This window comes from Oncorhynchus tshawytscha, linkage group LG04 (genome assembly GCF_018296145.1).
Source record: "Oncorhynchus tshawytscha isolate Ot180627B linkage group LG04, Otsh_v2.0, whole genome shotgun sequence".
Classification (NCBI taxonomy): Eukaryota; Metazoa; Chordata; class Actinopteri; order Salmoniformes; family Salmonidae; genus Oncorhynchus; species Oncorhynchus tshawytscha.
In genome coordinates, this window is record NC_056432.1 from 40436660 (window position 1) to 40710855 (window position 274196).

A 274196-nucleotide genomic window follows, 5' to 3' on the forward strand; every position below is an offset into this window, starting at 1 on the left:
TCCCGTTGTCAATTCGTCAAGACAGTGAGGGAAAGGAATTGAGACTATTCATAATCTTGCCTCAGCTGGGCTCGGTTGTGGGGAACTGTACCTCAGCCTTGGCTGGTGGCTCAGAGGTGAGAGGGGGGTCAGAGATGGAGGTACGTTTGAGCCTCCTTTAGCTCGGCCCGAATCCTTCCCCGCAATCCAGGAGCTGCAAATGCAAGAACGTGGGGTTTCGAGTGCATGGCCTGGCTCGTCCTGGGATGGCAATTGTAAAAAACAGGGCCTGCTAGTGTAGTAGCGCCTGTCATCAAAAACAACATGTGCGCCCGGTGGCTTACAATGGGAGGAGGCTAGCTCATAGCTACCAAGAGAGAGCACGGCACAGATCAATAAGACAGATATTACACCGGATGTAAAATGTGAAGCATTCGGTTGACATTTCCACTCACTACCAAATATGGTGGTGAGAGGAAGCCCAGTGGACTGCAGTGGGAGAAGATTTTGGCCTACATTCTGCAAATTTTTTCATCGATGAAGCACTTGATCTCAGTACAGTTTTCTGTTTCCAAATCTAACATCTGTTATGAACAGAGTGGAGTAAGTTTAGTAAACTTTAGGCTTTGCCAAAGTTTTAAAAATTGCATTGTTTAGGAGTGCAAGGGTGAATTTAGTTATGTCACACACACTTCACAGAGTAGGCGTTCACTAACAGAAAATTTGCAAATACATGCTAGGACACGCCAATAGGCTCTCGCTAGCTCGTGCTTGGCTCTGCCTATCTTCTCGCTTGTTCTGCCCACTATGCTCCCATTGGAAACAACAGGCTGTGGTCTATCTTGGGTTAGTTAGACTTCGGGCTGTTATCCTCCCACAACCTTAAAGCCATCGACCTAAACTTTGCCGGTTTATTTAATACAAATGAGTGAATGTAGGTTAAACTAAACAAGAGGAGAGCGCTAGCAATGCTACAGTATGTGCAGGTAGAACTGCTAACTAGCATGGTTAGGTTAGTTATGGTTAGTTAGACTTCGGGCTGTTATCCTCCCACAACCTTAAAGTCGTCAGCCTAAACTTTGCCGGTTTATTTACTACAAATGAGTGAATGTAGGTTAAACTAAACAAGAGGAGAGAGCTAGCAATGCTACAGTATGTGCAGGAAGAACTGCTAACTAGCATGGCTAGCTTGCTTTCCAACAAGCTAACCAAGTTATCTTAAGTCTTGCAGTGTGGGCTAACTAGGTCTCGATAGCGAGCCTTGTGACGCTAGCTACCACTGGAGACTGGTATAATTTTAGACAAATTCAACTCATAGCAAAATTGTTCCTTTCAATCAACCGATCAAATGTATTTATACTGAATTTGGCCTGCTTTTGGATTACTATTATCTGGGACTATGAAACCGGCCCATAAAGTGAAAATGGTATCAATAATCTTGTGGAAATGTTATTATGAAACGAATTACTCTTGTATCGATCCATCCGTATGAGAATGCCCCGACTCTTGTATTTGCTACACAGACAGACATGAGACACAGATGGTACAGAGATGCTAAGGCAGCACAGGGTTTATTTATTCGGAGCTGCAGAGCACAGTGGGTTTGGCTTTACATTCTGTACACTCAGCACTGTAATGTACAACAATAGCAGGAAGAGATCCTCCCTCGTTCTCTCCTTTTCATCCTCCTTATCCTCTCTCTCTCTCTCTCCTCACTCCCCAGCCTCCACCACCAGCCAAATACAGTGTGTGTGTGTGTCATAAAGAAACAAATCGATCATGAGAGAAACAAAGTGCAAACATTTGTGTGCGAGTCGTCTAGAAGATCAGGCTAAAGAGGAGGCACTTCTGATTTTCAATTTGTGAAATGATTTACGAATAAAATAATAACTGGCCAAGACTAAATGTGTAAGTTCAATTGTTTTCTGTAAATATTTAGTCTTCCTTAAAATAAGACATCAAATTCTAAAACCAGAGCTGTTCTTCCCTGTGGTTCGAGTGTGTTGGAAGGCTTCCCATTGTGAGGTGACATGTGGTCCCTTTACCAATTCCTCTACCAGAGCCCCGGAACCTCAATAGTCTAACACGGCTTCCTCTCCTTTATCCGCACTGGATTGGTTAAAGCTCCTTTCCTGTAGAAAAAGGTCATATATCTTCCAGGATTCCTCACCTTTCCTTTAGGATCAGTGCAGCTGAAGAAAAGGAGGAGAGAAAACTTCCCTGTTGAGACTATCGAGATGCACCCATGGTCGTGATGGCAACACAAACACAAAACAGCACTGGCTCAATGGAGATTACAACATTTACATCACAGTAATATTACTTTAATGTCTGAGGTAAAACAATAACATCTTTACTGTAAAAACATCTTAATTGGTATATAAATGGTGGCTTACTGGTTTGACAAATCTACTTTTTCTCAAGGTCAACAGAGTGCGGTGGTGCACTCTTTGGGAAAAGTGCAGAAAACAAGACAAGTATTGTGGTTACAATTCTAATAGCACAATTGTGTGTGTGCGTGGGGGGGGGGTAGCCTGTTGTATTCAAACACATGTTTGATTGTGACTTAGGTGTAGCATAGCTGCTGCCTCAAGTTTAATATGTGATTGAATAAAGGCCAGGCAAATCCCCCTTCCTCCCCCCTAACGGATATGGCAACAATAACACAAATACATAACTGAACTATATCTTTGGCCTGAGGGTATACAAGGCAATATGCACATTGTGTCTTGAGGTTGGTGATGTTGTTGGTTGCATGTATGTTTATAAGTGATTAGGGGAGAGGGAGGTGAAAAGGAGAAAGAGACAAAAAGAGAGAGGGGGAGGGGGGAAGAGAGGAATAAATGAACAGAGAGTGCATTTGAGTGTGAATGTGAATTTATGCAAATAATTTGATTTCTTTAAAAATAAAAAATAAACAGCAACAAAGACCCCATCTTGTATTTCCTGTGGTCTTTCTCAGACAGTGGATCCCCTGAATTAGCTAGTTTTTTCTTATTCATCAACACAGTCAGTGGCTCTTCTCTACTCCAGCGATCCTGAAGGTAAGTGAAGTCTCTGAGCATTGTTTTCAAAACGTCTTTGCGTTATTGAAACGTCCCTCCAATAATTCCCCATGGGTCTCAGGTCCGGGTCATGGTCAGCATTTCCCCTAGACTGACCATGGGCTTGGGTTGGGTGCCTCCGGAAGACTGACAGCTGGTCAGGCCAGGTGTAAACCAATCAGCAGTGAGAAGATCCTTCCAGCTCCTCCTCTGTCTGTGTGTGGTGCCACACAGAGCCATGGCCACTAGGGGGCAGAGTTTGACATGGAGTCCACTGAGTTCACACTGCAGGAAGACACACGACTGTTGGCGATGGACACCTCGGGGTGCTGTAGGGTGGAGAGAGAGAGAAAGGGAGATTGTGTTCTCAGTATCAGTGTGTGGATGTAACTGTGCAGTGTAAACTCTGTGTGAGACTGAGTATGTTGGTGTGTCCTCACATGTCTCCTGAAGATCCTGTCCAGCAGGCTGCGTCGGGGAGGCTCGGGGGGTGTGTTCCAGTCCAGATCTGGGGTTCTGGTCGCCTGGGGCCCGAACACATTCAGATCACTGAAACACTCTGTGTCTATCATCTATACACACAGAGACAGAGAAACAGAGAGATCGTGTAAGGACAGTATTTGACTGCCACTGACTGACAAGACCACCAATTATTCAGTCTTTCAGGTTACCTTGCAGACTACCTCTCAGAAGAGGCCAGAGGAGAGGGAAAGACGTCCCAGTTAGTTCACCCACCTCGTGCTGCCATGGGATGGACACGCAGCCTGTAGAGAATTTGAAGTAGAAGTCGTTGTCGGTTTGGTCCAGATTCACTCCCTTGACTGTAGAGAACTGCTCAATGTCCAACACATCCTTACAGTACACCGCCCGGGGCTGAGAGAGAGAAGAAACGCACAACGGGAAAGAGGGAGAAGAGGAAGAAGTATGAGAGTCTTCATTTGGAGTAGAGGTCATGATCCCTGGTCTAAATAACATATTCACCCATTCATGAATGTAACGGGTTGAAACAATTGGAACAGTTGGTTGGTTCCAATATTAAAACACTTCCTGGTGTTGTTTCTAGAGCTGAAGCAGGACAAGAGTTGCCATCCTCCTCCTCCTCTACTTACATCAGGTACAAAGGAGGGCTCCTGGATGCCTGCCTCTAGTCTCTTAAAGTTGATGTTCCTGAAGAAGCAGTGAGCCTTCACCCCTGTTGACCCCTCCATTGTACAGCCCAGCCTCTGCTTAGGATCTTTGGTCAACAGCTGGAGAGAGAGGGGGAGAGAAAGAGGGGGAGAGAGAGCGACGGGGGCGAGCGCGAGACGGGGGGTGGCAGGAGAGAGCGAGAGCCGGACGGGGCGGGAGAGAGAGAGCAAGAGCGAGACCGGGTGAGAGAGAGAGGGAGAGCGAGACCGGGTGAGAGAGAGGGAGAGGAGACCGGGGAGAGAGAGGAACGGGAGAGAGAGCGAAACGTGGGGGGCAGGAGAGAGCGAGACGGGGTGGGAGAGAGCGAGACGGGGCGGGAGAGAGTGAGACGGGGGGCGGGAGAGAGCGAAACGGGGGCGGGAGAGAGCGAGACGGGGGCGGGAGAGAGCGAGACGGGGGGCGGGAGAGAGCGAACGGGGCGGGAGAGAGCATAGACAGGGGGCGGGAGAGAGCATAGAGGGGGGGCGGGAGAGAGCGAGGGGGGCGGGAGAGAGCGAAACGGGGGGCGGGAGAGAGCATAACGGGGGGCGGGAGAGAGCGAGACAGGGGGCGGGAGAGAGCGTAACAGGGGGCGGGAGAGAGCGAGACAGGGGGTGGGAGAGAGCGTAACGGGGGGCGGGAGAGAGCGAGACGGGGGCGGGAGAGAGCGTAACAGGGGGCGGGAGAGAGCGAAACGGGGGCGGGAGAGAGCGTAACAGGGGGCGGGAGAGAGCGTAACAGGGGGCGGGAGAGAGCGAGACAGGGGCGGGGAGAGCGAGACGGGGGGCGGGAGAGAGCGAGGCGGGGGCGGGAGAGAGCGAGATGAGGAGAGAGAGAGAATAGTGGGGGAGAGATGATAGAATGTACAGTCAGTCATTTTCAAATATCATGAGCTCAGCTACTCAGGGTGACTACCAAATACAGCGTGCAGTTCCTGATGACACTAACTAAGCCTACGTCTTGTCAATCAATCAATGGTCTCTCACCACTCTACAGATGGCCTGGGTGTCCTCTGTAAACTTGTCGCTGTACTCCTCCTCTCCCTCCTGCACCCTCTTCTCCACTTCTTCCCTCTTCACTCGTTCTTTGCGTGCGCGGAAGGGTGAGCGTCCGGCGGTCATCTCGTAGATGAGACATCCCAGCCCCCACCAGTCTGGACTCATCCCATAGCGCTCGTTGTTGATCACCTCCGGAGCTACACACACAGCACAGTACAACAGGTTTAACGATAATATTTTCGTATGGTAAAAAATGTGTCAGGTTTTTGTTTGAAGATTATTGTATTCCGATGCATTAGAAATGAGAAATTAATTTTAATGTGTGGTAATAACATATGAAGGTATGGTGGCTTACCCATGTAACCCACTGTTCCCACTCTGCCTCGTATGGGGTCCCCTTCAGGTACTTTGATGGCCAGGCCCAGATCTGAGATCCGGATGTGTCCTATGGCACAGGGGCAGAGAGGTCAGGGGTCAAAGATCAGTCCTATTTAACAGAGAGTTCAAATGTCCTAATCCCAGTAGTTAGGCTAGAGTAGTAAGGGCAACTCACCATTATCATCTAATAGAATATTCTCTGGTTTTAAATCCCTGAAGAAAAAGAAAAAAGTTAATTTGGGGCATTGGACATTGGGACTAAAACCAATACATCATGTGATGACATCATGTGATCTCGGGAGACATTTGTATAGTGAATGACAATCAGAAGAATCCACTGCTAATTTTGCTAAATGTAGGAGTAGGTAGTTGCCCCCATCTGATCCTAGATCTGTTGCAATGTGAACCTAGATCTGTGTTAAGGGAAACTGAGGTGCTATGATAACAAGCTGCCACCTGTAGACGATCGATTCCTGGTGTAGGTGGTCCAGGCCGCAGCAGATCTGGGCAGCATAGAACTGGACCCTGTCCTTCTCAAAGCCTGGAGTCCCCATGCTGTAGATGTGGAACTTCAGATCCCCTCCATTCATTAAGGTCAGCACCAGACACAGAGCATCTTTGGTCTCATAGGCATATGCTAAACTCACCTATAGAGATTGATGAGAGAGAGATTGATATGAGAGAGACAGAGAGAGCGATTGGCGATCGAGAGATTGACGATCGAGAGATTGACGATCGAGAGAGCGAGAGAGAGACTGTCGAGAGAGAGAGCGAGCGACTGACGAGAGAGAGAGAGAGACTGACGAGAGAGAGAGAAAGACTGATGAGAGAGAGAGAGAAAGACTGATGAGAGAGAGAGAGAAAGACTGATGAGAGAGAGAGAGAGACTGACGAGAGAGAGAGAGAGAGAGACTGACGAGAGAGAGCAAGAGACTGACGAGAGAGAAGGAGAGAGAGAGACTGACGAAAGAGAGAGACTGATGAGAGAGAGACTGACGAGAGAGAGAGAGAGAGACTGATGAAAAGAGAGAGACTGAGAGAGAGAGAGACTGACGAAAAGAGAGACTGACGAAAGAGAGAGACTGACGAGAGAGAGAGAGCGAGAGAGAATAAAGTGAAAGTGTGTGGACATGAATTGCGTGGTCATGTATCCAAATAATAGGAAGAGACTCACAACAAATCTGCTGTTGACCTTCTCTAGTATTTGTTTCTCATTAAGGGCCATGGACTCTCCTTTCCTCTTCTTAATTCTCTTCTTCTCCAGCTTCTTGCAGGCATACATCTTCCCTGTGGCTCGCACCTGGCACGCACACACCTGAGAGAACACAAAGTACTATATCATAGGCCAGTTCATCTCACACACACAATTCTCTAATAATTCTCTAAATGGAAAATTGTGCCTCACCTCTCCGAATCCTCCCTTCCCTAGTACTCGGTACTGTCGAAACGTGTCTTTAGTTATTGGCTGTCTGAAAACACATCTCACAGTAAATAACATGGTACCAGGCACAGAGCTAGAGAGTCTCTGCACATAGGGGGCGGGGTGCTCTCGAGGGGCCCTTCTGACCAAATCAATTAAATTCATAGCTGATATGGCCTATGATAAACGCAAATTAGGCATCATCACTAGGGCCGTTAACAGTTAGTCTGCAAAACATGTTTTTTACCTGTCACGGTTACCGGTCTAGCTATAGGTTAATTAGCATAACTAAATTGGAGCGTGTGTAATTTCATTCGTTTGTCATGCATCTTATTTCATGAGACGCGCACCGCATACTAGAGCCCTGTACGGGCATCAATTTAAAGTCCTACCCATAGGCCCCTACCCTACCCAGGCCCGATCGCTTCTGACAAATTTAAGGCCCGGCCCGGAATGAGAAGCAACTTCCTCCAGTAGTAAATCCATTAGCTGCTTCTCTCTGTCCATCACTCGCTCCCTGCTCACTCTGCACGTGTTTTGCTCATGGTGGCTCCAAGTCTGTGAGTATCCATAGCAACGGCTCCACTTGGGCCGCTCTGCTGAGACCGCAGTTCAGCCGTCAACGGATATTATTATCTCCCGTCTTATATTTGACGAGGTTGAAGCGCTTCTGACACCATGTTGTGATCTTAGTCAGATATGACTCTATTGCGTAGCAGAGCACGAGCAAATAGGTCAGCAAAATGTTTTTTTTTTGTTAGTGATCAATTTAGTGATACCCTGCCCGGTCCTAACCCGGGCCGGGTCGGGTAACAGAGCTCTCTACCGCATATAGAGCCTAGTTTGAGCACGCAGCGACAGCTCACACTCGCAGCTCCTCAAACATGTTCTTATGAAGCCCAGTCAATGCACAACATTTCTACATGGAATCGCGGGTGATCACAGAGTGTTGATGTCCACTGATAGAGAATCCCAGCTACCTTATTTATTTCTCAACTCAGAGATTGGAACTTATTTGGCCAACCAGCTGAGCTGTAGGGCAGTCTGCATGTTGAAAACAGGTACTTCGTTGTTTGCGATATGGATGTTTTACTTCATAGCCTATTGATTCAAAAAAAGTGGCCAAAATCCAAACTTAGAAATGGGAATGATTTTGTCAAGACTTCGTCAAGATGCCATTGAAACCAGCATTTCTCTCCTGTTCCATTTCGTTTCCACATCAACTTTCTTTCGCGGTCCAGAAGCCAAAGGCACAGCCCTAGTCATATTAGCAAACCTTCCTAGTAAGGTATCTTTAGATTCTTCCCTCTGTCACATGCAACCGCTCGCAGCAGAATGCGCTTTAGAATCTGTTTTTCCTTCGAATTGCTTCCTGTCCCAGGCCAGCGGGCCCCTCAAGGGGGTATAGCGACAGACAATTTTCTTCTCAGAAATCATTGCACACGCGATAGAACAACATTGCATGTACTGGGATTTTGTTTACCACCATGCTGGATGCTCATTTCCTCGTAAAAATAACAAAAGCGCCTGGGATGGACGGTGACGCTGTTGTGCCTATCGCGGCTCTCAGCTTTAAAGAAAGCTTTTACTTTGCTTTGTGGTAGGCGACGTCATCGTTGAAAAATGAGGTGCGTGGTCCCTACGCCGGTCGCACCCGTGGCCCCCCAAGCTAGCACCGTGCCATTCAATGATCACTAAGAACAACCGTTTCTGTTAGATTTAGTTTAAGCAGCGCATTACCTCTCCAGCATCTTCCACTGTAGGAAACGGTCAAAGTACATGCTGTTTTGGTAGTCAGAGAAGGGAGCTCGTCTCAGGTAGTCATGGAGAGCCCTGAAGAACAGACAACAAACAAAAAGGTTAAAGCTGAGGCGACAGACAACAGCTTCAGTTACAGTAAGAGGGAAGCCAGCTGATGGTCCAGTGTGTTTGCGCTTTAGCCAACTCCTCTCTGGGTTCCTTCATTGTCTTATGCAACCTCATCCCCAGTCTCTTGCACAACATTGCATATACACCTACTACACCAACCACTTCATTTCTCCCACTGTTACCAGTGTGCTAATGAAAGTCATGTTTGACGCTTCGAAATGCCAGCAACTTGACAGAAATGATAGGAGAGTTGGCTTCCGCACATGGAGTACGGGACGAGGCTAGCGATAAGCTAAGGTCAAGCTGTTTCTTCATAAGAATATCATAGTTGACAAAAAGGAGAGAGACCAAAGGAAGATTCCCTTACTTGCGACAGTCACTGAAGATCTCCTTGCAGGGGTGAAGTTCCAGGTTCTCTCTACACTGCTCAGCAAGGCTCTCTGCTGCCTCCACACACTCTGACGACTACACAGGCACACGCGCACGCACACACACACACACACACACACACACACACACACACACACACAGTCACACACAGAGTCACAGTCACACACACACACACACAGGAATTAGTGTGGTAGGCCTGATCACTGACGACGATGAGGTCAAAGAGGTCAGTGACCTGGCAGTGTGTTGCCAGGACCGCAACCTCTCCCTCAATGTCAGCAAGACAAAGGGGCTGATCGTGGACTACAAGAAACGGATGGCCCGAGCACGCCCCCAACTATATCGACTGGGCTGTAGTGGAGCAGGTCGAGAGCTTCAAGTTCCTCTGTATCCACATCACTAAGGAATTAACATGGTACACACACACACACACATGTGAAGAAGGCACGACAATGCCTCTTCCACGTCAAGAAGCTGAAAAGATTTGGCACGGGCCCTCAGCTCCTCAAAAAGTTCTACAGCTGTAAAGCATCTTGACTGGCTGTATCACCGCCAGGTATGGTAACTGCTTGGCAGCCGACCGCAAGGCGCTACAGAGGATAGTGTGTATGGCCCAGAACATTACTGGGGGTTAAGCTCTCTGCCATCCAGGACCTCTATACCAGGCGATGTCAGAGGAAGGACCTAAAAATGGTCAAAGACTCCAGCCACCCAAGTCATACATTGTTCTCTCTGCTACCGCATGACAAGCGGTGCCGATGCACCAAGTTTGGAACCAACAGGAACCTGAACATCTTCTACCCCCAAGCCATAAGACTGCTAAATAGTACCCAAACTATCTGCATTGAACCCCCCATTTTCACTAACTCTTTTAAATCAAGAGGGGGGGGATAGTCTGGGTAGCCATTAGATAAGATGTTCAGGAGTGTTATGGCTTGGGGCTGTTTAGAAGCTGTTTAGAAGCCTCTTGGACCTAGACTTGGCACTCCGGTACCTCTTGCCGTGCGGTAGCAGAGAGAACAGTCTATGACTAGGGTGGTTGGAGTCTTTGACAATATTTAGGGCCTTGCTCTGACACATACAGTGGGGCAAAAAAGTATTTAGTCAGCCACCAATTGTGCAAGTTCTCCCACTTAAAAAGATGAGAGAGGCCTGTAATTTTCATCATAGGTACACCAACTATGACAGACAAAATGAAAAAAGAAATCCAGAAAATCACATTGGAAGATTTTTTATGAATTTATTTGCAACTTATGGTGGAAAATAAGTATTTGGTCACCTACAAACAAGCACGATTTCTGGGTCTTACAGACCTGTAACTTCTTATTTAAGAGGCTCCTCTGTCCTCCACTCGTTACCTGTATTAATGGCACCTGTTTGAACTTGTTATCAGTATAAAAGACACCTGTCCACAACCTCAAACAGTCACACTCCAAACTCCACTATGGCCAAGACCAAAGAGCTGTCAAAGGACACCAGAAACAAAATTGTAGACCTGCACCAGGCTGGGAAGACTGAATCTGCAATAGGTAAGCAGCTTGGTTTGAAGAAATCAACTGTGGGAGCAATTATTAGGAAATGGAAGACATACAAGACCACTGACCACTTTCTAATTTTGTCTGTCATAGTTGATGAAAATTACAGGCCTCTCTCATCTTTTTAAGTGGGAGAACTTGCACAATTGGTGTCTGACTAAATACTTTTTTGCCCCACTGTATCTTACCTCATACCCCTTCATAGCGACTCGGTACTGGTACCCCGTGCATATAGCCAAGTTATCATTTGTCATTGTGGATTCATTCCTTGTGTTATTATGTTTCTATTACTTTTTAAAGGTTCTCTCTGTATTGGGAAAGGCATGTAAGTAATCATTTCACTGTTAGTTTACACCTGTTGCTAACGAAGCATGTGACAAATACAATTTGACCAACAAACATGTTATATTGCTCTAACAGTTGTTTCACCCATCGACATTCATCAATCCTCCCACAGAGACTTCACTCACCTGTTTAGTGAGGAACTTCCCAATAATTTCACCTCCTCTGCTTTTCCGTTTCTCATCAGGCGCCAGCTCATAGTCATCCTAAAGAACACGGCGTCATTATACACTTACAGCACATCATCATAATATAACAATAGCGCCGAATAAGATTTGCTTAATGCACTATCGTAATATATTGCCCGGCATAATTCAACCAATGGAATAGTCCCAAAAGTGCAAACCGCAATCCAACTGGCATCCTGGGTATGCAAATCTAGTATTTGAAAGAAAACGCATACTATTTCGACCCAGGTGCGACTGGACATACAATACTATTCCATTATCAGGGGCAATGTATGGACGAGATCATGTTTTGATTGACATTATTGTGTGGCTACCAGTGTTGTGGAAACATGCAGCATATGCGACTAGACCAGCATAGTGTGGACTGCCTTGAGTTGAAATGATCAGTCATTATCTATATCCTTAGCAGCTACAGTATTTATCAGCCAGGAGTGAGAGAGCACGGAGCGGTACAGCATTGCCAAGGGTCGTGGCATAGCCTGTTAATCCTTCACTCCCTGATCATTCTCTCACCTCTCTATCCCCATTAGCATTCCACTATACCCGCAATAACACCTGCTAAATATGTGTATGTGACCAATAGAATTTGATTTGATTTAGCCTGTCGCACGCTTCCCAGTCAAAACAGTTTGCGCATATATTATGATGAAAGCTTGTGACGTTTTTGTTCATTTGGTGTTTGTCTGTTTTTTTTTTAGGCTGTTCGAGTACACAACATAGATTTTTACGATATAGCCAATTTTGACTTTGTGGCTGGGGTAACAAGTGGATGAAGTGTTTGTTGTCATTCAACGAGAGACTACCAGCTTTCATGCAATTTCTTCACTTGAGAAACACTGCTCCAAACATTTTAGGTAGATGTAAAATTGCGTGACTAAAAACATTGAAATTGATTACAGATTTCTTGATTTATCTTAGATTTTTTTTGGACTATTTTGAGGAAGGTCTGTCCCTCGCACTCCTTGCGTACAGACGTGTGTCGCCTAGCTGAGTTCTGCTAGGATCAAACCATGTTCTCTCCACTAGCCCACCTGACCTGAAACACACAAACACCTCTTTAACCCACAATCTGTTATTAACAGACACTCTCCCTCTCTCTGACACACACGCTGCCTGGGACCCCATACGTGACCCTATGTTGCCTGGCAACCACAGTCAACACGGCAGGATTCCTTGAGGTCTTTTAGTGTCACAGTGTGTCAGACCAGCGTCACCATATCCCCCCCAACACACACACCTAGAGTTTCTCTCCTGACCCTGGCTGTGGCCCACTATAGTGGTCTACTCTGCTCTGAGACACAGACAGAGAAAGAAAGGCGTTGGGTGAAAAGGCCATACTTCTGCCATTAGATCTGTTTCTCTGGCCTGTGTGTGTAAGACTTTCCTAGTTAAATAAAGGTTAAATAAAAATAGATAAATAAATAAAAAGTCTGCCAAAAGGCCAACGGGGCGTCTCCATTTCCCTTCGGCTAACCCCTTCGGCTAACCCCTTCGGCTAACAATTGGGTGGCTTATTCTGTGTGTGTGTGTGTCTGTGCGTGCATTTGTGTCTTACAATGCAGTATCTTGCCAACAATAGCAAGTCAAAATTCGGCAGCAATCACACATACACCCCTCCCTCCTGCACTGACGTCAGAGGAAACACAGGGACCCCCAGGCGCATTCCTTCTGCTGTTACATCTCTCCCTCTCTCTCTCTAGCTACTGTGCTCTTTTCCCTCACTAACACCCTCGTTTATACATTAGAAGCACATGGACACACTCACAAAAAATACAACACACAAACTTTCCTTTGGACATTGATCCTACCCGTCCATCAATTTAGCAACTTTCCAAATGGCCCAACAAGAGTATTTGGGTGATGGAAGCTAGATATCTAATTTCATTATTTCAACAGGTTCGCTCTCATAAAATCTTCAATTACCCTCAGATCTTTCTCCAAAAATGCATCTGCAGCTGACCCATTCTTGTTGGTGCACATATGTGGCGAGGGTAGTTTCCCTCAGAGTGTGATGGTCATTTTTAGGTTGGTGGGAAAGGGGTGAAAACGGGAGGGGGTCTGACCAGAAACAATCCTCTCATTCTGTCCAGTCACATGCCTACGGTGATATTTTGGGCTTTACTGAAAATACTTAAATGTGTCATGTGCGAGGCATTCCGTCTAGACACAAGTTAACGGGGGAGACGGTTCGGGGGTTACTATTGGCTTCTGGTTACTATTGGCATTTGATTCGGAGTGTTTCTTCTCTGACGATTAGAGGCATTTTCACATCTAAAACCTGTAATCTGGGACACTGTGTCTAGACAGAGTAAAGGGAGGAGGCTGCTATTATAATCACTACTCAATTTGATTGTAATCTCTCAGTCAACTGAACATGATTAGTGCTGTTTGGATGACTGTTTAATCCAAGTGATGCATTTAGAAGTGTGTGCGTGTGTGTGTGTTACCATGGCGTCCAGTAGGTGGATGCATCGCAGCAATTCAGGTCTGGTCTCACAGTACAGGCGGAACAGCAGTCTGCCGATGGGCTGCTTCTCACACAGGCTCATGTAGTCCCGATCTGCCAGAAACACACACAAACTAGTATCTGGGCCTATCTGTAGAAATAACACACACATTTGGAAAGACCCAGGCACGTTTACAAACACTTACATACATTAACAGCACAGCAGCATCGTGACACACATGTAATACTTGCACCCACACACAGCCGTTTGTTTTACTATCCTTGTGGGGACTTCTGGTCCCGACTAGGATAGTAAAACTAAAAACACACACCAACAGTAATATACCGATGCTGTTGCCCAGCTCAGTGCACTGGCTGATGTGGGGGAAGCGAAGGATCTCCTTCCATTTCTTACTCCTTCCTTTCCGCTTCCCTCCTCCACCTACAGAGAGAGAGAGAAAAGAAGGGATGAGTGGATGAGAGGAACAAGCCATTTCAGAGAGGCACAAACACACACGGAAACAGTATGTGAGAAAGGAGAGCGAGAGAGAGAGAGAGCTCTGCAACTGACAAATTAGTTCAAATTAGCTCAAACTCTGAGTGTGTATATGTATCATTTTTACATAGCGTCTCAGCTTCTCTTTAAATCCCTTCTCTCTTTCTCTTTTTATTCCTCTGTTTTTCTTTTCTTCCTCTGTGTCATGCTCTGGGGAATGTGGCCATCCCGAAGCAGAACAGTGTGGGTGTATGTGTGTAACAGAGAATACATCCCGGCCAGTCCGATTCCCATCGGAACACAGAGCTTGGCCAAAGCATATTCTATAATACTGAATAACCATGCATGTATTCCCAGCACACACACTCATCAATATCAGAAGATTAGCCATGTTTGATACTGAAATGTTGATAATGATCAATAGGTTTCCCCTTCCCTTTCTCACACTCAGGATGCCTTAACAATGAGAGAGATGGAGAGAAAGAGATGGAGAGTGAGGGAGAGAGAGAGAGAGAGCGAAAGCTACATCTTTAAGCAATAATCGAGGAATGCTCCAACAAGGACGTCATGTGTTTGCCTCTCACTGTGTGTGTGAATGTTTTAGCAGCTTTCACATCCCCTTCCCCTTTACCAAACCACAACTCTCTCACACACTGACTGCTGCCACAGACCTTCTCCTCAGGCCTCTGTCTGGCCTGGGTTACATAATGACCATGCCTCCTCCCCTCCCACCTCACTGATCTGACATTGACTGGATAGGTGAAAGCTATGCAGTGGAACCCTTGCAGAGGGAAGCCTTTCAGGAACAACTCCGAGGCATAACTAGGCCCCAGAGATTTTCCTGGTTGGGTCACATCATCCCCAACCATGGGATATAATGGAGATATAACTCCAACAAGTCAAACCTATTACTGAATTATTAACCCTGACCTTAAACATTCTAAAATGACTATTGGGTATTAGCAACAGTAACTGGGACACTTTATTTCGTTACTTTATTTATTTATTTTTAATTTGGGGGGGTTATTATTTATATATAGTTTTTCTCACCAATTTAATATGCAATTGGTAGTTAGTCTTGTCCCATCGCTGCAACTCCCGTACGAACAACTGGAGAAGGTCGAGAGCCGTGCGTCCTCCGAAACAAAACCCAGCCACTTAACCCGGTAGACAGCCACACCAATGTGTCAGAGGAAACACCTGGCGACCGTGTCAGTGTACATTGCGCCCGGCCCGCCACAGGAGTCGCTAGACAAGAACATCCCTGCCGGTCAAACCCTCCCTTAACCCAGACGACGCTGGGCCAATTGTGCGCCGCCCCATGGGTCTCCCGGTCGTGGCCGGCTGCGACAGAGCCTGGACTCAAACCAGGATCTCTAGTGGCACAGCTAGCACTGCCATGCAGTGCCTAAGACCACTGCACCACCCAAGAGGCCAACTGTGACATTTTTACCCAGAGCACTTCCCTAGTTACGTCTTAGAGAACAAAAATACACCCCTTTATGATTCAATGGGTAAAACAATGAACGATGAACAAGTAGACATGTAGAGGAGAGGTTATTTCTTGTGAAGGGTCAATCTCAGGTCAACGTTATGTCTAAATAGTGGCCCTCCACCCTGTCTTTCAATTCAACACAATATGTACTTGACCACAATACACCTTCTTCCTCCCTCTGAATCTAACCTACTCTGTCTCTCTTCCTCTCAGTCGCTCCCTTCCTCCAACTGTTTCTAGCTCGGTCTGTCTCTTCCCTTCAATCGCCTACCTAATCTCTCCCTCTTTCTCAGTCTCACTCTTGTCTGATTCGACCCTACGGAATCATCACTATTACATGCTGACTTCTGGTCAGTGACTGAACTGCACTTCTGCTTTCATGGCCAATCAGTGACCTCTTTCCCTGCTACTGACCAATCAATTACCTCCTCCTAGGATAATTTAAGGTTACAGGTTTGAAAACATTTTGTTAACAAGACTAACAACCTTCCTGTTGTTTCCTAGTAGAGAAAATACATTCTGGGTCAGCATTCACATATCTGGGACGAAGTAAAGGATGGTGCATTTGAATTGGGGCTGTTGAACTGTACTGCATCATTTAGAGTTTGTACTCAGTCGATGCACACTTGTCAGGAGTCAAATGCATTGTGTTGTTTATTTAGCATAACAGTTGTTCCCCCTGTAGAGAATTGGAGCACCATATTTGCCACATTGTTTTAGCTAAACATGTCTAGGGACCATATAAATAGATGTCGAATTCTACGGTTAGGACAATACAAAAGGAACCAGAAACGCACCCTTTAAAAGTAATTGAGAAAACTACTACACTGATCAAAGCACAATGAACACGAGTGTGTCTGTGGGCAAATGAAACTCTGTTTGATTCAGTGCACACCACTGAAACAAACAGGGACAAAGTCTACAGGAAGAAACAGGCTCAGGACTGCTCCCACAGAGGTGTGTGTGTGTGTGTGTGTGTGTGTGTGTGTGTGTGTGTGTGTGTGTGTGTGTGTGTGTGTGTGTGTGTGGTGTTTTTAACTGCATTTTAACTGCTTGGCAAACTCGAGTAGTACCTATGTCAGTGCAGTTAATTGTTAGCAGTAACGGACAGTCTTAGAATCTCATCCAAGAATACAGGCGGTGCTATAAGACTTGCTGACAGGACTTAAGAAACAGCAGAACCAGGAATGAACATTTCAGAACATTACAAGCATGCAAGTACTTCCAGCGAAAAGAGCCCAAACTAAATGTTGGGTTGAGGGGCGGCCATGAATTCACTTCACAGATTAAAAACAATAACCAAGTCAGACAAAGAGACTCGCAGACTAGTGCTGAGCGATAAGTGCTTTTTTGAGGTTCGGTTTCAGGTCGACTATTTAGAAAAAACATTAGATGCACTATGCATTACGTGGTTTGAATATTGTATGGTAGTGACTGCCCATTACTGCTTATTACTTATTAACCATAATTTACTCACATTACTTTAATAAAATATTTCAGTTGTGTATATTACATTTGTTTTATTTGAATACCACTACTTCATTCCAAATCGTAATCTGACTGCTGAATACCAACTATCACATTTTTAGGTAGCAATATTGTATGTTTTTCTGTCTCTTCTCTTCCTCTCTGTGTCTGCCCCACACAGACCGGACAAGTAGAAGGTATGGATTATGGTCATTGTAGTTCATTATCAGGTTTTCTGCTAATATTGGCCTGTTGAAGCCTACAACTCCCTACTACATCACACAGTTCAGACTTTCTTATTTATCTCTAGAGAAACTGCGCGTTAAAGCTCACAGGAAGAAAAAAAAAACGAACAAATAGAATTCAAATAACTGATCTGATGTTGGTCAATTAGTTGATGAAGAAACAAAAAATAACCAGCATTTTTGTTAAATCTCTCAGCACTATCACAGACAGGAAGACATTACACACTAAAGTGTTGACAAAGACACATTAAAGACATTACAAGTATAATTACAGTGTAGCTACAGTGCCTTCAGAAAGTATTCCCACCCATAGACTTACTCCACACTGAGTTACAGCCTGAATGCAAAACGGATTACATATCATTTTCATCTCCCATCTAAACACAATACCCCGAATGAAAAAGTAAAAACATGTTTTTAGAAATGTTAGTAAATGTATAGAAAATGAAATACAGAAATATCTCCTTTACATACGTAGTCATACTTTGTTTTTCATTTCCCAATGATGGAGACCACTGTGCTCTTGAAAACATTCAACATTCTAGAAACGGTTTTATACCTTTCCCCAGATATATGCCTCATCTCGGAGATCTACGGACAGTTCCCCTTGACTTCATGGTATAGCTTCTGCTCTGACATCCACTGTCAACTGTGGGACCTTATATAGACAGGTGCATTTCTTTCTAAATCATGTCCAAACAATTGGATTCGCCACAGGTTGGACTCCAATCAAGTTGTCAAGGATGACCCAGGATGATCAAAGGGAATCGGATGCAACTGAGCTCAATTTGGAGTGTCATAGCAAAGGGTGGTGAATGTTTATATAAACAAGATATTTCTGTATTTCATTTTCAATAAATTTGCTTAATGTGTAAATACATGTTTTCACTATGGGTATTGTGTGTAGATGGGTGAAGAAGAAAAAATATTTCATCCATTTTGAATTCAGGCTGTAACACAAAATGTGGAATAAGTCAAGGGGTATGAATAATTTCTGAAGGCACTGTATATGCAATTACAGCCTGAAATTAAACTACTTGTAACTACATGGTAGCTGTGTAACCAAAGAATGGTCTCTTTCTGGGAGCACATTCAATTCTCTTTTACAATAACAACCTAGCTAGGAGTCTGTATCAGTCAATGCTAACTACTGTAGACAGGAAGATTGCTTACCCTTACCCATGATTAAATATTCCATCAACTCTGCAGTGGATTCGTAAACTTGCTGATAAGTCACTTCCTGTCTGTCTGTGAGTGTCTTTGAACCTCTCCTGCTGTCTGGGCCATAGTGGGAGCATAAAAGATGACCCCATTACTTCCACATGATTTATAATTCTGTTACTTCCAGGGCGGGCGACCATTGCTGCTTAATGAAGGAGAAACATTGACATGAACATTCCAAGACTGCCTGGAATGGAATGCATCTGGCACTTTGTGATAGTGCTAAGCTTTTGTGGAAATATGTGACACTATAATAAACAAATAGGTTCAGATTTATAATCATAGTATAATGTTTAAAGATGTCCTCCAGCAATTGTTGTTGAAACTTTCACAGTTGAAAAGCGATACCCCAAGTATAAATACAGTAAAGTACACACACTAAACGATAAAAAAATAAGTTGAGCAAAATAGTGTTTTTTTAGACAACTGCAAACTTCTAGGAGTAGGGCATTCAAGGAGTTAGTCTGATGGGAATCTGTGATGTCATCGGCCTCCCCTCTCACTTGAGGTACAATAGACAAGCAATAGAGAACAAAAGAGGAAAGCCCCCCCAATTATACTATGTCATGACATACCTGGACCACCTACTGCCTTTTGTTAAGTAAATCAGGTGTTAAATGAGGTGAAAAGGAGACTGGAGTGCCAGTAAGTGAAGTAGAAACCCTTGGCGAGCACAATGTCTGGGTTTGTTACTGCTTTCTGTTTGACAAGGTTGGCTTGTAAAAGTATGAATAAAGTCATAAAAAGTCTTGTATAAACTTTCTTTATCCTCTCCCCTTTCTCTCTCTCCTCCTCTGTCAACACATTCTGTCAGTGTATCACTCCCTTTCTCTCACACACACACACACACACTCACACTCACACTCACACTCACACTCACACACACACACACACACTTCGGTCAGAGTTCATTGCGTACAGGAACCCATCAGTCTAATTTGTTCCATGCGGACTACTCCCTTTGTTTCATTTTTCTGGTTTACAGCTCTGACATCATCAACGTGAGCCGAGCAAAGTAAAAATTATGTCAGAGAGAACTACAGGTAACTGACAAAATAATGAAAACACTTGAGTAAATGAGGGATATAAAGTACATTTAAAAGTAGGTTCCACACAGGTGTGGTTCTTGAGTTAATTAAGCAATTAACATCTCCATCATGCTTGGTTTTCATGTATAAAAATGCTGGGCAGGCCATTATTTTGGCTACCATGGCTATGCCCCATAGGATGACAATGCCCCCATCCACAGTGTACGAGTGGTCACTGAATGGTTTTATGAGCATGAAAACCATGAAACCATTTGCCACGGCCATCTCAGTCACCAGATCTAAATCCAACTGAACACTTATGGGAGATTCTGGAGCGGTGCCTGAGACAGTGTTTTCCACCACCATCATCAAATCAAATTTTATGATTCGTAGACCACAGGTGTAGACTAACACTGAAAGGCTTTAGGCCTACTTACAGGTCCATTTCCAACAATGCAGAGTTAAAGATAAGAAATATTATAAAAATATAAATAGTGACACAAGGAATAAATACAAAGTGAATAACAAGTATAAATAAAAAGTTAAAATAACGTGGCTATATGCAGGGAGTACCCGTACTGACTTGATGTTCAGGGGTACGAGGTAATTGAGGTAGATACGTAAGGTACATATGGGTAGGGCTAAAGTGACTAGGCAACAGGATAGATAAGACAACAGCAGCAGTGTATATGGTGAGTGTCAAAGTGTGGGTGTGGCGTCAGTATGTATGTGTGTGGATTGTATGAAGTGTGTGTGTGTGTGTGTGTGTGCGTGCGTGCACACGCGCTTTGCGGTGTCAAAGTAAATATGTGTGAGTGTGTGGGTAGAGTCCAGTGTGTGTGCATAGAGTTAGTGCAAAAAAAGGGTAAATTCAGGTAGAGACAGACAGGTCGAATGGCAAATGAGGGGAGCCCCTCACATTATAAGGTTAACTGCTTACAGGTGTGCTGCGAGGTTATGCCGCCAAGTGCATGTACAGTATCTCTCACCTAAAGGAACATTTTTGCTTCGTCTCCTGTGGTATCTAGCGTCACACAGCTAGCTACTGAGACTTGGTTAGCCCACGCCGCAAGGCACAAGGTAACTTGGCTAGCTTTCTGGAAAGCGAGCTAACCACACTAGCATGCTTCGCCCCATGTGATAGCTAACGTTAGCTAGGCTGTTAGCCCACAGGGTGAACACTAGCTAGCTAACACAAACACCTCATGATAAAGTGTTGAGTCATGAGCATCATAACCCGGTTAGCAATGCTTTCTCCTGGAGTTATAAAGGGCAGCCGTACCACATGGGAAACACACATGCTCAGGCAGCTCTCTAACAAGGCCTGCAAGTTCTGTACTGGCCCATGCTAGCTTAAGCTATGCCACTAGTTGTCTAGTGTGTCTAGCATTAAGTTGCTTTGTGCCTACTAACTGAACCGGTCCCACCACGCGGTAAGCCGGTCCATGAGACTGCCTGAAACAGACTAGCTAATGCGGCAAGACTGGCCTTGCCACAACCTGCCTGGTAGATCTGGAAATCGTGGCGACCTGGTCTCCACTCTCCCCCTGGACGAGGCTCCGCATCAGATAGAGGGGCAGTTTACTAGTTCCAGTACTAACTGAGTGACCAGCGATCCAGCAGGAACGAAGGGGCGCCTGACCTAGGGGTACGCCCATTGCCTGTCTACGCAGACTGCTCCTGCCAAACACTACGCCCACAAATGTTTGTTTCTTTTCCGCAACGAGTCTGGATTTGACTCCCTCCACGAACATTCTAGAACGCAAACACAATCGGACACATTCAGACTGTCTGATTGGTCCCAGAAACCGATGGATTGGGCAAAATTCGGCATTGGCTTTGATACTCTGATTGGTTAGAGACGATCCAATCTCTGAAGACTATTTTGTACAACGACGTTCATTACCACGCACCTCGTTTGTAGTGAAGGCGTCATGCAAGTACGCCCCAGTGGCAGAGAGGAGCAGCCAACAGTTCACTCCGTGTCCTGCCCTGCTACCTCTTGGGTGCTCCTAGAACCCTTCTCTTTGTGCAGCGGCTAATTTCTATGCGTTCGCTCACAAGGAAGACGGAGGGAGTCCACTTTACCAGCTCTCCCCAACTCTTTCTCAAGTAGCCGAGGCAGGAAGACAAACTGTCAGTCGCCACCTAGCACTCTTCCTTATTCCAGTGTTTTAACTCTGCCGCTTTCAATAAAATACAATGAAAGGACGATTTGCTCCAACACCACCAGAGGACTGGCGCGCACGCGCAGTCCAGCCCTAGGTCTTGTCCACAATCAATCAAAAGATAATTGTGACCTCAAATTGTCTGCCGGCTCACCGTTACTGGAAGAGCCCTTCGATCTTCGTTTCTGTCACTCCCCTAGGAGTAGTGTCAATAAGGAAGGTGGTAATGACAGACGAGTCACTCACTGGTTGGGGTGCAGTTCAGGAGGGAAAAGCAGTAAACGGTTGACAATGTCCCTTTCTCCGAGACACTTTCTGCCTTGCCTTTGGAATTGTCACATCAGGACAGACAATACGACTGTGGTGGCATACATCAAACGTCAGGGTGGCACTTGCTCTCTGCGTTTACACAGACTAACTGTCTATCAAACAGCTGTAGACTTTACCGTAAAATGCTTACTTATGAGCCCTTTCCCAACAATGCAGAGTTAAAAAGTAAGAAAAATAAATAGTAATTAGCAAAATAAACTATCAAATAAGGAAATAGTAACCCAATAAAATAACAATAATGAGGCTATTTACTAGGAATACCAGTACTGAGTCAATGTGCAGGGGTACGAGGTTGTTGAAGTAATATGTACATGTAGGTAGGGGTAAAAGTGACAAGGCAATCAGGATAAATAATAAACAGAGTAGCAACAGCGTACAGTGCCTTGAAAAAGTATTCATCCCCCTTGCCGTTTTTCCTATTTTGTTGCATTACAACCTGTAATTTAAATGGACTTTTATTTAGATTTCATGTAATGGATAGACACAAAATAGTCCAAATTGGTGAAGTGAAATGAAAAAAAATTACTTATTTAATAAAAAATAAAAAAATAAAAGTGGTGCATGCATAGGTAAACTCCCTTTGTTATGAAGCCCCTAAATAATATCTGATGCAACCAATTACCTTCAGAATCACCATAATTAGTTTAAAAAATTCCACCTGTGTGCAATCTAAATGTCACATGATCTGTCACATGACCTCAGTATATATACACCCATTCTGAAAGGCCCCAGAGTCTGTAACACCACTAAACAAGGGGCACCACCAAGCAAGCGGCACCATGAAGGTGCCATGAAGGCACCAAGGAGGTCTCCAAACAGGTCAGGGACAAAGTTGTGGAAAAGTACAGATCAGGGTTGGGTTATAAAAAATATCAGAAACTTTGAACATCCCACAGAGCACCGTTAAATCCATTATTTGAAAGATTGAAAGAATATGGCACCACAACAAACCTGCCAAGAGAGGGCCGCCCACCAAAACTCACAGACCAGGCAAGGATGGCATTAATCAGACAACAAAGAGACCAAAGATAACCCTGAAGGAGCTGCAAAGCTCCACAGTGCAGATTGGAGTATCTGTTCATATGACCACTTTAAGCTGTACACTCAACAGAGCTGGGCTTTATGGAAGAGTGGCCAGAAAAAAAAGCCATTGCTTAAAGAAATAAATAAGAAAACAAATTTGGTGTTCGCCAAAAGGCATGTGGGAGACTCCCCAAACATATGGAAGAAGGTACTCTGGTCAGATGAGACTAACATTTAGCTTTTTGGCCATCAAGGAAAAGTATGTCTGGCACAAACCCAACACCTCTCATCACCCAGAGAACACCATGGTGGTGGCAGCATCATGCTGTGGGGATGTTTTCATCGGCAGGGACTGGGAAACTGATCAGAATTGAAGGAATGATGGATGGCGCAAAATACTGGGAAATTCTTGAAGGAAACCTGTTTCAGTCTTCCAGAGATTTGAGACTGGGATGGAGGTTCACCTTTCACCAGGACAATGACCCTAAGCATACTGCTAAAGCAACACTTGAGTGGTTTAAGGGGAAACATTTAAATGTCTTGGATTTGGAATGGCCTCGTCAAAGCCCAGACCTCAATCCAATCTGTGAATCTGTGGTATGACTTAAAGATTTCTGTACACCAGCGGAATCCATCCAACTTGAAAGAGCTGGAGCAGTTTTGCCTTGAATGGGCAAAACTCCCAGTGGCTAGATGTGCCAAGCTTATAAAGACACACCCCAAGAGAATTGCAGCTGTTATTGTTAAACAAGGTGGCTCTAAAAGTATTGACTTTGGGGGGGTGAATAATTATGCACGCTCAAGTTTGTTTTTTTGTGTTATTTCAAAAAACATTTTGCATCTTCAAAGTGGTAGGCTTGCTGTGTAAATCAAATGATACAAACCTCCAAAAAAATCAATTTTAATTCCAGGTTGTAAGACAACAAAATAGGAAAAATGCCAAGGGGTTGAATACTTTCACAAGCCACTGTATGTGAAGAGTGTGAAAGTGTGTGTGAAAGTTGTGTATGTGTGAGTGTGTGGGTTGGGTAGTGACCTGTGAATGTGCAGAGCCAGTATAAGAATGTCAGTGCAAAAAAAAGGGGTCAATGCAAATAGTCCGGATACCTATTTGATGAACTTTTCAGCAGTCTTATGGCTTGGGGGTAGAAGCTGTTCAGGAGCCTTTCGGTCCCAGCAGAGAAAACAGTCTATGACTTGGGTGGCTGTAGTCTTTGACCATTTTTAGAGCCTTTCGCTGACAACGCCTGGTATAGAGATCCTGGATGGCAGGGAGCTACCCTCTCTAGCGCCTTGCTGTCAGATGCTAAGCAGTTGCCATACCAAGCGGTGATGCAGCCAGTCAAGATGCTCTCAATGGTGCAGCTGTAGAACTTTGAGGATCTGAGGGCCCATGCCAAATCTTTTCAGCCTGCTGAGGGGGAAAAGGCGTTGTCGTGCCCTCACTAGGGGTGACTCATGTGCCAGACATACTGAATGTAGGAAGGAACTGGTTGTCCAGCTGGAATCCCCGTCTTGGCTCATCCCTCAGATTGGGTTAGCGGAGATCATTGTCCTGCTTTATGATGAGCCCTGGCAATTGCCTTTATGCAGGGTTCTTCTAACCCAAGCCCACAGAGATTTTCCACCCTCACCCAGACACTATGGTCCTCTGAGCCTGGCCCGTGAGAGGTTGAATCTGCCACACAAGGTCCTTTAGACTATCCAGTGCCAGGAACCATTCTACGCACTCACTGTATGGAAACAAGTGGGGAATTTATTTTAAATGGTTTGACTGAAATAAGCTCATTATCCAAGATTTTATGCTTCTTGCAGGACCTTTTGGACAGAGGGAAGGTTCTCACTGTTAAGGTCCTACTCAGGCAGGAATCTCCGCCTGATTAAGTTTAGAAAAGCAGGTTGACGTTTATTGTCATGAAACTTGATGGGCCAGCTGCAAAGTCAAAATTGGCAATATTGTAAAAATGTATGTAAACAAAAATGTAAGGTTAGGGTTAGGCATTAGGGTTAGCAGTGTGGTTAAGCTCAAGGTTAAGGTTGAAATCGTGACTTTGTGGCTGTGCCAGCTAGTGACCACTCTGCAGAGCTGCCTCCAGTACATGAGTCATCCCAGTATCTATTCTGCATCATCCCAGTATCTATGCTGCAATAGTCTATGTGCCGCGGGGCTAGGGTCATACTGTCCTATCTGGTGTAATTCTCCTGTCTTATCTGGTGACCTTAGGTATGCTCCTGCTATTTGTCCCATCTCTCTCTCCCCTCCCAGAGGACCTGAGCCCTAGGACCATGCCTCAGGACAACCTGCCTGATGACGCCTGGCTGTCCCAGTCCACCTAGTCGAGCTGCTGATCCAGTTTCTACTGTTCTGCCTGCGGCTACTGAACCCTGACCTGTTCACCGGAAGTGCTACTTTGTCATGCTGCTGATCCAGGTCCTGCTTTTCTGCCTGCAGCTATCGTGTATGCCATCTATCGAACCTGTTCACTGGACATGCTACCTTGTCCCGGACCTGCTTTTTAGACCCTCTCTCTCCCTTTCTCTATAGCACACCTGCTGTCTCAACCTTTGAATGCTTGGCTATTAAAAGCCAACTGACATTTACTCCTGGGTGCTGACTTGTTGTACCCCTCTATAACCAATGTGATTATTATTTGTCCCTGCTGGTCATCTATGAACATTTCATCATCTTGAAGAACGATTTGGCCTTGGGATGTTTTTCTTTTTTTTTGCTCATCATTAGAAAAACAGAATTCAGTCTTGGAGGTGTGTTTCCTGACCGATTTTGCATTTGGTTAAAGATGTTTGTCTCCCATGAGGTGTTTGGTGCAGTATTTCTCAAGTAAAAAAATGTGCGACGTCTTGTCTTATGTAAACAAAGTCGGAGCACCTGGGTTATTGGAGAGCAATCACCGCAGCTGCTCACCCATGTTAGTGGGTAAATGGACATTGTCAAATAAAAACCCAAACTTAATTTACCTGTTGTGATGCATGTTTCAAACTCCATTTTAGACGAGACCGAATTATGACCAAAATCATCTTATTTGTGACTCGTTTCAGGAAATTTGAACGTAAACAATTTTTTTATCAAAATGCGTTTTTTGGCAGAAATGCATTCTGGAACATGTGACTTTCATGTGCCTTAATAACAAATATGTATGCCATCTGAAAATATGAATAAAATTGATAAATTATGAGCCACGGAAAAAGACAGGAACCATCCCGCTAGCCATGATTGGCTGAGATAATGGATGGGCTGGACATGCCGAGAGATGAGCTCAATTAGTCTGCCATGTAAGCACACTTCTGTCTATAACATGATCTGCTCAGTATGTGTAGGTAATACTTTCTAATGCAGCTTTTTTTGAAAGATATCACAAAGAACTGCAAAGGTGTTGCTAATAACGTTCTAGAGCACCGGGTTTTGAAGTCCGTGGAATGCCCGTTAGAAGCAGATTGTGACAGCTAAGGAGATCGAGAAAATTCTGGTGTTTGATTGCAAAATTACAGAGGGAGTCGAGAGACATAACACACTTCTCTCTGGATTACATCTTCAAACTAAGGGCAACCATGGCATCCGTGACCGAAGCATAAAGTCGTTTTCATTGCAAGTTAAAGCGTACTGTTAGCTACCTAGCTAACATTAGCTGGCTGGCTCGCTAGCTAACGTTACGTTACGGCATTTGCATTGCTAGTTATAGCCTAATGTTAACTAGCTAACAAAAATATAAAAATGCAACATGTAAAGTGTTAGTCCCATGTTTCAAGCGCTGAAATAAAAGATCCCAGAAATATTCCCTACTCACAAAAAGCTTATTTCTCTCAAAATTCATGCACAAATTTGTTTACATATCTGGATGTGAGCATTTCTCCATTGCCAAGATAGTCCATCCATATGACAGGTCTGGCAGATCAAGAAGCTGATGGTTAAACAGCATGATCATTACACAGGTGCGCCTTGTGCTGGGGACAATAAAAGGCCACTCTAAAATGTGCAGTTTTGTCACACAACACAATGCCACAGATGTCTCAAGTTGAGGGAGTGTGCAATTGGCATGCTGACTGCAGTAATGTCCACCAGAGCTGTTCCCAGAGAACGTAAGGTTGATTTCTCTACCATAAGCCGCCTCCAAAGTAGTTTTAAAACATTTGGTGGTACGTCCAACCGGCCTCAATTGTAACTTCGCCAGCCTAGGACCTCAACATCGAGCTTCTTCACCTGCGGGACTGGGAGTGTCTGAGACCAGCCACTCTGAAAGCTGATGAATCTGTTAGTTTGCACACCCGAAAGATTTCTGCATAAACTGTTGGAAACCGACTCAGGGAGCTCATCTGCGTGTTCGTCATCCTCACCATGGTCTTGACCTGACTGCAGTTCGGCGTCGTAACCAACTTTGGTGGGCAAATGCTCACATGAGCGGTTTGCCGATGTCAACGTTGTGAACAGAGTGTCCCATGGTGGTGGTTGCACTTTATCGATGGCAATTTGAATGCAGAGATTTTCCGTGACGAGATCCTGAGGCCCATTGTCGTGCCATTCATCCGCCACCATATCCCCTCATGTTTAGCATGATAATGCACAGCCCCATGTCGCAAAGATCTGTACACAATTCCTGGAAGCTGAAAATATCCCAGTTCTTCCATGGCCTGCAAACTCACCAGACATGTCACCTATTGGGCATGTTTGGGATCAACGTGTACGACAGCATGTTCCAATTCCTGCCAATATCCAGCAACTTCTCCCACTCCTCTTCAATGGTTGTGCGAACAGTCCACAGGCCCCAATCAACAGCCTGATCCACTCTATGCGAAAGAGATGTGTCGTGCTGCATGAGGCAAGGTATCTGTGACCAACAGATGCATATATGTATTCCCAGTCGTGTGTAATCCATACATTAGGGCCTAATGAATGTATTTAAATTGACTGATGTCCTTAACTCAGTAACATTTTTAAAAAATGGTTGCATATTGTGTTTATACTTTTTTTCAGTGTAGTTGGTTAGCTACCTGCAGATTCATGCAGGGTAATAACGTTATGAGTTGGGATTATGGTTAATTGTTTAGCTAGCTACATGTCTAAACAAAAGACTCCACTATGCAAGTAATCGTTTCACTGTACCGTTTACACCTTCTGTATCTTGTGCATGTGACATAAACTCGGCAAAAAAAGAAACGTCCTCTCACTGTCAACTGTGTTTATTTTCAGCAACCTTAACATGTATAAATATTTGTATTTACACATGTAACAAGATTCAACAACTCAGACATAAACTGAACAAGTTCCACAGACATGTGACTAACAGAAATGGAATAATGTGTCCCTGAACAAAGGGGGAGTCAAAATCAAAAGTAAGTCTGTATCTGGTGTGGCTACCAGCTGCATTAAGTACTGCAGTGCATCTCATGGATGCACAATATTTGCCCGTTCTTACTGTGGGATGTTATTCCACTCTTCCACCAAGGCACCTGCAAGTTCCTGGACATTTCTGGGGGGAATGGCCCTAGCCCTCACCATCCGATCCAACAGGTCCAAGACATGCTCAATGTGATTGAGATCCGTGCTCTTCGCTGACCAATGCAGAACACTGACATTCCTGTCTCGCAGGAAATCACGCACAGAATGAGCAGTATGGCTGGTGGCATTGTCATGCTGGAGGGTCATGTCAGGATGAGTCTGCAGGAAGGGTACCGCATGAGGGAGGAGGATGTCTTCCCTGTAATGCACAGCGTTGAGATTGCCTGCAATGATAACAAGCTCAGTCCGATGATGCTGTGACACACCGTCCCAGACCATGATGGACCCTCCACCTCCAAATCGATCCTGCTGCAGAGTATAGGCCTCGGTGTAACGCTCATTCATTCGACGATAAAAGTAAATCCGACCATCACCCCTGGTGAGACAAAAACGCGACTTGTCAGTGTAAAGCACTTTTTGCCAGTCCTGTCTGGCCCAGCGACGGTGGGTTTGTGTCCATACGCGATGTTGTTGCCTGTGATGTCTGGTGAGGACCTGCCTTACAACAGGCCTACAAGCCCTCAGTCCAGCCTCTCTCAGCCTATTGTGGACAGTCTGAGCACTGATTGAGGGATTGTGCGTTCCTGGTGTAACACGGGCAGTTGTTTCCATCCTGTACCTGTTACGCAGGTGTGATGTTCGGATGTACCGATCCTGTGCAGGTGTTGTTACACGTGGTCTGCCACTGCGAGGACGATCAGCAATCCGTCCAATCTCCCTGTAGCTCCGTCTTAGGCGTCTCACAGTATGGACATTGCAATTTATTGCCCTGGCCACATCTGCAGTCCGCATGCCTCCTTGCAGCATGCCTAAGGCACGTTCTCGCAGATGAACAGGGACCCTGGGCATGTTTCTTTTGGTGTTTTTCAGAGTCAGTAGAAAGACCTCTTTAGTATCCTAAGTTTTCATAACTGTGACCTTAATTGCCTACCATTTGTAAGCTGTTAGTGTTCTAACAACCGTTGCACAGGTGCATGTTCATTAATTGTTTATGGTTCATTGAACAAGCATGGGAAACAGTGTTTAAACCCTTTACAATGAAGATCTGTGAATAAATTTGAATTTTTACGAATTATCCGTGAAAGACAGGGTCCTGAAAAAGGGACGTTTCTTTTTTTGCTGAGTTTATAAACTTAGATTTTATTTGATATAGTGTGTTTTTACCAGAGAAGGCAATGTGAAGAACAACATGACCTGCACCAAGGTCAAATTAGGACATAACGTTATGCCAGCGAGACAGTGTCCAAGTTCTAAAATTCTCCGGGTAGAATGCCCTGCTTTTATTTCGTGACACTCACAACTGTAACCTATTTTCTGTAATTAGCTCGCCATTAACTTGTAAATAATGATCTTAATACAAATGAGCTAAAGTTAATACCTTGTCAGCTATATGATATGGTTATTAGTTGAACTGGCTAGCCAGGTAACTTATGGTTAGCTAGCTAGCTAACAAGCTAGAAACTAACCAAAACATTGTTTAGAAAGTTGCTTTGGTTTCCTGATTTGCTAGAGTGACATATACTAAAATTCATTTTTAAATGGATGGGTTTGTTAGTGTTAAAATACACCATTTATGGTCATTTTTGTGTTTATACTTTTCCATAACGACAACGTTATGGGAGTTCGATGTCGGACGACAAAAGAATGTTCATGATGTCACTGCAACAATTGTCTACAGACATGTCTGATAGACGTAGTATAAACCAGCCTTTAGTCTTGAAATCTTTGGTTGTTTAGTACACTACCCTACTCACTCTGTTTAGCACATGGCCTCACATGTGAATCCTTGAAGAGACGGGTGGGGTTAAGGCTTAAGAGGGTGTGAACGATGCTGAATGGGTGTTGACAAAGAAGAGCTCTCCAGTAGGTGTACCAAATTATTCAAGGACAATTTTCTCAAAAGTAGGGTTACAAGTTAATCAACTTTCAAAGCAGAATAACTTTTCCATTGTTCCTCAACTGTAGTGTATGATATACCATTTTCTAGCTCTGAGTCTCTACTTTTATTCAATGTAAATCGAGCCGGTCGGTCACATTTACACTTTGTAGGACTGGCTACCCGTTAGCGCCTGGTTCCTCTCTCGGTTTCTTCCTAGGTTCCAGCCTTTCTAGGGAGTTTTTCCTAGCCACCATGTTTCTACATCTGCATTGCTTGCTCTTTGGGGTTTTAGGCTGGGTTTCTGTATAAACCCGTTGTGACAACTACAGATGTAAAAAGGGATTTATAAATAAATGTGATTGATTGATTGAATAAATGCCAACCTGCCTTTGACAATACATAGATACACTTTATGAAAGGATCACGTCGCTTACATCCAGTTTCCAAGCCTTTAACCCGTGTTGGATAGGTCTACTGTACTTGAGGCTTTTCGCAGCAGCCTTTTGAGCCATGCTTAGGACCTCCAAAATGCTAGAGCCAGCCCTGTTCCTTTGATTTACTGATTGCCCTTGTGTCTGCAAAGTGAGTGAGTGTGCCAGTCCACCACTCATGCCTACAGTTTGCCCTGGGGTTATCATAGGTACATTGTTAACCCACCCTTACATGCTGACTACACCTGCCCGCGTTTCGCGTGCATTGCTAAATAAAAGTACACATACATGTACCAGTCAAAAGTTTGGACACACCTACACATTTGTATTTATTTTTACCATTGTATACATTGTAGAATAATAGTGAAGACATAAACTATGAAAAAATACATTGAATGGCTTCCCGAGTGGCGCAGCTGTCTAAGGCACTGCATCGCATTACTACAGATCCTGGTTCAATACCGGGCTGTGTTGCAGCCGGCCATGACTGGGAGACCCCACAATCCGGGTTAGGGGATGGTTTGGCCGGCCGGGATGTCCTTGTCCCATCTCGCTTTAGCCGGCCGTGGGCATGCTGACACATTCGCCAGGTGTACGGTGTTTCCTCTGACACATTGGTGCAGCTGGCTTCCGTGTTAAGTGTGCATTGTGTCAAGAAGCAGTGCGGCTTGGCAGGGTTGTGTTTCGGAGGACGCAAAGCTCTCGACCTTAGACTCTCCTGAGTCCATACAGGAGTTTCAGCGATGGGACAACCAATTGGATACTACCAATTGGATATGATGAAATTGGTGAGAAAAAGGAGGAAAATAAATACCAATTAAAGATATCCCCCTCAAAAATAACACATACTGTATGGAATCATGTAGTAACCAAAAAAGTGTTAAACAAATCAAAATATATTTTAGATTCTTCAAAGTAGCCAGTCTTTGCCTTGATGACAGCTTTGCACACTCTTGGCATTCTCTGGAATGCTTTTCCAACAGTCTTGGAGTTTCCACATATGCATAGCACTTGTTGGCTGGTTTTCCTTCACTTTGAGGGCCAATTCTTCCCAAACCCTCTCAATTAGTGTTGAGGTCAGGTGATTCTGAGAACAGGTTAGCACTCCATCATTCTCCTTCTTGGTCAAATAGCCCTTACACATCCTGGAGGTCCATTATCCTGTTGAAAAACAAAAATAGTGGGGCTAAGTGCAAACCAGATGGGATGGTGCATCGCTGCAGAATGCTGTGGTAGCCATGCTGGTTAAGTGTGCCTTGAATTTGAAATAAATCACTGACAGTGTCACCAGCAAAGCACCCCCACACCATCACACCTCCTCCTCCATGCTTCACGGTGGGAACCACACATACAGAGATCATCCGTTCACCTACTCTGCGTCTCACAAAGACACAGTGGTTGGAACCAAAAATCGCAAATTTGGACTCATCAGACCCAAGGACAGATTTCCCCCGGTCTAATGTACATTTCTCGTGTCTTTGGTCCAATCAAGTCTCTTCTTCTCATTGGTGTCCTTTAATAGTGGTTTCTTTGCAGCAATTCAACCATGAAGGCCTGATTCACGCAGTCTCCTCTTAACAGTTGATGTTGAGATGTGTCTTACTTGAACTCTGCGAAGCATTTATTTGGACTGCAATTTCTGAGACTGGTAACTCTAATGAACTTATCCTCTGCAGCAGACGTCTTCCTTTCTTGTGGCAGTCCTCATGAGAGCCAGTTTCATCGTAGCATTTGATGGTTTTTGCGACTTCAAGAAACTTTCAAAGTTCTTGACATTTTCCGGATTGACTGGCCTTCAAGTCTTAAAATAATGATGGACTGTCGTTTCTCTTTGCTTATTTGAGCTGTTCTTGCCATAATATGGACTTGGTTTATTACCAAATAGGGCCATCTTCTGTATACCACCCCTACTTTGTCACAACACAGCTGATTGGCTCAAATGAAGGAAAGAATTTGCACAAAATAATTTAACAAGGCACACCTGTTAATTGAAATGCATTCCAGGTGACTACCTCATGAAGCTGGTTGAGAGAATCAAGGCAAAGGGTGGCTACATTGAAGAATCTCAAATGTAGAATATATGAACTTTTTAAACGCTTTTTTGGCTCCTACATGATTCCATATGTGTTATTTCATAGTTTTGATGTCTTCACTATTATTCTACAATGTAGAAAATAGTAAAAATATAGAAAAACCCTGGAATGAGTAGGTGTGTCCAAACCTTTGTCTGGTAATGTACATGTTATTCAATAATTTCACCCAAACTGCTTGCGAGCGTCTGCATAGCCAGGCCAGAACTTGGTTTAGATCCAGTATTGCATGTCTACTTGGATAGAAAGAGAGCTTTTGGCAAGAGCGCAATGCTCTTTGCTCCCTGAGCACCCATCTGCGAGGATGGGCCCTTCACTCTTCTACAGCTATCCTGTTGGATAATGGAGGCTATTATACATCTATAATAGCAAGGCTGTCAGCCTTCGGAGGGGCCTAATCTCTTCTTAGAGATTTGAGACACCATGTACAATGTTGGGCCTCCCTTCACTCTGTTATGAGTTGTTTTCCAGACGGGTTGTCTCTGCACCTACGTGGTGCGTACTTCCTCAGTTTCAGAGCCTCTGAGGGTTGCTGATGTTGGGACTACCCTGGCTTCGGAGAGCAGGTTTGCAATACAGGAAATGGCCAGATCACATAGTGAGAGAGAGCGAATATCTGAAAGAGAACTCAACGTTACCTTCATAACCCCGGTTCTCTGATAATATGAGTGAGATATCTCACCGCATTTCCCTGCTTGCAAGAGAAGCATGCTTGAGAATGACCAGAGGGAGAACAAGTGGCTCCTTAGGTGAGGGACTCACCTCATTCTCCACTCGACATGGCGGTCTCCAAGAGACGCTTGTCATTGGTTTTCTTCCGAGAGTCTTAGTGAGTCGACTGAATCTCATAGTGAGAAATATCACTTATATTATCAGAGAACCGGGGTTACGTAAATTACCTTGAGTTACCGTCATCCTAAACATCTGTGTGTGTACAGTACTCAAGGTGTGTGTACCATCATCTTACTACTCCTGAGTGAAAGGGAACATTGTAGAGTGTGTCCACGTGCATGTGTGTGTGTGTAAGACAGAAAGTATAGTTTTAGGAGTATTTGGAGTGCGGAGAGTTGAGTTAAGGCTAGGACAGAGGCCAGGAAAGGACACAGTCACACACACACACACACACACACACTGCAACCAGATTGTCCCTTCTTTGGGACTATGTGGGAACCACTTCAACAGCGCAAAACATCCAGAGATCTTGCCAAGAAAGTATATTACTCAAAATAGTTATGCAAAAAGACTTCATTGGGTTAAATAATGTGTGAACTCCCTGGCAATAGCATTAAACAAAGGAACAAAAGTTTCAGTGTCGTAACTTGAGAGAGCATGGTGTTTGTTAACAAAAACAGCATATAGCCTTCAGAAAGTATTCATACCCCTTGACTTATTCCAAATGTTGTGTTACAGCCTGAATTCAAAATGGATGAAATTATTTTGCTCATCCATCTACACACAATATCCAATAATGACAAAGTGAAAACATTGTTTTAGACAATTTTGCAAATGTATTGAAAATGAAATGCAGAAATATCTAATTTACATAAGTATGCACATCACTAAGTATACACATGTTAAAATCCCTTTTGGCAGCGATTACAGCTGTGAGTTTTTCTGGGTAAATCTCTTAAGAGCTTTGCACACCTTGATTGTACAATATTTGTGCATGATTCTTTAAAAAATTCTTCAAGCTCTGTCAAGTTGGTTGTTCATTGCTAGACATCCATTTTCAGTCTTGCCATAGATTTAAGTCAGAACAGTAACTAGACACTCAGGAACATTCAATGTCGTCTTGGTAAACAACTCCAGTGTATATTTGGCCTTTATTGCAAACAGGATGCATTTTTGTTAATATACTGTATGCATTCTGTATAAGCTTCCTTCTCTTCAATCTGTCATTTAGGTTAGTATTGTGGAGTAACTCCAAACTTGTTGTGCCATCCACAGTTTTCTACTATCGCAGCCATTAAACTCTAACTGTTTTAATGTCACTACTGGCCTCATGGTGAAATCCCTGTGCGGTTTCATTCCTCCCTGGCAACTAAGTTGGGAAGGATGCCTGTGTCATTGTAGTGACTGGGTGTATTGATACACCATCCAAAGTGTAATTAATAACTTCATCATGCTCAAAAGGGATATTCAGTGTCTTCTTTTTCCCCATTTTGACCTAAATTACCATAGGTGCACTTCTTTGCGAGCCACTGGAAAACCTCCCTGGTCTTTGTGGTTGAATCTGGTAAACACTATTATTGCATACAGAGACTCTATGCAACTTATCATGTAACTTATTTAGCCCATTTTTACTCCTTAACTTATTTAGTCTTGCCATAATAAAGCGGTTGAATACTTATTGAATCAAAATATTTCAGCTTTCATTTTAAATTAATTTGTAACATAATTCCACTGTAATGATTCTCGTCCTCGTCTGATGAGGAATATAAAGGATCGGACCAAAATGCAGCGTGGTATGTGTCCATGTTAACTTTATTAATCTGAACACAAAATAACAAAGGTGAAACAATGAAAAAACGAAACAGTCCTATCAGGTGACAAAACACAAAACAGGAAACAACTACCCACAAACACAGGTGGGAACAGGCTACTCTCAATCAGAGACAACGATAGACAGCTGCCTCTGATTGGGAACCATACCAGGCCAAACACAGAAATACAAAACATAGAACAAAAACATAGAATGCCCACCCCAACTCACGCCCTGACCAAAGCAAAAATAGAGAAATAAAAAAGGAACTAAGGTCAGGACGTGACATCCACGTTGACATTATAGGGTATTGTGTATAGAGCAGGGACACAACATCTCAATTGTATCCATTTTAAAGTCAGGCTATAACAACAAAATGTGGACAAAGTCAAGGGGTGTGAATACTCTCTGAAGACACTGTAGATTCAGAGTTCTGTCCTGTGTGTGTGTGAAATCACACACACACAGTCAACACACTACACAATCTTACACTGCGGATGTGACAGCTAAAAAACCACATCCTGAATTCTAGACTGTATGACACACACAATAAAAAACCCACATCTGCAAACTGTATGTATGCAGGTGAACTTGAAAGTCAGAGAATTTAGTTTTCACTGTACTTGTGCGTGTGACATTTAAACTTGTTAGCACATAGTGTGAGAATCCTCATTTAACCATGTGTAAGGTAGAACCCAATGCCCACCAATTTCCCCTCAGTGTGTTGACAGTGGTCTAACACAAAAATAGAGTTGATAGAAGGTGGGCTAATGATGCCTTCCTCCGATGTTCATTGGAGGAAGGCACATTGTTGTCCAGTTCCATTTCTGTTCCATTTACCTTGGTCCTTCCCAGGGGTGGAGTGCTGCCAGAGCAAGGAAGAGGATAGATCCCTCACTTTTTTTTCACAAAATTTGAGAACGCACATTGTAAAATGTATTCTGATGAATTCAAAAATAAATAATATTTCATTACCACTAAAATTCCATTAAAAATGATTGAATGACAAACCAAATAATAATGTGAAGCAGCCTAGAGGTAGGCATAGTAAATGATGGTTTCTTCGCCAGCAGCAAGAATGATGAAGAACTATAGGCTACGTGTGTGCACTTTGGAGGCCCGACCACTTGGGCCAAATAGCGTCTTAATGTTCATAAAACTCCACGAGCCCCCTCTCGCGCAGTGGAACCAAGAATGATATGTGACCACTTGGTTACGGTGACACCGTTCTACCGAGGACACCCAAACCAGAGTGGCCACTGCAAAGCCCACAGAGCCTGACCCTCTCTGGACGTTGCTGTAGCCCTGGTTGGGATATTCTTGGTATGTCAGAGTGGGCAATTGGAAATGTGAATTGGGCCAAGTTGGAGGTAAAAATGCGTTTAGGTTATAGTTTATTGAGATGCATGAATACACCACCAAAAGATTGATTTTATGGTTGTTTTAAAACAAATTTCCTGAAATTCAACATAGTAATGATTTATCTTTATTACTTGGTCAATTGATTTGATATCATGTTTGATCTATGCAAATAAATTATATGAATTTATAGTTCACCTCTGCTTTCTTTTATTCTGTAATAGTATATATTGTAACCATGTGTTCAAGCTAATCAAATCAAAGTGTATTTAGGATACAGCATGTAGGCTACACAATACAACGCAAACAGTAACTCACAATAACGCTCCTCGCAAACAGTGCAAATGATATTAAGCTATATGTATTTGTATTTAAATTAGGCTATAGCCTACTAATAGCTATACCACACAGTAGTTATAATCCTATTAGGCTATAGCCAACAAATAGCTATACCACACAGTAGTTATAATCCTATTAGGCTATAGCCAACAAATAGCTATACCACACAGTAGTTATAATCCTATTAGGCTATAGCCAACAAATAGCTATACGACACAGTAGTTATAATCCTATTAGGCTATAGGCTACAAATAGCTATACCACACAGTAGTTATAATCCTATTAGGCTATAGCCTACAAATAGCTATACCACACAGTAGTTATAATCCTGTTAGGCTATAGCCAACAAATAGCTACACCACACAGTAGTTATAGTCATATTAGGCTATAGGCCTACTGCAAATTGTTGTTCTTTATTCCAGAATTGGCTGAATGGCCAAGCTATCCTTCAGCACCACAAGTTGGTTCAACATCTTAAAGATCATTGCACGATCCTGGCACTGTCCTTCCGGCACCTATGCCTAATAGTCATACTCATTACTTATTAGGTTAGCTGAAGTCAAATTCTCATGTGCCAAAACTCAACAGAGCTCATGCGCCAAAACTCACTAGGCAGGTCAATGCTTTGACTGAAACAAAAAAGGCTAATAGTTTGTTAAAGGTATACTTCGGATTTTGTCAATGGGGCCCTTTATCTACTTCCCCAGAGTCATATGAACTCATGGATATAATTTTTGTCTATGTGTGCAGTTTCACGAAATTTGCTAACTAGCACTAGCGCAATTGCTAACTAGTGTTAGCGCAAAGACTGGAAGTCTATGGGTATCTGCTAGCTGCAGATACCCATAGACCTCCAGTCATTGTGCTAACGCTAGTGAGCATTGACTCGCAAAACTACCTCTTACTTCCTTCATACTGGACACAGAGACATAAAAAGTTAATCTGACAAGGTCAGTAAGGGTAGGTAACAACTCATCCGCCATGCTGATCCTCAACACGGGGGAGTGCGTGCTCAGTCCCCTCCTGTACTCCCCATTCACTCATGCATGGCTAGGCACGACTCCAACACCATCATTAAGTTTGCTGATGACACAACAGTGGAAGGTAGGACTGATCACAGACAACGATGAGACAGCCTATAGGGAGGAGGTCAGAAACCTGGCCGTGTGGTGCCTGGACAACAACCTCTCCCTCAACGTGATCAAGACAAAGGAGATTATTGTGGACTACAGAAAAAGGAGGACCAAGCACGCCTCCATTCTCATCGATGGGGCTGTAGTGGAGCAGGTTGAGAGCTTCACGTTCCTTGGTGTCCACATCAACAGACTATAATGGATCAAGACAGTCATAAAGAGGGCCCGACAAAACCTATTCTTCCTTAGGAGACATGGGTCCTCAGATCCTCAATTTTTTTTACAGCTGCACCATCGAGAGCATCCTGTCTGGTTCCATCACTGCCTGGGTATGGCAACTGCTCGGCCTCCGACCGCAAGGCAGAGGGTAGTCCGTATGGCCCAGTACATCACTGGGGCCAAGCTTCCTGCCACCCAGGACCTCTATACAAGCAGAGGAAGTGCCTAAAATTAGTCAAAGACTCCAGCCACTCTAGTCGTAGACTGTTTTCTCTGCTACCGCACGGCAAGCGGTGCCGGAGTGCCAAGTCTAGGTCCAAGAGGCTTCTAAACAGTTTCTACCCCAAGCCATAAGACTCCTGAACATCGAATCAAATGGCTACCCAGACTATTTGCACTGCAGCTATTCTGTGTTTATTATCTATGCATTGTCACTTTAATAACTCTACCTACATGTACATATTACCTCAATCACCTCGACTAAACGGTGCCCGCGCACATTGACTCTGTACCGGTACCCCCTGTATATAGCCTCGCTACTGTTATTTTACTGCTGCTCTTTAATTATTTGTTACATTTATTTCTTATTCTTTACTTATCCATTTTTTTTAACTTAACACTTATTTTTCATAAAAATGCATTGTTGGTTAAGGGCTTGTAAGGGCTTGTAAGTAAGCGTTTCACTGTATGTGACAAATAACATTTGATTTGATTCTGGGGAAGTAGATAAAGTTGCCAAAATCCTCAAGTATATCTAACACCATCTGCTCTAATTCGCTCACGAAAGTAATTCAAGAAGATCTAAATGCATATTTCGATGACACTGATTGAGATCAATCAAATGATTGGCATGAAGATGCAGTTTGGACGTTTCACCAGTAAAACGTGAAGAATTATCATTCACAATTGACAGTGATGATGGCCTGTTTTTAAATTAGGTAACCTATGCCTAACTTTGTGTGTGAAGTTATTAAAATAAAAACATGTTCTGTAGACAATGTGTGGGCATAGGCAGTAGTTGCAATTAGAGGATGAATTTTATGCATATTCTATAATGATAGGCTATTCAATTGGCTACATCTGTCAGTACAAACTTTGATTCAGGAAATTATCAAGTAATACAACATTTTAAATCTGCTCCCTCACCTACAAATAAAACTCGCACTACACCACACTATATATATATGCACACACACACACACACACACACACAATATGCTGCTGCTACTCCGTTCTTTATTTTACTGTTATCTATCCTGATAATAACAAAATAGTATGTACAGGTAAAAAAAAACAAAGAGAAGTGAGCCTCCCATTCCCCCATAAAACATTTCTCCATCCAACGTAAAAAGTTTCCTTGATGTTAAATAAAGTCTGATACAAACTTAAAAATGTATGAGTTGATAGTTCGGTTTATGAGATGGCAAGGTCATATTTTTCCATATTTTGTTCCAATTAAAGGGCCGTTCAGAATCACTTAGATCTGTGGTAGAAAAAGTACTCAATTATCATACTTGAGTACAAGTAAAGATAACTAAATAGAAAATGACTCAAGTAAAAGTGAATGTCCCCCAGTAAAATACTACATAAGTAAAAGTCTAAAAGTATTTGGTTTCAAATATACTTAAGTATAAAAAGTCTAATTTCTACAATATACAGTGGGGAGAACAAGTATTTGATACACTGCCGATTTTGCAGGTTTTCCTACTTACAAAGCATGTAGAGGTCTGTAATTTTTATTATAGGTACACTTCAACTGTGAGAGACGGAATCTAAAACAAAATTTCAGAAAATCACATTGTATGATTTTTAAGTAATTAATTTGCATTTTATTGCATGACATAAGTATTTGATCACCTACCAACCAGTGAGAATTCCGGCTCTCACAGACCTGTTAGTTTTTCTTTAAGAAGCCCTCCTGTTCTCCACTCATTACCTGTATTAACTGCACCTGTTTGAACTCGTTACCTGTATAAAAGATACCTGTCCACACACTCAATCAAACAGGCTGGGTCTTCCAGCATGACAACGACCCGAAACACACAGCCAGGGCAACTAAGGAGTGGCTCCGTAAGAAGCATCTCAAGGTCTTGGAGTGGCCTAGCCAGTCTCCAGACCTGAACCCAATAGAACATCTTTGGAGGGAGCTGAAAGTCCGTATTGCCCAGCGACAGCCCCGAAACCGGAAGGATCTGGAGAAGGTCTGTATGGAGGAGTGGGCCAAAATCCCTGCTGCAGTGTGCGCAAACCTGGTCAAGAACTACAGGAAACGTATGATCTCTGTAATTGCAAACAAAGGTTTCTGTACCAAATATTAGGTTCTGCTTTTCTAATGTATCAAATACTTATGTCATGCAATAAAATGCAAATGAATTACAAAAAAATCATACAATGTGATTTTCTGGATTTTTGTTTTAGATTCCGTCTCTCACAGTTGAAGTGTACCTATGATAAAAATTACAGACCTCTACATGCTTTGTAAGTAGGAAAACCTGCAAAATCGGCGGTGTTTCAAATACTTGTTCTCCCCACTGTACTTAAGTATGAGAAGTAAAAAATCTTTAAAAGTACAAAATAATTTCAAATTCCTTATAATTCAGCAAACCAGGCGGCACAATTCTAGTTTTTTTTTTAAATGTATGGATAGACAGGGGCACACTCCAACACTTAGACATAATTTACACGTTTTTTTATTTTTTTAGTTAGTTCGCCAGATCAGAGGCAGTAGGGATGACAAGGGACGTTCTCTTGATAAGTGCGTGATTTTGACAATTTTCCTGTCCTGCTAAGCCAGCGTATCCCAAACTCGGTCCTCGGGACACCAAAGGTTGCAAGTTCTGGTTTATGCACTAACACTACACAGCTGATTTTTTTTTAAATGAAAGCAACTGGCATGTTAGTCCATTTAGTGAGGTAGAATTTAATTGATTTAAGTGTTCTGCTAAAGTTTCTGGCAATGGTTTTATCTGAGGAAGGGAATATATCTACTCCCAAATATTTAAAATGGAAACAATTGGGATTCCATAAGTAGAGATGGAGTACTCCATCGGGGTAGGGCAGATTTGGTTAGATTAATTTTACAATTTGAGATTAAGCTGAATTTACCTATGATCTTCAATGTGTTCGGGAGCGATTGAGATACATTGTCTAGATATAGTAAAATATAATCTGCGTATAATGAAATGATCAGTAGATTTGAGGGAAATTGGTGTTATTTCATTCAATTGACGAATGGCCTGGGCCAGGTGTTCCATTGATAATAAAAACACCAAAGGAGAAATTGGATCGCCTTGCATGCTGCTTCTAGTGATTCTGAACGGCACAGATATTACCTGTTATAACTATGGCTGAGGGATTGGCATATAGTATTTTAATCATATTAATGAAATTGGAGCCAGTTCCCATATGTTCCAAGACAGACCAAAGATATGACAATTCTATTATATCACAAACTTGTTCTGCATTTATAGATGAAACAGCCCGAGGAGCTGTTGTTCCTGATTAAACATTTAAGATATGTAAAAGTCTGAGGTTATGCTAGGATAAATGTTTTTAAATAAACCTGCTTGGGTCCGTGTGGACCAAATGCATTGTTGGTTAAGGGCTTGTAAGGGCTTGTAAGTAAGCGTTTCACTGTATGTGACAAATAACATTTGATTTGATTCTGGGGAAGTAGATAAAGTTGCCAAAATCCTCAAGTATATCTAACACCATCTGCTCTAATTCGCTCACGAAAGTAATTCAAGAAGATCTAAATGCATATTTTGATGACACTGATTGAGATCAATCAAATGATTGGCATGAAGATGCAGTTTGGACGTTTCACCAGTAAAACGTGAAGAATTATCATTCACAATTGACAGTGATGATGGCCTGTTTTTAAATTAGGTAACCTATGCCTAACTTTGTGTGTGAAGTTATTAAAATAAAAACATGTTCTGTAGACAATGTGTGGGCATAGGCAGTAGTTGCAATTAGAGGATGAATTTTATGCATATTCTATAATGATAGGCTATTCAATTGGCTACATCTGTCAGTACAAACTTTGATTCAGGAAATTATCAAGTAATACAACATTTTAAATCTGCTCCCTCACCTACAAATAAAACTCGCACTACACCACACTATATATATATGCACACACACACACACACACACACACACACAATATGCTGCTGCTACTCCCAAATATTTTAAATGTGAAACAATTGGGATTCCATAAGTAGAGATGGAGTACTCCATCGGGGTAGGGCAGATTTGGTTAGATTAATTTTACAATTTGAGATTAAGCTGAATTTACCTATGATCTTCAATGTGTTCGGGAGCGATTGAGATACATTGTCTAGATATAGTAAAATATAATCTGCGTATAATGAAATGATCAGTAGATTTGAGGGAAATTGGTGTTATTTCATTCAATTGACGAATGGCTTGATATTGATAATAAAAACACCAAAGGAGAAATTGGATCGCCTTGCATGCTGCTTCTAGTGATTCTGAACGGCACCTGTTATAACTATGGCTGAGGGATTGGCATATAGTATTTTAATCATATTAATGAAATTGGAGCCAGTTCCCATATGTTCCAAGACAGACCAGAGATATGACAATTCTATTATATCACAAACTTGTTCTGCATTTATAGATGAAACAGCCCGAGGAGCTGTTGTTCCTGATTAAACATTTAAGATATGTAAAAGTCTGAGGTTATGCTAGGATAAATGTTTTTAAATAAACCTGCTTGGGTCCGTGTGGACCAATTCGGGTAAGTAAGTCTCGAGACGACAACATTTTGGAAAACAGTTAAATATCTGTGTTTATCAAAGATAGGGGGTGAAAGTCCCGAGTGGTGCAGAGGTCTAAGGCACTGCGGTGCTTGAAGTGTCTCTATAGATCTGGATTAAATCCAGGGCCGTGTCGCAGCCGACCACAACCGGGAGACCCATGAGGCAACGCACAATTGGCCCATCAACAGTCGTCCGGGTTAGGGGAGAGTTTGGTCGGCCGGGATGTCCTTGTCCCATCGCGCTCTAGTGACTCCTGTAGCGGCCCGGGCACAGGCACGTTGACACAGTCGCCAGTTGTACGGTGTTTTCTCAGACACTTTGGTGAGGCTGGCTTCCGGATTAAGCGAGCAGTGTGTCAAGAAGCACTGTGGCTTGGCAGGGTCATGTTTCGGGGGATGTATGGCTCTCGACCTTTGCCTCTCCCGAGTCCGTACAGGAGTTTCAGCGATGGACAAGACTAACTACGAATTGGATATCACAAAATTGGGGAGAAAAAGGGGGGAATAAGGGGTGATAGTGAGAACACTGGGTGTCATCCAAACTTAGAGCTGTATTCACATATCTTCCAAATGAAACTTTATGAATGGCTGTGTTAATAATTTTGAGCAATAGCGGACCTAATTGATTCCCTAATTTTAAATATACCTCAGGGGGAATAACATTCGATCCAGGTGATTTGCCTTTATTCATGCTATCCAATGCTCAGTGGTGAAAAATGCACTCAATTATCATAAAAGTAAAGATACCTTAATAGAAAATGACTCAAGTAAAAGTGAAAGTCACACAGTAAAATACTATTTGTGTAAAAAAGACTAAAAGTTAATGTAATCGCTCAAATATACTTAAGTATCAGAAGTAAAAGTAAAAGTATAAATAATTTTTAATTCCTTATAATATTAAGCAAATCGGAGAGCACAATTTTCTTGTTTTCTATGTATTTACGGAGAGCCAGGGGCACACTCCAACACCCAGACTTACATTTAGAAAACTAAGCATTTGTGTTTAGTGAGTCCATTAGAGGCAGTAGGTGTTGACCAGGGATGTTCTTGATAAGTGCGTGAATTGGACCATTTTCCTTTCAAAATGTAATGAATGCTTTTGGGTGTCAGGGAAAATGTATGGAGTTAAAAGTACATTATTTTCTTTAGGAGTGTAGTGAAGTTAAAGTTGGCTAAATTATAAATAGTAAAGTACTGTCATGACTGTCCTGACCAGGTCAGGTTACAGGTCAGGTTACAGGAGACCAGAACCTTACAGATTATCTCTCAACCCCAACAGAGGAAGAGAAATCTAGGGGTCTGAAGATGTGGGGGTTTTATGACCCCTCACGCCCCTGGTAAATCTCAGGCCACAGACACATTCCTTTGTTCTGTTACTATGGAGAACCAGCCTCAGAACATTAAACATGAAATAAAGGGACTTTGGAACAATGGTTTCCATCAGCCACAATGGTGGTCATGACGATAGATGGAATGTTTTGTTATTAAAGGTTAATAGATGATGTTATTACAAAAACCGTAATGTGAAGAGTTTTCCTAGTATATGTTTGATGTTTATACATTGTACGTTGCATGGAAAATATCCAAATCAAAGAGAATGTTTTGGGGAAGATGAAATTAGTTAGTTAGTTAGTTGTCTAAAATTGGATTTGAATCAAATCTAGACCTTGCCTCATTAACTTGGTACGCCCAGAGAATTGCCCTAAAGGCGGGTACGCCCATTTCTGACCCAAGGGTATAAAACCTGTGAGTATAGAATTTACAGGAGGACTGGTTGACCCAAGCTGCAGCAAAGGTCTAAAAAGTCAACGAACCAAGAACGCAACGCAAGTTTGAAGACAAAGAAATCCTTTTCTACCCAAGCTACGGATGAGTAGCTGTGTCTAAGCAGGTGAATTCAAGTCGAAACACCTAGCCTCCATCTCCCATCGAATCGTGGTATCTAAAGGGTTTCATTCCTATGCTGTGAGCTCTGAGCTACAGAGCTGTCTGTCCTCAGAAGACCCCTTCCAGAGCAAAGGGTGAGGGAACAGACTCCTAAGCCAAAAGGACACTGACATCAGGAGGACGATCAGAGAGGTGCGCCGGAGTAGTGCGTCATTGAGCAGCTGAATGGTCCACGCAGAGAATCCTCTGAGGTCTACCCTACTTAATTACATCATTATATTCTGACCCATAAGAGCGGCAGTTTGGGGCAAGGCTAGGGTTAGAATAAGCATAGCTGACAAATTCATCCAAATGTATATTTCTCTCGTGAACTTTCTCTTTTTCTCTCTCTTTGAAATCCCCATTTTGGGTAACATGCCCCATAGTGTGTTGGCCCGTTATATTAAGTTCTAATCAATAGCCTATAATGTGTTTTGTCTATGTGTATCTTTTATCATAATTTTAACTTTTTAGTAAATATATATTCAACTAAGATTGGTGTGGTACGAACTCATTGGTGAGACCCGGGTCCGTGCAGATTCACGGGCTATACGACGTTCAGAACGAGATTTGTAGAGGCAACTGGTTAATTAGCGGCTGTTGTTAAATATCGATATTCTGATATTCTTTGAGTTAATTTTGGAAATAGCAACTCAATAAAAACTAGTTTTCCCATGGTGCCCCAGGTTAATGAGTTAATAATTGCTTGATTCAGTTAATCATTCGCTGAACCACAGTCGTCACATTAACTAATACAACATCACAACAGTACAGATACCCCCCAAAACTACTTAAGTAGTACTTTAAAGTATGTTTACTTGAGTACTTTACACCACTGCCAATGCTCAAGTTCAATACGAGAGATTTGGGCTTCTTCTGTTGAGAGAAGAGGAGTTGTTAATACTTTTAGAAAGGACTTAGTCTGGATTTGCAATTAGAGGTGTACAGTTCTTTATAAAGTTGGGACAACCTTTTTGATTGTAATTCCCCTGTTTCAGATACAATAGTTGCTATATCAGCTAATTGATCATTTTTTAATTTATTTTTTAATTTTACCTTTATTTAACTAGGCAAGTCAGTTAAGAACAAATTCTTATTTTCAATGACGGCCTAGGAACAGTGGGTTAACTGCCTTGTTCAGGGCCAGAACTAAAGATTTCTACCTAGACAGCTCGGGGAGTCCAACGCTCTAACCACTAGGCTACCTGCCGCCCCATTACTGTGTAGCTTGTTGGCCAGTAAATTACTGGGACGATTACCATGGAAGTAATGATTGAGTCTAACAACTCGATGGATGGCAAATTCTGCTCTCTGTCTCATCAATAAATTAAGTTCTGTCTTGAAAGAGTAGTAGCTAACTGGTCTGAAAAAGTGTTTGCTGAGAACGCTCTGTTAACGCAGTTAACAACATTTCTAAGTAGGATGTCTTTAATTGTGATTTATTCAACCCAGACGCAAATGCAGTTGTATTATTTTTCATAAAACCTTTTGTTGCATTCCATAAAATTTAGAGGTCATCGACAAATTTTATTGATCATTATGAATTCATTTAGTTCAGTTTCAAATTAATTACAGAATGCAGGATTTTGTAGTAATGAACATTGAGCCTTGTGGCTCTTTGAAAATATTCTGAAATGTCTAATTGGCAGTACTAGGCGTGGTGATGGGTGATCAAGCTCATAGGTCAAATTTTTTTATATTTTCTTAATTTGAGAAAATGGATGTATAGATAAAAATATAAAATCGATTCGGGATGATGTTTTATGCTTGTTCGAGTCGAAAGTGTACTCGTTTGCATTTGGATTATGTGATCGCCAGGCATCACTGAGGTTGTAATTAGAGAGTATACTGTATGTTGGAGAGCCTTGGTTGCGTGTGGATTGTAGTTGTTTTTATTAGATTATTCCCGCATGTCCAAAATGGCATTTTCGTCTCTCCTAATACAGTGAGGGAAAAAAGTATATGATCCCCTGCTGATTTGTATGTTTGCCCACTGAAAAAGAAATGATCAGTCTATAATTTTAATGGTAGGTTTATTTGAACAGTGAGAGACAGAATAACAACAAAAAAATCCAGAAAAACGCATGTCAAAAATGTTATAAATTGATTTGCATTTTAATGAGGGAAATAAGAATTTGACCCCTCTGCAAAACATGACTTAGTACTTGGTTGCAAAACCGTTGTTGGCAATCACAGAGGTCATATGTTTCTTGTAGTTGGCCACCAGGTTTGCACACATCTCAGGAGGGATTTTGTCCCACTCCTCTTTGCAGATCTTCTCCACGTCATTAAGGTTTCGAGGCTGGCGTTTGGCAACTCAAACCTTCAGCTCCCTCCACAGATTGTCTATGGGGTTAAGGTCTGGAGACTGGCTAGGCCACTCCAGGACCTTAATGTGCTTCTTCTTGAGCCACTCCTTTGTTGCCTTGGCCGTGTGTTTTGGGTCATTGTCATGCTGGAATCCCCATCTACGACCCATTTTTAATGCCCTGGCTGAGGGAAGGAGGTTCTCACCCAAGATTTGATGGTACATGGCCCCGTCCATCTTTCCTTATATGTGGTGAAGTTGTCCTGTTCCCTTAGCAGAAAAACACCCCCAAAGCATAATGTTTCCATCTCCACGTTTGACGGTGGGGATGGTGTTCTTGGGGTCATAGGCAGCATTCCTCCTCCTCCAAACATGGCGAGATGAGTTGATGCCAAAGAGCTCCATTTTGGTCTCATCTGACCACAACACTTTCACCCAGTTGTCCTCTGAATCATTCAGATGTTCATTGGCAAACTTCAGATGGGCATGTATATGTGCTTTCTTGAGCAGGGGGACCTTGCGGGCGCTTCAGGATTTCAGTCCTTCACGGCATAGTGTGTTACCAATTGTTTTCTTGGTGACTATGGTCCCAGCTGCCTTGAGATCATTGACAATATCCTCCCGTGTAGTTCTGGGCTGATTCCTCACCGTTCTCATAATCATTGCAACTCCACGAGGTGAGATCTTGCATGGAGCCCCAGGCAAAGGGAGATTGACAGTTCTTTTGTGTTTCTTCCATTTGCAAATAATCGCACCAACTGTTGTCACCTTCTCACCAAGCTGCTTGGCGATGGTCTTGTAGCCCATTCCTGCCCAGTGAAGGTCTACAATCTTGTCCCTGACATCCTTGGAGAGCTCTTTGGTCTTGGCCATAGTGGAGAGTTTGGAATCTGATTGATTGATTGCTTCTGTGGACAGGTGTCTTTTATACAGGTAACAAACTGAGATTAGGAGCACTCCCTTTAAGAGTGTGCTCCTAATCTCAACTCGTTACCTGTATAAAAGACACCTGGGAGCCAGAAATCTTTCTGATTGAGAGGGGGTCAAACACTTATTTACCTCATTAAAATGCAAATCAATTTATAACATTTTTGACATGCGTTTTTCTGGAGGGGATCAAATACTTTTTTCCCTCACTGTATGTGACGATCGTCTGGAGAAGTAGACCAAGGTGCAGCATGGTAAGTGTTCATGATCTTTAATACTCAGAACACCAAACAAAAACAATAAAAGGAATAACAAACGTCACGTTCTGCCGGCTTCACAGAGCTAACAAAAAACAAGATCCCACAACGTAGGTGGGAAAACAGGCTACCTAAATATGATTCCCAATCAGAGACAATGATAGACAGCTGCCTCTGATTGGGAACCACACTCGGCCAAAACCAAAGAAATACAAAACATAGAATGCCCACCCCACCCTGACCTCACCAAATAGAGAAATAAAACGGCTCTCTAAGGTCAGGGTGTGACATAATAACACAACGGAACTCAGTTAATTTAACAATATGCTGTTCAGAGAATCAAAAAACGTAGGATCATACACATTAATAAAGACATTTTTATTTTCATTATGGATACATTAAGGAAAGTGATTCTGACTTCTTGGTCTTCGCCTTTACCCAAGACGGTGATTTTGAGTTTATTATGCATCATTATGCATCGTGTTTCGATTTTTTTTTCAGAAAGGAATGTTATATTAATTATAGAATTGTTATCTTTAGTATTGATAAGCTCATGGATGTGTAACAAAAAATGCCAAGAGTGTAACGGCGTTCGTCTGTTGAAGGAGAGTCGGACCAAAATGCAGCGTTGTGGTTACTCATGTTCTTTAATGAAAAAATAGCGATACATGAAATAACTAAATAAATACAAAAACAACAAACGAAACGTGAAAACCTAATTACAGCCTATCTGGTGAACACTACACAGAGACAGGAACAATCACCCACAAAATACACAGTGAAACCCAGGCTACCTAAATATGGTTCCCAATCAGAGACAACGAGAATCACCTGACTCTGATTGAGAACCGCCTCAGGCAGCCAAGCCTATGCTAGACACACCCCTAATCAGCCACAATCCCAATGCCTACAAAAAAAACCAATATGACAACACAATAAACCCATGTCACACCCTGGCCTGAACAAATAATTAAAGAAAACACAAAATACTAAGACCAAGGCGTGACAAAGAGTGTGCAAAGCTGTCATCAAGGCAAAGTGTGTGTTCTCATAGTGTTGATGTCTTCACTATTATTATACAATGTACAAAATAGTACACATAAAGAAAAACCCTGGAATGAGTACTGTAGGTGTCCAGACTTTTGACTGGTACTGTACAGTAGATCTTCACAATTGTTCATCATGGCCTATAGGCCAAGTCCTTCCAGGGAGATTAATTAAATAGCCTGTCCTAAAAAAAGGGGACAGCAATCAACAGGAAGAAAAAAAATAACAAAAGCAATTAGCCCATATGGCACTGGCCATTTCTCCTTAGCAGTAGCAAAACATATCATGTAGGGGAATAGCTTCCATCTAATATAGCTATATTTTGCCCATGTATGAATTCAATGCACTGTAGCCCCACAAGGAAGTAGCCCCAGTCCTTGTGACAAGTTAATATATTGACCATTGTTCATTAAATTGGCATGATGTCAACACAGTGTTAATATCCTGGACCAAAATGTAAATGCAACTTGTAAAGTGTGTTGGTCCCATGTTTTATGAGCTAAAGTAAAATATTCCGTTTAGTCTTTTATGAGATTTATTTGCCCTTAGTTTATGCTGTTTCCAGGTCACACCTCTGTCACATTGGCTGTCTTCTCCAGACTTTCCACTTTAGTTGAATAGGCATCCACTTTAGAAGTAAGCAATTCGAGTGACTAATTTACAAGTCGAGAGCAGAGGTAATGTCCTCACAAACAATCTCTCGGTTGGTAGCGGCCAGCTCTTTCTGTTGCCTGGTGTTGAGCCACCATGTTACCACTAAAGGTCTACCGATTATGATTTTTCAACGCTGATACCGATTATTGGAGGACCAAAAAAAAGCCGATACCGTTTAAATCGGACAATTTTTTTGTTGTTGTTGTAATAATGACAATTACAACAATACTGAATGAACACTTATTTTAACTTAATATAATACATCAATAAAATCAATTTAGCCTCAAATAAATAATGAAACATGTTCAATTTGGTTTAAATAATGCAAAAACAAAGTGTTGGAGAAGAAAGTAGAAGTGCAATATGTGCCATGTAAGAAAGCTAACGTTTAAGTTCCTTGCTCAGAACATGAGAACATATGAAAGCTGGAGGTTCCTTTTAACAGGAGTCTTCAATATTCCCAGGTAAGAAGTTTTAGATTGTAGTTATTATAGGAATTATAGGACTATTTCTCTCTATACCATTTGTATTTCATTAACCTTTGACTATTGGATGTTCTTATAGGCACTTTAGTATTGCCAGTTTAACAGTATAGCTACCGTCCCTCTCCTCGCTCCTACCTGGGCTCGAACCAGGAACACAATGACAACAGCCACCCTCGAAGAAGCTTTACCCATGCAGAGCAAGGGAAACAACCACTCCAAGTCTCAGAGCGAGTGACACTTGAAACGCTATTAGCGCGCACCCCACTAACTAGCTAGCCGGGAGTTGATAGGCTTGAAGTCATAAACAGCTGCTGGCAAACGCACAAAAATGCTGTTTGAATGAATGCTTACGAGCCTGCTGCTGCCTACCATCGCTCAGTCAGACTGCTCTATCAAATCATAGACTTAGTTATAACATGATAACACACAGAAATACGAGCCTTAGGTAATTAAAACGGGATTGCAGCCCTAAGAAGTTAACGAGATTGATATGACAACAGCCAGTGAAAGTGCAGAGCGCCAAAGTCAAACAACAAAAATCGCATAATTAAAATTCCTCAAACATACATGTATTTTATACCATTTTAAAGGTAATCTTGTTGTTAATCCCACCAAAGTGTCCGATTTCAAATAGGCTTTACACCAAAAGCACCACAAATGATAATGTTAGGTCAGAGCCAAGCCACAGAAAAACACAGACATTTTTCCAGCCAAAGAGAGGTGTTGCATCTTTGGCTATGCCGGATTAAGTGATATGACATGCTATTCTATAAAATCATTTCTCCGTAATTAATATTACCTGATTGAGCTAATCATGTAAATGTAATTAACTAGAGAGTAGGGGCACCAATAAATAATATTTATAGAGCTGTTATCTTCCGAATAAACTCTTAAAGACCTAGTAATATTTTACATCAATAGCAGTCAATATTAATCGTCACCTTAATTTAGTCTCATCTGAAAGTTGTAAATTCTTGGTTATCTGCACGAACCCTGGCAAACAAGTTGAATCAGTAATACAAAATTGGGTTTAATTATTTATTTACTAAATACTAACTAATCACACAGAATTACACATACACGTAATTAAATCATAACTTGATTACAAATTACGTCATAAAGGAAAACGTCCCTAGCGGGCGGAACAGATATGACAGCTTGTTACACAAAAGAAAAGGGCTGGGTTTGAGTGAAAGAGCGGGAAGACTGAGGAACAAAGGGCGAAGCTGTGCTATCGTAAATACAGTATCTTATGCATGGTAAATTACCGCCCATTTGGAAAAGGAAAATAAAATAAATATTTACTCTGAGCTGCGCTCAGAAGGCCGTGTTGCCAAACCGAGTCCTTTGAAGAATGTCTCTGGTGATCAATTGGATACTTTGTAGTAACGTTGTTGTGTGGTAGACGGGATACTCTGTCTGTTCCTTCCTAACCTGCGTTTGCAACTGCTGTTGATAACTCAACGGCTAGGAGGTATCACTTCTGTAGTGAATAAGAGTTCAAAGTTCATACCATTCGCAACCAAAGCTCACACTGATGTTGGCTTCGTTCTGTAGTTATTTTCTGAACCATTCTGACATCGGACCGTCGTCCTCACATCCTCGGAACAGGAGGTTATATTGTCGTCAAGGGCTTATATAGGAAGGGAGAGGAGGGCGTGTTTGAAAAGTTTTATAGCACATGTCCCTTCACAGGGGCGAGCCACTGATTGAGCAGAGCCCTATTTTATGAAAACCCAAATCTAACATTTTAGAAGCTAAAATCACATTTCATCCCATCACGAATAATTTCATATTCAAACATTTAAATTGAACAACAATTCCATGTGAATCCGATAACTCTGATCTGTAGACTTTCCACTGTAGAGTTTATGTCATCTTATCATTGATGAGAATGTCTCAGATGACCCCCGGACTGACATCTTATTCATTAAGTACCACCGCATATGTTCAATTGGTCGGATTACCAGAATATAGTTAATTTCCCCCCACCTTCTGATGTTCCTAGAATCTCTATGTTAACCAAGGTTTTTGCAAATGTAACATCAGTAGGGTAGAGAGAGGAAAAAGGGGGGAAAAGGTATTTATGCACAAATAGAGAAAATTAATCACTAACCTTTGATGAACTTCATCAGATGACACTCATAGGACTTCATGTTACACAATACATGTATTTTTTGTTCGATAAAGTGCATATTTATATAAAGAAATCTCAGTATACATTGGCGCGTTATCTTCACTAGTTCCAAAAACATCCGGTGATATTGCAGAGAGCCACAATTGTTAGACATGGAAATATAGATACACTTCTCCTTAATGCAACCGCTGTCAGATTTCAAAAAGCTTTACGGAAAAAGCCAACCATGCCATAATCTGAGTACAGCTTTCAGACAACAAAGCAGCCAAACAGATATCCGCCATATTGGGTAGTCAACATTAGTCATAAATAGCATTATAAATATTCACTTACCTTTGATGATCTTCATCGGAATGCACTCCCAGGAATCGCAGTTCCACAATAAATGTTTGTTTTGTTCGATAATGTTGATCATTTTTGTCCAAAGAGCTACTTTTGTTAGCACGTTTAGTAAACAAATCCAAAGTCATGAAGCACGTTCCCTAGTTGCAGACGAAATGTCAAAAAGTTCTGTTACTGTCTGTAGAAACATGTCAAACGATGTATGGAATCAATCTTTAGGATGTTTTTAACATAAAACTTCAATAATATTCCAACCAGAGAATTCCTTTGTCTTCAGAAAAGCAAAGGAACGCAGCTACCTCTGATATGAAATGCGTGTGACCAGCGCGTGACTGCTGCCAGACCTCTCTCATTCTGTCCCACTTCACAGTAGAATCCTCAAGCAATTTTCTAAAGACGGTTGACATCTAGTGGAAGCCTTAGGAAGTGAAACATAACCAATATCCCACTGTGTATTTAATAGGGGCTGGGTTGAAAATCGACCAACCTCATATTTCTCACATCCTGTTTGGATTTCTTCTCAGGTTTTTGCCTGCCATATGGGTTCTGTTATACTCACAGACATCATTCAAACCGTTATAGAAACTTCAGAATGTTTTCTATCCAATACTAATAATAATATGCATATATTAGCAACTGGGACTGAGGAGCAGGCTGTTTACTCTGGGCACCTTTCATCCAAGCTACTCAATACTGCCCCTGCAGCCATTTAACTGACTTAGTTAATTAAAATTAAAGCCTAGTTAATTAAAGATTAAATAAAGGTGTAAAAAACAGACAAATCGGTGTTCAAAAATACTGATTTCCGATTGTTATAACTTGAAATCGGCCCTAATTAAATCGGCCATTCGAATTAATCGGTCGACCTCTAGTTACCACAGGTGAATTGTGAACTGACAGATTATGCTATCTGCAGGAGGACAAAGCCCTGCTAGTTATTTCTTGTCATACAAGGAACATCCCACACCTTCATTTTAGAAGTCCGTTAATTCGTAGTAATTTTGCCAAAAAGAAAGCCACGCATTTCAATGCATGCCACCGGAGCCAGATTAGAGAAATTATTTAATTATTTTCTTATTAACTCTGCATCGTTGGGAAGGGCACGTACTGTAAGCAAGCATTTCACTGGAAAGTCTACACCTGTTGTATTCAGCGCATGTGACAAATACAATTTGATTTGATTTTGATTTGAACCTAAGACCCAGCAGCAAGGCCATCAGCAGAGCTAGGTGAAGCCACCACCTTCCTCAGTACTGTGAGGAAGTCATGTGTGACCCAAATCTTTCTTACAACCAGGAAATCAATACTGTTGTAATACAAGGTTTAGTGCTCTCAACAATGTCATCCTGTCTGATCCAGAAAAATATTTTGCATTGAGGTCAGAGCATATAGAGAGAGTTCTTTCAGGTCTCATCTACACACACTGCTAATGGGAGACTAACAGGGTGAATTACCAGGTCAGTAAATTGGATTAACGTGATATCAAGGGAGTGTTGTTGACTCTGAGGGATCCAGTGGTTAGCCAAAACAAATATTTATCCACAGAAGGACATTAAGCAGTGATAAGAGATCTCTATCCTTCCAGTCAAACAAAGAGTGTGTGTGTGTTGGATACTGAGAAATGCTCTGCCTAACCATCAGAGTGAATGGGGACTATGGGAGGAAAAGCTCATTGCTACCCAGTTCCACTGAGGTGATGTCATTGTTTGCACTTTTATGGCGAATAAACGGACCTGGTGTTTAAATGTCTTATATCGTCACAATAATAATGGGATGTTCCAAGCAGCTGTAACATCTATTAATGTGCTTTATGCAAACATCAATGACGTACATATGGCTGTAGCATTCACACAGGACTATTCTTCTCAGTGGCACATGCTAAACTACTTAGTGGGGGTCATAGAATAAATATCTTTTATAGATCGGGCCAGTCCCATCAAGTTATAGCCTGATAATGTGACCTCACCTGACTAAGAAAAACTCCTGGCTCTGCTCATTGATGAGTAAAGAACACAAAATAAATCCTTATGTTCAATGCAATACATAGAGTGTATTAGGAAAGTTTTCAGATCCCTTCCCTTTTTCCACATTTTGTTACGTTACAGCCTTATTTCTAAAATGGATAATGGACAATACCCCATAATGACAAAGCAAAAACAGGTTTTTAGAAATTTCAGCAAATGTATAAAAAAACGGGAAAAAACAAAACCTTACCCTTTGCTATGAGCTCATTTTGAGCTCAGCTGCATCCTGTTTCCATTGATCATCCTTGAGATGTTTCTACAACTTGGAGTCCACCTGTGGTAAATTCAAATGATTGGACATGATTTGGAAAGGCACACATACACCTGTCTATATAAGGTCCCACAGTTGACAGTGCATGTCAGAGCAAAAACCAAGCCATGAGGTCGAAGGAATTGTCCGTAGAGCTTCGAGACAGGATTGTGTCGAGGCACCGATCTGGGGAAGGGTACTTCTGCAGCATTGAAGGTCCCCAAGAACACAGTGCCCTTCATCAAGTTTGGAGCTGGCCGACCGGCCAAACTGAGAAATTGGGGGAGAAGAGCCTTGGTCGGAGAGGTGACCAAGAACCCGATGGTCACTTTGACAGAGCTCAGGAGTTCCTCTGAAGATGGGAGAACCTTCCAGAAGGACTACCATCTCTGCAGCACTCCACCAATCAGGCCTTTATGGCAGTGGCCAGACGGAAGCCACTCCTCTGTAAAAGGCACATGACAGCCCGCTTGGAATTTGCCAAAAGGCACCTTATGGACTGAAACCATGAGAAACAAGATTCTCTGGTCTGATGAAACCAAGATTGAACTCTTTAGCCTTCCCCACGGTGAAGCATGGTGGTGGCAGCATCATGCTGTGTGGGATGTTTTTCAGCGACAGGGGCTGGGAGACTAGTCAGGATCGAGGGAAAGATGAGCATTCACCTTCCAACAGGATAACGAACCTAAGCACAGAGCCAAGACAACACAGGAGTGGCTTCGGGCCAAGTATCTGAATGTCTTAAAGTGGCCCAGCCAGAGCCCGGACTTGAACCTGATTGAACATCACTGGAGAGACCTGAAAATAGCTGTGCAGTGACGGTCCCCATCCAACCTGACAGAGCTTGAAAGGATCTGCAGAGAAGAAATGGGAGAAACTCCCCAAATACAGGTGTGCCAAGCTTGTAGCGTCATACCCAAGAAGACTCAAGGCTGTAATCGCTGCCAAAGGTGCTTCAATGTAAAGGGCCTGAATACTTATGTAAATGTGATAGTTTTTCTTTGTCATTATTGGGGTATTGTGTGTAGATTGAGGAGAGAAAAAAAATCATCCATTTTAGAATTCGGCTGTAATGTAACAAAATATGGAAAAAGTCAATTGGTCTGAAGACTTTCCTAATGCACTGTATACGCTGCTAAAACTTGAAGCAGAGCTTGGTACACTGACAATGACCTATGTTTTGAGTTTTGTGAGAACATTTTTCAAATTGAGATCATGCAATGGAATAATACAAAAACATACTGGGGAATAATAACGACAAGACAGGTTTTACACTCTGCAGCATGATATGTAGTGAGAATAAACTGAATACAAATCATGATCACTACAAGTACAATGTACACTGAGTAAAAAAAACAAGGGTGATGTCATGAATAGGCCTTCCTAGAGAGATCCCTGACAGAGGTGGTTAGACCGGTCCCTGATCACACAAACACCGTGCTCTGATGCTGGTCTATCTTAGACACTCTGTGTGTGTGTGTGTGTGTGTGTGTGTGTGTGTGTGTGTGTGTGTGTGTGTGTGTGTGTGTGTGTGTGTGTGTGTGTGTGTGTGTGTGTGTGTGTTTGTGTGTGTGTGTGTGTGTGTGTGTGTGTGTGAGAGCGAGAGTGAGATAGATTGAGAGAGCGAGAACAAGAGGGGGGGGATTACACTTCCAGTATGGGAAGAGTCAGGTACCACAAGCTTCCTGTTCTATAAATATACCACACACGTAATGTGAGAAAACATGCTCATCACCCAAGCTTCACTCTCTGGGATGAAGTTACATATTAAGCAACTGTGTGACAGCACACAGCTGAGGGCACACTGGGTGACACATGCTATACAGCTACAGGAGAGTAACAGAACAGTCCAAAGGGGCAGCCAGCACTAGGCCTACTGCTATGAACCCTGCAATAGGAACAATGGTACAGACTAAACCTTTGAACTGATCCAATCTTAGGCTAGCACTGATTCTGTCCAACTGGTTTTTGTAAAGCAGATAGGCCTACTCTATTTCTCGGTCTCCAACACAGACAAACATAACAGCACAAGCACAACACACAAACAAATGCACAGCACAGCACAGCCACACACACACAGATACAAAAATACAGAGCAACAAGACAAAATCAAAGCAACTCGCCACACAGCAATCCCGGAAACAGGGTTAAAGTGATTACGATAGCCCTCTCTAGGTTCTCTGCTTCCTTTCCAGCTGTTCCCCATTTCCTTTCCTCTGTAAACACACACACACATATTTCCTCCCTCTGAATGCTCATCTCATCCATCCACTTTCTTCTACCAGCTCATCCTCTCATCTCTTTTCCTCGTTTGTTCACTCACTCTCCTACCCTCCCCTCATAAGCATCCGACCTGTAACCCTCATCTTCTCTCTTCTCCCTTATTCTACCATGTCTCATGTCGTGCTGGGAGCTCTAAAATGAGCAATGGATCTGGGGCATACCAAGGGACTCAGAAATACCAAAAACAGCCTTTAAATAGAGAACTCTGATAAGGTCTGTGAACTGGGAATATAGCCCACATTTCACAACACCAAAAGGCCAGCGTTGGTCAACATCTACCCCATAACTGATACATGTTCATTCCCTTTTCTGGTGTGTGTGTGTGCAGCGAAAGTACACAAGCGAAACTCTTGTCAGAGTCGAGCAGTTTCCAATTTACAAACATCAAATATTCATTAGGTCGAAAAGAGATTAAACAGAGATGCATGGACAGGCACTCACATAAGAGACAATTCTACAAGCAAAGTAGAAAACTCGAGCTACCTTTCAACTTTAGGAGGGTGGGGGTTGTCCAGTAAGAGTCTGATAGTCATTGCTCTGTAGCTATGCATGAGAGAGAGCTCGTATGGGAAACCCTTTTCCCTTGGTCTTCTTTTTATCGCCATGCAAACAAACTTAACCACCCAGAGGGGAAACTGGCTGGCCTGCCTGGTCCTCAACTCTCCTCTTATGGATTTGATTCCCCTCCCATTAATGTTGTTCAGTTGTCTCCCCAATAAAAACTCCTCACCATTATGTCATGGCTCAGCCCTCCGAGAGAAGCCCTGAGGGAACACTCTCCAAGCTTTGCGCGTGTGTGTGTACAGACCATTGACACACTACTTGATGGCGGTGTCAAAATTCCGTCTAATAGCATCCTCTCATCTCTTTTCCCTCACAAATGCACTGGAAAGCAAATACGTGTTCATTGCGGTTTTCCCTGACTGTCACTGACCTACCAGATAAGTGATCGTGGAAGACAGGACACGAGACGAGAATAAGCTTGTTTAGTAAAAACTACTGAAAAAGTGGCTAATGATGTCTGACACAGAGGTGGATTTCAATTCAATAGCCTGCTCACTTCACTTCATACGATCAAGCAGCATTTTTTCTCACCTTACAACAAAGGCTTCTCATAAACTAGGCCTGAGGTCAGATCCATCTACATCATCTGTCGGGGAAGAAAAAAACTGCAGCTTGATAGTGCATGGTTCACATCCTAACTGCAATTAGCTGGAGCATGGTTGGTGCTTGCAGCACTACAGTTGTGTTTCCTACATGAGACAGATACTGTATTTACATTTGGTCAAGGTCACATGGTAAATGAGTCAATCTTTTTTTACAGACAGGGCCAAGTCTTAATGCTATGTATGTTTTTGTAGGTATTTGTTAGTGCTTTAATTCAATACTAACAACTAATTGTTTAAATGCATCTTTCATTAAAATAATTGATTAGTGTTTGGTAAAGGAGTCACAGCCAGTTAAAGGCCCAGTGCAGTCAAAAACATGATTTTTCCGTGTTACTGTATATTATATACATTACCAGTCAAAAGTTTAAACACACCTACTCATTCAAGAGTTTTTCTATATTATTACTATTTTCTACATTGTAGAATAATAGTGAAGACATCAAAACTACGAAATAACACATATAGAATCATGTTAGTAACCAAAAAAAGTGTTAAAGAAATCAAAATATATTTGATATTCTTCAAAGTAGCCACCCTTTGCCTCAATGACAGCTTTGCAGCATTCTCTCAACCAGTTTCATGAGGTAGTCACCTGGAATTTATTTCAATTAACAGGTCTGCATTTTTAAAGGTTACTTAGTGGAATTGCTTTCCTTCTTAATCTGTTTGAATGAATCAATCAGTTGTGTTGTGAGATCAGGGTGGTGTACAGAAGATAGCCCTATTTGGTAGAAGACCAAGTCCATTTTATGGCAAGAAATCATACAAATTTTATTGGTCACATACACATGGTTAGCAGATGTTAATGCGAGTGTAGCGAAATGCTTGTGCTTCTAGTTCCGACCATGCAGTAATATCTAACAAGTAATCTAACAATTTCACAACAACTACCTTTTACACACAAGTGTAAAGGAATGAGGAAGAATATGTATATATAAATATATGGATGAGCGATGGCCGAACGGCATAGGCAAGACACAGTCGATGGTATAGAGAACAGTATATACATATGATATGAGTAATGTAGGGTATGTAAACATTATATAAAGTGGCATTGTTTCAAGTGACTAGTGATACATTTATTACATCCAATTTTTAATTATTAAAGGGGCTAGAGATTTGAGTCAGTATGTTGGCAGCAGCCACTCAATGTTAGTGATGGCTGTTTAACAGTCTGATGGCCTTGAGATTGAAGCTGTTTTTCAGTCTCTCAGTCCCAGCTTTGATGCACCTGTACTGACCTCGCCTTCTGGATGATAGCGGGGTGAACAGGCAGTGGCTCGGGTGGTTGCTGACCTTGATGATCTTTTTGGCCTTCCTGTGACATCGGGTGGTGTAGGTGCACTGGAGGGCAGGTAGTTTGCCCCCGGTGATGCGTTGTGCAGACCTCACTACCCTCTGGAGAGCCTTACAGTTGTGGGCGGAGCAGTTGCCGTACCAGGCGGTGATAAAGCCCGACAGGATGCTCTCGATTGTGCATCTGTAGAAGTTTGTGAGTGTTTTTGGTGACAAGCCAAATTTCTTCAGCCTCCTGAGGTTGAAGAGGCGCTGTTGCGCCTTCTTCACCACGCTGTCTGTTTGGGGTGGACCATTTCAGTTTGTCAGTGATGTGTATGCTGAGGAACTTGAATCTTTCCACCTTCTCCACTACTGTCCCGTCGATGTGGATAGGGGGTGCTCCCTCTGCTGTTTCCTGAAGTTCACAATCATCTCCTTTGTTTTGTTGATGTTGAGTGTGAGGTTATTTTCCTGACACCACACTCCGAGGGCCCTCGCCTCCTCCCTGTAGGCTGTCTCATCATTGTTGGTAATCAAGCCTACCACTGTAGTGTCGTCTGCAAACTTGATGATTTGAGTTGGAGAAGTGCATGGCCACGCAGTCATGGGTGAACAGGGAGTACTGGAGAGGGCTGAGAACGCACACTTGTGGGGCCCCAGTATTGAGGATCAGCGGGGTGGAGATGTTGTTTCCTACCTTCACCACCTGGCGGCGTCCCGTCAGAAAGACCAGGACCCAGTTGCACAGGGTGGGGTCGAGACCCAATGTCTCGAGCTTAATGATGATTTTGGAAAGTACTATGGTGTTAAATGCTGAGCTGTAGTCGATGAACAGCATTCTTACATAGGTATTCCTCTTGTCCAGATGGGTTAGGGAAGTGTGCAGTGTGATTGCGTCGTCTGTGGACCTATTGGCGCGGTAAGCAAGTTGGAGTGAGTCTCGGGTGTCAGGTAGGGTGGAGGTGATATGATCCTTGACTAGTCTCTCAAAGCACTTCATGATGACGCAAGTGAGTGCAACAGGGCGATAGTCGTTTAGCTCAGTTACCTTGGCTTTCTTGGGAACAGGAACAGTGGTGGCCCTCTTGAAGCATGTGGGAACTGCAGACTGGGATAGGGATTTATTAAATATGTCCGTAAACACAGCAGCCAGCTGGTCTGTAAGCAAATAAGCAAAGAGAAACGACTGTCCATCATTACTTTAATTTCAAGAACTTTGAAAGTTTCTTTAAGTGTAGTTGCAAAAAACAACGAGCACTATGATGAAACTGGCTCTCATGAGGACTGCCACAGGAAAGGAAGACCCAGAGTTGCCTCTGCTGCAAGAGGATACGTTCATTTCAGTTAACAGTCTCAGACTGCGTGAATCAGGCCTTCATGGTCAAATTGCTGCAAAGAAACCACTACTAAAGGACACCAATAAAAAGAAGAGACTTGCTTTGGCCAAGAAACACGAACAATCGACATTTGACCGGTGGAAATCTGTCCCATGGTCTGATGAGTCCGAATGAGATTTTTAGTTCCAAGCACCATGTCTTTGTGAGATGCAGAGTAGGTGAACGGATGATCTCCACATGTGTGGTTCCTACTGTGAAGCATGGAGGAGGAGGTGGTGTGATGGTGCTTTGCTGGTGACACTGTCAGTGATTTATTTAGAATTCAAGGCACACTTAACCAGCATAGCTACCACAGCATTCTGCAGCGAGACACCATCCCATGTGGTTTGCGCATAGTGGGACTATCATTTGTTTTTCAACAGGACAATGACCCAACACACCTCCAGGCTGTGTAAGGGCTATATGACCAAGAAGGAGAGTGATGGAGTGCTGCAGCAGATGACCTGGCCTCCACAATCACCCAACCTCTACCAAATTGAGATGTGTTTTTGATGAGTCTAACCACAGAGGGAAGGAAAAGCAGCCAACAAGTGCTCAGCATATGTGGGAACTCCTTCAAGACTGTTGGAAAACCATTCCAGGTGAAGCTGGTTGAGAGAATGCCAAGAGTGTGCAAAGCTGTCATCAAGGCAACGGGTGGCTACTTTGAAGAATCTAAAATATATTTAGATTTTCACCAGGCGGTAAATTTGTTAATAGACCAATAAAAAAGAGAATTCCAAACCTCTGTGCCAATAAAAGCTAGTTTACAATTTCCCCCTCTTGCTTGAGAAATTGCTCTTTGCAACAAAAAAAAAAGTATACCATTATAATTGGTATACTGGATCCCGGACTTCCTGACAGGCAGACCACTGGCTGTGAGGATTGGCAACAACACCTCCTCCACACTGAGTCTGAACACAGGGGCCCCCAGGGGTGTGTCCTCAGCACTCTGCTATACTCCCTGCTCACCCACGACTGCATGGCTTTGCACGACACCAACTCCATCAAGTTTGCTGACAACACCACGGTTGTAGGCCTGATAACCAACAACAAGTCAGCCTATAGGGAGGAGGTAAGTGAACTGGCATTGTGGTGCCAGGACAACAACCTCTCCCTCAACGTCGGCTGAACAAAGGAGTTGATTGTTGACTTCAGGAAGCAGAAGAAAGATCATGTCCCAATCCACATCAAGTAGTAGAGCGAATCAGCAGTTAAGTTCTTTGGCGTCCACATCACTGAGGACTTGACATGGACCAACATGCTTGTCAAGAGGGCGCAACAGTGACGCTACTTCCTAAGGCAGCTGATGAAATTCGGCATGCCACCACGGGTCCTCTCCAAATACTACAGCAGCACCATCAAGAGCATCCTGACTGAGCATCCTGATTGCTCTGTCCACAACCGCAAGGCCCTTCAGCGGATGGTGAAGATGGCCCAGTACATGACTGGGACCATGCTGCCACCCATCCAGTACATCTACTTGAAATGGTGCCTGAGGAAGTCCCGCAGCATCATCAAGGACCCCACACAGACCAGCCAAAAGCCCAAACTAGACACTCTAATGTACTTGTCCTCTTGCTCAGTTGTGCACTGTGGCCTCCCACTTCTCTTTCTATTCTGGTTAGAGCCAGTTTGCGCTGTTCTGTGAAGGGAGTAGTACACAGCATTGTACCAGATCTTCAGTTCCTTAGCAATTTCTCGCATGGAATAGCCTTCATTTCTCAGAACAAGAATAGACTGATGAGTTTCCCCAGAAAGTTCTTTGTTTCTGACCATTTTGAGCCTGTGATCGAACCCACAAATGCTGATGCTCCAAATACTCAACTAGTCTAAAGGCGGCCAGTTTTCAGTTTTCAGCTGTGCTAACATAATTGCAAAATGGTTTTCTTATGATAAATTACCCTTTTAAAATGACAAACTTGGATTAGCTAACACAACGTGCCATTGGAACACTGGAGTGATGGTTGATGATAATGGGCCTCTGTACAGTGACTTGCGAAAGTATTCTCCCCCTTGGCATTTTTCCTATTTTGTTACCTTATAACCTGGAATTAAACACATTTACACAACATGCCTACCACTTTGAAGATGCCAAATATGTATTGTGAAACAAACAAAAAATAAGACAAAAAAACCCTGAAAACTTGAGCATGCATAACTATTCACCCCCTCAAAGTCAATACTTTGTTAAAGCCAGCTTTTGCAGAATTACAGCTACAAGTCTCTTGAGGTATGTCTCCATAAGCTTGGCACATCTAGCCACTGGGAATTTTGCCCATTCTTCAAGGAAAAACTGCTCCAGTTCCTTCAAGTTGGATGGATTCCACTGGTGTACAGCAATCTTTAAGTCATACCCCAGATTCTCAATTGGAATGAGGTCTGGGATTTGACTAGACCATTCCAAGACATTTAAATGTTTCCCCTTAAACCACTCGAGTGATATATACATCAATGAGGTCGCTCTTGCTGCTGGTGAGTCTCTGATCCACCTCTACGCAGACGACACCATTCTGTATACTTCCGGCCCTTCTTTGGACACTGTGTTAACAACCCTCCAGGCAAGCTTCAATGCCATACAACTCTCCTTCCGTGGCCTCCAATTGCTCTTAAATACAAGTAAAACTAAATGCATGCTCTTCAACCGATCGCTACCTGCACCTACCCGCCTGTCCAACATCACTACTCTGGACAGCTCTGACTTAGAATACGTGGACAACTACAAATACTTAGGTGTCTGGTTAGACTGTAAACTCTCCTTCCAGACCCATATCTCCAATCCAAAGTTAAATCTAGAATTGGCTTCCTATTTCGCAACAAAGCATCCTTCACTCATGCTGCCAAACATACCCTTGTAAAACTGACCATCCTACCAATCCTCGACTTTGGCGATGTCATTTACAAAATAGCCTCCAATACCCTATTCAACAAATTGGATGCAGTCTATCACAGTGCAATCCGTTTTGTCACCAAAGCCCCATATACTACCCACCATTGCAACCTGTATGCTCTCGTTGGCTGGCCCTCGCTTCATACTCGTCGCCAAACCCACTGGCTCCATGTCATCTACAAGACCCTGCTAGGTAAAGTCCCCCCTTATCTCAGCTCGCTGGTCACCATAGCATCTCCCACCTGTAGCACACGCTCCAGCAGGTATATCTCTCTAGTCACCCCCAAAACCAATTATGTCTTTGGCCGCCTCTCCTTCCAGTTCTCTGCTGCCAATGACTGGAACGAACTACAAAAATCTCTGAAACTGGAAACACTTATCTCCCTCACTAGCTTTAAGCACCAACTGTCAGAGCAGCTCACAGATTACTGCACCTGTACATAGCCCACCTATAATTTAGCCCAAACAACTACCTCTTTCCCAACTGTATTTAATTTATTTTGCTCCTTTGCACCCCATTATTTTTATTTCTACTTTGCACATTCTTCCATTGCAAAACTACCATTCCAGTGTTTTACTTGCTATATTGTATTTACTTTGCCACCATGGCCTTTTTTGCCTTACCTCCCTTCTCACCTCATTTGCTCACATTGTATATAGACTTGTTTATACTGTATTATTGACTGTATGTTTGTTTTACTCCATGTGTAACTCTGTGTCGTTGTATCTGTCGAACTGCTTTGCTTTATCTTGGCCAGGTCGCAATTGTAAATGAGAACTTGTTCTCAACTTGCCTACCTAGTTAAATAAAAGGTAAAATAAAATAAATAAATAAATTAAAATGCTTAGCGGTATGCTTAGGGTCAATGTCCTGCTGGAAGTTGAACCTCCGTCCCAGTCTCAAATCTCTGGAAGACTGAAACAGGTTTCCTTCAAGATTTTCCCAGTATTTTGCGCCATCCATCATTCATTCAATTCTGACCAGTTTGATGCTGCCACTACCATGCTTCACTGCAGGGATGGTGTTCTCAGGGTGATGAGAGGTGATGAGAGGTGGTTTGCGCCAGACATAGCGTTTTCAGTGATGGCCAAAAAGCTCAATTTTAGTCTCATCTGACCAGAGTACCTTCTTCCATATTTTTGGGGAGTCTCCCATATGTGTTTTGGAACCAAATGTGTTTGCTTATTTATTTCTTTAAGCAATGGCTTTTTTTCTGTCCACTCTTCCATAAAGCCCAGCTCTGTGGAGTGTATGGCTTAAAGTGGTCCTATTGACAGATACTCCATTCTCCCCTGTGGAGCTTTGCAGCTCCTTCAGGGTTATCTTTGGTCTCTTTGTTGCCTCTCTGATTAATGCCCTCCTTGCCTGGTCTGTGAGTTTTGGTGGGTGGCCCTCTCTTGGCAGGTTTGTTGTGGTGCCATATTCTTTCCATTTGTTAATAACAGATTTAAAGGTGCTCTGTGGGATGTTCAAAGTTTCTGATATTTTTTATAACCCAACCCTGATCTGTACTTTTCCACAATTTTCAGGTCTCTCCAGAGATGTTGAATTGAGTTCAGCCACTCCTGCGTTGTCGTGGCTGTGTACTTAGGGTCATTGTCCTTTTGGAAGGTGAACCTTTGCCAGGTCTGAGGTCCTGAGCGCTCTGGAGCAGGTTTTCATCAAGGAGCTCTCTGCACTTTGCTCTGTTCACCTTTCCCTTGATCCTGACTAGTCTCCCAGTCCCTGTGACTGACAAACATCCCCACAGCATGATGGTGCCACCACCATGCTTCACCGTAGGGATGGTGCCAGGTTTCCTCCAGATGTGATGCTTGGCATTCAGACCAAAGAGTTCGATCTTGGTTTCATCAAACCAGAGATTCTTGTTTCTCATGGTCTGAGAGTCCTTAGGTGCCTTTCCACAAACTCCAAGCGGGCTGTCATGTGCCTTTTACCGAGGAGTGGCTTCCGTCTAGCAACTCTACCATAAAGGCCTGATTGGTGGAGTGCTGCAGAGATGGTTGTCCTTCTGGAAGATTCTCCCATTTCTACAGAGGAACACTAAAGCTCTGTCAGAGTGACCATCGGGTTCTTGGTTACCTCCCTGACCAAGGCCCTTCTCCCCCGATTGCTCAGTTTGGCTGGGCGGCCAGCCCTAGGAAGGGTCTTGGTGGTTCCAAACTTCTTCCATTTAAGAATGATGGAGGCCACTGTGTTCTTGGGGACCTTCAATGCTGCAGAAATGTTTTGGTACCCTTTCCCAAATCTGTACCTCGACACAAGCCTATCTCGAAGCTTTATGGACAATTCCTTCGGCCTCATGGCTTGCTTTTTGTTCTGACATGCACTGTCAACTGTGGGACCTTATATAGACAGGTGTATGTGCGCCTTTCCAAATCATGTCCAATCATTTGAATTTACCACAGGTGGACACCAAATCAAGTTGTAGAAACCTCAAGGATGATCAATGGAAACAGGATGCATCTGAGCTCAATTGAGTGTCATAGCAAAGGGTCTGAATACTTATGTAAATAAGGTATCTGTTTTTAATTTTGTATAAATTTGCAACAATTTCTAAAAACCTGTTTTCACTTTGTCATAATTAAAAAAATATATATATTTCACCTTTATTTAACCAGGTAGGCTAGTTGAGAACAAGTTCTCATTTGCAACTGCGACCTGGCCAAGATAAAGCGTAGCAATTCGACACATACAACAACACAGAGTTACACATGGAATAAACAAAACACAGTCAATAATACAGTAGAACAAAAGAAAACAAAAAGTCTATATACAGTGAGTGCAAATGAGGTAAGTTATGGAAATAAATAGGCCATGGTGGCGAAGTAATTACAATATAGCAATTAAACACTGGAATGGTAGATCGGCAGAAGATGAATGTGCAGGTAGAGATACTGGGGTGCAAACTAACAAAATAAATAAATAAATAAATACCAGTATGGGGATGAGGTAGGTAGATAGATGGGCTGTTTAACAGATAGGCTATGTACAGGTGCAGTAAACTGCTCTGACAGCTGGTGCTTAAAGCTAGTGAGGGAGATGTGAGTCTCCAGCTTCAAAGATTTTTGCAATTCGTTCCAGTCATGGGCAGCAGAGAACTGGAAGGAAAGACGACCAAATGAGGAATTGGCTTTGGGGATGACCAGTGAGATATACCTGCTGGAGCGCGTGCTACGAGTGGGTGCTGCTATGGTGACCAGTGAGCTGAGATAAGGTAGGGCTTTACCTAGCAGAGACTTGTACGAGTATGAAGCGAGGGCCAACCAACGAGAGTGCACAGGTTGCAGTGGTGGTTAGTATATGGGGCTTTGGTGACAAAAGGGATGGCACTGTGATATACTGCATCCAGTTTGTTGAGTAGAGTGTTGAACGCTATTTTATAGATGACATCACCGAAGTTGAGGATCGGTAGGATGGTCAGTTTTACGAGGGTATGTTAGGCAGCATGAGTGAAGGATGCTTTGTTGCGATATAGGAAGCCGATTCTAGATTTATTTTTGGATTGGAGATGCTTAATGTGAGTCTGGAAGGAGAGTTTACAGTCTAACCAGACACCCAGGTATTTGTAGTTGTCCACATATTCTAAGTCAGAACCGTCCAGAGTAGTGATGCTTGATGGGCGGGTGCGGGAAGTGATCGATTGAAAAGCATGCATTTAGTTTTACTTGCATTTAAGAGCAGTTGGAGGCCACGGAAGGAGAGTTGTATGGCATTGAAGCTCGTCTGGAGGTTAGTTAACACAGTGTCCAAGGAGGGGCCAGAAGTATACATAATGGTGTCGCCTGCGTAGAGGTGGATTCGAGAATCACCAGCAGCAAGAGCGACATCATTGATGTATATAGAAAAGAGAGTCGGCCCGAGAATTGAAACCTGTGGCACCCCTATAGAGACTGTCAGAGGTCCGGAAAACAGGCCCTCCGATTTGACACACTGAACTCTATCAGAGAAGTAGTTGGTAAACCAGGCGAGGCAATCATTTGAGAAACCAAGGCTGTCGAGTCTGCCAATAAGAATGTTGTGATTGACAGAGTCGAAAGCCTTGGCCAGGTCGATAAATAGGCTGCACAGTAATGTCTCTTATCGACGGCGGTTATGATGTTGTTTAGAACCTTGAGCATGCACCCACGACCAGCTCTGAAACCAGATTGCATAGCAGAGAAGGTATGGTGGGATTTGAAATGGTCAGTAATCTGTTTGTTAACTTGGCTTTCGAAGACCTTAGAAAGACAGGGTAGGATAGATATAGGTCTGTAGCAGTTTGGGTCTAGAGTGTCACCCACTTTGAAGAGGGGGATGACCGCAGCAGCTTTCCAATATTTGGGAATCTCAGACGATACGAAAGAGAGGTTGAACAGGCTAGTAATTGGGGTTGCAACAATTTCGGTAGATAATTTTAGAAAGAGAGGGTCTAGATTGTCAGGCCCAGCTGATTTGTAGGGGTCCAGATTTTGCAACTCTTTCAAAACATCAGCTATCTGGATTTGGGTAAAGGAGAAATGGTGGGGGCTTTGGCAAGTTGCTTTGGGGGGTGCCGGGCAGTTGACCGGGGTAGGGTTAGCCATGTGGAAAGCATGGCCAGCCGTAGAGAAATGCTTATTGAAATTCTCAATTATGGTGGATTTATCGGTGGTGACAGTGTTTCCTAGCCTCAGAGCAGTGGGCAGCTGGGAGGAGGTGCTCTTATTCTCCATGGACTTTACAGTGTCCCAGAACTTTTTTGAGTTAGTACTACAGGATGCACATTTCTGTTTGAAAAAGCTTGCCTTAGCTTTTCTAACTGCCTGTGTCTATTTGTTCCTAACTTCCCTGAAAACTTGCATATCACGGGGGCTATTCGATGCTAATGCAGAACGCCACAGGATGTTTTTGTGCTGGTCAAGGGCAGACAGGTCTGGCGTGAACCAAGGAGGATCTATTCCATATTTTTTCTATTCCAGGTTCTACATTTTTGTCAGAGGGGCATGCTTTATTTAAGATGGTGAGGGGTGGAAGGCACTTTTAAAGAATAGCCAGGCATCATCTACTGAAAACAGCAGGATGTATATGGAGGTCAAATGTCATTCTAGGAGGGTGCCCGTGTTTACTGATTTGGGGTTGTACCTGGTAGGTTCATTGATAATTAGAAAGGCTTGCTCACATGAAGTGTTTCAGAAGATAGTGCATTTGACAGCTGGTGGCAGAGGGAGGTCTATAGGCAACAGTGAGAGACTTGTTTCTGGAAAGGTGAATTTTTAGAAGTTCAAATTGTTCGGGTACAGACCCATTAGCCTGCAGAGTTCTGTCTTACTATCCAGTACCTTTGGCAGTTCTATCTAGGCGGAAAACGTTATAGTTAGCAATGGAGATTTCAGGGTTTTTGGTTGTTTTCCTAAGCCAGGATTCAGACACGGCTAAGACATCTGGGTTGGTAGAGTGTGCTAAAGCAGTGAGTAAAACAAACTTAGGGAGTAGGCTTCTAATGTTAACATGCATGAAACCAAGGCTTTTACGTTTACAGAAGTCAACAAATGAGAGCACCTGGGGGGTGGGAGTGGAGCTAGGCACTGCAGGACCTGGATTAACCTCCACATCACCAGAGGAACAGAGGAGAAGTAGGATAAGGGTACGGCTAAAGACTATACGAACTGGCCGTCTAGCACGTTCAGAACAGAGAGTAAAAGGAGCAGGTTTCTGGGCACGATAGCATAGATTCAAGGCATAGTGTACAGACAAAGGTAAGGTAGGATGTGAGTACATTGGAGGTAAACCTAGGCATTGAGTAATGAAGAGAGAGATGTAGTCTCTAGAGATGTTTAAATCAGGTGATTTCATCGCATATGTAGGAGGTGGAACAACATGGTTGGTTAAGGCATATTGAGCAGGGCTAGAGGCTCTACAGTGAAATAAGACAGTAATCACTAACCAGGACAGTAATGGACAAGGCATATTGATATTAGAGAGAGGCATGCATAGCCAAATGAACATATGGGTCCAGTGAGTGGTTGGGCTGGCTGGGGACACGGCGATTCAGACAGTTAGCAGGCTAACAAGCTAACAGTTAGTAGGCCGGAGCTAAACAAGCTAGCAGCTAGTAGACCAGGGAAAGCTAGCAGTTAGCAGGCCGGGTTAGCAAGCATGGGGTATTGTGTGTTGATTGCTGAGGATTTTTTATTTATTTAATCCATTTTAGAATAAGGCTAAATGTAACACGTAACAAAATGTGGAAAAAGTCAAGGGGTCTGAATACTTTCCGAAGGCACTGTAGTTCAGTACAGTAAAGAACAATACTTTAAATTACTGTACTCTACTCTAGTGTGCTCTATTATACTAAACCCTACTTTACAGCACTGTATTGTACTGCCCAATACTAAACTCTACTTTCTTTACTCTACTGACTGGCTCAAATTCGGACTGACCAAATTTCAACTACTTTTCAACTTCCATGGACGTCTGGTGACAGTAGGTGCTCAGTGGGTGAGAGGGCTGGTTACAGTAAAAGGCAAGAGAGGGGGGCTCATGTGTAGGTGTCAGTAAGAGCCGGGAGAAGTGACATTAGCTGGAGAGAGAGTGAGAAGAGAGAAAATAATCATTTTCCTTCATTCAAGAACACTTTTCTATGGTCAAGAACATGTTTGCCGTTCATTCTAGATAGAACACTTGTTCCTTTATTCTAGAACACTTTGTCCCTACGCTCTAGTTTATAGAACACCCTTTTAATTTAGAGCAGCTGCTTAACATGACATAATTGCCTTAGGTTAAAGGTCATCCATTCAACATAGCTTAGTTTAACCTTCCTCACTTACAAGGGCAGGAGTATCTATCTGAAAACAGAGAAGAAGTGGATTGGCAATGCTGTCCTTAGACTGTTTTGTTGTTTAGGCATGAACCTAAAAATCTCAGGCTGGCACCTAGGCTTCAGTTCAGTTGCTACAAGTCTGCAATACCAACAAAGCATCTGGATTCAACAACAAACTTTTCCCTTTACCGGCCTTCATTTAAAACGGCTGTTGGCGTTCATTTAAGCTGCGGTTCCACGGCTGCTGCCAATGTGAGAGTTATGAATGGGGAAGCGCGTACACACACACACAATAAACTCAGGGTCTACTGAAGGATGTTAATCTGTTATCTCAAATTACATACACACAGGAATTCATACACTCCTTAAAGAGAGAGACACACACACACACCTCTGTAATGGAGATGCCTCCCTTCCACAGCTCAGCACAGAGAGGAAGTGGATTTCTGAAGAAATGCTTCCTAAAAATCAAGTAAACGTGACGCCTAGTATTTTAACAGAAACACTGCTGTTCTCGCTGTTATACATTGAGTGTGCAAAACATTAAGGACACCTGCTCTTTCCATGACATAGACTGACCAGGTGAATCCAGGTGAAAGCTATGATCCCTTAGAGATGATGATCCCTCACTTGTTAAATCCACTTCAATCTGTGTAGATGAACGGGAGGAGACAGGTTAAAGAAGGATTATTAAGCCTTGAGACAGTTAAGACATGGATTGTGTATGTTTGCAATACAGAGTAGGAGCCAGGCACATCGGTTTGTGTCAAGAACTGCAACGGTGATGGGTTTCCAAGCTCAACAGTTTCCCGTGTGTATCAAAAATGGTCCACCACCCATAGGACATCCAGCCAACTTGACACAACTGTGGGAAACAATGTAGTCAAATATGGGCTAGCATCCCTATGGAACGCTTTTGACTCCTAGTCGAGTCCATGCCCTGATAAATTGAGGCTGTTCGGAGGCCAAAAAGGGGGTGCAACTCAGTATCAGAAAGGTGTTTCTAATGTTTTGTACACTCCGTGTATAACCCTTTCAGGGTAGTCATAGGTAAAACACCTACTGGGTTCACACACTTCTGCTTTCCTAATGTTCAAACTACTATTAAAAAGATCAACGTAAAAACATTTTGTCGTCTTAACCCTTTTTGGAGGACTGAGGGGAAAGGTCTTTAAGCGCAAAAGCAAAAAAAACAAGAGAGAGAACTTATGGATTGTACCTTTAATACTTCTTATGGATTGTACCTTTAACATTTCTATGTTCAACATGTCAGCATCTCTGAAATGCTGTGGTCTGTGACTGGTAATAGGAGCTGTTAGGTGATCCTCTGCAGAGGTGAAATGGCTGAATGGACATTTGGATTTCACTGCATCATCCCCTCAGCATCCTCCACAAAGACACAATTACTGGACATTAGGGAGAAAGGATGGAGATTGGATGACCACAACGCAGTCAATCTGTCATCAAAACTGCATGCAACCTTTCACTTCAGCTAACACTGTAGGCTACATTCATGATATACACTGAGTACTCAAAAAACATCAGTATAGATTAGATTTTTTAATTTAACCTTTATTTAGATGAAGGGGAGGAGTCAATTTAAATTATTTTTAAGCCTTGAGACAATTAAGACATGGATTGAGAGTGTGTGCCATTCAGAGGGTGACTGGGCAAGACAAAATATTTAAGTGCCTTTGAACGACGTATGGTAGTAAGTGCACCGGTTTAAGTCAAGAACAGCAACGCTGCTGTTTTCCACTCTCAACAGTTTCCCCATGTGTATCAAGAATGGTCCACCACCCAAAGGACATCCAGCCAACATGACACAACTATGGGAAGCATTGAAGTCAACATGGGCCAGCTTCCCTGTGGAATGCTTTTGACACCTTGTAGAGTCCATGCCCTGATGAATTGAGTCTGTTCTGAGGGCAAAAGGGTGGGGGGGGGGGGTGCAACACAATATTAGGAAGGTGTTCGTAATGATCGGTATACTCAGTGTAATAATGTAACTGTTGTGTGTGTGTGTGTGTCTGTTTAGCCTTTTCCAGATTCTGAATAACACTCAGGTCTTACTCGCTACTCCGTTATTGCTTAGTATTTGAGAGAGAGGAGGTGAGATAGACTTACTGGAATCTCAACTGTGACATCATCAAAAGTCCTCTTCAGCAGGCCCGAATATGTTCAAATCCATCCTCTGGCCCCTTTTACAAATCCTTCTTTGGAGTGATCACTTACCTAACATAACTGAATTGGCTAAAGTTTACGCTTAGACCAAACCAGTCATGTCAGATTAGTGATGATTACTTACTTCAAAAGGAAGAAGGCAGAACAGAGAGATGCATTTACCAAGTACTGGAAGAGGGCCTCTCCTTCTCTCTGGTCAGCGTTGCAGAAGGAAGGGGATATTGATGGCTTTTTATTTCTCTGCTTGGCTAGGGTTCACTTTATTTCAGTGATTTCGGAAGTGTGAGGACACTGGCGTAAACACTGGAAGCGCAGTGTAAACTAGGCCTTCCTGTTGTCTCTGTTACTCTGGGAGAATTTGGACAGGGAATGCGTGTCTCTCGGCTCAGCTCTGGCTGAGACATACTTGCATAAATAAACAGGAATAAACATGGTTCTCCCTTCCCCATTCTCGCTATGTCCTTGGTCTGTGACCTCTCAACCAGCGTGCGTACACACACAGATAGGAGCGTCCCTGTACACCGCAGACTCCAACAGGCATTCACACAACCCTTGACACTATGTGCTCTGTCAGATAACGCCCCTAGTAACTCTAACATTACCAGGCCAAATCTAAACAACTAAGCACTCAATGGATCCAATATACAACACACTGAAATCAGCAAAGAATCATGAAAGAAAGCTCAACAGTTGATCAGTTGTTATGGCGCCATCTTCACCAATATCTTATACCACAGCTCTTCACAGGGAAAATCTATGTTGATCACGTCTGCCGGCGATGTATCAGACCATGGTTTACACTGTGCCAAGTTGCAAACCCGTATGCTGGCTCGGGTATAGAGCAGCTGGGACGACAAGAATGTCATGGGTTGTCATACCATGGGTTTGAACAGCGGCGAACCGTGACTATAGGACCTAGGCATTCAGAGGGACCAAAAATATTCTAATACTTTGTATCCCCCCCAAAAATTATCAAGAACAGAAAACATAGCATCACTTGATGCGTCCGATATTATATATTCTGTAGTCGGGCGCTTTTAGTTCTAGTGAAGGAGGAGCAATGCTTTTTAATGACATTATGAAACAAACAGGCCGTGCTTCAGGCTGCCACACACACAGAGATAGAACCGGCATGGACACAACACATGACACCCAGCATAACATAATGCGACCAGCAAAACAAAAAACACACTGTTTACACAACCTATGGTAGCATAACACCACCATCACCAAGTGACAACCAGTGGCAACCCGTCATTCAGGGCAGGGCCCCCCCTGTTCTGAGCCGCACATTTTTAGCAAAAATCAAATAAATGTTTAAAAATTGTGGGGGGGGCTTGCCTGTTTTGCATGTTATTGTGGCATTAATATGTGTCAATATGTGTCACATATCAATTTGCAAACAATGTAAAAAATAAGATATATCTTTGAGTTAATAAAGCTGCATACAAACATGGTCTCTTTTTTGTTTTCTTGAGTAAGGCAGCTCCAAAATGCACGTGTTTCAACCTAGCTCAGTGCTGTGGTAGTGGGGCAAGCCAGCAGAAAATACAGAGCGTTGCACTGTGATTGGCTCAGTGTTTTGTCACTCGTGGGGACTTTACGTCACTGCCAAGTGTAAGAGCAGACCTTGAAAATTCTAGCCATTCGGATGTTACATTAGATGTGCCCATCCAAGAAAACTCAAGGTCATTGGCCACAGATAAAATGACGTCAAATCACGTTATATGTACAGTAGCTTTGAACGGACTGATCATGTCAATCATACTTTCACAATCTTAGCTAGCAGTCATCATCATGAATCAAGTCGACAATCTACTGGCAAATCCTTTTTAATCCTTGTCAAATTAAGAGAAATAATGAAGAGAAATTACAGATCAAATGTATCGGTGCTCATCGGCCATTGGACAAATTACGCAACAAATTACACAACAAATTGGAAATCGCAAATTCAACGAGTGGTTTGGAAGGACTCAGTGACAGTGGCTGTGTGGTCCCAAATCTGGGATTAAGAGGCACTTTTCCAAGTTTGAAATGATAAACATTCAACATTGGCCATGAAGTCAATGAAGCATGATTTGTACAACGCTCAAAACAACTGTTAACTCGGAACTGTGAAGTCTTGAACTCTGAAGTCAAGTCAAGTTAACTGGGAAGTTGGGAATAAACAAGCTCTGACTGGGAAAATACATTTTGAACGGTCATCCAATTTGGAATTGTAAATCCAGTTGTTTTGAAAGCACCATAAATCCAGAGAATGACAGACTTTGATGACAAAATTTGCCCACAAAAGGACCGCCGCGCCACCTTCCTGTTCAAGTGAACACAGCACAACAAGGTGAGTCCAAAAATGTAACGTTATTGCATGCTGCTGCATAAATGATGTAATAATGCCAGGGAGATATGTATACTGCAGCTAAGGAAGTAATACTAGGTGTATGTTGTATAGTAAGATGTTAGTAGCCCATGTGCCTCACCCTAATAATTTGGTTTAATTACCCCTCTTAATTTCACGTATTGTTCTACTGTAGCCTATAATCTGTTTTAGAGAATTGTAATCATTGAATATTGTAAGAGCTTTAATTTTTTGCTTATATGCCCCCTTTATTTATCCTAAGGTTCTGACTTGGTGTACAAGGAAGAACACTATAAGAACGGCCCATGTTCTGAATTCTGTCACTGTACATTTAAAAAATGCTAAACAAATAGTTATACTGATTAACGTCCGTCCTAGCTCGCTCATAAATGTCTTAATCTAAATTATCGATTGCCACTTATCCGCTTGTCATCCCCTTATGCCATAGTTTGTACATCGCAACTGTCATTAGAAACCACATTTGTTTAATCAAGTCAGCCATATCAGCTGTTTTTTTTTAAAGCAGTAAATGAGGCTGAATGAACTGTTTCGGTGCCAGACAAGGCTCCACTGATAGCCAGGTGTAGCAGTGGTAAGATGTTGGGACTGCTGTTGGTACAGCATTATGAAGGCCCTAACAGTTTGTGGGCACCGTTTGTCACCATTATAGTGCAATTAATGTATTGTTTAGTGTTGTGGCTTTGCTGGCATGCATCCAACTTGTTGTTTTTTTGCCCCACCAAGATTTACATGCTAAAATCGCTACTGGTGACAACAACAAGTGTCACATCGAAGGTGACAGGTTTATGTTGCTGAAAGGACAGTGACCATAATACCTGTGCACATAGACACGGCTGATAGACAGGTAACAGCAGTCACACAGAGCATGAAATAATTATAAAGAATAAGCAGCCCATTCACTCCAGTAGGCCCCATGAAATCATAACAATACAAAAGCACAACCATTTCATTAAAAAAATTAAATGAACAAACCAGCTTTTACTTCCCATTGCAAATATATTTCCGTCACACTAACCAGTGATCTAAAGTTTAAAAATGGAACAATGTTTCACAGTCATTATTTTCAAAGGGATACCTAACAGCATGTGAGCTGCATAAAAAAAAAACAGTTCCACTCACCAGATGATAATTTGTAAACAAAGGTTGAAAGTTAATCTTGAAAAGGGTGTAGCTAACAAATTAGCTATAACATCCACCCTGAAGATGATAGCAGCTGCTGCTGCCGCCATCACTATTGTCACAGTACTACAACACAAGCTAGCATTTTCATTATCACACTACTACAACACAAGCTAGCTAACGATACTAGCGTTAGTGTGGGAAAACTACTGCTTCCTCCACTGATTATTTTCTCTTGTGCTCTGTCGTTACGTGTCTCTCCAACCCTGTTCCTGGAGAGCTACCGTCCTGTAGGTTTTCACTCCAACTCTAATCTAGCGTATTTTATTCTAATAATTTGCTGGTTTATAAACTGAATCAGGTAAATTACAACTGCCGTTGGAGTGTAAACCTACAGGAAGGTAGCTCTCCAGGAACAGGGTTGGAGAGCTCTGGCCTAGACACATTACTTTTCTGTTTTTTTGCCATTGTAAGTCAAAATGTGATTGGGTCATTCCACTGTCACACCAAATTCTGCTCCAATACAGTTGAATGGCAGAGGCCTTCTGTCCAACTTCTGAAAGCCTAGCCAATGGCTTGCTGAGCTAGCTAGATTTTTCTACCTAGAGACCACCAAAGAGAATCCTGATTATATATTTTTTTCTTTTTAGTATTAACCCTTCTCTTTCCAATAGAAACTGAAGAGATTAAATCAGAAGATCATTACAATTATTGTAAAGATGAAATATACAAATATTATCTGGTTTGCGCTTAGTGAGTACTGTATATATATATATATATATATATATATATATATATATATATATATATATATATATATATATATATATATATATATATATATATACAGTACTCACTAAGCGCAAACCAGATTGTATGGTGTATCGCTGCAGAATGCTGTGGTAGGCCTGCTGATTACATATTCCTTGAATTCCAAATGCATCATTGACAGTGTCACCAGCAAACCACCCCAACATCATCACACCTCTTCCTCCATGTTTCACGGTGGGAACCACACATGCAGAGATTATCCGTTCACCTACTCTGGTAACTCTACTGAATTTATCCTCTGTGGCAGAGGTATCTCTGGGTCTTCCTTTCCTGTGGCGGTCCTCATGAGAGAGTTTCAACATAGCGCTTGATGGTTTTTGTGACTGCACTTGAAGAAACTTTCAAAGTTCTTGAAATGTTCCTCATTGCCTACATTCATGTCTTAAAGTAATGATGGACTATTATTTCTCTTTGCTTATTTGAGCTGTTCTTGCCATAATATGGACTTGGTCTTTCACCAAATAGGGCTATCTTATCTATACCACCCCTACCTTGTCACAACACAACTGATTGGCTCAAACGCATTAAGAAGGAAAGAATTTCCACAAATTAACGTTTAACAAGGCACACCTGTTAATTGAAATGCATTCCAGGTGACTACCCAGTGAAGCTGGTTGAGAGACTGCCAAGAGTGTGCAAAGCTGTCATCAAGGCAAATGGTGGCTACCTTGAAGAATATATATATATATATATATATATACACACACACACACATACACACACACACACACACATCCTTAGGCCTCACGGTTCCCCACTGGGTTTTAATCTTCTTGGTTCACCTGAGGACTGGTTGCCAAATACTTGACCTGTGCTATAGAGATTATGATTGATGCTCTGATTTTCTTTGGAATCATCTGTGATCTGGTGTTTCTTTACACTGTAATAAGATGGTTTCAACCAGCATTTCAAAACAACAAAGGACCCTTGTACAGAAGTGGTACACTGACTGCAAATATCAGTCTCTGTCTGTGACCCAATGCAGCCCAAAGAACCCATAGCCACATTACACCATGCACAACAATGTGTGGGTGTGTTTCTCTGAGTAAGAGCAACACAGCCTTGTCAGTTTCTGTAATATTTATTCAGATAGACGGAAGCTTGCAGCATTAACACGAGATAAGAGCCAAAACATTCTCATTAGTAACCTAAGGCAGTGTCATTAATTTCAGCAGTTCGATCAGTGGTCGAGTCTAAAGTGAAGGTATACGCATATGTGTTTGATCAAAGAATGTCAACAACAAAGCAGCCCGACTCTAAAACTGTCCACCTGCTGAACACAGATGGAAACAGTCGGTAAATATGAAATTGACAGAACCTAGGTGTCCAATCGCAGGGTTGTTTGGGGTCGCGAATTGGAACAGGCTGCATTTCGCTGTACGGAGACCACCATGGCAACTTAGATTCAGATCACGTCATTTCTTCATCCTAAATGTGCCAACTGAAGCAAATGATCATCAGATCAGAGTTTGACCCCAGTTCTAGCAATGCTGAATGGTTACAGTTTCATCGCTGCTCAATAGTCTAATCATAAATCACGCAGTCAACAATTTGATTTAGATGTTTTGTTGCATTTGGAGACCTTTGCCCACACCGTAACGTAAGAGCTGTCAAACTGATATTAGGCCTGGAAATAGGCTATGGAAATCAATGGAGATAAGGATAAATAATATACGGTTTAAAAGCCTAGAATTAACCAATAAAACACGTTGTTTGATATTGATTATGGTGATGATGTATATTATAGGTTCGATTGAAGAGCATAGCATCTGTATAAATATAATGTTCTCAGCCAAAGTAGATTACATCACTGTAGCATTCGCCACATGGAATTCGAAACCACTTCTATGCGTAAAAATTGTCCAGTAATTGTATTAGGCTGTTTGAAGACCTACCTTCTCTTGCTTTTAGCAGTACCGTATTGGCCACAATATTCTCCAGTTCCATCTAAAATTCTTTGATATTTGCTGAATAGATTAAAAAAAAGAAATCGACAGCAACACCTTGCTCTTCACGGATGAATTGCTTTTCGTTTTATTCCAAATCCGAATAAAATGTATACATTTCAAACTCGTTCACGGTCTACACACTGGATAAAGGAGAAATCCTTGTAAAATTAACTAGGCATGGTTCATATCGTCGGCTCCGAATGCAGCGTTGGGGGGGCATTTCCATTCCAATTCCGAAGACCGTTGTGTTTCGTGCGTAATTTGGCGCGGAATCCCATCAAAGGATAGATCACGGTTGAGCCATCAATACAGCCCGAGACCACGGCAAGACCTACATCATTTAGTAACGCATTCCTAACAGCGGCTGAAGCACAGCACAGTAGCACTGGGGGGAGTTGGTGAAGTGTACTAGAACATCAAGGTGCTCCCCCTCTCGGTGCAAAGGCTTAATAAAAAAAAATGGGCTTGTTTTTTTCTTTTGGTTTGGCCAACAATATCCCCCACGTTTGGCGAAGCTACAAGCAGTTTACCGCGTGTGTCTGGTCAATATTTCGGTTACATTTGGATAGCTTGCAGGGGGGCTAAACGCACAGCCTATATAAATTGAGTGATTTGTAGTAGGGGTTCGCTAATCTTCAACCACCAAATTGGTTCCAATATTCCATTCCACCGCCCGTTGCACACACATCCATTCGGAATTGGCCCATGACGTATGTACGTTAATAGAGTATTGGTTTCCACTAACTTCTAGATCCACAAAGTCAGATTCCACTGGCACAAAAGTCAAATTTGCAACAAAAATGTGCTTTTTTGTCTTCATTTAAGGTTAAGCATAAGGTTTGCAATTTTAAAAAGATACATTTAAGAAATGCGCAGGGTTTATTACTTGTGGTTAAAGACACGTATTATCCGTTATATTGACCAGATACTCAAGTGGCCGCTCAAACATTGGAAATATTTTTTTTCAAAAATGGAAGTCAGTTGGGAGGAGTCAAGATCAGGTGGGACCATTCTAGCCAATGAGAGGGCAGATATCGCGTGAACAACAGGCACAACTCCGATATCAAGTTTTTTTTTTTCTCAAAGTTGCCCGGAAGTCACATGTTCTGCGTATATCAGGACACTCATAACAACCTAAGCATAACGAAACTTATATTCGACCAAATAAGCCACACGTAGCAAATAAGCAATTCAATTTTTTTGTTCACCAAATTCAATACTCTCTCATTGACCTCCATACAAAAACTCCTCGCTTGATTAGTGAAGGGAAAAAAACGTCACCTGCTGGAGAAGACAGATTTTGGGCCCAGTTTTCCCTCTCCGCCTCTTCCTCTCTGGTATAGACGCTAGTGACGACCATAGCGTTTCCGTGTCTGGCTGTCATATGCTGTTTTTCATATGACATGGTTTGGATAACCTAACCTAGTTCTATTTAATTGACATAATTATGAAAAACTGATGAAATACAAAATCGTATGATCTCAAGATCTCATAGACCTACCAGTATTGCTATATATTATATATATATATTTATATACCAATATTTATACCACTGGTGATGCTCTGCCTGTCTACAATAGGTTTATATACACTGAACAAAAATATAAATGCAACATGCAACAATTTCAAGGATTTTACTGAGTTACAGTTAATATAAGGAAATCAGTCAATTGAAATAATTAAGTAGGCCCTAATCTATGGATTTCACATGACTGGGAATCAGTGGTGTAAAAATACTTTAAAGTACTACTTAAGTCGTTTTTTGGGGGTATCTGTACATTACTATTTATATATTTTCCAACTTTTACTTCATTAAATTCCTAAAGAAAATAATGTACTTTTTACTCCATACATTTTCCCTGACACCCAAAAGTACTCATTACATTTTGACAGAAAAATGGTCCAATTCACACACTTATAAAGAGAACATCCCTGGTCATCCCTACGGCCTCTGATCTGACGGACTCACTAAACACACATGCTTTGCTTGTAAACTATGTCTGAGTGTTGGAGTGTGCCCCTGGCTATACATCAATAAAAATACAATTAAATTGTGCCGTCTGATTTGATTAATATAAGGAACTTGAAATTATTTACACTTTTACTTTTGATACTTAAGTACATTTTAGCAATTCCATTTACTTTTGATACATAAGTATATTTAAAACCAAATACTTTTAGACTTTTACTCAAGTATTATTTTATTTGGTGACTTTCACTTTTACTTGAGTCGTTGTCTATTAAGGTATCTTATGACGATTGAGTACTTTTACCACCACTGCTGGGAATACAGATATGCATAGATCAGAAAAACAGTTAGTATCTGGTGTGACCACCATTTGCCTCATGCAGCGCAACATAGAGTTGATCAGGCTGTTTATTGTGGCCTGTGGAATGTTGTCCCACTCCTCTTCAATGGTTGTACGAAGTTGCTGGATATTGGAGGGAACTGGAACACGCTGTTGTACACATCAATCCCAAATCCCAAACATGCTCAATTAGTGACATTGAAGTGCTTTGAAAGGCTGGTCATGGCTCACATCAACACTATCATGCCGGAAACCCTAGACCCACTCCATTTTGCATACCGCCCCAACAGATCCACGGATGATGCAATCTCAATCGCACTCCACACTGCCCTTTCCCACCTGGACAAAAGGAACACCTGTGTGAGAATGTTGTTCATTGACTACAGCTCAGCGTTCAACACCATAGTGCCCTCAACGCTCATCACTAAGCTAAGGACCCTGGGACTGTTCACCCACGAGTGCAAGGCCAAGCTCAACTCCAACACCATCATTAAGTTTGCTGACTACACAACAGTGGTAGGTCTGATCGCCACCAACAATGAGAGCCTATAGGGAGGAGGTCAAAGACCTGGCAGTGTGGTGCCAGGACAAAAACCTCTCCCTCAAAGTGAGCAAGAAAAAGGAGCTGATCGTGGACTATAGGAAAATGAGGGCCGAACAGGCCCCCATTTACATCAATGGGGCTGAAGTGGAGCGGATTGAGAATTTCAAGTTCCTTGGTGTCCACATCACCAACAATACCTCAATTAACCTATACCCATGCACATTGACTCGGTACCGGTACCTCCTGAGTATAGCCTTGTTTTTGTTAAGTACATTTCTTGTGTTACTTTATTTTATTTAGTAAATATTTTCTTAACTCCATTGCTTGAACTGCATTGTTGGTTAAGGGCTTTTAAGTAAGCCTTTCACGGTAAAGTCTACAACTCTTGTATTCGGCGCATGTGACAAATAAAATTTGACTTGATTTCTGGTGAGTATGCAGACGACTGAAGAACTGGAACATTTTCAGCTTCCGGGAATTGTGTAAAGATCCTTAAGACAAAGGTCCATGCATTATCATGCTGAAACATGAGGTGATGGCGGCGGATGAAAGGCACTACAATGGGCCTCAGGATCTCGTCACGGTATCGCTGTGAATTCAAATTGCCATCGATAAAATGCAATTGTGTTCGTTGTCCGTAGCTTGTGCCAGCCCATACCATAACCCCACCATGGGGCAGTCTGTTCACAACGTCACATCACAAATCGCTCTCCCACACAACACTATACATGATGTCTGCCATCTGCCCAGTACAGTGAAAACCGGATTCATCCATGAAGAGCACACTTCTCCAGCGTTCCAGTGGCCATCCAAGGTGAGAATTTTCCCACTGAAGTCAGTTACGAAGCCAAACTGCAGTCAGGTCAAGACCCTTGTGAGGACGACAAGCACGTAGATGAGCTTCCCTGAGACAGTTTCTGACAGTTTGTGCATAAATTCTTTGGTTGTGCAATCCTACAGTTTCATCAGCTGACCCGGTGGCTGGTCTCAGACGATCCTGCAGATGAAGAAGCTGGATGTGAATGTCCTGGGCTGGCATGGTTACACGTGGTCTGCGGTTGTGATGCTGGTTGGACGTACTGCCAAATTCTCAAAAACAACGTTGTTGGTGGCTTATGGTAGTGAAATGGACATTCAATTATTTGGCAACAGCTCTGGTATAAATTCCTGTAGTCAATATGCCAATTGCACACTCCCTCAAAACTTGAGACATCTGTGGCAATATGTTGTGACAAAACTGCACATTTTAGAATGGCCTTTTATTGTTTACAGAACAAGGTGCATCTGTGTAATGAGCATGTTGTTTAATCAGCTTCTTAATATGACACACCTGTCAGGTGGATGGATTATCTTGGCAAAGGAGAAATGCCCAGAAACAGTGATATAAACCCATTTGTGCACAACAATTCAGAGAAATACGCTTTTTGTGCATATGGACAATTTCTTGGATCTTTTATTTCAGCTCATGAAACATGGGACCAACACTTTGCCATCTTGGCAAAGGAGAAATGCTCACAAACAGGGATGTAAACAAATTTGTGAACAATTCAAAGAAATACACTTTACATGTGTTTATATTTTTGTTCAGTGTAGTTATTAGTTATTTGGGGAATTTGGCACCATCACCTGGGACACTAGGGGGAGTGTTTGTATTACCTCCATTCCCTTTTCCCCTTCTATTCATAACAGGAGAAACTATTGAGCAGTATGGTATAAAAAAAACTAAAACATCAGTAGGCCTAATAACACAGAAAGAAGACAAGGGATCCAAATATGATCCAAATTCAGTCAATGTGCCACATGCTTGAAAGTTGAAAGGAACTCAACTACTGGGCATGTTCGAGCAGATCAGATTTCTGCAGTCAGTGGCCATCGTTGATCACCAACTTTCAATGTGTGTTGCATTAGGCCGTGGCCACATTACAATTTTGTGTCTGAAAATTCCATATGGACGCAATTCTTTTTCAAATAGGAGTCTTTTGTTACCGGATAAATGACACAGAGTTCCTGACCAAAAATTCACAAATTGTCCATCTTTTTAAGTATGCAACTAGACTGAACACATCTGAAAAAAGTGGAGATGAGTTGTATTTTTGACGGACAAAAATGGACAATGATGTATGTCATATGATTGCATCCATGTTCAAGTCTCAGTATTCACATACCCTTTAGCCACCAACTGCACCCTGTAGCCACGGCCTGCATTGTGGGTGGCTCTATTGTCAACCAATTAGGGTGTTTTTGTTTGACCCACACTAACGTCCCACACAATGTCAATTGAACCTTGATTGTGGGAACCTTAAACAGTATACTTTCATATCAACTCCAAGTACAAAAACGACCCTTACTGTATGTACACTGTTTCACCACAGACTCAGCTGAAGAGGTTTACTGTGGCACAGCTTGCACCTGAACCATAACACTTCCTGAGCTAATTGAAACGCAACTGGTGAGGAAGTGTCGTAGCTCCGTGGCAACCTGTGCCACAGTAAACATCGCCCAGAGAATCTGTGTTAAAACGGTTGCCTGGAGGAATGAACCCAAACTGTATTGCTTGATGAAGTAGAACAGTGTTCCATTGTCATACGCAAGTAAAGAGTCCTGTTACAATTTCTACAAAGTGGACCTCCGTATTAAAATAAACACTTGGAAAACAAATCTTACCATTACAGTTTAAGTCTGTTTACACAAACATAAAGAACCCATCGTTATGTGCTATTGACAAGTTATACGTTTTGTGGTTATGAAAATCATATTTAATAGATTTATCGCATGAAATGTAGTCTTCCAGACAATTTAGTTTGTGTGGTCTACCCTCAATTCCTGCATTACGCCAGTCATTAAATCTAACAAAAATGCATCACTTAAATCATTGCTTGCTTTTGCACCAATGAGCCATTATCAAAATGAAATCCGTACAGTATTTAGTGTGATGCTGCTTCATCTATAAACCACACATTCTTCTCCCCATCGCCAAAATAATCCCGTATTCAACATAGAACTGGGAAGTCTAGTATAACAGAGGAAAATAGAACAGAAGTGCCTTCAGTATTCATCAAGATTATCTGCCTTGGGGATGGATAGGCCTCTGTCCTTCAGTGCGGTCACCTTGGCTTTCTCTGTCTCCTGCTTGGCTTGCTGTTGCAATCGCTGCTCCTCTAGGATCTCCTCTATAGAAACCTGCTGCAAGACTGTGTCACACGGCTTATCCATGTCCTAAAGAGGGAAACACCATATTAAACGTACTGTAAACCTACATGTCACACATGTCCTGCTGGAGAACAATCGCAGTGGCACACACATGTAAACCCCAGCAACTGATTATCATCAACTGTGTGATCTGTGTGTGAACCACGCAACTGAGGTGACAACTAAAGTTTCAGGCTAAATGAATAATGTGAGCATATTGGAAAACTGCTATAGACTCAATTATCTGGCCTAATCAACAGGCTACTTTAACACAAACACATTTCTATGTGTAGGCATACTGTACGAGGAAGGCTAAATAATCATTGATAAAGAACAAGAGGGTGGCATGGATGAATACTTACTATTTCGCCAAGCAAAACAACGTTCTCTCCTCTCACAATGAAGATTCCTCTGGGGATGTCCCCAAACTTCTTGCCCACATGGATGCGCTCGACTGTTTGATGGAAAACTAGGTTGGCTGAAAGAGAGGTTAAGAGATGGTGCAGTTGATATAATTTTCCCTTTGATTGCCTGAATGTAGCTACTTGTGAATAGGTCACATTATTTCAAGGCTTACGTAGTAGGTATTTTAGTAAACTCAATTCCACCTCAATGTATGGAAGATATCCATAGGGGATTTAAACTAGAGCTAACTTAGTATGCCAAGTGAACTAGTGTGTTTAAACTACTATAGGATTTGTTAGGTGGTTTATTTGCCATACCAAACTGGTCGATGCTTCTAAGAAACCCAATTAGCGTTCTTCCATCGCGAAGAAGTACAAGATGCTTTTCTGCAAGAGAAAAATGACTGTTTATAGTAGAGCGACAGCAAGCGGATACAAAGTATCCAATCGTTGTCCCCAACACTGAGTTTGGAGAATAAATAGTTACAAGAAGGGGTTTACAATATATCTGTAACTGTATCTAATAATCATGATCATCATCACTGTTTTCCAAAGGTTGGAAACAGTGCGGACTTGCTCACACTGCTGCCGTCACTCAGCCTAACATTCGCTATCCCTACTTACTGTCTATGTCATCAATGAGACTCGCGGTCCCTGGCATGTAGTTCATTGTGATCGTGTGTAGCTATCTCTGCGGTTATATTGTAGCTAATCGCTGTGTATAAAATGTATTAAGCCATGAATCGTTCAAAATAAGATCAGAGTCTTAATAAGCATCTCTTCAGCAACACTAAAAAAGCACTTCCGGGTCACGGAATTTCCGATATTTTCATAACAAAAGTCCCCAACTTAGTAGTAGAAAGGTTCCAACAACCTGTATTCTCTCTACAGGAAGCACACTTGAAGTAATGCACGCTCGGGGAAAGACTTCCTGTCAAATATTAAACCCTTTAAGCACCAATAGCAAGGAACATTGGAATTTTTTTATTCTATTTATTCTGGTGATCTAATATAGATACACTACATGACAAAAAGTGTGTGAACATCTGCTCATCGAACATCTAATTCCAAAATCATGGGCATTAATACGGAGTTGGTCCCCCCTTTACTGCTATAATAGTCTCCACTCTTTTGGGAAGGCTTTCCACTAGATGTTGGAACATTGCTGCGGAGACTTGCTTCCATTCAGCCACAAGAGCATTAGTGAGGTCGGACACTGATGTTGGGCGATTAGGCCTGGCTCGCAGTCAGCGTTCCAATTCATCCCAAAGGAGTTTGATGGGGTTGAGGTCAGGGCTCTGGGCAGGCCAGTCAAATTCATCCACACCAATCTCGACAAACCATTTCTGTACGGACCTTGCTTTGTGCACGGGGGCATTGTCATGCTGAAACAGGAAAGGGCCTTCCCCAAACTGTTGCCACAAAGTTGGAAGCACAGAATCGTCTAGAATGTCATTGTATACTGTAGCATTAAGACTTCCCTTCACAGGAACTAAGGGGCCTAACCCGAACCATGTAAAACAGCCCCAGACCATTATTCCTCCTCCACCAAACTTTACAGTTGGCATTATGCATTGGGGCAGGTAGCATTCTCCTGGCATCTGCCAAACCCAGATTCATCCGTCGGACTGCCAGATGGTGAAGCGTGATTCATCACTCGAGAGAACGAGTTTCCAATGCTCCCGAGTCCAATGACGGCGAGCTTTACACCACTCCAGCCGACACTTGGCATTGTGCATGGTGATCTTATGCTTATGTGCGGCTGCTCGGCTATTGAAACCAATTTCATGACGCTCCCGACTAACAGTTCTTGTGCAGATGTTGCTTCCAGAGGCAGTTTGGAACTAAGGATTTAGATTTAGGACATTGCATGTTTCTAATAATGTAATACCTTTAAATAAGCAGCCCTTTAATTTTTAAGACAAATTTCCTGTGTCTATGACGCCCGCCGCTTGGTGAAATGGTGAAACTGAAAAGACATCGTCTGTCCTTTTGAATCAGAGTCTTTACCTGATAAAGTAATGATATGATGTGTCAATTATTCAGTGAGAGCTTTTGTGCCAAACCCACAACAGTGTTTCTGATGCTAAGCTCATGGTCATGTTGCAGTAGAGTGTAGGAGGGAGATTCCAAGATGTGAGAAGTGTGCAGGAAGACATGGGACAAACAATGTGTGGTGTCGGTGGAAAAAAACTGTCACTGTCACTAGCCGGCTACCACCTGATTACTCATCCCTGAACCTTAGAGGATGCTGCCCTATGTACATAGATCTGGAACACTGGTCACGTTAATCAAATCAAATCAAATGTATTTATATAGCCCTTCGTACATCAGCTGATATCTGAAAGTGCTGTACAGAAACCCAGCCTAAAACCCCAAACAGCAAGCAATGCAGGTGTAGAAGCACGGTGGCTAGGAAAAACTCTCTAGAAAGGATGTTAATAATTTTTACATACAGCGTTACTCATTTAATATGTATATGCTGTATTCTAGTCAAGTACATTCTATTCAACTATTGCTGTACATGTACAATTCTATACATGTATTCTTCAGATGTACTATGTATTCTGTCCACATACTACCATAATGTCTATACATTCCATCACACACATACAGTACCAGTCAAAAGTTTGGACACACCTACTCATTCAAGGGTTTTTCTTTATTTGTACTATTTTTACATTGTAGAATAATAGTGAAGACATCAAAACTATGAAATAACACATATGAGAAAAAAGGTGTTCATATATTTTACATTCTTCAAAGTAGCCACCCTTTGCCTTGATGACAGCTTTGCACAATCTTGGCACTCTCAACCAGCTTCACCTGGAATGCTTTTCCAACTGTCTTGAAGGAGTTCCCGGATATGCTGAGCACTTGTTGGCTGCTTTTCCCTCACTCTGTGGTGCAACTCATCCCAAACCATCTCAATTGCATTGAGGTTGGGTGATTGTGAAGGCCAGGTCATCTGATGCAGCACTCTATCACTCTCCTTGGTCAAATAGCCCTTACACAGCCTGGAGGTGTGTTGGGTCATTGTCCTGTTTAAAAACAAATGATAGTCCCACTAAGCGCAAACCAGATGGGATGGCGTATCGCTGCATAATGCTGTGGTAGCCATGATGGTTAACTGTGCCTTGAATTCTAAATAAGTCACAGACAGTGTCCAAGCAAAGCACCCCCGCACCTCCTCCATGCTTCACGGTGGGAACCACCGCTGTGTTACAAAGACACGGCGGTTGGAAATAAAAATCAAAGCTTTGCACCGGTCTAATGTCCACTGCTCATATTTCTTGGCCCAAGCAAATCTCTTCTTTTTATTGGTGTCCTTCAGGAGTGGTTTCTATGCAGCAATTCGACCATGAAGGCCTGATTCACACAGTCTACTCTGAACAGTTGATGTTGAGATGTGTCTGCTACTTGAACTCCGTGAAGCATTTATTTGGGCTGCAATTTTAGAGGCTGGTAACTCTAAAGAACATATCCTCTGCAGCAGAGGTAACTCTGGTTCTTCCTTTCCTGTGGTGGTCCTCATGAGAGCCAGTTTCATCATAGCGCTTGATGGTTTTTGAGACTGCACTTGAAGAAACTTTAAACGTTTTTGAAACTTTCCAGATTGACTGACCTTCATGTCTTAAAGCAATAATGGACTACCTTTTCTCTTTGCTTATTTGAGCTGTTCTTGGCATTGGCTCAAATGCATTAAGGAAAGAAATTCCACAAATGAACTTTGAACAAGGCACACCTATTAATTAAAATGCATTCCAGATGACTACCTCATGAAGCTGGATGAGAGAATACCAAGAGTGTGCAAAGCTGTCATCAAGGCAAAGGGTGGCTACTTTGAAGAATCTCAAATATAACAAAATATATTTTGATTTGTTAAACACTTTTTTGGTTTCTACATGATTCCATATGTGTTATTTCATAGTTTTGATGTCTTCACTATTATTCTACAATGTACAAATAAAGAAAAACCATTGAATGAGTAGGTGTGCCCTAATCTTCTTTTTTTTTGACTGGTACTGTATGTGTGTGTGTGTATATACACACACGCACATACAGTCAGGTCCATAAATATTTGGACATTGACCAAGTTATTAACATTTTGGCTCTGTATGCCACCACAACGGATTTGGAAGGAAAGAATCAGCTGAAAGTGCAGACTTGGATTGGGGATTTTTTTTAAAATTAAATAGTGGTATACAGTGGTGATTTTAGCATGTAAATCTTGGTGGGACCACAAAAAAACATGTGGGATGCATGCCAGCAAAGTCACTACACAACAGAACACTAAAAAATACAATAATTGCACTATACCAGTGCTACACCTGGCTATCAGCAAAACAGCGCATTCAGCCTCATTTACTGCCTTTAAAAAAACATAGCTGATATGGCTGACTTGCTTAAACAAATGTGGTTTCGACTGACAATTGAGATGTACAAACTATGGCATAAGTGGATGACAAGTGGATAAGCGTCAATCTGTATTTTCGATAAAGACATTAATGAGCGAGCTAGGACGGACGTAGTCAACATAACTATTTGTTCAGCACTTTTGAAATGTACAGCGACAGAATTCAGAACATGGGCCGTTCTCACAGCGTTCTTCTTGTACACCAAGTCAGCACCATAGGATAAATAAAGGGGGCATATATGCAGACAATGAAAACTCTTACAATATTCTATGATAACATTTCTCAGGTTATAGGCTACATGTGCACCACCAAGTCAGAACAGTCAGCAAAATTAAGAGGTGAAAATAGACCAAATTATTAGGGTGATGCACATGGGCTACTAACAACTTACTACCCAACATTTATGCAGCAGCAATACAATACATTTTTGGACTCACCTTTTGTGCTGTGCTTACTTGAACAGGAAAGTGGCGCGGCTGTCCTTCATGGGCAAATTTTGTCATCAAAGTCTGTCATTCTCTGGACTTATGGTGCTGACAACTGGGAACTCGGGAAAAAAAGGTTGAATCAGTGATGACGTCAGTGACCTTCAGGTCGTAGCTCTAGAAAGAGACCCGAGTTCCAATTCCGAGTTGGATGAAAGTTCAAAATGTATTTTCCCAGTTGTAGCTCGTTTTTCCAGAGTTCTCAGTTGTCTTGAACAAACTAAAGTCAGATTTTGCAGTTAAGTTGTTTTGAGCGCGACACAAATCATGCTTCATTGACAGCATGACCAATGTTGAATGTTTATCATTTTAAACAAGGAAAAGAGACCCTTAACCTTCGATTTGGGACCACACAGCCGCTCCACTGAATAGCAGGCTAATGATTGCTTTGTAATGCTTGCAGTTAGCCACTGATTCCTTATAAACCACTCATTGTTGGATTCCTGATTTCCAACATGTTGTGTAATGTAGCCATCATCCTCCACATACACCACCCGTTCTGCCAGTCACATTCTGTTAAAGGTCCCCAAAGCACACATATCCCTGGGTTACTCCTCTTTTCAGTTCGCTGCAGCTAGTGACTGGAACGAGCTGCAACAAACACTCAAACTGGACAATTTTATCTCAATCTCTTCATTCAAAGACTCAATCATGGACACTCTTACTGACAGTTGTGGCTGCTTTGCGTGATGTATTGTTGTCTCTACCTTCTTGCCCTTTGTGCTGTTGTCTGTGCCCAATAATGTTTGTACCATGTTTTGTGCAGCTACCATATAGTGTTGTTGTCATGTTGTGTTGCTACCATGCTGTATTGTCATGTGTTGCTGCATTGGGTCTCTATTTATGTAGTGTTTATGTTTACTGATCATGAAAAGCTACTTGCTGTATTAACCAAAGATGGTACAGTATGAAGATACGCGAAAACTGCTTCTCCAACAGAAATCCCAGATCACACTTGTAGGCAATGTTATTCTTCTTCTGTGGATTTTATATGGCAGTTGGCAACCAACTTTAAGGTGAAGGAAAAACGAAACCGCACACTGCTCTTGGTAGTATCACTGATATTTAATAAGCTTATGACCTAAAGCATGACATTTCTACCTTTAGATTTTGTGGCATAGAGAAAGTTAAGATATCAGACAGGGGAGGTGATATTAATAATACTCTGAGCAAAAGAGAATGTTTTGGGATTTTCACCCTCCAGACATTATTTCCTAAAGGACTTAATGATGAAATGTCTATATATGTTATGTTGTGAATTTGAACGTGAATTATGTACCTATTTAAGATTACTCTGTTTTTTCGTAAGATGTACCCAATGATTAATAATAACTTGCTGTGTCCTCATTGTGGTTTTATGGAATTGTTTAAAGCGTCTTATTTATACAATTTTGTAGTGTTTGTGAGATGCATGTTATATCAGGTAGCACTTATTTGTTTTTCCTTTGCCTCCAACCCCTTTCCATGCGTGGAACGGATGTGGGTGGGGCTAGGTCTACATAAGGGTACTAATTTTTTTTAAATCACAAAAGCTCTGACGAGGGCTGTGATGCCGATACTTAAGCTTATTAAATATCAGTGATACTACCAATAGCAGTGTGCGGTTTCCTTTTTCCTTCATTTTGTTCAACGGTTGCCATGCACCTGCAAAGAGATTGCTCAGATTTTCGAGTGCCTTTTGAATTTTGAACCAACTTTAAGGTGCATCATCGCCAGCAACTGGACTGGAGTGTGCACCAGAGACAGTGAAGTCGGATGTTCCCCACCACTTTCAATGTGCTACTTAGCCTTGTTTGTCCCAGTCTCAGCCTTGTGACTACGCTTTCCTTCCTCCCCTCTCTCTCGGCCTGAGGACCACCCCGTCCCCACCTTTTCCTGGATCTTATACAGGTGTCTTCCCTTACTCTCCCTGTTCCACAACTTTTGCCACTTGTTTTAACCACTGTTCTTATTAATCCCATTGCTTCTGCTTTACTGATTGACAATTCCATCTCAACATTAGATTGTTAAAGATTGGCGATGTCATGGCGACGTTGTCTAAACTCATGCGTAGAAACACGCGCCGAACTGCGCATGTGCAGGTGGTCAAAATCAAAAGGCACTCCTTCACTATAAAGTTGTTTTTGAGGAAAATAAAAACCTTTCAGTTTCTCACTTTCACGAGGTTGAAGTAATAACACGTTCAACTACTTAAGAAATTGTCTCGAATCTAGGTTCTTTAGATTGAGAAAATTAACAATTAAAGGAATAATTTTTCACTTCTCTCATTGACTTCCAAACCCCTGCCTGGTCTGTTTCGCAAGCGTTCTCGAAAGTCTTGCGACGTTGTGGTCTGTGTTTAGAAACTCTGTGATATAACTATGATAGAGCAAAATATAAACAATTGTTTTGCATGAAATAATCGTAAATGTTGAGTTCTGACGATGCTCTTCAAGGGGTGATGATATTTCAACCAAATAGTTAAAATTGATTTAACAATACTTTGAAAAGGGTAAGCAGTTGTCATTGGTTTTAGCGGAGCTGGGATCGACTTGCCACCTAGCAGGCAAATCGAACGCTCTGCACGTTATTGTGACGTTTTATTGATAACGACCTATTCTACTGACGCACGTGGTGAAAAGGGAAAAGGGAGGGGCGAAAAATTAAAGGGGCAAAGCATAAAATACTTGTCATTCAAACGTTTCCATACTTTGCTGTCCATGATCAATGCATTAACTGGAGCGTTTCAATAAAGCAGTTTTGTCCCCAATATCAGTCTATCCTAGTTGACAGTTAATTGTATCACGATTATTTGTATGGCAAACGACAGGAGTGCTGGGGACGCTGCTTGGGTTATGCATCATCAAATGCCGTCGAATCCCAAAGCCGCCTGGCCTTCAAATTACAACTCAGAAAATAATAACGTGAACTGGAGTAACGCTATGGTAAGTCACATTGTGTAGCTAATTCATATCAACACGTACTTGTGTTTTTAATTTTAGAACACACGGGTTAATGTCAGTAAACAAGCTTTGTCTCGTACTGTGTACATTTAACGTCATTAGCTCAAGCTAGTTAGCTAGCCTACATTTTAGCCAGCTAACGTTATCTAGCTAGCCGTCTTCTGACAGTACGTCCAATCTAGCTAGTTAGTAAGATTTGCAATACTGCTTGCTTAGCTATATTTGACATGGAGATTTTCTAGCTAGCTATCTCGTTTGTAGTATATGATAAATAGCCTAGTTAGACAAACAGTTGAGACTACAATGCATAGCTAACTAGGTATCTATAACTAATAGTCCAATACCAAAGGGTCCTAACATTACTTTTTTTATGGGGCTTTCAAGACAACTAGGAACTTGAGGGGAAAACGAGGTCAAATCATGACGTCAGTCATATTCGGGTCGCAAAAGGAGTTGTAGAAGGATACCTATTTTGGTCCATTCAACAACTGAGCGATACAACCCCTGTTAAATCAGGATGTTGTATCTATACCTTCTCATGCCTTTATTGGAACGGATTTAGTGATAATATCTGTTGGAAAAAGTTGAATGTTGCCACATACCTACTTGTTAACAAAATTAAGGAAGTTTCCTTTAAAATTGTTCTTAAATATTATCCTGCCAACCACTATATGAAGAAGTTTAAGGAATACATCAACTCAAATTGTACCTTTTCGTAATGACCATCCAGAAATGGTGTTACATTTTTTTGGGCATTGTATTCATGTAAGGAAACTGTGGCAAGACATCAGAACACATTTATGAAGATTTTACACTATTGTGGAGATATGTACTGCTTGGATTATTTACCTACAATAGAAATAATATAACTATTTTATGTAATTAATTTCATTATTCTTTTGGCCAAATTTCACATTCACAAATGTACATTTACAAACAAAAGAGCACATTTTCTTACCTTACAAAAATAAATTGAACTATATGTTAAGACAATTAAATACTATACGAACAAAAAGCTGTTTTTATAAATCTATGTCCCTTAGTAAGGTCCTTGTGTAATGTGATATTGTACCCCCTAGACCAATTGTCCTTTGTATATTATTTAAATATACACACATGTGTTCCTACATGTACTTCCTGTATTGATTTATTGTTAATAATTATCCATTTTTTAAACCTGGAAATAAAAATGAATAAAGCTGTAGAAAGATGCCCGAGTTTCCTGTTTGGAATTCCAAGTTGGATGACAGTAAAAAAATATTTTGCCCAGTCAAAGCTTCTTTTTTTTTTCTAGTTCCCAGTTTTTTTGAACACCGCAATAGACCATGGTGACTTAACGTCAACACATTTGTTTCTGATGAGAATAGAGAGCAATAGTAATGGCTTATTTTTGTAGGCAGCAACTCTGCCATGGTTTTGAACGAAGCCTAAGGGAAATTTTGTTTTTTGTAGGGTTTTTGGGATAAACGGCGAAAATAAGGAGTGTGGGAAACACAGATGTAGATGTTATACTTTTTGTACTATGAGAATCTTCATCAGCTAACCTCACCTTTTTGTGAATTTTGAAGCAGTTATATATATTTTTTTTAAACCCACAAAGCACAAAGGCTTCATAATTCATAATATCTGTCAGTTAACATGACTTATCTTATAGAACAAAACTTTTATAAGCCTGTGTTTACCTCAGACCTTCAGCATTTATTCCAAAACCCTATTTATTCCCCATTTTAATTTTGCTATAGGAATGGGTGACCGAAACAGAGGTAAATCATTTCTGTTTTTTAGGTCTACAAGCTGGCGAGCTCTATGCTCAGTGTTGCATTTGATGATCAGGAAGTCTTTTTTTCAGCGTGTCGCCATCTTGCTACATGGACAAGTTTTTGGAAACATGGCATGTGCATTTTGAGCTACTGTAGGAAGTGACTTTGCAGGCTAGCTCAGTGGACTATTTCAAGTTGAAGGCTGATGAGGTACTGCAGTCTGCCACTAGCAACTAAATTATCCTTATACCTTTTGTTGGGTGTGATTTTCAAAAGAAATCTGTTCAACAACATACATCTGGTGAAATGGAAGCAATTATTGGTACCATAATTGTGTTGGAGGGGGGGTGGAGTATATCCATGAATATGGACCACAAAGAAGTTTTCTGGAAACAATGCCTGTGGTATGGTGGTCAGCCTTCAACTTGTAAGCCCCCTAGCATTGAGGATTTCATGTTCTGTTTTTCCATAAACAAGCACTGTAACATGGAAACATGTCAGCGTGGGAACCCTAATCCTATTAAGTTGTGTAGTAATTTAGGCTGATATGAAAGATACTTTACTTTGTTTACAAAAACCAAACGGCAAGCAAGTGTTAATATTCAGAACGAGCGTCGGTGTTCTTATCAAAACTAGCTAATGTTGTGTGATGGCTGCTAGCTAGCTATTATGTAATACAGTAGGAAACATTTTTACATTCGATCAGTGTCAGTCTTGCTGCATTTGACTATTGGATACTTTGGTCAAACAAGTCTAGGGTTACGGTTTACTCAGGTCAATATGACTAGTTCAAACTGTGCTTATTTGGAGGCCAGGTAAATAAATCTCTCCCTGTATGCTTACAGGATGCTTCCCAATACCCTGGTTACTCCTCAAACTACTGGTACCCCCAGTCACATTCCACAGCAGGGCACTATGCAAATGCATATCCTTCAGGATCTGACGTGCAGCCACCTTACAACCCACAGGTGCAGTACAGCCTCATGTTCTGTCATAGCAAAGGCCCTCTAAATCCAAGGCTATATATGGGAATTAATTCCTTATCTCAAGACTAAAGTGCTCTCAGCCTTCCGTGACACTTTGTCACGCACACATACTTTCACAGACCGGTAGTCTGGCATGCACTTTCACACACTTACGGATGTAGGCACACACTTTCTCTTTCTCTCCCTCTCTCCCTCTCCCTCTCCCTCTCCAGGCAATGCAAGCATATCCAAATGGCCACAGTGTCTATAACCCTGGTCCAGGCCAGTATCCGGCAAGTTCTTTCCACCCGTCCAACCCATTCTACTGTGCAGACCAGATGCCTCCCAGGCAGGCCCCAGGCCAGTACCCTAGCCAGTGCTGCCCAGGACCAGAGCAGAGCACAGGGGGGTCAGGACAACCACACGCCCAGCACCAACATCAGCACCACCACTATCCTGGACCACACTGTCAAGGGGTAAGTTCATTCAACCAGTACAGGGCAGTGTTTAATGATGTCCGATGTAAAGGCAGTTGGGTATAATGGATCTTGTTTTCTATTTTATACCTTGATCTTCTTTAGGCCTCTGGCTATCTTCCTGGGTCTTACTCGCACTATGGGGAAGGTGGTCCTGCGTTGCCACCAAACCCCCCATACTCCACTGGACAGGCCATTCACCATAGGCCGCAGGCTGAGGCTTGGGCCCACTCGGGTGGGTATGGGCCCTCGCACCAGCAGTGGCAGCCAGACAGCCACTATGGGACCCCTGTCCACCCCCAACAACCCCCAGCATGGCCAGGGACAGGCACTGGAGCCCCACCCTCCTATGAAGCCAAGGTACATGTGGAACACACGGGATGCATCTCAATGACCTAAAGTGGCTTTTTGTCTCATCTCCTTTATTTGCACATATTGTTTCTGAAATTAAATCCAAGTGGGCCTAATTTACTTCTTGGAAGAAAAGGGGATATGTCAGGTAAAAGCTCAATACTTCCTCTGGTACCGTAGCTGTTTTGGGTCTGAATTTTCATAATTTATATTCATTCATTATACACTAGTCGTCTAAGACAGGTGGGCAAACTACGGCCCGCAGGCCACATCACACCGGCTAGTAGATATTACAATTGTTATTTTGGGGTTTAAAAAAACACTCCAGGACACATTTTAATGTCTAAAATATATTGAACAAAAATATAAACACAACATGCAACAACTTCATTGATTTTACTGAGTTACGGTTCAAATGAGGAAATAGGCCAATTTCAAATACATTCATAAGGCCCTAATCTATGGATTTCGCATAACTGAGAAAACAGATATTCATCTGGTTACAGATGCATTAAAGAAAAATGGGCTTCAGGATCTCGTCACAGTATTTTTGTCCATTGAAATTGCCGTCGATAAAATGCAATTGTGTTTGTCTGTAGCTTATGCCTGCCAATACCATTACCCCACCGCCACCATGGGCCACTCTGTTCACAACGTTGACATCAGCAAACCGCTTGCCCACACATCGCCATAAACGTGGTCTGCGGTTGTGAGGCCAGTTGGACGTACTGCCAAATTCTCTAAAATTACATTGGAAGCGGCTTATGGTAGAGAAATGAACATTTAAGTCTCTGGCAACAGCTCTGGTGGTCATTCCTGCAGTCAGCATGCAAATTGCGCGCTCCCTCAACTTGAGACATCTGTGGCATTGTGTTGTGACAACTGCACATTTTATTGTCCACAGCACAAGGTGCACCTGTGTACTGGTCATGCTGTTTAATCAGCTTCTTGATATGCCACATCTGTCAGGTGGCTGAATTATCTTGGAAAATGAGAAATGCTCACTACTAGGGATATAAATACATTTGTGATCAATTTGGTAGAATCCATTTTTTTCCACTCATGAAACATGGGCCAACACTTTACATGCGTTTTTATATTTTAGTTCAGTGTAGGTTGAAATGATAATCAACCTAATATACACTACATATACAAAAGTATGTGGACACCCTTTCAAATTAGTGGATTCCGTTATTTCAGCCACTTCCGTTGCTGACAGGTGTATAAAATCAAGCACACAGCCATGCAATCTCCATAGACAAACAAACCGTAGAATGGCCTTACTGAAGAGCTAAGTGACTTTCAACATGGCACCGTCATACGATGCCAACTTTCCAACAAGTCAGTTCGTCAAATTTCTGCCGTGCTAGAGCTGCCCCGATCAAGTGTAAGTGCTGTTATTTTGAAGTGGAAACTTTTAGGAGTGACAACGGCTCAGCCGCGAAGCGGTAGGTCACACATGCTCACAGAACTGGGCCGCCGAGTGAAATGCATAGCGTGTGAAACTTGTCAGTCCTCTGTTGCAACACTCACTACCGTCAGCACAAGAACTGTTCGTCGGGAGCTTCATGTAATGGGTTTCCATAGCTGAGCAGCCACAAACAAGCCTAAGATCACCATGCGCAATACAAGGCGTCGACTGGAGTGGTGTAAAGCTTGCCACCATTGCGCTTCTGGAGCAGTGGAAATGTGTTCTCTGAAGTGATGAATCACACGTCACCATCTGTCAGTCTGATGGACAAATCTGGGTTTGACGGATGCTAGGAGAACGCTACCTGCCTCAATGCATAGTGCCAGTTAAAGCATGACAATGCCCCTGTGCACAAAGCAAGGTACATACAGAAATGGTTTGTCGAGATCGTTGTGGAAGAACCTGATTTGTCCCCAGTGGAACCACCACTTTTGGGCACCCGAGTGGCGTAGCGGTTTAAGGATGTCTGTGCTAAATGCGTCACTACAGACACCCTAGTTCGATTCCAGGCTGTATCACAACCAACCATGATTGGGAGTCCCATATGAAGGTGCACAATTGGCCCAGCGTCGTCCTGGTTTGGCTGGTGTAGGCCATCATTGTAAATAAGAAATTGTTCTTAACTGACTTGCCTAGTAAAATAAACTAGGCCTAATCGCCCAAAATCAGTGCCCGACCTCACTAATGCTCTTGTGGCTGAATGGAAGCAAGTCCCTGCAGCAATGTTCCAGCATCTACTGGAAAGCCTTCCCAGAAGAGGGGAGGCTGTTATAGCAGTAAAAGGAGGACCAACTCCATATCAATGCCCATGATTTTGGAATGAAATATTTGACGAGCAGGTGTCCACATACTTTTAGTAGTGTATTTTCAAAACTGCCCTCTTTCTAGCCTGCACATCTATTTTGAGGAACAAATTGAATTTCAAAATCATGTGGCCCTCAAGCCAACAAGTTTGTTTGCCCACCCTTGGTCTAAGACTCTTTTTTTTTTACTTCCTCAGGACCAGCACTACACAGGACCCCACCAGCACCAGCGTGCCCCACAGCTGGGACCCAAACCCAGACTGGCCCACTCCCCTAACCCCACCAATGGCAAGCCTGTCGACTTCAGCTCACCTCCCCAGATGTACAATAAACCAGGGCGAGGAGGGGCGCAGGAGCCAAAGCCTTCCCAGGGTGAGCCTCCACCCCCAATCCCAGCTCCAGCCCAGCATCAGGGAGTGATCCACAACCCTAGCCTGGCCAAAGTCCAGCAGGTCATGGCCCGGGTGCTTTTGCTCCATGAGGATGTGGACGAGTTTGTGGGTAAAAAATCGGACAAGAGTTACAGGTACCTAGAGGAACTGCTTACTAAGGAGCTGCTGGTGTTGGACTCAGTGGAGACTCAGGGACAGGAAGTGGTAAGGCAGGCCCGGAAGGAGGCTGTGCAGAGGATCCAGGCCATACTGGACCGGCTGGAGAAAAAGGCCTTCTGAACTGAACCAGTTATGTATATGGACGGGTCTTACTGTTCTTTTCTTGTGACATTTGAATCTTCCACAGTCAGGTTGTGGGCCTTATTTCAGATTTAAACCGGTCACTTAGAATTCATTGGAGTCCTAAGTCTTTGTTTGTTGTCTACACCTCCCGGATCGGAAAGGTTTAGATTGGCTGATTGTCAACAAGGGTTTGGTTTGGAATCGGGCTAGCTTGGGATACTTTATGCAGGTGTGATCACAACATACATAAGATGCCATTTCAAAGTAGTCATGATGGAAAATTGAATGGTTGTACATATCAAGTTATGATGTTGGGTTAGTTTTCATAACCCGACATTAGTGTCCATGACTGCTTAAAGCGTCTTATGTCATACTTATGCCCATGCAATGTAGTGTCGCCATGTTCCTTTCGAAGTAGGTAGACATTTCCCCTTAATCACTGGTACAGGATCAGATAAGTTTTCAGTTAGGATTTGGAGTAGGCTGATCTGATCCTAGATCTGTGGTTAAAGGCCATGTGTTCCATTCACCATGTTTTCTTAGATGATGTGAACTAATGGCACTGCCATGAGATTTCCCCTTTATCACTCAACCCCAACATTGTCACCCACTTGTCATTGCAAGCAGAATGCAAACGGTGCATTCACACACACAGCCTTCCAAATCGGTACTGGGTAATGTATTCTGTTTATTTGACACTTCAGGATATACAAAGGTAGGGTCAATTGCTTTTCAATGTGGTCGATTTTAAAGAAATGTATTGAAATCCACTTAATTGAGAAGTGGCGCAAATGAAAATATTGACCAAGTTTCAATTCACATTCTGAATAGATGGAATTGATCTCAACCCTGGTATGTACTGTTTTGTAGTTGGTCTACAACTTCTTCACAATGCTATTTCCATTGACTGGTGGTAGACAGTCTAAGTGCAGATCTAGGATCAGTTTTTAGAAGGATGAAAAGGAAAACTGACCTTCCTTTGGTGTGATCTCTGACCATTCTACCACATAGTTTGACCAATCCAGTCTCGGACCAGTGACTATTTGAAGGAGGAAACGAAGGATGCATTGTCAAAGTATTGGATGAGGAGGTTGGATCAACGATTTCCTAGACTGTGATCGGTTCTTATAAATACAAGTGCCATAATATCGGCAGGTGCTTTTTCAAATCTTAAAAAAATAAACAATCTCTAAAGCTTTGCATGGAACAAAATGTTATGTTTGTCATATTAGTTACTTTTTTTCCCATGTGCTGGTATTTTTTTTTGTGTTTAAGATTATTGCGTATTAGTTCGATTGATATGTGTGTGTGTAACAGACCTGTAAAAGGTCATGTCTACAGAGGTTTCTGATTAAGTGCATGTTTCCAACATTTAGATGGAAATATTTGCCTGACTGATTTTAGAAGTGACTATAGCTCAAACTGAGGACTTGCATTAAATGTCAGGACTCTTTTTTTTTTTAATATGTTGTATTTATGCAATTGTAGTCTTTTTGGAAAACATGCCGTAAACACTCACAATTAACAAGAGTTCGTCATCTTATAGGTGGGAGAGAGAGAATGACGGACATTTTTGAATGAAGGGGTGCTGATGGTGAGACAAAGCACATGCCACTTGATCTCTTTTCCTCTAGGGATTTAGATAATTCTGTGAATAGTTTCCCTCCCTAAAAAATGTTATTATCAGAAGGGCCAGCCATGAGAAAAATGTCATCTTTTAGTGAAGTTGAGACTGCTGTGTATGTCCGCGCACATATCATTGCCTGACTACTAGCATTCAGATCTTTTTAAAAAGGTGTGAACACATATGTTCTCGCTGAGCAATTTTGAACACTCATTTGATTTGAGGGACAGAGTGTCAGAAGGCTTTGAAGACTCACTGAAGCAAACCAACTTTATTAATCCTACACTTGTTCATTCAATTCCTCATCAGGATTCCTTTGAAACTAATCTACAATCAATAGTTTTGCTGCTTTAAAGGGCCCAGTTTCTCAAAAGCATTTTAAGGCTAAGTTAATCTTAACCATAGGAGCCTATGGTTCTAACGATTAGCTTAGCCTTACACTACCCTTTCCAAAACCAGTTCCACTGAAAGGTGGCAGCAGCTACAACAACTGTCGGACCGGCCTTCAAACCACTTTGAAAAACTGGATTTCTACGTAACCTATGGAGGTATTGTAGCAGAGATCTGTCTACTTTAAAAAGCCAAACAAAAAGATTTTACCTCAACTCCACCTGTCCTGGAACGACAGACACCCTCCTCGTTAGGTGGAGATTGACCTTTCACCAGGGCTGGCAGTGTTTTGGTATTTTATTAGGATCCCCATCAGCTGTTGCAAAAGCAGCAGCTACTCTTTCTAGGCTCCACACAAAACATGAAACAATACAGAATGACAATACAGAAAATCAATAGACAAGAACAGCTCAAGGACAGAATGACATGCATTGAACGACTGCGCTTCACTGGGAAAGCCATCATCACCCATGCAGACAAAGTGTGGCGCAGACTTTACATTGGAGACCAGTAAGTGCAGTGACAATACCTGTCCTTTTTATATTGGTTGACTGGAAAATATGGTCAGGAAAAATGGACAAGAATTGATCCACAGAGATTAATCCAAGGCACGTTTTGGGCAAGGCTCAGGTGTGAGGAGAGCGGATTGTAAAACTTTTTTTAAGCACTTGAGCCCTAAAGTAACATGCACTCTAAAGCAGAGTTATGTATCGTGAAAGTGCATAGGCCAATCTGGTCACTGTTCCCAAAGTGGACGTCAGCAGTGTGAATTCTGTATAATATCAGATTGTATAAGAGCAAATAACTGGCAATCTCTCTATAGATCTAGCATCAACTCCAGGCTTCAGTGTCCAGAACTTTGAGTTTCTACACAGCCCTGGATATGACTTGTCCATTGTAGACCGTATTTATTTGTTTATTCTAGACCTGTCCTCAACATGTATAAATACCTACAGTATTTTCATAGTGGTGCAATATGTTTTTTAATAAACTTGAAACTTGCCCAGCTGGCAAACCATCGTGTCACCCATGTCTTGAACGCAGACCACAGTAAATGATGAGAAGGGGCGGAGACATACCAGGGCACGAACATCAAGTACCTTGGCATCGAGGCCCACAACTCCTGTATATTTTACATGATTGTCAACTTCCAGACTGCGCTGAATTCACACACTGGGCCCTCCGGGTTCAGCAAAGTGGAACGTTGCAAAATTTGTGAGTTCAATAGTGATACTCCATCTAGCGTTGTAAGTACTAGCTTGTTACAGAGTAAGAAGTTGTTACATTGGGGAATGCCTGTATAGTAAGTGTGGTATGGCCAAGTGTATGATGAATTGTACATTAAAGAGTTGTTTCCTTCGCCAACATGACATTTCTATCTGCAATGCACTGAAAGGTCAAACTAAAAGGAAGCAAAAGTTTCCAGAGGAGAAGTGAACACACTGTGCTTAGTGTGCAAAATCCATGTTCTTTCTCCCCTCTCCCTCTCCCCCTCCCCCTTTCTACCCTCTACCAGTGGCGGTAGATTCTATTTAAGATGGAGGAAGATTTTTTTTCATAAGCATGACCTTATTTATATTAAAGCATATTGGATGACTGTCATTCATATTCCATTCACCCAGTTCAATGTAATAGAGAGAGGTTTAGGCTACTACATGATACTAACATTTTCCCTATACTCATCATGAGGTTACTATAACCTAGCCTATGAATGAAAGTTTACAACGTAGGTCCACATAGGTTGAGAGACAAATTTGAGGTGATAGACACATGGACTGACTGTGACATTCAATAACGCCGTGCACACTCTTGCCTGCATCTAGCTGATATAGGGTGTAATCATTAGTCCAACAGTTTCTATTGGACAAATTCAGATAGGTTTATCCCTGTTTTGTTCCTTATAAGAAATGTTTTTTCAACAGAATCATAGGAATGAATACACCCCGATCAAGCGTAAACACAGTTCACTTTCATAGCAGCCACGTTGTATTCCTCCTCGCATGCGCACTCATATCAACTCTTCCCTTCGCTGGTGGACTTAAATGCACAACACATCAGCACAACACATCAGCTGTATGTAACCGATGGAAAAAAACATTCCAAGCCAAACTGCTACACAAAGCCTACATCGTTGTCACCATATTAGCTAAAGTAATCATAGTCAGCATAGCTAATAGAACTAGCGCGTTAGTAAACCCGCTACAATCCTGCAGTAATGTTAGTGTATTGACTGTACACTGTAACGTTACTGCATGATTGTATTGGGTTTACTAATGCGTAAGCAGTTACACCGGCGGGCTCCGGTGGCAATAAATTAATAAAACCAGATGTTTACCTTGACTTGGAAGAGTTCCAGTGTTGTGTTGGATAGTCATAGCCAGCTAGCTAACATAGCATCATTCTGTTGAGCAGGGTGTTTCAGTTGGCTGAACTAGTTAGCTGCATTTACTAGCGTGAAAGTGAAAACAAATTGCTCACTATCTCTTGCCTCTCCTTTATTTTGGAAGACTGTTCAACTATTGTCTTTCTCTCTCTTTGAGTCAATTACTCATCACATGTTACGCACTGCAGTGCTAGCTAGCTGTTGCTTATGCTTTCAGTACTAAATTCATTCTCTGATCCTTTCAATGGGTGGACAATATGTCAGTTCATGCTGCAAGAACTCTGATAGATTGGAGGACGTCCTCCAGAAGTTGTCATAATATCTGTGTAAGTCTATGGAAGGGGGTGAGAACAGTGAGCATCCTAGGTTTTGTGTTGAAGTCAATGTACCCAGAGGAGGACGGAAGATAGCTGTCCTCCGGCTACACCATGGTGCTACCCTACAGAGTGCTGAGGAGGTTACTGAAGACCTTTGCAAAATGGTGTGTTTTAATCAGTTATTTGGTGACGTGATTATATTTAGTTTTATCTTCAAATAACTTTTTTAATGTTTTACATTCATTTTTATGAAACTCACTGAGGATGGTCCTCCCCTTCCTCTATGGAGCCTCCACTGCTCTCTACCCCATCTTTCCCTGAGGTATAGTGCTGGTGCACGGTGCGGTTGAGGTGAGCCGTTCAGCCACCCTGGTTCTGGCCTACCTGATGCTGAAACAGAACCCAATGCTGAAACATCCACCCGGTGGATGCCATCTGTGCCGTGAAGGACAACAATGGCGTAATCTCCAACAGAAGCTTCCTCAGACAGCTCACCAACTTCAACACCAAACTGTATGGCTACCTCCGCAAAGCTTCCAACACCTAGAAATCTCTGATTATATCAGGTTCTCTTTTATTCTATTTGAGCAGTGGGTCATAAACCTTTCAACATTGTCAACATTGTTGGTATAGGGTATGTATGGAGACTTGCATTCTACACTAAACAAAAATATAAACGCAACATGTAAAGTGTTTCATAAGCTGAAATAAAAGATCCAAGTTCCATATGTACAAAAAGCTTATTTCTCTCTCAAATTATCTCTCAAATTTTGTGCACAAATTTACATCCCTGCTAATGAGAATTTCTTCTTTGCCAAGATAATACATCCACCTGACAAGTATGGCATATCAAGAAGCTGATTAAACAGCATGATCATTACATGTGCACCTTGTGCTGGGGACAATAAAAGGCCAGATGTCTCAAGTTTTAAGGGAGCGTGCAATTGGCATGCTGACTGCAGGAATGTCCACCAGAGATGTTGCCAGAGAATTGAATATTAATTTCTCTACCATAAGCCGCCTCCAACGTCATCTTAGACAATTTGGCAGAACGTCCAACTGGCCTCACAACCACAGACCACGTGTATGGCATTGTGTGGGTGAGCGGTTTGCTGATGTCAACGTTGTGAACAGAGTGCCCCACTGTGGCGGTAAGGTTATGGTATGGGCAGACATAAGCTACGGACAACGAACACAATTGTATTTTATCGATGGCAATTTGAATGCACAGAAATACTGTAACGAGATCCTCAGGCCCATTGTGGGGCCCATTTCTTTTAAGGTATCTGTGACCAACAGATGCATATCTGTATTCCCAGTCATGTGAACTCTATAGATTAGGGCCTAATGAATTTATTTCAGTTGTCTGATTTCCTCCTATGTAACTCAGTAAAATCTTTGACATTGTTGCATGTTGTGTTTATAGTTCTGTGCAGTATAGATCCCAGTATTCAAAGTTCAGCAGAGAAAGTTATTATTTTCCTAACACTGTCTGGCTGTAGAATTATTTGTACATTAATCAAATTTCAATCAAATATATTTATAAAGCCATTTTTATATCAGTAGATGTCACAAAGTGCTTTACAGAAACCCAACCTAAAAAGCCCATTCAGCAAGGAATGCACTGTGGCTAGGAAAAACTCCCTAGAAAGGCAGAAACTTGGACAGGAACCAGGCTCTGATGGCTGTGCCAGGTGGAGATAGTACATGGCCATTAAGGCCAGATTGTTCTTCAAGATGTTCAAACGATCATAGATGACCAGCAGGGTCATTCAGAGGTCGAGACAGCAGATGCAGTAGAAAGAGAGAGAGTCAAAAACAGACTGATGAACAAGTCAGGGTTCCATAGCAAAAGGGAGAACAGTTGAACCTCCCTTTAGAGGTCTGAGACATCACTGATGGTTTGGAGGTCTGAGAAATCTGTCTTATAGGGAAGTCAATAAAAATATGAAAGAGAGGGTGAAAAGCTTCAAGTTCCTCTGTACCCGTGCACATCACTGGCAACCTGTACTTTAGACACAACCTGTAGTCATTGAAAACGATTTCAGTTTACTTGAGTGTCCTGCGCATTCCCCAGACCTCAACCCAATAGCACATCTTTGGGATGAGATGGAAAGGACTGCTCACAGCATGAATGTACCGCCATCCAATCTGCCATCAAAATGTTTATGAACAATTTAGTGATTCAACATGGACCAACATCGGTCACCAACCCTGGACAATTAAGGAGGGGAGAAACATTGCCTGGAACATGACAACGATTTCAGTTTACTTGAGTGGCCTGCGCATTCCCCAGACCTCAACCCAATAGCACATCTTTGGGATGAGATGGAAAGGACTGCTCACAGCATGAATGTACCGCCATCCAATCTGCCATCGCTTCAACATGGACCAACATCCCTGTGGAACTTTTCCGACACCTTGTAGAATTCCCTAAAGAATTTAAGGAAATTCTGGAGGCAAAGTATCCTGTACTAGATGGGTATACCTAAAAAACTGTCCACTGAGTGTATACTAAGTATACCAAACACCTTCTTAATATTGAGTTGCAGCCCCACCTTTTGCCCTCAGAGCAGCTTCAATTCTTTGCAGCACGGACTCTACAAGGTGTCGAAAGCGTTCCACAGGGATGCTGGCCCATGTTGATTTCAATGCGCCCCACAGTTGTATCAAGTTGGCTGAATGTCCTTTGTGTGGTGGATCATTTTTGACATACACAGGAAACTGTTGAGCTTGAGCAATCCAGCAGCATTGTAGTTCTTGACACAAACATGTGCACCGGGCACCTACTACCATACCCCATTCAAAGGAACTTAAATATTTTGTCTTGCCCATTCACCCCCTGAATGGCACACATACACAATCCATGTCTCAATTGTCTCAAGGCTTACAAATCCTTATTTAACCTGTATCCTCCCCTTTATCTACACTGATTTGAAGTGGATTTTAACAAGTGACATCAGTAAGGGATCATAGCTTTCACCTGGATTCACCTGGTCCATCTGTCACATAAAGAGCAGGTGTCCTTAATGTTTTGTATACCAGTGTATATTTATATTCTGACATTGCTCGTTCTAATATTTCTTGATTCCTTTTTTTCCCGTCTATTGTTAGGTATTACTGTACTGTTGGAGCTAGGAACATAAGCATTTTGCTACACCCACAATAACATCTGCAAAATATGTGTTGCCACCAATACAATTGTATTTTTGATTTGAAGTATACAGAGTCAGGGAGACGTAGAGTGGTGCCCATCAGGCACCACTCTACTTCCACCAATATAAAGTTATATGCATTCATACTCACTGTTGAAAGCACAAAGAGGAATTCAGCCATTTTGTACCCCAAACTTTGTCTCGCAAGACTTCTATACCAATATTACATCAAAATAACTGGTTGAACATTAGCAGCCCGTAGCTGTGCATGGATGATCATCCAAAATGTGATTTCTCAAAACTTGACCTTTACAGCTTTCCATCAGTGCCTGTTCTCCTCTCCAACAAGTAGAAATGTCCTGTATTTTGTTTTTATGTGATTGCAAACCAAATGTATCTGATATAGAAGGATCTTTCGTATCGTCTGAGATTCCTAAAGATTGGAAAGCAGCCACGGTCATCCCCCTCTTCAAAGGAGGAGGCAATCTAGACCCGAAATGTTACAGACCTATATCCATCCTGCCCTGCCTTTCTAAAGTCTTTTGAAAGTTAATGAACAGATCACCGACCATTTCGAATCCCACTGTACCTTCTCCACTATGGAATCTGGTTTCCGAGCTGGTCACGGGTGCACCTCAGCCACGCTCAAGGTCCTAAACAATATCATAACCGCCATTGATAAAAGACAGTACTGTACAGCCGTCTTCATCGACCTGGCCAAGGCTTTCGACTCTGTCAATCACCCGTATACTACCCACCACTGCGACATGTATGCTCTCGTTGGCTGGTCCTCGCTACATATTCATCGCCAAACCCACTGGCTCCAGGTCATCTATAAGTCTTTGCTAGGTAAAGCTCCACCTTATCTCAGCTCACTGGTCACCATAGCAACACGCGCTCCAGCAAGTATATCTCACTGGTCATTACCAAAGTCAACACCTCCTTTGGTTGCTTTTCCTTCCAGTTCTCTGCTGCCAATGACTGGAATGAATTGCAAAAATCACTGAAGTTGGAGACATATCTCCCTCACTAACTTTAAGCGTCAGCTGTCAGAACAGCTTACCGGTCGCTATAGCTGTACACAGCCCATCTGTAAATAGCCCATCCAGCCAACCAACTACTTACCTCATCCCCATATTTGTTTTTCTGCTCTTTTGCACACCAGTATATCTACTTGCACATCCTTAACTGCACATATATCACTCCATTGTAAATTGCTAAATTGTAATTACTTCTCCACTATTGTCCTATTTTATTGCCTTACCTCCTTACTTAATTTGCACACACTGTATACAGATTTTTCTATTGTGTTATTGACTGTACGATTGTTTATTCCATTGTGTAACTCTGTGTTGTTTTTGCCGCACTGCTTTGCTTTGTCTTGCCAGGTCGCAGTTGTAAATGAGAACTTGTTCTCACCTGGCCTACCTGGTTAAATAAAGGTGATCTATCCTGCAGCCTGCTGTTCATCGGAGGTTCATCAAATCTGTAGATGTCAGACTTTGCCAGGGTGGCAGAGATCTTTTACATGTCAGAGGCGCTGCTGAGCAAAGCTGGCTTGTCTGTCTAATGCTCTTTTTGTCCATTTACCATCAGTAAACATCTTACATGTTCCAAACACTCTTTAATAGACTTATGTGTTCTCTTGTTTCAGGCCAATGAGGCAGGAGATTTCTTCCCTATCTGGGGCACATGTCTGTGGATGCAGCCATTGACTTTTCTGATGGCCATAGAGAACCTGCTGACCAAAACCACAGCTGAGAAGATGGCCCTGCCCCTGAACCTCACCACAGGTATGGCCCAGTCCTTTCACACCTCTATAGGGGAGTCAAGTGCTAGGGATAAGGTCAAGGATACGGTCTGGGACTGGGTCTGAAGACTTCCACATACTGCACATTCTAAAATCCACCACTAGAGGGCAGGGAATACAAGCTTCAAGTTTTAGAGATGCTTCTGATCAAGACAGAATTTCAGTGAAGCTCTTGAGTTAAACTACACCCTGACAACTCCCAACACTCATTGCAAAACAGTTTCCATCTTCATAAAGTGCATTTATGCTTCTTCTGGGCTGATTCGAGAGGAATTCTCTCCCCATGGTTGCAATTAAAAAACTATATTTGAATGTCTCGTTCCCCTTTCCCCGCGGAGGCCCATTCCAGTCTAATGTACAAGGGGTTCCCCAGTGATGTCAGATAGGCATTATCCCAAGAAGCTTTAACAGAGAATGTTCACCATTATGGAGTGACCATGAAGTTGTAATCAGACTTTAAATTAATCATTTTTCTTAGTATCTCTTTTGAATCCAATATGACTGGTTTTGACTATCAACTCCCTTGCTTATGGCCTTTTCTTACAGACATTCAAGGAAAATGAGAACCTGCAACATTTCTTGTCCACAAACAAGGCTAAGAATGGTGCCATCTTTGTCTCAACCATGGAAGGGAATCAACTACAAGTACAACTACAGTTTTTTAAATAGGCCTTTAACAGATCATACATATTTTTTTTTTTAGATAAAGCAATGTAAATCAATGTGGGCTGCATAATCTGTACGAACTATGCCGCACAAAGTAATTGTTAGTATCACAATATTATAATAGTTTTATAATAGATGTGAGGGTGAGGGTAGGCAACAACATCTCCTCCCCGCTGATCCTCAACACTGGGGCCCCACAAGGGTGCGTTCTGAGCCCTCTCCTGTACTCCCTGTTCACCCACGACTGCGTGGCCACGCACGCCTCCAACTCAATCATCAAGTTTGCGGACGACACAACAGTGGTAGGCTTGATTACCAACAACGACGAGACGGCCTACAGGGAGGAGGTGAGGGCCCTCGGAGTGTGGTGTCAGGAAAATAACCTCACACTCAACGTCAACAAAACCAAGGAGATGATTGTGGACTTCAGGAAACAGCAGAGGGAACACCCCCCTATCCACATCGATGGAACAGTAGTGGAGAGGGTAGCAAGTTTTAAGTTCCTCGGCATACACATCACAGACAAACTGAATTGGTCCACTCACACAGACAGCATCGTGAAGAAGGCGCAGCAGCGCCTCTTCAACCTCAGGAGGCTGAAGAAATTCGGCTTGTCACCAAAAGCACTCACAAACTTCTACAGATGCACAATCGAGAGCATCCTGGCGGGCTGTATCACCGCCTGGTACGGCAACTGCTCCGCCCTCAACCGTAAGGCTCTCCAGAGGGTAGTGAGGTCTGCACAACGCATCACCGGGGCAAACTACCTGCCCTCCAGGACACCTACACCACCCGATGTTACAGGAAGGCCATAAAGATCATCAAGGACATCAGCCACCCGAGCCACTGCCTGTTCACCCCGCTATCATCCAGAAGGCGAGGTCAGTACAGGTGCATCAAAGCTGGGACCGAGAGACTGAAAAACAGCTTCTATCTCAAGGCCATCAGACTGTTAAACAGCCACCACTAACATTGAGTGGCTGCTGCCAACACACTGACAATGACACTGACTCAACTCCAGCCACTTTAATAATGGGAATTGATGGGAAATGATGTAAATATATAAACAATGCTACCTTATATCATTTTACTTACCCTACATTATTCATCTCATATGCATACGTATATACTGTACTCTATATCATCGACTGCATCCTTATGTAATACATGTATCACTAGCCACTTTAACTATGCCACTTTGTTTACATACTCATCTCATATGTATATACTGTACTCGATATCAGCTACTGTATCTTGCCTATGCTGCTCTGTACCATCACTCATTCATATATCCTTATGTACATATTCTTTATCCCCTTACACTGTGTATAAGACAGTAGTTTGGAATTGTTAGTTAGATTACTTGTTGGTTATTACTGCATTGTCGGAACTAGAAGCACAAGCATTTCGCTACACTCGCATTAACATCTGCTAACCATGTGTATGTGACAAATAAAATTTGATTTGATTTGATTTAATAGTTGTAGTGGAAATTTCCTGTATTTACCAAATCATGAGAGCAAACCACACACAAGTCAGAGTTATCATAAAGTCCATCTTTAATTATATGAGCTCCATCACAACCCTGTGACTCTCAGATCAATTCAGTGTCTATAAATTAATTCTCTGAGAGTCCTTATGAAACAGTTCTTAGTATCATTTATAGCCAAGACACACCCATCTCAACTCACATGACGAATAACAGATCTTAGGAACATTACAAAGGAAGACTTTACTTGAGAGAGAGGAGTATTCCATAGCCAGACAGCATTAGCTATAAATTATCGTTCAGTTTGCTCTCCTAAAACGAGGTTCTACTTCTCGTTCTTGGTACAACATAGTACCAAGACATTAGGATATATATCAATTGTCATTTTAGACACTCCCATTCTGGACAAGCTCACAGAGACACAGTGACTGGCACACAGACATTGTGGAGCCAAGAGATAATTGGTTCCCCCTCAATCATCCATTCACATGGTTTAAAAGATACGTTTACATATGAAGACAAGCTTGACCTCTCCCCTCTCTGTGGCCCAAGTAACTGAACCCTGACAGAGAACAGATAACTGCAACCGGCCAACAGTATTATCCAAAAATAGACATTCTAATGACATATCTCACATAAGCATGCAATAAAAATAAAACCTCTTATCTATGTTACCCAACTATTCTGATTAATCCCCAACATAGTGTAATAACATTATTGCTCTAATGGGTCACCAGGAAGGACATCTAAAGGAATGAGCATAAGCAGCCAGGTCACCTGTGATACAAATCAGTATTTGACGTACATCTATGTCTGAGGACGTCGGGTGATGATGTCGAATCCTGCCACTAGGGGCAACAGTGAGCGCTGTTACCTTCAAATAGGTTTCGGTTTTGCTCTGGCATTGTGGATGGGGATGGCGGATGGTCGTAAACATCTGCCTCTGATTCCAAAGGTTGCAAGTTTGAATCCAGCAATAGAAAGTTGTTTTTGATATTTTTGTTTTAAGCTTATCCCAAATCTTAACACTTACCTTAACCATGCGGAGTCAATGCCTAACCTCAAGTTAGTGCCCAAACTTAACCTTAAACACTTTGAAATTTGACGTTTGAGAAACATGGATGAACGTCTAAATTGGTCGTAAGGTAATGTGAGCTCCTGTGTTGAGTTTGGAGTGTGTTTCTTCCAGGGAGGACTTACCCATTCTATGGGATCCAGTGGCATCCTGGCGTTAACCGTTTCCAGTCGGACCCCAACCTAAACTTCCCCCACTTCTCAGAAGCTGTACGCGATGCCTCCTCCTTCAATGAAGGTGGATAATCACACCTAATGAAGTTGAATCTTTGTGTCCTTCAAGTCAGCCAAATCAGTGTATTGCACATGTTATTTCACGATTGTGTAGTGTTATCTTGTGAGGTATAGTAAATTGCAACATTTTTGCCTTTTGATGCACAATAAAGTTCTGTTATGTTAAAGGCAGGAGAAATTTGCATCACACTCGACCAGCCTGAGGAAGATGCCATGTCGCTCATATACAACTTCACACCAACCTACCCTGGCAACTTCACTGGATAAGAGCAGATCTACTTCTGAGATGTTGTTGTTCTGCCCTCACAACTGTACCATTAATCTAAATGTTATGGGATGTTATGAGAAGTTTACAATGTGCACTAATTATAGGCTGTGACATGTTCATATCTAAACTCTGCAAAAAAAGAAACGTCCCTTTTTCTGGACCCTGTCTTTCAAGGATAATTCGTAAAAATTCAAATAACTTCACAGATCTTCATTGTAAAGGGTTTAAACACTGTTTCCCATGCTTGTTCAAGGAACCATAAACAATTAATGAACATGCACCTGTGGAACGGTCGTTAAGACACTAACAGCTTATAGACGGTAGACAATTAAGGTCACAGTTATGAAAACTTAGGACACTGAAGAGGCCTTTCTACTGACTGAAAAACACCAAAAGAAAGATACCCAGGGTCCCTGCACATCTGCGTGAATGTGCCTTAGGCATGCTGCAAGGGGGCATGAAGACTGCAGATGTGGCCAGGGCAATAAATTGCAATGTCCATACTGTGAGACGCCTAAGACAGAGCTACAGGGAGACAGGACAGACAGCTGATCGTCCTCGCAGTGGAAGACCACGTCTAACAACACCTGCACAGGATCCGTACATCCGAACATCACACCTGCGGGACAGGTACAGGGTGGCAACAACAACTGCCCGAGTTACACCAGGAACGCACAATCCCTCCATCAGTGCTCAGACTGTCCGCAATAGGCTGAGAGAGGCTGGACTGAGGGCTTGTAGGCCTGTTGTAAGGCAGGTCCTCACCAGACATCACCGGCAACAACGTCGCCTTTGGGCACAAACCCACCGTCGCTGGACCAGACAGGACTGACAAAAAGTGCTCTTCACTGATGAGCCACGGTTTTGTCTCACCAGGGGTGATGGTCGGATTTCCGCCATTTCCTGGTTGTAGTTCACCTAATTTCAGTTTATTTAAAAAAGCAAGCAAGTATAGTGTAGAGAATCATTGTACCATTTTAAACCGCTGTGAAATATATTTTCCATAACCAAAGATATTGTATTTTCAGCTGTTTGAAGCTGGTGAACAAATCTGAAAGTAAAAGATGCAAAAATGAAATGTAAGAATGGAAAGCATAGAAATAGCACACAGAACAGATCTACTGCTTCTTAGACTTGCTTTCCATGAGAATGACACAGTGGCGGCCAGTGCCATTTAAGATGAGGGAGGATGATTTTTCTTTTCATGAGCATGGCCTTATTTCTATTACAGCATATTGGATTACTCTCATTCACCCAGTATATTTTTTTTATGTTTTACAATTTACATTTTTATGAAATTCACTGAGGGGGATGGTCCTCCCATTCCTTCTCTGAGGAGCCTCCACTGGAATGACTGATCTATAACTCACATTTCTATGTGTATTTGGTCAGGTCCCACAAAAGGTTACATATTGCAGCTCTAAACTGGTAGTCATTTTACATGTTTAATCTATCCATCAATTATTTATTCACACACTCATTATATTCATGCAGTGCACTTGCTATCGACTAAACCTGTTAGGGGGCCACTCAAGTTGGGTTTGACATGCTATTGCTTTTTCAATAATTAACCCCTTTATTATTTTGTCATGTAATCTAATTGCTTTCTTATTAATGCTGTTTGCTTGCTTGTTCATGATCCTTGCCATAGCGCTGCAACTTTCATGTAATCTCCTTGATGTTTTAAGAAATAACTGTGGTGAAATTCAAAGTGGTTTGGTTGGAGAACGAAGATGTTTGGAATTCACACCTTTTCTTCAGACTCTCAGTGGTCCGTCCAGTGTTTGGCTAGTTCAAGTAGTGTTACATTTTTGACATAAATTTAGCTTTCTAATTTTTTTATCATTTATAAAATATATAACTATATATTGGTGTGCACATTTTATTCTGAGATATCTTGACTTGGACTGAATGTCAATGCCTAGTTGACCATTTGAATTATTATTTTTTATTTTTTTTACATGATCCTCATGTAAAGGCTCCCTCAGGGTGCACACTAAGAACATGTATGTCAGGCTCGTTTGGTCTGCTCTGAATATCATGTCAAACACTCCTGACAACATCAGAGTTGTTTCCCATGGACTTGACATGACCTTTCATGACATTTACTGATTGAATTCCTGGAGGCGAATCCCCACACCCAGTAAGAGCTCCACACGGGGTACACAGCAAGAGAGAAGTCAGAGGATGTTGAGTTTGGGATCATCCAGACTAGTACTGGATCTCCAGAGCCATAATAACATGACAATGACAAAGGAGCTGGAAGTGGAAACAGACTGGCACAGAGGCTAGTATATCCTCATTCTGTAGGTCAGGAGATTAGAATGACATACAACGACAGGCCTACAATGCATCTGTGCACAACATGTTACATACGATAGGATACAGGAAAAAAACACATGCTATTAAATTGGCTGATACTGTTACACATAGCTACTAGTATTCACCATCAGTAAATGAAATATGTGACTGTATACAGCTGGTATAGAAACTCTAACATGCCCCCTAAATGAGAATAGTTATGATCGTAAGATTTCTAAGAGCAGGTCCAGAGAATGGAACTTTGGCATCCACCATGTGTCTATGCGTGTGTCTGTATAGTGTCTAACGTTTCCTCTACACAGACCGACCTGCGTTTGGTTATTGGTGTTTGTTGTCATCCGTTTATTTTTTTCTTGAAAACCAGCAGCACAGATGAGTGCTTGTGTTCATATGAGCTGATTAATACTTGGATAGAAGCTTTGATTGTAGGAGGAGGCAGTGGTACAGACTTGGTGTCAGTGTAGTTCTTAAACCTCTCATTCAATGTGCAAAAGTCACTACTACCCAGTACCCCGTTTATGAAAATGTTAATGGTGTCTTGCACACTTATGGCTCATTGAGAAAGCCGCTCAGTTCAGAGTGAGGACATTAGTGCCAACTAGGGCACAGTTCTAGATTTAGAATGTTAGAATAGAGGAGTAGTTCTGGATTGTTGGAGCAGGGGGACAGTTTTAGAATGAGACTGTTAAAGCAGAGTTCCCCCTGCATCTGCTGGCTCTGGTGCCATGGCAATGGGGTGCCTCTGGAGAGTGGCAAAATAGGTCATTGGTCATGGGGGGCTCCTCTCATAAAACAGTAATTTAGCTAGTGTGTACACACACACACACAGAGAGAGAGGCATTCATATATGACCCACATTCAAGTCTGCAGAGGAGACACAAGTGATGTTATCAACTGTGAACAGATATGAATACACAGACTAGAACACTATCTGTGAAGAGCTTTATCTCTCTCTGTCCCTCTCTTTCTCTCTACTTTACTCCCCACCACCCCGCCCTTCATGAAACAACCTCTGATTACACACACACACACACACACACACACACACACACACACACACACACACACACACACACACACACACACACACACACACACACACACACACACACACACACACACACACACACACACACACACACTAATGATATATGCTCTCATTCTCTGTTAATAATGTGTGTGTGTCATCATTATTCATAGAGATGTAATGTATAATGGCTGGATGAGTCACTTAGTGTCTGTTCAGACCTAGAGCAACCTATAATTATCTCTCCAGTTCATTACTGTTCCCTAACATTCTCCACTCTCCTTTGACATGTCCACTCACGATGAGACTGCTATGACTACACAGAAACATTGCCACGAGACTAACCAAAAACAAAGACAATCAACCTGGTCTCGTTCACGACACTAAGCCTAGTCCACCTAGAGTTCAGCTGTAGAGGAGATACTGGAGCTGGTGTGCGACTGAGTGAGTGAGTAAGGGAGTGTGTGTGGTGTGTGTGGAGGATTAGACAGACATCACAGTGTCTGGTATGGATTTCTTCCAGCAGAGTCGAGTAATCTGACAGGAGAAAATAAACCTGAAACACCAAGCCTTTCAGTAAATGAAGGATCGCCTCTCATTCTGAGTAAATTAAGCTAAGAGGCATGGGTATTGATTCCAGTCCATGGAAGTACTATGAGAGAGAGGGGGGGGGGTAGAGAGAGAGATTTCATTGTTGTTTTCTTTCGTTGAAGAGTTAATCTAAATATCAGCGGTCAATTAGGTCAATTCCAGGAACAAAATGAAATCCCTGATTAACTGCTAAAAACGATTCTGCACACAATTAGGCTGAATGAATATTTGCCTATTGCGTGATGTGAAATGAAGTTCAGACTTGCAGGCAGGGGTCATGTGACCTGGCTCACACACAAAGACCTCTCTGTCAGCCTGTCCGTGTCTTATTCATTCTCCATGGGTCAACCTTCCTCTCTCCCCCACAGTTACTCCTGTCTTCCCCTTCCTCCTGTCTCACTTACCTACCTCTCACCCCCGCTACCTTTGAGCTGGTCATCGACTGGCTTGAATGCTACATACAGCACACACTTGAGAAGCTGCAGAGAACACACAGACACACACATGGGTAGACCAACCTTCTCTGCATGGATTTCATTGGTGAGAAGACGGTGCATACAAATATAGTTTAAAAAATCTCATGACTCTATTTCTATGTAGATGTGTGTCTTTGACAAGCAGGTGTGTCAGTAGTGAGGGGTTATTGTGAGGAATGGGGGCATTGTAAAGGTATTTGTGTTTCTGTTAAAGGAAACCCCACTGTAGGGATTGAGTGGGAAAGGCCAGAGCACTTACCGGACAAGCCCACTACATCCTCATTTGTTTTGAGCAAATTTACTTCATCCTCTTGACATTCATGTGTGACAATATTCATTTTTCATTGTCAGATTGTTTTTTCACTTATTAATATGGTTTATTGTATGGCAAAACAAGAAAGGAATTGAAATGAATCGAGCAGCTTAAATTGCGTTTTTATCAATGACATTTTCTCTTCTGTTCTCTGTTCTATCAAACGATCCATTGTGAGTCTTAGACATCAGGTTATGCCTTGTATAAAATAGACCAGTTGCCTAGACACCACTGTGTTGTGTATTATCTATGTAGTTATCTAGCAAGTCTCTTAACTTTGCCTCCAACAAAAACTTAGTAGACAAACCTTGTTTCAGTCTGAATGGAACAGCTCACGGTCTACTGTACCGTTGCCTTGGAGTTGGAGATGTCTGGAAACTGTCATGTTTTAGCCATGAACTTTTGAAAGGAGCCGAGATGTGTTTCATTGTCATTTATTTGAGAGACAGTAAGGTGTGTGCATGTGCGTTTCTCTCTCTCTCTCTCTCTCTCTCTCACACTCTCTCTCTCTCTGTCTCTGTCTCTGTCTGTGTGTACCTGTAGTTTCTCTGCTTGACTTGTATCAGAGGCGGACACAGCTGCAGCACTGGCGGCCCTGACCCTTAGCTGGGATGGCAGGGTCTTCCCAGTTGTGTGTGCGTAGTTAGTCTAAACCCTGCCTTTATTCCCTCTTCAACATGCCTCTGAAGTCTTGTCACTGTACTTGTCGCCTCATAATCCTTTTCACTGAGACTGTGCTGAAAGTGCTGCTATGTTCTCAACCCTGTTCCCACCCCCTGTGTAGGGTGCTTCTGTGGTCTGGGCCTGGTCTACTCCGACAAGTCGTTCATCCATGCCAGACATGTACACAGACATTCTGCAGCTGCACACAGTGGTCCACATGCTCACCTCTGTGGTACCTTTTCATAGCGAGAGAGAAAGAGAGAAAGAGAGACAGAGAGAGAGGTGACAAGGACACCAAGTGAATACAGGGGTGAGGGGAGAGAGAGAGTGAGAAAGAGAGACATTTTATTCTGTTGACAATGAACTCCCTGATTTTTAAGCTGAGGGGATGATTGTGTCCGAAGGACAGGAAATAAGGCGGCAGGAAGCTGCCTGCCACAGTGTAAGGACCGACGTCACTGGAGCAAGGGGTGCAGGGTTCAACATAATGGTATTGTATATTCTGTATTGTTTAATGGTGGAAGACTAAAGTATATTTGTGCACAACATTTGAGAGAAATAAACTTTTTGTGCGCAAGGAAAATTCGGGGATCTTTTATTTCAGCTCATGAAACATGGGACTAACACTTTATATGTTGCGTTTATATTTTTGTTCAGTATAGTTTGTAGTTCTATACATCAGAGGAGAAAGGGAGGGAGAGAGGGCAGTCAATAGAGAAGTTTTGATACTGTTATGAAAACTGCGTTAATACTTCTTGAGAAAGTGTGAGCGATAGACTGTTAATTAACTGCCATTTTGAATATGAACTGATAAGAATTCAAACTGGGTATGTGATTCTCTGTATGGCCATGTAAATATTTACCTGTCGATAACGAATCACATTGTCAAAGCCAAATTGTTTACCACACACACAGACACTTTTTCCAACTCAGATCTTGACCATTTCATTAACTGTGTCTGTTATGGTGGTTATTTTGTGGGTCCTTGTTATGGCTGTTTTTTACACTTGTATACAGCCCAGCAAAACATGAAAGTAGTTGATTTGATCAGTTTATTGTTATTGTTGATTACTGCTAACATTGCACCATATACAACAATGTGAGGATACTTGCTTTATATGCATGGAGTTATCCCAGGCCTAAAATCATGTAGTGAACTGGAGGAAAGGGTGCATGAGGGGTCTTAGATATTTCTCCGGACCTCATTTACCTTAATGGCTAGAGTGTAAAGCCATGGCTAGAGTGTAAAGCCAAACAGTCAAACCACAGGATGCATGGGCTAGTGTTTCAATCGGGAGTTGTCCTTAGGTGGGATGGAATGGCCTTAATGCTATATTCAGGGATTTTATTTGTATTTATTTAACTAGGCAAGTCAGTTAAGAACACATTCATATTTGCAATGACGGCCTACCCGGCAAACCCTAACCCGGACGACTCTGGGCCAATTGTGCGCCGCCCTATGGGACTCCCAATCATGGCCGGTGGTGATACAGCCTGGAATCGAACCAGGGCTGTAGTGATGCCTCTAGCACTGAGATGCAGTGCCTTAGACCGCTGTGCCACTCGGGAGCCCAATACCATCATTTGAAATGGAAACCAATGTAATTGATTTTCGACTGGTGGGATTGAACCTTTACTGCTCCAACCAATAAAAGCACAGTGGTTGATTTGAGGCATGTCTCTAGGGGACTGGGACTGCTTGTACAAAATACTATTGCTAATGATATACAGTAGACCCTCTCTAAATGGTTTGTTCACCAACAGTAAACTGCGACACCATGCGCAGGGTGAGAGGTTTGGCTACAGAGAGGTTGTTTTAAAAGGAGATCCTAAGAAGTTGAATCTCCATGGGGTAAGAATACTACACTGCTCAAAAAAATAAAGGGAACACGAAAATAACACATCCTAGATCTGAATGAATGAAATATTCTTATTAAATACTTTTTTCATTACATAGTTGAATGTGCTGACAACAAAATCACACAATAATTATCAATGGAAATCAAATTTATCAACCCATGGAGGTCTGGATTTGGAGTCACGCTCAAAATTAAAGTGGAAAACCACACTACAGGCTGATCCAACTTTGATGTAATGTCCTTAAAACAAGTCAGAATGAGGCTCAGTAATGTGTGTGGCCTCCACGTGCCTGTATGACCTCCCTACAACGCATGGGCATGCTCCTGATGAGGTAGTGGATGGTCTCCTGAGGGATCTCCTCCCAGACCTGGACTAAAGCATCCGCCAACTCCTGGACAGTCTGTGGTGCAACGTGGCGTTGGTGGATGGAGCGAGACATGATGTCCCAGATGTGCTCAATTGGATTCAGGTCTGGGGAACGGGCGGGCCAGTCCATAGCATCAATGCCTTCCTCTTGCAGGAACTGCTGACACACTCCAGCCACATTGTCTTGCATTAGGAGGAACCCAGTGCCAACCGCACCAACATCTGGTCTCACAAGGGGTCTGAGGATCTCATCTCGGTACCTAATGGCAGTCAGGCTACCTCTGGTGAGCACATGGAGGGCTGTGCGGCCCCCCAAAGAAATGCCACCCCACACCATGACTGACCCACCGCCAAACCGGTCACGCTGGAGGATGTTGCAGGCAGCAGAACGTTCTCCACAGCGTCTCCAGACTCTGTCATCTCTGTCACATGTGCTCAGTATGAACCTGCTTTCATCTGTGAAGAGCACAGGGCTCCAGTGGCGAATTTGCCAATCTTGGTGTTCTCTGGCAAATGCCAAACGTCCTGCACGGTGTTGGGCTGTGAAGCACAACCCCCACCCGTGGATGTCGGGCCCTCATACCACCCTCATAGAGTCTGTTTCTGACCGTTTGAGCAGACACATGCACATTTGTGGCCTGCTGGAGGTCATTTTGCAGGGCTCTGGCAGTGCTCCTCCTGCTCCTCCTTGCACAAAGGCGGAGGTAGCGGTCCTGCTGCTGGGTTGTTGCCCTCCTACGGCCTCCTCCACGTCTCCTGATGTACTGGCCTGTCTCCTGGTAGCGCCTCCATGCTCTGGACACTACGCTGACAGACACAGCAAACCTTCTTGCCACAGCTCGCATTGATGTGCCATCCTGGATGAGCTGCACTACCTGAGCCACTTGTGTGGGTTGTAGACTCCGTCTCATGCTACCACTAGAGTGAAAGCACCGCCGGCATTCAAAGGTGACCAAAACATCAGCCAGGAAGCATAGGAACTGAGAAGTGCTCTGTGGTCACCACCTGCAGAACTACTCCTTTATTGGGGGTGTCTTGCTAATTGTCTATAATTTCCACCTGTTGTCTATTCCATTTGCACAACAGCATGTGACATTTATTGTCAATCAGTGTTGCTTCCTAAGTGGACAGTTTGATTTCACAGAAGTGTGATTGACTTGGAATTACATTGTTGTTTGTGTTCCCTTTTGTTTTTTTGAGCAGTGTGTCTCTTCCGTTTGTTATTGATTGTGAATAGGTATGATGAGGTTTGTCTAAATCTTAATAGAGGGACCTAATCAAACATATCTGATGCCACCTCAAACTCGACACCTCTCCACCTCTCTTCTCCCACCCTTTTTTCTCTCTCGCTCCCTCTCTCTTTCTCTCGCTCTCTGCCTCAACCCATCCTTTTTTCTGTCTCCTCTTTCTTCCCATGCGCCATTCTCTGCCCCTCATTCTCTTGTTCTCTCTCTCTCTCTTGCTTTCTAAACCTGTCCTATCCTGTCTCTTATCTCCTCTGCCCGTGTCACTCTCACAGCAGACGTGTGCTGCCTGCCTGGAAGACTTCAAAGTCAAAGACGAGCTGGGTGTGTTGCCATGCCAACACACCTTTTACAGGAAGTGAGTACCAAATTAGGAGGCAGGAGGTCAACATCCATTCATTTCTACAGTCAGCACACAGCTCTTGGGGGGGTTTTAATCGAGTGATTTCACTGACATACCAACAGTTATTAAATGTTTCCAGGTCACAGGAAGACAGTACTTGCATGACTAGAGAGGTATCTCTGGTAACGATTGCTTTAGGGCAGGGATGGGCAACTCGGATCAATTTCCCTAAAATTTGGAACTCAGTCAGTCTCACCATACTGTTGTGAGTTAGAATAGTAGAATATACAAGGTGAAATTTGGTTGTGCATCAGCAGTTTTTCTCTTCTTATGTCAGTCACTTACAGTCAGTAAATTAGCCCATGTCAGCTAACATTTTTTTGATTTCTAAGTTAGTTTAGCGGCCAGCTATCTAAACTTGTTATCATGGTCGAATTACCGGCTGGGGGGCCCGCATTAATTTTGTTTCTCAGTCTCACTCAGATGTCCTAAAAATGATGTGGGTACGCAGATCCGCAAGCAACTGCGGCCCTTCATAATAAGTTATTTTTTAGCCCCCAATGCCGTCAAAGTTGCCCATCCCTGCTTTAGTGTATCCCATTTCAAGCCCTTTGATGTGAAACATTGTTTTTATTTCTCAGATATTCTCTATTTTTTCTGGGATTGCATTTGTGATGATTAGTTGCAACATTTGTGATGTAATAAATTACACTGAATTTTTCAAATGCACACTTTGTGATGTCATCAATTAGACTGAATTTTACAGGTGCACCCTGTGTGCAGCCTGGTCTCATAGACTAGACATAACATGTAAATGTAAATCCAGGACACTCAAATTAGTATGATATGTTACATTTAGTATGGTTACATAAGACAGAAGGTTACTTAAGGCAAAAACGAAAGTAGGGTTGTTGGTTGGGGGGGATTATAATGCGAACGTCTAGCAACCCGAAGATTGCAAATTTTAAACTCGTTACGGACTTTTGAATTACAGACTTTGAACTTTTGAATTTGAGCTAATTAGCAACTTTTCAACTACTTTTTAGCTATTTTGCAACTACTTAGCATGTTAGCTAACCCTTCCCCTAACCCTAACGTAACCCTTTTAGCTAACACTTCCCTAACCTTAACTCTAACTCCTAAACTTAACTGTAACCTTAACCCTAACCCCTAACGCTTAGCCTAGCTAACATTAGCCAGCTAGGTAACTTTAGTCACCTAGCTAGAATTCGTAAAATACGTCTTGCAAATGTGTAACATATAGTAAGTTTTGTATATAGTAAGTTTTGCAAGTTTCGTAACATAAAATACAAATTGTAATTAATATGAAAAAACGTGATGGACATCCACAAATGAATACTTAATTATTATTAATACAAATTAATCATACTAAATTGAGTGTATTGGATTTACATACATAATAATATAAAATGGAACCAGGTTGCTCTGTGATGTCATCGATTAGACTCAATATTATATATTTATCCTTTGTGATGTCGTTAATTGTACTGACTTTTACAGAAGTATCCTTTGTGATGTCAACAATTAGAATTACTTGTAATGTTTAATAAATTAAAACAATTTTGGTGTGTTTCTCAGGTGTCTGGTGAAATGGCTGGAGGTGCGCTGTGTGTGCCCCATGTGTAACAAACTTATCGCAGGACCCCCAGAACAGCGCCACAGCATAGGAACACTACTGGATGAACTGGTGTAACCATAGCATCCAGCACGGAGGGGGCTCTGCAAGCCGATGTAACCTAGCTCTAACAGGAAGAGAACACTGTTATCTGGTGTAACCTAGCAACCAACAGAAAGTGGACGCTGTTATCTGGTGTATCCTAGAAATTTCTCCCTCTCTTCTGATGTCTCTATGCTCTTTCTCAACCTTCTCTCTTTCCGTCTCTTTCTCTCCCATACTGCCTGTACCTCCTTTACCATGGTTGGAGTCGGCCAATTACGCATGGCTGTAATGCGGTCGCTCTCCATCTCCACTCCTGAATTGGAAATCTGATGCCCTAGGAAGGAGATGGATTGTTGGAAGAACAAGCATTTCTCAGCCTTGACATATAGATCATGCTCCAACAGGCGACCAAGCACCCTGCGCACCAGGGACACATGCTCGGTGCGTGTAGCGGAGTATATCAGAATGTCATGGATATACACAACTACAGCCTGCCCGTGCAGGTCCCTGAAGATCTCATCTACAAATGATTGGAAGACTGATGGAGCATTCATCAACCCATATGGCATGACAAGGTACTCATAATGACCTGAGGTGGTGCTAAATGCCGTCTTCCACTCATCACCCTTCCGAATACGCACCAGATTGTACGCACTCCTGAGATCCAATTTTGTGAAAAAGCGTGCCCCGTGCATTGACTCAATAACCGTATTTAGAGGTAGTGGGTAACTATATTTCACTGTGATTTTATTAAGACCTCGATAATCAATGCACGGACGTAAACCGCCATCCTTCTTTTTCACAAAAAAGAAACTCAAAGAGACGGGTGAAATGGATGGCTGAATGTACCACTGACGCAGGGGTTCAGAGACATATGTCGCCATAGACACCGTCTCCGCTTGCGACAGGGGATACACGTGACTCTTGGGATATGCAGCGTCTACCAGGAGATATATCGCACAATCCCCCCGTCGATGGGGTGGTAATTGAGTCGCCTTCTTTTTACAGAAAGCGAGAGCCAAATCGGCATATTCGGGGGAATGCACACGGTGGAGACCTGGTCTGGACTTTGCACCGTAGTAGCACCAACGGAAACCCCTAAACACCTACCTGAGCACTCTCGCGACCACCCCGTGAGAGCCCTCTGTGGCCAAGAAACAGTGGGGTTATGACAAGCTAACCAGGGTAGGCCTAGCACCACAGAATACGCAGGAGAATCAATAAGGAAAAGACTAATCTTCTCCTTGTGACCCTCCTGCATTATCATACACAAAGGTGCTGTTACCTCCCTGATAAACCCTGACCCTAATGGTCGACTATCTAAGGCATGAATTAGGGAAAGGCATATCCACAGAAACAATAGGGATCCCTAAACTATAAGCTAAACTTTTATAAATGAAATTCCCAGCCGCACCTGAATCTACTAGCGCCTTATACTGGGAATGCAGGGAGAAAAAAAAAAATCTGGAAAAGAGACCCGAGACAAACATTAGTGCAACAGAGGGCTCTGGATGAGAATGGTGCCTACTCACCTGGGGTGATGCCAGAGTGCCCTGCCTGCCTTCTCTATTCCCAGAGGAACCAACCCGGCACCGACCAGCAGTGTGCCCTCTGCGACCATGAATGGTGCTCGAGCGGGAACCCCTTCCGGTCTCCCTGCGCACCATCCCTCCCAATTCCATAGGTTTGGGAGAGAGGGTGCGGGAGGATGGAACAACCAGACCCCGATCTAGACATCCACGAGTAGCCAGCATGTTGTCCAGCCTGATGGACATGTCCACAGGGTCGAAGGTGAGGGTGGTGTCTACAGGCCAGCTCCCGACGGACGTCCTCACATAGACTACAACGGTAATGGTCGATCAGGGCCCTGTCGACCATCCAGCGCCGGCAGCCAAGGTCTTAAACTCCAAAGCAAACTCCTGTGCACTCCTCGTCTCCTGCCTCAGATGATAGAGGCGCTCACCCGCCGCTTTGCCTTCGAGTGGATGGTCGAATACTATCCGGAAATGGCGGGTGAACTCCTCAAAATGGTCCAACGCCGCATCCTCCTCTCTACACACAGTGCTGGCCCATTCCAGGGCTTTCCCAGTAAGGCATGAGACGAGGGCGCAACTCTTCTCACGGTCAGATGGTACTGGGGAGACCGTGGCCAGATACAAGTTCAGCCGGCAGTATCTCCGTTGTATCCCGTGGGTAGGGATAAATGGATCTTTGGTTCCGGAGGAGAAAAAGCGTTCAAGGGAGATTCCGGTTGTGGTGGTGGCGGCGCTGTCTCTCCCAGCAATCCATATTCTGGACAATGCAATCCATTACGGTGCTCAAACAGTCAATCGCCTCCGCTTGTTCCCGGACAAGTTCCTCCACCTCCATGAGCGTAATGTCCTCTCCTGCATGGAGTCTTTTAATAAATGTCCACGGAACATGCTCCATTACACTAAAAGTACAGACATGAACAAACATGGGTACAAGGACGCGTCGCGCACCAACACAACAATAAACAACACTGACAATAAAACAATCTCTGACAAAGACATGAGGGGAAACAGAGTGTTAAATACACAACAGGTAATGAATGGGATTGAAAACAGGTGTGTGGGAAGACAAGACAAAACCAATGGAAAATGAAAAATGGATCAATGATGGCTAGAAGACCGGTGATGTCGAACGCCGTGCGTATTACTGGTGTAGTAAAACCTGTGACGTGGCTTTCATGAAGCAAAGCGTTCTTCACATTTCAATCAAGTTACAGTAGAGTTTAGAGAGTTTCACTGTTTTTGTGTGATTCTTTCTCAAGAACAACTCAGTCACATGGGATACATTGTATACTTTTTGAATAATATGTTTTTACATTTCTTGACAGTGGCATTCAATGGCTCCTTTTCACACATTTCTGTGGAGTAATCTGGTTTTTAAAACTGTTTTACCAGTTGAACACAGACCAAGTAAACACTGCCTATATTGAGCACAAAAGCACATTAACACTCCGCTATAGTCTCTGTATTAAGAATGGACTGAATCATCGCTTTGTTTGATCACACTTATGTAATGTGTGACTGTGCCAATGAAGTACAGCACTGTGTTGACCTGGGGATGAAGAAAATTATAAACCCGGGTAGTTTGAGTCCTGGATGCTGATTGGCTGAAACAGTAGTTTATATCAGACAATTTTCCACGGGTATGACGCAAAAATACTTGTTTACTCTTCTAATTATGTTGGTAACCAGTTATTAATAGCAGTAAATGCCCAAGTCCGTTTGGGATATTACAACAAGGAACACTTTTTTCCACGTTAGAACAGCAGAATATGTACTGCAAAGAAATGTTGCACTCTGTTCGAAGCTCTCACCTCCTTTTCATCCACAAAACAAAAACAATAATAAAGGTGCCGGGGCGGACAGTGGCGCTGTTTCCCTGATGCGGATTCCATCTCTAAATATAGCACGCCCTACAGCACCGACAGAGATTTGCTATATAGCACCCCCTACAGCACCGACAGAGATTTGCTTTTCCCAACACCAGCCACATTCCACGTTTTTGGTGTGCATCAATAAATATGACTTTAACAACTGGAGGGGTTTCCTCTTCATCTCAGTTTGTTACTTTTCAAGTTGTTTATGTCTGGACTATGTTGTGTGCGTGTGCATTTGTGTGTGGGAACTGAGCACCACCCTCTGGTAAAACCGAAGAGTAACATCTGAAGTCTTATTTCAGTCGGCCACTTGCGGTGACATGCAGCTCTGCTACTTTCCTATCCTACATGTCATCTCTAAATCTGAATGTGTCTTTATTTGAACAAAAACTCTTTTAATAATGGTCTTATCAAAATTAAACATATATCAGTCTTGGACAAATGTTATTCATCCAGTAGAACTCAATTGGAATGTAGATACAGCACAGTACGTTTTCATCCCACTTGATCCTACAGCTACCAATTATCTAGTAAGAATTTTAGTATAGGGGTCAGAATATTCTGAAGTCATTTCCCAATTTTCCCACTACTAATTAGACTTCACAGTCAGAGAGACTGAATATTTAAAAAGGGGGGTTTCAAAATGAAACACACACACACACACACTAATAAACACGGGAGATGAGAGGGAGGGGGGAGTCAGGGTAGAGGAAGGCTGAGACCGAGGGTGCACTCAGCAGCAGTGTGCTCAGCCAGACAGGGCCATTTCAGCTCCCTCTTTCTCTCTCTCTTCCTCTCTCAGGGGTCCTAATGAGAGAGAGAGAGACAGAGTATGAGCAAGGGAGAGAGAGAGAGAGCTCTGTTGTAGGCTAATATGAGGGCAGCTCTGGGCTGTTTTGTTTGTCAACGTTGACTCACAGCACACTTAGCCCTTTATAGGCCAGATAGAGGCTGAACACATGAAAGATCAAATCAAATCAAATGTTATTTGTCACATGCGCTGAATACAACAGGTGTAGTAGACCTTACAATGAAATGCTTACTTACAGGCCCTTAAGCAACAATGCGGTTTTAAGAAATATAATTGTTAAGTAAAAAAAAATAGATAAGTAAAAAAGAACAAATAACAAATAATTAACGAGCAGCAGTAAAATAACAATAGCGAGACTATATACAGGGGGTATCGGGACAGAGTCAATGTGCGGGGGCACAGGTTAGTCGAGGTAGTTGAGGTAATATGTACATGTAGTTCGAGTTAAAGTGACTATGATGGTGGGGATGGTGTTCTTGGGGTCATAGGCAGCATCCTCCTCCTCCAAGCACGGCGAGTTGAGTTGATGCCAAAGAGCTCTATTTTGGTCTCATCTGACCACAACACTTTCACCCAGTTGTCCTCTGAATCATTCAGATGTTCATTGGCAAACTTCAAATGGGCATGTATATGTGCTTTCTTGAGCAGGGGGACCTTGCGGGCACTGCAGGATTTCAGTCCTTCACGGCATAGTGTGTTACCAATTGTTTTCTTGGTGACTATGGTCTATGGTCTATGGACTATGGTACGTTTGCCCACTGACAAAGATATGATCCGTCTATAATTTTAATGGTAGGTTTATTTGAACAGTGAGAGACAGAATAACAACAAAAAAATCCAGAAAAATGCATGTAAAAAATGTTATAAATTGATTTGCATTTTAATAAGGGAAATAACCATTTGACCCTCTCTCAATCAGAAAGATTTCTGGCTCCCAGGTATCTTTAATACAGGTAATGAGCGGAGATTAGGAGCACACTCTTAAAGGGAGTGCTCCTAATCTCAGCTTGTTACCTGTATAAAAGACACCTGTCCACAGAAGCAATCAATCAATCAGATTCCAAACTCTCCACCATGGGCAAGACCAAAGAGCTCTCCAAGGATGTCAGGGACAAGATTGTAGACCTACACAAGGCTGGAATGGGCTTCAAGACCATCGCCTAGCAGCTGAGAAGGTGACAATAGTTGGTGCGATTATTCGCAAATGGAAGAAATACAAAAGAACTGTCAATCTCCCTCGGCCTGGGGCTCCATGCAAGATCTCACCTCGTGGAGTTGCAATGATCATGAGAACGGTGAGGAATCAGCCCTGAACTACATGGGAGGATCTTGTCGATGATCTCAAGGTAGCTGGGACCATAGTCACCAAGAAAACAATTGGTAACACACTATGCCGTGAAGGACTGAAATCCTGCAGTGCCCGCAAGGTCCCCCTGCTCAAGAAAGCACATATACATGCCCATTTGAAGTTTGCCAATGAACATCTGAATGATTCAGAGGACAACTGGGTGAAAGTGTTGTGGTCAGATGAGACCAAAATAGAGCTCTTTGGCATCAACTCAACTCGCCGTGTTTGGAGGAGGAGGATGCTGCCTATGACCCCAAGAACACCATCCCCACCATCATAGTCACTTTAACTCGAACTACATGTACATATTACCTCAACTACCTCGACTAACCTGTGCCCCCGCACATTGACTCTGTCCCGATACCCCCTGTATATAGTCTCGCTATTGTTATTTTACTGCTGCTCGTTAATTATTTGTTATTTGTTCTTTTTTACTTATCTATTTTTTTTACTTAACAATTATATTTCTTAAAACCGCATTGTTGCTTAAGGGCCTGTAAGTAAGCATTTCATTGTAAGGTCTACTACACCTGTTGTATTCATCGCATGTGACAAATAACATTTGATTTGATTTGATCTTTCATGTGTTCAGCCTCTATCTGGCCTATAAAGGGCTAAGTGTGCTGTGAGTCAACGTTGACAAACAAAACACACCCACACACGCATGCACACACACCCACGCATGTACCCACACACAAACATTCCACCGTAGAGCTGGATCCTGTGAACATAATCATCTTATTTTCTGAATACTGTAATAATGTAAATATACTGAACAAAAAATATAAACCCAACCTGCAACATGTTCAGATTTCACTGAGTTACAGTTCATATAAGGAAATCAGTCATTAATAAATTCATTCGGGCCCTAATCTATGGATTTCACATGACTGGGAATACAGATATGCATCTGTTGGTCACAGATACCTTAAAACAAGGTAGGGGTGTAGATCAGAAAACCAGACAGTATCTGGTGTGACCAACACTTCCCTCATGCAGCGCAAATGGTCAGGCACTGATGTTGGGCAATTAGGCCTGGCCTGCAGTCTGCGTTTCAACTCATCCCAAAGGTGTTCGATAGCGTTGAGATCAGGGCTCTGTGCAGGCCAGTCAAGTTTTTCGACACCAATCTCCCCAAACCCTTTCTGTATGGACCTCGCTTTGTGTACGGGGGAATTGTCATGCTGAAATAGGAAAGGGCGTTCCCCAAACTGCCGCTACAAAGTTGCAAGCACAGAATTGTTTGGAATGTAATTGTATGCTGTAGCTTTAACATTTCACTTCACTGGAACTAAGGGGCCTAGCCCAAACCATGAAAAACAGCCCCAGACTATTCCTCATCCACCAAACTTTACAGTTGGCACTATGCATTGGAGCAGGTAGCATTCTCCTGGCATCCACCAAACCCAGATTCGTCCACTGGACTGCCAGATGGTGAAGCGTGATTCATCACTCCAGAGAACGAGTTCTCACTGCTTCTGGGTCCAATGGAGGCGAGCTCTACACCACTCCACCCGATGCTTGGCATTGCGCATGGTGATCTTAGGCTTGTATGCAGCTGCTCGGCCATGGAAACCCATTTTGTGAAGCTCCAGACGAACAATTATTGTGCTGCAACCGAGGACAGATGATTTTTACATGCTGCGTGCCTCAGCACTCGGCGGTCCCATTCTGTGAGCTTGTGTGGTCTACCACTTCGCAGCTGAGCCATTGTTTCTCCTAGCCGTTTCCACTTCACAATAACAGCACTTGTTGACTGGGGCAGCTCTAGCAGTCAATTTGACGAGCTGACTTGTTGGAAAGGTGGCATACTATGACGGTGCCACATTGAAAGTCACTGAGCTCTTCAGCGAGGCCATTCTACTGCCAATGTTTGTGAATGGAGATTGCATGGCTGTGTGCTCGGTTCTATACACCTGTCAGCAAATGGTGTGGCTGAAAGGGGCATCCACATACTTTTGTATATGTAGTATACAACTTCAGTGTGTTCTTTAATCAGCACGTCCTCTCAAGCGTTAGGAACCAGGGAGTACTGCAGAGCCTCTCTGGTGCTGGGAGACTAGAAGGAGAGGAATTAGAAACATATCTCATCTCCTGATAGTCGAATATCCATACAGATACAGGATTACCAGAAGGACTGGAGTGAAAAGAGAGCAGCAGAAGTTGTTTGACCACAGACAGGGCTAGTGTACAGTATGTGAATATGGGGAAGTGTTTTTAAGTTCAATCCCCACATATTTTGATTTCCTTTTTACAAATGTAAAAATGTTCTTATAAACAATCAAATGAGTAAATCCTGTTTCTGTCCACAACTGTGTCTGGCTTTGACCTAAGGGTAGATGACCCCCCCCCCCCTGTGGGACAGTTGAGCTAATGTAGGCTAATGTGATTAGCATGAGGTTGTAAGTAACAAGAACATTTCCCATGACATAGACATATCAGATATGGGCAGCACATTTGGGCAGTCTTGATACAATATTTTTAACATATATGCAATGTTTCATTGGATCAGTCTAAAACTTTGCACATACACTGCTGCCATCTAGTGGCCAAAATCTAAATTGCGCCTGGGCTGGAATAATATATTATGACCTTTCTCTTGCATTTCAAAAATGATGGTACAAAAAAATACAACAAAAAAAGATGATCTTTTACCAGATCTAATGTGTTAAATTATCCTACATTCCTTTCACGTTTCCACAAACTTCAAAGTTTCCTTTCAAATGGTATCAAGAATATGTATATCCTTGCTTCAGGTCCTGAGCTTCAGGCAGTTAGATTTGGGGATGCAATTTTAGGTCGAAAATTGAAAAAAAGGGTCCCATCCTTGATTTAGATGACCTCAGCAGAACTCTCTCACTCACTCCCCTCCAACCAGGGAGACCCAGTTCCCCAAACTTCACGCTGATCCAGCTGAACGAGGAGTTATCTCCTTGAGGAGGAGCCACAATGTGCTGCTCTTCTTCTGCGACGTCGACATCCATTTTACCCTGGACTTCTTTACTTCCTGCAGACTCAATGCAGATCCCGGTGAGGAATGGGGGCTCCTACACTCTTTGAAGAAAGGGTTCCAAAAGGGTTCTTCAGTTGTCCCCATTGGAGAACCCTTTTTGTTTCCAGGTAGATGCCTTTTTTGCTTCCAGGTAGAACCCGCTGCGGAAAGGGTTCTACATGAAACCCAAAAGGATTCTACCCGGAACCAAAAAGAGTTATTCGAAGGGTTCTCCTATGGGGACAGCCAAAAAACCTGTTGAGATTCTAGATAGCACCTTTTTTTCTAAAAGTGTAACGATCTATCAATCTGTCTGTCAGTATTTCTGTCAATGGAAGTTCTAATGGATTCCGATCTTGTCTCATTGCTGCAACTCCCCAAGGGGCAAGGGGCTAGGGAGAGGCGAAGGTCGACTCATGCGTACTGTAGTGGAAATTTCCTGTATTTACCAAATCATGAGAGCCAACCACCACACAAGTCAGAGTTATCATAAAGTCCATCTTTAATTATTATGAGCTCCATCACAACCCTGTGACTCTCAGATCAATTCAATGTCTATAAATGAATTCTCTGAGAGTCCTTACACATTGCAACTGAGATCCTTTAAAGCAAAGACACACATAGCCAGACAGCATTGGCTATAAATTATCATTCAGCTTTGTCTCCTAAACTATGTTCTTATCTCGCTCTTGGTACCACTCAGGACCAAAAACAAAACCTCATCCACTAGCATATATCAAATATACCCCTCCTGGACAAGATCACAGAGACACAGTGACTGGCACACAGACATTGTGGAGCCAAGAGATAATTGGTTCCCCCTCAATCACCCGTTCACATGGTTTAAAAGATACGTTTACATATGAAGACAAGCTTGATCTCTCCCCTTTCTGTGGCCCAAGTAACTGAACCCTGACAGAGAACAGATAACTGCAAACGGCCAACAGTATTATCCAAAAGAAGACATTCCAATGACAAATATCTCACATAAGCATGCAATAAAATGAATAAAACATTTTATTTATAAATGTTACCTAAAGAATTCTGATTCTGCTACGACAGTACTCCGAAATATTACCTGCCAAACTGTGTTTCTTAACACCCGCTCACTTAAACTGGAAACCATCTGCACCAAGGAGGAGGAAACACCATTCAACTGATGCCCAAAGTCAGCCTGCAGGTGCCCGCTAGAGCACGATGAGCCATGTAAAGCACCTCGGCCAAACCCTCCCCTGACCCGGACAACACTGGGCCAATTGTGCAACGCCCTATGGGACTCCCAGTCAAGGCCGGTAATGACACAGCCTGTAGTAACGCCACAACACTGTGATGCAGTCCCTAACTTTGTTTTTCTAACTTTAGGTGATAGTGTTCCACCCATTGTTCTTCAGCCAGTACAATCCATCTCTTATCTACAATAATCACAGCCCCTCTCTTCTTTTCAACAACAACTGGTCAGTCTCCTTATGACATCTGGGTGTGGAAATCCCTTCAAAAGCTGTGTTCACACAGGATACCTGTGTAAATGCAGCCAAAAAGGCATATAATACATTACATTGGGTTCTTTGATACTTATACATTGTGTCTTTTTGCAACAGGTGATAAGGAAGGACGCTGGATTCTGGAGAGATCTTGGGTTTGGAAAGTATAGGTCTGATTTCATCAACATAGGTAAATAACAATATGTTTTTTCATTGACTGACTGACTGACTGACTGACTGACTGACTGACTGACTGACTGACTGACTGACTGACTGACTGATTGACTGACTGACTGACTGTTACTGTAATTTAATTATGCCAATGTGTTTTCATTAATTGAAAACCCTTAATCTATTTTATGAGAATTTGTAAGATTCTTGTTTGCATAAAATAGACGGAGACCAGTCTTTTCAATAATAGGTAACAGAATTTATTCTCGGAGCGCGCTGCCACATTCCCACGAGCAACAGTTTATATATAAATAACATGACGTCATTTCATTGCTTAACAGAATCCCCTCCTCTCGACCGGGACAAAGTGAGGTGAAAAGTTCCTTCTAACTTACTAACACACTCCCAGGTAACTTTTGACCCCTCAACATTATCGATCACCACTTAACTGACAGTTCTAATTAACAGAAAACCTAGGAATGCACTCACTGTCTTATCTTAAACACCCAGAGCTCAGTTTCGTCGGTTCAACCATAGGTTAACGACCTTATCTGTTTACACAGTCCACTTCTTTCTTCCTAGTTGGAATGGTGTTCATTAACTTTAATTACTCCTTGTCTGTGTCACACAATCCCATCTTATGAACTCATATTGTTAATCAGATATAATAAAGCAGAGTATAAGTTTTACTTATTTACAGTTCCATTTAAAATGATTCGTTCAGTCATTTAATCATAATTTTCCCAACACTGACTGACTGACTGATTGATTTATTTTGCCAATTTGAATCTGTGATCTGCACAGGTGGGTTTGACCGGAACACCAAAGGCTGAGGTTTGGAGGATGTTCACCTGTACAGAAAGTACAGAAAGTACATGCACTGCAAGCTGATGGTGATTCACTCTCCCTCCCGAGGCCTCTTCCACCTGTGGTATGAGAAGCAGTGTGCAGACGAGCTGCCGCCAGACAACTATAAGATGTGTATGCAGACCAAGGCCATGAGTGAGGTCTCTCACAGGCACCTGGGGAGCTGTTCTTCACACAGGAGATCCAGGAGCTTCAGAAGAGGTAAAAACTAGAAACTGCCCCATAACCACATATCTAAGATCAGACTACCCTACCGCTTATCCTAAACTTAACCATTAGGGGGTTACACAATATCTGACCCTGGACCAGTGGTTAGGGTAATGAAATCAAAACACCTGGAGAGGAGAGACATCCTCTGGGTTTTGTTGAGAGAACAATGTCTTTCTCCTTCTACAGACTTAACGCAGGGCCTGACGAGGGAGAGTATAGGGATGAGACATGAACTTTGTCATGACATGACAGAAACTTGATTGAATTTTTTCTAAATGGTGATGTTATGTAGGCATACTAACTCATTGTATGTCCTCTATTGCCACCTTCCTTCCTGTACTGAGTCTGAAAGCAGGGAGGTCAGAATAATATTTTACTGTCTTTGTTGTATTGAGACTGTCAGCTTCAGATTATGCCTGCTATGGACTTTCAACTCAATGAAAATAATATTTGTTGCTTTATAACTGTGTCTGAATATGTAATGCTTTAAAGTTTTTAGTTATATGAATTGAAATATGAATTTAGAGAAACAGACTGTCTAAGCATATTCATATTTAGGCCTACGGTACTTCCCTCTTCTTAAAACTGGTGGACACAGAATAAAATATCCTGGCAAATAAAGGACCACATTTGGATACATAAGCACAGTGGGTTCCCAAACATTCTGTGTTACCCATCTAATAGATAAAACCATGTTTATAGCCACAACCCAAGCTTTACGCACAAACCAAGGGGAACTGGCTGGGACCCAACCAACCAACCGACCTGGAGCCCATAACTTGGATAGATCAAGTAGTTAAAAGAATGCTGTAGTTAAAAGAATGCTGATAGCATGCACCATCCTAGCCTTTTATATGATTTGGGCATAGATGAGCAATTGCAGGTACGTCAGTATTTGTGGTGTTTCTGGTCTTGCATTAATAAATTGGGAGAGTCAATATTTCACAACCACTTCTCTCTGTCTCTTCCTGTGTGTGTCAGTGTGTGAGTGTGTGTTGTTTCTTGTTGTGTTGTTTTTGCAGGATGCACAGACATAACCTGTGTGTGCTCACCACTGCCAGTAATCCATGGTCAGACATGTTTCGACACAGGACAGAACACTTTGGCTTGGTAGAACCTCTATAAAATTCTATACTTGCCACACAGGCTATAGATAGATTGTTTCATCTCTATTGTCACCTTTATTTCCATCATCCTTCTAAGGGTCAATATAATCATAGTAAATGAATTGATAATAGTTGGTTTTTGTTACATTGAACACTTTTCCCACAATCAAGAAGTGGAGTTTCCTGCAGTGATGTAACCTCAATTTTGCATAGCTCGAGGGAGGGGTGGAGCGAGTCAAACATCGGGCGACGGCTGTCGTATTTCCTAGCAAGCACGCGATAGGCTCTTCACCTGATCCCACCTCCCTATCATAATCACAGCCAGAGGCCTGCCTGTTTTATTACCGGTGTATATTACTGGAAGGACCAGGAGATTATGAGCGTCTTTTTTTCTTGCTTAAGAATCCGTTATATTATGAAGTTGGGTTGTACCGATTCTAAAGGGTAATGAAAGGAAAACGTAGTGGTTTTAGGGGCTCGTTTGTTTATTAGACAGTAGCCCCCCTTGATAAAACAACAACATTTTGTTTTACATGTTTTTGGTTAGGTTTAGTAAGCCCTACAATATCGATTTTCTTTTTTATATTTGTTTTATTGTTTTGAACAAATAGCGAGGCATGTTCCACTGATAGGCTGTCTCACATCTCGCCGAAAAAAAGCAGACAGACGCCGGACGCTCCGGAGTCTACGGCTTTGTCAAAGACAGAAGTCCAGAGACACAAGATGTTTGAGACTGGTAGAATCCCTCTCGTCCTTCTCGACGTAACCTGCCTTATCCTCGGTATGTAACCGACGTACTTACCATGTTGTTGGCAGTGTTATGCCTTATAGAGTTCCTATTCTATGAGAAGTCATTCTGCACTAGTCTACTGTAGCCTAAACACCAGTTATATTGGAGGTATCACTTTATTACGACTGTTGTAGCTAGGCTACATTATGACTATAGGTGCATGGGTTACTTCTATCTAACAGTAAGTGTCTAAGTCTCTGAATGAATGGGTGTTATATTCCACTCCTCACCCACTACTAGAGATGTTGTGGTCAATAACACTGTTATAATTAAGCAATAAGGGGTGGGTGGGTATGGCCAATATAGTACGGCTAAGGGCTGTTCTTACACACGACGCAACGCTGAATGCCTGGATACAGCCCTTAGCCGTGGTATATTGGCAATATACCACAAACCAATCGAAGTGCCTATTGCTATTATAAACTGGTTACCAACGTAAATAGAACAGGCAGTAAAAATGACTTTTTTGTTTTACCAAGGCTTTCAGCTAGTCAGCATTCAGGGCTCTAACCACCCGGTTTATAATAGCATACAACACACAGTATGGATGTATATTATAAGAACTAGGGCCACGAGTTTTTCCTAACCCATGTCTTGACCAGGTAATAACATTGTGTTCTAGTTTTAGCTATAACTTATCTTATAACCTATAGCCTGTATTGTATTCGATCATTCAGGCCCACAAGGTGTATTTGTTGATTTGAGTGTAGCCTTCTGGTTGCATATTAAACAACAGTCAGAGGGGTAGATCATGGGTTCAATGGGGTTCAGTTATTACATATTGACCACAACATGATTATGCCATTATCCGTAGTGTGTTTTCTCAAGTGTATGTGACTAATTCTCAAATTGGGGTACATTTCATATCCCTCGACTGCGGAGATGGACTCTTGATCTCGTGGTCTTTATCTAAACGTGGTCTGGGTCTGGGTCTGGGTCTTAATAGACTTACTCTAATATAGGGATTTGGCGAAAGGGTCATCACACCATAGCACTGGGTTTTGAGTTTTGGGTTGTTTTTTGCTACAAATTTTTGTGTAACTAAAGGGTGCAGGATTTTGTGATTTCGTGTGATGAAAGACAGTACAACACTACTATTATGAGAAAAAATAGTTTGTTTATGCCACAGGCAGGCTACAGTCGAGCAGAGATGGAGTCAAAACTGGAACTCTGTGAGAAAAACAAGACCCAAGCCAACCATCTTCAAACATCATAAAAATAATGTTGGCCCTCCGGTTTCCTCATTTTAAAAAGCAAGGTTGTCTAGCACTTTCGTGTTGTCTCACCCCTACTTAGTCAGATAACTCCGACAAGTCTTGTCAAGATATGGTACTTAGTGCCGTTAACCATGTGATCCTAAATCTGTCCCTAAGTGCAACTTGGAGTAAGTGTCTAGTGTAACACTTTTAAAAAATATCTGAATTTTCCCCACCTTTTGTGACCAATTAGAAGCAGTCAGAATGTTCAACGAAGGATGGCACATTGTGTCCATACTCCCCAACAGGACAGGCTCTAATCAAAGACCTGTGACTGCTACACTCTTAGAAAAAAGGGTTCCACAAGGGTTCTTCAGATTTCACCATAAGATTACCATTTTTGGTTCCAGGTAGAAACCTTTATTGGTTTTAGGAAGAACCCTTTTAGGTTACATGTAGAACCCACTGTGGAAAATAGTTCTACATGGATGACAAAAGGGTTCTAGTATGGGGACAGCCAAAGAACCCTTTAAGGTTCTAGAGGGCACCTTTTTTTCTAAGAGTGTGGTTAACTAATTTAGGCTGGAATCTGCCGACAGGGGTTGAATGTGCTTTACTGGCCAGAATCAAGATAGAGCAAGTCTGGTCGTGTAACCTGAGTGATTCAAATAGCAAATGAAGTTACTTCAGCTGTGAAGAGAGTACGTGGGTTGAATAGAAGGGTATTTTAAGAAGCAACAACCCTAGTTCGAAATTACAACAAACTTGGTTGAACTTTGAAGCTGATGAAGACTGACACTGTGAATTGGGAATAGTGGGTCGTAGTATATGTAGCCTTCTGCTAGGTACAAATAAAGATGCAAGAGAGATGGCTTCCCTCGAGAGACTGAACGAGATATCAGGACATGGAATTCTTCATTGGTATCCTATTGTATAGTTAGACCTGTGTTTTCCATATTTCGCTTGGTGAAGGCCTAATTGTGAACATGTTGTGGAGTGTGAGAAATCAGATGAGAGCAGTGTAGCGTAAGAGAGTAATCCACTCTGTTACAGGTGATTTGGACTGTGTGCATGAGTGAGTCTGGCTGAGTGTGTGAAGCATTTTAGACATCCATGCCAGTGTAGGACATGGAGATGTGTGAAACTTACTCCTCAGCTTGAAGTGTCCCCCCGCTTTTCGCCAGCCACCGACTGGTAAGACGCTTCAGGAACGCGGTCACATGTGCTAGCAAGGTAGAGCTACTGGGTTCGATCCTCGGTGTGAGCTGAATCAGGAGGAAGTGGTACTCACTAAGCAAGCAACGTGACATCTTTTACACCAGAATCTCCGTCAAATCATGTTATCGTTAGTTAGGTCAGCTAACCTTAACTGAAACACCCTGCGCTGACTCATCGACTAGCTAGCCTGGTTGCCAGTCTGTTTCAGAGTAGTAAGGCTCATTCATTTTAGAAACAGGTGTTCTCTGATTTTCCTATTGTTTTTTTTCTCTTACTTACTTTTTAGACTCTATTATTTAAGAGTGTTGTGTCCCTCCTTTATTGAATTGACTTTTACATTTATTTGTTACCTTGGTAATGAGTGGGCTATTTGGTAAGGTGAGAGGGAGGTCAGAGCTGGAGAGAATGGTATAACCAAATCAAGTGAAAGCATGAAGAAGCACGCCTTATTTGCATATTGATTTTCATCAGGTTTTGCCTACCAAGTTCCTTTTTCCTGTGACGGTTTGGTCAACAGAGTGTTTTAAAGAATTACAGCAGAACCTTAAAAGTATGTTTACAAAGGCTAGTTTGAGCTAAGGAGACTATTTCTGATTATCTCTATCTTTATTTGTCTCTCTCTCTCTCCAGTTGGGCTTCCCTTTGTGATCCTCACCCCTCAGCACAATCCCTTCAACAGGGGTTTCTTCTGTAATGATGAGTCCATCAGATACCCCTTGAAAGAGGACACCATATCCTACCAGTTACTGGGGGGAGTCATGATCCCTTTCACACTGATTGTGGTAAGTCATTACCTTCGCTCTGTTCTCAGATGTTCTCTTCAACATATCAGGTATTTGTGTTTTAAGTGTATATGGTAAAAAGTACAATAATTTGAGACAATATGTCAATCTATTCGATTCACCTCAGTTAAAGATGACTTCTCTTGCTTTCACAGGTAGTCAGTGGTGAGTGCCTTGGCGTCTATATGACTCATATAAAGACCAAATCATCCTTGGGGACTAACTACGTGGCGCGCATCTACAAAGCAGTGGGCAGCTTCCTGTTCGGGGCTGCTGCTAGCCAATCACTGACGGACATTGCCAAGTACTCGATTGGTCGTCTGCGTCCCCACTTCCTGGCTGTGTGTAAGCCTATGTGGGACCGTATCAACTGCATTGCTGGAGGCTACATCGAGAACTTCACCTGTACCGGGGACAAAAACATGGTGGATGAGGCTAGGTACAGTAGAGGTTTCCTAGGGTTACATCCCAAGAGATGATATTGCTGCAAAATCGAGACTGAAAAACTTTGAACTCTACTGGCAAATGTAAAAGCTTGAAAGATGTTTGCGAGGCTGTAAACCCAGTTTCCCTTCATCTTTTTTTTGTCTTCTGTTTTACAGACTTTCCTTTTTTTCTGGTCACTCATCCTTCTCTATGTACTGTATGCTGTTCCTAGCAGTAAGTATAGCAGTGGGCATACTGTGCTCATTGTTACATACAGTGATGCTACAACAGTTCAGTTCTTTCTCTGTCCCCAAGCAATAGCTCCCTTTCATGATGTTGATGGTGTCCTTTTTCCCTCTCTCTTTTAGCTGTACATCCAGGCCAGACTGCAGACAGAGTGGGCCAGGCTCCTCAGACCCACCATCCAGTTCTTCCTGGTGGCAACGTCCATCTACGTGGGGCTGTCACGCGTCTCAGACTACAAACACCACTGGAATGACGTACTTACTGGCCTCCTGCTGGGGGCGATAGTTGCAATACTCACGGTGGGTAGCTAGCTATTGGCCAACGGTTCCCAACTAGTTTGCCTTGAGGGACTCTCATGTGTGCCTCAAAACTTTTTAACACTCACTTATAAATGTGGAATGCACATGGAATTTTGATTTGGGAGCACTACTGCCTGTCAGATAATACATTTATTTATTTATTTTTTACCTTTATTTAACTAGGCAAGTCAGTTAAGAACAAATTCCTATTTTCAATGACGGCCTAGGAACAGTGGGTTAACTGCCTGTTCAGGGGCAGAACGACAGATTTGGACCTTGTCAGCTCGGGGGGTTGAACTTGTAACCTTCCGGTTACTAGTCCAACGCTCTAACCACATTAAATGGCACATGGTTACTGGTTATGGTTATTTCTTAATATATGGCTCTGGGCTTAGCTATACTGCCATAGAAACAAACAGAGCATGGCATTGAGTTTGTGACTGCACCTTTACCGTGCAAAGAAACGCTTGTCTGTAGACCAAACCATGAAGAACTATTTTACAATTTTCTGGCGCAGATTCGCTATTTAATCTATAAAAAATGTTGTCACAGAAAATAGATGATCTGCAGTATGGATCAGAGGAGATGGCAGTGATTACCACAAAATACATTAATAGGAACATTTTAGGTGTGCCGCCGAATTGTATTTCCCATCAAGATGCTCCACGGTTTAAAAAATGTTGGGAACCACTGCTATAGGTTATAGACACGGGTGGGCCCTGGGCACTGGCCCAGCCAGATTGACAACAGGCCCTGCCGATTAGGGTAAACACGTAAAGTAGGTTGATAGCCACTTGTTGTAGTTCATTATTCACATTGACACAGGTAGCTAGTTAAATGCATAATAGTGGGCACCTTGTGTTTCTGCATGGAATTATATATGAACAAACCATGTAGTCACTGCAAGTAGTTTCCTCGGTTTCCGTCTCCATTGTATAAGAAATGCTGTCCTCTCCTCTCCCAACATAGGTGTTCTGTGTGTCCGATTTCTTCAAGACGCCTGTTGATCCAGTAGAGATACAAGAGGAGACGTCCCACCCCAGTCTACAGGACAACCCTGCAAATGGGATCCACTACGGAAGCACAGAATGAAGCTCTGACTACAACATGGACAATGCATTGAGGACAAGTAGCATGTTAAGCTAGCTACAACTACTTGCCATCCGCTTCAGAGGACTATGGTTATTTATTTCCATGCATTTCAGGTCATTGGCATTGACTGTCGTGGAAATATCATGTTGCCTGAGCCCTGTAGACAGATGTTAAGTCCTCTCAGAGCCAATGATCTTGCCTATGTGTGTTGAGCTAACAGTCCTTGTGTTCAATTCCTGGTCTTTGTGTGCAATTGCGATGCGATGTCTGCTCTTGTTGGAACGGTTGGGATTGCATTGGTTTGAGGATTGTGTTTGAAATGAATGAAATTCAAGTTTTTTACAGTGAGTAATGAGTGTCCATGTGTGTAGCCTGGCCAATAATAAGTCTTACACCTGGGAATGAAATATTATGACTGTCCCAAAGCTTAAATGAAAGTCAGGAGACTTACTGAGCTCTGCAATGATGTGCTATGTACTGTATATATTTTTTTAATACTGCCTTCGCCAGATTGTTGCTGACACTTACTCAAAGCTCCCTGGAAACTCCTTACACATGTGTCCAAGTGTAGAAATCATGGCAACAAATACACAAATTAACGTTTTGACATTTGTATGCAAATGTACTGTTGTAAAAACTGTGTTTTGAGCTTTTCGGAAAACAAAATGCTAGCTATGTGACACAAATAAAGATGGAATTCCATTTTGGTACTTTGGTACAACTGTGTCTGAGACACATTTTGTGAACTGTAGAAGTGTGTGCGTTGTTTAGTGAGATCGTGAGGAACTACCCATACAGAAAGCCCAAAACCATAACTGTCACATTGATGTAAATGGATGTCATCAATGGATGTCCCATTGACGTAAAGGATCTCTTTTTGAGGTAAGAGTTAGGTGGGGCCCAGGAAGTAAGGCAGGGTGGGGTCAAAACACACGGACCATATTCCTTTCCTAATGTTCCTCAAGAGCCAAAGTACAGACTTCAGATTAAAATATAGAGGCGTACTCACCACAAGTCTGGAACTACATATTTGTGTTCTGTCTCACACTCAGCTGTTGTGGGTGTGTCCTCAACTTTCAGCCACACCCATAGACATTATGGACATGCAATTGGTAATTAAATCATCTTTAAATTAAACACATTCTTATGTAAAATGCACCATAGTCCTTTCACTAACAACTGCTGTCATTGCTTAGTTGCTGACCAGCAACTGCACAAACAGTGAGGTACTTTCAGTTATACTACAGTTGAAGACGGAGGTTTACATACACCTTAGCCAAATACATTTCAACTCAGTTTTTCACAATCCCTGACATTTAATCCAAGTAAAAATTCCCTGTTTTAGGTCAGTTAGGATCACCACTCAATTTTAAGAATGTGAAATGTCAGAATAATAGTAGAGAGTGATTTATTTCAGCTTTTATTTATTTTTTCACATTCCCTGTGGGTCAGAAGTTTACATGCACTCAATTAGTATTTGGTAGCATTGCCATTAAATTGTTTAACTTGGGTCAAACGTTTCGGGTAGCCTTCCACAAGCTTCCCACAATAAGTTGAGTGAATTTTGGCCCATTCCTCCTGACAGAGCTGGTGTAACTGAGTCAGGTTTGTAGGCCTCGTTGCTCGCACGCGCTTTTCAGTTCTGCCCACAAATTGTCCATAGGATTGAGGTCAGGGCTTTGTGATGGCCACTCCAATACCTTGACTTAAGCCATTTTGCCACAACTTTGGAAGTATACTTGGTGTCATTGTCCATTTGGAAGACCCATTTGCGACCAAGCTTTAACTTCCTGACTATCTTGAGATGTTGCTTCAATATATCCATACAATTTTGTCCTTCCTCATGATGGTGTCTATTTTGTGAAGTGCACCAGTCCCTCCTGCAGCAAAGCACCCCCACAACATGATGCTGCCACCCCTGCGCTTCACAGTTGGGATGGTGTTCTTTGGCTTGCAAGCCTCCCCTTTTTCCCTCCAAACATAATGATGGTCATTATGGCCAAAAAGTTATATTTATGTTTCATGAGAACATTTCTCCAAAAAGTACAATCTTTGTCCCCATGTGCAGTTGCAAACCGTAGTCTGGCTTTTTTTTATGGCGGTTTTGGAGGAGTGGCATCTTCCTTGCTGAGTGGCCTTTCAGGTTATGTTGATTTTGGACTTGTTTTACTGTGGATATAGATACTTTTGTACCTGTTTCCTCCAGCATCTTCACAAGGTCCTTTGCTGTTGTTCTGGGATTGATGTGCACTTTTCACACCAAAGTACATTCATCTCTAGGAGACAGTCTCCTTCCTGAGCAGTATGACGGCTGCGTGGTCCCATGGTGTTTATACTTGCGTACTATTATTTGTACAGATGAACGTGGTACCTTCAGGTGATTGGAAATCGGAGGATGAATCAGGATATAAAAAATAAAAAAAAATTAAACTAGGCAAGTCAGTTAAGAACAAATTCTTATTTTCAATGATGGCCTAGGAACAGTGGGTTAACTGCCTGTTCAGTGGCAGAACGACAGATTTTGTATCTTGTCAGCTCAGGGATTTGAACTTGCAACCTTTCAGTTACTAGTCCAATGCTCTAACCACTAGGCTACCCTGCAGCCCCTTGTGGAGGTCTACAATTTATTTTCTGAGTTCTTGGCTGATTTCTTTTGATGTTCCCATGATGTCAAGCAAAGAGGTAGGCCTTGAAATACATCCACAGGTACACCTCCAATTGACTCAAATTATGTCAATTAGCCTATCAGAAGCTTCTAAAGCCATGACACCATTTTCTGGAATTTTCCAAGCTGTTTAAAGGCAGTCAATGTAGTGTATGTAAACTTCTAATCCACTGGAATTGTGATACAGTGAATTATAAGTGAAATAATCCATCTGTAAACAATTGTTGGAAAAATGACTTGTGTCATGTACAAAGTGCATCATATTCAAAGGAAAGGAGCAATCTGCAGTTGTTTCAATCATTTTTGTACTTATAAATTAATATATACCCATTTATTCTTGAAGAATATAACTTATAAAAGCCTCACGAGCTAGGTTTAATTGTCGTTCCCCATCAGAACCCAAAATATTAAGTTATTTTACTCCAATGTTTGTAAGCACCCTACATTTAAACACTATACAGCCTCAAACCATGTTTAAAACTATCATTTTAATATCATGGATGGTCAGTCCTTCCAGTATCCATAGCTCTTTCTATGAATTTGAGTGGTAACATTTCTCTTGATCAGCTTCTTACCAAAAGTCATGGGATCGCCGCTCTGCAGATTGGTCCTTTAATTTCTCTGTTTCAAAGTTCTGAGACTACAAAGGGTAAGATACTACTTAAAAAATATATTGAATAGAATGAAATGTAATGTTCACCATATGATGTTCATGTGAAATACATTTATGTTCATGTGACTTTTGAATTGATAAACTAAGTGACTATACAAGCTGGTATTGTTTACTTTGATTTAATAAAGGGTCTGAACAGCTGATACCAGAGAAAGATCTTTAGGATAAAAAAAATACAACACTACTATTCCTCTACTAGATGAACCAGTTGTCATGGTTAAGTACGCATGAAATGTGCAGAGGTCAAATGTTGTTTTGAACACCATAAACTGACAGCTGCTAAACACAAAGAAAAGGCACATGCACATATGGTTTATTTAACCAGTCAACTTCCACTTGGTGTTCTCAAACTTGCTGAAGATCTCATCTCTGTTAAGGTTGGACTCACTCAGTTTCAATTTGTAATCAGACTCAAGTGTTTCACGTTGATAAATGTAACCATATCTTTATCACTGAGCTTGTTCTGATCTTAGCCACTCTCACCAGGCTACAAAAGAGACTTTTGACCCAGACATGTCTTCATTGACAGGAGCCCCATTAATACTGACACACTACTCTCACACTTGTCAAGCAATGCAGTGTGTTCAAATGAATCAGCTGGGAAAATGCTGTTAAATGCACTAATTGTATAACAATTTAGTGAAAAAACTACTAGAAATAACATGTAATTCAGATGACATTGTCTGCTCGCATGCAGTCAACCAGATCAACTACCACGCTCTAGTGGACAAACTAACATTGCAGCAGGGAGGTAAATGGATGACCTGTCTGACTGTAGCAAAGGATTTGACAAGTAACACTCCAAAATGAATAACCCCATTATTTTCAGAGTTCAGTCATACATGGAATGCAAGTTCAAATTGTATTACTAAGAGTAATAACATTTTGACAAGCATGTGCAGACTTACTGGGGTTGTTATTGTTTCAATACGCAAAAGGGCTGTATTGGTCCAGATTTATGGGCGAGAAGCTGTATTAGATAAACCTCTCGTAATCATGTCTGTTTTACAAGTGTGGATACCTTTATTTCCATCATATCAAATGAGTTACACCCATATTCCAGCATTACAGAAACTGGACACTCATGAGCTCTGCCAGCAACAAATATTTCCCAATAGACATTCCAACAGTTGCTAAACAATCAATGCCATACATTTCTTTCCAACAATGAAATGCTTTATGGTTGATTGAGTGTGCTACGTTTCTTGTGATGCAAAAGTGAAGATTTTGATATCCTGTAATTGAGACCACCCAAATTTGTTTATTTTAACTCATGAAATTCATGAACAAAGTCACAAGATATTTAGAGTAGTTTGAGTATATAAAGACCCACAGTGGGAGAAACAGTTACTGCATTAGAACAGAGCGCAGGAATTATTTTTCACATGACATTTTATTCCCTTCAACTGGATAATCTGCTGGACCGGCAGTCTACCACGAACAGTCAAATTTTACCACAGCACTCTAGGGTTGTACAATTTTATTTCTTCTTAGGAGAAATCTGTACATTGAGGTTCTGGCCTTCAGTGTTTCACATACATATAATATTAGGACAATGCGACAGACCGTAAGCACACTGAAGGATCAGGAGCAGTTTCGCTCTTTACTCAAAGCTGGACAGGAAGGTCAACACAATCTCCTTCAGTTTGGCGTCAGCTGTCGGTGAGATCATACCATCGGTCCTGGAATAAAAGAGTCTCATTACTTCAGATTAAATTCATATCAACCTTCATAATGATTAACGTCAGCCATAGATTTTTACTGATTACTCAGATGGTCCCGTTACCTGATGGTGGTGAGCAGGTCCTGGTGCTGGCTGAGGACGTGTACAAGGAAGGCCTTCTCAAACCTGGTGATCTTGGCAGGGTCCATCTTGTCCAAGTGACCTCTGACACCAGCGTAGATGACTGTCACCTGCTCCTCAATGGCCATGGGGCCTGGGGGAGGGAGAGAAAGTTAAATAAAAATACATGTCTCCCCAAATTAAGGAGTGGCCCTGGTTGACAACATACAAAATGTTCAACTTTATTAGCACGCTGGGTGGTGACACTCACAGTACTGTCCCTGTTTGAGCAACTCAGTGAGGCGGACACCCCTGTTGAGCAGCTGCTGGGTGGCAGCGTCCAGGTCAGAGCCGAACTGGGCAAAGGCAGCCACCTCACGGTACTGGGCCAACTCTAGCTTCATGGTTCCAGCCACCTACACACAGTAAAGGACCACAATCGTATTATGGATTTAGGAGACTGATTCCAAGTGAGAAAATATTCTGGGGTAACTGGTCAACTGCAATGAAATAAAAAGTTTGTCTGCATTTATCTGCTGTATAATATCAGTCCCCTTAGAGCCCCAGGTCACACCTGCTTCATGGCCTTGGTCTGGGCAGCCGATCCGACTCTGGACACAGACAGACCCACGTTGATGGCTGGGCGGATACCTTTGTAGAACAACTCAGTCTCCAAGAAGATCTGCAGGGGAGAGAGAGCACACTTCTGTTTAGGGATTACATTAAACTTTGATAAGTTGACTGGAGGATACGGCAAGTGGGGCCAATAATAATATGACCACTCTCCACACCGCACCCACCTGTCCGTCAGTGATAGAGATGACGTTGGTAGGGATGTAGGCAGACACGTCTCCAGCCTGGGTCTCAATGACGGGCAGAGCGGTCAGGGAGCCGCCTCCGAAGTTGTCGTGCATCTTGGCAGCTCTTTCCAGCAGACGGGAGTGTAGGTAGAACACGTCACCGGGGTAGGCCTCGCGACCAGGGGGACGACGCAGCAGCAGGGACATCTGACGGTAGGCTACAGCCTGGAGGGATTTAGGAAGGATGCGAATACAGCTGTTAAACATGGGTAGATTAACAGAGCCTGGTTCCTTTATTTTTTCTTTATGAATCAGCATCACACCCAAGACTTTACTCAGCACAGACTTCCCCCTTCTCACCTGCTTGGACAAATCATCATAGATGATGAGGCCGTGCTTGCCGTTGTCTCTGAAGAACTCTCCCATGGAGCAGCCAGAGTATGGAGCCAGGTACTGCAGGGGAGCAGCATCAGAGGCTGTAGCAGACACCACAATGGTGTATTTCATAGCATCAGCGTCAGTCAGCCTCTTCACCAGCTGGGCCACAGTGGATCTCTTCTGGCCAATGGCAACATAGATACAGTACAGCTTCTTCTTCTCATCTTTGCCTTCGTTGAAACGCTTCTGGTTGATAATGGTGTCAATGGCAATAGCAGTTTTGCTGTTAGAATAGAAGCGGGAATTTGTATTAGATTACAGTTCTAGTGTCAGAGTAAACAAATAATTACTACAAATATAACTGCATGGCTTTAAAGTTGAATGGGAGGCAATAGAAAATGGTTGAAGCGCTGTCTACTACCCTCCAGGTAAAGGCAAATTAAGTGTAGATAGAACATTAACACATTCACAATTGTTTGACACATTGAACACGCAGAGTTGTAATCCCCAAATAGCCCGACTACGGGATAGATGGCACCAGGCCATTTGTTTACCCAGTCTGCCGGTCACCGATGATCAGCTCACGCTGGCCACGGCCAATGGGCACCAGGCTGTCCACGGCCTTGATACCCGTCTGCATGGGCTCCTTCACAGAGATACGGGGGATGATGCCAGGGGCCTTCAGACCCACACGCCTACGGATGCTCGACCCAAGAGGACCCTGAGGGACAAAGAAGGGTTATCACTATTCTGATCAGACCGATATGCCCAGACCGCAGTAAACCTGTAGTCATAACCCAAGGACCCTAGATCTGAAAGGATCAGGTGGGAGATCCTTTTTTATTGTGGCATCCAAGATGTTTGGGTGTAAAAATACATCTTCATGAATTCTTAAAATGAACTAACATTATGTTATACTATTAACTATGAATGTTTTCAAGAGTGCGCCGACAATGGTCTTCCTGTTCCTACCTCATCCTATACAACTACTTCTGTACACCTTTCCTATTCATATACTGTCCATACACATACAGTGCCTTCAGAATGTATTCTTATCCCTCTACTGCACATTTTGTTGCGTTACTGCCTGAATTCAAAATGGATTAAATAGATTTCACGATCACTCATCCACACAAACACAAGGGAAAACATGTTTAGAAATGTTGGCAAATTTACAAAAAAAAAGAAATACAGAAATCTCATTTACACAAGTACTCACACCCCTGAGTCAATAGCTATGCTCTCTAGCGGTGTTCGAATACTCATACTAGCTGCACTGTGTGTGACGTTAATTGAGTATGTAGTATGCTTATTGGTCATAGTATGACAAACGTTCCTGGATGTCGTACTACAGTCGCCAAAATAAAAAGTATACATGCAGTGGACACCATTTCTGTGCTTTTAGGGTCCATAATGCAAATCTTCAGAAAATGAGCGTGGCTTAACATTTTCAGATTTGAAGAAAATATGCAGCCAAAGTCCAAGGAAAGCGTATAGAAATATATTGCTTTAACAAATGTTTTTTTTTTAAATAAAGCAATGTAATAAAGTAATTACTTTTCAAATAAGGTACATTACGTTAGCTGACAATTTGTTAGCTACACTTCCCTTACAAACAGCATATCATTAATGCAGTTGCTTGTATGTACCAGTATGTTAGCTAGCTACCTAACGTTAGTTGGCTACTACATCGAACTTGCCAGTATTTTAACTATACGCCATCAAACTACCCACCCAACGTGTATGGACTTGATTATTCATGTCATTCTTAGCGGTATAGTTGTGCGTTCTCAATGGAAGTTGTAAGATGTCTTGCTAAACATTTGTTACGCTAACAAGCTAGCAAGAAGTAACACAGCAACAGAATCAACTTCCGGTAAACAAGCGATATGAGTATTCAAACACAGCTAATGTTAGAATCTTTGGAAGCCATTACAGCTGTCAGTCTCTGGTTAAGTCTAAACGTTGTACAATACTTGCACATTTCTTTTAAATTCTTCAAGATCTGCCAAGTCTTTTGTTGATCATTGCTAGACAACTATTTTCAGGTCTTGCCATACATTTTCAAGTCGATTTAAGTCAAAACTGTAACTAGGCCACTCAGGAACATTCAACGTCATCTTGGTAAACAACTCATGTACATTTGTCCTTGTGTTTTAGGTTATTGTCATGCTGAAAGGTAAATTTGTCTCCCAGTGTCTTGTGGAAAGCAGACTGAACAAGGTTTTCCTCTAGGAATTTGCCTATGCTTATCGCTTGTGTGTGATATATATATATATATATATCACACACACACACACACACACACACACACACACACACACACACACACAGCTAAAAACAAAACAAAAGGGAACACTTAAACAACAATGTAACTCCAAGTCAATCACACTTCTGTGAAATCAAACTGTCCACTTAGGAAGCAACACCGAATGACAATGTCACATGCTGTTGTGCAAATAGAATAGACAACAGATGGAAATTATAGGCAATTAGCAAGACACCCCCAATAAAGGAGTGGTTCTGCAGGTGGTGACCACAGAGCACTTCTCAGTTCCTATGCTTCCTGGCTGATGTTTTGGTCACCTTCGAATGCCGGCAGTGCTTTCACTTTAGTGGTAGCATGAGAGTCTACAACCCACACAAGTGGCTCAGGTAGTGCAGCTCATCCAGGATGGCACATCAATGCGAGCTGTGGCAAGAAGGTTTGCTGTGTCTGTCAGCGTAGTGTCCAGAGCATGGAGGCGCTACCAGGAGACAGGCCAGTACATCAGGAGATGTTGCCCTCCTACGGCGTCCTCCACAACCCAGCAGCAGGACCGCTACCTCCACCTTTGTGCAAGGAGGAGTAGGAGGAGCATTGCCAGAGCCCTGCAAAATGACCTCCAGCAGGCCACAAATGAGCATGTGTCTGCTCAAACGGTCAGAAACAGACTCCATGAGGGTGGTATGAGGGCCCGACGTCCACAGGTGGGGGTTGTGCTTACAGCCCAACACCGTGCAGGACGTTTGGCATTTGCCAGAGAACACCAAGATTGGCAAATTCGCCACTGGCGCCCTGTGCTCTTCACAGATGAAAGCAGGTTCACACTGAGCACATGTGACAGAGGTGACAGAGTCTGGAGACGCCATGCAGAACATTCTGCTGCCTGCAACATCCTCCAGCGTGACCGGTTTGGGGGTGGGTCAGTCATGGTGTGGGGTGGCATTTCTTTGGGGGGCCGCACAGCCCTCCATGTGCTCGCCAGAGGTAGCCTGACTGCCATTAGGTACGGAGATGAGATCCTCAGACCCCTTGTGAGACCATATGTTGGTGCGGTTGGCCCTGGGTTCCTCCTAATGCAAGACAATGCTAGACCTCATATGGCTGGAGTGTGTCAGCAGTTCCTGCAAGAGGAAGGCATTGATGCTATGGACTGGCCCGCCCGTTCCCCAGACCTGAATCCAATTGAGCACATCTGGGACATCATGTCTCGCTCCATTGCACCAGACTGTCCAGGAGTTGGCGGATGCTTTAGTCCAGGTCTGGAAGGATATCCCTCAGGAGACCATCCGCCACCTCATCAGAAGCATGCCCAGGCATTGTAGGGAGGTCATACAGGCAAGTGAAGGCCACACACACACACACTACTGAGCCTCATTTTGACTTGTTTTAAGGACATTACATCAAAGTTGGATCAGCCTGTAGTGTGGTTTTCCACTTTAATTTTGAGTGTGACTCCAAATCCAGAACTCCATGGGTTGATAAATTTGATTTCCATTGATAATTTGTGTGATTTTGTTGTCAGCACATTAAACTAAGTATTTAATAAGAATATTTCATTCAGATCAAGGGTGTGTTATTTTAGTGTTCCCTTTATTTTTTTTGAGCAGTGTATATTAAACTCCCAAGAAAAGCATACCCATAACATGATGCAGTCACCACCATGCTTGAAAATATGAAGAGTGGTACTCAGTGCTATGTTGATTTACCCCAAACAGAACACTTTGTTTTCAGGACAATGTTAATTTAGTTAGGGCCTCCAAAGTGGTGCAGCAGTCTAAGGCACTGATCAGTGTTAGAGCCAGCACTACAGATCTGGGTTCAATCCCGGGATGTGTAGCAGTCGGCCATGACTAGAAGACATAAAGTAGCGCACAATTGGCCCAGCATCGTCCGAGTTAGGACAGCTGGAATGTCCTTGTCCCATCACGCTCCAGTGAGTCACTGTGGCGTCCGGGCAAATGAACGCTGGCGTTGGTCGCCAGCTGTACGGTGTTTCCTCAGACACATTGGTGGGACTGGCTTCCGTGGTAAAAGAGCAGTGCGGCTTGGCAGGGTCATGTTTCAGAGGGCGCACGGTTCTCAACCGCCGCCCCTCCTGAGTACGCACGGGAGTTGCAGTTATGGGACAAAACTAACTACCAATTAGATTAGAAATTGGGGAGAATAAATTTTTTTATATATAAAGTTAATTTATTTGCCACATTTGTCAGTTTTATTATGTACAGGTTCTCTTCTCACAGTCATGGAGGTTAGTATTGTGGAGTAATAACTACAACGTTGATCCATCCACAGTTCTATCACAGCTATTAAACTAACTGCTTTAAACTATTGGCCTCAGTGAAGTCCCTGAGTGGTTTCCTTCCTCTCTGGCAACGGAGTTTGGAAGGACAGCTGTATATTTGGTGCGATTGGGTGTATTAATACACCATCCAAAGTAATTAATACATTCATCATGCTCAAAGGGATATTCAATGTCCACTTTTTAAAAAAATAAAACATTTTTACCAAATCGACCAAGAGGTGTCCTTTGCAAGGCATTGGAAAACCTCCCTGGTCTTTGTGGTTGAGCCTGTGTTTGAAATTCACTGCCCGACTGAGTGAATGTACAGATATTTGTATGTGTTGGGTACAGAGAGAGAGTAAAAAATAATGTTAAACACTATTGTACAGAGTAAATGCAACTAAAGATCTTTTTTTTTTTTTTACTGCTGAACTTATTTAGGCTTGCCATAACAGGGTTGAATACTCATTACTCAAGGCATTAAAAGCTTTTCATTTTTAATTGATTTGTAAAACATTTGACATTATGGGGCATTGTCTGTAGGCCAGTGACTTTAAAATTAATGTAAAAAAATACTTTCAGGCTGTAACAAAATGTGGAAAAATTAATGGGGTAATGTGAATACTTTCTGAAGGCACTAAATCCATCTATTCCAGACCGACATTGTTCTTTCTTATCTCTTTAATTTTAGGGATTTGTGTGCATTGTTAGGCATTACTGCACTGTTGGAGCTAGAAGCATAAGCATTTTGTGGCACCTGCAATAACATCTGCAATACGTGTACACGACCAACAATATTTGATGAATAACAATTAACTACATAAATCTGCCCTCACCTTTCCGTCGATGGCATTGCCCAGAGCGTCCACCACACGACCCAGCAGCTCCACACCCACTGGCACATCCACGATGGCACCAGTCCTCTTCACAATGTCACCCTCTTTGATCAGCTTGTCATTACCGAACACCACAACACCAACATTGTCAGGCTCCAAGTTCAGAGACATACCCTAGAAAAGAGGATAGAAGATGTTTTGTTAAAATGTACTGATTGACAACAGTAGTAGACGGAAAAGCTTAATCTGTTAAAAATGGTTCAGTTAGGATTCATAAACAAAATTTCTCCTAGATCTGCACCTTGAGCCCAGAGGAGAACTCCACCATCTCCTCTGCCTGAACATTCCTGAGACCATACACTCTGGCGATACCGTCACCAATGGACAGCACACGTCCAGTCTCTTCCAGATCAGCACTGGTGTCAGCACCCAGGATCTTCTCCTCCAGGATGGAGGACACCTCGGCAGTGCCTAAAATGTAGAAGATATACACATAAAACATAAAAAAGTTTACATTAAAACTGGTCGAGCTGCCCAGTGACACATGCCTACCAGACAAGCTAAATGAATTCTATGCGCGCATTGAGACAAGCAACACCGAAGCATGCATGGGAGCAGCAGCTGTTCCAGACGCTGTGTGATCATGCTCACCATAGCCTATGTGAGAAAGACCTTTAAACAGCCCTAGACCCACTCCAATTTGCATACCGCCCAAACAGATCCACAGATGACGCAGTCTATGGCACTCAACACTGCCCTTTCCCACATTGAACGCTGAGCTTTAGTCAACACCATAGCACCCTCAAAGCTCATCAAAGCTAAGGACCCTGGGACTAAACACCTCCCTCTGCAACAGGATCCTGGACTTTGACGGGCCGCCCCCAGGTGGTAAGGATACGCAACACCACATCTGCCACGCTGATCATCAACACGGAGGCCCCTCAGGGGTGCATGCTTAGTCCCCCACTGTACTCTGTTCACCCATGACTGCGTGGCCAAGCACTACTCCAACACCATCATTAAGTTTTCCGACGACAACAGTGCCTGATCACTGATAACGATGAGACAGCCTATAGGGAGGAGGTCTGAGACCTGGAAGTGTGGTGCCAGGACAACAACCTCTCTCTCAATGTGATAAAAACAAAGGAGATGATCGTGGACTACAGGTAAAAAATAAAAAAAATAAAAAAATGGACCTTTATTTAACTAGGCAAGTCAGTTAATAACAAATTCTTATTTTCAATGACGGCCTAGGAACAGTGGGTTAACTGCCTGTTCAGGGGCAGAACGACAGATTTGTAACTTGTCAGCTCGGGGGTTTGAACTTGCAACCTTCCGGTTACTAGTCCAACGCTCTAACCACTAGGCTACCCTGCCGCCCCAGGGTAGGGCCAAGCACACCCCCATTCTCATCGATGGGGCTGTAGTGGAGCAGGTTGAGAGCATCAAGTCCAAGCACAAAAAAACAGTTGTAAAGAGAGCATGACAACACCCATTCCCTCTCAGGAGACTGAAAAGATTGGGCATGGGTACTCAAAAGTCATACAGCTGCACCGTCGAGAGCATCCTGACCAGTTGCATCACAGCCCGGTATTGCAACTGCTCAGCCACGCTGGTTTATCATCTATGCATAGTCACTAACTCCACCTACATATAGATATTAGACTAACTTGTAGCCCCACACATTGTGTCAGTACCTGTACCCCCTGTATATAGCTTCTTATTGTTGATCTTTTATGCTTTAGTTTATTTTGTAAATACTTTTCTTCAAACAGCATTTTTGGTTAAGGGCTTGTAAGTAATAATTTCATGGTAAGGTCTACACCTGCTGTACTCGGCACATGTGACAAATAAGAACGATTTTCATTTTTGTTCATATATCACCACCATAGAGTAATCTCAGTTTATACAGGGGCAAATTAAGATAGCAACATTATGTTTTTGTTTTCAAATGTCATCTAAACCTAATGTGCCCAGCTCATAACAAGTGAAACTTGTGGCAAAACTGGATTTCTGATCCAAGAACAGAAGGTCATTCCTTGAGTCCCCATTCTCTCTATACTTACCGGTCTTCGCAGCAAGACATGGTCTGTGTGTGTGGAGGTGATTCACTCCTACGCAGGCGGCGGCAACATTCTTGGACACCTACAATTAATGAAAGCATGATCGGTTATTGTTAAAAACAAGTATAATTGAACCGCACAGAAATTGCACAATAAACTGGAATACGTTACAAACAAAACATGGCATAAGCGCTAGGCGTCAGCCCAAGTAACGTTAGCTATTAGCTAGCTAGGTTGTGCGCAAGTAGTCCTCCTTTGACAGCTGGCCTATGAAAAATATAAATCCAACTAAGCAACCAATTAAAAAAAAAGAAAATCGACCTTTTTAAAGCATAGGCTAGACACTACAGCTAAATACACTTACAGAAGCTTGTAGTATGTGCGCGCGAAGGGAGCATTCAGCATGTAAAGCGATCCTGACCTTCAGAAATTAGCTAACTAGCTGATAGCATGCTAACCTAGTCAGCTTGCTAGCACAGCCATTTTATATGGGGCCGTAGCGTTAGTTCAAGTGCGCATAAGCGCGTTGAACGTGCAAATCTAAACGAAATGTTAAATGAACGAGTTATAAAAACAATAAACCTAGCAAATTAACGTTACCAAATAAATATCAAGACGGTACGTCGAGTGACATACGTGTCCTTTCTTAGACATGTCGTTCTGGGACGAGCGCGTGAAGGTGGCGGCCTGTATGTACCCTTCACATACCCACTGCATTCACAATGACATTTTAAATCGTGCAATACTAAATGTCTTCTATTCAACATCCGAATCAAGGCAATACTCACAAATCCAGCACGTCTGGGCAGGCTCCTGGCCAGAGCCGCTGCAACTCGCACAGATAACATTTCGAATGGGACTTGTCCTCCACCACCTGCAAAGACCAGCTAGCTGTACTTGGAGGGTGTGCGAATGGCCGAAAACGAACCCCTTCTTCTTCTTTTTATGTCATCCGTGATGACAGGCTGTCATTTCAAAGCTTTACTGCCATCTACTGCAGCGGAGTGCACTTATCTATGAATTACTCTGGCTGAAAAAACATTCTACAGGGGTTATGGCACAACCTAGTGGCTATTTGTGGTACTTTACATTTCCTAAATGTTCCTTCAGAAAACACCGAGCCATCGACGCTTTGTCACCGAAGCAGCTGCCTGCCAGCACAGTGCTTGCTAGATCCGCTTGAATGTAGAAAGATTGAAACGGATCATCCGCATGGGCTATTTGTCTCTCCAAAAACCCAGCGGCAAGAAAAGGATCCAAGGATGGTTTTAGTGCATGTCGGATATCTGGTTCTTCCTGTATTTGGCTCAGTAAGAAATAGAGGTATTTATATTTATTAATCTTTAACACTTACATGTCATGTGCTATGTTCATCTTAATACCACTGGAGCTGCTCGCAAATCTCTTTAGAATCCATTCCAACGTGTTGTTGACGAGCGTTACATTTTATTAACAATTGCAAGACCATACTACACATCTTGGTAGTATGGGTCTGGTCCTATTTGCCTAAATATATATATATATATTTTTCCCCCTTCTCAAATGGAGATGTAGATAACGCTAGCTGTTGACAGCTAACTACTGTAGCTAGTTAGCGCGTGGACCAATGCTATTTAGCTATAATGCTAGCTAAACGTTTCGCTATTTTTGGACATTATATATTGTAGCTAGCTAGTCAGTTCCATTTTAAGAAACACTTAACCAAGTAACATTAATGGTAGTGGTGTAATGTCAGACCACAGACAGTAATGCGTGAAACATGTTTGAAGGTTAGCTAGCTAGCGCGTTCTCTGCAGGTTAGGTTACTGGATAACCTATTTAATCCCAGGATGATGTCATTTGGAGATCATCTTTACTGCTTGCCGAGAGGGTTTTGCGACAAATTCAATTCGCTACGGTAATCTATACAATTTGTATATCACAACTATAGTAGTTTACAAACAGGCAAAATTGACATATATCAAATTATCAAAGCTCTTTTAATTAACACGTCGTATGTTGTTTTCCCCAATATTTAAAACAAGCTATCCACCAGGTGATTTTGCACAAGTCATTTCACGTTGATTCAATACCAAAACATACCGTTTCATAAACCATTTAGGCTACAGTGTAGAGCATAAACTAAATTCATACACTGGCATCAATGATTTCACATTGTGCTTTTTATTTCTGTTCTTATTTCCTGTTTCATAGTATCGAGGCTGGCTCTACATTCTGCATTTATCAGATCTTTGTCGTCCCCCCCATTCTGTAGCTAATGATCATCTGCTGCTGTGTGGTGTGGCGTGGCCTGTTCTCTGTATTTAGCTGTATTGTGAATCCCTTCTTCATTTCCTATTTCCATCAGAAGACATTGCTATTATTTTTGTTTAAACGCCCCCAAGAATGTACCATTCACCCACAATTCATTGTTGTGAAAAAAATGCTAACACCTGTCGTCTCTTTCTGTGAAGTAGCTGTATTGTTAACCCATTTTTAGCTCTTTTAGAGAATCAAATCAATGTAATTGTGTACCGCCCATCCAGTCTTGATATACAACATGCTGTAAATTCCTGTAAAGTGGATACATTTTGCAATTGTTTTGATTTCTGCACTGCTTTACTGAAGACCAGAATTTGGCAAATTTTCTCCATGGAAAGTGCATTGTACAAATGTGGCTAAGTAATGGTTGCAAATTCTCCTATTGGCATTCTTCCATGACATGTAGAACCCATACTTTTTAATATTATGACACACACACACAATTAGGATTATCCCTAGTGTGGTCATCTGAGTGATAAAAAAATGGACAACACATCAAAATGGATTAAATACTGGTACACTGTACCTCTTCCCAACAACCTGTCATAATCGTCTCGATTTGTCTAACACTTTGTTCTTTTTGAGAAGGAGCAAAAAACAAATTCTATAAGTAGTAGATACTCACTGGTGGTTAATCACTTCCTAATGATCCTCAAAAAAAAAAAGTGCAAAATGCTATCCATTTCACAGGGATGCCTATCTCCTGCACTGCTACAGTAAATCCTCTTGTTGAGTAATAACGTCTTTTATTGTTTGGTTGTGGTCGCTCTTTACCCTTTGTTCTGGTAATAGTACTTTCAATGCATGGTCATGTTATGATTCATATGATTTTTTATTTTTTTACATTGAATAGTAAATTCCAATGTAATTTTTCTGTGGTAAAGATGTACCCTGCTGTACTGTGCTGTAGCCAACCACATCTGCTCATTGGATGCTGCTTTTGTTCTTTTTAACCCTTTCATGGAGCATGGTGAGCCTTGCCTTCAGTCTATGTTGTTTATTTTTGTTGCATGGTATTGATATTATTATTATTATTACAACAACCAAAACACAAATTCCACATATACTAATATTTTCCAATAAAGAATATAGTATTTTTCCTAACCTTCAGTGTGCTTCTTGCTGATTTCCATTTGTTGTCTTTATCCCTCCCCTCGTCCCTACCTGCCCACCTCCACCTCACCCACCTCTCCCGCTGTGACAAAGATAGACGATTTCCTTGCATTTCTCATCACAAGGCCTGAATGAGTCTATCCCCTGTCATTCATGGTGATTCTACTAAGACAATTGAAAGTGCAGTGCGCCTCTGATCCTTGGATCAAATGCTAATTTAGCAGGCCTAACTCATTCATTAGTGACTGATTATGAGCTGAATGTGATATTTTAAAACCCACCACCACAATCGGATGTTTCTGAAAGTTGTCAAGATTAGACTCATGACTATTTTCCTAGGCATTTTATAGCCCTGCACCTTCAAATCTACTCCCAACGTAATGATCCAAATGCAATGTAGATATTTGCCCATTTCTCAACTGTAGGGGTTTCACCTGTTTTCATCTGAATGTGTTATCCACTCTTCCACAAACACTTTAGTATGTTCATATTAGAAAAGAGCCTAGCAACTGAAGGTGACACAAAGGACTAGATGTAGGTTCGCCCCAAAATGTTGGTGCTAGGCTGCGTATATCTCAGTGGGTAGATTTAGTTTGATGGTCTTTTTCCTTGACTTCTCTTACTGCTTGAGTCCAAACTAAAATTTGCCGCCATGAAAAGAAAATCACAGACTATGAAGTCTTGTCCTATGAATTGTGTTCTCCCCTTTCAAATATATTTTGTCATATTGGCATCAATGTCACAATGTAGCCTAGACCTACTTCACGTAAATTGAAAGCCATTCCTTTTCACAATCAATGCTATTTCCATTAGAATTGTCAGCCCTGTCTATCCACATATATATTTACACACACACACACACAGTATTAAAACCAAGACAGTACATTGGTAGCATCTGGTTCTCCCTCTCGAGCCTCAACAGCAGCCTGTTCTCTTCAGCTGCCAAATAGCTGTGGTTAAGAAGAGGGAAAAAGTACTGAGATGGCATGCAATGCATTCAAGCTATTTCCCCTGAACCAAGGAATCTACATATGGGAAAGCTTCGGGTAGCACTGTGTGTCTGAGTGACAGAAAGAGATATAGGCCGTATGTAAATTGATACTGATTTCTGGTTGGAGATAAAGCCTACAACGTATTTGTCTATGTAGCTTTAACATTTTGCTGATAGAGACATTTGGGTAGTGATACACTTATTTTAATTTAACCTTTATTTAACTGGGCAAGTCAGTTAAGAACATTCTTATTTACAATGACCGCATGCCCCGGCCAAACCCTAACGACGCCGGGCCAATTGTGCGCCGCCCTACGGGACTCCCAATCACAGCAGGTTGTGATACAGCCTGAAATCAAACCAGGGTCTGTAGTGACGCCTCCAGCACTGCGATGAAGTGCCTTAGACCGCTGCGCCACTCGGGAGCCCAACATAAACATTCACAGTGTTGTTGTACTATATGATACAGCCTTGTGTTACCCACAGTTTAACAGGTGAGAACGTTCTCAGAAAAAGGACTCACTCGCAGCAGTCATCACATTGGTAAAATCCTCAGTGATTTATAATGGAGAAACAGTTATATTACAATTTGAAAAACTCTTAGAAATAGATGTTCTGTTTTCTTTGTCCTGTGGATTAGTGGTTGATCAGCAGGATGTCACACAGTAGATCTAGAAACACTTCTGACAGCAGTTGTGCACTTCTATCAAACAGATTCAAGGTTGTTCTCATATATTACACACAGCCTAATTTGGAAACCACTTGAATACACCATTTTAAATGCACAGTCCTGGCTGCGCCCATTGCCGAAGAGTCAGATGCCCAGAGGTGAGAATCCAAACAGAGGGTCAAAATGTGACATGATGCCATAAAAGACCATTCATGTTTGGAGAAATTAACATTTTCCATGCAGATTGAATGTGTTGCTTCACCATAGGTAAGATTTAGGGCTTTTGTAAAGATCATCCTACAGAAACACAATTGCACACACACTCCACGTCTCATACACAATTAATTCTAACCTACCGTTTCTCTCAGGTGTCTAACTCCCTCTTGATGTTTCCACAGGATCCCTCTTTAACCGGCAGCAGCATAGCCATGCTACCTCTTGCCGGCACTTCCAGCTAGGCCCCCATGCCCCGCTGCCCATTGACTTCCCCATGCCCCACCCAGGTCAGCCCCAGTCGGGCATAAACCCCCACCTGGCTCCCTCTGGCCACCAGCTCCACTCGCCCCTCAACCCCTTACCCCCACACCCCAGTTCCAGGACCTCTTGGTCCCCCTTTCCTACCTCAGGCCTTACACCAGCAATACCTCCTCCAACAGCAGATCCTAGAAGCCCAGAACCGCCGCATCATGCCACCTTCAAGGTATGGGGACTTGGTTTCTGGCTATGCACGCCACTCCCGTAATAACTAGGGTACCTCCATAAGCTTTAGAAATGTCATGTTCTGTACAAACAGCTATATTTTGATGCAACCCCCCAAAATCTGTACAGTTTAATAATGTGCCCCTGGTAAAGGAGTAGTTAACCCCAAAGTTTGGCATGTGTTTTCATACTTCAAAAGTGCTTTTAAATTGAGTCTACATTTCTATGGTATCTGTGGAACCACACAACAGATTGCGGGGAATGTAATGTGTATAGAAACTTTTGGTTGTCCTGTGTCAGCAGACGCACCCCAGAGAGAATGCCCCACCAGTCCCACAGACTGCGGCTGGGGTACGAGTTTGTTCCTGCCCTCCATGTCCCCCCACAGCCTGTTGGCCAGCAGCCTCGCTACCTGGCCGAAGGCACAGACTGGTAAATTACACACCAGCTTGCGCTCATACAATAGTGTGGCTTCATAGTTAAGTCTAATACATTAATCCTGAACTATGGATAATCTTCATTTCAAATTTGAGTCCCCTCCCACGGGCATGATGTAATCCAATGACAATCAATGTTGAATAGTTGATGGGTCTGTGAAATGGGCCCAGTGTTTAATTTGATATTCTCTCTTCTTTCCTCCTGTCCTGTGTGGTTGGTCAGGGACCTGAGTGTGGACGCGGGGCTGCCCCCCCACCAGTACCACATCCGCCCACTGCCCCAGCACTTTCAACACTACCTGACCTCTCCCCGGATGCATCACTTCCCCAGGAACAGCACCTCCACCCAAGTGGTGAGGACATCACAACTACTTTTGTCATGGAATTTAAATGATCAGAATGGACAGTCCCATTTAAAGTGACGTTTCATGATCTGCGCTGCTGGTGTCCTTATTGGCTAAACCACCTGGAGTGTTTGATTTGGTATTCACACCATAGATCATTGGATAGACAGGATTCGGGGATGGCAGGCAGGAAGCAGTATGAAATGCAAAGATGTTTTCTCAGATGAGTTGAGGAGAATGTATCCAGATTACTCCCTCACTGTCTCTCTGTATGTTCTCTCTAGGTTGTCCATGAGATCAGAAACTACCCATATCCTCAGTTACACCTGCTGGCCCTGCAGGGCCTCAACCCCTCCCGCCATGCATCCGCTGTGAGAGAGAGCTACGAGGTGCAGTCATCCCAGTCACACGGCCAAGTCCCATCAACCCCATCACACTATCACCCCCTCACACATACACTTTCACCTCTCACACATCCGTCCCTGCCTCTGTGTGTCCAATGCTGTGGACAGCCTCATGTGGGACTGATCTTCTAATTTCCTCTAGCTCTGTGCTCCAGATGCTTCTGAATCAAAAAAATAACATTGTTTTATGTTTGTTTTTTTATCGTACTGAAAGAAGATAGTTATTGGTCTTTCCCCAAATGTTGCCTGTAGGAGCTACTGCAGCTGGAGGACAGGTTGGGCAGTGTGAACCGAGGGGCCATCCAGACCACTATTGAAAGGTTCACCTTCCCTCACAAATACAAGAAGGTAAGACTATGCCCTCATAAGTTGTGTTGGTAACGGATGTACTGCGGTAGTAAATATAATAGAGTACCATAGAGTAGAATGACACAGATGAACATTGCCATCTCATTTTAGGTTATTGTTAGCCACATTATCTCTCCAAAGAATACTGTCTGCTTCCACTCCAAACTGACTTATCCAGACTATCTGTTCTGGGGTGTACCCAATTTTAAGACCAAGGATGACTCATCTTGTAGGTGAAAGGACCAATTATTATAAAGCTGTGCAAGTCTGATTTGAATCTACTGTACAGTAATGTGAAAGAATCATAAGCATGACATTTTAAGGATCCAATGAGACAGGAACCCGAAAGGCACTTTATAAATTGTGTCTTCTGCAGCATACTGTATGCCGTGTTAGGACGATGGTTCTGAACAGGGTTTTTCAGGACAGCCGTTAGTCATATATCAGAACTACACTATGAGGACTTCAACCATAACTATTTTCATGTGAACTATCGATACTTTGCGAATGAAAATGAGAGATACATTGCCAATGGTAATTGTAGCTGTTGTTGTATATTCTTCTATTTTCCAGAGAATACCCCAGGACCTGAAGCTAGGGCTGGAGGACGACGAACTGGATACAGATGAGAAGTGTACTATCTGTCTATCAATGCTGGAGGATGGAGAGGATGTCAGGTGGGTCTAGTCAAAATGCTAATGAACATTTGGTGTCATGGAAGGTTTGGTGCCAACACATAGTACAGTTTGCAGATCTCTGTGTATCTATGGTCATTTGTATTAACACTCTTCGACATCTTCCTCCACCAACAGGAGATTACCCTGCATGCACCTCTTCCACCAGGCGTGTGTTGACCAATGGCTGGCCACCAGTAGGAAATGCCCCATATGCCGGGTGGACATTGAGACCCAGTTGACACCAGACAGCTGATACCTCTTCTCCCTGCCCCTTCCTGTAATACCCCATAGCATCCCTAGGAGGAGCGCTGCCAAACGTCCCCCTTCCCACCCGCATCACTTATGAGCCTGCCTTCTGAGCCAGTCGAAGAAGACAATGAAGGGGACGAGGGAGCGGGGGAGGGAGGGATTAAGAAACCACACTGATCATACAATAGAGAAACAAAACAGGCTGATGGATGGAGAGAGGCAGAAGGGTGGCAGAATATATAGACAGGTGCTGGGGCTTGATGAGTCTCCATCGGGTTGTGCACAGTAGCATTCGCTTCTCCATAAACCTACTCAAAGATGATTCTCTATCAAACCCCCTAGCATGTGTGTGTATTGTGTTGCTGAGGGTTTATATATATAGGTCTATGTTCGACCGCTGATGTGTGTTGGTCTTCCTCCGTGTGATGAAACCCAAACGCTGAGCTTTAACTACAGCACATCTGTGCAAAATATGAAGAGATATGAAATCAGTAAGGGAATGTTTCTTGAAATGAGCTTCTATGGCCTAATGCTTATGGTGTAATGGAGTGTAGTAGTCTTGTAATTGATCGCCAGTATTTACAACAGAGTGACCGTGTTGTGTAGCAAGCAAAAATCCCACTTTGAGAAATAAGATGGGGTGGGGGTAGAGGGAAAATACTCCTATTTAACAAAGGGGAATAGGCTTACAGGCAATGAGGAAGTGCTAGCTATGTACAAAGGCCAAACATTCTGTGGGTTTCCAGTACAGTAGATCTCTGCCATCACAGTGGATGCTAGAGATGCTATCCAGGCATGGCTTCAGTGGTCTGTATTGTGCTGTAGTGGGGTCTCTATAGTCTAGAACAGAGGCCCCAGATATGCATGCTCTATGGCAGGCTTGGGCTGTCTTGTGATTGTGGAGCAGTAGAAAGTCTGCAGTCTCTCTGCATGTGAACCATAAACAGTATGACTCTCTTACTCATCCATGGAGCAGGATGAAGTTTCCCCTAGACGCTGATATTTGGTCACTGCTGCGTCTCCCTTCCTAATGATTAAGATTAGGATTGGGGGAGGGGTAAACTGATTTCAAGAACTGCTCTTATGGGCAATTTCTACTCACAGCCTCATCCATAGCACGATCTTAAAGGCTGGGGATGCAGTGTCTGTGTCTTGTCTTTAGAGTGAATACAATGTAATCCTTTTCTAACATATACCAGTACCTTATTGCCTACAGAACAAGCACATGTGAGTTATACAGTGCATAGCAAACAACCTCTGTTTCGGTTCCCTTAATTTCAATCTCAGTTGCTCCCGTTGTTCAATACAGGAATACAGCTGGTGTTCCTGGGATATATCCAACTAGTAGGCCTTTGTTCTGTGTCCTAGAATGTGTAAGATGGTCCCCCATGATGGTAGTTGTGTATGGTATTGCTAGAACCACTGTAAACTGTTCAGTGATGGAAGCTGTTTTCTCTATATCGTGCATGAATCATGTTGGTGTAGTTCACTTGAACGAGGGTTAAAGGGAGAAAAAGCCATTCGTTTGAAAATACCAAACAATTATTCTTACTATTTACATTTCTTTGATTTGTTTTAATTTTTTTTCTTCATTTTGGTTTTCTTACTATCAATTTGTTTTGAGCGCTCATGCCAATTTGGACATTGGACCAAGTAAAGCCAAGTCCTTGTCCATTTTTTTTAAACAATTTTGAAGACATGGCTCCAATGCTGCAAAAAAAAAAACATATTTATTAATGTAGCTTGTGTTTTGTAAATGCACTAAAATATGGGGTTGCCTGAAGTAGATTTGGTGGTGTGGGGTCTCCTTGTTCTAGCTTATGCGTCTGTGTTCGTTACACATGTCTTCATGCTTCCTTGTGTACTTTTGGAGGTTGACTTGACTGTGTTGCGTTTTTTATTTTCCTTTGTCCAAACCCTCCATCCAAAAATACTAGACAGACAAACAAGGAGGGTTGCTACTTCACATAGGATGCTGTGAGTTGAAATGCCTTAAGTATTTAACAATCATAATTTATTACTAACCGTAGCTATTGTGGTGGCATATTTCATGTATTTTCTCTCTTGATTTTGCAATTGAATCAATCTATTTATTTAGAAATAACACAATGTAAAAAAAATAATAATAATAATACCTCATTATGCATTGGTTGGTGGGGATGCTTTGCATGCAAGTTGCGTTTTTCATAAGGAGAACATGTAATTTGGAAGGGTGTAATGTGAGCTGTCTCTAGCCAACGTGGTGCTGTTGATCTTGATTTACATTCCATTCAATGTCATATCGAAGATCCCCCCCCCTCCCCTGCTTTGATCGAGTGGACAGACTGTGACTAGCTGCAAATGTTTTAGCATGTAAACCTCCTAGCATGGCTATACCCCTTGCTGGCATAGAGGAAATATGATACTCTTTTATTTTTCATATTTATCCCTGATCATTACCAGTTTCTCAGTTTGTTTTCATTTGTTTCGATTTACCTCGATTGTATATTTCACCATATGTGAATGTTGGGTGTCTCCATTCAGACCATACCTTTCTCTGGCCCAGCTATATTAACTCCTCCCATATGAATGAATAACTCCATTATTAGGTACTTTGTATTGCTGGCAAATGCTGTGTTTGTGTAGTTAGGTGCGAGAGGTGGCTAACATGATAAACTTGAGCTATTGGGTCTTATTTTTTTCTGGTTTGATACTCTAGTGTGGTTTTACACCTGGGTATAATAAGCTAACCACCCGTTTTCTGTGTGCATTTTCTTAATAATAACAATTTATTAATCCGACATATATCCGATTGGAATGAAGCTGACTGGTCTTATTTTTTATTTTTCCTGCTGTCACTGGCCTTACCCCATATCTAGGGCCACGAGTTTTTCCTGGTCAGGAAAAACTCCTGACTTGCCCTCTGTCCTCTACAGACGGTATACTGCGTTAGCGGACAGTAGCCATAGTATTTTAACTCGAGCTGGTGAAGGGGAATGAACAGTAGAATCCTAAAGCACAAGCTTTCTAATGCATGTCCTCCTCAGGTTTTCATATGTGTACATGGGCGTAGCTGTAGACGTGTTTAATATAAGGCTGTACCTTCTTGAATATTACAGATGTTTTCTTTGCTGCTGACAAACTGTTGATGAAACTAACCTGCCAGTGATTTAAAGGGAAGTGGCCATCTTTGTACAACACACTGCTGTTTTGCTGTAACTGCGCAATGTGTTATGAGCTGGGGTATTTTATAGACGAAGTATGTATCAATAATATGAAAAGCAATAGCTAAATGATAATGAAGAATAACATGGATCAGTGAATATTGTGGAAAATCTTTAGATTTACTTTTGGTGGATTTTGTACTGTATTTATTACTAATGATGATGCAAAAAGTTGCATAGCTTAACCCAAACTGTTCTGTCTCCTTTTTTTATTTATTGTCTTGTATATGATCTTTTTGTATGTGTTTTTCAAATAAACTGCCCAAAATGCTGAAAGTACCTGGTTAAGGATTATTCAATTTTTCTAGTAAATACTTAACTTCATGACACAAGAATCGGTACAAATGTTTATAAACACAAAGCAAGTATAAAATCAAAATATCAGCAATAATCCTAACAATTAGGCTATGGACACACAGAGCCTGTGCATGAAATACATGTCAACAGTGGTGTATCTAGTCCAGCATGAGTGAATAGAATCACATGTTATGAATATGCTTCTGAGTATCATTTGTTTCTATATAGTTATCACCTATGTTCTCTGTTTATGTTTCACAAAGTTAAATATTAAAACATACAAATACAATTCTGACTGAAAAGTACTCCAGAACCCCCCCCACCACCACCACCACCACCACCAATACATAAATAGCTGGTCCCAAGTCCCTTAAAACCTTTTAAGGATCAGAACCTTTTATCCATTTTTTGCCTAAAATGACATAACGCATGTAGCTCAGGACCTGAAGCAAGGATATGCATATTCTTGATACCATTTGAAAGGAAACACTTTGAAGTTTATGGAAATGTGAAATTAATGTAGGATAATAACACATTAGATCTGGTAAAAGATGATGCAAACAAAAAAACACGTTCATTTAAAAAAAAATCATTATCTTTGAAATGCAATAGAAAGGCCATAATAAATCAGAAACAGAAGGGGTTCAAACTTTAGAAGTTCCTACATTTTAATATAAAAATTGGTTTTATCAGACAAAACTATGCTACATTTTATCTCTGGGTCCCCCAGGATGACGAATCAGAGCAAGATTACTGAATGTAAGTACATTATTTACCTTCAGAGGTGAATGTATCAAACCAGTTGCTGTGATAAAAGTTTTGTAGTTGTGCACTCTCCTCAAACAATAGCATGGTATTTTGTCACTGTAATAGCTACTGTAAATTGGACAGTGCAGTTAGATTAACAAGAATTTAAGCTTTCTGCCCATATAAGACATGTCTATGTCCTGAGACATTTTCTTGTTACTTACAAAGTCATGCTAATCACATTAGCGCACGTTAACACAACTGTCCCGGTGGAGGGACAACGATCCCGTAGAGGTTACTCTAGAGTCAACGTCCGCGCCTCCATGGGAAATCTAATTAGCATAACATAATAAACAAATCCCCATAAAAATCTGTCTGTTTAAACTAGAGATATGGTTTTTGCATGAGCTGATAATCTACCTCCTCCTACAATGGCGACTTTCCGCATCTGCGGGGTGGCCGAGCTACAGCTGTGTTTGTCAGACCATGAGACGTCTCGAAAATCGGTCCTCTCACAAAAACCTTTGCAGCATCCGAATGGTTTGGCATCCAAACTAATATGACCACTCTATGGAAAGATGAGACTCTCACGAACACAACGGTCACGTGACTCGTCTAAAGTCGGTACCACCGATCTGCCAACTTCTGTCTGTATCGTCTGAACAGTTTGGCTAGGACGCCCACAAGCATCACAAGACTCGTCTGAAGGTAGCCCAGTACCAGTTAAAACAATTAATGAAACAGTATATTTGGAAGTAGTTTAGTGTTTTAAAAAAAAAGGGGGGGGGGGTTAAATATGGGTACATTTAAAAATATATATAAATTTAAAATCCTGATCTTTCTTATATCTCTCAGATATAGGACAGCCACTTTAAAGCAAACTTAATTTTGATAGATTTTTTTCCAGGTATGAATCTACTGACTAATAGCAGTAAGCCCCCACCGGCTTAGACTACTAAGGGTTAACATGGATACTTGTCAGTATTTGGGGTAGAGCACTCTTTGTATCTGCCCATCTGCCTTCTGAGGATCCAACCACTTCCCACACAGGAAGATAGTGGTGACCGAGTTGGCTGTGTTGGTAACCTCTACACACTCCAGGTACCAACCAGAGTTGTGGCTTGAGCCATCATGCTCAACTTTGACCCTCAGCAGCTCCCCTAAATCCAACATCTCCAGAATAAAATGATCTGTTTGTCCCCGCTCAAAAAGGTTTCGGAACTTCTGCTTTAAGGAACGCTTTCCGGAATCCCCATTGGAGCCATATATGGTGATGTAAACGTTAGAGTCAGTTCCGGCCCTTTTGACGTCGCCGGTGATGACGATTATCTCGTATTTGACGGGCACGAGGCTGCGGACCTTGCTGGCAAAGCTCTCAATGGTCTTAAAGCATTCGAAGGTCAGAAACTTGTCCCGTTTGGCTGCTAGAGGGATCTGGGCATCACAGTGGAATAAATACCTGGACAGGAACAGAAAGAGAAGCATAATGACATGAGTTTAGACATGATGAGGAAAAATACCTGTCTTTGTTTCCCAGAAGTTTTCACTCACTTGTTTTCAAGTCCCTTCTCTGTCACCACAACTTCCAGGACGTGCCAGAAGGCCTCACCCTTCACCTTTTTGCTGTCTTTAGTCGTGTGCCCCACACAGATGCCAGCTATCTCACCCACATGCTTGGAGGAAAACTCAAACGTGTCTGTGGCTCCACTGAAAAGAAACATCCACAGGATTTTACTCTCCCTTCTTTGATATCTGTAAAATAATTATTCTTCTAAGCACAGTATGAACTTCACTGTCCTGAAATTAAAGGCCTGCTGAAAACAGTAAGATCAATAGAAAAGGTAGAACGCCAGAGCACTTGAAAGAGAAGAGAAGATTCTTTAGGGGAACCAATAACAAGAGAATGGCTTGAAGTGTTTCTTTGAGAACCTACCAAAGGAACCTCTTTTTCTTTGAACTATTCTCTAGCACAAACTCCTTTGAACGTCCCCTCTTTCCTTCCAGCACGATCCACACATTCTCCTTGGTGTCTGCGTCATCAGTGTTAGCTGTTGTTGTGGCAATTTCATATTCTGGAGAAAGAATTAAAAAATGCAACCTCTTAAATTCTAACTGAATTTATTCATAACATATGTGCCTGCCATGTAAAATATAATAACATATCTACAATCCCTAGCCTAGATGTTAGGTGTAGGGATTGAAAGGAAATGTAAACTGATCTGGTAGACTATATTCACTTATATGTTGATATTCATTCATATGGAGTCTCAATTAACCGAACATTCCAAATGGTAAATCTAATAGAGCGGCCATCCACTTATCATGGAACAATCTATTTCTCTGGAGTTTTCTTGGCTCACTAGTCTACATCAGGGTCAGAGGTGAACTCACTGGTCTTGTCACTGAAGTCTAGGATGTCGTTGTTGGCACAGGCCAGCTCTGTCATGATCTGCCCGTCGTCCACATTCTTGGCCAGCCAGCGGCCACATGGGAAACGGAAATTCTGGTCCATCGTCTCATCTTTCACATCAATGTACTCCAGGTGCCAACCCGGAGCAGGACCTGAGAGAAACACAGGTTTATGGCTTATATTCTTGCCTCTACTCCAATCAGCCACTTCAAGAATAGAGCTTAGTTTCCCCTTGCTGTAAATCCCGTGTACAGAACTGCAGATGCCAAGAAATCTATCAATCAAAAGTGAGAAAGAAAGCTCTCCTGTGTCCTGTTTCAGTCCGTTTGGCCACCGCCATCACCGTTTGTGATAAAACTATGTGGCATGGCACATGAAGACCTGTTCCTCACCCTTGTTGTCGTGCCATACGCGGATCTTGGAAAGCTCTCCCAGGCTGAGGATGTCTGGGAAGCGGAACACATCTTTTGACTTCCGCTCAAACTTGTTTCTGCTACCGCCCTCCTTTAGTGCCAGCGTACCAGTGTCTCCGTTCTCCCCAAACACTATCAGGAACACGTTGGCATCAGTGCCCGCGCCTGGAAGAGAGGGGGAAAAGGAATATTAAAGATGGTGAGAAAAAAAAGGTAGAACCAGGGGGTGCCTAGTGGGTGCAGGAGTTTTTCCCATGTGGAATTTTGTTCTCATGTGGAGCTGTTGTGACCCACCTCCGATGTCACTGGTCTGGACCTGGATGATGTAGGTGGTCCTCTCCACCATCTCCTCCTCATCCACCACCGCTGCCAGCTCACAGATCTTAGTCCTTTTGGGCCCTTTGGTCTTCGACAGCCAGTTCTCATTGGTAAACACAGACACCTCCTCTGTAGTCAGGTTATGCATCACGATCTAGAGGACACGTACAGTATGCCATACATACCAGACATTTATATTAACATTTTAATCTATTAGCAGACTCTCAGGGTAATTTACAGAAACTGTTTTGAGATAAGAAGGCTGAAATAAACACAATACAGTATGGGGGAACTCCGACTCAAGTAAAGCGCGTGTAAATGGAGCGTAATTCTTTTCTCTCTAAGCATATTCTGACCTTGAACTTAAGCATGAGAATAGGATGCTATTCACCCGCTACTCATCTGGGGTGGAGATCAAATAAATGAAGGTGTGGTAGAAGTATGTCTCTGGCAGCGTTTCCCAAACCCGGTCCTCGGGATCCCAAGGGGTACAAGTTTAGGTTTTTGCCCTAGCTCTACACAGCTGATTCAAATAATAAACTAATCATCAAGCTTTGATTATTTCAATCAGCTGTGTAGTACTAGGACAAAAAACAAAACGTGCACACCTTGGGGCCCCCAGGACCGAGTTTGGGAAACGCTGGTCTACGGATATGCCTTCTGACCTTGTCTTAATTTCCCTAATAATTCCACCACCTTTACGAGTGAGGAAACCATGAACAAGGACTAACGAACCTGCCTATTCCAAGTGGAAAAGGCATTCTACTTTGTTTTTCCAAATAGAAATCCAACCATTCAGAGGGCCTCCTGAGTGGCGCAGTGGTCTAAGGCACCGCATCACAGTGCTAGCTATGCCACTAGAAATCCTGGTTCGAGTCAAGCTGGCCGCGATGGGAGACCCATGGGGCGGCGTACAATTGGCCCAGCATCGTCCGAGTTAGGGGAGGGTTTGGCTGGCCGGGACTTCTGTGGCGGGGCGACACGGTTGCCAGGTGTGTGGTGTTTTCTCTGACATATTGGTGCGGCTGGCTTCCGGGTTAAGCGGGCATTGTGTCAAGAAGCAGTGCGGCAAGCTGGGTCGTTTTTCGGAGGATGCACGGCTCTTAATCGTCTCCCGTGTCTGTACAGGAGTTGCAGCGATGGGACAAGACTGTAACTACCAATTGGACACCATGAAATCGGGGAGAGAAAAGGGTTAATAAAAAAGGAATCGAACCATTCTGCATTACAACTTAATAAGAGCCAGGTAAATGAGTAATCTGTTTGGATAAGGGAATTGTAAATATAAATTACACTTGTTTTACATCTATTTGTTGCACCCTCTACAACCACTGTGATTATTATTTGACCATGCTGGTCATCTATGAACATTTGGACATCTTGAAGAACGATCTGGCCTTAATGGCCATGTACTCGTATAATCTCTACCCGCACAGATAGAAGAGGACTGGCCACCCCTCAGAGCATGGTTCCTCTCTAGGTTTCTTCCTAGATTCCAACCTTTCCAGGGAGTTTTTCCTTGCCACCGTGCTTCTACATCTGCATTGCTTTCTGTTTGGGGTTTTAGGCTGGGTTTCTGTATAATCACTTTGTGACATCTGCTGATGTAAAAAGGGCTTTATAAATATATTTGATTGATTGATTTGACCGTATAATCGCTGGAGGAGACAAATGTGCAACCAGTCATATGGCAGCAAACTGAAGCATTGCAACATATCAACTTTCCCACAGTAAAGTTTATGAAATGTTGTGTCATTATGCAGAATTTAAATTGTACAGCCTTTTAACTTGCAGGGATGGGCACTCTCAAATGTCTTAATTATAGGCTACCCCGACTTTCTCTGTTTCCTATTTCTATCATGTTAAATATGATCCACTGTCAGTGTCGATCTGTTTCCTATTTCTATCATGTTAAATATGATCCACTGTCAGTAGGCCTAATAACCACACATATTCAACAACCCATTTACTGTTGGTCCCCCTTCAGTTGGTAGGCTTTAGCCAACATTATCATTCCATTTAATGACATTGTTTCGTTTACCTTCATTTGCTGAGGATTACATGTAGGCTAATTAAATCGTTATGGAGTGGAGCGCAGACCAAGCCGTAACAGTTTGAGCCCAACCCATTGGCGCATTAATGGTTAGTGCAGGCAATAGATGATGGTCTAGCCTACTATTTTACACTATTTCCCCTATTATAATTCTATGTACACTAAACTTCCAACATTATCATGGGTTGAAGAACTGAATGTGCCACAAACCACCGTTTTCTTTCTTTTGTGCTTAAAGGCTCTACAAACCAATTTTTTTTATGATTCATAAATACTTTCCTAAACCTAAATGATCAACAAGATCAGAGTATTTTTTTTAATCTATCAATTGGTGCTGAAACGGAGATGAATAAGCATATATTTAGATGGCTTTCTTTCATTGATCCCTAATATTCTGAACCCGTTCTCTTAATATATTCTAGTCTGTTGACAAAATTCAAACTAAAAGGTACACCGTATTTAAAGGGATGGCTTACGATAAATGTACTGAAAACCCTATTAGATGAAAACTCCACGAGAAATTCTGTTGACCAGCAAGTGGGAGCGTTTTCAGCAGTTTAATGTCATTTATTCAGAGCGCACAAGGTAGCCACAGCTGCAGAGTGCGATACAAGACTGAATAAGGTGTTAATAGGAAATACTGAGAAGTGAGTAGGAAAGGCACGTATAGAAAAGAAGTCTGAATCGGCCCCTATGAGCACGGTAAGTTTGAGTGCCAACCCTGTCGAGGAACCAGTCAGGGCGACTCCCAGAGCCGTCGATGCGAACCCTGATCTTCTTCAGAGGAGCGATGTCATCTATCTCCAGGTTAAACGTGTCCTCTTGACCTCTCTCAAACCTGTGGAGGAAGACATGGCTAGATAAGTACAAGGGCTCCAATGGTTCGAATAATCGTGGCCAGGAAAAAAATAGCCTCTTAAACTCTGAACCCCTCTGGTGGCATTTTCTAAATGACGCATAATACTGTATACTACCCTCACAAAGTACATTTCAGTTTCAAAACTATAAGTCCTACAAACACATACTGTTAGAAAGGTAAGGACTGTGGGATTCTTATAAAAGTGTCAGAAACAATGCGACAAAAGAATTACTGAAATGTACAGTTTTTTTGTACAGGGCCCCCAATTGTCCCCATGTTGGAGAATAAGAGATTTGAAAGTCTAGGTTTGAAATAAAACATGTCACCAATTACTGTTCCAGAAGTGTTTTTTTTATATAAAGAATATACATTTGTCAGTTCTTTTGGCCTCGAAACATGCGCAAACTCCCATAGGAACACAGCCATTTTAAAAGTGCAGGGCTTGTGCAACGTGCCATGCCTTCATTTATCGTCTTATAGGAATGATATACATGTGAGAGAGCTGAAGTCTCTATCCATCTTTGCTGTAAATACACCCCCTGTCTGATTCCAAATTCGTCCACTAGATCGCAGTAGGAGATCACATGACGTCTCTTGGCCACCTGAAACCAGTTGCGTCTAGTTTGGGTAGTGAGTCACTGTGCTAAAATGGCTGAACGGATTTTCAAGCCTGACATCTTAAAATGACCTTAGCAATTAAGGCTTTCAAGTTTGTGTTGTTGAAGTAAGACAGGTGAGGAACCTTAAAACGTATTTTCCCATTCACGTTTCCTATTGTAAACGATGAGCTAGATCAACGGCGCATGTGGAGGATGCATACAAGGAAATGTGGATGGAGAAGCATATGCATTGCTTTACAATGACTACCAGGGTGTACCCTTTCCATGCATACTAAATGTTTGTACTTTTGGTGCATTGCATACTCCATGAATATGACCATAGCGTATTATTTATGGCCTTTATGTGAGCCGGTGAAAAAACTTGCCGGCCCAGTACATGGCCCAAAGCAACTGTTCAGAGTTTAACAGGCTAGGGTAGGGTACCCCATAATATCATCACATGGACATCCCCCGATGTTGGCCCCCTAATGTTGGTACAGCCCAATACAAGTCAACCCAGTCAACATTAGAGTCACTCTATTGAATGACAGTGTGATGTCACCTGTCCTCATTCTTGGGCAGCAGCATCTCCTCTGTGCTCCCATTGGCTCCAAACACAGACAGGAAGATGTTGGTGTCCGTCCCTGCATCCTGGGTGTCGCCTGTGATGACCGTGGCCACATAGATGATCTGGAGGGGAAACATACATGTGTCCTGTATTTAAGCGCCATTGAGATAGCAGAATCTCTTTCAAGGAAGCCCTCGCCACGAAGGAGCATCCCAAGCACAGGTATGTATATAAACATCCAATCACATTGAAAACACCTCTCTGTCACAAAGTGGTATTCAGTGTGTTATTGTCCCAACAAACTTACCTTCCGGACGATATTGATACTGTTGGCATCTAGTACGTTGAACAGTCTGCCGGTGAGACCGTCTCCTCTGTCCTTGGCTAACCAGCACTTACACTGGAAGATGTACTTGATGCCTTTGGTCGGCACAGCAACCGACAGCTCGTCCACCAACCAGCAGCTCTCTGGGGTTGCCCCATTATGACCCAGCTGGAGGGGGGAGAGAAAGAGCAAGAGGGAGAGAAAGAGATAAATATAGGAAGCGAGGAAGAGAGAGAGGTAGAGGCAACCACAAAAGCTGGTAACCTATTAAAATCAAATATCCAAATATCAGCCTTATTCTTAGCTTAATCCTAACCCTAAATGGGTAATGAACAGCTTCCATTCTAGCATGACAAGCCTAGTGAGTAGCGTCCTCATCCTTACCTCCACCCTCTTGATCTCTCCCACGTCAGTTCCGTAACACTGGAAGTTCTCCATGGTCCCTGCGGCGAAGCTCTTCTTCCCCTCAGGCAGGTCCAGCCACAGACGCTCCGTCTCAATGTCATTGGGTCCCATAACGATGACATAAACCCTGGCTGTGGTGCTGGCATCAGGGTCCATAGCAGTAGACACAGTGAAGTGGTAGGGGATGACTGGCCAGCAGGAAGGAAGGAGAACACCCACACAGTGTTTACATGCTCCCAGAGTTTAATGAAGCAACGTTGCAAACAATGTGCTCGCTTACCTGGACCTTCCTCTACGACCGCCTTTTTCTTCTTCTTCTTCTTGTTTGCATTCCTGTCCAGCCCTGTCTTGGCCTGGGTGCTCTTCTTGTTTGGATCAACGTTCCTCTCACCCTCATAATCCTGGGAAGTGCCAAAACAATCCACTAAAGAACATCACAATGATGCCAACAGTTCTGATGAGACTAGAACAATGCCAGAAGCTCTGGATATTGCTTTTGGGGGGCTTTACATTCCGCCTGTAAAAAAATCTGTAATATAAACCCTATTACTGTTACCTTGATGTAGAAGGTTCTCTCGATGCGTTTGTCCTCCTTCTTCTTGGAAAGCCAACGCTCACACAGGAACATATATACCTCCTCTGTTTCCATGTCCATCACCTCTACCTGGTCCAGGTACCAGTCTGTCCCCATAAATTCGGAGTTGTCGTGGCGAATACGGATCTTAAACACCTGGCCAAGATCCACCGCCTCGATGGAGAACTTATCCACCTGGGAGAGAGAAGAAGAAAGGACCCCATGCAGTGAAGTCAAATTAACCGGTCTGATCTTAGTGACTACGATGGACTGAGAGAGGCTTGAGGGAATCAGGGACCAGTCCTCCATTACATTTATTAGTTACCCCTAATAGACAGTGTTAGTATCCCATGGAACTACATGGTAAACTACACTGAACAAAAATATAAACGGAACATGCAACAATTTCTAAGATTTTACTGAGTTACAGTCGACATAATGAAATCAATCAATTTAAATACATGAATTACGCCCTAATCTATGGATTTCAAATGACTGGAAATAAAGATATGCATTTGTTGGTTACAGATATCTTCACAAAAAGGTAGGGGCGTGGATCAGGAAACCAGTCAGTATCTGGTGAGACCATCATTTGCTTTATGCATCTCCTTCGCATAGAGTTGATCAGGCTGTTGATAGTGGGCTTCGGAATGTTGTCCCCCTCCTCTTGAATGGCTGAGCGAAGTTGCTGGATATTGTTGGGAACTGGAACACACTGTCGTACACGTCGATCCAGAGCATCCCAAACATGCTCAACGTGCGAAATATCTGGTGAGTATGCAGGCCATGAAAGAACTGGGACATTTTCAGCTTCCAGGAATTCTGTACATGCTGTTTGACATCTACCTGGTACAGTTGAAACCGGGATTCATCCGTGAAGAGCATACTTCTCTAGCGTGCCAGTGGCCATCAAAGGTGACCATTTGCCCACTGAAATCGGTTATGATGCTGAACTGCAGTCAGGTCAAGCCTATGGTGAGCCCAACAAGCGCAGAGATGAGCTTCCCTGAGACGGTTTCTGACAGTTTGTGCAGAAATTCTTTGGTTGTGCAAACCCCCAGTTTCATCAGCTGTCCGGGTGACTGGTCTCAGACGATAATGCAGGTGAAGAAGCCGGATGTGGAGGTCCTGGGCTGACTGACGTGGTTACACGTGGTCTGCGGTTGTGAGGCCAGTTGGACGTACTGCCAAATTCTCTAAAACGACATTGGAGGCGGCTTATGGTAGAGAAATTAACATTAAATTATCTGGCAACAGCTCTGGTGGACGTTCCTGCAGTCACCATGCCAATTGCACACTCCCCCAAAACTTGACACATCTGTTGCGTGACAAAACTGCACATTTCTGAGTGGCCTTTTATTGTCCCCAGCACAAGGTGCACCTGTGTAATGATCATGCTGTTTAATCAGCTCCTTGATATTTATTTATTTTATTTTTATTTATTTAACCTTTATTTAACTAGGCAAGTCAGTTAAGAACAAATTCTTATTTTCAATGACGGCCTAGGAACAGTCGGTTAACTGCCTATTCAGGGGCAGAACGACAGATTTGGACCTTGTCAGCTCGGGGGTTTGAACTTGCAACCTTCCGGTTACTAGTCCAACACTCTAACCTACCCTGCCGCCCCACCTGTCAGGTGGATGGATTATCTTGGCCAAGGAGAAATGCTCACTAACAGGGATGTAAACAAATTTGTGCACAACATTTGAGATAAATAAGCTTTTTGTGCATTTGGAAAACTTCTGGGATCTTTTATTTCTCATGAAACATGGGTCCAACACTTTACATGTTGCGTTCATATTTTTGTTCAGTATATATGGTATCTTTGCAACTTAATGTAAAGTGTTACCAAATAATAACACACATACCGCCCCTCTTTCAAACTTGTTGCTGTTGCTCTCAGACTTGCTGAGTTTGCGTTCCCCCGTGTCTCCCAGGTCTCCGTAGATGGTGAGAAACACTTTGGCGTCGGTCCCTCCTCCGTACATGTCACCCGTTCTCACAGACACCTTATAGGTGTGAGCTGGAGAACATTAAAGGCACTCATTAATGTCAATTCAATGTAACAGAACAGGAGGGAGGATATCTCTTATATGACCATGTATAGGAAGCTAGGGACCTACTTTCAAGGGCATCCTCCACCTCCATCTCTGTGTGTTTCAGTTTTCCTTCCTTCAGCAGTTTCTCTGTGATAATATCAGAGGGAACGAGCTCTCTCACCGTCTCCCCATCGTCCTCTGACTTGGCCAACCAGCGCTCACACGGTAAGATGGTCGTCTCCGAACCCTGAGGGAGCAGCCATGTTGGAAGGGTTTTTGATTAGTTTAATGAATTATACTTTGATTATCTGATTCGACTGAATAGATGAACACAATGGGGTAAAGATTACTGTAGGTGATGCTATTGCTCAAACCTCACTCTTCTGTCATCTCAGAGATGAGAAGCAGAGAGAGTGAACAGGGTGAAGGGGACAACGTTTTTTAAATAAGACATAGCCCATTCATGAGTGAATGAGGACAGGGGAGAAGGAATGAGACGCAGTTCTTCAGTACCTTTCCCTTCCTGAGTAGGCGTCTGATCTCCACTCTGTCAAGGTGCCAGCCAGGGTTGGTGCCGCTGTTGTCGTGGCCAATACGGATCTTCTCAATGACATCACCCACATCCTCCAACTACAGGCGTACCAGTCAAAAGTTTGGACACACCTACTCATTCAAGGGTTTTTCTTTATTTTCACTATTTTCAACATTGTAGAATAATAGTGAAGACATCAAAACTATGAAATAACACATATGGAATAATGTAGTAACCAAAATAGTGTTAAACAAATCATAAGATATTTCATATCAAAGTAGCCACTCTTTGCCTTGACAACAACTTTGTACACGATTGGCATTCTCTCAACCAGCTTCATGAGGTAGTCACCTGGAATGCATTTCAATTAACAGGTGTGCCTTATTAAAAGTTCATGTGGAATTTATTTCCTTCTTAATGTGTTTGAGCCAATCAGTGTTGTTTTGACAAGGTAGGGGTGGTATACAGAAGATAGCCCTATCTGGTAAAAGACCAAGACACAGCTCAAATAAGCAAAGAGAAACAACAGTCCATCATTACTTTAAGACTTTAAGACCAGTCAATGTGGAAAATTTCAAGAACTTTTCTTGAAGAAAGTTTCTTCAAGTCCAGCCGCAAAAAAACATCAAGCGCTAACTGGCTCTCACGAGGACCGCCACTGGAAGAGCCAGAGTTACCTCTGCTGCAGAGGATAAGTTCATTAGAGTTACCAGCCTCAGAAATTGCATCCCAAATAAATAATTCACAGAGTTCAAGTAACAGACATCTCAACATCAACTGTTCAGAGAAAACTAAGTGAATCTGGCCTTCATAGTTGAACTGCTGCAAAGATACCACTACTAAAGGACACCAATAACAATAAGATACTTTCTTGGGCCAAGAAACACGAGCAATGTATGTTAGACCTGGTGGAAATATGTCCTTTGGGCTGATGAGTCCAAATGTGAGATTTTTGGTTCCAACCGTAGTGTCTTTGTGAGAGGCAGTGAACGGATGTGAACGGATGATCTCCGCATGTATGGTTCCCACCGTGAAGCATGGAGAAGGATGTGTGATGATGTAGGGGTGCTTTGCTGATGACACTGTCTGTGATTTATTTAGAATTGAAGGTACACTTAACCAGCATGGCTACCACAGCATTCTGCAGTAATACGCCATCACATCTGGTTTGCGATCAATGGGACTATCATTTGTTTTTCAACAGGACAATGACCCAACACACCTCCAGGCTGTGTAAGGGCTATTTGACCAATAAGGAAAGTGATGGAGTGCTGCATCAGATGACCTGGCCTTCACAATCACCCGACCTCAACCCAATTGAGATGGTTTGGAATGAGTTGGACTGCAGAGTGAAGGAAAAGCAGCCAACAAGTGCTCAGCTCCTTCAAGACTGTTGAAAAAGCATTCCAGGTGAAGCTGGTTGAGAGAATGCCAAGCGCGCGCAAAGCTGTCATCACAGAAAAGGGTGGCTACTTTGAAGAATCTAAAATCTAAAATATATTTTGATTTGTTTAACACTTATTTGGTTACTACATGATTCCATATGTGTTATTTCATAGTTCTGATGTCTTCACTATTATTCTACAATGTAGAAAATAGTAAAAATAAAGAAAAACCCTTGAATGAGTAGGTGTATCCAAACTTTTGACTGGTACTGGATATCATACAGCACATTAGATTAAATGCCATCCACTTTTACATTTCATTCTGTAGTCTTGGCATATACTGTATGTAAACACTTATCTTCTCAAATGTAAAAGTATATAATTTGTATGGTTTAAGACAGGAACAGTCATACACACCTCCACGATAAACATATCCTCAGCTCCTCTCTCGAAGAACAACCTTCTCTCTCGCTTGTTGACGCACAGGTGTTTCTGCTGGGTGCAGAGGCCCTTCCAGCCATAAAGAACTATAAACACATCTGCATCTGTCCCAGCACCAAACACATCACTTGTGTACATCTTGATCTCATAGGGGACAACTGAAAAGCGAAATGAGATGGTTTGATGTCACTATGACAGATCAGTAGTCACCGACCCCAGTCCTAAAGTGTCACAGCTACAGAGCATAGGGCTTATTCATCTCCTCCTGGTGAACAGTAGATTAGTTGAATACTGTAGGTTAGTTAGTGCTTGGCACTGGAACAACAGGCTGCACACCCAAGCAAACAGTTCTTGACAGCAGAGTACATTGTAAGGATCCTTGGAAAGTGTTGTAAAAACATAGTATCATACTCCATACCTGTTTAAATGTTAAAGAGCATGACTTACATGGCATGTAGAGTTCAGTCTGGAGCTCGTTGGGGTACAGGTCTCTCACTATGGCCCCATCATCCTCTCCATTATCTAGCCAACGGCCACATGGGAAACGGAGTCTCTGGCCCTGAGAGGGGGCGTCGATCTCCACCCAGTCCAGAAACCAACCAGGAGAGCCACCTTGGCACCAGACACAGACACAGTGATCATGAGGTCAGGGGTTTCATAGAATGGGGATGTTTGTATTCTTTTCAACTTTGTTAATTGGTGGATATGAGTGGAAGGATGAACCCGTGATCTCACCTGAGTTGTCATGACCGATGCGTAGCTTTTCCAGCTCTCCCAGGTCCACAGCCTCCACAGTGAATTCATCCACCATGCCCTGCTCAAACTTGTTCTTATGGGTCTTACACGCCTTCAGGTTGATTATCCCTGGAATAGGCAGTCATGAGTTTAGGGATAGGAATATTAGTAGTTCACAAACATGTTTACATTTTGAAATATGAATTTAAATAAGCTATAACCCCCCCACCCCCTTCCCCCAAAAAGTGAAGATTAAAAATAATAATAATAACACTGGCCCACATTATAATGCCACTATAATGGAGCTTGTGCTGTATTTCATAGCACCTGTATCATCTTTTTCTCCATAAATGATAGCAAAAACATTGGCATCCGTTCCAGCATGTTTCTTCTCTCCTGTCTTTATTTTCAGGGCTAGAGTTGTAGACATAGCTGTAAGAAAACAAGCAAACATAACAAGAGCGCAATCTGTTATTGACTGTTCATAATACTGTTATTAAAGTTATTATAGACACTAATAATATGAATCATCAAAACAACTTTCATGTTAACCACTGAGGAGTTGTCAACAGCAAAAACACCCACACTGGTCGAGGCTCTTACCTTTCTGCTCAAGCCCCAGGGTAGCTGCACCTGTCCCCTCCTCATCATCGTCCCTCTTCATGAAGGCCTCATCCACGGGCACCAGCTCCCTGGCGATCTGTCCATCATCCTCATCCACCGCCAGCCAACGGTTACATGGGAAGTAGTACCTGTGTCAAGACAGATACTTAACATTACTTGCGTAACTCCAGTTCTATGATAATAGAGTGAGGTGTCTCTTATGGGAATTCGCTTGATAGCGAATTCCCTATGGAAGAATCCAATCACACAACATCTCTCACAGACAGAGGTTGATTGGCCATTGAGGGGAGCCCCTCTCTGATTATAAGTGGCCACGCGCCCGCCCTCTGGTCATTCTCTCTTTCTTCCTTGTGAAGATCACTACACTCTCTAAGCTCTCCTCAGCACGACTTGATCCCTGTCTTGCTGTTTAACTGTTTGAATCTGCTCGGTTGTAGCTAGCATCACATGGCTAGCTACTGAGACTTGTTTAAAGCACGCCGCAAGGCTTAGCTAACCCGGCTAGCTAACCACCACTAGCTCTTCCTATCTGCTCAGACAGTATAATTGTCAGCTTTTTCTCTGGTTAAGTTCAACCTACGTTTACTCTTAGCCTTGACTAGACCGGCCTGACCGACCCCGCTTCACAGCTGGATGGTCAAGATAGGCTCTTTGTTCGCCAAAGGACTATGCTGCACAACACTTTTCTTTGGCTAACATTGTGCTAACTAGCTAGGCTATTAACCACGAGGCGTACGCTAGCTAGCTTATGATTTGCCCGAGTACACAACCTTTGTGTTCTTCTCGTGGCAAGGAACCCGCAACTGCTTCACAGGGTGAACCGAGCAGGGCTCCTGCCCCAGCACCCACACACCTGTGTCCATGTGGGGACATGATAGTAGCCAAGGATACACACTCGCGTATCGACTGCTTGGGGATGAACCTGAGTCCTGCGTGCATTGTAGGGAGTGGCCGAGAACCGGCCTCAAATGGAGACTACACAGAGCAGGCCCTCCATGAGACCCCTCACAGCGAGGAGGCGGCCCCACAACCCCAATTCCATCACTTATGGGCAGAGGTAATGGATGGTTTCCCCGCAGACCTTCAGCTGCTGTTTGATGACCTAGCAGCTCGTTTTAGATGAAAGATGGCTACAGCATTTAGCCGTCTCTTCCCCGACAAGGAAGAAGGGGACGAGGAAGCCCTAGGCTCAAGGCTCTCCAACGCCCTGAGCAGAGCATCTTTGCCAGATAAGAAAAACAGGCGTATCGACGTCTACAGGCAGGAAGTGGCCAAGCTCAATATTGTAGTGCCTGTGCCTATGGGGCAGCGACGCTAAAAGGGACTGTTTTGATGGGAAGAGACAAAGGTTACGTATGTAACCACGGTTATGTGAGCTATATGGATCACTCCAATATATTGGTATCATTCCGCAGCGGAGGGATACATCCAAGGTGAGGATTTACAGATTTTCTCCAATGAAGACCTGTGTCACGGCTGAGGTCCGCCCCTATATATAGACCCCATGGCCGCGACACACGTTCTCAACATCATTTTTGAGGCGCCTCAGCACCGTAGAGGATTTGAGTGATCCATATAGCTCACATAACCATGGTTACATACGTAACCTTTGTTATGTTTCACTATATTGGATGACTCCGATATATTGTTATATCTGTACCAGACTTAATCGGTCGTAGAGGGACCTGGCCACCCAGCACGGGACCGAGACGCAGGGGCCGTCAATGTGGAAAGGGGATCCCGGCACAGTTCCCAGAAGGGGAGGCGACGCCCAGTACCGCTGAGCCAACCGCTGAGGGCGGTGCCATATTTACCTGAAAGTACATAGCAAAGGTGCAAGAGGAAGCCCAGCTGGCCACAGCACAGAAGTCAGTGAGGGGCACTCCTTTCAGTAGAGCCCAGGACCCAGCCACACCTCGTGTTGAATGTGCCACAACAGATCCCAGCACTGGCCTGCCAGCCAAGCAGTATGTTGTCGTAATTGTGTCCACAATCCAGTGAGAGAGCCTCTGCTTTGATAGCCCAGCCCACAGCGCTCGCTCACCATAGTAGACAAAGAGCTGGTCTGTTGTTCTCACTGACCGTGTCCGCTCCGCATAGGCAGCCAATGCCCGCACAGGGCACAGCATGCCGGAGGAAGGCCCAGACTCCCTCGCCACTGCCGGGGGGTCGTAAGCAGACAGGATAAAAGGGATGTTCACATGCCTGTCTGACAGAACCTTTGGAAAGAATGAAGGGTTGGGTGGAGAGATATACTCCTCCCACCTTCTTCATGGAAGTAATCGCTACCAAGAAAGCCACCTTCATAGAGAGGTGTTTCAGGGAGCGAACCCCCTTCATAAACCTGGAGGTCAAGGGATGGCACCCCAATAAGCCTGTCCATCCATCCCACATGGCAGGCAGGTATAGCGGCCAAATACCCTTCAGTGTAGAGGCTGCCAAGCCCTCATCCAAGCGAGACAGCAGGTATTGGAGGACATACTGCACCCTGCACGACTCGGGCACAACCTCAATACCAGTGCACCAAGAGCAGAACAACCGCCAGCGCAACTGCTATGCCGCGGTTGTAGCCTGTACCCTCGGCATGGTGTTCATTACGCCCTCCTGTAGTCCTAACATGGACCATTGGTGCCGTTCAGCGGCCAGACCACAGACTGAGGCGGTGCGGTCTCGGATGCCACAGAGTTCCCCCGTACTGAAACAGCAAGTCGGGTCTCAGGGACAGTTGCCAAGGTGTCACAGACAACAGGGACAGAAGAAGGCTAAACCAGGGTTGTCTGGGCAAGTATGGAGCCACCAGCAGCAAACAATGCTCAGCCATCCTGGTCCTGTCCAGCACAGCCTGGATCAGGGGAAAAGGGGGAATGCCTAAAGCTCCAGCCCTGGCCAATCGTGAGCCAGAACATCCAAACTCAGAGGCCCTGGTGGCTCCAACATGGAGTGTGCATTGTCCAGGGAGGCAAACAGGTCCTCCTGCGCCCTCCCGATCTTGTCCCACAGGTGCTGCACCACCTGGGGATGTAGGCCCCAGCCCCAAGGTGGCGGGCCCTCCCTCAAGAGCATATCTGCTGACACATTCAGGATGCCAGGTACGTGCGAGACACTAGATGTCCCTGAGCCCAGAGAAGAAGCTCCCGTGCCATAAGTCCACCCTGATGGTTGATGTAAGCCACCACTGTGGTGTTGTCCGATCTCACCGATCTCAGCACACACGTCTCCCAGACTGGCTGGGGGGGTGTGACCAAGGGCAGGTCGGCCAGCGGCTGTTGGCTACCCCCTTGGAGCAGCAGGCACATCATCTGCCGCTCCAAGGGGGTAGCCAACAGCCGCTGGCCGACCTGCCCTTGGTCACACCCCTCCAGCCAATCTGGGAGACGTGTGTGCTGACCAGCTCCCGGCGGCACATCCTCTACATCTCCACCCCACCTGAGAGAAAGGAGCGACAGAGCCAACTCAACAATGCCCTGAGGCACTGTGCGGTCACCCATAGCTGGCGGTGACGGTGGCGCATTCGGGTGCAGCCGGTGGGAGTTGAACCACCGTTGAAGAGGCCGGAGATGGAGAAAACCCAACAGGCGTTGTCAGGTCAGGGCGGATACCCCCCGCCCCTGCCGAAAGTGGTTGATGTGGGTCAGGAGCATGTCTCTGTCTGACAGGACCTGGGTCCTGGTCGGAGCACAAATCAGCCAATCGTCCAGGTAATTGAGGATCATCAAATCTTCGGGACGTGAGAGGTGCCAGGACAGCGTCCATGCATTTTGTGAAAGTACGGGGTGCCAAGGAGAGGCCGAAGGGAAGAACCATGAATTCTTATCCTTTGAAAGTGAATCGGAGGTACTCCCAATGAGCTGGGTGAACAGGAACATGGAAGTACGCAACCCTCAGGTGCAGCGTCACAAACCACCGGTCCCTGGACACGGCCTGCAACACGTGGGCTGGGGACAGCATGTAGAACCTCAGTACCTTCAAGTACCCATCGAGGTTGCGGATGTCCAGAATCGCTTGCAACCCTTCGTCTCTTTTTGGGACCGCAAAATAATTGGAGTAGAGCCCACCTAGCCGTTCAGATGTCTCGATCATGCGGATGGCACCCTTGTCTAGGAGTGAGGAGATCTCCAGCCGCAGGGTTTTCTTCAGGGGGTAGGCCACCGTGGTGACACAAAGGCCCCTGAAAGACGGGAGTCGGCACCGGAATTGGAGTCGGTACCCCTTGGGCATTGTGGACAACACCCAAGGGGACTCCACACCCTCCTCCCACTTTGCCCTTTGAGACCGGGCGAAGCAGCCGAGGCCAGGGAAGGGTGTGTCAGGGTTCCTGCCGGGGACCGCCTCTCCTCTGGCGCCCCAATGCCGTCTGGGCAGGTAGAAAGAGCTAATGGTGGTTAGCTTGACTTGCGGCGTGAGCTAGCTTCAGTAGCTAGCCGTGTGACACTAGCTACAACCAGAGACTAATTTTACACGAAGCAAAAACTTTCCTTCAGGTCATTACTCAACACAAAGACTAGAGCTGACGTCCTACATTCAGTAGCGTTTACCTTTACGGCTCACCTGAAAACATTAAGCAGGAAGACAGGGATCAAGTGGCGCTCAGGAGAGCATAGAGAGCATAGTGATCTTCGCAAGTAAGAGAGTGAGAATGACCAGAGGGCGGGCGCGTGGCCACTTATGAGGGAGGGGCTCATTGTCCACTTGACCTGTCTGTGACAGACGTTGTGTGATTGGATTCTTCTGTATTGAATTAGCTATCGAGCAAATTCCCATGGTGAGACACCAAACTATTATTTGGAAGAGAACCATATTCAGTCACACACTTTGTTGTTGCACACAGATACACTTTATGTTCAACCATGAGAGTGAGTATTCTGTCATATCTAGGATAGTGATAAGATCATTTGTGAATGTAGCTACAATATGGAATGAACGAGAGGAAGTGACTCCTGTCTGGGTGAATCTCAATAGTTTAAAGTATCCTCCTCTCCTCAGACTATTAGGATGGACCCAAAAGTGACTTACGTGGTGTCATCCTTGGTGTCCACTATCTCCACGCGATCCAGGTACCAAGAGGAGTAAGACGCTGCGTTGTCCTGACGAATGCGTAGCTTCCGCAGGGGGCCCAGCTCAATGGCTGTTATGGTGAACACATCCTCCTGTATGACAACAGCAACATTGACAGAGAGACTTTTGGGGATTCTTTACTCTTGCAACTGATTTTTTTTGCTACCTAGAACCATAAAGGGTTCTTCAGCTGGCCTTGTACTGTTTTAGTAAGAAGGGGTTTGTAACATGTATACACCAGATGATTAGAGGTGCCAAAACAGCAGTCTTGAATAAAAGTCTGTCATCTTCCATAGAAAGAGTCTCAAAACGGTCTCATATTTCCCACATAGCACACTATCTACTCATTTGGTAAATAAGGTCTTATAAAAGTGTGTCACTGATTCATGACAAGAGGTCCCTCTCTAGGCTGATGCAATAAATAAAACATTGTTTGTGGACGTGTAGTTCTCCTTGCTCCAAAGAGCCAAAACTTAAGCTCAATAATTCACTGGTTCACATTTAGTGATTAGTAAACATATACCTACGCTACTTTGAATAAGAGGATGCACGCTATCAGGTTTGTCAATGTAGCGACAGACAGGGTGACAGGTTCAGTGACTTTGGCGACTACTTCCAGCTCCTCTTAGTCACAGATGGCCTAATGGACCTAATGTAATCCTAGAGAAACACTCAGAGCAACAGTCTGCATGGAAGCTCATGTTGCTGAATGAGGGTCTGATTATTGATTTCCCAAGGGATATGTAAAGCTAATGAGGGCATTGTGGGCATTCCATGTACAAGAGCACTTGCCTGGGTGACAGTTTATTAAAGCAACATTGTAGCATTGCAGAATGGACACAAAGTCAGGTACCCAAGCTACAAGAATACCTGGAATCATGCAGAACTGGGCCAAAGTCCGGTCTCCCCATACCAGCTACAGTATATACTTTGTAGACCAGTGTTTGCTAAGTAAAGCACCGCTTAACATCAATGGACACATTGTTTTCCTGTAAGACCCATTGTTTTCCTGTAAGACCAATTGGTTTCCTGTAAGTGTTAATTTTCTGCCCATGTAGTGTGACTCCTCTCTCACCTGCCCTGACTCAAATTTATTGAGGTTGCCTGACTTCCTGAGGAGGCGCTCCCCTGTGTCCCCGTTCTCCCCATAAATATTGATGTAGACATTGGCGTCAGTCCCAGCCCCCAGCATGTCCCCGGTGAAGACGCACACTTCATAGGTGTTCTCTGTCAGACAATACATAGGATAGGTAAGTCAGACTTAGTTTGATCCATAAGTTGTGACTGTATTATTTGTCTACTTGCTGCAAAACAACAAAAAATGGATCCTTTTCTCTCCTCTCCCCTCTCCAGTACCTTCCAGCTGGTCTGTATCCTCAGGAAGCAGTTCCACCACCAGCTCCCCGTCCTCCTCCCCCCGGCTCAGCCAGCGGGAGCAGGGGAACACATATGTCTGCACTATCTCCTGCATCACTTCCTCTGTCTCCTCCTCCGCCTCCTGAGAATAGAATAGAGAGTTATTGAGAAAGTTTGATATTACAAAGTACAGGAAACTGAAAAAATATTTGATTTACCTTCTTTTTCTTCTTCTTCTTCTTGTCATCCTTTTTCTTCACCTTGGTCACCATGCCCATGATTAGGTGTTTGACGTATACCTTCTCTAGGAACCAGCCGGAGCCGATCCCCGCCTCATCATGGCCGATACGCACCTTGAAGATCTTTCCTACGTTGCTGGCTTCTATCTACAGTACAGTTGTCAGGACAGAAGCCAGACTTTGTTACACTGTGGCCTCTCAGAATGTAACTTCTCGGTATCCACCCTCCACCAATATGGCTAGACCTTTATAGCAAAAAAACCTTGCCATGTAACTGCAGGTTTGCTTATCCCGCACACTCTCAGAAAAAAGGTTAAGAGTTGTTAAGGCTAGGGGGCACTATTTTCATTTTTTGAAAAATAACGTTCCCAAAGTAAACGGGCTATTTCTCAGGACCAGATGCTAGAATATGCATATAATTGACAGCTTAGGATAGAAAACACTCAGGCGAAAGCCTGAGAAAAATCCAATCAGGAAGTGACTCTTATTTTGAAACCTCTGCGTTCCTATGCATCCCTATTGACCATTGAAAGGGATATCAACCAGATTCCTTTTTCTATGGCTTCCCTAATGTGTCTACAGTCACTAGACATAGTTTCAGGTTTTTATTTTGAAAAATTAGCGTGAACGACAACATTGCGTCAGTGGTCAGATGGTGGCTCTCAGAGTGATTTGTGCATGTTCATTAATTGTTAACAGTGTTTAGACCCTTTACAATGAAGATCTGTGAAGGTATCTTGATTTTTATGAATTATCTTTGAAAGACAGGGTCCTGAAAAAGGAACTGTAAGGTATCTGAAGTATGAACTGGGGTATAATTATGTACATAAACATTCCTTTTTCAGGACCCTGTCTTTCAAAGATAATTTCAGTGATGATCCATGGCACGAAGCCTCCAGTGAGGAGTCATAAGCCTTCAGCAGATCTTAAGCCTCCAGCGAGGAGTCATGGCACGGGTCTAAGTCACACTGTTTCCAGCGAGGAGTCATGGCTTGAGCCTCAATGAACCATAAACAATTAAGGGTGAGTCATACACCAGAGGCGCCACCAAAGTGGGGGAAGGCGGAGGGGGTCGTCCTACACCACACTAACAGATCGGTAGGCAATTAGGGTCACAGTTATGAAAACTTAGGACACCAAAGAGGCCTTTCTACTGACTCTGAAAAACACCAAAAGAAAGATGCCCAGGTTCCCTGCTCATCTGCGTGAACGTGCCTTAGGCATGCTGCAAGGAGGCATGAGGATTGCCGATGTGGCCAGGGCAATAAATTGCAATGTCCGTACTGTGAGACGCCTAGTTTTCTGTTTTGTGTTGCTACACCTGACAGAACTGGTCGTTTTTGCTCTTTGTTATTTTGTTCAGATTTTAATAAACATCATGAACACGTACCACGCTGCGCTTTGGTCCACTCCCTCTTCTTCAGACGAGCGTTACAGAACTACCCACCACCAAAGGACCAAGCAGCGTGTTAAGGAGGACTGGACATGGGAGGACATCCTGGATGGCAAAGGATCCTACACATGGGAGGAAATCCTGGCTGGAAAAGATCGCCTGCCAGGGGAACAGGTCGAAGCAGCAAGGAAGGCGGAGGCAGCTAGTAAAAGGGCCAAGGATTACACGGGGACAAGGCTGGCACTAAAGACCGGGAGGCCACTCCCCCCCCAAAAAAATTGGGTGGCACACGGGAAGATTGGCTGAGAAAGGTTGGAGACCTGAGCCAACTCCCGTGCTTACTGGAGGGAGCGTCGTCCTGGTCAGGCACCGTGTTATACGGTGGAGCGCACGGTGTATCCAGTACGCGTTCTTAGCCCGGTGCGCTACATCCCAGCTCCCCGCATCTGCCGGGCTCAGGTGAGCATCCAGCCAGGACGGATTGTGCCAGCCCTGCTCTCCAGACCTCCAGTACGTCTCTACAGCCCAGGATATCCTGCACCGGCTCTGCGCACTGTGTCTTCAGTGCGTCTGCACAGCCCAGTGCGTCCTGTGCCTGCTCCCTGCACGTGCCGGGCCAAAGTCACCATCCAGCCAGGACGGGTTGTGCAGGCTCTTAGCTCGAGACCTCCAGTGCGCCTCCACAGCCCAGTGTATCCGGTGCCTCTGCCAAGGACAGGGCCTCCTGTATGTCTCTCCAGCCTGGTGAGTCCTGTGCCTGCGCCCAGAACTAATCCTCTTGTAAGTCTCCCCAGCCTTGTGAGCCCTGTGGTAGCTCCACGTACCAGACTGCCCATACGTCTCCTCCCTCCAGTGATGATCCATGGCAAGAATTCTCCAGTGATGATCCACGGCACGAAGCCTCCAGTGATGATCCATGGCACGAAGCCTCCAGTGATGATCTATGGCACGAAGCCTCCAGTGATGATCCATGGCACGAAGCCTCCAGTGAGGAGTCATGGCACGAAGCCTCCAGCGAGGAGTCATGGCACGGAGCCTCCAGCGAGGAGTCATGGCACGGAGCCTCCAGCGAGGAGTCATGGCACAGAGCCTCCAGCAACGACGGTCTCCAGTCCGGAGCCTCCAGCAACGACGGTGCCCAGTTCGGGGCCCCCAGCAACGAGGGTGCCCAGTCTGGGGTTGGTTGCGAGGGTCCCTGCACCAGAGGCGCCACCAAAGTGGGGGGAGCTAGAGGCGGAGGGGGTCTACGTCCTACACCAGAGCCGCCGCCATAAAGGAGGCCCACCCAGATCAAGTCTATGTTCCACAAGTCTATGTTTTCTATTTTGTGTTCGGCCAGGTGTGGTTCTCAATCAGAGGCAGCTGTCTATCGTTGTCTCTGATTGAGAATCATACTTGGGCAGCTTTTCCCACCTGTGTTGTGGGTAGTTTTCTGTTTTGTGTTGCTGCACCTGACAGAACTGGTCGTTGTCGTTTTTGCTGTTATTTTGTTCTAGTGTTCAGATTTTAATAAACATCATGAACTAGTACCGCGCTTTGGTCCACTCCCTCTTCTTCAGATGAGCGTTACATCAATACCATCAAGAGGTGAAGGTACACAAAATAAGTTTGTACCCTGGGAAACAGTAATGTACCTTCACAGTACTTTGGGAGTGTGATGATTGTAGCTTTTATATTCACATTTTTGGATACACAAATGTACCATACTATTTTTTTTGGCACATGTACCCTAAAATGTACCGAACAGTACCATGTGAGATCATACTAGTAATGGGGGAAAAAAAAAAAAAAAAAAAATCTAAACGGCTACATATCAGGATATTGTTTGACGATATATCAGATCGTTTTGACAATATCACAATATAATTTCTGCGCTGGTTGGCTGTACCTGCACCAAAACTCCAAGATTTTTCCTACATAGCTTGTTCTCCATCTTTTTAAATAGAGAACCAATTTGTTTTCAGCGCTTTTATTTCCATGACTGATTAAAACTAGTTTTCTCGTTTTCTTGGCTTTCTCTTATCTCTCTGCAGCAGACATACGGTGAGCAATATGTTTGGACCATGAAATCGCAATAACAATCACAGTATTGAATCGCAAATACATATTGTATCATGATAATATTGTATCGTGAGGTCCCTGGCAAATCCCAGCCCTAGATCATATGTGTACCTCTGAAGGTACAATGTATGTATTTTTACCTTTTGTATCCCAGGGAACAATACCGTACTCTTTTTTCTAAGAGTGTACCCTGATCCCTGTCAGACTATAATATTTAATACTATCCCCGGTGAAGACACACACTTCATTGGTGTTATTCATATTTTCAAACCATTTACTTACCCGTTTCTAATATTACTGTGTCTATAACGATATTGTATGCTATTGAATGTCAGTTTGTCTCAAATAGATTCTCAGAAAAAAAGTATTGACATGGAATATGACAATAATGACCTTGAATATCTCAGTAGTTGCTCTCTCATAGTTGTTGGACCTGCTGGCCAGATTGACGACCTCTGTCTTGCCCTTACCACCGTAGATCTGGATGAAAACGTTAGCGTTGGTTCCAGCAAAGTTCACATCACCTGTCACCACTGTTATCTCATAGTTTATCACTGCAAAACAAGATTAAACAAAATAATGATATTACAGAAGAACACAACATATATATATATATATCCAAGGATTGAGGCGCATAAAGGCAAAAATATATATATATTGGGCCTCTATGCGCCCCAATCAAAATCTTTGGATTCAATTCAATTTTCCATATCTGTGTGGATAGCCTGAGAGATTGATTGGATTCCCTGTACAGTATGTAAAAACATAAAGCAGGAAACATCTATAGGTGTGTGTCTGTTTATAATTAATTGGGTGTGTATGAGGGTGTATTGTAATAGGTGTGTTTACATTGTTTAATGTCCAGGATCTCGCTAGGGTAGATCACCACCTCAGTCTTGCCGTCTGCCTCGTCCTTACAGAGCCAGCGGTGGCTGGGGAACATGTACTGACTCCCACTGGCCGGCACCATGATCTGGACACTGTCCAGGAACCAACCAGCATTCATCCCCTCGTTGTTGTGGCCAATCATCAGACGGCTGATCTGGTGTACAAAAAAAAAAAACATTTCTTTTTCTACTCATATTCACCAAATATTCTATTTTGTATGCATCTCAGGTTAACATCAATACATGATTTTAATGAAAGTCTGACTTATGTGCATGTATCTTAAGGATTCAGCCTTGTATGAATAAGGTATACAATGCTTGTGTTTATACATCTTTCATTTTTGAGAGATTACACTTTGGCAGAAATAAAGGCATCGCCTCTAGGCTTGGGCGACATACCGTTTATCGAGGGTATGGTTTTCAACACCTTAAAAATAAATGTTATCGAAATAAATAATATTCTTCTCAGGGTTACAGCTATGCATTTGGTTTGCTAACTTGCTAGCTAAGTGGCTAGATGTCAAGATCAAGCTTCTTGGTTACAGCAGAGCTATTCAATCCCCTCCTGGATCAAGATCCCCGTTTCCTTCCATTTTTGTTTTTGGGAGGAGGAGGGGGGGTAGCACCCCTTGTGTGCACATTCGTTAATACAGTATACCCCAGTATGGTACAGAAGCAGTATATCTGGATACCGTTCACTTCTAGTAGCCTCTAACACTAAAACCAAGAATTCTACTGTTACTGTACCTGTCCAATGTCAAACGTCTCCACAGTGAACACATCCACCCGGCCCACCTCAAAGTAGTTGCGCAGGTTGTTGTCAGAGACCACCAGCATCATCTTACTGGTGTCTCCCTTCTCCCCATACAGCTTCGCAAAAACGGTGGAGTTCGAGCTGCCTCCACTGACGCTGCCTGTCTTCACCGACACATGATAGCTAACATCTGAAAGGCAGAACTACAAGTTGTAGTTCAGGTGTGTTTATTCACTCACGTGGCGGTGAAACCGCCGTACAACAACTTCAACAAACGTCTCAGTGAGTTGACAGCTCTCGTGTGGCTCAGCTAGTAGAGCATGGCGCTTGCAAAAACAGCGTTGTGGGTTCAATTCCCACAGGGGAAAAAAGACAAAAGTATATGCACTCACCATTGTAAGTCGCTTTGGATAAAAGTGCCTGCTAAATGACAAAAATATGAATATATTTTCCCACAAACACTTACTGTAAAGACGCTGGCCGTCTGAAAATGGCACCAACTCCCGAACAATCTGTCCGTCATCCTCATTCCGATCTAGCCACCTGAGATGGTAAAGGAAAACATGGCCGTCTTAACTCTTACCCAAATTACCTGCTGTTATCGCAACCTGACCCTATTCTCTGATCACCTGGCACCTATTCAATCATCTTCCCCAAGGTCATAGATGTTACATACATTCCATACCTGTCCTAGGAGATACCTGGCTAAGTCATCTGTTCCACAAACTTCCTGTTCCATGTCTCACCTGCCGCAGGGGAACTCTACAACCTGAGACTCAGCCTGTCCCTCTTCCCTGACCATCACTTTCTCCAAGTACCAGCCACAACCTCCGCCCCGCCCGTTGTGCCCGATACGCACACGCCGCACCTGCCCGATTGACACCGCCTCAATAATGAACTCATCCATCTGAATCAGAGAGTGAGAGATAGAGAGATCTATGAGGAAGACATTTATGTAAACTGTCTTGGTGAATCGATTACAGCTAAGGTATGTGGAAAATCCTGTTAATTTATCATTTGAGTAAACAGCCTATAGTGCAATCCTTAGATATGTTCCAAGAGGCCTAGCGTGGGTCTCCTGGACTCACGTTGCCTTTCTCAAACTTGTTGACGTTGTTTTTGCAGTTGACCAGCGTACGTTCGCCTGTGTCCCCCAGGTCACCAATCAGATTGAGGAAGACAGTGGCGTCCGTCCCGCTGCCGCCAAACTTCCCCGTGCACACAGTCACACGGTACTTTATCACTACAACAACACAACAGCATTCACTTAACAACGCTAGTATGTTTGCATAGGGTGAAACAATGCAGTAGATGATCCTTTGTGACCTTACAGGGCAGGGGTTCAGCAATCAGGTCTCCAGTGGCAGGCAGCTCTCTAACTAACTCGTTGTCATCCTCGTTAGTATCCAGCCAGCGCTCACAGGGGAACTTAAACTTCTCCTTTGTCAAAGTTTTCATCAGAGATGCCTGCGGAAACACCAAGAGAGTCAACAGGGCAAATCTCTTATCACATCTGCTCTTGCCAAATGTAGTGCATTATATAGGGTGTGAGACAGAGAGAATCTGAACCTCAAGCTTATTTGTGGATTTTTTTTCTTTATGTTTTCATTTGCTCACCTTGCTCAAATGCCACCCTGCAAAAGGACTTCTCTTTTCATGCCAGATGCGACATTTTGTAAGCTTCCCCAAGTCAGATAGCTCAACCTGTGTGTTGAATAACAAGAACAGTACACATCCATCGTTACTCAGGAATTAATCTGAGTAACGATTAATCAGTATGTCTGTCTGTCTGTCTTTCTTTCTGCCATTCTGTCGGTCTGTCCTTCTGCCTGCCTGTCATTCTGTCTGTCTGTCTTTTTAGTCCACCCATCTGTCAGTCCATCCATCTATCCTGAATACATCATACACACCATGAACTTATCCAGCTGGCCCTGTTCAAAGTTGTCTGCTTTGTTGTCCAGTCTCATCTCGTCTGACTTGCCCTTGTCCCCATAGATCTGGAAGTAAACGGATGCGTCTGTTCCTGCGCCAGGGAGATCTGACGTCCAGATCCACAGAGACCAGGGGTGCTCTGAAGAGGACCAGACAAACTGAGAAGTATTCTCCAAACTCAACAGGCACACACTCTGGAAAAACACCTCAAACCACAGATACAGATTATATAGAATTTGTTTGGCAAACTCAGTTTGAGAGTCAGAATTTTAACGGTTTCCATGTTAGAAACAAAAGTTATACGATGTTTACATTCCACTGATATGAGAATGGAAATTGGAACTCTGTATATTTGCGACCCTGGAGCACCCTACTCAGATTCTCAGAGACATAAAGTACCATAAGCAGCTTTTTTTTCTATCTATTACACATGGAATGGGATAAAATGTTTAAGAATAGCTAGGCGAGAGAATTAAAGATATTACATCCGAGAGGCAATGAGAATCCAAGTAATGTGGCTTACTCTTCTGTTTCCTCTGCCTTAGTGAGACCATCTCATAGAGCTCTCTCTCTATCAGTCCGTCACCTTCACTCTCATCCAGCCATTTACTGCAAGGGAAGGTCTGCTCGATCCCTGTGAACGGGCAGAACACCACTATCTGGAACATAAACACGCACAAGAGACTCACTGTCATATGTTGACTGGAAATAGATTGGGATGTTAAACATATAAGGAAGTCATTTATTTATATTAGTGTGTGTGTGTGCGTGTGTATGTGTGTACTCGCACCTTCTCGCAGTACCAGCCAGCGCTGACTCCTCCATTGTCGTGGCCGATGGTGACTCGGCTGAGGGGGCTGAGGAGGGCAGATATCTCCACGTTAAAGATGTCCGTCAGACCACGCTCAAACTTACCCCCCTGCAGGAAGATCTGTGGAAGAGACCGTGTACAATCACTATACAGACAAACACCACGTTGCTTTCACCTATGACTTCTAATGAATATGAATGACGAAAAGGAGGGAAGTAGCCACGTTGGACTAGGGAAATGCAATTCCTTCTAAAATGACATGCTACTTCATGTATGCCTGTACCTTGCCGCTGTTCTTCAGGCCCTTGGTGCCGTGCATCAGCATGTGGATGTTGGAGTTGGTGCCAGCTCCTCGGACCTTCCCTGTCACCACCTGGACGTGGTACACAATACCTGGCGGGTACAGTTACGTGTCAGCTAATCAGACACTCTGCCAACTCACGTCTCTGCTTCAGAACACCCACTCAGAGAGGAGTGAACAGGAAAACCAAATCAAAACATTGATAGTGTGGAAACTAGAATGAATGTCAGGAGGGTCTGAGATATTGTACATTTACTGTTCGTTTCCTTTTTGAAATAATCAATCATTGCAGATGTCACTGCACTAAATATGGAGACAACTGCACTGTGAATGTCTACATGCACCTCCTATAGCCAGAGGAATTTGCATAGGATACTTTATTTTTCATTGTTGCTGCTCAGCCCCCTTTTACTTACTTGTTACTTAAAGTAAATCTATGTATAAGAATATCTGCTTAATGAACCAAATACTGAATATTTATTTAACCTTTATTTAACTAGGCAAGTCAGTTAAGAACAAATTCTTATTTTCAATGACGGCCTAGGAACAGTGGGTTAACTGCCTGTTCAGGGGCAGAACGACTGATATGTACCTTGTCAGCTCGGGGGTTTGAACTTGCAACCTTCCGGTTACTAGTCCAACGCTCTAACCACTAGGCTACCCTGCCGCCCCAACTGTAATGTAATAGTGTAATGTGTATTTTTGCTGTTTCGGGGGTCATATACAGTATTGTCTGGTCTTTCCCCACCTGTGGGCTCACTGCCTCCAACTAGGATGTCCCTCTGAATCTTCCCATCATCCTCATCGATGGCGAACCAGCGGTTGATGGGGAACTCATACAGAGACTTGTTTCCCATGTCATCCAGAAGCACCTGCAGGGACAGGACCAGGGGCAATATACAGTTTGTGTTCAAGCCCCTTTCCTGGCCTCCCTCGCGTCTGCCAAGGGGTCTAACCCTATTGGCACAGTGTCTTTAACTGCATGATTCCTGGTTCAAAGCCCATCCTGGTTACCCCTGTTCAAAACCTTTACACTTGACAAATGTCCTTCTGGGAAGGAGGAGGATAAACAAGCACCTACATCAACCCTCCATTTCAGCAGTCAACTGGGTGACACATTCATGGGTCTGAATACAGGATATAAACAGGACCATACATTAAAAGAACACATTTTTAAGGTGCAAGTTATGGTTTCTTGAATTAGCCCTGAATAAATTCATGTCTATCTTGGTGATCTTTGGTGTCAGTGTGTGGCAATCACCATCACATCTACAGACTGTCCCTCTACTGGAAATATAATCCCTTAATGAGGCCTGGTGTCCCTTTACTACAGGTTGGGTAGGATGTCCCTCTGGCGTGTGTGTGTGTGTGTGTGTGTGTGTGTGTGTGTGTGTGAACTCATCTCATGGTTCCACACTGTAACTGGAATGTGTTGGAGGTGATGGGACACCAGTCTCAGATGAGAGGACAGGGAGGGGAGGAGAGGAGAGGAGGAGATGAGGATCACATGTCTTAAATACCTCTCCAGAGACAACAGGGGCTCACATACAGTAAAACATAGAATAGGGCAGGATATGGAATGATATGGATGGATTGTTCCTTCATCTTGCATTTCAGCAGCCTCCGTCTAAAACAACCATTGTCTTAACAGTTCAGGCAACCAGATATGGGTTCAAATACATATGTATTTGATTATTTGTTATTTAAAATAATTATTCTGTGTATTTTTACAGTGGGATGTATTCATAAAATAAGCATTGAATGCAAGGGAAGCCATTGAGCATTTGGCCTCCCTTAATAAAAACAAATATAATATAATAGCCAATCAGCGTTGAGCTAAACTGAGTGAGCTCAACTGTGTATGGTCTCAGCGCACCAAAAGAAAGTGTCATGGGAAGCCAGTTTGGATTTGGCTTCACTCCTAGAATCAATTTGAATTGTTGCATCTCGTTGTGTTCTTGTCCTTCGGTGGCTAGCCAGCTAGCTAGCTAAAATTGCCGCTTTCCTTAATTAGCCATGGATGGAGACAGGGATTTGAACTTGTGGTTTTAATTAATTCTCCATACTTGTGAATGATTATAATGGTTATTCTGATACAACCATAAAATAAATTGTGCCACTGAACTGAGAGGATGGAAGTTCACTATGTAGCTAGAGGTAGAAGGTTAATGTTAACTAGCTAACGTTGCCCATGGAAGGAAGTTAGGCTAGCGAGCAAGCATTTTAGCCAGGTAGTAAATAAAAGCATGTACTATACGACAGTCATAGACTGTTTCTTCAAATTGAAAGAGAGGAGGATGGCATTGGCGTTTCTCTACAAGCAGGGTGAGTCAACATGATTTTTCTACTTGCAGGAACGCACACACAAATACACAAATCAGAACCATGGACAGCCAAATCATATTTAGCTTACGTTGATTGGACTAAATTGTTTTTTGGTATCTTTTAGTTGTCACTGTATTAGACTAAGTATAGGTGATTTGATGATGTTGAAATGTTGAAGTTGAAATGGTGCTGGAATAGTGTAGCAGCTCTGAGCTCTCAACTTTGAGACTTACAATAACTCTCCGTGGTTCTAAATCAATAGTTTCTTAGTAGTCTGAAAATGTTGGAAACATTAACTTTCTTGACCATGCTGTAGGTCATGTGACTGTTTGTTACGTGCAAAATGCTCTGTGGACTTCACTGGACAGAGGTTGCTCTCCGGTTTTGTGATAAAACAAAGGTGTGGTTGAATTTATTCTGCCACTGTGTCTTATTGTCTTGGCCTTAGGCATATATCATGGTCGCAAGGCATATCAACTAATAGGTTATAGAGCAAACAATGCAATTATCACAACACATAGGTTGCAATATGGCTTTTTTCCCCTGGCTTAGCTTTTCCAGTGATCCTGGTATTTGAGTGTGTTCAAATACACAGCCCAAAACAAGTATTTCAGTTGAGTATTTGAATGGTTATCTTTTTAAACCAAATAGTTGACCAAATTGGATTAAAAACTACCTGGGTTAAATGCATGGGAGTGTATTTGAGTTAGTGTATTTTTTCAATGTGTATTTCCAAATACAATCCAATATTCAACTACTTGTTTTTTTTCTTCAAATAAAGGTTATCTGAATACTTGTTTTGAAATGTATTGAAAAGTTGTTAAAATACCTGAAATAGTATTTGAACCGAGGTCTGCTGGCAACAGTGGTTCCTTCATTTTATGAGTTTATATCCTAATGAGCCTCCAGATTAAAACTGTTCATATAGCCATAGCATAAACTGTACTGTACCTTGTCCACAAACCATCCAGCGGAAGAGCCTTTGTTGTTGTGACCCAGGGTAATCTTCCTAATTTTGCCGAGGTGGGGAGCTTCTAAAGTGAACTTGTCCTCCGTGCCTTTCTCAAAGTTATCCTTCTTATTGTCCAACCGCCTCTCACCTATGAAAAGGGTCAGATGTAACACACAGAGCATGTTTGAGTACTATGGGCCCGAATCCTAAACTGTAAATCCGTAACCTACAAGATATCACATTTTAGTTTCTCAATCACTCATTACTAACCATTAAAATGACCTATTGTCTGGAATGAAACTCACCGGTGTCACCAAACTCTCCAAAGATGTTGATGAAGACATCAGCATCCGTTCCACTGCCTTTAACATCTGCTGTGAACACGCTCAATACATACTTATTGTCTACCAGAGAAAAACACACGTTTGATTAACCATAATACAACTAAATCAGATTGTAACTGGTTTTACACATATTATGCAAAAATCTCAGCCAAGAACCTTCCACAACCTTCCACTGCATCCAACACAATCAAATCCAAGATGGCGGACATGGTACCTACATTTGGGCAAGTCCATGGGGTCGAGGCTGCCCAGCAGATCCCTGACAAACAGGTTGTCCCCCTCCACCTTACTGAGCCAGTTATTACAGGTGAAGTAGAACCTCATGTGAGGTCTTGTAATATCAGTCACCACCACTCTGTCCAAGAACCAGCTGGCATTCAGACCTGTGTTATCATGTTCTATCCTACAGGAGTATTATCAATCAATCAATCAATCAATCAATTAACCAATTAAACATATACACTGAGTGTACAAAACATTAAGAACACCTGCTTTTTCCATGACATATACTGACCAGGTGAATCAAGGCGAAAGGTTTGACCCCTTATTGATGTCACTTGTTAAATCCACTTCCATCCGTGTAGATGAAGGGGAGGAGACAGGTTAAAGAAAGATTTTTAAGCCTTGAGACAATTGAGACATGGATTGTGAATGTGTGCCATTCAGAGGGTGAATGGGCAAGACAAAAGTTTGAAGTGCCTTTGAATGGGGTATGGCATTAGGTGCCAGGTGTACCGGTTTAAGTGAGTCAAGAATTGCAAAGCTGCTGGGTTTTTCACACTCAACAGTTTCCCATGTGTATCATGAATGGTCCACCATCCAGCCAACTTGACCCAACTGTGGGAAGCATTGGCGTAAAGATTTGGAACGCTTTCAACACCTTGTAAAGTCCATGCCCCGACGAACTGAGGCCGTACTGAGTGCAAAAGGGGGTGCAAGTCAATATTTGGAAGGTGTTCCTAATGATTTGTACACTACATATACTGTACCAAATCATACTAAATCCTGAAGGAAAGGCAAAAGTACTACAGGTCTCTAGTGCAGAGTTTCCCAAATGGTGGGTGATAGCAAGTCTCTATTAAGTTGCAACCTAAGTCAGGGTTTTTCTAGAAACATTGTCTTTGTCTACTTGGTGGGTCACAAAAATGTTAACATTTCGAACCACTGCTCTACAATAGTGTGGAAACTTTACATCTACACACATGTCCAGTCTTCTGTAAAGGCAGAGGAGCTGTCGTACCGTATCTTCTTCAAAGGCCCAACGTTATGAGTTTTGATCCTAAAGACGTCTGTTTTGTTCTTCTCAAAGGCTGTTCTACTCCTGAAATGGGAATACAAGTAGGATATAAGGTATGAGACTACACAGAAAATGCATAAAGAACTTCCCAACTCCTCGCTGTATTTTAAGGTCTTATGCATAATGCTTCAACTGAAATTAAGGTAGTAGACAATTATTCTTGAACAAAAACAGGCATGTTATCAAGTAAGCATCCCGAAGCAAACTTTGAGAATAATGCAATTTAGACACACAATCGGGTCAAATTCCATTTATATTCCAAAATATTGAATTTTCACACATAACAAAAACACGAAATGCAACATAAGCAGGAGAAACACTAATCATATTATCAAACACACTTGTCTTACTATGTTTTCATTGCATTTACTTTATAGAAATGATTTGCTGTTCAAACCAAATCTCTTCAATAAGTATGAGCCATAGAATACCACAGTATGATTCATAATACCCATAAAACCTAGCAGTCAAATAAGGAAAGGGTTACAATAGGTTTTCCACCATTATTTTATAAACACTTAAAGAAATAGTATTATTTTTATTAATAATACAATTACTTTATTTTATAAACTCTTAAACACTTAAAATAAGGGCTGTGTTTCATGTAGGCTTACCCTGGTTTGGCATTTTGAAAACTGTGTAAATCTCTCTAGGACAAGGTGACCTTTCTCAATATATACTACTGGTCAAAAGTTTTAGAACACCTACTCATTCAAGGGTTTTCCTTTATTTTGACTATTTTCTACATTGGAGAATAATAGTGAAGACATCCAAACTATGAAATGACACATATGGAATCATGTGGTAACCAAAAAAGTGTTAAACCTATCAAAATATATTTTATATCTGAGATTCAAATAGCCACCCTTTGCCTTGATGACAACATTGTACAGTCTTGGCATTCTCTCAACCAGATTAATGATGTAATCATCTAGAATGCATTTCAATAAACAGGTGTGCCTTCTTAAAAGTTAACTTGTGGAATTTATTTCCTTCTTAATGTGTTTGAACCAATCAGTTGTGTTGTGACAAGGTAGGGGGTATACAGAAGATAGCCCTATCTGGTAAAAGACCAAGTCCCTATTATGACAAGACCAGCTCAAATAAGCAAAGAGAAACGACAGTCCATCATTACTTTAAGACATGAAGTCAATACGGAAAATGTCAAGAACTTTTAACGTTTCTTCAAGTGCAGTCACAAAAACCATCAAGCTCTATGATGAAACTGGCTCTCATGAGGACCGCCACTGGAATGGAAGACCCAGAGTTACCTCTGCTGAGGATACGTTCATTAGAGTTACCTTCCTCAGAAATTGCAGCCTAAATAAATGCTTCACAGAGTTCAAGTAACAGACCAATCTTAACATCAACTGTTCAGAGGAGACTGTGTGGTCGAATTGCTGAAAATAATCCACTACTAAAGGACACCAATAAGAAAAAGAGACTTGCTTGGGCCAAGACACACAAGCAATGAACATTAGACAGGTGGAAATCTGTCATTTGGTCTGGAGTCCAAATTGGAGATGTTTGGTTCCAAACGTAGTGTCTTTGTGAGATGCGGTATGGGTGAACAGATGATCTCTGCATGTGTAGTTCCCACCATGAAGCATGGAGGAGGAGGTGTAATGGTGTGGGGGTGCTTTTCTGGTGACACTGTCTGTGATTTATTTAAAATTCAAGGCACACTTAACCAGCATGGCTACCACAGCATTCTGCAGCGAGTTGCCATCCCATCTGGTTTGGGCTTAATGGGACTATCATTTGTTTTTCAACAGGACAATTACTCAACACACCTCCAGGCTGTGTAAGGGCTATTTGACCAAGACGGAGAGAAATGGTGTGCTGCATCAGATGACCTCCACAAACCCCTGACCTCTACCAAATTGAGATGTGTTTTTGATGAGTCTAACCACAGAGTGAAGGAAAAGCAACCAACAAGTGCTCAGCATATGTGGGAACTCCATCAGGACTGTTAGAAAAGGATTCCAGGTGAAGTTGGTTGAGAGAATGCCAAGAGTGTGCAAAGCTGTCATCAAGGCAAAGGGTGACTATTTGAAGAATCTCAAATATAAAATATATTTTCATTTGTTAAACACTTTTTTGGTTACTACATGATTCTATATGTGTTATTTCATAGTTTTTATGTCTTCACTATTATTCTACTATGTATAAAATAGTTCAAATAAAGAAAATCCCTTGAATGGGTAGGTGTTCTAAAACTTTTGACCGGTAGTGTATTTACCCCCCAAAAATGAAATGTGAATTAGCTGCTAATGTGGCTATCATTAAGAACTACAAATACCATGGTGATCTAGACGAGACCACCGAATTGAGGCAAAGGTAAGAATCTCTGGAATAACTATCTAATGTTAGCTAAATGTAGTAGTGAATAAACTGGCTACATTTCTTTAAATTGGCAATTCTATGAACTGACTTATTAAAGTTTTAAATTGACACAATACCTGTTTAGCAAGGGTTTCAACTAGAGATGACGTGCAGGGATATGTTGTCTTTCATGATGTCTACTTTAATGCTAATTTGAATGTTCAAATATGAGAATAAATAGAGCCGTATATATTGATAAAAGTCACCTTGTACGAGAGAGCTACATTTTTTTTCTTATGTACCCCAGATGACAGTTCTGCTCAAAATACTAATTATTTATTTTCAACAATCAAAAATACAGGATAAAATGTGACCCAACAGTAAAAGACTACCACTGAAATACCTCTTTTCCGTGCTGTGATATTGGAGATAAAAGGATAAAGAACAGATGTTAAATCTCAAACCAACAGAAACAATCAATATATGTTTTGCAATTTAATGTATGTCAGTGTAATGAGAGGATTGGCTCTAATTAGATTACAGTTCAGATTTCTGTAGAGCTTTTCATGTTGTCTCAGTTTGGCTAACAACATCAATGTTAATTAGATTAAAATACAAACTGATAATTGACTACTTTTATTTATTCAAAAATTAAATTGTATATAATATCTAAGACAGTCCACAAAGGGGACTCACTTGCTAGCCAGATGCACCTTCGGAGTGATGCCATATTCCCCGAAGAGAGTGATAAACACGTTGGCATCGGTGCCCGCCCCCCTCTCATCTCCAGTGATGGTCACCACCTCATAAACTGCAGGGGTGTATGACATGGCAAAGAGAGAGTTAGAGGCACAGACAGACAGATAAAAAACACAGTCAGATCGAGAATGCGATATAGTGTGTGTGTGTGTGTGTGTGTGTGTGTGTGTGTGTGTGTGTGTGTGTGTGTGTGTGTGTGTGTGTGTGTGTGTGTGTGTGTGTGAGTGAGTGAGTGGTGAGTGAGTGAGTGAGTGAGTGAGTGAGTGAGTGGTGAGTGAGTGAGTGAGTGGTGAGTGAGTGAGTGAGTGAGTGAGTGAGTGAGTGAGTGAGTGAGTGAGTGAGTGAGTGACTAAAACACTACTGTAGAGTGAAAAATAAAGAAAGTCTACAACTAGTTGTAAGTATTCTAGGTAGACATCCAAAAAATTTAATAACATTGCTGGGTCCTTTTCATTAAGTTAAACAAGCCATTGTTATTGATAGGTGTCATGTTACATTTGAGATGCAGACATAGGCCTACCTCATACCTGTGAATACTTTAAGTGTTGTATTACCCAGAAAATTAAGGTCAACAATAAAGCTATTACACCAGGAACCAGCAATGATACAGCCATTGTATTAATCAATTGCAGTCAACCTATAACGGGGGGAGCTCATGCATTGAGAAATAGTTAAGGACGCAAATATTTTCTGTGTAGTAGACCTATTATATTTCTGGCAATCATGTTTGAAGCTAGCCAGCCAATAATACTATGAGGTCTGTATTTTGTATGTTCTTTCATTTATTGTTTGTGCCCATTTATTACCATTATGTTTGATGCTGTGACCTACTTCTGTTCCTGATCTGTGTGCCACATTCTAGTTACACAGTACAATGTACAATATAATGTGTCCTACCTTTCTTCTTGTGGTACTCATCCTCATAGTTCTCCATGGTATCTGGCTCATAGTTCCGTAGTTCATTCTCATAGATCTCCACGTAGTTCTCAACCAGCTTCTTTTTTTTGCCTTTCCCCTTTTTGGTGTCCTCATCACTGTCCCCCCCTGAGACTTTCTTGGCCTTTTTCTTCTTCTTTTTGCCATCCCCTTCTTCATCCCCCTGTTCGCGAGTTTGTTCGCCCTCTTTCTTGTCCTTTTTGGATTTTTTGTCGTCGTCTTTAGATTTTTTGTCCTTTGACCCCATGTCGTTCTCCTGGTGGTCTTTATTCTTTTTGGTTCCCTTACTGGTGGCCTCAATCACACCAGGGAGCCTCTCTGCTCTCTTTTTCTTGTTATTGATGGTATCACTGTGATCTTCATCATCTGTACTCTTAAGACTCACTGCTTCTCACCTCATACTCCTCCTCGCTGTCCTTCTTAGCTTTCTTCTTATTTTTCTTTACTTTTCCTTTGTTCTCCCCCTTTTTCTTGCTGCTTTTTGCATCAGGCTCAGAGGTGTCAGAGTGGTACCCTTCTTCTGGAGCTTTTGATTTCTTCCTCTTCCCCCTGCCAGCTCCAGCATCCTCTGTGCCAGTGACCCTCTTACGCTTCGTCTTGGGCTCTGGCTCCTGATCCTCTGAGCTCTCGTCATCCACCTCTTTGGTTCCACCACTGCCCTTGGCATTGTTTTTTTTTCTTTTTTTCCAGGGACATCTTTAATTTATTTACTACCTTGTAACTGTAACTGATTCCAGTGTGTACCGGTGAAACACGATTAAACTGACCTGTAGTGTCACCGTAGTGACCAGCCGGTGCCAGCAGGATGGGGCCAGAACCGTACAGGCTCCTGGGTAGAGCAGACTGCAGGGTGGCTTGAGGTGGCTGGGGCAGCCCTCTCCTGCTGTAGTTCCCCACCTGAAACAGCAACAGCCACTGAGCTCATAAAAATTACTAGCACTGCTGGGTTGTCAACTGATCAGTTGAGAAAGCCCCTGTGAAAATCGAGAACAAGACAGAAAATTCTAACCTACATTAGAAGCTGATGAGGGTTCTACAACTCAAAGAGGAGATATGTGGTTCAAACAATAACACATCCGACAACCTGCCACTGTTTTTGTAAACCGCTGAGAGATGGAGCTGGAGAAATGTAACCACTCAAATTCATTGACAGAGCTATGCATATGCAAGTTCTTTACATACATGATATACCATTTTTTTTTAAATGTTTTGAGGCAATAAAGTATTTACAATGACTTTGTTTACAAACAATGGAATTAAGCATGTTTATATTTGTGCTGTGATGCGATACCACAGCAGAACTAAAGGCATTTACGTTATTCTTTCAGTCAATGGATATCATTTATGATGACTCCCTGGTGACTATATAGGATAACGGGTTTTTTTAAGTACCTCCTAAATCGCTCCATCAACTTCATGTAGTCATGCTGAAGGTCCAAAGAAATATGCATAAAGAGAAACAAGTATTAACCACGTGAGCAAGGGAGATGAAAGTTATAATGTCGGATTTTCTGGACTCAAAATTGGCAGTAGCCTCAACAGACCGCTAGTATTCGCTGCTGTTCCTGTCTCGCGGGGCAAAATTGGCATCTGGCATGATGGGCTAACATTATCTCAAAATAAAAATATAATTATAATACAAAACATGTTGTATTAGAATATTTTGTATTTAAATTTCAACGACCAACATCAATTAGTTACGTTCCGTGCTAGTGAAAGGAACACATTATTGGCAGCTCTTGTTTTGCTACAGCATACCGGTACGGACTGAATTTAGTGCAACACAAAACCTTTTTCCGGTCTCTATCGTGCGAACTTCGGCAAGAAGATGGTAAGGGTGGACCGAGATTACACTGAAAATCTCAAATCATCTGCTTTAATGCATTTTCTCCCTTATCATCTGCATTATTGTTGTGAAGATGAAAGCAATGAAGTGTCACAGACCCCAGTATTTCACGGGTTCAGTTTCATAATCAGTAGTTATCAACCCGACGAATGAACTGTAACTTTAACTAGTTTCCCAATCATTCTCAAAATGAAAGCAAACCATTTTTTTTGACCCCCATAAAATGTATATTTTTAAAGACGGCATTCATTAGTATGTCCTTATTTTCATCGTGTAAAAAAAGCGAAAGCCGTGCCTAAAGATTCACTGGTTTTCACTAGCATCATGTTAGCCAGCCAACTGACATAGATATGTGACATTATGCAGTTGTATGTAATGCTGTGTTTGGAATTAACTGTACTGTCCAATTGTTATTGCTTTTCATACATGTTTTATGTTTCCCAGACTAAGGGAACGTCGTCATTTGGTAAACGTCGCAACAAGACGCACGCCTTGTGTCGTCGGTGCGGCTCCAAGGCATACCACCTCCAGAAGTCCTCCTGCGGAAAGTGTGGCTACCCCGAAAAGCGCAAGAGAAAGTGTGAGTGGCTCATGCTGTTCTTGAATGTCTGGCAGGTGGTTAGCTAGTTGTTATTGATAAATCAGCTCATCCATCGTTGTGACCAATGGGGACTCATCAGTGAGGATGGATGGATGCCGCAGGTCATGTCAAGTTTTCGGTGATGCATAACGTTATGTCAAAAAGAAAAGAGCTGAAATTAAAGATGTCCGCACACGCGGGGGTTTAGACAAGCTGCAGTTTTGTTCTTCATTGTTTCTTACACGCTCATCATTTTTACCCGTGCAGATAACTGGAGTGCCAAGGCCAAGCGACGCAGCACTACCGGAACTGGCCGTATCAGACACCTGAGGGTCGTCTACCGCAGATTCAGGTGAGTCCAACATCCTTCTTGCAATGAATTTCAAGAGTGGATTTGTACATCAGATGCAGACAGAAAGCAATGTTTCCCACGGAATTCTAAGAAGAGCTGTTCTTTAGGCATTATTATGTACCTCAATTTCTCCATTGTTTGCTTGCATTTTTGCCTGTTGAATGTGAGACTGGGTTAAACGTTTTGGCTGTGCAGAGAAGCACCTGATTATAATGTAACAGGTGTGATTTCACCAGCTAGATTTGCCTTGATGGCTTTGGTTGTGGTCTACACAGATACATTTCAGTGCCGGGTTCAACCCTCAGTTTTGTTAATGTTGAGATAATATTAGGGGTTATTTGATATACCATGAGGTAGGTGGTGTTAGTTTTATTTGTTTAGTTAGTGACTGTTAGGTAAACTACTTGTCATGTGTTTTTCTGCAATCAAATTGTGACTAGGCTGGCATGATTTGACAAGGCCATGGCAGTGAGAGACTTGAATGCTTGTTGACATCTCATGATCACTGGAGACTTTTGATATCGCCAAGTTGGAAGGCTTATTTCACTGTTCTTTCTTGAATGTTACCAGGCACAAACAGCTATTGTTGCTATGTAAGTTGCTAGTGAAAGACCAGTCTCGTATCACATACTCAGCTCTAAGATGTGATGTTAGATTCATTTCTAGTAGACTTATAGACAACACTGAAACAGGCTATATACACCCAACTAAGGGCATAAAAGCTAACAGAAACAAGAAAGATAAAGACAAGTGGGAGGCCATGTAACAATGGAAGGCCGTCATACCACACATCACATTGGTCATAGTGTTAACCCATTCAGAAGTTATTTTGATCCGGATGACACTGAAGTTGGACACTGCTTTATAACACATTCAGAAGATTTTTAAGATGCTGAGTAGGCTTATATCAATTGAGAAGAAAGGAAAATACCCAAATACTCTTCTGCCGTGCTATCTTCCAAATGGATGGTACATGTTGGGGGATGGATGGATGGGGTTATGTTCCTCACAATGTAAAGCATTTGAAACCACCTGATATGAATGTAGTTTACAATTCGTTGTCCTCCTTCCTCATTAACACATTTAAATTTCTCTGGTCTTTTCCAGGAATGGATTCCGTGAGGGAACTGTCCCTAAGCCTAAGAGGGCAGCAGTGGCTGCCTCTAGCTCTTCCTAGGCTGAGTTTGAAATAAATTCATCATAAAACAACTTGATGGCCTCTCATCCTCTTCTTTGGTCAGTTTTAGGTTATACAATGAAGATCAAAATGTTGAACCGTTAACTCTGTCAAGAACCCTAGCAGCAACCATTAAGTGTTGGGATCAATGGAAGCTGCTGAGGGGAGAACGGCTCATAATGATGGGCGGAACAAGCAAATGGAATGGCATCAAAACACCTGGAAACCATGTGTTTGATGTATTTGAAACCGTTCCACTGATTCTGCTCCAGCCATTACCACGAGTCCGTTCTCCCCAATAAATGTGCCACCAACCTCCTGTGGTTGGGATTCAGTTTTATCACTAAAACTTGTTTGAAGGAAGGTTTTCCTGCAACCAGTAGAGGGACATATTTCTTCATGTTTGTTTCTTGAGGATCTGAAAAATAATAGGGCTCTATTTTGCTGTGCGCCTAGGAATATTCATTCAGGAGCACCAGTGAGCCTAGAAAAATGTACAATTATAGCTTTAATATCTAAAATATTCTTCATTATGCTTGTAAATTTCTTCATGTGCGCCTACAATTTTCAATTTAGGTGCACCTTGTAAAAAAAAAAAGGTCAGCGTAGAGCCCTAAATAATTCACTTGTTTATTCGTCAAAGTGCATAAGGCAGAAAAGGTTTAGGATTCTTTAGTCACAGTATTGTGATTTGACAAAAGAGGCATGAGGGAGGGGGGAATAGCATGTTTGAATAGATATTTAGCAGTTCTAAAAATTCATATATTTCCCACAACTCAAACTACTGGATGAAATGTGAAAATGACATGGGACTAACTGTTATAGTAACCAGTAATTGGTTTCAATACAGTAACTACAAATCACTGATATGTTTGAATATACATTCAAAGGGTTGCCTTAGGGCTGGTGTACAGTGTACAGAGCATCTCAAAGCCACAATGTGTATGACCTCTTCCATTCACTGAACATAACGTTTAGAAGTCCATGTAATAGGAAATGTATCGAGCTTTCGTTTATAAAATATGAAGCCAAACTCAGTGCCTCTTCTCATATCTACATGTCAACAGTGTTTTAGTGTGAAGGTATGTGGTAGAGTTGTTACATGTGCATGACACCGTTTTGGAGATGTTTGACATAACATGTAGAATTGGAATATAAGTAGCTGGCACACCATAGAAGGGTGGGAGTGGTGTTTTGCATTGCAGAGAAAGTTCTGTCTTCTCCAGTTTTCCATTAGTCAATGATCTCCCAATTTAATTGGATTCCCATGGCTGTATATGCTTATTTTCTATTAGAATCCAGAAGGAGCTTTATCATAACAAAGCCGCTAGTCGCTAAAAAGACACAAAAATAAACACCATGGCAACTCCCACAGTCCATACAGGATGAAGTGGCGGGAATTAAGAGGAGATATTTTGTCACAGAAGGAAAGGAGAAGAACCTATCCACAGATGGTTTGTGTAAACTTTACCTGTGTTTGTTTTCCTTATTGAAAGTGTTGCAAGAGGACAAGGCTCTTTGAAAAACTTGATACTAAGTGTACAAATGTGAGGAATTTTACTCCAATATAGTCAGAGTTGGCTTGTTAGCATCAATAAGGTACAAAAGGTACTGGACTTTTGAAGTACCTTTGTAGCAGGGTTATATAGCCTACCAATGGATCCATTTCAAACAGCCAGATGTGTCCAAACTGAGAACCAACTGCTGTTCCTTTATTTAGACTATTCCTTTAGTTTAACATCCAGATACTGTAAATGTACTATATCATGGATGATATCATTTTGGTCAACTCTGAGTCAAGTGTTCTGAGTGTTCATAGAACCTAATGGACTAAACTCCAGTGTTATACCCCAGCACAATTCCAGTAGAAACTCCTCTCGCGGTGCAATGAGTTATATTTGAAATCTTCAGAAGATGGCTTGTGTGTATGTGTAAAACAACAGGGAGATGATGAGCCAACCACTTGGATGCCTGACAGCCAGACTGTTATTTTGGGACAGGTTTGTTGCAAATTGGAAAAGGAATTGTTCTGAAAGGAAATATACAGTGCATTTGGAAAGTATTCAGAACCTTTTATGTTACAGCCTTATTCTAAAATAAAAATCCTCAATCTACACACAGTAGTAACCCATAATGATGAAAGCAAAAAAAGGGTTTTAGAAAATGTTTCTAATTTATTGAAAATAACCTGGAATATGACCTTTACATAAGTATTCAGACCTTTTACTCAGTACTTTGTTGAAGATTTGATTTGATTTGATTTGAAGCACCTTTGGCAGCGATTACAGCCTAGAGTCTTCTTGGGTATGACGCTACAAGCTTGTCACACCTGTATTTGGGGAGTTTGTCCCATTCTTCTCTGCAGATCCTTTCAAGCTCTGTCAGGTTGGATGGGGAGCGTTGCTGCACAGCTATTTTCAGGTCTCTTCAGAGATGTTCGACCGGGTTAAAAACTGAGCTCCGGCTGGGCCACTCAAGGACATTGAGACTTGTCCCAAAGCCACTCCTGCGTTGCTTTGGCTGTGTGCTGAGTGTCATCGTCCTGTTGGAAGGTGAACCTTCGCCCCAGTCTAAGATCCTGAGCACTCTGGAGCAGGTTTTTATCAAGAATCTCTGTGTACTTTGCTCCGTTCATCTTTGCCTTGATCCTGACTAGTCTCCCAGTCCCTGCCACTGAAAAACATCCACACAACATGATGGTGCCACTACCATGCTTTACCGTAGAGATGGTGCCAGGTTTCCTCCAGAAGTGACGCTTGGCATTCTGGCCAAAAAGTTAAATCTTGGTTTCATCAGACCAGAGAATCTTGTTTCTCATGGTCTGAGAGACTTTAGGTGCCTTTTGGCAAACTGCAAGCGGGCTGTCATGTGCCTTTTACTGAAGAGTGGCTTCTGTCTGGCCACTACCTAAAGGCCTGATTGGTGCAGTGCTCCAGAGATGGTTGTCCTTCTGGAAGGTTCTCCCATCTCCACAGAGGAACTCTGGGGCTCTGTCAGAGTGGCCATTGGGTTCTTGTTCACCTCCCTGACCAAGGCCCTTCTCCCCGATTGCTCAGTTTGGCCGGATGACTAGCTATAGGAAGAGTCTTGGTGGTTCCAAACTTCTTCCATTTAAGATTAATGGAGGCCACTGTGTACTTGGGGCCCTCCAATGCTGCATACATTTTTTGGTACCCCCCAGATCTGTGCCTCGACACAATTCTGTCTCAACCTCATGGCTTGCTTTTTGCTCTGACATGCACTGTCATCTGTGGGACCTTATATAGACAGTTGTGTGCCTTTCCAAATCATGTCCAATCAATCTAATTTACCACAGGTAGACTCAATCAAGTTGAAGAAACATCTCAAGGATGATCAATGGAAACAGGATGCACCTGAACTCTATTTTTGAGTCTCATAGCAAAGGGTCTGAATACTTAGTGGCAAGAAAAAGTATGTGCACCCTTTGGAATTACCTGAGTTTCTGCATAAATGAATCATAACATTTGATCTGAGCTTCATCTTTGTCACAACAATAGACACACAGTGTGCTTAAACTAATAAATTATTGTATTTTTCTTGTCTATATTGAATATATCATTTAAACATTCAGTGTAGGTTGGAAAAAGTATGTGAACCCCTAAACTAATGACCAAAAGCTAATTGGAGTCAGGAGTCAGCTGACCTGGAGCCTAATCAAAGTGACAAGATTGGAGATGTTTATTAGAGCTGCCCTTCCCTATAAAAAACACTCATAAAATTTGAGTTTGCTATCCACAAGAAGCATTGCCTGATGTGAACCATGCCTCGAATAAAAGAGATCTCAGAAGACCTAAAATTAAGAATTGTTGACTTGTATAAAACTGGAAAGGGTTACAAAAGTATTTCTAAAATACTTTTGTAAAGACAAATTGTCTATAAATGGAGAAAGTTTAGCACTGTTGCTACTCTCCCTAAGAGTGGCCGTCCTGCAAAGATGACTGCAAGAGCGCAGTTCAGAATGCTCATTGAGGTTAAGAAGAATCCTAGAGTGTCAGCTAAAGACTTACAGAAAACTCTGGAACATGCTAACATCTCTGTTGATGAGTCTATGATATGTAAAACACTAAACAAGAATGATGTTCATGGGAGGACACCACGGAAGAAGCCACTGCTGCCCACAAAAACATTGCTGCACGTCTGAAGTTTGCAAAAGAGCACCTGGATGTTCCCCAGCGCTTCTGGCAAAATATTCTGTGGACAGATTAAACTAAAGTTGAGTTGTTTGGAAGGAACACACAACACTATGTGTGGAGAGAGAAAAAAAGGCACAGCACACCAACATCAAAACCTCATCCCAACTGTAAAGTATGGTGGAGGGAGCATCATGGTTTGGGGCTGCCTCAGGGCCTGGACAGCTTGCTATCATCGATGGAAAAAGGCATTTTTATCAAGACATTTTGCAGGGGAATGTAAGGCTCTCTGTCTGCCAATTGAAGCTCAACAGAAGTTGAATGATGCAACAGGACAAAGACCCAAAACACAGAAGTAAATCAACAGAATGGCTTCAACAGAAGAAAATACTCCTTCTGGAGTCCTGACCTCAACCCGATTGAGATGCTGTGGCATGACATCAAGAGAGCAGTTCACACCAGACATCCCAATAACATTGCTGAACTGAAACAGTTTTGTAAAGATGAATGGTCCAAAATTCCTCCTGACTGTTTTGCAGGTCTGATCCGTAACTACAGAAAATGTTTGGTTGAGTTTATTGCTGCCAACGGAGGGTCAACCAGTTATTCAATCCAAGGGTTCACACACTTTTCCCACACTACACTGTGAATGTTTACACAGTGTGTTCAATAAAGACATGAAAATGTATAATTATTTGTGTGTTATTAGTTTAAGCAGACTGTCTTTGTCTATTGTTGTGATTTTTATGACCAATTTATGCAGAAATCCTGGAAATTCCAAAGGGTTCACATACTTTCTCTTGCCACTGTATGTGAATAAGGTATTTCTGTTTTTATTTCGCTTTGTCTTTATGGGGTATTGTGTGTAGCTTGATGAGGAAAAACATTTATTTAATCCATTTCAGAATACGGCTGTGAGTCATTGTTTTGTTGTTGAAAAAGTCAAGGGGTCTGTATACTTTCAGAAGGCACTAAGTGAATGTACAAAGTGTAGATGTTTGCACTTTGAAATGGTTGAATAAGGAAACACAAAGTGCTGACACAAAGTGTGGTTGTTATTAGTGCAAAGTTCATAATGACTAAACCTTATTTTGTTTACATCATTGATGATCAAACCCTGGTTTGTTATAAATCAGCGAGGTGTTCTTTTTTTCATGTTCATGAGAAGTCATAATTTGCTCGTCACATTCAGGTTGACTTATTTGTGGATGTGTTTATTTTCATTTCACATCATAATGATAAATGCCTGGATAGCACAACTGAGGCCAGAGGATCTAAACAATTATATATATTTTTAAATAGTGTGTGTACCACAAGTCTCAGCCTGTCTTAAATGAGACAGCAACTTGTCAGACTCCAGACTCCTGATCCTTAACCAGAACAGGAAATATATTGAGGGTTCCGGGTGAACTGAAGTGAACTGTAACAGCTATTCAACTGACAAATCTCAAAGTCCATTGCTGAGAAAGTACCTCATTATGCATAATAATGGCCATGATAATACAATGAAAAAGGTCAAGCAGATCGTTCATTATATTCTTCTCACATAAGATACGATTCAACTATTCTATTATTTCTTTCTTTTACAATTAAATGTATATCCTTATCATGTATTTCTCACTATCTGAGTGAAGGGTGAGGTTTCACTCACTAAGGAGGATAGATGGATGCAATCTAAGAGGCAACCACCACATTGGAGGAGATGACAGTTCCTGTAAAACTCATTGTGACCAGAATCCTGGAAGAGAAGGAGAGAGAGGACCCTAATAGGGCTCATTTTAAAGGCTCTCTCTTGCCAATAACCTTTTTGGCAAGGCCCACATTGGAGGACTTCACATCACATCTGCAGTCCCTTAGATCTTGACGTATTTGCAAGGCCCTGCTCCTCGCAAATACACATAGAGGCGACATTGGATATAGTGTGTGCGTGAGTAAGTGCACTTGTCAACCATTCCCAACCTCTGGTAAAGCACTTACATTTGTTTTGATCCATGCCACTAACAATTAGAACCTTTGGCCCAAACAGTGGAAAGGCATCATAGTTGGCTTCAGGCTAAGACAGAGATGCCAGAGCTGTATCCAAATGATGACATTTGATCAAATTAATTAAATCATTATTTCACAATAATACAGTACATTTGCATTTTGCTACTTTACTGTACCAAGTTCACAGACAGCATATAGCGCACAGAGTAAATAAACACACACTAGATTTTTACATATTCAATTCAAATTCCCTGTTTTCATATTTGGAGATATTTTGTCTTTTGGTTTCATGTCTGAGTTCATGTTAACTCTTAAATCAGGGTTCTCCAACTGGTGGGTCGAATTTGGCCTGTGGATGGTTTTATTTGGCCCCCAAGTTTTCTGAGCCAAAAAACTTTTTTTTTTTTATAGAGTGTTGGACATGCAATACTAAAAACACCAGGAAATCAGCTACAATTGATTTTACTTTAGGTCATTTGTACCCAAGTATTCCCACGCATTATAGAAAGAAGTGATCGTATTCAAGCCAGGTTTAAAATGATTATGTTTTAGTCTGTTTAGGCATCTTGCGGTCAATTTGCAGTCTACAAATTATTTTTTTATTACGTTTTGGCCTCCCGACCATCCACTCAAGAAAACAATCAGCCTGCGGCTGAATCCAGATGATCCCTGTCTTAAACCATTTCAGGGTGTCTGGAAGCTCCTGAATTTATGGCTTTAGTTGTTGTTGTTTTATCCTGTCTATCAGGGGGAACCTTCTACCAGACCCAGTTCCCCATATCCACTTTTTTTGTAAGGTTCCTATGCTTCCCATTTATCTCACTCACTCAATTACAGACCTGATGGAGGGAAGCCATTTTGAATATGATTCCCCCAAAAATACAGTTTCCCATCAGTAGAACAGTTATTGGACCAAACACACAGTTAGGATTTGGGAAGACTGGGTCAGTGTTGGCTTGCCTTCGGCATGGCCAGGGTTTATTATGGGATGCTGGGCACTCCCATATACAAGATCAGGATATCGGTGGCGTTCCTGCCTGACTACATTGCAGACTTTGCAATGCAAAGTCTGCAATATAGCTGTGTGCCACATCATCGACTGGCAGCAGTCAGGCAGGTTGCTAAATCATATAATGTGGTTAGTTGATATGTTAAACACCTATCCAGGTGTTGTGAGATCTGGCAGGTGTCTGCATCTTAGTCAGGAACGCCACCTTCAACATGGGTACTATATGTTAAATATGGTCCAGTCCACTGCCCCAAGAGTTAATATGACATTTGACCACTGAGTAGAGCAGCATCCCAGAATATCTAGCCTCTTGTAAAAGTCTGAGAGCGTCTCCAAAAATCGCTGGAGACCGGAGTTGGCTGGTACACTAGCTTGAAGCTGGGAAATGCTTGTGTGTTTCCAGTATTTTAGTCACAAGACTCTATTGATTTACTTTTCTGGAGGTCTAAAATGCAGCCTTACTCACTCCTCTTCGCTTGCTGTGGTGCATAGGTATGTGCAATATATTTTCTTTTACACTTTGTCTTGAACTACAGGCCAGCTGACAAACTTTTGTACAAAAAAAAAGGTATACTCTGTAATTACGACACCAGTATGAAACCACTGTACTTCCCTAATTTTGGGACGGGGAAGTGGATGTCAGTAATTAGTTATTAGTTATATAGTAAATAAGTGCTGTCTAATGTATTAACTGTAATATTAACATTGTTCATTGCTTTATGATATTTCGGTTAAAGAGGTCTGACACCTAAGCCGTAAAAGTGTCAATTATAATGGATTTGTATGAACTTAACCGATTCCCCTTTCAACTCCATTGACCTTAGGGAATGATGTCATTAGGAGGAACATGGATGTTATTTCGAAGCCAACACACACACACACATCAATTATTCATGGCGTTCATCAGCAGGTTCTACCATGTCTGTCTTACTCCCTTCCTCTTATATTACCATTCCTTTGTTTTCTTGAATTCTTAACAGACAATGTCCATTTGGGGCCTTTTGGTTTCTTGGGTTAGCAATGTGAGGTGTTTACCATAATGTAAGGCGATGCCAAAACAAATGACATTGAGTAAGTGCCATGTCTAATTTGTTTATTCTCACTGTTGGCCTCAATGTGTATATTCCATTCAATGGGTACTACTGTACGTTCACTCTCTTCCCTTGGGTGCATCTCTACTGCTGAATATTGTTCTTGTATGGAGCTAAGTGCATTCCCATCTTGCTAAGGCCAAATATTTAGCACATTGTTTTTTATTTATTTTACTAGGCAAGTCAGTTAAGAACAAATTCTTTTTTTTTTCAATGGCGGCCTAGGAACACTGCCTTGTTCAGGGGAAGAACGACAGATTTTTTTTTACCTTGTCAGCTCGGGGATTCAATCTTGCAACCTTTCGGTGACAAGTCCAATGCTCTAACCACTAGGCTACCTGCCGCCCCTTTTGTTTCAATTATATCCGATCTGCCTAATTTTCAGAATCTATGCAGATCATCTTGAGCGGCTAAGACTTTTCTATTTACTGTGGTTTCTTTTACATAACAATGAGGATCAAAGTGTTTCATGGAAAGGTGCTGAGTTTAATACTGTTCTGAACCCCATTAATTAAGCTCGTATTCTGAATCTGATGTTTGTGTGAGGCTTAACTGAATGTTGACTAATTCCTAGACTGCAGCTGCTCAAATCTTCTTCTCCTTCCCTGCTCTGTGAACACTTTATAGCTGTGGCTGTAGCACTGAACAAGGGCCTCAATTAGTGAAATACTCAATATTTACAGAATTCATACGCCTACAATCAATAATACCATTGTAGCTTACCCTCAGACAAATGTGTAATATTGACAAGGTTTCAACCATTGCCTGGTCTTCATCTCTCGACATTAGATTTTGTCTTTGTTTTTTTCGAACCAGAACCTGCGAAAGAGGCCTTCTGCACGTCACTAAAGGCTTATATTCTCTACCATCCCACAGTTTCTGATCTCTGCCATGTATATTGCCATAATAAATCATGACGTGGTCTGTTGTCCTGTTCATCTGTAGGTGAACGGTGCCCTAATGTTGAACAGCCGGCGTCAGCCCCCAGATGACACAGGACAGAGAATTCATGTTGACATGAGTTGCGTTGACTTAAAGCAGTTTCACATTTCTATGTGTTACGGTAATTTGATGTACAGCACAGGACTGCATCTTATGGGACGATACTGGCCATGATACAGCAGAATGAAGGGACGTGTAGAGCGGATGGAAGTGGGGCCACTAGCTCAAACCTAACCCTGAAACCTAATACTTTATGAACTTGCTCGTCAACTATATGCCTATTTTTGTCCATTAAGCATCTAGTGGCTCTTTATCGTAGGAAAGGAAGATGCTTAAACATGTTTGGTAAAAGTGCAATCAGACATGGGTCAAATACAAGACAATTAGTACACTGAACAAGGCCATAATCCTTTTGGAAGTACTCCATGCTTTGATAAATTACAGTTTCACAGATGATCTTCTTTCTCCACCCCACTGTTGAGGTTTCTCATGTTGAGGTTGGTTGCTCTCACACTCTCTGTGTTGATATCCCATTCTCTGTATATTTGCTTTAGCCACTGAATTGCTTGTTCAATCTTAACAGCGTCAAATAGGAGCCATGTATATTGGTCGTTTTATGATTGAAGCTGGCTCAGTGAGATTATATCCTGGGAAGTCGACTTTATGCTCATCACAATATATGTGGGTGCGTGTATGAGTGCGCAGGCGCGTGCATGCGTGCGTGTGTGTGTGTCTGTATGTCTGTGCGCACATACTGTTACCAAAAAGAAGATCTGGGATTATTTTGCGTGTTTGAACCTGAACTCATCGTTAACAGCCTCGGACCCAAATTAGTTAGGGTTTGTTTTCCCAATTATGCTTGTGTAAACTTGGAAAGTAGTGGCCTGTACCTTTCAGTAGCATCCGTGTGTTTATCGGAGTCATAATATGACCTCTGAACTCTGTCACAAATCTGAGTGTGAAAACCCTCCTATGCTTGCATAAATGATTTCCGCTTGTTCTTAGATGACATGTAGTTTAATAACACACACACACACACACACACACACACACACACACACACACACACACACACACACACACACACACACACACACACACACACACACACACACACACACACACACACACACACACACAACCTGAGACACTGACCTAAGTGCATGTTTTTTTGCACATACATACATTCACGGTCTCATTAGTGGTCCAAAGGAAATGGAGTCATGCACTTATCTTTGAAGCCAAAATGTGGGTCTCAATAACTGTTAATCCATTTTATTCCTTTTCAGAACGTATTGCTTACATGAATATTCTATAGGGTGGATATAACGCAAGCACAGTGAATTTATAATGAAAAACCTCTGTAATTTTAAGCCTTTTACAGATATACCGGAACATATTTTAAAATATGCCATATGCCTGATATGCCATATTTATGTTATACTGATGTAACATTTCATGACATGATTAAATAACTTGCATCTTCTCACAGAGAAGAAATTGCATAGGTCACAAAATTATGACAATGACAATATTGCGGTGGGTCACTGAGAATCTGTGTTTGGCTAACTATCTTGCATGTTGGCACAACTCATTCCATGACAAAGGCATTCTAAAAAGCATTCTAATTGGATAATTTGTCATACTTCTCACCGGAAGGACAAACACATGGATAATGTTTATTACACACATATTACTGCCCTATAACCTCTCTAAATCTATTCTGTGATGCAAAACAGTCTCAATGTTTCTCTCTAGACAGCAAAGCTTCTCAAGACAAAGGTATTTGTGAGAACGGATTTTTCCTTGGTCCTGGCAATCATGGCACGTTACTTCAGGCCCCATGCTACATTCCCTTCAATTAATCTTAATAACGCTTCTGTACATCGGAATAATTTTTGTTTACTGGCAACCTCGGCTCTAAATACAAAGTTTACTCAATGATTGAAAGAAGCTAGTGATTAAACTGTTGAGCTACAGTGTACAGTCATGGGCCTTTAAGCCATGGAGACAATCTTGCTCCCTGACCAGTGCAAGAAGAGTGGAAAAGAAACAAACATGGATGTTTCTGGTCAAGGTAGCTTGACATCAAAGCAGAGCAGACATCCTCTCTCTCAGTTGTGTCTCTGTTGTTTTTACTTCTTCCTCCCTCTACCTAGCTTCCCAAAAGCTTCTTAACGTTGTTTAAATGTGCCATACCTCATCTTGAGAGAATGTCAAATGAGTCAGCCTTGGTGCCAGTTTATTTCTGCTTTTACTAACACTTCCACCAACCAAATAAGTCCCTTAGGAGAGCAGAAGCTGTCTACCTCAGAGAAGGCATCTTGGACAGTCTGAAGACAGTCCCTTCAATGTAAGTGTGGCATCCCTCTGACTCACAGAAACCTCACAATAATATGAGGACTGAGGAGTACTAGAGTAGCTGTTGAGAAAGTAACCGCTTCTGGGAATCCAAATAAACAAGACTTATATGCATTTCTCCTGTACTGTCTCATTGCTTAGCGACACATGAAGAGCCTGGTCTTTCACACATGACTGAGTGGTCTTTCCTGCCACACCAGAAAGGTCCCTGGTTAGATGTGTCGCTTCTCTGCTCCCGTCCTCTGTATTGCTCTGCCCTGATGAATAAGAACTTCGGGGGTCTTGGACAGAGGAAGTACGGAACCCAAACTGCTCTCCTGTGTGATGACAGCTTCCTGTGTACGTCTCACTTCCTTCGGGCAGGTAGAGAACAGTCTGAGAGGTGCTGGACACCTCCCTCAGCTCGCGGGATACCAGTGAGGGTGACTCTCGAGAGGAGATGATGGAGGGGCACTGGTGGCAGTTCTGTCTCTGCTGCCGCCGTGCTCCTATCTGACAGAACATACATTTGATCTGCTCAATGAGCTTGAGGAGCATGGCCTTGCGGAGGAGGATGTAGATCCAGGGGTCCAGGATGGGGTTGAAGGAAGCGAAGCGGATCGCCCGCAGATCTGGGTTCTTTTCCAATCTCAGCTCCACCGGAGTCTTATACAGCTGGTTCAGAAACACCTGCACCTGCAAGGGAGAGGTAATTAATGGAATTGAATCACCTTATTTTGCCCAGCTGAGTTGAATTGATTGATATGTATGTTTTATACAGCTTGCTGACACCTGCAAGATAAATGTAATTTAATCTAATTGAAGTGTGTGTGTGTGTGTGTGTGTGTGTGTGTGTGTGTGTGTGTGTGTGTGTGTGTGTGTGTGTGTGTGTGTGTGTGTGTGTGTGTGTGTGTGTGATGTATTGCCAAATTGTTCAACAAATCATGGCTAAGCATTTTATGGATCTAGCTGTCTGAAGCCACACCTGTCCTTATGGAGACTGATGTGAGCAGCATACAAAGCAGAATATGCAATATAGGCCTACACTACTATACGAATCAGCTATGAGAAAACTATTCTAATGTCAGGTTGGGACTATTAACAACTCATGAAGTCACAATGACTTACAGGCATTGTGCGTAAAATATCAAATCGTGTGTACATGTGTATCTTGTACGGAAATAATAAAAAATAGTCGTTGTGCGATTAGGAAAATGTGTAAAATGGTTCTCAAAGTGAGAAGAGAAACTTACAACTAGTGGAATGGAGCATATGAGCACCACCGCTGAGGTGCATATGAGTACAATCACCATCTGGATCTCCGCGCCGGCCAGATTCCCGAAGTTGCGTCTCCTTCTTGGGTCTGTGTTTCGCCCTGGGTCTGTCCCCAACGACATCCTCCGAACGAACTGCCGGTGCATCCGGATCAAAGCCCCGCACACCAGGACGTTACAGATCACCGTGGCCAGAATTAGAATCGAACTGGATCCCGCGTAGATGTAAGAAAATGTGGCATCAGTACTCACGTTGCTCCGCCACTCTATGAAGCACCAGGTTTGTGGGTACTGCTTTTTGACTTGTCCCAGACCCATACTAGGCATAGCGCAGAAAAGCGCATTGGAGATGTAGATAGCCAGAAGAGTCAACCCCGCCAGTCTCTGATCTACATAGTCGTTGTAGAAATACGCATGGTTTATCGCCAAGTATCTCTCTACGGACATTGCGCATATGATGCTGAGCCCCGCTAAAGAGAAGAAGAGGAGGATGAATCCGAAATACTGGCAGAGTGGGTCCCCGCCTGGCCAAGATCCTTTCACATAAGTGGCGATGGTGACTGGACTGGCCAGGAGGGTCCCCAAAAGGTCCGTAACCGCCAGACCGCAAACCAGCGTGTAGAACGTGGTCTCCTTCTGCTCTTTCCTGGACTTGCAGAGCACCACGATGGCGATTACATTTCCCACCACTCCGAAAATAAACATGATGGAAGGTATAGTCGGGACCATGGTCCTCCCGGTCACAGTATTGTTACTCATTGTAGTATGTCCAGATTGTATATATTTTTTAAAAATACTTCATTCACATTATAAGCTATACTTCATTTTTTTACAAGTAAAGACTACTGTAGATGCTTTAGGCATATTATCTACATAAATTAAACTTATCAAACATGATTGAAATATTCATGCTGAATGTGAGCTGAACCGATCTACTCACAACAGAAGTTAGAACGCCTTTAAAACGGTTGTTTACGAGTTCCGTTGATTTTGCTGAAGTATCTGTAAGGGACAGTTCGAAAATTACTGGGGGGATGGGGGGCGTCCAAACTAGAGGAGGGTTGCTTAACTTTTTTTTGCTTTGGGGAGGGCTGTGTAGTTTTGGAGGGGGGGTAGTACGTTTTTTCCCCTGGTTTACATTCACTATTTTTCAGGTTTTACTATATAATTTCTTCCATCCTAGCCAAATTTCTTCATCTGCTTACATGTGCCTCTCCTATCAAGGTGTTCTGGAACTTTCCTTATGCACTATGCTTCTCCACTTGCTAACTATACCACAGGTCAATATACAGTGCCTTGCGAAAGTATTCGGCCCCCTTGAACTTTGCGACCTTTTGCCACATTTCAGGCTTCAAACATAAAGATATAAAACTGTATTTTTTTGTGAAGAATCAACAACAAGTGGGACACAATCATGAAGTGGAACGACATTTATTGGATATTTCAAACTTTTTTAACAAATCAAAAACTGAAAAATTGGGCGTGCAAAATTATTCAGTCCCTTTACTTTCAGTGCAGCAAACTCTCTCCAGAAGTTCAGTGAGGATCTCTGAATGATCCAATGTTGACCTAAATGACTAATGATGATAAATACAATCCACCTGTGTGTAATCAAGTCTCCGTATAAATGCACCTGCACTGTGATAGTCTCAGAGGTCCGTTAAAAGCGCAGAGAGCATCATGAAGAACAAGGAACACACCAGGCAGGTCCGAGATACTGTTGTGAAGAAGTTTAAAGCCAGATTTGGATACAAAAAGATTTCCCAAGCTTTAAACATCCCAAGGAGCACTGTGCAAGCGATAATATTGAAATGGAAGGAGTATCAGACCACTGCAAATCTACCAAGACCTGGCCGTCCCTCTAAACTTTCAGCTCATACAAGGAGAAGACTGATCAGAGATGCAGCCAAGAGGCCCATGATCACTCTGGATGAACTGCAGAGATCTACAGCTGAGGTGGGAGACTCTGTCCATAGGACAACAATCAGTCGTATATTGCACAAATCTGGCCTTTATGGAAGAGTGGCAAGAAGAAAGCCATTTCTTAAAGATATCCATAAAAAGTGTTGTTTAAAGTTTGCCACAAGCCACCTGGGAGACACACCAAACATGTGGAAGAAGGTGCTCTGGTCAGATGAAACCAAAATTGAACTTTTTGGCAACAATGCAAAACGTTATGTTTGGCGTAAAAGCAACACAGCTCATCACCCTGACCACACCATCCCCACTGTCAAACATGGTGGTGGCAGCATCATGGTTTGGGCCTGCTTTTCTTCAGCAGGGACAGGGAAGATGGTTAAAATTGATGGGAAGATGGATGGAGCCAAATACAGGACCATTCTGGAAGAAAACCTGATGGAGTCTGCAAAAGACCTGAGACTGGGACGGAGATTTGTCTTCCAACAAGACAATGATCCAAAACATAAAGCAAAATCTACAATGGAATGGTTAAAAAATAAACATATCCAGGTGTTAGAATGGCCAAGTCAAAGTCCAGACCTGAATCCAATCGAGAATCTGTGGAAAGAACTGAAAACTGCTGTTCACAAATGCTCTCCATCCAACCTCACTGAGCTCGAGCTGTTTTGCAAGGAGGAATGGGAAAAAATTTCAGTCTCTCGATGTGCAAAACTGATAGAGACATACCCCAAGCGACTTACAGCTGTAATCGCAGCAAAAGGTGGCGCTACAAAGTATTAACTTAAGGGGGCTGAATAATTTTGCACACCCAATCTTTCAGTTTTTGATTTGTTAAAAAAGTTTGAAATATCCAATAAATGTCGTTCCACTTCATGATTGTGTCCCACTTGTTGTTGATTCTTCACAAAAAAATACAGTTTTATATCTTTATGTTTGAAGCCTGAAATGTGGCAAAAGGTCGCAAAGTTCAAGGGGGCCGAATACTTTCGCAAGGCACTGTAGTCTACCAGTCTAACTTTCTATCCTGCCCACTATCCACCATTCATAGTGACAATAGTGGTAGGGGGATCGTTTGTCCAGATCTGCAATAGGGTTACTAGCAATCACACCACACATAAAATCATTCAAAGCTGCACCAATTCTCTATATAAATCCACAATAACAAGGATTAATAGCTGATAGGCAGTGAAGAGGCCAGGTGAGTACAAAAAGCTCCCCTATTGATCTTGTTTAGGGACAATACAATTATCTAGACTAGCCTAGATAATAATTGCATTTTTGTTTTTAAGTGAGTACAAAATGATATGTTAGGCTGTAAACTGCAGTGAACATTGTATTTTAATAACTGTGCAAAGAAATTGCAGAATGTAAAGTACAACACAGAACAAATTGCAGTGAACGTTTAAAGAGAGAGAAAGCGCAGTGCAATGGTGTGGTGAACTTTGATGGATGATAATGAATCAATGTGTTCTTGCACTGATGTATTGCGAACACAGGACAGGCAGAGTGATGAGCACATTGAAAAATACCATCCTAACATTAAGAGTCCTGCCCCCCTGCCCGGCCCCTTTCTTTTGCGCTCGGTCGGGACCACCTTTTGGACTGGTCTAAATTGCTAGTTAGGGCATGGGGTGGGGACATTCCAATTAGTTGGTTCTGGGGCTGTTGGAAACAAATCTGATGGTTGTCTATTGTATTTATTTTGAGCTTTAGAAGTAGTTAGTACCTCTTAAAAGTAGTTTGCTGCTTAAAGTAAAATCAACACATTTATTTTTTCATTAGTCCATTTTGCATGTCAGCAGTCAAGTTTTCAAGGTATTGAACTTTCAAGAAGCAAAGTGTCACCTGCCAGATCATGATGATGATGTGAAATGTATCATTTGATGCAAAACAGCAAGTCAGAATTAAATGCCCCGTTCACGTGCTAGTTGGAACTAGGAAACTCGGAAATGTCCGACTCGCTAATAAGTTGTAGTTATACACGTGCCGCGTTCAACCATTTAGCAAGTTAAACATTTCAGAGTTCCGACTAGCACATGAATGCGGCAAAATAAATTGACAGAGTGGATTGCCTCAAGTGGTAAAATGAAAACTAATGAATGAGCAATAATAGTTTTATTTTTAGCCTAAGTCTAGCATGTCGCATACCTACATTTAAAACTTTAGTTTACAGAACAAGAAAAAACTTCACAGTTGTCAGGTTGGCCAAGCGGTCTAATGCGGTCTAATGCGCCAGCCTGAAAGAGTGAATTCTTCCTGGAGACAGGGGATTTCTGGTCTATCAATGTAGATGTGAGTTCAAACCTCACTTCCGACCATGCTTTTTCCCTAAGAAAGCCAGAGTTAAACAATCTACACAGTGGATTGCCTTCATTAACCTCTACTGGATCGGTGTCCCCCCAAGGGAAGGTTGAGCTAACAGTGCGCTAATGGGATTAGCATGTCGTTTTAAGTAACAAGAAAATTTCCCAGGACATAGACATATCTGATATGGGCAGAACGCTTAAATTCTTGTTAATTTCATATTTCCACAAACTTCAAATGTTTCTTTTCAAATGGTACCAAAAATATGCATATCCTTGCTTCAGGTCCTGAGCTACAGGCAGTTAGATTTGGGTATGACATTTTAGGTGAAAATTGAAAAAAAGGGTCAGATCCTTAGTGGTGATAATATATCAAATGAACCGGAATAATAATTGCCTACTTTAAAATGCATTCACCTAGGCAAATAACTTTTGATTCAATTTGTTTAATTAGATTTTATATTTATTTAAATGTTTATTTAATTTATTATTAATAGCAGTGCTTGACTTAGACTGCAATAGGTTCCGGTACTCATTTTGGGTGTCCTACTATTTATATTTAGGTGCAGGAACTCCACCATACTTTGTAGCTAATATTGTATAAGAGGAAAAGGAGCTCAAGCAGTAGAACATTTGAGGTGCTGGTAGTCAGCTCCTGCCCACGTCAAGCACTGATTAATAGCCTTAATCCAGCATGTAATTTACCTACATTTCAGACTTTAGGTTACAGAATAGTCAGAAACAAATAAGAAGCTTGGTAGTTTGCAGTTATAGAATAGTCAGAAACAAATAAGAAGCTTGGTAGTTTGCAGTTACAGAATAGTCAGAAACAAATAAGAAGCTTGGTAGTTTGTAGTTACAGAATAGTCAGAAACAAATAAGAAGCTTGGTAGTTTGTAGTTACAGAATAGTCAGAAACAAATAAGAAGCTTGGTAGTTTGTAGTTACAGAATAGTCAGAAACAAATAAGAAGCTTGGTAGTTTGTAGTTACAGAATAGTCAGAAACAAATAAGAAGCTTGGTAGTTTGTAGTTACAGAATAGTCAGAAACAAATAAGAAGCTTGGTAGTTTGTAGTTACAGAATAGTCAGAAACAAATAAGAAGCTTGGTAGTTTGTAGTTACAGAATAGTCAGAAACAAATAAGAAGCTTGGTAGTTTGTAGTTACAGAATAGTCAGAAACAAATAAGAAGCTTGGTAGTTTGTAGTTACAGAATAGTCAGAAACAAATAAGAAGCTTGGTAGTTTGCAGTTGTCAAGATGTCAAGTGTTCTAAGCCCAGACTCTAGGAGTGAATCTTTCCTGTAGAAAGGCATATAATGGTCTCTGAATGGAGGTGAACCAGACTTCTGACAATGCTTTTCCCTAAGAAAGTTGGAGATAAACAATCTACACAGTGGAGACCTCCGGGGTACATATTGTATCAGAATTACCTGTTTAAATTGCTTAAAAAAGGAAACCCTGATACATTGTAATCTTTGTTTGACAAGTGGTTCTGAAAGGTCATGAAATTACCTTCCAAGTGCTATGTAATTTAACCAACTTTGAAAGCAGCAGTTACAACTATAGAACAGGCTTTTAAAAAGATTTGTAGATACAGGGCCATCACAGGATTCGCGTATTAACTGCACAGAAGCCTTTTCCCAATATGGCCGCCAAACAACTCAATGGGGTCTTATTGGATCAATTACAGTAATTAACAATACTGTAAGTTACTGTAAGTAGACTTGAAAATGGTTCATCTTCACCAGGATTTGTTTGTCGAAAGTCAGATAACCTCCAGTATGGAAATGTCTAACATTATTAAGCCTACTGCAGTAGCCCTTCACAACACCGTGCATGTCAATACCTTCAGTCTTAGGGCCCTTCCACATAAAAACACAACAGCTACCTACAGTAGAGAACCAGAATACAATGATTGCTTTCTCTGCATGAGTAGGTACATGCACATTTGTTCGGGAGAGAAGCGCGCGAGAGAGACACCATTTGTTATCTCCATTCTAGACTAAATACTGTCGGTTGCTCTCTAGGACTATGGAGTACACAAACGTTTTAAGTGAGCATAAAATCCAAGGTTTAAGGGTCTAAGGGTTAAAAATGTTATGGTATTAGGCAACAGACTGCACTGTGGCACACAAACGCCTCAGGGCTATTATGTGAAGGTAGTTAAGTTTATATAGTAAAGGCATGTGGCTTGGTTCAGTGTATTGATGTATAATCATTCTATGGGAATCCCCAGCCATCTTTGTCTACACAGCCCAAACTCCAGACAGACAGACAGACACAGAGATGAGGTGGAGGGTGTTGTCCTGGGTTGTACTCTCTACAACAGCTTTGTTTTCAATCCTAGTTTAGGAAGGCTTTGTGTATGTCTGTTCTACAGTTTGGTAAACTTGTAGATAACATCCGTAGAAGGTTTTGTGCGATGGCTCACGCAACATAACAAAGCTGGACACAGGGAGAATGAGACGTAAACTGTTTGGGTTGGCAGCAATGGTAGTTTGATAAATTATGCCAATGAGAAAGCAAAGGCCTCTGTTATCCCACCCACCAGACTGTTTACCTTTGTAAAACTATAGGTTACATCCACACGTCTGTCACATGCAATCTCATTCCATGATAGTGGCATAATAATGCCTCTTCCAGAGCTCTGCACGTCAAGTTCCTTTTATTGAAGGGATGTTGTAGCCATGTCACTATTCACCTGGGTCTAAATTCTACCTTGAGATATTTACAGGCAACCGGTAAATCATGCACTGACGTCAATGGGAGATTTACATAATCATCGAGTTTCACATGGGGATCACAACCTCTCCCTCAACGTGAGCAAGACAAACGAGCTGATCGTGGACGACAGGAAAAGGAGGGGCGAGCACGCCCCCATTGACATCGATGGGGCTGTAGTGGAACGGGTCGAGAGCTTCAAGTTCCTTGGTGTTCCACATCAATAAGGACCTGGTGGTCCAAACACACCAAGACAGTCATGAAGAGGGCACGACAATGCATATTCCCCTCAGTAGGCTGAAAGGAGTTATACAGCTGCACCATCGAGAACATCCTAACGGGTTGCATAAAAATCAGACTTTATTTGTCACATGCACCGAATACAACAAGTGTAGACCTTACCGTGAAAGGCTTACTTACAAGCCCTTAACCAACAGTGCAGTTCAAGAAGAGTTAAGAAAATATTTACCAAATAAACTAAAGTTAAAAATAAAGAAAGTAACACAATAACGAGCCTATATACAGGGGGTACCGGTACCGAGTCAGTGTGCGGTGGTACAGGTTAGTTGAGGTAATTTGTACATGTAGGTAGGGGTGAAGTGACTATGCATAGATAATAAACAGAGAGTTGCAGCAGTGTACAAAACAAATGGAGGGGGGGGGGGTTAATGTAAATAGTCCGGTGGCCATTTGATTAATTATTCAGCAGTCGAATGGCTTTGGTTTCACCACTTGGTATGGTAACTGCTCGGTATCTGACCGCAAGGCGCTACAGGAGGTAGTGACATCCAGGACCTCTATTCCATCACACTCTTCACATATGCTGGTGCTATTCTCTGTTTATTATCTAGGCATAGTCACTAACCCTACTTACATGTACATATTACCTCAATTACCTCTACTAAACCCATACCCTCGCACGTTGACTTGGTACCGGTTCCCCTTGTATATAGCCTCATTATTGTTATTTTATTGTGTTACTAGTTTTCCTCTGCACATTTTTCTTACTTTTTAATATTCTGCATTGTTGGTTAAGGACTGGTAAGTACGCATTTCACGGTAAGGTCTACACCTGTGATGTATCTGGCGTATGTGACAAATACCATTTGATTTGAAGCTAGGATTCGGCCCCCTAGATTATATTGTGCGGACTGAGTGCTCCTTCTGAGGATCATTAAACGTGTAAACAAGTGCATGTAGCGTTAACAATTATTAACATGGATAGTGCCTCAGGACAGCCTTCTGGAACATTTAGGTCTCACTTTAACATGTTGAGATGTTCCAGAACACTCACTGGAGCAGGGTGGAAATAGGTGCTTATGGTATCAACCTGAGGATGACCATTAAGTTTGTGGTTGGGTGTTTTAGGAAACAATGTACAAAATCCTGAATTTTGTCTATAAAGTGCTTTGTTCAATATGTTCCCGTTTAAAATGGACAATACTGTGAGATGGGCTAATTGTTGGGGTTTCATATTGTGAATAAAAACAATTGTACTCGGTACAAAAACAAAATAACATGGTCCTCCAAGTGATACTGCTGAGTAATCCAGGCAGGCCATTGCCTGTACCATGAGTCATAATGTGATTGTTAGGTTGAAAAGATGCAGAACGCATGTATGTTGTCAAACATACAGTACCAATCAAAAGTTTGGACACACCTACTCATTCCAGGTTTTCTTTATTTGTACTATTTTCTACATTGTAGAATAACAGTGAATACATCAAAACTATGAAATAACACACATGGAATCATGTAGTAACCAAAAAACAAATCAAAAGATATTTTATATTTGAGATTCTTCAAAGCACCCAGCCTTTGCCTTGATGACAGCTTTGTACACTCTTGACATTCTCTCAACCAGCTTCATGAGGTAGTCACCTGGAAGGCATTTCAATTAACATGTGAGCCTTGTTAAAAGTTCATTTGTGGAATTTCTTTCCTTCTTAATGCGTTTGAGCCAATCTGTTGTGTTGTGACAAGGTAGGGGTGGTATACAGAAGATAGCCCTATTTGGTAAAAGACCAAGTCCATATTGGTCTGATAAATTCACATTTGAGGTTTTTGGTTCCAACCGCCATGTCTTTGTGAGACAGAGTAGTTGAACGGATGCTTAATGGGACTATCATTTGTTTTCCAACATCACAATGACCCAAAACACACCTCCAAGCTGTGTAAGGGCTATTTGACCAAGGAGAGTGATGGAGTGCTGCATCAGATGTCCTGGCCACCAAAATCACCCAACCTCAACTCAGTTGAGATGGTTTGGGATGAGTTGGACCGCAGAGTGAAGGAAAAGCACCTCTTTCAAGACTGTTGGAAAAACATTCCTTTTGAAGCTGGTTGAGAGAATGCCAAGAGTGTGCAAAGCGGTCATCAAGGCAAAGGGTGGCTACTTTTGAAGAATCTAAAACATAAACATATTTTTAACACTTTTTTGGTTACTACGTGATTCCATATGTGCTATTTCATAGTTTTGATGTCTTCACTATAATTCTACAATGTAGAAAATAGTTTAAAAAAAAGAAAAACCCTTGAATTAGTAGGTGTGTCCAAACTTTTAACTGGTACTGTAACATAAAACCATTTCCTCTCTAGTTTAATAGACCCATTAATCAAGTGAAGTATGCCTTTTCAGTATGGTCTCTTCACTACACCCAGCTCTTACCGCCTTCCCTTTTAAGACCATATCTCACTGCTCATATGTCCAATTTGTCTACAATACATTTTTATTATTTTATGATTTTAATTAATCTTAACTGTATTTGTTCATTCCACTTTGTCAGGTTGAGTGCTTTGATTGCACTGTACTTCAATTGTAAAAAGGTTCATTTGTTCACATACTCCTACCGTATGCCTACCTCACTCCAAATGTTGCACAGTGGGATCTGGTGACAGCTATTTCACTCCTACTGGCTTGCCAAGACCAGAAGTACGTCATTACCACATCAGGAGGGCAGTAGGATCGCTGTGTCATGTTAAGTCTCATTCCCCAGAGTCTGAGGGCAGCGGGGGCTACCTAGTAACCCATACTTACTGTAGGGTCACTCAGACAGTATCTGCAGCAAAGCTCTCTCTTCACAGCATTGTTTGTGTATCCAGTCGTTAAAGCTGTAACTACACAGGTTTAGCAGCAGTAGGCTATTAAGTTTGATTTGAATGGACTTCACAGGTATATGTTATGTTCAAGTCATGTCTGGAGGCTAAGGGAACTTCTGTCAGGTCCTACTTAACCCACACAGGACAAGTCAGAAGATACTGTAGGTCTTCCATCATCATCTGAACATTGCCTCAGTCTTCTCTCCATGTCAGCGTTTTGTTCAGAGATGGTGTTTTAGGAAGCTGGGCTCTCAGGAAGAGAACTCCTCACAGGCAGACGGGAGATTCTTGTCCTGGACAGTGCTTCTCTCTAAAATGACCCCAATTGTGACTGAGCATTGCACTCCCACCTTCTTCTTTCCCTAGTCTAAAATAAAATATGCAATAACAGCAAGTTGTCCTTTGGGTTTGCATAATGTTTCTCACCTAAAACTATTGGCAAAGAGCAAAATGTTATTTTCACACACAGCACTTGTTGCAAGGGGCATGTAAGACTACTGTTTTTGGAAGAAGGGGGATAGGGAGAGAAATGAGAGCAATGAGAGTGATCTCATTTGTAAATGCAGAGGTTGTGTGTTCCTTTGAGTGCAATATTCTGTAAAAACACACCGCAATACGCACATCCTCAAGCCCTCATGACAAATCAGTTCTATCTTATTTTCCTTCATTAATCTCTTAGCAGGCTTTAAAATGTTAAATATGCAGCATTTTCTTTGATGAATTACTGAAGATTAATAAACCCAGTATCCCGAGACACCAGTGCTGCCAGTTGCCGAGCCAACAAAAACACACCCTAGCAGCATCTTATCCTATAATCTGTTTTAAAGAACTTAGACACAGCAACATACTGGGAAAAGTTGTCATGTCACCAGCTGCGGAAAATGTTCCCTTTCCCATTACATCTGTATATCACATCTATAAATCGAGAGGGACAGAGAAGAGTTCCCAAAGCTTAAGCTTGTAATCCCAGAAAAGAAGCAGCACAGGGGAGGAATAGAATAACATGAGTATTTGTTGATCAAGCATTTATGAGGACACAACGGTCGTTTCACAGGGGTGATGGAACACTCTTCTTAAAGGCCCAGTGCAGTCAAAAATGTGATTTCCTGTGTTTTATATACATCTACACACTATGAGGTTGGCATAATACTATGACATTGTGAACATAATGGTAATGCCCTTTTAGTGTAAAAGCTGTTTGAAAAGACTGTTTTGGTGGGATGGAGCTTTGGCTTGCCTGGTGACATCACCGGACAATTAGTAGACAAATAAGAGAGTTCCCAAACCTCTCTGCCAATAACAGCTAGTTTTCAGTTTTAAGGTACTTTATTCTTGCTTAAGAAATGTATCTTTGCTAAGATAGTTTCTTTTTGACCATTTTCATTCAAAATAATCACAGTAAGGTACTTTGTTACCCAGAAACGATTTGATACGGAGATAAAAATGGCCGCATTGGACTTTTAAGTCAGAGACTTTCTCACAGTTTTTAAGTAGCCAACAATCTTTGATGTCATAAACGGAAAATGTGTTTCAATCAGATGATATACAGTTACTGCTTGTCTGATGGAATGTTGTATGTTTTATAACATAAAAACAGATCCGATCCATGGGAATTTGCAAATGGCAGATATAGTAGGATATAACTATTTTTAGCAAATAAAAGGTTCTGACTAACTCTTAGGGAGTCAATATGGAGCCTCCACACAACAATGGCTCTTGTTTGTGACTTAAAAGTATTTGTGCTGTGTATTCAGCTTAGTCTACATAACAGGCAGTTTCCCAAGCCCATGCCATGAATGCTCAATAGTTGTAGCATTATGTGGAATGAACACATTATGTTGAGCCACAACAGTTATTTTTCCCCATTGATGACTTATCTCCCCCAAATGAAAAAAACAACAACAGGGATAACTTAGCCAGAAATGTTTTCGCCTGTGGTATTTGAGTAGCCTATGTTGCAGTTTACTAAAGTCTCAATACATAATTCATACTTTACCGTTATGCCACTGTTTTGATACACAATACAATTTTCCAGACGTCACAGAAAGACCTCTCAACCTCTAAAACAGGGCCAAGCAATACACCTACGATCTGGATCTAAGATAGTGTGCTTTTCTTTGTGGGTTGTGGCCTACAGATAAGGCTAAGAAATGCAACTGTATTCATGCCTGCGTAAAGGACACATTTTGTTTTCCCTAGATTATTCATCAGCTCCCCTAGGATTGTATAGCATGGGATTCATTCCCCTGGGAGAAAACGCATGCACGCGCACACACCAGCACACACGGCCTGCATGTACGCTCACAAACACCTCATTCTGAGACACAAGAGGAAAAGGAGTGGGAGGATTTCCCCCGCTTTTCTTATTTTCGGCTTACATGAGGTCATAGTGACCATCAGGCTTAACAATTACTAGACTGGAGCTAGACCAATAACATCATGTTGATGTCCACAACAGGAAATACAACATACTTTCAAGAAAAGTTTTTTAAAAATCTCAAGAAAACAAAGCTAAGGACAAAACAGAGGTTATGAGTATTACGTGTAAAACCACTTAAAAGTTATAACTACAAACTAAGTCTTTGCTTTGTTTATATTTGTGTATAAATAATCAAGTAAAGAATCATTATTTGAAGATCACAGTAATTTAATAGACAAACTTCCATTATGGGGAGTTTTGATCTTGTTTACAGTATATTGCTAATCTGCGAATGGCATTTGTCCAAAAGACAAATACTAGATTTTTTGCTTTTCACGTACAGATGATATTATTTCAAATATGACCCACACTTCTTGTGTAGCGTGGGCTGTTTGTTCAGCCCTGCTTTGCAGCTGCCTTGGCTGCCTGATGGGCCCGTCTCTCCTCCTCAGCCCTCTCCCTCATCTCTTTCTCCCTTCTGATGAGCTGGTGCCTCTCTGCCTCCCACTCCCCCACCTTTCTCTGGTACTGCTCCATGTCAGGGCCCTCTGCTGAGGCTAGGCTCTGCTGGACCAGGCTGGAGACCAGCACCTGCAGGGGACTAGGGTCCACCTTTCCCCTGGACTGGAGCTGCCCACTCAGAACCTACACATGGCCAGAGGAGATGAGGTGGTGAGCGATGGGGTGTATGGAAAAGGAGGCATTAAGGCCTAGATTCAATCAGATCAAGTGTTAACCGGCGATAGCCGACACCCACATAGCTGATGTTTTGCCTGGTGTCGGACGGTGTAATTGCTATCAAACCGGTGAGCAGTTGCTCTTGTGATCGTCACGATGAAGATTTATTTGAGCCTAATCACGGTGTAGGCCTAGATTACATCACACATTCCAGTGTTCGAACTGGTAAACACTGAGGCATGGGATTCCTACTAATGAGACTCTGTGCAGCCAAAGGCATTGTCCGTCATAGTTATACCGGAAGCCGCTTGTGGATTTAACAGCTCTTACACGGTTCCACCTCTGACACCGTCAAAACACATGCTATGCGGGTGTCGGCTGGCGCCAATCTAATTGAATCGAGCCCTAAGTGTAACTGTCGTTGTAGATTATGAGTGCTTAATAGCAATCTATTCAACTGATCAAAACAAGAAATCTGTAACACAACATACATGCAGTCCATACACAGGCTCTTCCCTTATTTAATTGATCTTCCCTTTGCCCAGTACCTTAAATCTGCTGGCATAGAGGGGTAGCTTATCTCTCTCTGCCTGGTCGTCCTCATCCACCTCCTCCTCTTTATTCCCCTCCTCTCCTCCGGACTCATCATCCTCTCCAGATGAGGAGTCTGAGGCAGAGGACAGGTCCTGCAACAGACCCTCCAGGTAATCCACCTAGGAGAAACACACACACACAGCACAGGTTTAAGGAAACACACAGACGCAACTGGGACAGGCGGACATGCACTGACAGACCGACACGATAACTCTGGAGCAATGAGCATCCCCTCATAGGAGTCCATCAGGACAAAGAACGGACGCGAAAACAAACACACGCAGACAATGGCACACACAATTAATATTTCCTGATCTACACAGAGTCCTCAGTTCTGACACTGTCCTGCTTTCTGGCAAACCTGGTTTGGTTCCCAAAGTCTCACAGATTCCCCCTGTTCTCCAGACTCCACTAAATCACACTACTCTGCTCAGAGTTGAACTACTGAACTAGATAGGGCTAGAGGAGCACTGCACCAGGGTGCGTTGACGTGCTTCTGGGTATAAATAACCCAGATATAACAGTCTCAACACTAAGCCCTGGAGATAAACCCTCAGACCGTCTCATACCCTGTACCTGGAAAGTAACAGCTCTCTACTGCCACCAGGTTGGTGTCATATGCTCATTGTGTTATTTGCAGCATTTGATGAGTAAAATGAGATTGTAAACAATCAGCTAAACTGTACAGGCTTCTTATTCATGATAATGCTTTATAATGAGTTAGTCTTATACTTGTATAATGTGTTACTAATGATCTTGTTCGTGTTAGATGCTGATTTAGGTATTGTAAAAAGTACAGCACTAAGACAGGTATTGGTGAGTACATACAGCATCCTTTGATAGTTTGCCATCTCCAGGAGCGGCAGCTACTCTCTCCATGACGGCCAGGGCCCGGCCCAGATACCCTGGGGTCCACATCAGAGGCATGCCCCTGAACACAGCATGGATCCCTGCCCCCATCTCCACCTTACCTAGAGACAGACAGAGAGAACGAGAGAGGAGCAGGAAGTGGAAACTATCAGAGATGTGATCAGCACAACATGACAACCAGACCATGCGGTTTGGAGAGGTTGATTGAAATGTTTAACAAGAGGATAAAGCAGGGTTTCCTGAGGAATCCTCATCCTTCTGCTATCGACAAATGGTTAGGAACATGAGGAAAGGCTATGGCTTGTTTTAGGACCAGGAGTATGGTCTGACTGGGGGAATACAGACCTAGTAAAGCACTGCCCAGCAGTTGAGCGCTGAGGCCTATAGAGCCGTCCTGCTTCAGACCAGATATCAGCAGCGATGCTCCCAGAGCCCTCTCCTCTGACATCTACACAGTCAACCAACACAAACATACACTTATGCTTCAGACAACATTTGAAAATAGCATAATGACTGACTTCCACAGAAATACAGTAACTGTGGCTGCTAAATTTAACTGATACATTTTGCACTCGTCTTTTCCTACTAGCACTGACTGGTGATAGATGCTTTGTTGAGGGACAATCTACTTGCTGCGATTGTGATAAGTTGTCTCACCTAGCTATCTTAAGATGAATGCACTAATTTAAGTCGCTCTGGATAAGAGCATCTGGCTAAATGACTAAAATATAAAAAACATGTCAAATATATATATGTAAATATCCATATTTATCAAGGGGGATGGTGTTGTGCTGGGATCATAGTGACCTTCTCTACACACATATGCCCTCCTTAAGTTAACAACAATCAATCATTTCTACAGAGTCCAGACACTCCAAATTTTCTTTGGCACGATAACTTCTCCCGGACATGTTGGTACACAAGAAGCACAGAGCAGTGAATGCTACTTTACTTACGCTGAGCTCTGGTTTGGTTGCAAGGTAATTGCTAAGTGCATACAGGGACAGGATCTGTGTTGTGGGCAGATCAAAAGACTCCTGAAGCATCACCTCTTCCACGACAGAACAGGCACCTGCAGAAGAGGAACAACCTTGTGAGGTTTTAAGCTACATTTCATATGTGTGTACATTGGCTTAGTTTTGTTTAACACAAGTTTTTCCAAAGGGGGTCTGGGATAACTTTACAGTTTGACAGATATTACAGTTTCAGAAGTCAGAGACTCTTTACCTTTGAAGTCTTCATCTTTTATGAAGGAATCTATCAGAATGTTGAACGTGAAATCATCTGGGAACATTCCATATTGCACCTAAATACAGAAACAGAGAACGGTTAAAAACGTTCCATAAGCACAATATCATAGTCAACCTCAGACATTGAGGTCAAACTCTTTAGAATGTAGAGTTTCAAAAAGGCACTATGTACTGGACAATTACCATTCTAGGTAGAACATTAATGACAATGTTATGGTCATGGAACATTGGGTGCCAACATGGAGGACACTTTGTGACACTGTGTTTCTATACTCAAGAGTTGATATTCACGTCATAAAAGGAATTCCCCTTGATCATCCCCACAAATTGGGTAAAACATTGATACCCATTGTAAAAACAAAAAAAAAGCCAACTTCGTCGTCAGTTTTTGTTATACAGAAATAAAAAAAACATGCTGCTGTATTGTTCAATGTACAAGTTGAATTTGCAATTGACTAAAACAATTGACAAGAAAATGTCAAGTTTTTGAAGTGAACCAATGGGGTAACCTAGCTCACCACAGGTTGTTTTCACCATTTTCATTCTATCTAATACAGAGTGGACTATGGCTCTGCTTAGCATAATGTCGTCCTACCTTGTTCTTGAGTGTGTGCAGGGCCTTGTCTCTGGCCCCGTATCTGAGACACTGTCTGACCCAGCTGTGGACAGTCCAGTCTCTGAGGTACCAACAGTTCGGGCTGTGGCGAAATCTACAGGAGAGAGAAGAGAGATGTTCAGACATAAAAAACAAGAACAAACAAGACATGAATGTTTATGACTTTTGTTATGTCATTATTCTGACGCTTTTATGCAGCATAGGTCAAGTCAAGCGTAACCGCTTAACCCATAGGCTTGCAATGCAATATTCTTGTTAATCTTGTAATCACATAAGAAACAGATTCCAGAGGAGGGGAGAACAGGGAAGCTCTTAGACAGCATCGAAGCATAGAACAAACATGCATGTGACTGAACATAAACACACCATAAAAAACTTTGGAAGAAAACAGGGGTCAGAAGACAGTGGCCAGGAAGTGAACACCCTAACAAAGAAAATCATTTAACAGGGCATGCAAATTAGGCTTACTTATACAGATAGTACTCTGCTTGATCAACCTCTTCTCTTGACGATATGTTGTCAACAAACTGAAAAAGAAAATACACAGAGATATGTTATGACAATGAAGTAGTTTGCTACAGTTGAAACTGGTTGACAGACATACAAGCTACAAGGATGAAATCTCTCGGTACTCTGCATGCTCTTACACGTGATATTGACAGGGAGCTGACAGGGAAGTTTCGGTCATACGTCCTATCCATCAAGGAGGCCAACAACGCTGTAGGATGACATGTTCATATTCAGCTTTACTTTCACATTTCACAAGAGCTAGACTTGCTGAAACTTTCTGCCATTTAAATATATGACTTCAATCTTCAAAAGACTTTACACTACTAATAACACAGTACAGTATCTCTCCACGTGTAGCCAACACTGCCCCCCTGTGTTAATTTAGTGCAGACATTCACAGACATCGTCACTGACTTGACAGTTACATCTTCAGTACGACGTATGCACAGAATAACGAATATATTCACACGTCACTGTGTCTCCCAAAACTAAAATGCAACTGATTTCATGTCCACTTAATTAACAGCTAACGTGTGGCAGATAAGGTTGAGGCCCACCTTTCATTTGTTGCGCTGGGTAGGGACAAAAAGAATTGTTAGCAATGAGTCTTACCCAGATTTTGATGATCTTTCTCTCTTGCGTCCCATAATTTGGTGTCTGTGTATGGTGTGGAAAGTAGACATCTTCTAGCTGTAGGACATAAACAATAATGACCACACGTTACATAGAGTAGACAATGGTCTCTGAAGGTAACATGCACAATGCAATTTATTGCGATTATAGTAAAAGCAACTACTAAGTTAAACTTTGGACAAACGGGATAAGAGGCATCTTATTTGGTTTAGCTTGTGAGGAGTTCGGCTAGGTCAGAATGGGTTCATTACACGTAGCTAGCTAGGTAGCCACCTGGCTAGCCTTCTAGCTACTTGCCTGGAAAAACACAAATAGTTCGGCCAAACAGTGAATCAATCAATGATAGAAAACGTTCCTGATTTAAATAATTACTTTTTAGTGTTAAAAAAAATGTACCTATAAAACGGTAATTTCCACATTTACGGATAACTTTGACAGCTCCTAAACAACGCTTCAAAGTGTAGGCTGCCATCTTGGGACGATACCAATATATGACAGAGGGGAGCAACAATGTTGAGTGAAAGAGAGCCTTACTCAAATACACGTTTAATGCGAACCGTAACACCATGAAAAACAGTATATATAATACGGAAATAGAAACGGTGTTATTTTTTCTAAATACTATAAATATGTATGTTTAATAAAAAATATCAAACATAACATTAGAATGAAACCCTTTATATCTATTGGTACGTTCTCGAGTGCCTGTTATGGTGAATGTCAATTGTCCCAGTGGCAAATTCATTGGAAATAGGTAGGCCTGTCTGAACAAACCCATTATTTGATTATATCAAAAAGTCGTATCAAAGGCCTAGATATTATGTGCAGACTGCAGAATCGTTCAGACTGATGATGGCTGTTAATTTATGGCTCTTCCAGTTCTTCCAGGAATGGGCAACATTGATCCATAAAACCAATAGAGATAGATAGATAACTCATCTTTATATCTGTGCTATTATAGCGTCTGTGACAGCATGGGCAGCGCCATTGAGGCTACAACCCATAGGAATCCCACGAGGTGACTACTTTAAAATGACTCAGGCATTGCGGAGTCCCTGAATGGCGCTAGCCATGCTAAAACAGCCTTTTGGCCACTACAGGCCTCAATCATTCTCTATGATAAAACCACAGTTTCTAAACCATATTTGATAAAACCCTACTGAATCGAAGGGAATGGGAAACGCTGTAAACTTTGATTAAAAAAATACACACTATTGTAATGTTAGGATGGGCGACTATGGGAGTCTTCTTCATTAGGCACCAATAGGTACAGTGCGCCTTAGAGTTCCACACATTTTTGGGCTCCACAGTTTTTGAGTTGTGGAGTGGTGCAGTGGTCTATGGCATTGCATTTCCGTGCTAGAGGAGTCACTACAGGCCGTGGTTCGATCCCGGGCTGTATCACAACCGTCCGTGATCGGGATTCCCATAGGGCGGCGCACAATTGCCCCACCATCGTCCGGGTTAGGGGAGAGTTTGGCCGGGGTAGGCCGTCATTGTAAAATAAGAATGTGTTCTTAACTGATTTGAATTCGTATTCATTAAGGCACAACGTGTAAAAAAAAAACTGTTTTGAATCGTAAAATAATAATTGACCCTGATGTCATACCCTGCTCTCTGTCACCTGTTCAGGTACTGTGGCTGCGGATGAGCTGAAGAAACAGCAGGCTGTCCTCCCACAGATCTCAGCTGCCCTGGCAAGACTCTTTTGCTTCCCCTGCAAAAAAGGAGCCAAAAAGTAGTTGTGCAGGTATCAATACCAACTTATTTCAGTGCACCTTCCACCATTCCACAAACCCAGAGCAAACAGAAGAGGGAGACAAACACATCCTCTTCTTGATTTTTATCAGGCCCACTTGGCTACAAATTCTAAAGTGCATTTTGCTGTGTGTAGTGCATCATTATTTTGACTAATTAACTGTATTGCAATTGAAACAATAAGAGTTACTGTAACTAATAACAAAAAAAATGCATCCCACCCTGACTCCACCACTCAAATATAAGCTACCTCAAATGTAAGAGATAACGCCCCCTTTGATGGCTTAATATTCTCTGAATCCTTTAAATTACTTAATTTACCAATACAAAGGTATTGCATAGGCCAGGCCTTTCTAACCAAAGACCATATGGCTGCTAAAGTATCTTCTAATGTATTTGTGTCAGATCATAGTCCTTCACCTTGAACCAATGTGTTTGTATTCAAAACGTAGTGTAATCTATTTGTTTACTACGGGACGCTCCTTGACCGTGATTATGTGAACTTCTTGGCCCAAGGTCTAGGCAGGTGACAGGTCATGTCCTGGGTGGGTCTCTGTTATTAAACAAAAGAGGGAAGAATTTCTGCACCCTTTAGTACACTGACCACCAAAACAGGAAGTTCCCTACCTGAGAACTGTGCCAAAGAGAACACACAGGAAGTGAAGCATTTTAGCAACACAGTTGCTGCAGACATAACTCTGTCCCTCATCCCGATGCTTTATGGCCTCTGTGAAACTTTACAGGGAGAGCTTTGAGTTCCAGCTGTGTGTTCCTGGCAATAGTGAATGAAGAGAGGCAGAGAGGCCACACACCCCACTTAGTCTTACCACATTTACATAAAGACCCTACAACACCATCTCTACACATTATGGACTGATTCAGGTAGACAAGATACGATTTATCCTTGCAGTTTGATATTCTACCAGGTTATGAGAATTTACCCACCAAGTCTAAAAATGTTTTATCTCAGTGACTGTGAGGTGGAGATAAAGAATCCAGAAGTAGTATTTTTTAGTACCAAAACTGTCTTTCATCCCGTAAACCGGTTCCTCTTTATTCTACGATAGATTTAGCCTGATTTGTGTGTACACTGTACTTTAAAAAGTATGAAAATGTATGCACTCGCTACTGTCAGTCACTCTGGATAAGAGCATCTGCTAAATGTACCAGTGCTGAATTTGTACAGTTCAACTGAGCCATTCATGGTGATTACTGATTAATACATTATTGCTATATTTTAGTAGATGCTCTGGATGACATACATGAGCAATTTGGGTTAAGTGTGTTGCTCAAGGGCACATTGACAGATCTTTCACTTAGTCGGCTCTGGGATTTGAACCAGCAACCTTTCAGTTACTGGCCCAAAGCTCTTAACCTCTAAGCTACCTGCCACACAGATTATACATACATAATGTCAAACTGCACACTGACATACACTCAGGATATGAGGCAGGTCCTCACCAGACATCACCGACAACAACGTCGCCTGTGGGCACAAACCCACCGTCGCTGGACCAGACAGGACTGGCAAAAAGTGCTCTTCGCCAATGAGTCGCGGTTTTGTCTCACCAGGGGTGATGGTCGGATTCCCGTAAATCGTCGAAAGAATGAGCACCGAGGCCTGTACTCTGGAGTGGGACCGATTTGGAGGTGGAGGGTTCGTCATGGTCTGGGTCTGGTCTGTCACAGCATCATCGGACTGAGCTTGTTGTCATTGCAGGCAATCTCAACACTATTCGTTACAGGGAAGACATCCTCCTCCCTCATGTGGTACCCTTTCTGCAGGCTCATCCTGACATGACTCTCCAGCATGACAATGCCACCAGCCATACTGCTCGTTCTGTGCATGTTTGCTCGCGAGACAGGAATGTCAGTGTTCTGCCATGCCAGCGAAGAGCTCATATCTCAATCTCATTGAGCATGTCTGGGACCTGTTGGATGGAAGGGTGAGGGCTAGGGCCATTCCCCCCAGAAATGTCCGGGAACTTGCAGGTGCCTTGGTGGAAGAGTGGGGTAACATCTCACAGCAAGAACCGGAAAATCCGGTGCAGTCCATGAGGAGGAGATGCACTGCAGTACTTAATGCAGCTGGTGGCCACACCAGATACTGACTGTTACTTTTGATTTTGACCCCCCTTTGTTCAGGGACTCATTATTCAATTTCTGTTAGTCACATGTCTGTGGAACTTGTTCAGTTTATGTCTCCGTTGTTGAATCTTGATATGTTCATATAAATATTTACACATGTTAAGTTTGCTGAAAGTAAACGCAGTTGACAGTGAGAGGACGTTTCTTTTTTTGCTGAGTTTAGTTTCGAGCCTGCTGGTCTACAACCCAGTTTGGGACTCTGATGACAGTTAAAACCGTCGTGCAAGGACACAACCATCCCCATTAGAACAGGCAAACTGTACAGTGCTGTACTCTGCTGTGTTCTAATGTAGTGCACTGTACTCTACTCTACTGTACTGAACTATAGTTTACTTTTCTTTACTGTACTGTACTCTGCTGTGCTCTATTGTACTGTACTCTACTGTGCTGTACTGTGATGTAAAAACTTGTGAAAAATAGATGTCTGTGATTGGTTCAACAATATAAAGACTACAAAACCCTATTTAGAGTCTGCAACACTGCAACCCAGTTTGGGGCTCTAATGACAGTTAACAACTGAGGTGCAAGGACAGTACCATCCCCTTGAGAACAGACAGACCTGACCAGGGGAGAAGAAAGGAACTGTATAATTTACATTGAATAAGCAAGAGGAAGAGTCTGTTTTTGAAAAGAGAAGAGGTTGTATCAACCATTTTAGATGACATCCTTAACCATAACACATTAGGTAGAGGGACACAAAATGGTGCTCTGTAGTAACTGCCTGCAGCTCTAGCTGTTATTGTTCAATACATTTACCAAAATATATCTGGCTTTGAAATCAAATGCAGCTTTATTATGGTGATTGATCCTGGTTCATCATTAGATTAACACCATACTGCCTGATTTGTAAAAGCACAACCTTTTCAGACCAATCACTAACGGCCACATCAACCTTTTTTCAGACACAGAACACATTTTCCCATCAGAGTGAATGACTAATTTACCAGAGTCCCTTATTCCTGACTCCCCCCAACGGTTTCACTTCAGCAGAACCTGTGTGAGAGTGAACACCACTACCTCATTGAGAGGTCTTCTCTCTGTGCTCTATCTGGAGCAAGTAGACGTTGTCCTTAACTGCTGATCTATAGTCAGTTTTTCATTTTCCCTCTCATGACTAAGGTTCGGATATGGGGAAGTTGAGCTGATCGTAGATCTGTGCCTAGTAGGGGTAACTTCTTCCCTTCTCTGTGCTTCCTTTCCGTGCCATTTAGCCGACGGCTTGGGTTGAAACATTTAGGTGAGGAGAGAAGAGAAGAAGAGGAGGATGTGAGAAGTTCCTCTTGACGTTTGCAGTTTCATACCTGGGATTTGGTGGTCTCTCTTGATAGAATAGGGAAGCATTGCTACTTTGTATTCTCATTTTAAAAGTAATGTCTACCACTTTACCTGAGATGACATAAATGGTGGGTTGGCTGATGCAAATGTCAAATTATCAGCCTTGACCTTCAAGTCAAATAGCACAGTGGATGACAAATTGCTCTCTAATCGCAAAAATAACACTTTAGATCAAACCTACAAGGACAATGCACACACTCCTCCTTTCCTACAATCAACAATAAAATGCAGTATTCTGAATCACATGTGAGTGTTCAGGAGGCTTGTTGTCTGGGACACCCACAGAGTCTTGTGAATGACCGTTTGATCGGGATGCAAAAGAGGTATGGGGAGAGATGTTTTCTCTTCCGCTTCCTCTCCTTTGTGAGAGAAGCGAGAGATCTCTGTTCTCCAAGAAGAAAGTCAACTCGTTCGCTAGTCATTGTGATCATCTCTGGTTCTGTACTGTGTGGTTTTAGAGAGGAGGAAACGTGGCAGTTGGATGATGCCCGAGTCCCTGGGGGAACAGGAGATCTGAGTCTTACACTCTCATGCGTTGTTATTAGTCTCTTAAGTAGACCTCCTAGTATGGGTGTCTCACTGGTTCTGCAGTCAACAATGGTACATCATTGCCTGGCCAATAAAGACAACTGTAAGTTGGCTAAAGCTGAGACAGACTAGCACCCAATGTGAGACCTAAAATTCACTTTTCATTATTCTAGTGTTAAGTCATGTTTCTCTCTTATCATCAGGCATACAGTAGTTGCTATACAGGAGATCAAAGGCAATCATCATCAGGCCATTCAGCCATACACATAAAGCACACAGAGAGATGGAGTTGACAAGACTGGAATGGACTGTGGTCAGACTACTATACTCAACTCATTAGGCTTCATGCCCTCCCAGTAAGCATCATTTTCCAGGGTGTTGAAAATACATATTCTCCGGACGTTGAAATCAGATTCATTTTCGGCTCTGAATGACAGTTGAAAAGACATCCCTAACAGAAAAAGATATCCCTAACATTGGAAATATGTTTTTTTTTTGTCATTGATAATGTGGTTACTTTTTTTCCCTAATGAAGTAAGCATTGTATAATAATACTATTTGTTATCCATTTAATATAGGAGAGGAAGATTGCAATACAGTGGGCCAAAAAAGTATTTAGTCAGCCACCAATTGTGCAAGTTCTCCCACTTAAAAAGATGAGAGGCCTTTAATTTTCATCATAGGTACACTTCAACTATGACAGAAAAAAAATCCAGAAAATCACATTGTAGGATTTTTAATGAATTTATTTGCAAATTATGGTGGAAAATAAGTATTTGGTCAATAACAAAAGTTTATCTCAATACTTTGTTATATACTCTTTGTTGGCAATGACAGAGGTCACACACTGGTTTTCACACACTGTTGCTGGTATTTTGGCCCATTCCTCCATGCAGATCTCCTCTAGAGCATTGATGTTTTGGGGCTGTTGCTGGGCAACACAGACTTTCAACTCCCTCCAAAGATTTTCTATGGGGTTGAGATCTGGAGACTGGCTAGGCCAGGCGGTGTGCCCGGGCGGTGTGTTTGGGATCATTGTCATGCTGAAAGACCCAGCCACGTTTCATCTTCAATGCCCTTGCTGATGGAAGGAGGTTTTCACTCAAAATCTCACGATACACGGCCCCATTCATTCTTTCCTTTACACGGATCAGTCATCCTGGTCCCTTTGCAGAAAAACAGCCCCAAAGCATGATGTTTCCATCCCCATGCTTCACAGTAGGTATGGTGTTCTTTGGATGCAACTCAGCATTCTTTGTCCTCCAAACACGACGAGTTGATATTCTCCCAATCTTCTTCTGGATCATCCAAATGCTCTCTAGCAAACTTCAGACAGGCCTGGACATGTACTGGCTTAAGCAGGGGGACACGTCTGGCACTGCAGGATTTGAGTCCCTGGCGGCGTAGTGTGTTACTGATGGTAGGCTTTGTTACTTTGGTCCCAGCTCTCTGCAGGTCATTCACTAGGTCCCCCCGTGTGGTTCTGGGATTTTTGCTCACCGTTGTTGTGATCATTTTGATCATCTTGCGTGGAGCCCCAGATCAAGGGAGATTATCAGTGGTCTTGTATGTCTTCCATTTCCTAATAATTGCTCCCACAGTTGATTTTTTCAAACCAAGCTGCTTACCTATTGCAGATTCAGTCTTCCCAGCCTGGTGCAGGTCTACAATTTTGTTTCTGGTGTCCTTTGACAGCTCTTTGGTCTTGGCCATAGTGGAGTTTGGAGTGTGACTGTTTGAGGTTGTGGACAGGTGTCTTCTATACTGATAGCAAGTTCAAACAGGTGCCATTAATACAGGTAACGAGTGGAGGACAGAGGAGCCTCTTAAAGAAGAAGTTACAGGTCTGTGAGAGCCAGAAATATTGCTTGTTTGTAGGTGACCAAATACTTATTTTCCACCATAATTTGCAAATAAATTCATTAAAAATCCTACAATGTGATTTTCTGGATTTTTTTTCTAATTTTGTCTGTCGTAGTTGAAGTGTACCTATGATGAAAATTACAGGCCTCTCTCATCTTTTTAAGTGGGAGAACTTGCACAATTGGTGGCTGATTAAATACTTTTTTTGCCCCACTGTATATACTATTTATTATTGTCCTCATCTGTTACATGCACTTATGATAGCTTTCTCAAAAGCTTTAAAACCAGCAACAATGATTTTCTATGTAATACAATTTACAGAACAAACCAACAGACCACTTCAACTACAATAACTTTCTCAGCAATGGTTACAGAAATATTTGTTGTTGTTGCTATGACTGTGATATGTTGTTGTTAATCTACCTTAAGTGAGTGCACTGACTGTAAATTGCTCTGTATAAGAGTGTCTGCTGAATGACCAAAATGTAAATGTAAAAATCAAACACTTCAAATCAAATTTTATTGGTCACATACAAATGGTTAGCAGATGTTATTGCGGGTATAGCTAAATGCTTGTGTTTCTAGCTCCAACAGTGCAGTAATATCTAACAAGTAATATCTAACAATTTCACAACAATACACACAATCTCGCAGAGTATGCTGTGTATTATTCTCATGAGCTCCGCCCCCAAACAAGTAAAAATCTGAACGAATCAAGGCTGGTCGAAATCTGAACGAGTCATAGACATTTAGACTATGTTTCACAAGTTTGAACAGCACAGTACAGTACGGCACAGTTCAGTACAGTAGAGCATGATTGGTTCAGTACCAGACCTAATCTGAACCAATCATAGATGTCTATGTTTGAGCCAAATTAAGGTTGGTCTGGACCAGATCAAATCTGAACCAAGCATAGACATCTATAATTGGTTCAGATTTGGTCCGGTCCAGACCAAAGATCTAAGTCTGTGGATGTTGAAATCAAGGCCAGTCTGGACCGCACCAAAAAGGCGGCCAGTCCAGACACAACCAAAAAAAGACATCCATAAGACATCTCCGTCGGTCCTTGCTTAGTGGGCTGTGGTGTGCCTTCTCATTACTTTCCTCTACACATGAGACAACCTTTAAAGCGTAAATCCAAAAAAAAAAAAAAATCTTAATTCTTAATTCTTACAGCACTTTTATTAATTTCAAAGTCTCTCATTAGATGAGATTACTTTTGTTCGCTCATTATATCAAACAACAAACAACATAATTTACAGACCTATTAAAGCTTCCAGTAGAAGAGCATTTGAAACTACCATTAAAAAAGAGAAATCACTTTTATCACATTGTAATCCCATGCTAATTAATTATAGATTGACAAGTACTAGTTAAAAAGTAACAATTTAGAAAAAATATATTTTCAAAACAATAGAATTTTATTCACAGCACAATTTCACCCTGATTTCAACTAAGCTTTTCTTTAAGACACGTCTTTTCACATGCACATGTATTGTCCGTTCTACCAGCCTGAAATACAACACACTTCACAGCTTATTCCAGGGGCATTGCGCAGTTTTGCGGGCGCCCCCGGTAAGGTCAGAGGAACAGAAAAATGTGCCGTTTTATAGTTAATCGCATGCTATTTTACACATTTTGCCAATTGGGCTGTGAGAAAATGTTGCTATTTTCGAGCTCAGGGATTCTTGAAAGATGTAAAGTGCAACTAACTGGATTCAACTCCGTCAGACACCATAAAAGGCATTTCATTTTTACAATTATTGTCCAACAAGTGTTTAAAGGCCTTCATTGTTTAATTCTAACATTTGATTATTCAAATATGTCATACAAATTCCAAACTTATTTTTGTTCGGTTTTATAGCAGTATTAAATGCTACAGGGCTAATTTAGTTCGCAATTTGGCATGTTTTTCTAGATTTAAAACAACACTTATAAAGCAAACATTATCTCTGAGGTCTTCGCCAGTGGCTTATTGGAGTTACTACTCAATTCTCTCCCCACCCTTTTACAATAGCTCTCAACCCTCTTCTCTTCAGCACAGTAGCCTATTCACGACTCGTACTCCTCTTGTCACTACTCGGTAGAAGAGGAACTCTTACTGTCGTTATAACTCCTTACACGTCTGTATTCTTCCCTGCTAAGATAACGTCTAAACTGCTTTCTCTGTTCTTCCTCCACCCTGCTCCCAGCTCTCACCAAATCCTCCTCTTCCTCCTCATCAGTCCCTACGTTTTTTGTTAAGACACCAGGGTCTGAGTGGTAGTCTTTTTCACATGGTTCAGGTGTGTCCATCATCTCCTCGCCTGGATCAGAATGGTACACCTGGTCACCTATCTCTAGCTGGTCTGGGTCAGGCTGGTACACCTGGTCACCTATCTCTAGCTGGTCTGGGTCAGAATGGTACGACTGGCTACCTACCTCGGAATCTGAGTGGTACGTATGTTCACCTGTATTACCTGACTGTGGATAACACAGCTTGCCACCTATGTGGTGTTCACCTGCCTCTGACTCCGTTTCATACATCTGGTCACCTAATTCTAGGTTAGGTTGGTACAGCTGGTCACCTAGCTCTGAGTCAGAGTCATACACCTGTCTACCTGTCACACACTGGTACAACTGCTTATCTGCATCACCTGGCTCTGGAACAGGCTGATAAACCTCACCATCTGCCCCAGGAGGGTACACCTGTCCACTAGTCTCCATGTCCTGTCTATACATCTGTTTAGCTGTCTCAGACCTGTACACCTGTCCCCCAGTGTGGTGTTGGTAGACCTCAGGGCTGTACTGGCTCCTCCTGTACAGGCTCTCCTCCTCATCCTCGTCCTGACAGGAGCTCCCCGGGACGCTCTCCCCATCCGACTGGGAGAGGCGCAGGCAGGGCCGCGGCCGCCTGGGCTTCTGGGAGAGGTCAAAGGGCTCTTCCTGGCTGTAACGGGTCAGGAGGCCCAGAGGGGCCGACAGGCAGAAGCGCCCCTGTCGCCTGGACACTGAGGGACAGAGACTCATGTTACAAACTGACCGGCTGATTCTGATTTAGCTTCAGGGTAGGAATGTTGTAGGAAGTCTCAATGCAGGAAGGGAGGAACCATATAATGAATTCCTCCATAGCCTTTAGGAATTACCTCTTGCATCCAGGCCTCTATCCATGATCCCATGTTTGACTTTCATGTGGCGGGTGAGATTTCCCTTCAGAGTGAACTTGCTGGGGCAGTAGAGGCACTTAAAGGGCCTGCTGTCAGAGTGCAGGTGCATATGGCCCATCAGGTTATGCATTCTGTTGAACTCCTTCCCACACAGCTGAAAACAAGGAAACACAAAAGAAAGCAGTGAAATATGTGCTCACAGACAAACCAATAAGTATTAAAGAACAAAACGATTATGGAACAGATTTATTTTCGGCCTAAAAAGACTTCATCAGGGCCCTAGGAAAGAATTGTACGTGCTTGAAAGCAACAGACAGATAAGTTGATAAACCAAAACCAAGATGTGCTGTAATTTTTCTTCAAATAAAGAATTAAATAGCAACTTTTGAAATAGTTTGTGTACACATTCCTTGATTACAACATGTGAATTCCATTATTCCCCGAACCACATCCGTGGCAATTCATGGTGTAGTAAATACCATTCAAGGGCAAAATTGCACGCCATGTAGTCTAAAACTGTGCCCATTGATCAAACTTTCGTTTTTATCAAACAGCTAACAGATCGACTCTGTCAATCACCATATTCTTATCGGCAGACTCAGTAGCCTCGGTTTTTCGGATGACTGCCTTGCCTGGTTCACCAATTACTTTGCAGACAGAGTTCAGTGTGTCAAATCGGAGGGCATGCTGTCCGGTCCTCTGGCAGTCTCTATGGGGGTGCCACAGGGTTCAATTCTCGGGCCGACTCTTTTCTCTGTATATATCAATGACGTTGCTCTTGCACGGGCATTCCCTGATCCACCTCACGCAGACGACACCATTCTATATACTTTCGGCCCGTCATTGGACACTGTGCTATCCAACCTCCAAACAAGCTTCAATGCCATACAACACTCCTTCCGTGGCCTCCAACTGCTCTTAAACGCTAGTAAAACCAAATGCATGCTTTTCAACCATTCGCTGCCTGCACCCGCATGCCCGACTAGCATCACCACCCTGGATGGTTCCGACCTCGAATATGTGGACATCTATAAGTACCTAGGTGTCTGGCTGAGACTGCAAACTCTCCTTCCAGACTCATATCAAACATCTCCAGATGAAAATCAAATCAAGAGTCGGCTTTCTATTCCGTAACAAAGCCTCCTTCATTGTCAAAAGCTTACCCTAGTAAAACTGACTATCCTTCCGATGGACGAGGATGGAATGTCATCTACAAAATGGCTTCCAACACTCTACTCAGCAAACTGATGCAGTCTATCACAGTGCCATCCTTGGTCACTAAAGCACCTTATACCACCCACCACTGCGACCTGTATGCTCTAGTCGGCTGGCCCTAGTTACATATTCGTCGCCAGACCCACTGGCTCCAGGTCATCTACAAGTCCATGCTAGGTAAAGCTCCGCCTTATCTCAGTTCACTGGTCACGATGGCAACACCCATCCAGCACGCGCTCCAGCAGGTGTATCTCACTGATCATCCCTAAAGCCAACACCTCAACCCTTATTCCAGTACTCTGCTGCCTGTGACTGGAACATTTTTAAAATCGCTGAAGTTGGAGACTTTTATCTCCCTCACCAACTTCAAACATCAGCTATCTGAGCAGCTAACCGATCGCTGCTGCTGTACATAGTCTATTGGTAAATAGCCCACCCATTTCACCTACCTCATCCCCATACTGTTTTTATTTATTTACTTGCTCTTTTGCACACCAATATCTCTACCTGTACATGACCATCTGATCATTTATCACCCAGTGTTAATCTGCAAAATTGTAATTATTCGCCTACCTCCTCATGCCTTTTGCACACATTGTATATAGACTCCCCCTTTGTTTTCTGCATCTACTGTGTTATTGACTTGTTAATTGTTTATCCCATGTGTAACTCTGTGTTGTCTGCTCACACTGCTATGCTTTATCTTGGCCAGGTCGCAGTTGCAAATGAGAACTTGTTCTCAACTGGCCTACCTGGTTAAATAAAGGTGAAATAAAAAAAACTAAAAAAAAAACTAATGTGTTAGATGACTAATCCTCTCTGCACTCAGAGCTGTAACTGGAGCTGGATGTACTCATGAATGAATGCGTGTGCGGTCATACACACACACACACACACAGGCCCACACACACACACACACACACACACACACACACACACACACACACACACACACACACACACACACAGACACACAGACACACGCACACAGAGGAAGCTGAAGCGAGACAGGGCCAGAAGAGTAGGGCTGGGAAGGGCAACTCCTGCGCTGTCCTTCCTCTGCATTCTTTTTTATTAGGGTGGTCCTTTCCTTCAGGAGGAGAGAGGGACTGTAAACTGTCCAAGAGGACCGTGAGAAAACAGGAAGCGTTCCCTCCAGCAACAGAGAAAGCGAGATGAAATCTATTTGTGTGGCCCATTCTCCCGGGAGGCTGGGGGCCATTGTTAAAGAGGCAGTTTGTGCAGCGATATCCTTCCTATGGACGAGGATGGAACTCACTGCCAAATCCCCTCTCTATCTGCTATTTGCTCATCGTCTCAACCCTCCTACTGGAGAACAATGTCACAGAGTGTGGAGTTGCTTCAGAGTGTCAGTTGGCTTCATGAGCTTAAACGTGGTCCACTTAACACAACAGAGACTTTATATTATAGTAATAACCCTGCTATACCCTAACCCTTATTAGGGTATTATTCATTTTTTTAAAGGAACTCGGCTTTAAACCTACTCTTGCAATCTTCGAAATTAGGTAGTGCATCATCAGTTACACTTGTTATGTCAGTCATTGCATACCATAGAGAGAGCTATTTATAACCTGTCAGAAATGTACGGGGGGGTTCCCTAATCCTGGAAGGGGGGCCCCAAGTGAAAGAGTTTGGGAACCCCTGCCAAAACACATGATCAACCATCTGTGTTCAAGTAACCAAGCAGGTTAAATTGGTCAGAGATGTAAAAAGACATGCAAGGCAGATAGCCAATTGTGGTACTATTGACATGCATCTACAGGATGTATTATCTTCAGATACCCTGGCTTTAAAAGGAGTTGTTGCATGTGGCAATTAGAATGTCATAAGAACATTCCCCATCAGAACACTCACCTTGCATTTGTAGGGTTTGATGTCAGAGTGGACGATCATGTGGGCCTTGAGGGTCTGTTTCTGGACAAAGCTCTTGAAGCAGAGGTGGCACTGGTAGGCCCGGATGTTAGTATGGATCAGGATGTGGCGCTTCATATTGGCCAGAAGGGTGAACTCACGACCACAGATACGACACTTGTGCTCCTTCACCCCCTGATATATAGAGAGAGAGAAAGAGAGAGAAAGAGAGAGAGAGAAATGACCATCATCGTGGAACATTTTCTTACGTCTTGACAAGCAAGTCCGTCAGGGACAAGCAAGACATCGCAGCAAGATGTTAGCATGACACCAAGAGAGTGGATGCCTTGTATCATTAAAACAATGCCTAAACATGCAGCTACTGTTACTGTAACAAAGCCTCATCTGTCTGTTTTTGAGGATAGCTGCTCTTTGTCCTGGCTTCACCATGTAGTACTAAAATACTGAAGCAGAAGCAATGATGTGCAATGATGCCCAGTAGTGTAAAAGCCATCATACTGTCATGAATTTCCTACGGCAAATGAAAAACAATAACAACCAAAACCATTTCAAGTCACCAAATGGAAAGGCTCCTGACGTTAGTGTCCTGTCACCAACAGGTATAGTCTACCTTAACACCCACTGACCCACGGGTAAACGCTTCATCTCCACAACACAACCTAGCCCTGTAAAGACATTTTCATCCAAACACACATGTTGACATTAGTGGACATTAGTACTTGGACAGTGTGAAGACCCCACCCAGCCTTACTTTATGTGTGAGTGTGTGCTGTTTGAGGTGATGGGACTGTATGAACTCCATGCCACACTCGCTGCAGATGTATGGCCGGATGTCTTTGTGCTTCATCATGTGGTTCTGCAGCTGACTGGGGTACTGGAAGCTCTTCTGGCACTCACTACACCTATACAGAAAACAGACATTTACTACACCTATACAGAAAACAGACATTCACTACACCTATACAGAAAACAGACATTCACTACACCTATACAGAAAACAGACATTCACTACACCTATACAGAAAACAGACAATCACTACACCTATACAGAAAACAGACAATCACTACACCTATACAGAAAACAGACATTCACTACACCTATAACAGAAAACAGAAATTTACTACACCTATACAGAAAACAGATATTCACTATGTCTAGACAGAAAACGAACACTCACTACACCTAGACAGAAAACAGACACTACACCTAGACACAAAAACACAAACTCACTACACCTGGACAGAAAACAGACGCAACACCTAGACACAAAAACACAAACTCACTACACCTGAACAGAAAACAGACACAACACCTAGACACAAAAACACAAACTCACTACACCTGAACAGAAAACAGACACAACACCTAGACACATAAACACAAACTCACTACACCTGGACAGAAAACAGACACTCTGAAGTGGCCTGGATTTATCCAAAAAAGCTAAATCCTTTCCACTACCTTGGGAGTCAACAGAAAGTTGCTTGCATTAAATAACATGTTTACATTCAAGTTCAAGTTCAAAATGAATGTGAAAGAGATATTCAGCCACTTGATGAACATGGAGGTCCAGTCAGAACTGTACTTCTTATTTATTAAAAGCGTACACATTTCAGCATCGGAGCCTTCATCAGAGCGTTTGCTTATACCCGAGACTGTATAACTGTACAATCATACTGTATTAGATGTATACAGTAGTAGACATGTAGCCTTAGTTTTATAAGGACTTTTATTCTAGTGTTAGGTACTGTAAGTCTTTTGGGACTTTTATTATGAAAGCGACATAACTAGTTTCCTGTTATAATCCGCATTTTATTTTTTGCTGCCGAACCCACAACCAGAAATAAGGGTAACAGATGTATGAGGTAATGTGTTTAAACCCCCCTTTCCCCTCCCCTTTTTTAAAATCTTCTTTAAAAAAAAAAACAGTTTCTGGTTTAAAACCCAGCTGGTGTTTCTGGACATATGTACCTGTAGAGGGTGGGTCCTCTGTGGGCCGTCAGGTGTCTCTTGAGCTGGGCCAGAGTGGGGAAGTCTAGACCACACTCTACACATACGTTCTCCTGGCCCTTCTCATGCTTCAGCTCATGGGCCCGCAGCTCACTAGGATAGGCAAAGCCCCTCCCACACACCCCACAACTGGAGAGGAGAGATGAATAGCAATTGTTTTTTTGTTAAGCAGAATGTAGACACTAACTAATCAAGAGTAATGAATAGTCATAGTTATAACTATTCCTGAACTTTAGTTTATCTTCTTAAAGGAAAAATCCACCCAAAAGCTATATTTTGGCATTTGTTTCATTAGTCCATTGTTGATACAGTCCCAACATGTTTTGCATGTCTGCAATCAGATTTTCATAAATACTGCCGGCATGATGCATTTTGCATCATAAGGGTGGAGTTTTCCTGTAAGTTTGAGTCAAAGACTGAAGGCATGTAATGTAAGGTCCTTGTTAATTAAACCATTTTCTTAGTTATCAACTCGACTAACAAAAGAGTATCTCCTGGGTGTGTGAAACGGAACAGACAGTCTAGACAAAGCTCATCCCAGTACTGACCTGTATGGCTTCACATCACTATGCTGCATCATGTGTCTCTTCAGATGGCTGGTCTGGGTGAAGGCTTTGTGGCACACCTGGCACTTGTGTGGCCTTGTGCCCTGGTGGGTAAGAAGGTGGGTGTGCAGGTGGCTCAGCTGCTTGAACAGCTTCCCACACAGGTGGCAGCCGTGAGGCTTGATCCCGCTGTGGCCCAGGATGTGTGTGACCAGGTTATACTTGGAGGTGTATGACTTCTCACACATACGGCACTTCCAACGCTTCTGGTCTCCCCCTACATCTACGTAGTAGCTGTCGTCAATGTGGATGTTGAGACCTAGCTTCTCAACGCTGGTCATCCCAACTCGGGGGCCTCCGTCTGGGCCACACCGACTAGGTCTGAGGGCCTCTCTGGGGTAGAAGGCTCCAGGAGAGAGGTGCATGACAGGCCCAGGCATGAAAAAGGGGAAGGGGAGGAGGCTGGGGTGGAGAGAGGAAAAGAATGGGGGAGGAGGGTGGTGCAGGAGGAGAGGAGAGGGAGGCCACAGAGGTGAGGGGCTGATTGGTTCCTGTTTCACCTGCATTGCGAGGCCCATAGGTGGATCATACCTGGACCGAGCCCTGTTGTGCAGCTGGAGCCGGGTCAGGTCAATCATACCTGGGATGGGCATGGGAGAGGGAGAGAGACGCGGATGAGAAGGGAGGGAGAACGGAAGGTGGGAGAGATCAACAGTCCTGGTGTTGCCTCGACGCTCCACCTCCTCTATGTCTCCAGGAGTGGGGGATTCGGAACCCTCCATTTTGAATGGAGTTCTTTTACGTTTTTGGGAGCCTTCGCTCTGGGTGTAATGAATACCCTCAAGGCCCATAGGGAGATGGTGAGTCAGAGGGCTGAAGGTGGTGCTGTAGGCCTCTCTGGTCGGGGAGAGTTTGGGGAGGTTCAGGTCGAGTGGAGATTGGCTCAGGTAAAGACTGGGGTGAGAGACAGGCCTCCGGTCTTCCCTAAGAGGACTCCTCCTGTCTGGTCTGAAACCTAGGACATCTGTGTCCATCATTTACCTGCATGGGGAAATACAGAGAGGAAACTATTACAATATATTTATCATAAGAATGCTTCTTCGAGACCTGAAGAATAGGAAACAGCACTTAAATGACACACCTACTACACAGTTAGGAACAGTGGGTTAACTGCCTTGTTCAGGGGCAGAACAACAGATTTCTACCTTGGCAGCTCTGGGATTTGATCTAGCAACCTTCCGCTTACTGGGCCAAGACTCAAACCACTAGGCTACCTGCTGCCCTTCTGAAATCAGGAACTAACTTTTACCTCTCCCTCTTGCACACTTTTACGCTTCTCCCTCTCACTCTGCTCTGTTCATATTTTTGCACAGATGGGTGGAAGGCTACTTCTCCTTTTGTCCTCCGCTATTGCTCTATATATGATATCTTACTGTGCTTTAGAGATCCACATGTTCCAAACACATGGACAATTTGTAGGTCTGCATACCCTGTATTCTCTCTGAAGAACCAATCAACGACATACACGAAAGAGTAGCCTGTGTATGATCGGGCTAGTGTTGGAGTCTTTGTGGTTTTGAACTGAAGCCAGACAAATGAGATTATCTGTGATAGAGTGAATCAGACAATGTGACGGGGAACTGTTCAACTTCTGCAGATCAGCTAAAAGAGGATGAGACAATACTGTTAATAATAAGGCTATTTATGTAAATACAGTGTGAGGGATGTTTCTGTGAACTGTTCTACAGCAGTGGGGGCTGCTGAGAGGAGGACGGCTCGTAATACTGGATGGAACGGAGCGAATGGACTGGCATCAAACATATGATACAGTGGTGGAAAAAGTACCGGATTGTCATACTTGAGTAAAAGTAAAGTCACCCAGTAAAATACAACATGAGTAAAAGTCAAAAAATATTTGGTTTTAAATTGACTTAAGTATCAAAAGTAAATGTAATTGCTAAAATATACTTAAGTATCAAAAGCAAAAGTAAAAATATTTTTTTATTCCTTATATTAAGCAAACCAGACGGCACCATTTTCATGTTTTTATTTTATTCAATGATAGCCAGGGCACGCTCCAACACTCAGGCATAATTTACAAACGAAGCATGTGTTTGGTGAGTCCGCCAGACCAGAGCCAGTAGGGATAACCAAGGATGTTATCTGGATAAGTGTGTGAGATAGACCATGTTCCTGTCCTGCTAAGCATTCAAAATATACTTTTGGTTGTCAGGGAAAATGTATGGAGTAAAAAGTACATTATTTTCTTTAAGAATGTAGTAAGTTAAAGTAAAAGTTGTCAAAAATATAAATAATAAAGTAAAACACAGATACCCCAAAAAACGACTTAAGTAGTACTTAAAGTATTTTTACTTAAGTACTTTACAACACTAATTTGATACCATTCCACCTATTCCGCTCCAGCCTTTACCACGAGCCAGTCCTCCCCAATTAAGGTTTCACCAACCGCCTGTGTTCTACAGAGCAAAAACAGTGAGATCTTCCAATGTTGAAAGAGATAGGAAAAGGGATGGTGATGGTCATCATAAAGGATAAAGATTAGATCACAAATAAATTCTTGTTCATAGAAAGACACAACAAATAGTCTACTCTAAGCTTCAATTTGTTATTGCGTTCAAAGTGTGAAAAGAATATCATGATGTGAAGTATACAATATTACAATACTATACACAGAACATGGTACAGCATGGAAAGACCCCTCTGTCGCTCTCCGTCTGTCTGCCGTGCTAGTTTGCATCCCCAGTGAATACAACACAACTCACACATTAAAACAAAAGCCCCTCCTCATCCCCCTACCATACCCCTACCCTGTTAGTCCTCTGTTGGATCTGAGGGACTCACCAGCTCAGTGTAGCTCAGCCTGTCTGTCCACTCTTCTGTACTGTTGCAGTAGTGCAGTAGCTGTGTATTAGGCTGAGGTACCAGCTCCTGTACCTATCTCTCTGGCTACTCTGCTCCGCTCTCGCCCTGCTCCTGTCCTGACAATGAGCTACCCGTCCACGGACAGCATTTGAAGTGACTTAAGAAAGTGAACAGGAACAATCACTTTGTTCTCATTTTTCAGATGAGTACCTTCGGAGAGAAGGAAGGAAGGGAGGGGAGAGGAAGTCAACAAGCCTAGTGCCTTCCTGCAGAAAAATAAGGAAACCCTAGATAGACATCTTCATTTCTTTACAAAATAAGGATTTTACACGGCTTTGGGGGTGACTGGATGAGGCTTGTTTTTAACAATTCAATAGTACTACAACGTTGTTTAAATATTGTGCATTCATTAAAAGGCATGCAAGTCTAGGAGAGGAGTTTTAGACTTTCAACACCAACAGTTCTGGGAGCCACTTTCACATTTCTGCTTTTCCCATCCTGCAGGGTTGAACATAATACCACAGTACGTAGCTATGAAGTTAGTGCAGTAATGGCTTCAGGAAATGTGAAAAAACAATTGATGCTGGAAAGACAATTTATGGATATATGATTTAATTGAATTAGGAATCATATTTAGTTTTGTGAAGCTGATGAATGCTCTTGGTTAGGTTGTAATTTCTATGTAGAAAGTTCCAGTGCCATGATGACATGACTTCAGCATTTCAAGTTGTATAGACACAAAACTAAATCAAAGTGAAGCTCTGTCTGCTTTGACATATTTTATATGAGGGTATCAATGTAATGACTGGGAACATTAGACTATTTCAAGGTATTCCTTTGTTCACCTGGTCTGCTTTACCCACTTGGGTGATGGGGAGGTGTTCTGCAGCATAAACAGAAGGATTGAGTTGAATCATATTCAAATCTAATCTATGACGTTAAAATTCCTATTCACTCTGTTCCATCTGAATGCGCAATCCACTGGCTCATCAAGCCAGGCAGTGCAGTTACAAACTTGATATCCACTATAAAAAGCAACTAGACATTCTCACATTTATTTTAGACTAACATTTAGTTTTAGATTTGTATGAACCTTGCTGTCTGTCTCTCCGACATTTGCAACATTGTTTCAATATTCAAATTCGATCTCCAACTGTTCCATAGTAATGAATGTGTAGGGGTCGGGAGTCGGGACGAGAGAGAGTGGCAGGCAGAGTTTCTCAATCAGTCATGAATCAGCTGGCATCATTTTTATGGATACATACAAAGAAATGTAAATTGAAATAAGGTCAAACGAAACAAAGTTTGCAGTCTTTCCAGCTTCAGTTTGAAATGATTGTGTTTCAATATTGAATTGCGATCTCCAAATCAAATCAAAGTTTATTTGTCATGTGCGCCGAATACAACAGGTGTACACCTTACAGTGAAATGCTTACTTACAGGCTCTAACCAGTAGTGCAAAAAAAGGTATTAGGTAAACAATAGGTAGGTAAAGGTAGGTAAATAAATAAAACAACAGTAAAAAGACAGGCTATATACAGTAGCGAGGCTATAAAAGCAGCGAGGCTACATACAGACACCGGTTAGTCAGACTGATTGAGGTAGTATGTACATGTAGATATGGTTAAAGTGACTATGTATATATGATGAACAGAGAGTAGCAGTAGCATAAAAGAGGGATTGGCGGGTGGCGGGTGGGACACAATGCAGATAGCCCAGTTAGCCAATGTGCGGGAGCACTGGTCGGTCGGCCCAATTGAGGTAGTATGTACATGAATGTATAGTTAAAGTGACTATGCATTTTTGATAAACAGAGAGTAGCTGCAGTGTAAAACGAGGGGTGGGGGGTTGGAGGGGGCACACAATGCAAATAGTCCGGGTAGCCATTTGATTACCTGTTCAGGAGTCTTATGGCTTGGGGGTGAAAACTGTTGAGAAGCCTTTTTGTCCTAGTCGTCGAAATATAATGTGAATGTGTCCGAAGGAGACAGACAGCAAATTGAGCTGGTTGTCATAGCAACATACACAACTTTTTTTCAGCTGACTGGCTAAATCGATACTCTGTAACAACACCGTGCCAATATATCCTCCAAACACCAGCTTCTCTGCAGCATCACTTAAAATGAGCCTCTTCAAATCAACTTTAAAAGTGAGGATGCATATAAAAAATATTTGAACTGGGCCATCACTGGGCCGTCTCTCAGTCAGGCCTATACGCAAGCATATAGGCAGGTTTCTGGCAGGAACACCCAGCCTTTTCTTGTCCTACCTCACAGTGACTCATCATACAAGAGGAGTGTTTACTGTCTCTGAAAGGTTGAAAACTATGATGTCATCTTTTGACACGTGTATGTAACAATCGTCTGACGTAAACTAAATTTGCATAAATCTTGACCCTGCCTTTCTCCATCAATAACCGGATTACTAATCCGGAAGGCGCTAATTGAGCTCATCTCATTGGAAGAGTGAAAAGCCTTTAGTAGGAAGCTGATTAGCATTGTCTGTGTTAATGGGCTCATTTAATCAATTAACCTAAGACCTCAACAATGTGTACTAAATCCTTTTAGGTATTAGCAAGTTTATTAAAGGTGACATATCAGGTATATCAGGAGTGTGTGTGTGTGTTTGTGTGCGTGTGTGTGTATACATTTGACAAAGATTGTGTAATCATATTTATGTAATTATGGACTACGCTAGCTGCATATTGTTGCTTTTTAATTAGCAAACCAAACAAAGATGAATTTGATTTGAAGATGATGTGATGCTTCTTGTAGTCCTTAGCCAATAAGATCATGAAGTGCATTGATAAGAGAACCCCTAGTGGAGAATCCCAGTAAGGGGTACAAATATGTCCAGATAGGTCTTATCCAACCACTTTATGATACTGCTTCCCAGTCCTTGATCTGGAACACATATAGGATGTGGTCTGCCAGTCTGTCAGCTAACACTGAAAAACACTGCTCACTGAAAAACACTGCTCACTGCTCTCATCTTTCTAATAATAGGCCATAGGTCGAGGTTCAACACTCCCCCCCCCATCTCCATCTACATACTAAACACCTTTGTTCTGACTCATTCTTAACCCCTCTCCTCTCTCACATGCATGGTCACGGACACAGGCCCTCCACTAATGACTGTCTCTATGGCTTGGACCACTCCAGGCCACTGTATGGCTGCACCAGTCCCAGTCCAGCACTATCAGTCCAGCACTATCAGGGGGAAGGGGGAGTAAGACAGGCTCATTAATACACACCGTAAGTGGTTGTCAGGGGTCCGTGTCACTCCCGGAGAGGGTGTATAAGAGGTCTGGGTGCCACGGAAGATACAGAACTTCAACATTCACCTGGGAGTCACTCCGGAACGAGCCAACGCATTCGCCTTGTGCTGTACACTGGGAGATCAGCAAGTGAGCTTGTCTCTGTGGATATGTGTATAGGTGTTGTGTGTCAGTCTGCCTCTGGTTGTATGCCTTGTTGAGTTTGTTTGGATTTCAGTGTTTCAGATTTGTATGATATTTCCAGTTGACAGTGCAATGGGAATGTTAGACGGAATATTCAGACTCCTCTCCGTCCATGTCTGTAGCCCTCTAATCCCTTTCGCTCTTTCTATTCCTCATCTATCATTCTCTCAGTAGAGATGACTGGAGCCGCCGTGTCCGTGTGTCTACTTTACGTCCTGTCTGTCTGTTCAGCCTGCTACATCTCCAACTGTCCCATCGGGGGCAAGAGGTCCATAATGGACGCTCCACAGCGCAAGGTGAGCTGCAACTGAATCCGTCTATACCTAAACTATTTAAAGATAATGTGTAGATAACAGGTGTGATTTGTCTAAGAGGTGCATCAAGATGAGTAGGAGCAAAGTGAGGCTCTGTAAAAGGACTGAATTCGGAGAATTTAACCATTGTCTTCCTCCTGTAAAAGGGAGCAAGAATGTCGATAAGAATCTCTTTTTCTGGAATGATGGAACAACCTCATACCCGACTGTCCCTTCTCTCCCCTTGCAGTGCATGTCTTGTGGGCCAGGGGAGCAGGGCCGCTGCTTTGGCCCCAGTATCTGCTGTGGGGAGGATGTGGGCTGCTGGATGGGCTCCCCGGAGACGGCACACTGCATGGAGGAGAACTACCTGCCCACCCCCTGCCAGGTGGGAGGGAGACCCTGTGGATCTGATACAGCACGCTGCGCCTCACCGGGGGTCTGCTGTGACTCAGGTGAGGGCACATCAATCCTATATTTCTGTGTTGATCATTTTGGTTATATACCACTGAAATGGTTCTAATAGAGTGGTGGATACAATTATGTGCTTTCTGACTTTTGTGTCCTCCTTCATCCTTTATTTTGTATCTCAGAGGGCTGCAGTGCGGATCAATCTTGTTTCGCTGAGGAGGAAGGCGACAATCAAATCGGCCAATCAGAGGGCAGCAACTCTGCAGACATCATCCTCAGGCTCCTGCACTTGGCTGACCACACGCCTCCTCATAGAGTCCACCAATGAGCTGCAAGTGACGCCAGGGTTCCATGGGGGTCACTTGAGAGATTGGTTGATAGGATTTGTAGTTCAAAGTTAGGATTTGTAGTTCAAAGTTACCTAGATGTAGTTCATAGTTCACCCACCCATTTACTGACCTCCTTCTTCAGTATATATTGGCAACCTCACTGGATGGGACCTAGCTAAGAATTTAACTCTGTGTTTGACATTTAATATATATAAAAACACTGGAGTTAAATTCTTAGCTAGGACCCTGATCACTCCTCTGTAGATTGCCTTTATATTGCAGCTATATACTGTATGTACAGAAATAGCTGTAACAATTCTAAAACGTGTAAAGAGTCCAAATGTGTATGTTAATAAAGCTTGTGCGAGTATGCGTGGTGTGTGTATGTTTCTCTCTCAGCTGACTCAAACAATTACCATTTGTCCAGTGCACAACATCCACATCTGAAACATGAAATGAGTGCTGTGCGATGTATAGTTCTCATATCTTCTGTAACACTAGGCTTAGTGTTTTGGCCTGTGCTTTTATAAGCATTGTGTGTGTCACGTTCATTGTTAGGAGGAGAAGTGTGGTATGCGTACATCGTTCTTTATTAAACAAATGAACAAAATATGACGCTAATGCGAATAGTGCAGACAGGCAACTAAACATAGAATAAGAACCCACAAATACCCTAGGGAAAATGGCTACCTAAATATGGTCCCCAATCAGAGACAACGATAAACAGCTGCCTCTGATTGGGAACCAATTCAGGCTACCATAGACATGCATAAACCTAGACTTACAAAACCCTTAGATATACAAAAACCCTAGACAAGGGAACTAACATACCCACCCTAGTCACACCCTGACCTAACCAAAATAATAAAGAAAACAGAGATAACTAAGGTCAGGGCGTGACAGTCTGTTCTAATAGTTCTAATTCAGTGGACTTTACTCTCCCTTACTGGCTTTCATTATGTTGGTCTCAAATCACACAAACCTTTGAGCGAATCTCCAGTAGGTAATTTAGAGTTTTAATGTCCAATGATGAACCAACCATAAACATAAAAAGTAAATGCTGATTGTGATTTGATATCAAAAATAGGTTGTAACCATGGGTATCAGTTGTGTTTGTAAATTGCCTCCAGTGTGTCAGGGTGCGCTCTGGGTCATTCGTAAATTCAGAGCGTTGTCAGATTGTCTGTCCATAAATTCAGAGCGTTTCGCTCTCCGGGGGGTGTTTAGAGTGCACAGTGGACGCTCTGGTCGAAGAGTAGGGATGATCAGGGCATTCTGACCTCACAACCCAAGCTAACTGGCTAAAGTTGGCTAGCTTGCTAGCTACTTCCAGACACAAATGAGAGAACACCTCACTCTTACCATTTTACTCGCCCGAGCAGAGCTGGTTAGGCTGTTTTCATGTTATCCATTGCGTTAGTGACTGCAAATGTGCTGCTGGCAACAATTTATTGACATTTTCTTCAGACGTTTACTGGCATCGGTCATGTTCAGCGAGTGTTGAGCATTCGTAAATTAATTCTGCACTCTTACGAATTTACGAATGCACCCATCATACTACATAGTAACTATAAACATGTTACATAGTAGTCATAGACATCATGTTACACAGTAACCATAGACATCATGTTATACAGTAACCATAGACATCATGTTACACAGTAACCATAGACATCATGTTACACAGTAACCATAGACATCATGTTACACAGTAACCATAGACATCATGTTACATAGTTAGTAATTATGTAATTCTATAGTGTGGTATAGAGTATAACATCTAATCAGGGAACATTCAAATGTTCCACAAAAACATTTGAGAAAGGAGCATAATTTAGATGCAATGATATACTGATATGCTTTAATGTTTTGTGAATCAGCTTTTAATATGATTTGTTTGTTTATTTGAGGTTTTCTTTACATTCTACAACTGGTGTAAAGTGTCCTTAAGTCTGGTCCACCAGCTGGATCTCTCTCTGTCTACAATGGAGTAGCAGTTAGCCTTGGATAGTGACCTTTAGTTTTAGATTTAAAAAAACTTTTTATGATTACTACTACCTTTTATTATTATGTCGTCTTGGTGTAACTTGGTCTGAATCATAGAAATACAATTTATAGAACATATGTTTACAAATGTACATTTAAGTCATTGAGCAAATGCACTTATCTAGAGCGACTTACAATGAGCGTGTCAGAACATTCATGTAATGTATACCAGCCAAAAAGCCAAAGGGACGTGGCACGTACACGCCAAAATACATAATAAATAGACCTACAGACTTCAGAATTAATATATTCTGCATACTCATAGCTTAATGTTAATTATTCCATGCAGTAGTCAATTCTCTCTGAATAACCTCAAGAAGGTTCAACCATGTCCATTCTGCTTTGTGATTTTCAGAGAGAGGCAGTGTCCATGTTCTCATGACCACAGGAGCTCTTATTGGTTCAGTCTCAGCACACAGATCAAAATGAGATACTGCAGATCAGAGAACACACAGAGACATCTACCCTATTTAATTGATAATGCCCGAGAAGCCGGTGTTTGGAGGATATATTGGCACGGGGGTTGTTAGGCCCGAGAAGAAGTCGAGGGAGGGCAAACCGTGCCAATATATCCTCCAAACACCGACTTCAAGGGCAGTATCAATTTTATACAACGGGTTACCAACATATTCATATAATGACTAATTCATACTATTTCATCCTTCCACAAGATATAGTCACGACACAAATGTAGGGTTGCTACGCAAGCTGGCTGGTCATTCATGCTATCGGTTCGGTTGCCAGAGACGGTATCGGTTCGGTTCCCAGTCTTTCATGTCTTCTTGTTCTGTATCTATGGACGTGACCCAGTCGTTCGTTCTAAATGTTCCATTGCCATTGTTCCAGTTCCATTGCGATACTGGCTGGCAAAGTTCTTATCCCATGCTTTGCTAGCAAGCCAACTACGGCTAACGTACATTCACGTCAAACAGTGCAGCCAGAATAACAACAGTAGTGCATTTGCATTTGTTTAAGCTGTTTTCTAGTGACATTTATTTGGATGCATCCATAACAATAAGCTAATGAGGCGCGATTTCGCCTGGCATAGAAAATGTGCTTTCTCGTCAGGACACTGCCAGTCAGAGGAACTAGCCAAAAACACAGCTAAAATAATAACTTCAAACTAAAGCTGGAAAGGCTGCAAACTAGCTGCACTTTGTTTCATTTGACCTTTTTTCAATTGACATTTCTTTGTATATATATATATATACACATAAAATGAAGCCAGCGGATTCACAATTTCGACTGGATGAGAAAAGCTGACTGCCTGTCTGTCTCGTCCCGACTCCCAACACGTTCATTACTATGGGACAGCTGGAGATTGAATTTTAATATTGAAACAATGTTGCAAATGTCGCAGAGACAGACAGCAAAGTTTATACAAATCTCCGCTGTTTAAAGCTAAACTTTAGTATAAAAGAAATGTAAGATAATGTGTAGATGCTTTTTATAGTGGAGATCAAGTTCATAAATTGCCTGGCTGGGCTGATGAGACAGTAGACTGCGCAGTCAGATGAAACAGAGTAAATAAGAATTTTAACATCATAGATTTAGCCGGTGATAACTTGTGGAATAGACACTGGCTGTAATGTGCTTTTAACCAATCAGCATTCAGGATTAGACCCAAACGTTGTATAATTTAAAGAAAGTACATGATGCACACCCTGACATACAGACAGACACAAGCAAGGGCAATACAAATGGTGCACACTGTAAAAAAGCCAACTTAACCAATTGATTAATCAGTGTTATTCTCTGGGTTTGTTGGACTTCAGAAGGAAAATAAATGGGTGAACGTTTTTTCACTCAACAAACTTTTCTCACAGTGGGCTGAATGTATAAAAACTTGTTGAGTCTAATTACTATTTCATGTTTGTTTTTGGAAGTCAACACTGTATGTTGGTTTAGCTATATTCCCAGATGTGGAGCAAACTCACAACCCTATTGCAGTTGGTTGCCTTACAATTGACATTACAATTTGTTACTGTAATTGAATTATACCAATGTGTTTTCATTAATTGAATTCCCTTAATCTATTTTATGTAAGATTCTTGTTTGCATAAAATAGACGGAGACCAGTCTTATCAATAATAGGTAACAGAATTTATTCTCAGAGCGCGCTGCCACATTACCACGAGCAACAGTTTATATACAATAACATGACGTCATTTCATTGCTTAAAAAATGAATCTCCTCCTCCAAACCGGGACAAAGGGAACTTTAAAAGTTCATTCAAAGTTCATTCTGACCCCCTAGCACATGCACAGGACACACAACAAAACTGAATTAACTTTTAACTCCTCACCATTATCGATCACCACTTAGCTGACAGTTCTAATTAACAGAAAACCTAGGAATGCACTCATTGCCTTATCTAAAACACCCCAGAGCTCAGTTTCGTCGGTTCAACCATAGGTTAACTACCTTATCTGTTTACTTAATCCACAAACCATTCCTTTCTTCCTAGTTGGAATGGTGTTCATTAAATGTACTTACTCCTTGTCCGTGTCACACAATCCCTTCTTATGAACTCATATTGTTTATCAGATATAATAAAACAGAGTATAAGTTTGATTAGTTACAGTTCCATTTAAAATGATTTGTTCAGTCATTTAATCATAATTTTCCTAACACAATTGTACGTTGAATTCTTTTTTAAGACCTGTGTTTTTTCATGTACATTGATTGGTTGATTAATCTTATGCTACACCAACATAAGTAACATACATTTTTCTAAAGAAATCCAAACTTTTATTAGTTGGACTTTTTGCATCTGTTACTGAGATTGCTGTTCCAGTTATTATTGAGACTACCTAAATCAAATAGAAGTATTTCCTGGCAGTCATTGTCAGTGCAGGTTGGGGGTGATTAACGTTCTCTGGCTGGATTCCAATTTTTCAAGTTGAATTGTATGTTCACTCAAGGTCAAATTAAAAGTTGAGTGAACATTAAAATTCAACTTGAGAATGTATGTTGGTTCAGCTATATGCCAAACATTTTTGCAAACTCACAATCCTATTGCAGTCTGCTGCCTTACAATTGTACATTGATTCAACTTTTTTATAGTGCAGGGAGACAAAATACACCTCTCAACTCAAAGTGCAATGTAGACTAGTTTAATTTCAACACAGGTGTATAGCGAGATAAAGTCAAGTTGAATTTGAAATGTGTTGATTGATCCATACACTTGTATTACATGAGAGACTGCTTATCATGATGAGACTGCTTATCATTTTCCTAAAGAGTCGAGGAGGCCTTGTTTATCAAATCAGATCAATGATCACTCACACTGCCAAAGTAGAAGAAGAGAGGATGAGAAGTGGAGTACAATAAAGTTGACCATTGCGATGTAGATTAGTTGCCCTTGGCTGGGAAGCTGATCCTAGATCTGTGCCTACTGGCAAGTAGCAGGGAAGATATGAGGTGAGGGGTTCTCAATTGTAGACACCTTTAGTTAGTTAATGAGTGCAGGGCTGGATAGATGGGGGTATAAAGACAAGCAGGGAGCTGTGGCTGACTCTACTGTCACTGTCTTATAGTCACCATGTCTTTCTCAGGGAAATACCAGATGGAGTCACATGACAACTTTGAGTCTTTCATGGAGGCTGTTGGTAAGTCTTGAAGTTGGGTTTGTACATTTGATTAGACTTGGGGTGTTAATTTCAGAAGTTGTAGTCCTTTCAGTAATGAAGGTCAATGGTGACTGCGAATGCAATGGGTACTTGAACTGGTGTTAGATTTAACAACAAATTATAGTTTTGTAACTCATTGAAAGTGGATATATTTAGTCTATTCAGACCATTTCAACGGGAACAAGCACTCATTAAGATCAGGTGTGGCCAACTACTGTGTTCAACACACTTAAGAGAAGATGGCGGTTGTTGAAGCTGAGAACGGAATGTGTTTTGATTAATTTTGTTTTTGTATGGCAAGTTCTGAGAACATGACTTGAACTGTAACTATGAGAACCTACAGAACATTATGCTGAAGTACTGACATTCCCACAGGAGAATATTTAAAGTCAGCTGAACAACTTGAGAACATTCCCAATGTAAAATGACTAATGTTCCTAGAACTTTACCTTAAATGAAATGTTTGAATTTTCAGGAAATATTCTGATCAAATAATGAAATGCCAAGAAAATAACATTTTGTGAAATTCCTTAATGAGAATGTTCCAAAGCCAAGCAACTGTCCTGCACCATTGCCAGAATGTGGTATGCAAAATAACCAAGCCCTAAAACGTATGGTCCTCAGAATGTTATGTGCCAGCTGGGAATGCATTCAGATCATTGTGTTGCCATATTATAGTGCATCAGCGCTTTACTTCAGTAGTAATAATTCAGTGTTCATGTCCCACTCTCTCGCTGCCGCAAACATGTAGGTCTCCCTGATGAGCTTATCCAGGAGGGCAAAGACATCAAGAGCATCTCTGAGATTGAGGAGACTGGAGACCACTTCAAGGTGACTGTCACCATGGGGACAAAGATCCTCACCAACTCCTTCACCATTGGCCAGGAGACGGAGCTCGAGTCGCCGACCGGGGAGAAGGTCAATGTGGGTGGCGCATGTCACAACCCAACCATGAGTTTCATACATGTAGCCTGGGTTTATCCATCGCCCTACATATACAGCCAGTATCTAACTAAACTATAAGATCAGCTGATGTGGGGTCACTATGGTTAGTTCAGGTCCCAGTGATGTTGTGGGAGGACTGACTTTCGTTGGCAGAATCTCCTCTGCTCTCCAGGGACTGGGCGCACAGTTACGTCTCAAAACCAACTCACACACCTGATGCACACTGTCACTTTTTTTTCCTTCTCCATATATGGCCATCCAACTTGGGCCTGTTAAATTGGTCCTAGTTGGTGACCACTGCTTTCAGACCTAACCGTTGACCTCTCCTGTTTCAGTCTGTGGTGATGAGGGAAGGTAACAAGCTGACGACCATCCTGAATGGGATCGAATATGTCACAGAACTTACAGACGCAAACACCCTCGTCAACGTGAGTCTGGGGCATATGGCTGGGGGTTTCACGAAGCGACACAATTTCAGGGTTAATTTATACCATTAACAAAATGGTTAGTCTATGACAGTGCCGTGAACGCAATTCAACAGTTTGCTGCCGCCAATGTTCTAATTACATGCTGACCCCACCGCTCGCGTCGCAAAATAAATGTACGTGTTATTCAATCATTGCACCCACACTGCTCGCACATGCCTCAGCAAGCATCTGCGTGGCCAGTTGCTAAAATAGAAATCGGTTCTATTTGATGTGCTGCAAGTCTGGCCTCTCCAATCTCCTCATTGGTTCTTAGGAGCATATACATACATACCCATGTGGGTGATTGAAAGATTAACTTTAAGGTCCACACTCTGGTCAGTTGTAACGTTGGTTGTCAACCGCCATATAAAGGAGGCGAGATGATGAGAAACATTTGGTTTTCTGTGGCTTAATTGTCAGAGTAGAGGACCTTGTGCATCTCAGGTAAAATAACAACCCAATGTTTATATACTAGGACAAATTAGCTAGCTAGCTAAATTGCCATAAATATGAAATGCTTTTTGCCCCAAATATAACTGTTTCGGAGTTTGTTTTGATATTTCAACCTGCATGTCCTGATCGCTTCTAGTGTGGGTGAACGAGCGCGTCCGGTTTGGTAAGCATAGTGTACTGGCATGGATTTATTGAGTGTAATGATTACAGATGCTTTCTCTTTTCAGACCATGACTCTGTCTGGCATGTCATACAAGAGGACCAGCAAACGAATGTGAAGATCTACTGCACTCTTTGGATTAATAAAATGTGAAAGGCATTGAATGGTCTGGTCTCAGCATTTCATATCAATGGGTAGAACTTCAGGGGAAAATTGAAGTTTGTAATAATGAGGCAAGGTTTGAGTTGGATGAATGTGGGATTCAATAGAATAGAATAGCGTAGTTCCGTGAACATTACACTCTGGCCAAAATGGATTTTCTACATTTTAATGTGACTGCTTTATAGCAAATGTCAAGCCAGCAGTGTAGAAATGAAGGCTTTGGTAGTTCCATCTAGTCTGTTGCAATATGGGTCAGAATCCTACCACATTGGGTGCATCAGTTTAAAAGCAGATTCCTCAATTTCCAGTTATTTTGGAAAATCAAGTTTCAGGCA

At 42.5% G+C, this 274196-nt stretch overlaps 14 protein-coding genes and 1 pseudogene across 18 annotated transcripts; 8 read left to right on the forward strand and 7 right to left on the reverse strand.

The window, feature by feature from the left end:
- Nucleotides 1-1523: 1523 nt before the first annotated feature.
- Nucleotides 1524-80468, reverse strand: LOC112248791 (G protein-coupled receptor kinase 5). Of its 3 annotated transcripts, none has more exons than XM_024418108.2 (16): nucleotides 79998-80468; nucleotides 14103-14198; nucleotides 13758-13870; nucleotides 11251-11328; nucleotides 9223-9320; nucleotides 8727-8819; nucleotides 6972-7035; nucleotides 6741-6881; nucleotides 6023-6213; nucleotides 5742-5779; nucleotides 5544-5633; nucleotides 5177-5385; nucleotides 4133-4270; nucleotides 3759-3896; nucleotides 3464-3595; nucleotides 1524-3352 (listed from the first exon to the last, which is right to left on the reverse strand). In XM_024418108.2, exons 1-16 carry the CDS (start codon nucleotides 80047-80049, stop codon nucleotides 3269-3271), a joined length of 1755 nt encoding a protein of 584 aa, XP_024273876.1. In that variant the 5' UTR covers nucleotides 80050-80468; the 3' UTR covers nucleotides 1524-3268. The 3 variants fall into 3 exon arrangements, with proteins under 3 accessions (XP_024273876.1, XP_024273877.1, XP_042176670.1); XM_024418109.2 differs by lacking the exon at nucleotides 79998-80468 and adding an exon at nucleotides 73719-73738; XM_042320736.1 differs by lacking the exon at nucleotides 79998-80468 and adding an exon at nucleotides 21622-21640.
- Nucleotides 80469-84974: 4506 nt separating this feature from the next.
- LOC112248792 (U6 snRNA-associated Sm-like protein LSm1) lies at nucleotides 84975-87324 on the reverse strand. The gene is made up of 4 exons (XM_024418110.2): nucleotides 87122-87324; nucleotides 86816-86884; nucleotides 86456-86571; nucleotides 84975-86120 (listed from the first exon to the last, which is right to left on the reverse strand). The coding sequence occupies exons 1-4, from the start codon at nucleotides 87165-87167 to the stop codon at nucleotides 85950-85952; spliced, it is 402 nt and encodes a 133-aa protein (XP_024273878.1). The 5' UTR covers nucleotides 87168-87324; the 3' UTR covers nucleotides 84975-85949.
- A 6721-nt stretch (nucleotides 87325-94045) lies between these two features.
- LOC112248793 (BAG family molecular chaperone regulator 4) lies at nucleotides 94046-102306 on the forward strand. Its single transcript, XM_024418112.2, has 5 exons — nucleotides 94046-94324; nucleotides 96948-97070; nucleotides 97301-97543; nucleotides 97649-97903; nucleotides 100366-102306. Exons 1-5 carry the CDS (start codon nucleotides 94196-94198, stop codon nucleotides 100837-100839), a joined length of 1224 nt encoding a protein of 407 aa, XP_024273880.1. The 5' UTR covers nucleotides 94046-94195; the 3' UTR covers nucleotides 100840-102306.
- A 971-nt stretch (nucleotides 102307-103277) lies between these two features.
- Nucleotides 103278-114269, forward strand: LOC112249524 (annotated as a pseudogene).
- Nucleotides 114270-121364: 7095 nt separating this feature from the next.
- LOC112249525 (RING finger protein 122-like) lies at nucleotides 121365-125171 on the forward strand. The gene is made up of 3 exons (XM_024419333.1): nucleotides 121365-121496; nucleotides 123390-123472; nucleotides 125057-125171. The coding sequence occupies exons 1-3, from the start codon at nucleotides 121365-121367 to the stop codon at nucleotides 125169-125171; spliced, it is 330 nt and encodes a 109-aa protein (XP_024275101.1).
- A 12690-nt stretch (nucleotides 125172-137861) lies between these two features.
- Nucleotides 137862-144300, forward strand: LOC112248794 (phospholipid phosphatase 1). The gene is made up of 6 exons (XM_024418113.2): nucleotides 137862-138314; nucleotides 141368-141519; nucleotides 141675-141958; nucleotides 142122-142179; nucleotides 142314-142490; nucleotides 143460-144300. The coding sequence occupies exons 1-6, from the start codon at nucleotides 138257-138259 to the stop codon at nucleotides 143580-143582; spliced, it is 852 nt and encodes a 283-aa protein (XP_024273881.1). The 5' UTR covers nucleotides 137862-138256; the 3' UTR covers nucleotides 143583-144300.
- Nucleotides 144301-147921: 3621 nt separating this feature from the next.
- Nucleotides 147922-158252, reverse strand: LOC112248795 (ATP synthase subunit alpha, mitochondrial). Its single transcript, XM_024418114.2, has 11 exons — nucleotides 158116-158252; nucleotides 157331-157409; nucleotides 155566-155735; nucleotides 155265-155438; nucleotides 150436-150602; nucleotides 149864-150164; nucleotides 149504-149728; nucleotides 149278-149385; nucleotides 148975-149119; nucleotides 148707-148857; nucleotides 147922-148602 (listed from the first exon to the last, which is right to left on the reverse strand). The coding sequence occupies exons 1-11, from the start codon at nucleotides 158173-158175 to the stop codon at nucleotides 148524-148526; spliced, it is 1659 nt and encodes a 552-aa protein (XP_024273882.1). The 5' UTR covers nucleotides 158176-158252; the 3' UTR covers nucleotides 147922-148523.
- Nucleotides 158253-158376: 124 nt separating this feature from the next.
- On the forward strand, nucleotides 158377-169042 carry LOC112248797 (E3 ubiquitin-protein ligase RNF165). The gene is given in 10 exon segments (XM_024418116.2): nucleotides 158377-158650; nucleotides 162801-162979; nucleotides 162982-163003; nucleotides 163006-163102; nucleotides 163405-163533; nucleotides 163762-163891; nucleotides 164167-164271; nucleotides 164539-164634; nucleotides 165208-165311; nucleotides 165447-169042. Coding segments are annotated over 10 exon segments (1041 nt in total). The 5' UTR covers nucleotides 158377-158589; the 3' UTR covers nucleotides 165565-169042.
- Nucleotides 169043-169950: 908 nt separating this feature from the next.
- LOC112248798 (lipoxygenase homology domain-containing protein 1-like) lies at nucleotides 169951-209505 on the reverse strand. Its single transcript, XM_042320737.1, has 45 exons — nucleotides 209207-209505; nucleotides 207776-208711; nucleotides 206816-206930; nucleotides 206523-206534; nucleotides 203738-203818; nucleotides 202716-202900; nucleotides 202459-202557; nucleotides 202153-202301; nucleotides 199625-199748; nucleotides 198859-198968; nucleotides 198555-198695; nucleotides 198288-198423; nucleotides 197743-197903; nucleotides 197450-197536; nucleotides 197164-197299; nucleotides 196921-197075; nucleotides 196579-196739; nucleotides 196299-196375; nucleotides 195826-196022; nucleotides 195041-195233; nucleotides 194585-194745; nucleotides 190717-190884; nucleotides 190499-190640; nucleotides 190218-190369; nucleotides 189101-189234; nucleotides 184067-184215; nucleotides 183791-183895; nucleotides 183464-183592; nucleotides 183176-183340; nucleotides 182705-182886; nucleotides 180884-181000; nucleotides 180455-180617; nucleotides 180200-180354; nucleotides 178314-178526; nucleotides 178038-178158; nucleotides 177737-177945; nucleotides 177335-177520; nucleotides 177022-177149; nucleotides 175722-175839; nucleotides 172925-173102; nucleotides 172610-172795; nucleotides 172199-172369; nucleotides 171741-171879; nucleotides 171359-171514; nucleotides 169951-171266 (listed from the first exon to the last, which is right to left on the reverse strand). The coding sequence occupies exons 2-45, from the start codon at nucleotides 208059-208061 to the stop codon at nucleotides 170786-170788; spliced, it is 6813 nt and encodes a 2270-aa protein (XP_042176671.1). The 5' UTR covers nucleotides 208062-208711; nucleotides 209207-209505; the 3' UTR covers nucleotides 169951-170785.
- A 9-nt stretch (nucleotides 209506-209514) lies between these two features.
- On the forward strand, nucleotides 209515-211801 carry LOC112248799 (60S ribosomal protein L37). Its single transcript, XM_024418118.2, has 4 exons — nucleotides 209515-209645; nucleotides 210105-210240; nucleotides 210508-210592; nucleotides 211700-211801. Exons 1-4 carry the CDS (start codon nucleotides 209643-209645, stop codon nucleotides 211767-211769), a joined length of 294 nt encoding a protein of 97 aa, XP_024273886.1. The 5' UTR covers nucleotides 209515-209642; the 3' UTR covers nucleotides 211770-211801.
- Nucleotides 211802-222195: 10394 nt separating this feature from the next.
- ptger4a (prostaglandin E receptor 4 (subtype EP4) a) lies at nucleotides 222196-225886 on the reverse strand. The gene is made up of 2 exons (XM_024418119.2): nucleotides 224542-225886; nucleotides 222196-223984 (listed from the first exon to the last, which is right to left on the reverse strand). The coding sequence occupies exons 1-2, from the start codon at nucleotides 225319-225321 to the stop codon at nucleotides 223415-223417; spliced, it is 1350 nt and encodes a 449-aa protein (XP_024273887.1). The 5' UTR covers nucleotides 225322-225886; the 3' UTR covers nucleotides 222196-223414.
- Nucleotides 225887-237237: 11351 nt separating this feature from the next.
- mrps27 (mitochondrial ribosomal protein S27) lies at nucleotides 237238-242684 on the reverse strand. Its single transcript, XM_024418120.1, has 11 exons — nucleotides 242575-242684; nucleotides 242158-242235; nucleotides 241683-241753; nucleotides 241504-241562; nucleotides 241015-241129; nucleotides 240397-240475; nucleotides 240126-240241; nucleotides 239515-239617; nucleotides 239128-239270; nucleotides 238254-238418; nucleotides 237238-237672 (listed from the first exon to the last, which is right to left on the reverse strand). The coding sequence occupies exons 1-11, from the start codon at nucleotides 242648-242650 to the stop codon at nucleotides 237424-237426; spliced, it is 1254 nt and encodes a 417-aa protein (XP_024273888.1). The 5' UTR covers nucleotides 242651-242684; the 3' UTR covers nucleotides 237238-237423.
- Nucleotides 242685-250357: 7673 nt separating this feature from the next.
- On the reverse strand, nucleotides 250358-261706 carry znf366 (zinc finger protein 366). Its single transcript, XM_024418121.2, has 7 exons — nucleotides 261483-261706; nucleotides 258624-259661; nucleotides 258037-258204; nucleotides 256816-256966; nucleotides 256047-256238; nucleotides 252936-253110; nucleotides 250358-252800 (listed from the first exon to the last, which is right to left on the reverse strand). The coding sequence occupies exons 2-7, from the start codon at nucleotides 259655-259657 to the stop codon at nucleotides 251887-251889; spliced, it is 2634 nt and encodes an 877-aa protein (XP_024273889.1). The 5' UTR covers nucleotides 259658-259661; nucleotides 261483-261706; the 3' UTR covers nucleotides 250358-251886.
- Nucleotides 261707-264598: 2892 nt separating this feature from the next.
- Nucleotides 264599-266368, forward strand: LOC112248804 (isotocin-neurophysin IT 2). Of its 2 annotated transcripts, none has more exons than XM_024418124.2 (4): nucleotides 264599-264909; nucleotides 265138-265259; nucleotides 265507-265711; nucleotides 265850-266368. In XM_024418124.2, the coding sequence occupies exons 2-4, from the start codon at nucleotides 265140-265142 to the stop codon at nucleotides 265993-265995; spliced, it is 471 nt and encodes a 156-aa protein (XP_024273892.1). In that variant the 5' UTR covers nucleotides 264599-264909; nucleotides 265138-265139; the 3' UTR covers nucleotides 265996-266368. The 2 variants fall into 2 exon arrangements, with proteins under 2 accessions (XP_024273892.1, XP_024273891.1); XM_024418123.2 differs by having other exon boundaries at nucleotides 264605-264909; nucleotides 265135-265259.
- Nucleotides 266369-271549: 5181 nt separating this feature from the next.
- Nucleotides 271550-273858, forward strand: LOC112249715 (fatty acid binding protein 1-B.1-like). 2 transcript variants are annotated; one of them, XM_024419493.2, is made up of 4 exons: nucleotides 271550-271653; nucleotides 272426-272598; nucleotides 272955-273047; nucleotides 273767-273858. In XM_024419493.2, exons 1-4 carry the CDS (start codon nucleotides 271587-271589, stop codon nucleotides 273815-273817), a joined length of 384 nt encoding a protein of 127 aa, XP_024275261.2. In that variant the 5' UTR covers nucleotides 271550-271586; the 3' UTR covers nucleotides 273818-273858. The 2 variants fall into 2 exon arrangements, with proteins under 2 accessions (XP_024275261.2, XP_042177213.1); XM_042321279.1 differs by having other exon boundaries at nucleotides 272426-272592.
- Nucleotides 273859-274196: the final 338 nt, after the last annotated feature.

Coding starts and splice junctions, on each gene's coding strand:
- LOC112248791 (XM_024418108.2), bottom strand. CDS start 80,049: ATGGAACTGGAGAATATTGTGGCCAATACGGTACTGCTAAAAGCAAGA. Junction 6,882..6,971: donor GGAAGGGAGGATTCGGAGAG/GTGAGGCACAAT, acceptor GTGTTCTCTCAG/GTGTGTGCGTGCCAGGTGCG. Junction 3,897..4,132: donor AGCCCTCCTTTGTACCTGAT/GTAAGTAGAGGA, acceptor TCTCTCTCTCAG/CCCCGGGCGGTGTACTGTAA.
- LOC112248792 (XM_024418110.2), bottom strand. CDS start 87,167: ATGAACTACATGCCAGGGACCGCGAGTCTCATTGATGACATAGACA. Junction 86,885..87,121: donor TCTCATTGATGACATAGACA/GTAAGTAGGGAT, acceptor TTTCTCTTGCAG/AAAAGCATCTTGTACTTCTT. Junction 86,121..86,455: donor TTGTTTTGCTTGGCGAAATA/GTAAGTATTCAT, acceptor TTCCCTCTTTAG/GACATGGATAAGCCGTGTGA.
- LOC112248793 (XM_024418112.2), top strand. CDS start 94,196: ATGGCAAACGACAGGAGTGCTGGGGACGCTGCTTGGGTTATGCATCAT. Junction 97,544..97,648: donor CTGGACCACACTGTCAAGGG/GTAAGTTCATTC, acceptor GATCTTCTTTAG/GCCTCTGGCTATCTTCCTGG. Junction 97,904..100,365: donor CACCCTCCTATGAAGCCAAG/GTACATGTGGAA, acceptor TTACTTCCTCAG/GACCAGCACTACACAGGACC.
- LOC112249525 (XM_024419333.1), top strand. CDS start 121,365: ATGATATACAGTAGACCCTCTCTAAATGGTTTGTTCACCAACAGTAAA. Junction 121,497..123,389: donor AGAAGTTGAATCTCCATGGG/GTAAGAATACTA, acceptor TCACTCTCACAG/CAGACGTGTGCTGCCTGCCT. Junction 123,473..125,056: donor CAACACACCTTTTACAGGAA/GTGAGTACCAAA, acceptor TGTGTTTCTCAG/GTGTCTGGTGAAATGGCTGG.
- LOC112248794 (XM_024418113.2), top strand. CDS start 138,257: ATGTTTGAGACTGGTAGAATCCCTCTCGTCCTTCTCGACGTAACCTGC. Junction 141,520..141,674: donor TCCCTTTCACACTGATTGTG/GTAAGTCATTAC, acceptor TTGCTTTCACAG/GTAGTCAGTGGTGAGTGCCT. Junction 142,491..143,459: donor CGATAGTTGCAATACTCACG/GTGGGTAGCTAG, acceptor CTCCCAACATAG/GTGTTCTGTGTGTCCGATTT.
- LOC112248795 (XM_024418114.2), bottom strand. CDS start 158,175: ATGTTATCTGTGCGAGTTGCAGCGGCTCTGGCCAGGAGCCTGCCCAGA. Junction 150,603..155,264: donor GCAATGCCATCGACGGAAAG/GTGAGGGCAGAT, acceptor TTTGTCCCTCAG/GGTCCTCTTGGGTCGAGCAT. Junction 149,120..149,277: donor AGACCAAGGCCATGAAGCAG/GTGTGACCTGGG, acceptor TACTGTGTGTAG/GTGGCTGGAACCATGAAGCT.
- LOC112248798 (XM_042320737.1), bottom strand. CDS start 208,061: ATGGGGTCAAAGGACAAAAAATCTAAAGACGACGACAAAAAATCCAAA. Junction 198,969..199,624: donor TGGAGGCAGTGAGCCCACAG/GTGGGGAAAGAC, acceptor TGTACCCGCCAG/GTATTGTGTACCACGTCCAG. Junction 195,234..195,825: donor AGACGTTTGACATTGGACAG/GTACAGTAACAG, acceptor TTTGTACACCAG/ATCAGCCGTCTGATGATTGG.
- LOC112248799 (XM_024418118.2), top strand. Junction 210,241..210,507: donor CGAAAAGCGCAAGAGAAAGT/GTGAGTGGCTCA, acceptor TTACCCGTGCAG/ATAACTGGAGTGCCAAGGCC. Junction 210,593..211,699: donor GTCGTCTACCGCAGATTCAG/GTGAGTCCAACA, acceptor GGTCTTTTCCAG/GAATGGATTCCGTGAGGGAA.
- ptger4a (XM_024418119.2), bottom strand. CDS start 225,321: ATGAGTAACAATACTGTGACCGGGAGGACCATGGTCCCGACTATACCT. Junction 223,985..224,541: donor TATGCTCCATTCCACTAGTT/GTAAGTTTCTCT, acceptor TCTCCCTTGCAG/GTGCAGGTGTTTCTGAACCA.
- mrps27 (XM_024418120.1), bottom strand. CDS start 242,650: ATGGCAGCCTACACTTTGAAGCGTTGTTTAGGAGCTGTCAAAGTTATC. Junction 240,476..241,014: donor TGCACACACTCAAGAACAAG/GTAGGACGACAT, acceptor TTCTGTATTTAG/GTGCAATATGGAATGTTCCC. Junction 239,618..240,125: donor CAACCAAACCAGAGCTCAGC/GTAAGTAAAGTA, acceptor TTGACTGTGTAG/ATGTCAGAGGAGAGGGCTCT.
- znf366 (XM_024418121.2), bottom strand. CDS start 259,657: ATGATGGACACAGATGTCCTAGGTTTCAGACCAGACAGGAGGAGTCCT. Junction 258,205..258,623: donor AGTGATGTGAAGCCATACAG/GTCAGTACTGGG, acceptor TCTCCTCTCCAG/TTGTGGGGTGTGTGGGAGGG. Junction 256,239..256,815: donor AGCACACACTCACACATAAA/GTAAGGCTGGGT, acceptor TCTATATATCAG/GGGGTGAAGGAGCACAAGTG.
- LOC112248804 (XM_024418124.2), top strand. CDS start 265,140: ATGACTGGAGCCGCCGTGTCCGTGTGTCTACTTTACGTCCTGTCTGTC. Junction 265,260..265,506: donor TGGACGCTCCACAGCGCAAG/GTGAGCTGCAAC, acceptor CTCCCCTTGCAG/TGCATGTCTTGTGGGCCAGG. Junction 265,712..265,849: donor GGGGGTCTGCTGTGACTCAG/GTGAGGGCACAT, acceptor TTTGTATCTCAG/AGGGCTGCAGTGCGGATCAA.
- LOC112249715 (XM_024419493.2), top strand. CDS start 271,587: ATGTCTTTCTCAGGGAAATACCAGATGGAGTCACATGACAACTTTGAG. Junction 271,654..272,425: donor GTCTTTCATGGAGGCTGTTG/GTAAGTCTTGAA, acceptor GCAAACATGTAG/GTCTCCCTGATGAGCTTATC. Junction 273,048..273,766: donor ACGCAAACACCCTCGTCAAC/GTGAGTCTGGGG, acceptor TTCTCTTTTCAG/ACCATGACTCTGTCTGGCAT.